At 47.6% G+C, this 287,358-nt stretch overlaps 2 protein-coding genes, 4 long non-coding RNA genes and 2 pseudogenes across 17 annotated transcripts; 4 read left to right on the top strand and 4 right to left on the bottom strand.

Moving 5' to 3' along the window:
- Positions 1 to 44,990: 44,990 nt before the first annotated feature.
- LOC129651610 (uncharacterized) lies at positions 44,991 to 47,544 on the bottom strand. Its single transcript, XR_008714242.1, has 3 exons — positions 47,411 to 47,544; positions 46,869 to 46,938; positions 44,991 to 45,129 (listed from the first exon to the last, which is right to left on the bottom strand). It is a non-coding gene; the product is annotated as an uncharacterized LOC129651610 (long non-coding RNA).
- A 17,307-nt stretch (positions 47,545 to 64,851) lies between these two features.
- On the top strand, positions 64,852 to 73,815 carry LOC129650962 (translation machinery-associated protein 16-like; annotated as a pseudogene).
- Positions 67,336 to 68,653, bottom strand: LOC129651608 (high mobility group protein B3-like; annotated as a pseudogene).
- Positions 73,816 to 74,765: 950 nt separating the features above from the next.
- LOC129651609 (uncharacterized) lies at positions 74,766 to 77,271 on the top strand. The gene is made up of 4 exons (XR_008714241.1): positions 74,766 to 75,197; positions 75,611 to 75,733; positions 76,114 to 76,179; positions 76,555 to 77,271. It is a non-coding gene; the product is annotated as an uncharacterized LOC129651609 (long non-coding RNA).
- An 18,415-nt stretch (positions 77,272 to 95,686) lies between these two features.
- On the bottom strand, positions 95,687 to 98,504 carry LOC129651607 (uncharacterized). The gene is made up of 3 exons (XR_008714240.1): positions 98,282 to 98,504; positions 96,608 to 96,840; positions 95,687 to 95,978 (listed from the first exon to the last, which is right to left on the bottom strand). It is a non-coding gene; the product is annotated as an uncharacterized LOC129651607 (long non-coding RNA).
- Positions 98,505 to 114,087: 15,583 nt separating this feature from the next.
- SHB (SH2 domain containing adaptor protein B) lies at positions 114,088 to 253,202 on the top strand. The gene is made up of 6 exons (XM_055578585.1): positions 114,088 to 114,856; positions 164,138 to 164,258; positions 201,977 to 202,192; positions 220,818 to 220,989; positions 227,958 to 228,077; positions 249,444 to 253,202. Exons 1-6 carry the CDS (start codon positions 114,146 to 114,148, stop codon positions 249,625 to 249,627), a joined length of 1,524 nt encoding a protein of 507 aa, XP_055434560.1. The 5' UTR covers positions 114,088 to 114,145; the 3' UTR covers positions 249,628 to 253,202.
- LOC129650276 (uncharacterized) lies at positions 200,945 to 210,247 on the bottom strand. The gene is made up of 4 exons (XR_008713693.1): positions 209,654 to 210,247; positions 208,638 to 208,807; positions 207,992 to 208,065; positions 200,945 to 201,179 (listed from the first exon to the last, which is right to left on the bottom strand). It is a non-coding gene; the product is annotated as an uncharacterized LOC129650276 (long non-coding RNA).
- A 10,491-nt stretch (positions 253,203 to 263,693) lies between the features above and the next one.
- SLC25A51 (solute carrier family 25 member 51) lies at positions 263,694 to 281,176 on the top strand. 12 transcript variants are annotated; one of them, XM_055578577.1, is made up of 5 exons: positions 263,694 to 264,034; positions 266,386 to 266,454; positions 267,140 to 267,243; positions 267,647 to 267,771; positions 277,874 to 281,176. In XM_055578577.1, the coding sequence occupies exon 5, from the start codon at positions 277,915 to 277,917 to the stop codon at positions 278,806 to 278,808; it is 894 nt and encodes a 297-aa protein (XP_055434552.1). In that variant the 5' UTR covers positions 263,694 to 264,034; positions 266,386 to 266,454; positions 267,140 to 267,243; positions 267,647 to 267,771; positions 277,874 to 277,914; the 3' UTR covers positions 278,809 to 281,176. The 12 variants fall into 12 exon arrangements, with proteins under 12 accessions (XP_055434552.1, XP_055434549.1, XP_055434547.1 ...); XM_055578574.1 differs by lacking the exon at positions 267,140 to 267,243 and having other exon boundaries at positions 263,694 to 263,871; positions 266,386 to 266,511; XM_055578572.1 differs by lacking the exon at positions 267,140 to 267,243 and having other exon boundaries at positions 266,386 to 266,511.
- Positions 281,177 to 287,358: the final 6,182 nt, after the last annotated feature.

Raw genomic sequence — 287,358 nt, 5'->3', positions numbered from 1 at the left:
GGTAATTTTTCACCATGGGTGGCACTGAGGCTTCCCCCATCCCTGGAGGAGGGAAGTGAAGGGTTGATTAAGTACTCGAAACATGCCCGCCTGTGGACCGTTTAATAAGTGCCTCGTCCATCTCTCAGGCATTAGAACAGACATTTGGTCTGCTAATCCAATTTGACCAGCCTCTCCAAGGCTGCTATCGCTGGCTGCTGGGCGCCATTTTGTTTGATGTGTTCGGAATCAGTGCAAGCTCCCTGCACTTGCTCTCGCTACTGCTTGATTAATTACAAATGTGACCTCTCCCCTTGCATTAATATTCCAATACAGACAGAGCAATCTGCAACAGTCCTCAAAGATGCTTTGAGGGTCTGCTGATGACCCAGCCATTCCCCTGATTCTCTCAGCCGATTTCCTAGATCTGGATAAAGGTATGTGTGGGGTCTGCAAATCTTCACACTCTGATCTGTGATCCATGTTATGCTGTCCACTTAGCAGCAAGAAATTTAGAAGGAGGAGCCACAGGAGAACATTTCAGCATTTTGCTGCTGGTGAAGGGAAAGTCACTCAGTCGTGTCTGACTCTTTGCGACCCCATGGACTGTAGAATGCCAGGCTCCTCTGTCCATGGAATTCTCCAGGCAAGAATAGTGGAGTGGGTAGCTACTCCCTTCTTTAGAGGACCTTTCCAAACAGGCATCAAACCCAGGTCTCCAGCATTGCAGGCAGATTCTTTCCCAGCTGAGCTACCAGGGAAGCCCCTTGCTGCTCGTATCCCTCCCTCAAACTCCCCATGCTTCCACCCAAAACTTCCCCTAAAATGCTGTCCTCACCTTGCAGTTTCCCAGCTCATAGTCCTCGAGGAGTCCCCAGACTCCTCTCCTACATGATTTGGTCCCAAAGTAAAAATACTCCAGCATAAAGTTCATCTTTTCCCACAAATGCCTCATCCTTCCCTACCTCCACATCTTTGCTCACATAGTTCTATCTCCTTCATTCTCAACCAACTGAACTCCTACTCATCTGTCAAAGCCCAGCTCCAATGCCCCTTCTTCAAAGAAATCTTTTAATTACCCCCACCTTAAAAATCAACTCATAGACTGTCACAGACAGATATGTACCCCATCTGTTGCTAGGACAATTATTTTATAAAGTTGCACAGGCCCACTCTTAACAGTTTAAGAACCCAGGACTAGTAAAAGAGGACTCTTGCAGCTCACAGTACCTGCTCCCCTCTTTCTACCCTCCTGCCTTACTCCATCCTGAACAGTTAGGATCTTGTGTCCATGTAAGGTTCTTGTTTAAGCCCTCATGCCAAAGATCCACCCCACACCCCCATAACCCCTTTTCTACTCCCACAGTCACCCTTTGACCATCCCTTGGGGCTAGAGGTACAACAGCCTTGCAGAAGAGGGCAGTACAAGTCCTGCATGCAGGCTTGGTCTCTTTGGGCAGGACATCCCAGGGTGGAGAGAGCCAGAATGAGGCCCAGAAAGGGCCTGGGTTCTGGGTGGTCCTCATCACCTGTGGGGAGGACCAGGGGAGCAGAGCTATAGTCTCTGCAGTAGGACTTCTCACACTAGTGTGCACATGGATCAGGAGACCCTGCATTTATTAAAAAATGAAACAAAATAAAAACACTCCCAGGGGATGCAGATGCTGCTGGCCACAAACCACCCTGGGAGTAGCAAGGGACTGGAGTGCTAGGCCCAGGTCCAAGGGTGGATGGACACTATATAAGCTGTATGCTGTCTTCTTTGCCACTTGATGTGTAATATACATGGGGGGCTATGGTTCTCCAGAATGAGGGAAAGAGCTCAGGAACAATAGGTTCCCATAAGGCCAAATCATTCTCACCTCCATAGCTCACAGGTTCTCCCTACAGCCCACAGAGGCAATGACCAGGCAGGTTGGTAGATTCAGGCCTCCTGACTCTAAGTCCAGGCTCTTTGTCTGATACTGGGAGAAGACCACCAAACCCTGGGAGCAGGTGAAAGTGTCAGTCGTGTCTGACTCTTTATGATCCCGTGGACTGTCGCCCTCCAGGCTACTCTGTCCATGGGATTCTCTAGGCAAGAATATTGGAGTGGTTGCCATTCCCTTTTCCAGGGGATCTCCCCAAGCCAAGGATTGAATCTGGATCTTCCACATTGTAGGAGATTCTTTACTCTCTGAGCCACAGGGAATCTCTGGGAAATCAAGTCATTTCCTAAGTACATATGACTGCTCGTGAAAGCAACCTCACCATCAAAACTACAGAACTAGAATAATCCCAGGTGGCATCTCAGGAGCTTTGGAGGTGGGGAGACACCTGGGTTTCTTCCCTTTACCTGCTCTCTCTCATGCTCTAATTTCATACCCTGACTAATTACTCCAGGTTTCCCTGGTGGCTCAGTGGTAAGGAATTAGCCTGCCAAACAGGAGACACAGGTTCGATCCCTGCGATGGGAAGATCCCCTGGAAGGAAATGGCAACCCACTCCAGTATTCTTGCTTGGGCAATCCCATGGACAAAGGAGCCTGGCAGGTTACAGTCCATGGTATCGTAAAAGAGTTGGACACGACTCAGCCACTAACACACACAACCAATTACTCCACTCTCTTCTCTCCTCAGCAGGATCACTACCACCACTGCTGGGCCCCATCCAGCTGCTTTGGTCCCAGGCAATAAGATGTGAGAGGTGGGGAAGGGCAGTGCCTCCTTCCTTCTAGTTGTTCCTAGAGTCTTAATAAGCTGCTTTAGTATATATATACATACATATGTGTATATATATACACATATATCTTCTTGCCTGGAGTCATTGAGCCTCAGGATTGAGAGTTCTCTGTTACAATTCTCTCACTTTAAGGATGGGGAAACTGAGGGCCAGGGAGGGGTGGGTGACTTGCCTTAAGTCGTACAACAAGTTAGGATGGAGCCTAGGCTAAGACACAGGTCTCCCCATTGCCAGTGCAGCTCTGTCCACCGCTCCACACTGCCTCTTGGCTAAATCCACCCCTTGCCAACCTTGGGTATATAAGGGACCTTCCCCACTTAACATCTGAATGAGTTTCAGCAAGCACTTCACCTAACTGAGCCAGTTTCCTTACTGCTCCAAGGGGAGGAGCAAGGCCCATCCCCAGAGTCGTGAGGAGGACTGGGCAGGCCAGCACAGGGCCTGGAAGTGTGAAGTAACATGATTAAGTAAAGAAACAGTCTTTGTATTAGCTCTTTGTGACTGCTGGGGCAAATTACCACAAACTGAGTGGCCTCCTGAGAAACCTGTATGCAGGTCAAGAAGCAACAGTTAGAACTGGACTTCGAACAACACACTGGTTCCAAATCATGAAAGGAGCTTGTCAAGGCTGTATATTGACACCTGGCTTGTTTAACTATATGCAGAGTACATCATGCGAAATGCTGGGCTGGATGAAGCACAAGCTAGAATCAAGATTGCCGGGAGAAATATCAGTAACCTCAGATAAGCAGATGACACCACCCTTATGGCAGAAAGCGAAGAAGAACTCAAGAGCCTCTTGATGAAAGTGAAAGAGGAAAGTGAAAAAGTTGGCTTAAAACTCAACATTCAGAAAACTAAGATCATGGCATCCAGTCCCATACTTCACAGCAAATTGATGGGGAAACAATGGAAACAGTGACAGACTTTATCTTGGGGGGCTCCAAAATCACTGCAGATGGTGACTGCAGCCATGAAATTAAAAGACACTTGCTCCTTGGAAGAAAAGCTATGATCAGCCCAGACACTATGTTAAAAAGCAGACACACTTCTTTGCCAACAAATGTCCGTCTAGTCAAAGGTATGGTTTTTCCAGTAGTCATGTATGAATGTGAGTTGGACTATAAAGAAAGCTGAGCACTGAAGAATTGATGCTTTTGAACTGTGGTGTTGGAGAAGACTCTTGAGAGTCCCTTGGACTGCAAGGAGTTCCACCCAGTCCATCCTAAAGGAGATCAGGCCTGAGTGTTCATTGGAAGGACTGATGTTGAAGCTGAAACTCCAATACTTTGGCCACCTGATGCGAAGGGCTGACTCATTTGAAAAGACCCTGATGCTGGGAAGGATTGAGGGCAGGAGAAGAGGGCGACAGAAGATGAGATGGTTGGGTGGCATCACCGATTTGATGAACATGAGTCTGAGCAAGCTCTGGGAGTTGGTGAAGGACAGGGAAGCCTGGTGTGCTGCATTCCATGGGGTCACAAAGAGTTGGACACAACTGAGCGACTGGACTGAACTGAACTGCTGCTGCTGCTGCTAAATCACTTCAGTCGTGTCTGACTCGACTCTGTGCTGAATTGGCTTAAAACAACACTAATTTCTTGTAGCTCTGGAGGTCAGAACTCTGAAATGAGTCTCACTGGACTAAAATCAAGGTGTGGGCAGGCTGCCTTCCTTTCTGGAGGCTCTAGAGGAGAATCTGTTTTCTGGCCTTTTTAGTTTCTAGGGGCCGTTTACATTCCTCAGATCATGGTCCCCTTCCTTCTTCAAAGCCAATGATGGTTGGTTGGGTCTTTTTCATATGTTGCTACTCTCGCATGCCTCTTCTGCTTCCATCTTTCACTTAGAAGGACTTTTGTGACTACATTCGACCCACTCGGATGTCTAGGTGCTCTCTCTATCTCAAAGGCAACTCATTAGCACCTTTAATTCCATCTGCAACCTTGATTCTCCTTTGCCACATAATATGGCATATTCACAGGTTCTGGAGATTAGAATGTTGGAGGTCATTATTCTGCCTATCACAGTCCTACATCATCTGGGAAGCTGGAGAACCTAAGGGAAACCAGGGCTTTGTTTCAAGAAACACACACACAAAAAACACATTTTTGTATGTAACCTCAGGGGATTCACAGACATGGACGCTGGTATGAACTCTCGCGCTAAAAGCATAATATGGGTTCCCCACCCTTTATGACAATTGTCGTATTTTAGAGTGCATCCACATGCACATGTGTGTACACATATACTCATGCACACATACTCATGCACTCATGTGTGCACATGCATGCGTGTGCCTATACTTGCACACATACTCTGTGTGCACACATGCATACTTACACTGATACCACACGTACTTAAACCTATACACATAACACAATTTTCCTACAGAAATAACAAGACCTTTGTTGGCTCCTCTGCACAAGATGTAGCCAGGAAGTCACAAGAAAAGTCTCCCTGTTTTCTCCAACCAGCTCATTTTACCTCCACCCTAGCCCCTCAAGGTCTGCGGCCACTCTGTGCTTCACTAATATTCATCAGTGACGCCTGGCAGGTCTCCCGGGTGCGAAGTGAAACCAGCCACTGACTGGCACGAGCTCTTTGGCTTATTTTTCTGCAGGGTGTTCAGCTTGCAAAGCTGCTTGCCTGAGGCTTTGGCTTGAGTTGCTGCTCTGTACATTCATTTTTTTGAGTGGCGGCAGTTTAGGGACCTCAGCTCTTCCGCCTGTGCATTCAGAGCAAAAGATGAAATCGATAGAGGGGAGTCACATGGAAGGCAAGAAGGTCTGACTGCACCCAGGCACCCACAGGTACTTGCACACTCACTCTTGGACATGCCCATCAACATGGGTTTACACACATTTACATACACACACACGCACATCTATTATTTCTGAAAAGGCTGCCTATCAAGACACCCAGGAAATTCACTGCCCTGCCCACATGTGCATCTCAAGGATTGCAGGTGCCAAAAAAAGAGGAAGTTACAAGGAAAGAAGTGGCCTGGCCACTGCCTCGGCAGGCAAATACATGTGGGTTACCCGCAGCCAACCTCCGACACATGCCCACTCTCTCCCCAACAGTTCCTGGTTCCTCTGAGCTCCACTTCTTCCACCAGAGTTCCTGCTTCATTCTAAATCCAAGCCTCCAGATTCAGCTGTCAGTCACCACTTACTTTGCTTGAGTTTTGCACTCAGTGGAGTAACGGATGCTCCAAGTCTCAGGGGTAAAGGGGAGCAAGGTGAGATCACTGTGATCTAGCCTCAGGTAAAATACCTAAAGTCTGGCATACTTCTGTGCCCACAAAAGGTGATTCTTGTTGGCATACCTCCAGTAACAAATTATGTAAAAAGATATCTCCTTCCTTCCCAGACTTGAGTCATGCTCCCCCAAATCTCCTTCTCTTTATTACATTAACATTGACAGGGGCAGGGTCCCAGAGGGGAGGAGAACTAACTGAGGCCCCCACCTCCACCCTACAGCTGGAGCTGGATCCCTGTGGTTGGCCTGAGTGGGGCCCTCACCTTCCTGCAGAGACACAGCTCGCTGATCTACAGGAATGCAGCAAAACCCTCTGGCAGCTCTTCAGAGGACAATAGCCCATAACCAGTAGGTGATAAGGTCCTTCCACACCTGGGCGAAGAGGTAGCAGGGAGGCAGGTGGCACCTGGCCCCTGCACTGCTCATGCCAGTTAGCTCTGTGACAGCTTACAGACAATGACGTGCTTCTGGGGGCGCTGCTTGGGGGAGAACTGAGGAGCCCGCTGGGGTCCCCACTCTCAGTTTCTTTGTCCAGAGCATTTCAGTCCTGGCTGGGAGTGAAGCTCCCTCAAGCAGGGAGCTTGAGCTGAGTGACATAGAGACAGAGGTACTCCAGGGAGGACCTGTGTATGCGGGCAGGGAAAAGATATTGGAGGAGGTCAAGGCCAGATAGAAAGAGCAGAGAGGAGAGGGCAGTGTAGCGGAGACTACTCACAGGCAACATTATAGTTTTTCCCCTTCTCCCTGGTTTTCCAGCTTACAATGTGCCCAGGCTTCACTGCAGCCATCAATGGACAAAGCATATAGTTATGGCCAATAAAATGTAAGCAGAAGTCATTTGGGTGGATTTCCAAGAAAGCTTTTTTAGTATTGTCTGTCCTCAGACCCCACTCTGGGCCCCATGACTTAGTGGGCCTTGCATATTATGCACACATGCACAGGCATGTATAAGCACACACTTTTCTTAATGAACACAAAGATGTTCTCTATCATTTGAGATCACATGCTTAACACTGACACAAGCAATCCATGCCCTAGACATCTGTTCCTATTACAAACACCACTCAGGGCCCAGGGAAATACACTTCCACACCCCCTGCCCTGTTTCCCTGAAGTGATACTGAGTCTGGAAATTTTGTGCCTGTGCCTGATGACCCTGGAGATGAATGCTGCTTCTGAAATCAGGAAGGATCAAACGGCAGAAGAGCTTAGGTAACAGGAAAAATTGTTAATTCCTTCCCAGTACATAGCATGAATATCATATCCTAACAGACCAAAGTACCCTATTTCCCTGTTGTGCCAAGCATCCATTTCCTCGCTCCTTTCCCAGTTTCAGTCCCCTTCCTGGGGGTCCTCACTATTAGCAGTTCACTATTACTATTACTGCCCCCTGTTCACAGCAGTTGTATATGGCAGCTTAAGAACATTTTTCCATACTCAACAATTCATATTACTCTCAAATTTTTATATGTGTAGGTCTAGAGAAGGCAATGGCACCCACTCCAGTACTCTTGCCTGGAAAATCCCATGGATGGAGGAGCCTGGTGGGCTGTAGTCCATGGGGTCGCTAAGAGTCGTACACGACTGAGCGACTTCACTTTCACTTTTCACTTTTCACTTTCATGCATTGAAGAAGGAAATGGCAACCCACTCCAGTGTTCTTGCCTGGAGAATCCCAGGGACGGGGAGCCTGGTGGGCTGCCGTCTATGGTGCCGCACAGAGTTGGACACAACTGAAGCAACTTAGCAGCAGCAGCAGCAGACACAAAACATGATACGAGGTGTTAACCTCAGCAGTCATGTGGATATTGAATGACAGAGTGCCAAGTTTTATTTTTATAGAAATATAAAGATGTTTAATAAGATTTGTTTAGCTAAATTTTTAAAAATAAAATAAATGCATTTAAATAATACTGCTCTTATACATGATTTATAATTTATATTTTACCTTTTAATTTTAAATAATTATGACTTCTTCATGGGAAATAGATGGGGAAACAGTGGCAGACTTTATTTTTGGGGGCTCCAAAATCACTGCAGATGGTGATTGCAGCCATGAAATTAAAAGATGCTTACTCCTTGGAAGGAAAGTTATGACCAACCCAGATAGCATATTCAAAAGCAGAGACATTACTTTGCCAACAAAGGTCCGTCTAGTCAAGGCTATGGTTTTTCCAGTGGTCATGTATGGATGTGAGAGTTGGACTGTGAAGAAAGCTGAGCGCCGAAGAATTGATGCTTTTGAACTGTGGTGTTGGAGAAGACTCTTGAGAGTCCTTGGACTGCAAGGAGATCCAACCAGTCCATTCTGAAGGAGATCAGCCCTGGGATTTCTTTGGAAGGAATGATGCTAAAGCTGAAACTCCAATACTTTGGCCACCTCATGTGAAGAGTTGACTCATTGGAAAAGACTCTGATGCTGGGAGGGATTGGGGCCAGGAGGAGAAGGGGACAACAGAGAAAGAGATGGCTGGATGGCATCACCAACTCTATGGACATGAGTTTGAGTGAACTCTGGGAGTTGATAATGGACAGGGAGGGCTGGCGTGCTGCGATTCATGGGGTCACAAAGAGTCGGACATGATGAGCAACTGAACTGAACTGAACTGATGACTTCTTTAGAAAAAACTTCTCTAGAATATGTATATAAAAAATGATCTTAATTCTTTGGCTTTTATGGTCACTTGTTTTTAATTGCCGTCTTCTTTTTCTTTTTTCTTTTGCCACACCTTGCAACTTGCAGGGTCTTAGTTCCTCTACCAGGGATTGAATCTGGGCCCTTGGCAGTGAAAGCACAGAATCCTAACTACTGGACTGCCAGGGAATTCCCTATGTTCACTTATTTTTGACACTTTTTGATAAAAATATGTTCAAATTCTGTATATTTTCACTACAATTACATTTTATGTTTTAATCCTTTAGATCAAGAGTTGGCAAACTTTTTCTTAAAGGACTAGAGAGTAAATATTTCAGGCTTATAGGCTATATGGTCTCTGTCACAACTCTTCAACTCTAACACTGTAACATGAAAACAGCCATGGACAACATGTAAAAAATGAGTCTGGCTGAATGCCAATAAAACTCTATTTATGAAAACAGGCAACAGACCTGCAGATCATATTTTGCCAACCTCTGCTTTAGATCATTAGATCATTACTGTTAGTAGAATACAAATTTGTGAAAACCTTGATAATAACATAATTATTTAATTTTGTTGAGATGAAAGCCAAAACAATATGGAATAAATATATAATAACTTATGAATTGTGTGTACCTTGATTTTATTATTCATTCAGACTTTGCCAGCTCATCAAAAGAATACACAGATATATTCAGTCATAATTAAATTCATCTTTGGTATTTTGTTGATTTTCAGTCATATAAAAATTATAACTTGACATATATTCTAGATTTTGTCATTTTGAAGGTATTTTTGTCAAAGCAATAAGATGAAGATATGCTATTTAATAGTCTGCTGACTTGAATTAACAACTTTTAAATAGACAAACATATAGTAGCTGGGTCTCCCTTCATACTCTTGTCCTGGTCCCTGCAGATATCTGGAGCAGCATGAGCCCTTTAGGAGGGGACAGGCTTGGCTGGCTTTCCCTTTCACCATTTGATATTCCTGCTTTTCTGGAACATAGACATGATGGTTGGAGTTTGGCTACTATATTGGCACCATGAGGAAGAGGCAAAGTGACTGGCAGAAACTTAGGCCTGATGGCACTAGACCCAGTTTAGAAATCACTCACTCGCAAACCCTCACCATGTGAAGAAATGAATGACTATGCTGTAGGTCACTGTTATTTGGGTTTTCTGTTACAAGCAGCCAAACAGAAATTCCTAGACATACATTTCAAATGGGAGGTGGCTCTTCCTCCGCAGTTCTTCTGACGCATCTGTCACGACTTCCGTCACAAGCTGGTATATGTCACAGAACATTCATTCATTCATTCGATAAACATTCATAAGGGCCTTTTCTGTGACAGGACCCAGAGTAGTTCTGGGGCTACAGTGAGGACCTGGAAATATGGGGAGAGATCTTCATAAGGAGTTCACAGCCTGGTAATGGAGACAAGCATGGAAACAATTACAATGGGTCCTTGACTTACTACAGTGCTAGTTAAGAAACAGGTCAGAAACCGTAAGTCTGGGCAGGATGGCAGTCCTGGCTGTGAAGGTGTCAGGAGCCAGGCTTCCTCTCTCTCGTTGCTCTGTCATCCTGGGGTTTCCTCATTCACCCGGTTCAAAATGACCCACCATGTGTCCATATTCCAGCCAGCTAGAAGGGCCAGGGGAGAACATGCCTCTTTCCTTCAAGGGCACAACCTCCAAGTTGCACACATGACTTACACCTCATAGAGAGAACTTTATTACAAAGCTTTATTAACTCTTTTAACTATCTGTGGAGAAGTCTGGGAAATGTAGTCTTTCTTCTGGGAAGCCATGTGCTCAGCAAAAATGGAGCTATCTACTATATGGGCTTCCCAGGTGGCTTTGTGGTGAAGAATCCACCTGCCAATTCAGGAGACACAGGTTTGAGTCACTGGGTCAGGAAGATCCACTGGAGAAGGAAACGGCAACCCACTCTAGCATTCTTGCCTGGGAAATTCCATGGACAGAGGAGCCTGGTGAGCTACAGCGCATGGGGTTGCAAAAGAGTTGGAAACAACTTAGTGACTAAACAACAATCTATCATACACAAGAAAGAAAAATCAGTCATTATGCCACACTTCCCAAAATCCTTCTGAATCACCAAAATAATGAACTCAGATATGTAGGCTCATGATTTCTGGAATCACATTTCCAACATGACACTAGTATTTACTGTTCTCGTTTGTTCCATATCACCATTACTAATCGGTTGCCTTTTGCAGATTTCATTAAAGTTTTGTTTGTCTCCATTTATTACATACATGGGCACACATACACATATAACAAACCCAAAATAAAACAAAGTGTGTATCACTTAGGTGGAGTCATTCCCTAAGTGATAAATTGAGGACATCAAAACCTCAGTGGGAATTAAGTGCCCAGCTGGGTTCACTCACTAGCTCAGGATCTTGGTTCAGCACATTGGTCTCACAAGCCAGGATTCCAATCACAGCTTTTAGGGTTTGCAGAAAAAGCCAAAACAATGTGTGTTATGCTTGTGAATCTTCTGAGCTGAGGTGAGGGTTTTGATAGGCATATAAGTGAAGCAGTCCATTTTAATGTTGCTATTTTCATTCAAAAAACACTTCAACATGGTACTTTTACCAGGTCATTTTGAGCTGTATCAAAATGTACAAACTGTTTTCTGTGTAAACCCACCTTTAATCCCATCCTATTTCTCAACCTCAATCCACTTCTTGCTCTACTCCTTCTTCACTCATTGTCATTCAACCACAAAATTTATGGCCACAGCAAATGGCCCATGATAAATGGGTCCTAGTAAAATATCTGTAGACCCGGCATTCTTCTCCCATGGGAAATTCAATAAAAATGAACTCAGATAAAAATACTCATTAAGAATTGAGGCAGAGACTGATAGTGCTTAATTTATAATTAATACATGAGAAAATTATGGTCCCTTTCACAAGGATATTTGAAAATATTTTTAGTGTCATAATTTTTTACCAACATCAAAATTGCTCCATCAATTCTCATATTTTAATAATGCCTGTGATACGGTTTTTCTTTGTACATAGAGATAGTAGTCTAGGTCTCTTTGGGGTTGGTCCCTGCATTGGCAAATTTCCAGAAAGCATTGGCTAGGTTGACATTTTTAGTCTTTACCTTTCATGTTCCTTTTATGACCTGACCTAACTTTAGTACAAGTAATAAGGTTTAGTGGGGTTTATTTTTGACAACTTTGGTGGCTTTAAATAAGTGTCTTTGACCCAATTTTTAACTGGCTGCAGATTTGAAGGAGTATTATCTACTAAAGCATCAAATGGGACCTCTGGGTCATTAGTTGCAAAAACAGAATTATTTGAGATACAAGGGAAAAATTCAAACCACTTCTGTTTAGTTCTCTTAATTCTTCTTCATATAATGTATTTTACAGTTCTGGGGGTCAATGATTGGAAAATTTATTTTAGTCAAGAAGACGGAATAGGTGGCATTTGAATGTGCGCTAAGTCGCTTCAGTCATGTCTGACTCTTTGCGACACTATGGGCGGTAGCCTGCCAGGCTCCTCTGCCCATGGGATTCTCCAGGCAAGAATACTGGACTGGGTTGCCATTCCCTTCTCCAGGGGATCTGCCTGACCCAGGGATTGGACTCATGTCTGCTGAGTCTCCTGCATTGGCAGGCAGGTTCTTTACCACCGGCACCACCTGGAAAGCCCCAGGTGGCATCTAGTGTGTCGCAAATCATTACCACACACACTCAGTTTCCTCATCTGTGAAAGCGAATAAAGGTGGTACCTAATTCACAGTGTTTGAGGATTAAATTAGGATATTAAACGTGCTTAGCATGGTGCCTGGCACATAATAAATGCTTGCTGGATGATAGCTATTATTCTATTGCTGTTATTCTTTAGGGCAAAATTAAAACATATCTGTATACTTCTTCATGCCTTGAGGAGGCAATGGATTCCAAACTGGAAACACAATTTTTCCATTTTAGCTGAAACTGTACACCTGCCACAAGGGAGTGGCCATCAGCCTGACTGTACCTTCTGGCGACTCCAGGTAACACGAGATCATTGCGCAAACAGTAAACCATGAGTCAAAGCAGTTCCACTTCTGCTCACGAAGAATTAATAGCTTCAGAAATTGCCATCCTAGGCTAAACAACTAAAAACCAGGCAAAAATGTCTCATACACATATCACACAGGATACAGGACTATGATTTTGGTCTCAGGAAAAACTATCTATGAGGCTACACCTGTCCTAGCTGTCTGCCCAGAGGGAATTTCCAAGCCACAGCACAGGGAGGGGGATCAAAACTGAGACCAGCAAGCCTATTGAGTTGAAGAACAGATCAGAGTTCAAGGAGGTGGAGGCAGTTAGAATCTGCAGTATAGAATGCTGAAGATGGCAGAGATGTTCCAAGGGAGGTCCGGAGACCCATAGCAGAGACAACTAGAAAGTACATCAGCGGCTGCTCATGACTGAAGTTGTGCAAAGGCAACTGACTGTAAAGAAACGCCAGGAAATTTTAGGGGCTGACAGAAAAGTTTTATACCTTGATCGTGGTCATGATCACACAACTGAAAATATTTGTCAAAAGCCCATTGAATTCTGCACTTAAAACTAGTGATATTTTATGTAAATTATATCACAATAGAACTGTCTATAAATCAAGCAGCAAAATCACTTGTGGCCTTGAGATGTCTAGAAGCCATGTCCGTGTTTGCCCTGATAACCTCTGGCCTCACATTCACTGGATTTTATATATATATTGCAGTAAATATATGTGTGTGTGTGTGTGTGTGTGTGTGTATAGATAGATCTCTTCAAGAAAATTAGAGATACCAAGGGAACATTTCATGCAAAGATAGGCTTGATAAAGGACAGAAATGGTAGGGACCTAACAGAAGCAGAAGATATTAAGAAGAGGTGGCAAGAATACACAGAAGAACTGTACAAAAAAGATCTTCACGACCCAGATAATCACGATGGTGTGATCACTGACCTAGAGCCAGACATCCTGGAATGTGAAGTCAAGTGGGCCTTAGAAAGCATCACTAAGAACAAAGCTAGTGGAGGTGATGGAATTCCAGTTGAACTATTTCAAATCCTGAAAGATGATGCTGTGAAAGTGCTGCACTCAATATGCCAGCAAATTTGGAAAACTCAGCAGGGGCCAGAGGACTGGAAAAGGTGTTTTCATTCCAATCCCAAAGAAAGGCAATGCCAAAGAATGCTCAAACTACTGCACAATTGCACTCATCTCACACGCTAGTAAAGTAATGCTCAAAATTCTCCAAGCCAGGCTTCATCAATGTGTGAACCGTGAACTTCCAGATGTTCAAGCTGGTTTTAGAAAAGGTAGAAGAACCAGAGATCAAATTGCCAACAACTGCTGGATCATGGAAAAAGCAAGAGAGTTCCAGAAAAACATCTATTTCTGCTTTATTGACTATGCCAAAGCCTTTGACTGTGGATCACAATAAACTGTGGAAAATTCTGAAAGAGATGGGCATACCAGACCACCTGACCTGCCTCTTGAGAAACCTATATGCAGGTCAGGAAGCAACTGTTAGAACTGGACATGGAACAACAGACTGGTTCCAAATAGGAAAAGGAGTATGTCAAGGCTGTATATTGTAACCCTGCTTATTTAACTTATATGCAGAGTACATCATGAGAAACGCTGGGCTGGAAGAAGCACAAGCTGGAATCAAGATTGCTGGGAGAAATATATCAATAACCTCAGATATGCAGATGACACCACCCTTATGGCAGAAAGTGAAGAGGAACTAAAGAACCTCTTGTTGGAAGTGAAAGAGGAGAGTGAAAAAGTTGGCTTAAAGCTCAACATTCAGAAAACTAAGATCATGGCATCTGGTCCCATCACTTCATGGGAAATAGGTGGGGAAACAGTGGAAACAGTGGCAGACTTTATTTTTTGGGGCTCCAAAATCACTGCAAATGGTGACTGCAGCCATGAAATTAAAAGACGCTTACTTCTTGGAAGGAAAGTTATGACCAACCTAGATAGCATATTCAGAAGCAGAGACATTACTTTGCCAACAAAGGTCCGTCTAGTTAAGGCTATGGTTTTTCCAGTAGTCATGTATGGATGTGAGAGTTGGACTGTGAAGAAGGCTGAGCTCCGAAGAATTGATGCTTTTGAACTGTGGTATTGGAGAAGACTCTTGAGAGTCCTTGGACTGCAAGGAGATCCAACCAGTCCATTCTGAAGGAGATCAGTCCTGGGATTTCTTTGGAAGGACTGATGCTAAAGCTGAAACTCCAGTACTTTGGCCACCTCATGCAAAGAGTTGACTCATTGGAAAAGACTCTGATGCTGGGAGGGATTGGGGGCAGGAGGAGAAGGGCACGACAGAGGATGAGATGGCTGGATGGCATCACCGACTTGATGGACGTGAGTTTGAGTGAACTCCAGGAGTTGGTGATGGACAGGGAGGCCTAGCGTGCTGCAATTAATGGGGTCCCAAAGAGTCAGACACAACTAAGAGACTGAACTGAACACAATATATAACAATATGTAGCTGTTTACAGTATTCAGCAATTTCCCTTTCCTGGTCTTGGAAGCACCTTGTAAAACTCCACTGAGAATTATAGATGGAGCCTGAAGAATTTTTCAAGTGCAATTCTTGTCACCTTAACTTTGGGACTTTCTTCCACACTCAGGAAATCATTCACCCGCAGCTGAACTTCCTCTGCTGCTACAGAATGAAGCAAGGTGGCTTTTTAGTCACATGAAACACCTCTGTCATCACCCCCAAAATCAAATGGCATCTTCGAGGTTATCAAAGCAGCAAACAGACATCACCTTGGTCCCCTGGCTTCTGTTTGGCACTTGTGCTAGAGGAATAAAAATGCCTTGTGTGAACAGGTTTCCAAACTACTGCCAAGACTTTTGACCTGTTGTGATCAGTTGAATCAATGCACTTCCCAATCTGAGTCATCTTTACATTCTTAAAATAAAACTGATTAACTATAAGATGCCATTGGGTTGACCACTATTTCATTTGGGATTTCTGCCTCTAGGATCTTAAGTTTGGAACCAGTTTATCAAACAGTTTGAAGTCAGCAGGGCATAAACATTTCTGTCCATTCACTAACTTTCAAACAAATTCTGCCTAATCTCTTCTTCCTGCCCCATATTGACATTTGGACAGATCATGTGGCTTTCTGGTTACTTCTAGTTTTAAAAAGTCCAGGCCAACCTATTACAAGTTTAAAACCTCTGTTACAGTATGGGTAGCCTATGTTCAAGTCCAAGCCTGTTAAGAATGTTTCCTTACCTAAGATTGCCAAGAAAAATTTAAGACTTGGAACCCCACAGAAGAGCTTCGGAAGTGTCAGGCACCTACAAATACTATTTGATTCTCTTCATTGCCAGGGTGAGTTACAGTAGGCTGAGGACATTCAAAACACCTGGAACCAGCCAATGTCCTTTGGCAAGATCAAGGTGGTAACCATGGTAGCCTTGAGCAGAAACCTGTATGTAGAGTACAAAGACAATCGGCACCAGACTGGCAGGATGTTTCTGGGAGAAGTTAAGGGTCTTTGATCCACCAACAGCCTCAGAAGGAAGCAAATGAAATGCTCTGAAATGAGCCACATTCACCATAAGTCTGAATGTGGGGGCCTCTGGAGATAGTCCCCTATTCCACGGATCCACACTTGGCCTGCTTATTACTCTCAAGAGGAATGTGGAAGAAATGAAGTGCTGATGCAGGCTTCGACATGGACAACCCTTGAAAACCTAATACTAAGTGAAAGAAACCAGTCACACAACACTGTGTGTACTATAAGATTCCTTTTATCTAAAAGTCCATGCTAGGGAAATCTACAGCAACAGAGTAGATTAGTGGTTTCTTAGGGCTGGGGCAGGGGATGGGAGGATAGAGGGGTGATAGCTAATGGGTACAAGATTTCTCTATTTTAAGATGATGAAAATATTCTAATATTGACTATGGCAATAGTTACACATATCTATGAATTTACTAAAAAACCATTGAATTGTACACATTTTTTAAAAGAATTAATTTATTTATTTTAATTGAAGGCTAATTACTTTACAATATTGTGGTGGTTTTTACCATACATTGACATGAATCAGCCATGGGTGTACTTGTGTCTCCCTGTCCCGAACTACCCCCACCCCCCTCCCCATCCCATTCTTCTGGGTTGTCCCAGTGCACCGGCTTTGAGTGCCCTGTTTCATGCATTGAACTTGGACTGGTTATGTATTTCACATATGGTAATGTAATGTCAGACTTTATTTTTTGGGGCTCCAAAATCACTGCAGATGGTGACTGCAGCCATGAAATTAAAAGACGCTTACTCCTTGGAAGAAAATTATGACCAACCTAGATAGCATGTTCAAAAGCAGAGACATTACTTTGCCAACAAAGGTCCGTCTAGTCAAGGCTATGGTTTTTCCAGTAGTCATGTATGGATGTGAGAGTTGGACTGTGAAGAAGGCTGAGCGCCGAAGAATTGATGCTTTTGAACTGTGGTGTTGGAGAAGACTCTTGAGAGTCCCTTGAACTGCAGGGAGATCCAACCAGTCCATTCTGAAGGACATCAGCCCTGGGATTTCTTTGGAAGGAGTGATGCTAAAGCTGAAACTCCAGTACTTTGGCCACCTCATGCGAAGAGTTGACTCATTGGAAAAGACTCTGATGCTGGGAGGGATTGTGGACAGGAGGAGAAGGGGACGACAGAGGATGAGATGGCTGGATGGCATCACTGACTCGATGGACGTGAGTCTGAGTGAACTCCAGGAGTTGGTGATGGACAGGGAGGCCTGGCGTGCTGCGATTCATGAGGTGGCAAAGAGTCAGACACGACTGAGCGACTGAACTGAACTGAACTGAATGTACATGTTTCAATGCTATTTCTCAAATCACTTTTAAGAGGTGAATTGAATGGTATGCAAATTATCTTTTAATAAAGTTATTGAGAGAGAGAGAAGGACCCTCCCATCTACAGCGTACAGGAAAAGCAGTTTGTTAAGGCACAGTAGGTCCCTGTCTAGGAGTGAGATGTCTAAATTCTCAGTGACCATTGGACCCATGCAATGGCACAGTTGGGAAGGTTCATATCAATGATGACATGGCATGGAGCACATCCAAGACCTCAGAAGTATGGGAGGAAGGGGATCATGACTACTGGGGTACTCAGGCTTAAGGGCATCTCCTGCACCCCAGTTCACAGGACTCCTCTTCCTGCCCTCCCCTCTCTGGGAATCACTCAGTTCTTTCTGGTGATAAGAAAGGGAGACTGAGAAGGACTATTTCTATGGAAGATAATGATTTTTGTCCGCAGGTACCTCCCTGTGGTAGCAAAAGGGCTGCTTCTTAGAAAAGAACTCTGAAGTCACATTTCCCTCAGGATTTGCAATATCTGAGCTTCTTCCCAGCCCTGGCTATGCTGCAGGCACACATATGCCAGCAGCTTCCCTGCACTGTGAGCGAGCAGCAGAAACTCCAGAGTTGGAATGTCTTTCCTTTCTTTGTCTCTTTGACATGCCGAGGGACATGAGCTCCCTGATGACCCTCACCCTTGCCCCACATCCCACTCCCTCTGGGAAGAGGCCTGGGTCCTGCTGTGCCTTAGCTCTGTGAACATCAACTAGAAGAGAAAAGAGTTTAGGCAAGGCAAGTGTAAGGCCCCTAATGGAGCTTAAGAAGTGTAGGATAGGTAAGTGGAGTTGTCAATAGCTGACAGTGATCAAGTAGGTTTTAATCTTCTCCTGGGTGGAGGGTGACTCAAATGGAAGCTTTTGTCAGAATTATTCCATTTATAGAGAGAAGTTGAGAAAAAAGCTCCTTTGGTGCATGTCCCCCCTTTTCTAGCACATTCAACCAAGCAAGAGCCATTGGGACCCCACTGTTGAGAGGCCAGGCTAATTTCCTAATTCCAATGAAGGCGGTGGGAGCTGCAACACTCCAATAGCAATAAACATACCCAGTACTCACATCTTGACTTCTTAATACTAGCCTTCACTGAAAGGAACGAGGACTCCTTGGAGAAATGTCCAGGGTTTAGAAAGGGAAAGTACAAATGAGCCTGGAACATCTTGTCATGCTTGAAAGTAAGGAAGTATTCAAAGAATGATGGAGGCACAGGAACCAGTTTACAGGCACTACCAACACCAAATCTACTGGCCAACCTCTAATCTACCTTCTGTCTCTATGAATTTGTTTATTCTAGGTAACGCATGTAAATGGAATAATACAGTATTTGTTCTATGTCTGGCTTCTTCCAGTTAGCATAATGAATTCAAGCCTCATCCATGTTGTAGCATATATCAGAACTTCACTCCTTTTTATAATAGAGATCATATTCTTTTATATTTACACACCACATGTTGTTTGTTCATTCATCTGTTGATGGACACTTGGGTTGTTCCCACCCAGTGTTCACTATTGTGAACACAAGTCTTAGTTCGTGCTTTCAGCTTTTAGGTACATACCAAGGATTTTGGATTCCATTTGCTTTTTAATTCCTGTTTCACTTTGTTTTGAAAGTTTCTCTTATAGATAGCACGAAAAGTTTTATCTTACAGAAATGTAATACCTTTACATTAATTGTTGTAACATTTATTTAGTATATTATATTATCACCTAAAGATGATTAAAATCTCTTTTTTCTGATAAGACCTTTTAAGATTTACTCTCCTTGTCAAAAGTCACAACCTTCTATTATAAAATAAGTAAGTCACTGCGTGCAATGTGCAGCACACTTACTATAATTAATAATACTGGATTGTTTGAAAGTTACTGAGAGAGTAGATCTTGAAATACCTAAATTATTGTAATACTTCCTTGCTCTTTGGTGTGGGACCATGTATTCTTTGTTTTTGTCTTCTAGAGAAAGAGGGGGAGTGTGTATGTGTGTGTGTGTGCATATGTGTAAACATATGTACATATTACATTACATCTCATTATTATACATTTTAATATATTTTCTGTTATGTATATATATGAAATATATATTCTGTCTATAATTCAACTTTTTAATTTTTTAAAAACTATTCTTTAATCCACATTTTTCCTAAATATCAGACAAGAGTAAATCTGTACTTCCCGAGTCCTCTTCGCCTCTTTTTGAGAATATTTTTAACTTTCATTGCTTTGTGCCACTTTCACAACTTGCATTTTTTTCTTTGTTAAACAGGCACTTGTTCGCTGTCCTTTTGTACAGGGAGTACAGGAGAGTAGCTTGTATAAGGGAGTGGCTTCAACACTCTCAGTTCTTAAATCTGCTTCATCTCTTGACAATTTTAAATACTTTTTCAAGTTCTCTGTTTGAGAGTATCTTTGTTGAGACTTCAAACATTAAATAACCATGGTGGGGTATCAAACAATTGTATTGCAATCTTTTTCTTTATTATTCTAAAAACTGTATAGAGGTACTTCATTGAAATTGACGGCAACAATAATCTGAAGCCTGTCTGATTTTTCTTTCTCTGTGCATATACTTGTAGGATTTTTAAAATCCTTCTCCTTCAAACATTTTGTGAGATGTCTAGGTATTGTTCCATCTCAGTGATGTTTGCCTGGCACACGCTGATCTCTTCTGAGCTGCACACTCAGGATTTGTGTGGTGTTCTCTTGTCTGTTGGATGACTGCTTCTCTCCAATCTCACCCACACAAGCATGGAATGTCTGCTTGGCACTGCTTTATTCTCTGGTCTCCATACCTATAAACTTTCCTCTAGTCATTTTAATTTCTTTATCTTTACCTCTGAATTTTTGATGCGAGTTTTCAACCTTGACCTCTACAGCACTGATTTAATATTTCACAGCACCAGCTCTGTTCTTTAATCTCACCAAGGGATTAATAGTGAGTTTTAATTCTGTGATTACATTTTTAGTTTCTATCACAGAGTTTCCTTTTCTCATTAATTCTTTTTTCATTTAATTTAAAAAAAATTCTCATTCTGCGGTTTTTAAAGAATGTCTGTCTCTCTATTCCTATGACTTTATTTCACAGGAGACATATCTTTTGACATAGGTAACAGAATGGTGAATAGGCTTTTCCTTATTGATCCAGAGTTGATGTTAAGATCCAAAATGAGGGTGAAACGCTGGGTGCCCGAGTTCAAGGGGTGCAGCTCTGTACACCCCACAACTTGCCCCTGTGAATCTCTCCTTGGGGGCTGCAGGACTATTCCTGGGGCTCCTGGGCAGCCAGGCCTGCATCTCTGAGAAAGCTCCTACAGAGGGACAACAAAGCCCCACCTCCTAGCTTCCTTCTGTCCCTTGAAGCTGGCAACACAGACCTGCCAGAGCCCAGGAGAGTTCTTTTACAGGAAAAAGCTCTAGGGCGTCACCTAGTCAACATCATCCCTGGAGGAAAACTCAGCCAGTTTCCCCACCTTCAAACTCCTTCAGTTTTCTCCCCAGCACTTCCTCCCTGCCTCAGCCTGGGAACAAAGACATTTGTACAAATCCACAGGAACATGCTAATTGGCAAACAACTCAAGCTCTCCACTGCCCTGAGGGGATTACAGGCCTTTGGGGCACTGCCAGGGGAAGAGAAAAAATGAACACCTTGGCAATAGCACCAGGCACCTATGCTTTAATGGATTCAAATATGTCCCCTCTAGGAGTTTGCAGGCCCTCAGGGATACAGGGAGTCTGAGCTGAAACAGTTTCTCCTAATTGCTGGAGCAGACACCCAAATAGAATCCTGGATACAAGGGTCCCATATGGAAATTGCCTCACTCTAGCTACAGGATCAGTCAAAGTGGGTTTCTCAGAGCACTATTTCCATGGCACGTCAATAGGTATTTTTGAAAATAGGGTTGCAGTGAAAATAAATTTGAGATATGCATAGTAAACAGAGAGTCAGTTTCCTTTCCACAGGATTTCTTGGCATCTTGCATACTAATGGCCTATTATTGTCAGCCATTCTACACACACTGAGCGTCTACTTTGCACCAAGCTTGTGGAAACAGGTGAGATTCCACGCCTGCAAGCAGCTCACAGCCGAGCATTCTAACAGCTCTAGTTCTCAAATCCTGGTCTGGACCAATAGCTGTAATGCCAACGGAAAACGTGTTAGAAATGCAGACTGTCTGGCCCCACCTCTAGACCTACTGAATCAGAATCTGCATTTTAACAGGTCCCCAGGTGATCCACGCACACTGAAGTATGAGAAGCCTAGAATAACACATTGCAAGGGGAGAAAAAGAAGGTACGGAGAAGGGCTACTCTGGGGAGCTGAAGACTTTTGCTGTGGAGCCCAAGTAAGACAGTAAGCAGCAGATCTGGGAAGAGACACACTACCTCCCTCCAACATGGACTCAGAGAGGCTCTGGTCAGGAGGACTGAGAATAATAAGTTCCATTTTGGCATCAGTATTGGTTGAGTTAAAGTTCAGCTTTGCAGAAAAGAAAAACCCTAAAATTAGTGTCTTATACAAGATAAACATTTATTCTTCTCTTGCTTTTGAGAAGTCCAGCAATAAGAAATACTGAGCTAGTATGGCATGCCACAGGATCAAGAACCCATGTTCCTTCCAACTTGTTACTCTACACTGTATTCCCAAAGTTGACTCATGATCCTATGTGACTGCTGGACCTCCAGCCATTACACTTACCTTCCAGCAAGCAAAAAGTAGTAAAGGAGAACAATCTCCCTACTTTTAAAGGCACTTCTTTAAAGTTTATATACCATCTTTATTTATATCCCATTGTAGGAACACATGTTAAACACTTAGGGAACAACCTGGAGAGAATTTAAGAGGTAGACTGAAGAACCAGCAGAATTTAAATTGTTACTGTTAATGCAACTTTCTTCGCACCTACAGTGAGTTAGGACCAGGGAATTAAGGAGATTGTTTCCAGGGGTTCATTCTCTACAGAAAATAAGACAGTTAGACACAGTTTTCTAACTTCAATGCTTTGGGCATTGGAAAGGGTCATCTACTCAATGATTTCTAAATAATGATAATAACATTAAGTTCATAGGGAGAATTTTCTGAATTAAAAGTTTTCATTTGATACATTTTTCTTAAAACTAGCACTTGCAACTGCCTGTCTACTTTTGAGCAAAGATTTTTTTCAACAAAAACAAGTGAACAAATGGCAAACAGAGTAATGAATATTAATGGGAAACAGAATAAAATTGCAAATTCAACAACTTTTCCATGAGCGTATGGTTTTTACTACAGTTTCTGCACACATAGAACAGAGCCATGTTTCCTACAGGTAAACTGTTTCTGGTTCTCATTTGCATGATAAATGTGTTGAGTTTTTCCAGGGAACTACAAAGGGTACAATGATGTCCAGACACTCTACCTTTAATGGAGTTGAGGTCCACGGCTCTAGGCCAAGGCCAAGGCAGGCCCTGAAACCTTAGTGACTGAATCAAATCATTCCATCGCCCTCTGTGGCCCAAACCAGAAAGCTGGGAGTGTGTCAGAATTGCCCTCTCCCTTACCCACATACCCCAGCAGTCATAAGGCCTATTCATGCCCCCCAAATTCTTCCCTCTGTTCCCCCTGCATCCCAAGAGACAGGAGAGTATATGGCAAAGGGTGTGCATTATGAAGCTCAACTTCCTGATGCAAATCTTGGCTAGATTTAGTAGCTGTGTGGCCAAGGGCAAGTCTTCTAACTGCTCTGGACCTCAGTTTTCACATCCAGGAAGAGTGGATAATAACAGCAGTTATCACTGAGGGCTGTGGAGGGCAAAGGAGTTCATGGATTCGAAACAACTGAAACGACGCCCAGCTCACAGGAGCCATGTAAGTCTCAGCAGTTCTCACCATCACCATGGCCATCACCTTAAAAAAGGTCTCAAGGAGGCCAATCACCATCTCCTCAAGGCCAAGATCCAAACCACTAAACAGCAAGTGTCCAAAGCCCTGAGCCCTTTACTCACTCATCTAGAAAACTCCAGGGGTTTCTTGTGAACCACAGAATTAAGTAGAAACTTTTAATCATCCCATTCAATTCCCTTTATGATGTGGAGTTTGATAGATGTTTAAGGAGGGAAGAAGAGAATAGAACCAAAAAATGCAGGAAAAGAAGATAAAGATGAGCTAGAGAATTCTAACATCAGCTCTTGGCTACTGTCTTGAATAAGTGGTCAAGCTGGGAAATAATCTGTTAACATGTGGTTTGTTCCACATCAATCATTTGATTAAATTGGCCATCTCAGGAGAATCTATTCCCCACGCATTTCAAAACCTAGACTGCAAATGGGTTCATGTCATAAGTGACTTACCACTCTGAGATAGGCATTTGGGGATTTGTCTGTACCAGCTTGAAGCTGACTCCTTCAAGCTCTGTGTGTGTGTGTGTGTGTGTGTGTGTGTGTGGTGGTGTGGTGTGTGTATATGTGCATGCACACAGGTATGTGAAAATAAAGAAACAGTAGATCTTGATGTGTCTGGATAGAGCCAAGCTAATTGAAAGGCTTTGTCCTCAATATACACATACACATTCAGTTCACATTTATTCATGCACACAAGTTCTCATGCACAAGCAGTGGCCTATGTCCACACAGAGGGCCACCATCACAGGCACACCAACTCACTCACCAACACATACATATTCACAAGCACTCACATGTACACCCAGGCTCTGAATACTACATCTGACCCGTCTCTTGAGTGACAGTTATGGATATGCCATGTCAGCAGCTGTCGGAAGTTCATTCCCAGGCATGACAATGCCACGTGTTGCTATCATGGCCAGTATGTGGCTATCTCCACATCTTTCCATTCAGATTGCTGGAATTATGCTGCACCTTCCTGCTCATCTGTGGCAACTCATTCCCAGAACAGCCTCAGGATAAGTGAATCACCAGAGTGCTTGTCATCTTGCCACTGAGTACCTTCCACCTCTACCCTCCTTTACAGGATGTGAGTTGCATCCTTTTTCAGTTGAGAGGTGTCTTAGAGATCATCCTTCTGACCTTCTCAACGTGTAGAAGAGAGACTGAGGCCCAGAGAAGGGTAGGATTTGCCCAAGTCACCCAGCAAAGGCAGAGCTGAACTTGAACCCTAACTCTAGGGCCAGGGCTCGTTCTATCTTATGGCCCCCAAAAGAATCCTTTCTCTCCCACTGGAGTCCTGATCCTACTGCTGGGCCCTTGCTGTCCAGCCTGTGAGATGCCTCCTCCCATTGCTCTCATGTCTGCATGCAGGTTCCTCAAATGAACCACTATTCCTACATCCCTGGAGCTCAGGGTGCTGGACCCAGGAGAAGGAGCGGGCAGAGAGGCAGGCAAGGAGGCAGACAGAGCTCCAGCACCTCCTTTCTCTAGAAAATAAAATATAATTCAGTCTATTTTTGCTCCCTGTGCCTGCTCTGCTCCCATCAGGTCTACCCTTTGTCCCTGCCTGGTGTCCAGATCCATGACAAGGGTACCAAGAGGAATCAGAGCTGGGGACTGGTAACCTAGGGAGGTGGTAACCTCCCCTCAATACCCACCACTGCAACCCAGCATGGGAGGAGGAGCAAGAACTCGGTGGAGGCTCCTTTCCAGTGGAGGGCATACCCCAGCAAGGCTGGCAGGAGCTATCCTATGAAGTGGGGAGGAAGGGCATTTTAGGAAGAGGGCAAAGGCCAGGAGGGGAGAGAGCCCTGCTGGATCATGAGTTGGGCAGAAGTGTAGGAGGAGAGGAGTCAGAAGAAAAGCCCAAAGACACCATGGAGGCAGGAGAAGGGCAACATGGGGGAAGGGCAGCCTTGGTCCCAGGAGCACTCTGGTGGTCCTCAGGGCTGAATTTGATCCTCAGTCAGCTTCATCACAAGCCTGCCAGGAATAGTGTAAAAAAGAAAAACAAAGTCAGTCCTCTCTTAGCACCAAAGGGGAAACTGAGACCCAGAGAGAGGCTGAGATTCACCCAAGGTCATGCTGCTGGCAGAAGCAGTATGAACCTTAGCCCCCTAACTCATGATCTGATTATCAAATCAAATCATTCCTCGCTGCTTTCAAGTTCTACCCATCCCAAACTGGGGTATCAAGATGTTCCTATGTAGAATGGTAAGAGCACAGGGTTGGGGAGGGTGGTAGCTGTTACTTGCAGGAAACAGCCCATTGATAGCAGAGATGGGAGCCCGGGAGAGATGTATGGCTGAACAGGTGCTGGTTCCCACGAGGCCTGCCCTTTCAGGCAGTGCACACCTCAGATGCCCAGGCCTGTGGTCCTAGAGTAACACAACACCAGGGGCAATTCCAGGAGGATGCCCCTCTGGCCTGTCTCCCTTTGCATAGTGAGAGGAGGGTGGGAAAGGCCCCACAGCCCCACTGCCCCACAGCCCCACAGCCCCTCCAATTCTGAGGCCAGTGAGGCCCTCAGCCTGCCGAAACCTCTGGAGACTGAGCCAGCAGCTTCAGGTCCCATCTGTCGCTATGTGTACTTGATCAGGACAGTTATCTCAGGAGAGAAGAAGCAATTATATTTAGCATTTGCTGCCCCATACATGATTCAGTTGAGAAAAGAATGTCACCTTCCCTGTAAAAATCAATTGTAATAAGGGACATACTTCTATACTCAACAAAATTCTCAGCCTCATGATACACATGCATTAATTAATCATGCTGCCATTTCATCTTTTCTGTCACCCTCAACCCCAATTCAATGGGAAAACACAGGGTCAAAGAATCCCATGGCGGGAGGGACAGGAGATATCCCTCAGGGAGGGGTACTTACTCTGTTAACAGACTGCCCTCTAACCTCCGGGGACAGTACCAGCCCCAGCACAAAATAGGGAAAGGAGCAGCTTATCCCAGAAGACAGGCAGAGAGGACCTTGCCAAAGTCCAAGCAAAGCCCTTAGCTGCCCATCTTACCACGGGCAGGCACTGGGCCCTCTGTGACTCAGTTTCCCCATCTATATAGTAATGAGGAAGTTGGCTCTTCCAGCTATTGTGCTCTTTAACTCTGGAGTCTGGACCTGGTTGGCAGTTGCATGCAGACCAAATCAAACCTATAGCTGTGTCTGCATGGCCTTGAATTAAGAATTGTTTTGACATTTTTAAAGAGCTATGAAAGAAAGAAAGAAAATCACAAGGAAGGCTACGTGACAGAAACTGTATATGGCGTTGTACGTGCACATGTACTCAGTCGTGTCCGACTCTCTGTGACCCCATGGACTGTAGCCTGCCAGACTCCTTTGTTCATGGGATTTCCCAGGCAAGAATACTGCAGTGGTTTGTCATTTCCTGCTCCAGGGGATCTTCCTGACCCTGGAATCCAACCCACATCTCCTGTGGCTCCTGCATTGGCAGGCAGATTCTTTATCACTGTGCCACCTGGGAAGCCCGTATATGGCCTGAAAGACCTTAAATAAACTATCTAGGGACTTCTCTGGTGGTCCAGTGGCTAAAACTCCACGCTTCCAATGCAGGGGGCCTGGGTTCATTCCCTGGTAAGGGAAATAGATCCCAGGTGCTGCCACTAAGGGTTTGCATGTCACAACTATTAATAAAAGATCCCACATGTCACAACTAAGACCAGGCAAAGCCAAATCAATAAAATTAATTTTAAAACTATCTAGCTCTTTACAGAAAGTTTGCTGATTTTGCTTTAATGTTGGATCTATGTTCCTTCCCTATTAGAGCTCATAGAACTCTCTGGAATTCTGTAGGAAAAGTAGGATTTCTCACAGCTGTCTAATTGATGTTTAATTCTCTCTTCTCCACTGTCTTGTGGCTCCAAGGCATCCTAGATCGTAGCATGTAGCAGATCTTCAGTCTAAATGAATGAAGTGTATGTTTCTTACATCCTTGTAACCTATATGCTCACCACTCAGGCTGAACAATTACTTCTGCATAATGGAGACCATAACTATAGGCTTATTTTATCCAATTAGCCATCACTGAGGGCTTTACTAGGATTCCATGCTAGGCTAGTGCTCAGGGCTGGCTCTGTCCACCAGGAGCTCATAGTCCAATAAGAAAGATCAGACAAGTAACTATAATATAAGCTAGACCATGCATAAAGGTAGAAAAAGGTAGAAGAAGTGAAATGCACACACACAAAAAAGAAGCAATTAAATCTGAACAGAATTAACATGCCACTAGATAAATGGGCAAAACTAGGAAAAGATAATTTACAAAAGGGAATATACTCTAATAAAACATATATGGGGAAATCTTCAGTCTCACTAGTAGCCAGAAAAATGCTAATAAAAATTACAGAGATGTCTTTTTATGATTATTAAAATAGTAAAAAATCCATTTCCAGTCATAATGCCCAATGTTCTCAATGGTACAAAGAAATGGCTCTCTCACACAATGGGAGTGGAATTGAATAACTCTTTGAAATCCCATTGGTAATAATATCATATATAAAAATGTATGAACTTTATGATCCGGTCATCTCACTTCTAAGAATTAGACCAAAGAAAATAATTCAAAATAAGGAAAAAATGTATATGCTAATACATGCAATGACTACTGTGGCAGTTATCTGGAGCAAATACAAAAATCTCACCATGGGATTCTCTTACCAGGATCCCTTTTCTACACCAGCCACCTGGTTGTTCAAGTATGACCGACCTTGGTAAAATGTGTCCCTAGTAGGGACAGCCTAGTAGGCTGCAGTCTGTGGGGTAGCTGAGAGTTGGACACGGCTGAACAACTTCACTTTCACTTTTCACTTTCGTGCATTGGAGACGGAAATGGCAACCCACTCCAGTATTCTTGCCTGGAGAATCCCAGGGACGGGGAATCCTGGTGGGCTGCTGTCTATGGGGGCGCAGAGAATCGGACACGACTAAAGTGACTTAGCAGCAGCAGCAGCAGCTATACAAGCGGAGTCTGCCCCTGAGAAAGAAGGACCAGTCTCAAAGAGCTGGCTGGACTATCACAGGTAAAGCTTGGGCCTGGTGTGTGGATGTTTTCTTCCATGTGGAGGAAAATCAGAGAGAGCAGATCAGCTGGGGAAGGAAGAAAGAATGAAGTTGACACAGACGTAGGACAACACCTCATGGTATTTGCAACCCTCTTCTGGGAGTCCCCAGTGTCCAGCCAGAAGCCCACCCTTGGTTACTGTGAGATCCCAGTATACTCTGCATGAAGCTCCCCTTTGTGCTGAAGCCCATTTAGACTGAGTTTCTGTCACTTAGAGCCAAAAGGTTATTATCACACATTGGAATGATGCACAGCTATTAGAAACTGTGATGAAGACTATAGAAACAAAGGAGAGAAAAGCTTTTTGACCTAATAAGGATAAAAAAGAAATCAGCTACAATGTTACAACAGTGCTACCTATTCAAAACACACAGACAGAAAAACAAGAAAGGAATACACGAAAGTGGTATAAACTGTGCCAGCTGTAGAATATTAAGTGATTATTTTCTCTATTATCATAATGCTGCCTTGCTTTTTTTAATGTTAAGAAAAATTCTGAGTGAGGAGATGACTCACAAACCAAACAACTGTGATGCGGAGTGAAATGGTGCTTGTTGCCCAGACAGAGGGCTGATACCAGGCCATGGAACCCAAGGGAAGGATATTTTTATTACCTCCACTGGAGAGATCAGAGAAAAAAACCATGAAGGACACAGCATTTGATATGGGCTTTCAGCACCAAGAAGAACGAGGAGCAAGATATCCAGGCAAAGAGGGAAACTGAGATGGAAAGAAATAGAAATAAAAGCTTGGAGGTGGAAGGGCATCATGTTTGGGGAAAGATTAGCCATTCCTTTTGGCAAGGGCAGAAAGACTGAGCAAAGATCAGGTTACACTGAAGAGGTTTTAAACGGACGACCTTTGGGCCACATTGGCCTTGTTTTTTATCCGGTAAACACAGTGATCACACATCTCTAAATTAGTTGCTATGCCTTTCATCTCCAACCCTACTCCTCCAAATCCTGCATTGTAATGCCGGACCTGGGACTCTTGTTTTTGCTGGGCTTGGGTATTTGGAACCTTCTTAGCTTCTGCCAATAGGGGGCACTAGAGGGAGACCACAAGGTAAAAGAGAAAGGGAAGCACACTGGGCAGATAGCATTTGCTGATTTCGCTTGAGCTAATAGGGTTAACTGTTCACATACTATATATATCCAGAAGTCCCACTCCAAGGTATGTCTTTTAGGAACTCTTCTATGTGCCCTGGGAGACATGTCCCAGAAAGGTCATAGCAGCATTATTTATGATAGCAAACTACTAGAATCAAACTAAATACCCAACAGTAAAAGAACAGATCAATAATATGCAGCATTCCATAAAACAGAATATTATACAGTGGGGAAAATGAGTTAACTATAGCTACATCAAAAGCAGAGACATTACTTTGCCAACAAAGGTCCGTCTAGTCAAGGCTATGGTTTTTCCTGTGGTCATGTATGGATGTGAGAGTTGGACTGTGAAGAAGGCTGAGCTCCGAAGAACTGATGCTTTTGAACTGTGGTGTTGGAGAAGACTCTTGAGAGTCTCTTGGACTGCAAGGACATCCAACCAGTCCATTCTGAAGGAGATTAGCCCTGGGATTTCTTTGGAAGGACTGATGCTAAAGCTGAAACTCCAGTACTTTGGTCACCTCACGCGAAGAGTTGACTCACTGGAAAAGACTCTGATGCTGGGAGGGATTGGAGGCAGGAGGAGAGGGGGACGACAGAGGATGAGATGGCTGGATGGCATCACTGACTCGATGGACGTGAGTCTGGGTGAACTCCGGGAGTTGATGATGGACAGGGAGGCCTGGCGTGCTGCGATTCATGGGGTTGCAAAGAGTCGGACACGACTGAGCGACTGAACTGAACTGAACTGACGTGCATCAATATAGATGGATTTTAGAAAAAACATTGAGTTTAGAAAAGAATTCATAGAAGGTAATATAGATTATAGAGGTTCCCTGGTGGCTTAGTGGTAAAGAATCTACTTGCCAATGCAGGAGAGGTAGGTTCAATCCCTGGGTCGAGAAGATCCCCTGGAGAAGGAAATGGCAACCCATTTCAGTATTCTTGCCTGGGAAATTCCATGGACAGAGGAGCCTGTCAGGCTACAGTCCATGGGGTTGCAAAAGAGTCAGACACAACTTAGCAACTAAACAACAATATAGATTATAATACTACTTTTATGAAGTTCAAATGCCGGCAAAAGTAAATAACATATGGCTTTGGAATGTATACATGTGTGCTAAAACTACTACAAAATAGGAAGGAAATGACAAGCACCAAAATCTGGGTCATGGTCTCACCTGGGGGTAGCAAGGAGGTAAGACAGGGAAGATGCATCCAGACACATGCAAGAATGCCAGGAAGATTCTGATTTCAAATGCGGTAGTGGGTCACAGGTGCTAATCTTACTATTATGCTTTGCCATGAACATATACATCACAAATACTGGTTTCTTTCTGTGTGTACAGACATATATATATACATATAATTACATAATAAATATCTTGAAAAATTGAATCACAAACTAGCTTATGACCAACAAATAGTGTCCCCAGGCAGCCTCTGTGGGCTCTGCTCACAAACATGTCTGTGGCTGAGGGCCAGGAGTGGATAGAAGATGGTGGGCTGGACCCTGGCCAGCACCACGTCCAGGCATCCTATCCATTTGCTGCATCCTCAGCCATGGCCACTCCTGAGGGAGACCTCTGGCCCAGAAGCCCGGGCCCCTGGGTTTCCCGCTCTGCCTCTAATTACTGGGTGACTTTGGTCAGCCTCCCCCTAGGCTCAGTTTCTCCATTTGTTCAAAGTGGTCAGAGCAGGTACTTGCTCAGAACCTTTGTTCTTAGTGCTGTTGACTGACCTGGCACCTTGATGCCAAGCTCCACTGGGAGCTCGGCCGTCCTGCCAAAATGATCTGGGAGACTTTGGGAAAGTTACTTGACTTCTTTCTGCTTGAAAGTGAAAGAAAGTGAAGTCGCTCAGTCGTGTCCGACTCTTTTCGACCCCATGGACTGTAGCCTACCAGGCTCCTCCCTCCATGGGATTCTCCAGGCAAGAATACTGGAGTGGGCTGCCAATTCCTTCTCCAGGGAATCTTCTCTGACCCAGGGATTGAACCCGGATCTCCAGCATTCCAAGCAGACACTTTAACCGCTGAGCCACCAGGGAAGCCCTCAAATGTTAAATGAGGATGGAACTAGTATCTGTCTCATAGGATTTTTGTGAGGATTGAAGGAAATGATACTTGTATATAGCACAGAACCTAGAAAGATAGAGTCCCTCATAGATGACAGCCAGGGTGAGGAAGACCATACAGCCAGGTAACCACAGCTATGCCTTAGAGGGTGACTTCCCAAGTGCCACACTGCAGAAAGTGACACCCGGCCAGGCTATTTCCAGCTTTAGCATTAGTCATCACTGGAACTGGTCACAACACTCTTGCTTCCCTTTGTTACCTCCTTGGCTTGGTATCCACTTCCCTCCAAAGCCAACTCCCAACCCCCTGCCCTGACTTCTCCCTCATGTCACCCTGTAACGTGGCTCATGCTCTGGATACTCCCTCTGGCTCCCACCCCACTCCTGTCCCCTATCTGGGACATCATTTTCCCAACTCTGTCTCTCCTGGGCCAAAATTCTCTTCCATTGAGGTTCAGCACGAATGGGCCCTCCTCCAGGAAGCCTTCTCTGATTTTAGCAGCTAGGGATATAGCCATGCCCTTGCCCCGTGCCTCTCCACCCCTCACCCCCACTCCAGCTGTTTGTCCTAGTCTCAGGATCACACACTCTGCACCATGGCTTTACAGCTGTTTGTATCGGCCCCAGCCAACGGGAGGCCCTGGAGAGCACAGCTGCGCCTGACAGCATCTGACTCTAGTTTGCTGCACCAGCATGAATCACCACTCTGCTTCAAAGGGAGCGTGCTAGCCCCATTCACCTCCCACATGGATAACAGGCCTGAGGTTTGCTCCATGGCTCATGGGGTCAGGGACTATGTCATGCTTTCTATACTGAAGTCCATTTGCCTACACATGTCCATGGTCAACAAGAAGTCCCTCCACCTCCCTTGGATGGTACAGGAAGCCCCCAGGTTTACTAGTCCTGGTTTTGGGGCTGCTGCCCCTCATGGTCATGGCTGCCTGTGTTTTTGCTCAGGCCTGTGTGGCCATCCAGTCAGGTCACTCTGCTGGCCATCCTACTCCCCTCTGCCCCAAGAAAACCCATCAGGTGGAGAGACAGTCTATGCTGAGACTCCCGGGGTTCCTAGCTTCCATGCAGACATCTCCACCCCAGGCCATACCCCTAGGAGCCATGTTGTGGTGAGATTCAGGCTTCTTCAGGCTATTAGAATCCCACCACGCCACCACCCTTCCTAGGGTAGAGAATGGAGGAAGGGAAACAGGCAGACAGTGTAACCTAACTCCCAGTGCACCAAACCTCATACCTTGTCCTCAGATGCCCCAGGGTGACCATCCCCATTCAAGAAGATCCTCAGCTAACCTCCACGAGGCCAGTTCTCTACTCTGACCAGAGAACACCAGGAAACCTACTTCCTTCCCCAGTGAATGGTTAAAGAAAGAAAAGGTCCAGACCTTTGGAAAAACAGACCATTTCCTCCCTGGGTAGAGATATGCAGAGTTATGGTAGAGCCTGGGGAGAAAATACTTTCATTCCTTCTGCAAAGCCCACAGGAATCAACAAAACAAGATACCAATTAATTTCTCAATAATTCCATCGTTGCATATCCAGTGGTAGCCAAAATCCAATCCAGTGCACTTTAAAGAAATAATTCTTATCACCTCCATCCCATATAATCCAAGCTAAAAGGAGAGAAAACTGCATATAGCAAGTAAGTAACAGAGTGGCAGAAAAAAAGTCTGTCTCATCCATGAGAAAATTGTTGAGATGCAGCCTGGTTCCCTCTGAGCTCTGTGGTTGGCTGAGGAATGAGCCCAGAGATATCCAGGCCTTAATCCTAGAGTCTGGGAATGTCACCTAATATGGTACAGGGGCTTCACAGATGTGATTAAGTTAAGGGTGTTGAGTTGAGAAGATTATCCAGGTGGGCCCTAAATGTGGTCATAAGGAAGCTCCTGAGAGGGAAGCAGAGGAAGATTTGATGTTTGACCAGGAAAAGGCAACGTGACCTTGGAGGCAGAGTTTGGAGTGATGCAGCCACAAGTCAAGGAATGCCCACAGCTACCAGCAGCTGGAAGAGGCAGGGACGTGGAGCATCCCAAGAGGATGGGAGTTAGTCTGATAAGATGCAAGTTAGATTCCTAACTCTAGGACTCTAAGAGCATAAATTTCTGTTTCTTAAGCTACTAAATTTGAGGTAATTTGTCAGGGCAGCCACAGGAAACTAAGACAAGCCCTGATTGCCAGAAACCTGGCCTCAGTGATAGCAATCTTCTTAGCCTCAGAGGTTTGGGTAATTAGTTTTGCCCTGACTTATCTATGGGGCTTCCTAAGTAGTGCTAGTGGTAAAGAACCCACCTGCCAATGCAAGAGATGCAAGTTCAATCCCTGGCTTGGGAAGATCCCCTGAAGGAGGACATGGCAACCCACTCCAGTATTCTTGCCTGGAGAATTCCATGGAAAGAGGAGCCTGGCAGGCTACAGGCTAGTCTACAGGGTTGTATAGAGTTGGATACAACAGAAACAACTTAGCATGCATGCATGACTTATCTGTAGGGGATAAAGAATTTGTGTCGAGGAAAAAGGGAAGTGAAATTGAATAGGTAAACTGAGGCCAGATCACAAAAGACCTTAAATGACAATCTAAGGACTATGGTCCTTTCCCTGAAGAGTCTGGGAAGCCATAGGTTTAGAATAGGAAAATGATATAAGTAGATTTTTTTAAATACACCTCAGTTCAGTAGAGAAGGAAATGGGAAGTACAAAACCATATGCCAGGATACAGGGAAGAGGTGGTTATACAGTAACACCCGAAATAGATGAGGATGAATGGATCCTGGAAGAGCAGTCAGGTGGAGAGATGCTCACAAAGGCCCTAAATCTGGCAGAGAACATGAAGAGAAGGGACGCAGAAAGAGAGCAGGTAATTTTCAAAAAGGACAGTCCAGGTTCCATCTTATTCAGATGACATATATAGGAAAAAGAAGCTATTTGATCACTCTTCCTTGGATATGTTTTTAAATGGCAAAAGCCAACCAAAACACTTCACTTAAAAAGAGAAGCTCTTTTAAATTCCTAGAAGACCAGCAAGATTCTGGCTGGTCCAATGATCAGTGAAAGCCAGCTTGCACACTCCCTTTTGAGCCAAATTTTGAAGAGCATCCAGCTGCATTTCACATGGGCCTTAAGGGATCAATCCAAGCGTGTAGACATGGGGTTTTTACAAGGGAAGTGACCTGCAAAAGAGGACGATCCTTCAGGCTGGGAGGTAGGAGCTCATGTATTCAGTCATGGCTCTGCCACTGGCTATATGCTACTGCTGCTGCTGCTGCTGAGTCACTCAGTCGTGTTCAACTCTGTGTGACCCTATGGACTGCAGCCCGCAAGGCTCCTCTGTCCATTGGATTCTCCAGGCAAGAGTACTGGAGTGGGTTGCCGTGCCCTCCTCCAGGGGGTCTTCCCGACCCAGGGATCAAACCGTGGTCTCCTGCACTGCAGGCAGATTCTTTACTACTGAGCCACCAGGGCAAGTCCTTGCCTACTTTTAACACCCAGTGTTAAAACTGGGTGGCAGAATTGTGAAGACACACCCAGGGAGCATACAGTCCTGGTAACTGTAGGGAGAAGGTTGAGTCCCTCTCCTGTCCTAAGAAGTGCTGGCCGCTTGTTGTCTTCCTTCAGCTGATATTTATTGACTACTCACTATCTGCCAAGCACTGTTCTAAGGCACTACTTATGGTACTAGTTTGGCAGATGAAGAAACTGAGACCCAGAGAGATGAAATGGCTCGTTCAAGGCTGCAGAGCTGAGAGAGGACAGAACCGGGATGTGAACACACACAGGCTGGCTCCAGGGCTTGTGGTTTCAGAAGCTTGTTTCAGGTGCCAGGCCATGTGCTCTCTCTCTGTGCTCACACCCTGGGTTGTCCTCCATTACCCCTCCTGCACATTGCTCACTTAGTTCTTCGTAGTTACACTGAGAGTGCCTTGAGGATAAGGAGTCAGGTTTATCTCTGTCCCCCCACGGGACAGCCTGACCATGGACTTGGTTCTTGTTGACAGTTAGTAAGGGGCTATCAAATGAAGGTTTAAATGGAGTCAGAGGGAGTCCAGCCGTGAAGTAGGTTCTCTGACTATTCACTGGGCACCACCTCTGTACCAGATCCTGTACACACACTGTGGATGCAGAGAGGAATCCAACAGGCCCCTGACCTCTGGAAGCCCAGCCTGGCCAAGTAGACAGATCTGGAAGCTGATAACAGAAACCCTGTGTGCTTTGTCTAGTGTCACCCAGACAAACCCCACTACACGGGGAAATAATAATGAAATCATATAAAACCTGCCTGTTCCCTCGACAGTTACCACCCCCACCCCCAGACTTGGAGCCTGACTGGTCATGGGGGAGGGCAGGCAGATATCAACACTGGGTGGCCAGCCCTCCTCTACTCTGCCACAGGAGGCCTTCCTTCCCTCATCAGCCAGACATGACTGAGCAGCCCCAGGGCCCTGGAGGCATGGACGAGATGGATCAGACACAGTCTCTATCCTTGGGGGTCTCACAGGCCAGTGGGCACCCGTGAGCTGCAGGCCCATCCCTTCCCCACTAACACCCAAGACTCAGACACTGGCGAAGCATCTCCAGGAGCCAGGTGCGGGAGACAGATTTGTGAGTCACAACTGCTAAACACACATTTAACCAAACCTGTTTCACAGGTACAGAAATTGTGTGCCAGAGAAGGGAGGGGCTTGCCCATGGTCACACAGAGTCAGTGGCAGAACCAGGACCGGAAACCAAGTGTTCTCTCCCTTTTCACATCCCACCCCTCTCCCGAGTTTACAAGGCAGAAATCTTGAAGATTTAATACCTTATCTCTCAGGGTTCCTGAGATTTGGGGAGCAACAGACAAAAGAGCTCCAGGCTCCCATTCCTGACACCCACCCCCCAACCCCCAGGCCCGCTGGACAGTAGCCACAGCCCTGGTGTAGCCGCTGCTTTTATACCCAGCCTAAACCAGGGCCTGCCTGGGGACCTGGCCACTGACCTTCACACCTGTTCCCACAGCCCCAGGGGCTTGTCACCTGCTCGGGCATTTCCATCTGGGAACGAATCTTAGAGAAGGGGAGGAAGAGGTCGGGACTCCCACTTGCTGTGTACCTACTAGGTTCTGGGCTAGTGCTAAGACCTTCTTGCCTGTTGTCTCCATTCATCCTCACGACTTTCGTCTGGGGTGAGTAGGATGACTCCATTTTTCAGATAAGGAGACTTAAAGTCAAAGAGGGGCTACAGGGGTCACCGCTGGCCAATCACCAAGCTCTGCAAGCCCAAAGAGGGCGGCTTGGTATTACCCTAAATATCTGCGGGACTCCGTCTATTTGTGAACACCGTTTCCTGTAGCTTCATTCCATTAGCCACAGCTGGGCTTCCTTCTACAAGTGCAAGACTCCAGGTTCACAAAACATGTTCTCATCGGGCATCTCTCTGAGCCCCAAAATCCTGATAAAGAGGAGGAGGGTAGTCAGCCTCACGTTTCATAGACAAGGAAGCTTGGGCTCAAGAAGCAGTAGGTGGTGGAGCTGGACCCAGATCTCCCTGGCCAGAGTTCTCTGAGAACCCTAGATTCAATTCCTGGTTAGTCTTTGCCAGGAATTATTTGGGGGTTCATTGTGATCCTGGGTTGAGATGGCAGGAAAGGAGAAAGCTGCCAATAGCTTTCTGCCACAGTGGGGAGGTAGTGTGAACATCAAGCAGGGCTCAGGGTGGGTCAGGGTAGACACACACGATCTGCGTCTCTCAGCTATTGACTCACTCTATTGTTCAGATCCAGTCATTCAGACCCATGGCTGTCCCAGATGGAACGAGCATCATCACCTAAACAGGCCCCATTCTCAGTCTTCTTTGTAGTGCAAGTGGATGTGATAATGGGTTGCAGAGGGCTGGGCACAAGCCAATAGTGGGAGGGTCTTGCCATTATTGTGTGTATTGAGGCATCAAAAGGAGCTCACAGAGGCAGTATGTGTGCTTGATAGGAGCATGGGCTCTGGAGGCAAATGGACTATAACCTCGGGGAAGGGGCTTAACACCCTTGAACCTCAGTTTTCCCATCTGTAAGATGGGGATGATGACAGGCACCACCTCCAAAAGGCTGTGAGGACTGAGTGAGTTAATGCACATAAAGCACTGAGCATGGTACCTGGTGAGCAGGGAGAACTCAGAGGACAAGAGCGGCTGGCAGAAGTAACAGCAGCATGAGTGGTGTCAACAGTGGTGTCCCTGGAATGGATAGAAGGCGCAGGTTTCAGACTGGGTCTGCAGGACCTTGGGGCTCTGAGGAGCTACCCCAGAGCTCAGGGATCACTAGACATGGTGCAACCAGGCAAGGCTATTCCTAGAAGGCAGGACAGAGCCTGGGGCAATGCAACTAATGCAGAAGCTACCTTATCAAGCATGTAAATAATTAATATAATAAAAAGTAGGTGCTTAATGGTGTCAAGCTTAGTATAGTACAGTCAGCTGTGCCCCCATGGCACCCTATCTGTCTCCTACTGGAGCTGAATTCCCTGGGGCCAGACATGCAGGGAGGGTGAGGATTGTCCGATAGTTCCCATCACTGGAAATGGACTCTGAGTGCAGTCAGAGGTGGCATCCAAGATTTATGCACCAGGATGTTTATCATTGTGTTATTTATAATATTGAAAAATTGGAAATGACCTAGAAAGAGGTTAATAAATTATACCACAACCTTTCAATGGAATATAATGCAGCTACCTAAATTAATCTCTTTGGAGACGGTTAAACAGTAAGTTAGAATCAAGGCAAAATGCAAATCTCTTAAAGCTGAGATTTTTTAAATACAATTTTTAAAAATACATGTATACCAAAAAAAAAGCTTGTTGGAAATATATCATAATGTTAAGAATGTTATTTCTGGGAATATTTGAAAGGGCTGGTTAATAGGTGATTTTTTTTCTTCTGCATATTTTTCTGTATTTTTCAAATTTTCTACAACAAACTTTAGAATCAGAAAGGGAAAAAATTAAGATTCCCTGACCAGGGCCAGGTCCCCTTCAGAGGGCCAAGTCTCATTCATCCTTTGATTCAGTGAATATTCCTGCAGCATCTTGTTTCAGGCCCTTATGTCTCCAGACGTTGGAAACATCTCAGCTTAAAGGCACACAGATGCCATTTTAAATCAATTTCATGAGTCAGTCACTGTATATTAATAAGCTATCTCTTAATTGCTCAACCAACCATTAGAGATTCTGAAAATGTTGTAATACATATTTTGCACTTAGGAAACCAATTTAAATGTTCGAGCTTTAAAGCCCCAAAAGATACTATTTGTGCCTTTTGCACATTGTAGACTGCTTTTTGCCTCCTAAAAAGGAATCATGCCAGCTACTTCCCCTATACAGACTGAAGGTTCTTTTTTCTTCCACCTGATCTTATAGCTGGTTCCTAGTGTGCTGTGTGATTTTAAACCAGTCACCTGAGCTCTCTGGACTTCAGCATCCTTTTCTGCAAGGGCTTTTCCAGCCTGAGATTCTTAGGTTCTCTCAATTTCTTGGCAGTAGGCAGCTTCCAGTGTCAAAATGAAGAGTTTCAGCATCCAGAAATTCCAGGAGTTCAGCATCCCCCGACCATATCCTTACAAGATACCCCACAAATTCTGGGCTGTTGATTTCCACATTCAGACTTCTAGGCATTTCAGAGAAGATGTGGTATCCTTCAGGGGCAATGCTAAGATAAAATCAGCATCCTAAATGGGCAAATCATTCTGATCTTAATCTTTATGGGCTCCCAGTGCCTCATTAAATGTTCAAGGCCCGAAGGCTCTGAATCACAGCTCCTCTTCTCTCACAGCCCTTCAGGAGGACTTCTGATTACCCCATAAATTATATGGTGTCAGAGGGTATCTGTAGGCCCTTCATCTTACAATCCAGCTGCCAACATTTTTATGGGATATGGATCCTGCCTGGCTCCCACTCTCTTCCATCCCCATGGTTACCAGGGAGGGCCTAGCGGAACATCTTCCTTGGAACACTAGCTCACTCTCCGCTGATGTTTTTCCCCTCCTGGGAATGCATTAAATCCTCCAGAATGGAGAGTTCTTTCTACCAGAAGCCTTTGTTTTCATCTCTCCTGCCAAAATGAAGTCTAGGTGGCCTGTGGATCCTGCTGCCTCAATGAAACTGAATGACTTTCCATACACTCTTACTCTTCAAATGGGCTAGCCCAGTAGCCAGAACCACTGTTAGGATCCCAGTCTCAGGCCAGACCCCCAAAAAGCAGCCATAGTGACTAGCCAGCCAAGCACCATAATGATGGAGCCATAAAAATATCGTGTCAGGAAAGCCATAAAAACATCAAGTGTAAAGAAGGTAAAAATCCTCTCAGCTGACACCCTAGGCTCAGAATCTCTATGTCTCAGCTATAAGGGGCTTGCCTTTGACACCCCTCTGGCCACTTAGGTCCATTGCCTACTGTGTTACTTGAATTTTCCCAGATGTTGACCATGAGACAAGAATTCAGGCATAAATACATATTTGGGAGATGAACCCAGGAAGCACCTTTTGAAGGCAGGGAAGGAAAGGCAGCCAATAAGTGGGCATGGTCCAGTGTCAACTCGCTGGGGCACTCTGGGGATCAGAGTTCTCTACCTACCCGCCTTGTCATTAGTTGGAAGCTGCTGGCAAGGAAATTTAGTTCTCTGGCACTTCTGATCTCCCATGGGCTCTGGCCAGCAGGATAAGCCCCTGGGAAAAGAGATGCAGACGCTGACACCGGAAACCAGATGTTTATCGCAATGGGAAAAGTGAAGGGATCATTTGCTACAGCTACTTAGGCACTCAGCAAGCAGCTCACCTCCCCTGGGAAGCTGTCTGGCTATCATGTCCTGTGCAGAGTTAGGCCAGCTTGATTCCTTTTGTAACCTTGCCTCCATGTGAGGGAGCAGGGAATGTGTGGATGCTGGGCCCCAGGGAAAAAAGTGAGTGCCTTAATAGCCAGTCACTATGGACATGAGTTTGAGCAAAATCTGGGAGATAGTGAAGGACAGGGAAGCCTGGCGTGCTGCAATTCATGGGGTCGCAAGGAGCTGGACACGACTGAAGGACAGAACAACAACAATGATGACAGTATCCATCTGCTGCTATCACCAGGTCTGAAGGTCTTTCTTCACCCTGATATCCCTCCATTCCCAAGGCTGAGGTGGTACATTTGCTGTCTCAAGAAGATTTGGGGTGACTTCCCTGGTGGTTCAGTGGTTAAGAATCCACCTGCCAATGCAGGGGGCATGGGTTCAATCCCTGCTCCTGGAAGATTCCACATGCTGCAGGTCCACTAAGCCTGCACATTATAGAGCCTGTGCTCTGCAACAAGAGAAGCCACCACAATGAGAAGCCCACACACCACAACTTGAGAATAGCCTCTGCTTGCCACAACTAGAAAAAGCCCTCACCCAGAAATGAAGACTCAGTGCAGTCAAAAAATAAATTAAATAAATTAATTTAATTAAATAAAAAAGATTTAGGGAACCCAGAGGTGCACGCTTGATGACGAATCTCTATTGGCTGCCTTCCCTCCCTGCCTTCCCTTCTCCCTACAGCTTGCATTCATGTCTACCTCTGGGGTACCCAAACAAAGATAGCAGTCAATGGGTAGAAATTGTGGGGGCACCTTTCTGGAGCAGTCTGCATAGCAGGTCTGAATAATATAAAAATGTCAGTCCTTAAAAACTAAAGTCTCTGCTTAATATCATCCAAACAAAAACACAATCCAATCAAATCTAAGAACAACAATTAGAACTTAGTTTTTAAAAGGAATGTTAAGTTAGTGTATCAGTTTCCTGTTGCAGCTATAGCCAATTGCCACAAATGTAAGGACTTAAAATAATACAAATTTATTTGCCTACAGTTCTGGAGGGTCAGAAGACCGCTGCTGCTGCTAAGTCGTTTCAGTCGTGTCCGACTCTGTGCGACCCCATAGACGGAAGCCCACCAGGCTCCCCCGTCCCTGGGATTCTCCAGGCAAGAACACTGGAGTGGGTTGCCATCTCCTTCTCCAATGCATGAAAATGAAAAGTGAAAGTGAAGTCACTCAGTCGTGTCCGACTCTTAGCAACCCCATGGACTACAGCCTACCAGGCTCCTCCATCCATGGGATTTTCCAGGCAAGAGTACTGGAGTGGGGTGCCAGGTGAAGCTTAAGGGATAAAATCAAGATGTTGGCAGAGCTTGTTTCTTCTGAAGGCTCCAAGAGATAATCTGCTCCTTAGCTCTTCCTGTTTCTAGAGGCTGCCTACATTTCTTGGCTTGTGTCCCCATCATCTTCTCTCTCCACTACTCCTGTCTCCCTCTTATAAGAAGCCTTGTGATTATACTGGTTCCATTTGGATAATCCAAGATAATCTTCCCATAGCAAGATCATTAAATTAATCACATCTGCAAAATCCCCTTTGCCTTGTAGGGTAACATTCACAGGTTGCAAAGATTAGGACACAGACATCTTTGAGAGGCTATTATTCAGTCTGCTATAGTTAGATTCAGGGGCTTTCCTGGTGGCTCAGTGCTAAAGAAGCTCCCTCAATGCAGGAACTGCAGATTCGATCCCTGGGTTAGGAAGATCCCCTGGAGAAGGAAAACAGCAACCCACTCCAGTATTCTTCCCTGGGAAATCCCATGGACAGAGGAGCCTGGCAGACTACCATCCATGAGGTCGAAAAAGAGTTGGACATCACTTAGTGACTAAACAACAACAACACAGTTAGATTAGACAAATAAATGAATTGGAATTGCTAAGAAACTTTTGATGAAATAAAGGGGAATGAAAGTTAACTTGCTCACTTGATAATTAAACTCTAAAACTCCAATTGTTAAAAGTATACTATGAGTAGAAAAAGCATCTGTAACACAGTAGCACAGAAATATATCCAAGTATATTTAAAGATTGGTTTAAGATAAATACAGTAAATCAAATAAGGGGATAAAGAAGGAAGTGATTATTTAATATATAGTTCAGTTGGTTAATTATATGAGGACAAATACTTTCCTTTCAACTTAAAAAAATTATAGGTATATTAAAAAGAGTTTAACATTTAGGTGTTTCATCAATAAAGTAGTAAAAAGATATATAAGTAAAAATATTTGGTAGTTTTTTAAAGGAATTTCTGAATATAAAAGCTTTAAAATTCATAAAATAATTAATAAACCTGACTACATTAAATTTTAAGTCTCTAAGTCAAATTTATTATTATATGAATGGCTAATAAGCTCATGAAAAAGTGTTCAATAACCTAAGTCATTAGGGAAGTGAAACTTATTATTACTATAAGACACCACTAAAAAAAAAAAAAAAAAAAGACACCACTAACCCACTAAAGACTTGTAACAGCAAATATTGGCAAGGATGTGGAGAAACTAGCATCTCAAGTATTGCTGGTAGGAATGTAAAGTGGTATAATCACTCTGGAAAAAAAGTTTGGCAGTTTCTAAAAAAGTTAAATATATACATTATATAATCCAGCAACTCCATTCTTAGATATTTACCCAGGAAAAATAAAAACATGTCTATAAAAAGACTGGTACAAGAATTTTCATTGGGGCATTATTCATAATAGCTAAATATTAGAAACAACCCAAATGTCAGTGGACAGGAGAATGAATAAATCATGCTGTACTCATACAAAGGAATACCACTAAGCAATAAAAAGGAACAAAGTGTTATCAACAGCAACAACATGGCTAAATTTCAAGTTGAGTGAAAAAAGCCAGACAGAAAAGTACACACTTCTTATTCCCTTCACATGAAATGCTAGCACAGCAAGACTGATATGTGGTGATAGTGGTTGCCCCTGGCAGAGCAGGCCGGGGCTGAGCACTGACTGGGAAGGGTTGCAGGAAACCTTCTGGAGTAATAGAAATATTCTATACTTTGATAGAAATGTGGGTTACATGGGTATATGCATTTGTCAAAACTCATGAAACATAACATACTCTGTGCATCTCCGTAGTAAAAAGTGAAAAAAATAAAACTGGAAGACAAGCAAAAAATTAGAAGTAATGTTAGTTAAAAATGACAATCTCATAACTTTAATATATAAAGATTATTAGGAAATAAATAAAATTAACATCCTAAAAGGAAAATAAAGTGAATATGAACAGTCTCTCTTTTGGATACCATTTTATTACTTCTTTTCATATCTGTGTGTGTGTATGTGTATAGTGCATGTGTGTGTGTGTGTGTAGTCTCTCCAAAAGAGAGATGAAACGGAGAAGGCAATGGCACCCCACTCCTGTACTCTTGCCTGGAAAATCCCATGGACGGAGGAGCCTGGTAGGCTGCAGTCCACGGGGTTGCTAGGAGTCAGACACGACTGAGCGACTTCACTTTCACTTTTCACTTTCATGCACTGGAGAAGGAAATGGCAACCCACTCCAGTGTTCTTGCCTGGAGAATCCCAGGGATGGCAGGGCCTGGTGGGCTGCTGTCTATGGGGTCGCACAGAGTCAGAGACGACTGAAGTGATTTAGCAGCAGCAGCAAATATGAAAGCTGATAAAAATATCTCTATATATAAAAAGTAGTGATAGAAGAAATAAGAATTAAAACAACTCTAGATATTAAATTAATTGACAAAGATTGTTCAATAATGGTGAAACTATCAATAAATAGCTGTGTGATCTGAAACTAACACAATATTGTAAATCAACTATAGTTCAATATAAAATAAATTAAAAATATATATATATGTATAAATAAGTAAATAACTATCTGGATGAAGCTGGGGGAGGGCACGCAATAACTGATAACAGTAACAATAATCTCCCTTATTCCAATCTTTTATCTACTCTGCAGCACTGGCCTTGGGGAAGGCCTCAACAAGCAGAAACGATGACCTGGTTGGAATTCTGAAACACAGGCATGGCTACCCAGTCCACCCAGAGTTACACTGGGAAGCTCAGAGGTGAAGAACACCAAGTCCAGCATGTTCTCTATGCTAACCATGAATTTTTATCCTAACCGACAAATTCCTTCTCACCTCTATCTCTGCACCCACTATACCTAGAGTCCTGGCCATGCAGTGCTCAGGCCACACTAGTCCAAGCCTTTCCAGCCACTGCCTCCCCCGTGTTCTCATGCAAGAGGCTAACTTGATAATCTGAGGAAATAAGGGTTTCCCTGATAACACATAATTTCACTTTCTTTGTACAAGGATGTGCTATCCAGCAAGTGAAGCAAGAAAAAGGACAGATTGTTTGGAGAAGTGAAATTCATTTAATTAACAAACATAAAGAAAACATTAAACTTCATTGGTAATATAAAATACAAATAAATTAAGACCCTATTTTTACCTAAAAAATTAATTTTTATTAACAAACCCAATCTGATAAGAGTATAATGAAATTGGGGGTACTATGTATTATATTGTCCCTTGAGAAAGCAATCTGACAATATGTATCGAAGCATAAAAGTGTCCACATTATTGACCCAGCAATTCATCTTCTGAGATGGTACACTAAAGAAAAAAGTCTAGAAAATAAAAGAGAAAAAAGCTTTATATACAAAGATGTTCACAGTCATTTGGAAACAACATAAATAACTCATAAGAATATAGTTAAGTAAATTAGGACACATACAATGAAATATTCTGTAGGCCTTAAAGGAGTGTGACTCATTAGAAATGGAAAAAGCAATTCATTGAAAAATGATCAGCTACCCTCGTCATTAAATAAATGCAATTAAAGCAATAGAGACATACCATTTTTCATTTTTCAGACTGGCAAAGATTAAAAATTTTGTTAATGTCCTCTTGAGAAAATGGAAGCATGCTCATTTACTGTTCATGGGAGTATAAATATTTGTGTGTGTGTGTGTGTACACTATCCAAACACACAGAAAAGTACAGACAGGAATATAATAAACATCTGTGTATCTTTGACTCAGGTTTTGAAATATTAACATCTATAGGGCTTCCCTGTGTGGCTCAGTGGTGGAGAGTCCACCTGCCAATGCAGGAGACAAGGGTTCAATCCCTAATCCAGAAAGATCCCACATGCTACGGAGCAGCTAAGCCCATGCGTCACAATATTGAGCCTGTGCCTTAGAACCAGGAAGCCACAACTACTGAGCGTATGTGACACAGCTCCTGAAGCCCACACGCCCTAGAGCCCGTGCTCAGCAACAAAAGAAGCCACCACGATGAGAAGCCAAACACTGTAACTAGAGAGTAGCCCACGCGGCAACAAAGACCCAGCGTAGCCAAAAATAAATAAATTAATTTTTTTTAATATATAGAATTCCTTTGAATTGCAATTTGTCATTATCATTCGTTTTAATTTTTTAAATGTATTCATTTATTTTTGGCTGTGCTGGGTTCTCATTGTTGCATGGGTTTTTCTCAAGTTGCAGCGAGCAGGGGCCACTCCCAAGCTGTGGTACCCAGGCTTCTCATTGTGGTGGCCTCTCTTACTGTGGAGCATGGGCTCCAGGGCACACAGGCTTCAGTAGGTGCAGTTCCTGGGCTCTAGAGCACAGGCTCAGTAGTTGTGGAGCAGGGGCCCTGTTCCTCCGAGGCATGTGGGATCCTCCTGGACTAGGGGTCGAATCCGTGTCTCCTGTATTGGCGGCGGACTCTACTGCTGAGCCACCAGGGAAGCCTTGTCACTCTTTTAAAAGTATATTCTCATGTGTACTCCAAAAATCCTATTTAATAATATACATTCTCTTTAAATGTATATGTTGTTATGCATGTGTGCTGCTTGCGTGCTATGTGCCTGCTAAATTGCTTCAGTCGTATCCGACTCTTTGTGACCCCATGGACTGCAGCCCACCAGGCTCCTCTGTCCATGGGATTCTCCAGGCAAGAATACTGGAGTGGGTTGCTATGTCCTCCTCCAGGGGATCTTCCCAGCCCAGGGATTGAACCTATGTCTCCTGTGACAGGCGGGGTCTTTACCACTAGTGCATACACTCCAGTAATTCATTTCCTAGGAATTTAATAGACAAATATAGTTCTTTCAGTGTACAGATACATGGCGATAGATTGAAGACAACAGTAAATTCATGTGGTGGAAAACTGATTGAACAGACCCTGCTCCACTCTACAATAGAACACCATCCTGCTTCTGGAACAAAATGAGTGATCTCAGTATATGCTGGTGAGGAAGTATCTTTAAGACACATCATTGGGTGAAAAAGCAAGGGGCAGAACAGAATGCACTGTAGGATCCCACGTGTCTATTTTTAAATATATGCACATATACACTTACATATGCATGAAAAGTTTTTGGAAGAATTCCTGAGAAAACTTTAAAAAGCAGTTACCTTGAGGAAGGCAGCCTGAAGGAAAATGAAGAAGACTTTTATTTTATGTCTTTATTCCTTTCTGAATTATTTAAATTCTGTTTTATCATACACAAATGTTATTTTTGTAATTAAAAAATTAATTTTAAAAGATAAGTATAAATACTGTAAGGCAAATGGGAAATTCATATGATATAATATTGTCACCAAAACAATTTTTAAAAGTAAGATAAATAGTGCACTCATGTAGCATGGCTGTGTGCAGGAGGTCTTTTGGAGACAAAGGTAATCCTGCTGCCTCTGTCCTTAGTTGCAGCCCTGCCCATCTCCTCCAGCATCTCCTCCCTGTCCCCAAACTTTAACCCCTCCCTTCAGTTCAGTTCAGTTCAGTCGCTCAGATCAGATCAGATCGGTCGCTCAGTCGTGTCCGACTCTTTGTGACCCTATGAATCGCAACACGCCAGGCCTCCCTGTCCATCACCAACTCCCGGAGTTCACTCAGACTCACGTCCATCGAGTCAGTGATGCCATCCAGCCATCTCATCCTCTGTCGCTCAGTCGTGTCCAACTCTTTGCCCTTAAGCACTAACAAAAGATCAAGTGTCTCCTCATTAAGACAAAAACAAAGCAAAATGCATCAGCCTCTCTGGTTCCCTCACTCTCTAGTTCCTTTCATAGCCTCAAGCTCTACCCCACCCCTCCCTAGCTTTTTTCCAAGCTCATCAGTGGCTTAATTGCTAAATCATGGACACTTTTCCACTGCTGATTTGCTGGAGCTATCTGCAGTGACCTTGTTTCCTCCTTGAAATGTCTCCTCTTGGAGTTTGCATTGATCTAGACCCTTACTGCCTGTCCTGGCTCCTGGAAGACTCTTAAGGGCCAGTCTTCCGCCTCTAACGTTACCCTGAACTTGGGCAAGTTGAGCCTTAGTTCTCCTCTCTTGTCTCTTCACAGTCTCCCAAGATGATCTCATCCACTCCTCTAACTTCAGAATTACCACCTGTGCAGTGAAGCTGCCCAGACAGAGCCCGTGGATGCCGTAGCATTCGTTGGCCCACATGCATCCCCAGCAACAGCGCCCCACGTCTGCTTTGGAGAATTCCTCTCTCCCCATTCCACGTGACCAGAGTGGAAATACCAATCATAATATCACTCCTCCCTCTGCCCCAGTGCTTAGTACCCTTATTCATACTTAGTCCTGGCCAAAGGACTTTGCTGCTGGAAGAAATTAGCCTCTTTCCACTGGTGATACTAAAACCTGTCTGATTGAGAGAAGCTCCCTGCAGAAAGAGGCTGAGACAGCAGAACTGAGAATGTGGACAGACAGACAAAGCTCTAACAACATGGTTGAACCCCTAAATGCAGCCACATCTAACAGGGCCAACCATCCTTTGTACTTTCCACTTACATGAGCAAAGGGGGAAAAAATGCCTTTTTGGCTTCATGTAGTTAAAGTTAGGATTATGTCTCTCACAACTAGAAATACCCTGTCTAATACGCTTCCAAATCTATACCCGAGACGTCATGTTCATAAACACAACAGTCTGCTGGAAATCCCCACTTGGGAATCACCATGCACCTCAGGCCAGAGCGAAACATGCCTCCCGCTCCCCCAGCAGACCTGCTCCTCCATCTGTGTCTCTTTTCTCAGCCTCTCCAGCCTCTAGACACCCAGGCAAAAACTGAGCCAACAGGAAGCTTAAAATGACAGCTCTTTCAACCCTGTTTGAGGTTTTCTGATTCAATTGTTAAAACATCAAATATTCAGTTGTACAAGCTCCAGGAAACTAGGTTAAAATGGCATCTTTAGAAAGATTGAGGGTCCGCTGAACAGGAGCTGTGCGTTGATGCCTCAAGCAACTGCTTTCCGAAAGGTTAGACTTGCTCCCACTTCACTGGCCTAGAAATCATTGCTAATGAGTCCACACAGATTGGATTTCACTTTTCTCAAACCTGATACTTTTAGCTAATGGCAGTCTCAACTCTGTCATTAGAAGTGACTTGCTAATCACTGCACACTTCCCACCCCATCCCACCTCTCTTCTAGAATCTTCTGTGCATCTCCATCACCAAAATGCTCCGGTCATGCAAGATTCATGCCATTTCCTGGACATAATGCACAGGTTCCTGCCCCTGGGACCTTTCTGACTCTTGTACCTCATCCTTCTATTTCCACCTCTTCTCTGCTTCCATTCTCCCAGGGTGTGGCTCAATCTCTGTCTCATCCAGGATGTCTTTGTGACAACTTCATGCCCAAATAGGGGAAAACATCTTCTTATCCCGAAACCCAAAGTATTTGTTTGTTTCTCTAATGCCTCTAAGAACATACTGCCTTTTTACTGTGTTTTCACACAGCTTATCTCTCCAGGGAGGCTGTCAAGTCTACTTGAAGCCTTGCCTGAGGCTGGATGGATATCGTCTTCCTCCAGCTCCCACTAAAATGGGGCACCTCTCTCTCACACCGCCTATCACAGTGACTGTCATTGCCTTTTACCAAACCCGGCTCTCCTCTTGAAGGGCAGGGTCAGGAAGATTCATCTATGTCTTCACGACAAGACTAGATGCAAGAATGATGCCTGAAGCTTTTGCCTGATGTCCTCTACTGCTGTCCCCCTAACCAGATGCCCAGGTGCCTGTGCGAGCTTAAATCAATTGAACTCAACCAGAAAGAAGCTGCTGCTGCTACTTTATCTAGGACAGGAGAGGCAACAGGATACAGTGGGACTCCTCCGGGGACACCAGGAATCAAGGCTAAATGCACGGGCTGGTCACCCCTTCAACCACTGACAGCCCCTGCTCTGGGATCCTGATGGCAGGTTTGCACAAGCCCATCACACTGAAAGCTGCCAAGGCTTTGCCCTTAGAAACACTTCAGGAGCTAGAAGAAATATCAGAGAAGACAGGGAGGAGCAGTCTGAGAAGAGGAGAAAAATCGAAAGAGCCAGGTGTTGAGGAACCAAGGAGAGAGTTTCAAGAAAAAGAGAGTGATCTGCAGGGCTAAATGCCACATTGTAGGAGAGGGCTGGAGAAGGGTTAGGGCTGAAGACACTGGCTCCCCTGACCTACAGGAAGGGCAGTTTGGCCAGCAGGGATGGGGAGGGCAAGAAGGTGTGGAGACACTGAAATCCTTCAAACCTGCTCCTAATAAAAGGAGAAACTCTCTAATGCCACTTCCTTCCACCTGCAAAATCCTCTCTACCTTCAGCTTGATATCACCTCTCCATAAAGCTGTTCCCTGCATATCCCCAGAGGGGAGGTATTGCCCTATCCTCTGAGCCTAATGCTTTGACTCTCCTCAAAAGGGATTCATCCTGCTGCGCATCACAGTTACGTGTGGTCTATCCTGTCCTCTAAGCTACGAGAGCAAGATGGACAGCAGGCGGGAAGGAGGAAGGGGCAGCGACTCCTGCAGACCCACACAGCATGCTGCGTCCAGGCCTGGATGCTCTCTCTGCCTCTGATCTGAAAGTTCCTAAGGGCTGAGCTGGAATGCACTAGTCCCGGGCCCTGAGGGTGAGGCTCAAAGTAGCCATCAGAGGCAAGATGTTTCTTTTCCTTTTAAAAATGTCTGCACAAAACCATAATGAGGTACTACCTCACACCCATTATGATGGCTACTATGTAAAAGAAACCAGAAATAACAAGGATTGACTGGGATGTGGAGAAACTGACCTATGCACTGAGATAAGAATGTAAAATGATACGGCCAGTGTGCAAACCAGTATGGTAGTTCCTCAAAAATTAAAAATAGAACTACTATATGATTTAGCAATTCCACTTTGGGGAATATACTCAAAAGAACTGAAAGAAAGATCTCAAATATTTGCACAGCCATGTTCATAGTAGCATATTCACAAAAGGTAGAAGCAGCCCAAGTATTCCATAGATGAAGAATGAATAAACAAAGTGTGGCCTATTCATACTATGGGATGTTGTTCTTGTTGTTTAGTCACTAAGTCGTGTTGGACTCCTTTGATACCCCATGGACTGTAGCCCACCATACTCCTCTGTCCATGGGATTTCCCAGGGAAGAAGACTGGAGTGATTTGCCATTTCCTTCTCCAGGGGATCTTCCCCACCCTGGAATCAAAGCCATGTCTCCTGCATTGGCAGGCAGATTCTTTACCCCTGAGCCACCAGGGAAACCCACAATGTGATGTTATTCAACCTTAAAAGGAAGGAAATCTTGTCACATGCTATAACACAGAGGGAACTTGAGGATATTATGCTAAATGAAGTAAGCCATTTATAAAAAGGCAATTACTGTATGATTCCACTTATTTGGAGTATCTAGAGTAGTCAGACTCATAGAGGCAGCAAGCAGAAGTGATTTCCAGGAGCTGCAGGGAGGGAAGGATGAGAAGTTTTAATTTAATGGGTACAGAGTTTCATTTTTGCAAGATGAAGAGTTCTAGAGATTGGCTGCACAACAATGTGAATATGCTTAACACTACTGAACTGTACATCTAAAAATGGTTAAGGTAGTCAATTTTATGTTACATGTATTTTACCAAAAAATTTTTAAAGTATTCAAAATGTGCATTTTACTCCATAATATATCCATCTGACTTTAATATAAAAATGATACATGATTTTTATCTTCTAATATCTCTGATGACAACTGATGCTCTAAGAAGATGCTCTGTTTATTCTGACCCAGGAGGGACTCCCAGACACCTGAATCCCTATGAGGGGAGGCCATGTGTCTGATCGTTCCCTGCCCTCCCCATCCCCAGAGCCTCATATGCTCTCCTGTCACCCAACCAAGCCGCCAAGATTTCCCCCCTCACTACAGTGACTGGCCAAAATTTCAGATTACTCCAGCCCCTAAAGGACGGAACCTAACTCTGCCTACCTCAACAAGCTGATGGCAGAGCCAAGGCCAGGGAAGGGAAGTTAAGTGAGATGTTCAAATCTGACCAAAAGCAATTGCTTTGGTTGATTAATTTAATTTCTCAGAGCAATTCCTTTTCCCTTTCCTTGGAGAAACAGAACAAAGGTGCTCAATTATGCTAATACAGTTTTTCCATAATGGTGCAGGAGTGCTGAGGCCATCCTAGGAGAAGCCCAAGGCTGTAACCCACCTCCTCTTCTGATTTCAACCTCAGTCCCTTCTTTCTACACATCACTGAAAGCGAGTTCCCAAAACAGGCCACTCAGCAACCCTATGCCAGACAAATCACTAACCCACATCAGGCAGTCACGCAAGTCTGACCCTGTCACTTTCCTGTCCTCTGTAGTCTCCACTTGCCTCCAGGTCAAATCTGAAACTCTGTAGCCTCATCTCATGCTACCTGCCCCATACACTAGAGGTTCCTGGTTCCTCCAAGTTTTTATGTATTCTGCTCTCTCTGATTCTAAAACTGCTCTCAACCCAGAGCACCACCTCTGTCTCTTTTAGCCCTGGAGCACTTTCTGCCTTCTGCTTCGTTACTGGGTTCAACTGCAGTGGCCCTGAATCTGAGGCTGCTCACAGCTCAGCCTCACCTGAGTATGGCTTATAGGAAACATCAACAAGCACTCAGAAGAAAACAACTGGTATAGGCTCCTGGAAGGAGGTTCCCTTAGCTCACCATGGTTTCTGTTCTCTGAAGACAGATCCCAGCACCATAATGGTTCAGGCCGTGGATGGATTCTCCCCTGACCCCAGGATGGTTTAAGTCCTCCTGGAGATTCCCCCAACTGGACCCAAAGAAAGAGGAGTTGTCTGTCCCTTATAGCAGAGCTCTGAGTCGTGGGACCCTGGAGAATGGTCAGTGCTGTGTCCCCTAACATGGAAGAAGCTGTTAGAGAACAGGGCTGACATACAGATAAGTGGAGATGAAAGATGGGAGGTGGGGCTTGGCTGCATTCAAGTTCCCGTGTCCCTGAAGTGAACCTGTAAGAGGTCAGAAAGGACTTCCATGATTTAGTGGTTTGGGAAAGTCCAGCTTCTTCCCAACAACCTCCTCTCCCCCTTGTCCTACACCTATGTGAACCGGGTTTCTGTGATAACCAAAAGCATCCTAACTGAGTGAACCAAGCACATTCTGAGTTTTGCCTCTCTCCTAAGGAATCCAGAAGTCAAGCTTGGAGAAATTCCTATAGGAAGAGGTGCCATTAAACTCCTCAACTGGCTGGGGCAACAAGAGGCCTAAACCATGTCTCTGCTCCTTCTTCACCTACTCTAATTTCCCTCTACCTTCCCTTCTGCAGAATTCCATGAAATCCCAAAAGACCTATCCTAACCGGGGGCTGCCTGTCCATCCTCCTTTGTTCCAAGAGCACAAGCCCAGAGGAGTAGCATACTCACTATTACTCACTCCTCCCCTGTGCAGTCTTTGTCCTGAAACCCCACACAGACAGCCTGGCCAACAGAGGAGCCACCAGGAGGGAGTTTGGGTAAGGGGCATGGGAATGGGGAAGGGTTTGTCTCAGATGATACACTCACTATACAAGCCAAGAGCTTTCAAAAGTCAATTTAAGGATCCCATCTCAGTGCTGCCTCTCTAGCCCCTCATCCTTAATGAGATGAGACAAGACAAGATAATCAGTAGGAGGCAACATAAAGCACCAGATAACTCTTGGCTGGTTCAGAAACCTCAGGCTCTAGTCCCAGCTTTGCCCTGACTGGCCATGTAGCCAAGCAGAAACCCCTTCCCCTCTCTTTCTCCAGCTGCAAAATGAGGGGGGCTGGAAGATTTCTCAGGACCTTTCTAACTCTGATGTTGGTGGATTTCCCTGTTACATGGAAAGGGAGAGGTAACAGGGAATTCCTAGGCAGGGAGGAGAGTATAGAGCACAGATATCAGGGGTATGGAGCCACGTGGCAGGCTGGGATCCCAGTCCCAGGCACAGCCTGCAACCAGTACTTGCCACCCCACCCAAGCCCTTCAGTCCAGACACAAGAGTGACATGGGGGCCCATACCCAGAGATAAGGCCCTCATAAACAAGTTCTCAGCTCCAGTCCCAGAATGGAAGCCCCTGCAGCCTAAAAAGGCATTTCTCTGCATTCTACTGTGTCTCCTATCCCACTTCATCTTGGCCCTTTTGATGGTAGGGAGAAGGGCAGGGAGGACCAGGGAACAAGTCCATAAAACAGGCACCTTTGAGGGAGGCTTTGAGATTAGGGGAGGGAGTACAAGTGCTTGGCTGGGAGACAGGAGACACTACTTCATGGCCCAGTTCTGCCCTGTTTGCTGGGGGCCCCCCTGCAGTCCCTTCCCCTCCCCAGGCCCAGGTCTCTGTATAATGAGAGGCAAGAACCCTCCATATTTGACATTCTGTCTTTCTGGGAGGAGCTCCAGTAATGATTCCAGGTCTCATTCTTAAAGGGATGGTGCAGCTTGATAACTTCATAATCACATTTACCAGTGCATTTGATGACCACCCTGAATAGGAGAGAGAAACAGTCCTTTTCATTCCATTTATAATCTTTAGCCATCCATGGGCAGCCAGGGTGCCTTAGAGATGAGACCTGTGCCACCTCCCCATGCCAACCCTGCCACCATTCCCATCCTCAGGAGACAGGCCACATCTTTTAGGTGGCTCAGAAAAGTGGGGCAAGAGGGGTTTGGGTAGAAAAGGGAAGCCAGCAGAGCAGGCAACTCAGCTGATCTAAGAGTCAGCTGTATGGTCTCAGGTTGGCCAAAACTGGAGGAATGCGTGGGGTCAAGAAAGGGGAGGCATAAGAAAGGGGAGCTGTGGTCTCCCAGCTTCTCTGCACCCAGAGCATCAGAACTTCCTGGCGGACCCCATGTAAATTCCCTGAGTAAACACTTTCCCATTTAGATGTAGGCCCCAAGGCAGCCCAAAGATGGAAAAAGTGATATGTGAATTTTATCAACCACACCTTCACTCTATGTAAATAGATGTTCTACTACAAGGTCTAGTTCTACTCCCACTAGACCTTGTCCTCTAAGATCTGGACCCTGTCCTGAGACCTCGCTGATGTTCAATCACTGTGATTGTAAGACATTTGTTACTACAGGTCACTTAAAAGTGAAGTGAAGTCGCTCAGTCGTGTCCAATTCTTTCCAGGCAAGACTACTGGAGTGGGTTGCTATTTCCTTCTCCAGGGGATCTTCTCAACCCAGGGATCAAACCCGGGTCTCCTGCATTGCAGGCAGATGCTTTACCCTCTAAGCCAGAGTAAATTCTTCACAGGTCTACAGGTCACTTACTCTAATATTAATACATCATGCAAAGTAAGTAACTAAATTCATCTTTCTTTAACTTCATGGTGCCTGAGGTTCTCCTTGGTATTTTTAGGATCCCCAGGAGGCACTCCCATTTCTCTGGGGAGTCCTCTGTCCACTCTAGTGCTACCTGTCTGCACCCAAATCAACCACCTCCTTATCCCCAGCATGTCATCACCTGCCTCCAGGCCTAGCCCTCTCCCCATAGCCCTTATCCCCACCTCCACCCAAAACCATTAACCATTAGAGCCATGTAAGTTCACTGAAGGTCTGAGGGTCATGAAAAGATATTACTTTATGGAATAAGAAGACAATTTAAAATTAAACATCAGGCATCACTCTTGCTAAAGTTTATCAGCCAGACATACCATGGGGAGCCCCTTATTGCTTCAGCTTCTGGTAAGACTCCAGCCTCCTTACATTTACTTATTTACTTGACTTCCATGCTCTGGGCACCCCTCCTATGTACTGGGGACATGTGGAAAACAGCACTAAGTGCCCACTATTTTGAAGCTTACTTTCTAGTAGGGACAGAAGACAAAAGCAAATATATGATGTCAAAGTTAATAAAAATTATTCAAAATATGAAAATAACTCCCTTTCAGCTACAGCATTGTCTAACAAGATGTCATCTGACTTTCCAGGGATGTGCTGTCCAATTGGGCAATAGGGTAGCCACTAAAATTTATGGTGGACATCTAAATTTAACTTTAACTTGTTAACTTTATATTAATTAATGAAATATATTTAATGTAATAAATTATATATTTACATGTAATTTATATTTATATCATATTAAATTATTTATATATTTTATTTATATTGCATTATTATATATTACATTGGTATATACAAAGACATAACGTTTATTTAATGTATCGATTAAATTTATTGAGATTTCATTTAACTTAATTAAATATTAAAATTCTATTTCTCAGTCACACCAGCCACATTTCAAGAGCTGACTAGTCCCATGAGAGGCTATCATATTGGGTGGCATAGTTATTTTGAACAGAATGTTTCCTTCATAATAGAAAGTCCTTTTGGACAGCACTGCTCTAGGAAAGTAACTTTTGTTTGACTTACTATTTACTATTGATTAGGACCCAGACTCTAAGAAGTAAAACGCTAACTTAAAGAAGATTGATAAGCAGCAAGTGATTTTTGTCCAGCAGAGATGCAAATGGGAAAATACCCTTTCCTCTGTCTGGAGGAAGGTTGCAGTTTCATTGTGCTATAGGACATTAACCAACTTAGTATCTTAACTTTGCAATCTTATTCCAGCTCTCTTTCTCCATTGATCACATATATCAGTTTCTCATACTTTCTTTGAACCAATTTTGTCATCCTGTTGATACCCTCACTGTGAGTTAAATAAATCACTGGCACATCCCACTGGATGCTTGTGTGACAGTCATGTCTTTGACTCTTTGGAAATTATACTTTGACATCAGATAATGATCAGGGCTTGAGGGACATATAAGCAGAGTGAGGAGTTAGAAAGTGACAGTATGCAATTTTAGCTAGGCAGGTCAGGGGAGTCCTTTCTGAGAAGGTGACATTTGAGCAAAGACAATGAAATCAAGGAGCAGGCTGTTTGGGGATCTGTGGCCCAGCAAAGCGGACACAGGTGCAAAGGCAGAGGCTGAGGCTGTCTTGTGCTTGGCGTTTGCGGGGAGACGGGAAGTTGGTGTGGGTGGAGCTGTGTGATCCTATGGGATAGGCAGGGACCTGATTTTGTAGGGCCTTGAGTCCAAAGTAAGGACACTGGAATCCATTTTACAGATGGTTGAGGATTTTAAGATAAGAGTATAACTTCCTCTCATATTCCAGAGGTAGTGTTAAAAAGCATCCTTTGTGATCTCTCCCACTAAGGCTCTTCTGGGTGCAGGTAGCGGGAGGGAGCAGGGCACGCTCCACAATGTGCTGAGTCCCGTTTATGTAGAAGCACTGTGAGTAGGCGTCTAGAGGTACACAGGGCATGACCTGAGAGTAACCTCCCCCAACAGCCCCACCTCCATCCACCCCTGTGTCTCACCTAAAGGCTCTTAAAAGAGCTTCTCTGAGCAAAGGAGCAATTTTACCTGGAAGAAGACTTTGACAGTCCTTCTAAGGTTCCAAAGTAGCTAGCTCTCAAACAAGAGATTTTTGTCTCATTCCAGATAGGCAAAGTCAAATTTTCACCAGATGTGGTAGTAGGTCTGGGGCTCAGAGAGCCGATGAGGTTGCCAGTATGAATCTAAGCATTTGAGATGATAAAGTGAAGATAAGAAGGGCTAATAGAAGGGGGTGAAATTGGAAAGGATACAAAAGCACCTATAAGTGTCTCTAAGGTGGAAGAGCAAGGGCAGAGGGGAGCTGTAGCTAGGGAGTGAGATGCAACAACTGAGATTTCAGGAATGGAGAGGGCCCTGTTGGTTGTGGGTCTTGGCACAATGATGCCTGCGTCAAATGCCAGCTCTGCTACTTGGGACCTGCGTGACCTTGGGCAAATCATACCCTCTCTGTGATATATTTTCCTCATGTATAAAATGGTAGGATAATAATATTGCCTTGGAAGAGTTTGTTTTTGGAGCACCAAATGAGATATCATGCGGAGGCCTTAGAACAGTGCCAAGGAGCTGTACATACATCATCCTGGGAGCTTTACATGCGTTATCACATTCTATCCTCCTACAGCCCTGAAAGACAAATGTGATCATCCCCATCTCACACTTCAATCCTTGGCTGGGGTTGAGTTGATTGAGGATTCATCTAGGCAAGAAATTCTTCCTTTGCTTCAACCAGAGAAGCCTCCTTTCTGTTGGAGGCTTCTCCATGTTGGATTTTCACTGAAGATATTGCTTGACAAAAGGTTGTCACAACTTATAAAATAACACGGATGGAAGGGCTGGAAAGATCTGGTCTTGATCACCCTTAAAAGGCTCTTAAGGGATTTCCTTGGGGTCCAGTGGTTAAGACTCTGTGCAGGAGATGTGGGTTTGATCCCTGGCCAGAGAACTAAGGTCCCACATGCCACATGATGCTGTCCTCTCAAAAATAATTTAAAAGAAATGTATAATTTTTTTAAAGGCTTTTAAAATTCTGACACATCTTTGCTCTCAAACCACACTGAAAGCTTCCAAGTAACCCTTAATCTCAGTAGGACCTACAGAGATCTTTTTCCCCAAGGTGATTGCTAAGCATGTTACTTTGACGTCATACAGATCCACAAATAAACAGAAATGTCAGGGATTTTGGGAGGCTCTGTTTATGGGCACAAAAGTGGAGGGGTTGGTGCAAAGGGAGCAGAGAAAAGGACTATGATCTTGTTCCTTTCCAGATCTCCCTTGCTCATTAGGATGCTGCAGCAACCTGCTTGGATACACTTCAATACGCTCCTGGGGAGTGACATGCAGAACGCAATGGTCCGCAAAGCTTATCTGCTCACCCGGGCGGGTCACAGGATGAAGGACAGGGAGAGGGAGAGCCCATTCTGCTCCACCCTTACCCCAGCCACCCCTGTCCAACTCTGTCAGCAGGATGTCCACTTTTATCGCCCCATGTGCCATCTCTCTTCCCCAGTGGAAGGCAGGATCCTCATGCCTGCTGATGGGCATAGCTGCTCTGGAATAACCCCTACTTTCTGGCACTTTCAGGCCATCACTCATACTGCTTCTTCCGTCTGGAAGGGAATGTCCTGAGTCCAGAACCTCTAAACCTCCATTTCCGAATGTGAAAATGACTTGTCTCCCCCATCATTATGTCTAGGAAGTGAGACTTTGGTTAATTTAAAATTTTTCTTATTTGTACTTTTCTATATGTCTTGGTTCTGTTGAATTAGCAGTCATTACAAATATAAAAGCAATAAAACTATTATTTTATGTAGATTTCTTCTTTAATTATGGCTACTTACACTTCAGGATCCAGGAATAACTTCCTAAGCCCTAACCAGCACAAACTTCTACCTCTTCCAAGGCCCCAAAGCTCTTCATTTCCCTCTCCACATCCCTGAGCATTGTACATCTGCAGTTACGGTGTTGTAGCCAGGTCACACCTTCTTCTCAACCAGACTACAAGTACACTGAGAACCAAACTGGGTGATTTGTCTCCACCGCCCAGCTTGCCACCTCCAATATCTCCATTGTTACCACCACCATTCCCCTTTTCAAAAATACACTATCACACCCAGCACTTGCCCACACTATCACACCCATGCCCACGAACATCCTCAGCATCACCTCTTCCCCATCACTACAGACACTGTCACCCACCCCATTACTACACTGTCACTGGCACCCCAATCAACAAAGCACCACCCCCACGACTGTAAGTCCTGCGATAGAACAGTTACTCTCCAAAGAGGTCCACAGCCTCATCCCTGGGACCTATAAATATATTACTCTACATAGCAAAAGAACTTTGTAGATGGGATTAAGGACAAGGACCTAGAAATGGGGAAATTATCCTGGGTTATCTGTGTGGGTTCAATCTAACCACTGAGTTTACAAAAACAGAGACTCTTTCCTGGCTGTGGTTAGAGATTGACAATAAAAGGAGGGTCGGAGAGCTGTGATATTGCTGGCCTTGAAGAGGGAAGAAGGGGGCCATGCGCCAAGGAATGCAGGTGTTCTCTAAGAGCTGGAAAAGGCCAGAAACAGATTTTCCCTCAGAGCCCCCAGAGAGGAACTCAGTTGGCCGACACCTTCATTTTAACCTATGGAGCCCTACATTGGATTTCCGACCTACAGAACTATATGGCAATAATCCTGTGCTGCGTTAAGCCACTAAATTTGTGGTAACTTGTGACAGCAGTAGAAAACACAACCTCCATCAACAATACTGCCACAGCCACAACCACTCACCCACCATCTGCTGCTGCTGCTCAGTCGCTTCAGTCGTGTCCGACTCTGTGCGACCCCATAGACGGCAGCCCACCAGGCTCCCCCGTCCCTGGGATTCTCCAGGCAAGAACACTGGAGTGGGTTGCCATGTCCTTCTCCAATGCATGAAAGTGAAAAGTGAAAGTGAAGTCGCTCAGTCGTGTCTGACTCTTAGCGACCCCATGGACAGCAGCCTACACCATCACTATCCCTCAAAACAGCACCTCATTATCATCATTAAAAACACCATCACAAGGCTTCTCTGGTAGCTTCTCTGGTAGTGGTAAAGAATGCACCTGCCAGTTCAGGAGACACAGGTTCAATCCTTGGTCCAGGAAGACCCCACGTGCTGAGAAGCAGTTAGGTCCACGTGACACAACTATTGAGCCTGTGCTCTAGAGCCTGGAAATCACAAAGGCTGAAGCCTGCATGCCCAAGAGCCCATGCCCAGCAACAAGAGAAGCCACCGCAATGAGAAGCCCGAGCTCGGCAACTAGAGAGTAGCCCCTGCTCACCACAACCAGAGGAAAGCCTGCACAGCAATGAAGACCCAGCACAGCCAAAATAAATAAAGTTTTTAAATTATTTTTAAAAAACACCATCACAATCACCATCTCCAAAACCATGACCATCATAAACAACAAATCACTGTTACCATTACCCCCATTAAAAATACCTTTACCCTAAAACAACACCTGTCACTACTACCCCCTCACCACCAGCATAACCCACTCAGCACCACCACTGTTAGCCCATCAACAACACTGCCATCACCACTGCCCATCGGTATACCCCACAAATAACACCCATCTCTCATCACCAGTACCCATCATTACCAACACTACCAACCTAGCACTACCACCCACTCCCACCACAACATCAGTACCTCCACAATTACTAGCATTCAACAATACCACCCACCGGTAAAAGCACCCCCTACCACTACCAACCACCACCAATGCCACCCACCTCCACCACCATCAACACTCCTGGGCATGTACATCAATAATGACTGGTTGGTTTGTTATATGAATAAATGAGTAAGTATATGAATAAGTAAGGGAATGAAGAAAAAGATAGCCCCAGCATGCCTTTGGAAGTCGGGTTCATCACTTGGTGATTTGTGGTGTGTAATGTAAATAAGGTTTTAATGACCTTCATCTTTTTAACATCCCTTTCACCTTCCCAACTATCCCATCTGCTCCCTTCTTCGGCCACTGTCAAGCACTCTCCAAAGCTTGAAGCAACCTCCTCCAAGATAGTGCCGAAACAGTTGCAAGGCTTTGAGACAGAGGAGCTGCAAGTTGGAGTTCTTTGTGAATGAAGGGTAAGTGTGCAGCCAGTTGCCTCTCAGCTCCTAGAGCAATGATGTGGGACTATACAACAAGTTCTGAATAACGACCTAACTTAAAGTGTGGAGTGGGAAGGGTAAAGAAGTGCTGCCCAACCCAAAATCTGGGGATGTTTCTGGCACCTTGGCTATTCTCATTGCCAATGAAACCCCAGTTGTGTTCTCCCAACTCCCCCACCCACTGCCACTCAACATTCAGTCTGACACCTGGGACATGGCTGGGAACCAGTAGATCTAAGTTCTAGCTTCTACTTTGACAACGGCTTTCTGTCTCTCTCTCTCTCCCATTTGAGCAATGAGTAAATTAATAAAGATGTGTCCGGTGCTCCTCCAGCTCTGATGGTCTGTAACTTAACATTTCTACCAAGAAGATTTTGTTGTTGTTGTTGTTGGGGGTATCAACATGTGGAGTCTGTCTCCTTAGATTGTATAATCCCTCTCTTTTCACATCCTTGATGGCAAACACAATTACAAAGTAATGGCTGAGCATCCAAGAAGAGCTAGAACCATTTATCTTTAAATCCAAAGGCTCAGTCATGAATTTTATAACTAGAAGGCCTCTGGGATCAGCTGGTCCAAAGCCTGGGTTGAAAACCTCAAGACACCCAGCCAGGCAGTGCCAAACTCAAACCAGAGCCAGAGTTCTTGACGTCCCTGCTCCACTGAGCTCTTTCTGCAGCCCCAGGAAACCTGGAAGAAGCTACTGGATAAACCCCAACACTTTTCTTGAATCCTCACCTCATATGCATATGCCACCCAAAGAGCTGAAGCTGCAGCTCCCAATAAAGAAGTCTTAGGATGTCTGGTGCCATGTCATCCTATGAGCCTCAGAGAACCCAAAGTGAAAACAGCTGTATTCACCTTGAAGCATTTCCCAGGGCTGGGTAGAGGGAGGAGACAGGCAGAATAGAGGGAGGACTCTGTTCGCATAGCCTTCCTCCATCTCTGCTTCCTCTGTCTCACACACACTGTCTCTTTCTGACTCTCTTTTGGCCTCTTTGCCTGTCGATCATTGATCATTTTCATCTCTCTCTCTTTCTGTCTCTGTCTCTTTCTTTGTCCACGTCTCATTCCCTCTATATTTCTGTCTGCCTCTTCTCTCCCACCCTTCCTCTCTCTCTCTCTCCCTCTCCCCCTCTCTCTCTCTTACTCATCCATGAGGGTTTCTGCTCTTGCAATTTAAAGCATCGGTGCCAATTTCAAGGTCATATTAATCCAGCTCTAGGAAAATCCCTGTTCATGAAATAAGACATTCAGGAGTTACAACAATTCTTACAAAACTTCACAGCCTGGTGGAGAGGAAGGAGCTCAGGCCTAGGAGTGAGAGCCCTGGGTTTCTTTCTCAGCTTTGCTCCAACCTGCTGTGTGACCTAGGGAAGCCTTCATGGGGCTTTAGCTTCTGCATCTATTTGGACATGGTGATCTCAAAGGCCAGCTCCAGCTCTGACAACCTAGTATTTGGAAGGATCCAAATGTTCAGATTCCCCAGCTCAACCAATGCAAATCCTGGCTGTGGACATCATCAACCACTTGCTTTTGTGCACACTGGCAGGGAATTCCACCAGAGTTCCCCATGCTAGTAGGTGTCTCTGCACTCAGAGATTAGGATCTTGCACTAATCCTTGCTTCTTCCTGTTCCTTTGTTTAAATGTGGATGAACAGGAGTTGGGTTCGGCAGCAGATAAACCAAGCTGCCCTTTGGGAAGATCTTTCCATGATAGATGAATTGGAGGTGGCCTCTCAAGTAGCCTGGTTGGGGAGTGAGTCTAAAGCCAGATAACCTGAGAAAAATTATTCACTTTTTCAACAAATGTTTACTGAGCCCCACCTACCTGCCAAGTGTGTGTGTGTTTAGTCGTTCAGTCGTGCCCTACTCTCTGTGACCTCATGGACTGTAGCCCTCAAGGCTTCACCGTCCATGGGATTCTCCAGGCAAGAATACTGGGGTGGGTTGCCATTCCCTTCTCCAGGGGATCCTCCCAAACCAGGGATCGAACCCGGGTCTCCTGCATTGCAGGTGAATTCTTTACTGTCTGAGTCACCAGTGAAGATCATATCTGCCAAGCACCTGTCCTAAAACAGACACTGTCTTTGCCTTTATTATAATATGAAGAAGAAAGAAAGTGATTCTTCTCTACTGGATGAGTAACATTCTGGGGGGATCCAAAAGCAATAGGGCTTTGCTTTGAATAAAGACATAAAGAAAGGCTTCACAAGAAAGTGATAGCTGATCTGAGACCTGGTGGGTAAGAAGGATTTCAATAGACAAAGAAGTATGCAATCCTTCTTTGGATTGGGAAAAGGTGCAATCCAGGCAGAGGAAACAGAGAGCAAAAGGCTGGAAGGACCATTCCTTCAGAAACAACTGAACAGAGAAACAGCTGGGTTCAGACTGTAGAGGGGCGTGGGAACCTACGAAAGGAGGCTCAGGAAATAAACTTTATTCTGGGGATGTGCGGAGCCACAGAAGGTTTTTCAGCAAGGTGGTGACAAGTTCCAATTTATGCTTTAGAAAGAGCCCACAGGCCATGAGTGTAGCGAAAGTGAAAGCGAAGTCATGCAGTTGTGTCCTACTCTTTGCAACCCCTGGGACCGTAGCCTACCAGGTTCCTCTGTCCATGGGATTTTCCAGGCAAGAATGCTGGAGTGGGTTGCCATTTCCTACTCCAGGGGATCTTCCCGACCCAGGGATCAAACCCAGGTCTCCTGCATTGTAGGCAGACACTTTACCGTCTGAGCCACCAGGGAAGTCCTGTATGTATCAGTGTAGCAGCTGGATGGAATAGGAGAAGCATAATGCAGAGGTTCTCTGGAAAGACCAAGTGACAACAGAAGTAGAAGCTGCGCCAACAATCAGAGTAAATTTGTGTATCAGCATACACACCCTAGGCTACAGGGTAGGGGAAGAAGCCAAGAGTGAGTCAGGGGCAGGAAATGAGGTCTGAATAAAACTTGGCAAAGGAGAATTTGCCTTAGAAGACAAGTCTATCAAAGTAGAGAAAGAATGAAGAACAATATCTCAGAAGCCCCATGAACGAGCCTGGCATGTGAAAAAAATCACATGTGATAAATCAGCATACATCAGAGTTGGCAGGAGCACTCAAAACAGTTCAATTCTGCATCCCCACTGCATGGATTGGGAAACCAAGATCCAAAGAACATGAAGGGCTTGCCTGGGTTCTCTAGTAAGTCCATGGCGGAGCTTCGTCTAGAATCAAGAACTCCTGCCTTCAAATCCCACAGTTAACCCCCTCCCATAGTTTCTCTGGCTAATGTGTGGCTCCACCTTGCCAGAAAAAAGGACAAGAGCCACAGGGACCACAGGAAGCTGCCTGGAATCTAGCTCCTGTGAGGCAGATAGGAAGCTGTGGTATCAGGGAGTGTCACTCTACTCAGAGTTCAATGAGGGTGGAGCTAGAGCAAAGTCAGTGAAGGCAGAAAGAAAAGATAGGGAGAGGGATATTTTGAAAGAAAAGTTAGCAGGATTAAGTGAATGATGCTCCAAGAATAAAGAAAACAAAAAACTGGGCATTCAAAAGCTCTGGTGATATTAGATCCATGTGGGAAGTCATCGTCTTAGTGAACAAGTCCAGATTACAGGTGACTCACAAAGTGAGGAGACTAGAGGGCTGGAGAGCATGGAAGACAGAGGGTTTATTTGGAGTGAAATTATGAGCTTGGTTTGGATAGACTGAGTCTAAGTGACGGTAGAACCCCAAAGCTAATTTTTTGAGCACTTACTCTATCATGAGCACATGAAGGTTTTAAGCCTCATGAAACTCCTTGAGGCAGTATAATTATTATCCTTATTAGATAGATGAGAAACTGAGAAATGGAGCTGTAAATAAATTTGTCCAAGATTCCCCAGCTTGTAAATGTCCAAGCCAGATATCAAACCCAGGTCTGGCTGACTCCAAAGCTTACTCTCATTATCACTGCATTCCAACTTCAACATGGAAGAGCTACAGAGAGGAGACAGTTGAGGAAGACTAGATACATTGGAGAGAGGAGAAAGAGAAAAGTAAGAGTATGGCAAACCCCAAGCAAGACGATGAGCCCAGTAAAGAGTCAAAGAGGAGCAGAAAGAGGTAGAGGGAGAATAAATAGAGTCTTTGTCACAGAAGCCAAAGCTGGAGGAAGTTTTCAGCCAAATGTCAAGACAAATCTTGAAGTTAATCCAAAGTGTCTCATGTGAAAATGTGCTGTGACCACAGAGGAATCTTGGGTAACAAGAAATCCCAATATTTGTAGGTGCTTGGGTTGCCTGCAAGACTCAGAAGGGAGAGTCAGAATGCAGATGAGAGCTCTAGTTAGGGCAGGGCTAAAACAATCAGATATACAAAGGCATATCAGGAAACATGCCCTGACACACTCCAGGGAATAGCAGAAACAAATTCTGAGGATGGGGGGAAAATCTGATTTCCAGAGTTGCTTTTTATTTTATTAGGTATGTCCAGTTTTCAATAACAACAAAAAAATAGAAGATACGCAAAGAAAAAGAGAGACTGTGTCATATAGTGAAGCATATGATACAATATGCTTTGATTGAAAATCAATAGAAACTCTACCTGAGGAAACCCAGTTATTTTAACTTAGCTTTTTTAATTATGTTCATGGAGAAGGAAATGGCAACCCACTCCAGTACTCTTGTCTGGAAAATTCCATGGATGGAGGAGCCTGGTAGGCTACAGTCTATGGGGTCGCAAAGAGTCGGACATGACTGAGCGACTTGACTTTCTTTCTTTCTATAGTTCCTTTTGGAGAAGGAAATGGCAACCCACTCCAGTGTTCTTGCCTGGAGAATCCCACGGACGGAGGGGCCTGGTGGGCTACAGTCTATGGGGTTGCAAAGAGTCGGACACGACTAAGCAACTAACACACACACACACAATTATGTTCAAAGAAGGCAAAGAAACAATATCTAAAGAATTAAATAAAAGAATGAGAATAATGTCTCAGCAAATAGAGAATAACAATAAAGAGATAGAAATTATAAAGACACACCAAATAGAAATTTGAGGTTGAAAAGTATTAACACTATAACCAAAATAAAAACATTTACTAAAGGAACTCAACAGCAGAATTGAGCAGACAGAAGTAAGAATCAGCAAACTTGCAGTTAGGTCAATTGAGGTGATTCAACTGAAGAAGAGAAATTTTTTTTAAGTGAATTAAAAAAGAGCGAGTCACCTTGTGAACTGCCGCTGCCACCGAAGGTGAGTGCAGGCATGTGAGTCGGAGATCTAGAGCTTCCTCACCATGAGGACTTGATCACAAGCACAGGCTCTAGGTCCAGGGGCTTAAACAGTTGCCACTTGTGGGCTTAGTTGCCCCGGGGCCTGTAGAATCTTCCTGGAGCAGGTATTTTTACGGTGTCCCTGCATTGGCAGGCGGATTCTCGATCACTGAACCACCAAATAAATCCAGAAGTTTTAACTTACATTTCTTTTAGCCTAAAGCACCAAAGGGAAAAAATGTAGGACAAGAAAAAAGTCATCCATACGTACAGTAAAAAAGCAACTCAAATTAAGAGGCCCACAAACAAGAAAAAAAAGGGAAAACTGAAGAATGAAAAGGTGTTGGATCTCAACCTTATTGGTGAAAAACTGCAGTGGTTTCAAAATCATCTTGAACCTCAAAAAAGTGGGATATTCAAAGAGATGCTTGTGAATTAATTGAAAGGTATTTGAATCAATTCAGTAGCGAGCTGCAGCAGATTGAGTTACAGAGCTGCATCAAGCACAGGCGGCGGGGGAGGGTGGGGGGCGGCGCTGCTCGCAGGAGGCAGTCATCAAGCAGACCCTGGAGCGAGAGCGGGCAGCAGTACCAAGGCTATAGCCTCGAGATTCCAGACACTTTATTTATTTATTTTTAAATGTAAGACTGTTTATTTAACTTCAAGAACATTTCAACATTCTAAACATACAAAAAAAAAATAACAACATTGCAGATCATGTTTAGTACAGAAGGTTCTTGAACTTCCACTGGTGCAGTGGCTCTTGGCTTTGCTGACAATGAACAGCTCTACAGTTTGTTTAAAAAAAAAACAAAAAACAAAAAACATTTTAAAACTACCGCACTTCAACTAAAAAGGATCCAAAACACTTGTCATGCTTGCTGACCACCGCCACCACCCCACTCCCCCGCCTTTTCCACAGCTAAGAATGGCAGCAGGATGCTATGTCACCGTATACAAAAACAAGACAATCTGAAGCTAAATGGATGCCCACTGCAGTGTCCACAGGTCCAGCCCCACAGTACAGGCCCTGAGCTACCGCCCCTCCAGAAGGCATTGCCCCCACAGCCTCCATACCAAGCAAGGAGCATCAAGAGTGTGTCTCGGTTGCTTTGTTCTTTTTACAGACTATAGATATGTACAGTTGGGAACTCGGGATTTCTAGCCAATGACCATAGAATTAACACACCACCTTAGAAATTTTTTTTTTAATGCCAGAAACATCTTTAAATGCCTTGTCACACCAACAGCAATGTGCACAGAGTGAGGAGAACATGAGAGCCTTTTCACCTTAAAAATATTTGGAAATATGCACAACTTTGAAACAGTTTCCAGGTGCTCTGGACACCCATGGCCACTTAATGTAAACCACTGACAATTGCTAGAGCACTTTGAGGGACTACACATGATCATGATCCAACTGGGTAATTAAACATAATGAGGGCAACAGACACCTCTTGGATGAGAGGTGTGTCAATCAAGGCACTCCCTACTCTAAGGTATTCACAAGGAGACAGATCAACAGGTTTGTTTGTTTGTTTTAATTCACCCTCTCCCTCCTCCTCCTCCTCCTCTTCGTCTTCCTCTTCCACCTTTTTCCGGGCAACTTTAGCAGGACCCTTGGCGCCATCAAACTTCCCTTTAGACTTAGAGTCTGCGACATCCTTCTCATACTTCAGCTTCCGCTGCCTTGTTGATGTATGGCTGCTTCTCACTGTCACTTTAAGTTATTCCACATCTCACCCAGCTTCTTTGCCACATCTCCAATAGAGAAGCCAGGGTTTGTAGACTTGATCTTGGGGTGGAATTCAGAGCAGAATAGGAAAAATCCAGACGGTGGTCTCTTGGGGGCATTAGGGTCCTTCTTCTTCCTGCCTCCCTTAGCTGATCCGTAATCCTTCATTTCCTGATCATAGCGCACTTTATCCGCCTTTGCCATTTCATCGAATTTCGACTTCTCTTTCCCTGACGTGGTCTTCCACCTCTCAGAGCATTTCTTGGAAAATTCAGCAAAATCGACAGGGACCTCTGGGTTTTTCTTCTTATGTTCCTCTCTGCATGTCTGCACAAAGAAGGCATAAGCAAACATCTTGCCTTTGGTTTCTTGGGATCACCTTTAGCCATCTTGACTGTATTGTTGGCTAGTCTGGGCAGCACAGGGCAGGACGCGCGGCTCAGCGCTCCACAGCCTCGCGCTAGCTGCCTCCATGAGAGCCGCCTCTCCAGACATTTTAAATGCAGATAATCTGAAAACTTTTAGGAAATAGGATTTTTATCTGAAGAAATTGCCAAACATTAAAATGAGAAAAAGTCTTCATGGTGAGAGCCTGAAAGCCTTCTCCCAAAATAAGGATTTTCTCATAATATTTCCCAGCATTGTAATGGAGTTTTTAGCCAGGGCAATTAGGCAAAAATCAGAAATAAAAGACATCCAGACTGGAAAGAAAGAAGTAAAACTATCAGATGGCTAGTCTTATATAAAGAAAATCTTAAGAAATTCACAGACACACACTTTTAGACTAATAAATTCAGCAAGATTGTGGGATACAAGATCTATATACAAAATACTGTTCTGTTTCTGTATACTAGCAATGAAGAATCCAAAAATGAAATTCAGAAAACAACTCCATGTGCAGTTGTACTGAAAGAATAAACCATTTAGGAATAAATTCAAGACAGAAATTTAAGATCCACACACTGAAATTCTAAAACATCATTAAAAGAAATTAAGAGCTAAATAAATACAAAGAATCTCATGTTCATGAACTTAAAATAGCAATATTCTTCAAATTAATCTATAGATTCAACTCAATCCCTACCAAAATCTAGCTGGATTGTTTGTTTTTAAGAAACTATCTAATCCTTAAATTCATAGAGAAATGTAAGAGATCCAGAATAGACAAAACAATTTTGCAAAGGAAGAAAAATGTTAGAGGACTTATACTTCCTAATTTTAAAATTTATTTCAAAGCTATACTAATCAAGACCACTTGGATCTAGTATAAGGGTAGACCTATTGATCAATAGAATAGAATTGAGAGTTCAGATATAAACCCATATATTTATAATCAGTTGATTTTCCTCAAGACAGTTCAATGTTGTTTTCTCAACAAATGGTCCTCGAACAAGATCTCCAAATGTAAGAGAATGAAGTTGGACCTCTCTCTCATACCACATACAAAAATTAACTCAAAATGGACTAAATATCTAAATGTAAAAGCTAAAACTATAAAACAATTATAATAAAATATGGGTGTATATCTTCATGACCTTGTATTAGATAGTGATTGCTTAGAATGGCACCTAAAACACAAGCCACAAAAGAAAAATAACAAATTAGAATTCATCAAACTTAAAAATGTTTGCTTCTCAAAGGATAGTATCAAGAAACTAAAGAGATAAGCCACAGAATGGGAGAAAATATTTGCAAATCCTGTATCTGATAAAGGTCTAGTATCCAGAATTTTTAAAGAACTTTTAAAACTCAGCAATAAAAAGATAAATATCCCAAACAAAAAGTGGATAAAGGACTTGAAGAAATAAACTTTTCTCTAAAGAAGATATATAAACTGCCAATAAACACATGAATATTATTAATTATTAGGGAAATGCAAATCAAAACTACAGTGAAATACTACTTCATACTCACTCTGTGTGTGTGTGTATGTGTGTGTGCATGTGTATTTGAGCACTCACGTGCATTCAGTTGTGTCCTACTGTTTGTGGCCTGGTGGAATGTAGCCTGCCAGGCTCCTCTGGTCCATGGAATTTTCCAGGCAAGAATACTGAGTGTGTTAGCTACTCAGTCGTGTCCGACTCTTTGCGATCCCATGGACTGTAGCCCACTAAACTCCTCTGTCCATTAAATGCTCAAGGCAAGAATACTGGAGTGGGTTGCCATTCCTTCCCCAGGGGATTTTCCCAGACCAGGGTTCAAACCTGGGTCTCCCATAATGCAGGCAAATTCTTTACCATCTGAGCCCCTAGAGTACTCCCAAAGTGAAGGTGTTAATGGCTCAGTCATGTTGACTCTCTGTGACCCCATGGATTGTAGCCTGCCAAGCCCCTCTGGTCAAGGCTATGGTTTTTCCAGTGGTCACGTATGGACTGTGAAGAGAGTTGGACTGTGAATAAAGCTGAGTGCCGAAGAATTGATGCTTTTGAACTATGGTGTTGGAGAAGACTCTTGAGAGTGCCTTGGACTGCAAGGAGATCCAACCAGTCCATTCTGAAGGAGATCAGCCCTGGGTGTTCTTTGGAAGGAATGATGCTGAGGCTGAAACTACAGTACTTTGGCCACCTCGTGCGAAGAGTTAACTCATTGGAGAAGACTGTGATGCTGGGAGGGACTGGGGGCAGGAGGAAAGGGGGACGACAGAGGATGAGATGGCTGGATGGCATCACCGACTCGATGGACATGAGTTTGAGTGAACTCCGGGAGATGGTAATGGACAGGGAGGCCTGGCGTGCTGCGATTCATGGGGTCGCAAAGAGTTGGACGCGACTGAGTGACTGAACTGAACTGAACTGAAGCCCCTCTGTCCGGGGATTTCCCAGGCAAGAATAGTGGAGTGTGTTGCCGTTCCCTTCTCCAGGGGATCTTCCCCACCTAGGGATTGAACTCAGGTCTTCTGCATTGCAGGCAGATTCTTTACCAACTGAGTCACCAGGGAAGCCCCCAAGAATACTGAAGTGGGTTGCTATTTCCTCCTCCAAGGGATCTTCTTGACACAGGAATCAAACCCACATCTCTTGTATCTCTTGCTTTGGCAGGCAGGTTCTTTACCAGCTGAGCCACTGGAGAAGCCCCTCATACCCACTGTCTTTTCTATTATGACCACTAGAATGGTCATAATAGAAAAGACAGACAATAACAACTGTTGTTGAGGGTGTAGAGAAATCATAAATTTATACATAGATAGTGGGAATGTAAAAGGATACAACTGCCTTAGAAAATAGTTTGGCAGTTTCTTAAATCATTATGCAAAGAGTTACCATATGACCATATACTCTACTCCTGGGTATACTACCAAGAGAAGTGAAAACATATGTTCAGATAAAAACTTTTACATGAATGTTCACTACAATGTTATTCATAATAGCCAAAAAGTAGAAACAACTCAAATGTCCATCAACTGATGAATGGATAAGCAAAATATGGTATATCTATACAATATGATATTGTTCAGCCTTAAAAAGGACTGAATTACTGACTCTTGTTAGAACGCAATGAACCTTGAACACTTATGCTACATGATAGAAACTAGACACCAAGTACAGCACATTATAGGATTCCATTTCTATGGCATGTCCAAAATAGGCAAATCCATAGAGATAGAGAGACTAGTGGTTGCCAGGGGCTAAAGCGAGAGATGAATGGAGAGTGATGGCCTAAAGGGTATAGGGGATGATGAAATGTTCTGGTGAGAGTTGTACAGTCTGTGAGCCTGCTAAAATCTACTGAATTATACACTTTAAAAGGGTGAATGTTATGGTATGTAAATTATACTTCAATGAGAAAGAGCAGGTAGAACTTTCCAAAACAAATATTGAGTGGTTGCTTAATCCCTCAGAGAACATCAAGAATTCATTTAGATAATCTAGAAAAAAACATTTTACTCAACTATTAAATTATTTTAAACTTATAACTCTGAAACTTAGCTTATGTTGTATTTTGAACTACCTTCTTACAAAGTGATATGTTATTTACAGCTGGATTTATAGAGAAATGTCTGGAAAGTTGTTATCTGAAATATCAACAGTGGTTGCCTTTGGGAGATGGAATCCTGTGTAGTTTTAAATTTATTCTAACGCTTTTATGTATTACTTACATTATATGTATGCATATGTATCAACTTTATAATCACTAAAATCTATAAAGCTCTTTTTGTTTTGGCAGAAGAAAAAAACACTGGCTATGCTGATAAAATGTTGATAGATAATTTTAAAGATTCTTTCTACTCACATGAAGCCAGTGGAATTTTGCTAGTTGATCCCAACGGGGGAAAATGCCCAATTAGCCAAGTGATCACAATTCAAGAATTATTTTTTGGATAATGAACAAGGACCTGTGCTAAGCCATGCTGTGTGAGAGAGAAGGACATTTAGGGCATGGTTACTGCATCCAAGGGTCTTTTGATGCGATAAAGGACCTCAGATATGTAAATAAATAACTGAAAGGAGGCAGAACAGAAGCCTAACAGAGAGGCACCTGAGACACTGCAGAGTCCCCGAGGAAGCTGTGATAAGCTGTAGTTCACTATCTCCAGATTCAAAGACAGGACAGCTTTAGAGGTTCGTATTGAAGGTGAAAGTTGGAGTTCAGTTCAGGGGGAGAAGGGGAGACAAAGCCAGAAGTGAGCATTTAAGAGCCTTACCCACTTTTCCCAACCCCCGCCCCCATCACCATCACCACAGCTCCTCCTTCCTGAATCCCTTATACTTCTGGGCCCTCACGCAGTTGTTCACCTGGAATGCCCTTCCCTCCCTCATTACCTCATTCCCTCCTGCTGTTCTGTAAGAATCTGGTATTCTCAGGCTCCTGTCACTCTTCCAAAAGAATTCTCCTTGACTGAGACAGGTTGAGTCCAAGGCCTCCCGCCTGTGCTCTGACAGCATTCTGAGTGTGTCTCTATCGCCGCACACTACACTCTGCATTGTAATGACCTGTTGAGTATTTGTTTCCTCCACCAGACTGTGAGCTCAGGTGACTGAGCTAGGAAGGGCTAGGAACCTGGCACAGAGCGCCGGTTGTTACTGAATGGAACACACACTGTGGCTAGTCCAGGAAATAGGAATGGTAGGCACCCCACTCCAGTACTCTTGCCTGGAAAATCCCTTGGATGGAGGAGCCTGGAAGGCTGCAGTCCATGGGGTCGCTGAGGGTCGGACACGACTGAGCGACTTCACTTTCACTTTTCACTTTCATGCATTGGAGAAGGAAATGGCAACCCACTCCAGTGTTCTTGCCTGGAGAACCCAGGGACGGGGGAGCCTGGTGGGCTGCCATCTATGGGGTCCCACAGAGGCGGACATGACTGAAGCGACTTAGCAGTAGCAGCAGCAGCCATGGAGTTCTGTGTGCCCAGTGCACCCCCCCACCCCTTTGTCTAGGAGCCAGCACTGCCCTCCTGGCCTCAGAGTCAGGCCAGCAATGCGGGCTGGGCCAGTTATCACTCCTCATGCCCCAGCTAGTGAGACTCACCCAGGAATATAAGGGGCCCAAGCCAGGCCACTCAGAGTTCCTCCCCCAGGGCAACTGGGAAAAGGTGTACTTTCCCGATTGAGGAGTTCAGCTGACAGTGGCCTTATTGCTTGCCAGGTGTAGGAAAACCTATCTGCAGGAGAGAATGACACGTAAGACAAGCAAAAATGAGAGGAAGCAGAAATGGTGTTATGGTAGTTAATGACAATCTTGGAGACCCTGGTTCCTGTCTTTGAGATTCCCAGAACTGCGCTCATTCAGGCAGATCTTTCTTCATAGACAGGGATCTTACAATAAATACTTCTGTGGGAATAAGCTGGTCAGGCAGGCTACGTTTCTGTCACTTACAAGAATATCCCTGTCCAATGCTGGGATCCTCAGTAAGACATACAGCTGGAAAGATCAGCAGAAGCCAGGTTGGGGAGGATTCTAAATGCCATATGAGGGGTGTTAGAGTTTATTTGTAGGTACAGTAATGGGTAATGAGTAGTCAGAGCCTCAGGAGATAATACCAACAACACATAAGTTTTTAATTAGAGGGAGAGGGGAAATGGAAGCCCAGTTGGAAATGCAAAGTGAAAACACCCCCATATATCAGCAAGGTCAAAGAGAAAGAAGGTTGAAGAAAACCCTAATTTTGTTATGTAGGAAGGAGCAGCAAGACTTGTGATAAATGGGAAAGTAAAGGAGAAAGGTGGGCATGTCGAATAAATAGTCATTTCTAAAACACTGCAAACAGCTCCATGTGCAAACATTAGTCACTAATACAAATGAGATCTCTGGGGTTTTATAAACAAGCAAGCCGTTGCCAAGACTCACATCTGGCAGATGATACATCCATCATGTGTAAATACTTCACGTAGCATCGATTACCCTGATCAATTTTAGGCATCTATCATTTTCCAGGCCTGCAACTCAGCACAGGGAAATTACAAAGAAATGGGATGTTCTGATCTTTCTACAGCTGGCTCATAGGAAAACAGTGAATAAATCCATGGCAAAACTCAGGTGGCTTCTGAGGTATAAAGAAAAAAATGTTTTTTTTTGTTTTTCCATAGAATACTTTCTTAAACTAGGTCAAGAAATCATCATCTTCAAAATTCAGTACAGAAACCATCCTCAACTTGGGAGGGAGAAAGATCAATGACACCCAAGAAACAGGGATAACAGATGCTTAAAACAGGGAGCCACAGTCACCGGACCTGATACAGCAGTATGACATCTACTTAAAGCAAGATAAAGCAAGACTGGAAAGGTGAAAGGTGGAAAGGAGGTTAGGTTTTATCGTGTAGGCAAAGGGAAGTCGTAAGAGGTTTTATAAGCAGGAAAAAGACATGGTCAAAACGGTTCAGAAAGAGCCTTTTGTAGGCAGAACAGAAGGCAATAAGGTCCCCTCAAGTGGGGAGAAAATCGACTCAGGATTGTCAGTCAAGAGAGATGATGGGGGTTGGAGCACTGTGTTAGGTGAGTGAGGAGCACTTCAGACAGAGGTGGTGGCTGAGGCCCTGGAGTGGGTGGGAGAGCGTGACTGACATGCCAAAGAGAGAGAAGGCAGCTGATGCTGAACCCTTATTAGGTACCAGCGCTACTCTGGGCACTTCCTACATACTATCTCATTTAGTCCCTCAAAGCAATGCTGCACTGGACCTCCTTGGTGGTCCAGTGGTTATTAAGACTCTGCACTTACAACACAAGGGGTGCAGGTGTGATTCCTGGTTAGGGAACTAGGATCCCACGTGCTGCAGCAGAAAAATTAAATACAATAATAATAAAAAACAATCCTGCAGGGTAACCATTATTATTTCCAAATTTACAAATAACACAAAGGAGACTCCGAGAGGTGAAATAGCTTGCCTGAGACCATACAAATTTTGCAGATACAAAAGCCTGCGTCTTTTTGCAAAATGAGACAGCCTCCTGGTGTACATTTTTTATCCCTCTCAACTTCCTCAGGTAGGCGCTGAGGCGGAGATTTAAAACTTGACTGATGCTTCCAGCTGGTGAGTGCCCAATACTGGACGGGAGCCCAAGCTCGACCCGCTCCCGTTTCCCCTCACTCCCTGCCCAGCTGACCTGGTAAATGAGCCTTTGTTCTCCCACGTTGTGTAGCTCCCTCGTGATCACTGTTAAACCAGAAAGTCTTATTGGGTTTGTTTCAAAACGGACCCTAGGAAGGGCCTGGGGGAGGATGTGGAATGGGGATGGCCCTTCCTCCCGCCAGGAGGAGCCTCAGCACCTTTGAAAATAATTCCCCCAAAGTCTCCTAAAACCCTAGGTCTCTACCCAGCAGCCCTGGCCTGCCGAGGTAATTTCCAAAGCCCCAGCCTTGAAGGCTCACAAATCCTCCGTTCATGTTCAGACATATAAATTGCATTCGCAGAGAGAACTACGCATCTGGTGGTGTGATTGTGAAGAAGAGAAGATGCTGGAGTTCAAGTGCACACACGTGAGCACACTCGGGGCCTGGCCCATCTCCAGCAGAGCCCAGCGGGAAGGCTGGGCCTCTCCAGCCCTCTCCAGGCTGAGATGAAAGGAGTCCATTTCCCTCCTAAGAGCGTCCTAGGAATAGGGGAGAGGGATCCTCCCGCACTAACAGACTCACACACAACTTCAGGTCATTGTCACTGGAATTAACAGGTTCACTCAAGAGGCTCAGCCCAGAGCGTTTGCTGGAGTGAATGGGGCAAATTTTTCCTGCAGACAGACCAAAGACTCTGGATTTTTTCCTTTGGCACTTCCAACTAGTAGTTTATCAGAATTCCGATGAACAAAATACTTTTCAATCTGTTCACATTTACCTTAAAACCTTGATCTGTTTTAGGCTCTGTGCTGGATTCTAAGGACCCAGAGATTGCACCTGAACTCAAGTTCTCAGTCCAGGGTGGAAACCAAACAGTGAATGAGGTCAAGGACTTGAAAAGGCCTCTTGGCGGGTCTGGAGGCAAACAGACCTGGGTTCACATCTCAATCTTCATACTTGCTAGTTGTAAGGTCGTAAGCACGTCATTTCAATAAAGGAGCCTCTGTTTCTTCATCTGGAAGCTAGAATCTATCCAGCAGAGTTGGTATATGGAAGAGAGAGAGAGGATTGGTATAGCACCCAGGATGGAAAAGATGTGCCATATATGCTACTGATTATTAAGAGAAGAGAGTAAATATTTTCAGTCGATAGAATTAGTGAAAGTTTCCTGGAGGAGGTAGTATCTACATAAGATCCTAAAAGATGGATAGATTTTGACCTGGTTTTGAGGGATTAAAGGGAAGAGTACAGGGGTTTTTAGGGCAGTGAAATTGTTCTGTATGATACAGTAATAGTGGAAACATGTCACCATGCATTTGTCAGAATGTACAGCACAAAGAGTGAACCCTAATGTAAACTATGGACTTAATAATAATGTATCAACATTGGTTCATTAGTTGTGGGAAAATATATTACACTAACACAAGATGTAAATAACAGGGGAAACTGGAGGGGGTTGTGTGTGTGTGAGAACTCTGCACTTTCTGATCAATCTTTCTGAAAACCTAAAAAACAAACAAGCGAAAAAAAAAAAAGCCAGGAAAGAGAACTTTATACAAAAAGCTGATATAAACAAAGGCCAGGTGGTCATGACATGTGGCTGGAGCATGAAGCACCTGGAGAAGAGTGATCCCAGAAAGGTGGGTTGAATATCATGTTAAACTGTTTATGCTTTATCCTGAGAGTATGGAGAGATGGTAAATATTTCAAAGTGCTAAAATGATCAGACTGCATTTAAGGATCATCAGTTAAGATTACCCCTGAACAGATAGGAATCTGTAACAAAGGACGGGACAAGAAATGGTAAAAATCTGAGTTAAGACAGCAGCAATGGGATGGAGAAAGGTGGCCAGACGCAAGAGCTGGCCTGAGGTTGTCTCTGTCAGAATCTGGTGATTGGCTGATCTATTGACGTGAGTGGGAGAAGGGGAGAAGTCTAGGAGAATGCCTGGTTTCTGATTGATGCTAAACTGGTGGGGAATGGGGGGTGGCAGGGAGGGGTTAGGGACATCCCTTTGGAGATCTGGAATGTAGGAAGGCTAGATCTGAAGGTACAATGACCGTGCCCAGCTTCAACATGTTTTTGCTGCTGCTGCTGCTGCTAAGTCGCTTCAGTCGTGTCCGACTCTGTGCGACCCCATAGATGGCAGCCCACCAGGCTCCCCTGTCCCTGGGATTCTCCAGGCAAGAACACTGGAGTGGGTTGCCATTTCCTTCTCCAATGCATGAAAGTGAAAAGTGAAAGTGAAGTCGCTCAGTCATTCCGACTCTTTGTGACCCCATGGACTGCAGTCTACCAGGCTCTTCCGCCCATGGGATTTTCCAGGCAAGAGTACTGGAGTGGGGTGCCATTGCCTTCTCCACAACATGTTTTTAAGAGAACATTATTTCAGATGTGGTACAGAACACTTTCTAGAACTCTCTTGTTCTGGCCCCTTAGGGCTGACTGGGGGATTACTGCCTACAGACTTGAACCCACACTTACCTATGTGGACATTCAACCTGTTACAGAGGTCTTTTCAATGCTGAGCTTAAGGCTACCTCCCTGCAACTTCCCCCACTGAACCCAACTTAGCCCTCAAGGGGGTCTCTCTAACTGGCTTTCTCTGCCCCAGGACAGCCCATTAGAGATCTGTAGACCATGTTCCTTGAATCTGTCCCTCTTTAGCTAGACAGCTTCTAATCCTTCACTTGTTCTAACACAATATAGTTCCCAGGATGCCCTTCCTACCTTAGACATACACCAGGACACAAAACCCCAGAAAAGTATGATGCAACCCAGAGTATGTAGAAATTTAACATCCCTCCTTCTAGACATTGTTTCATTAGCACATCCTGAGATCCTCTTGGCCCCCAAGGGTAGCCCCTCATATTTCCCACTCATCTCCATCAACTCCATCACCTAGCCCTTCTCTTATTTATCCCTACTGAGCCAGAATTCTGCAATTGGATTTTTATCTCCAAGAGTAAGACTCCATATTGACCTGGATAAACTCCACCCTGCCATGGGGCCATCTACAGGAAAAACCAGTTGGAAACTGGAACACAAAGAGCTCCAGCCAAGCCCTTTTGAGGACTTAGAGGCAAGTGAGGGGCAGCTGAAATAGTCTGGCCCTGCTCTGGCCTCAGCTCCTCCATCTTCCATACGGGCATGAATAATCTGCTTTCCTGCCAACCCAAGAGAAGTGACCATACCTCATCCCCAAGGAACAACAGAGGTCAACTTACAGAAGTCAACTTATACATCCTGCTGCTGCCAGACAATACCCCCAATCTATCTGAACAGGAAATTCTACAGAAGTTATGATGTGCAAAAGTGTCCTTGTGTGCAACCAAGAGTCCCCATTTAACAACCAAGAGTCCCCAAGAGTTGCCATAAAAACTTGGAAATACTTGGCCTTCCCAGAGTAGAGCATCCTTGTGGCTTCTGGGGACCCCCGATCATGGTAAATCATAAAGCTGGGGGCTTGAAGCCTGGAACAAGGTCCTACAGCCAGTTAGAGCCACAAGCCAGCCTCCTCCCACTGGCCAAGGGTGCTCATCCCCCATGGCAGCAGCTTGCTCTGCGGGAACGGCCATCTCGTCAAGAAACACAATTGCACTGTTCCCAGCCCTGAAGCCCTACCCAGAGGCAGATTGAAGGTCTAACTCGCTTAGTTGGCCCCTTATTTCACTCAACATTTGGCCCATCAGAAACAATAAATTTAAAAACAGAGGCAGGTCTTAGAAGACAACCTTTGGGGTCACTTACCTTTAAAATTCAGTTTATTTTGATTCATCAAATACTAATATAGGGTTTAAAATGAAGTGATTCAGGGTGACATTGGCAAAATGGCAGAGTAAGGATCTCCAAAAATCCTCTCCATACACACAGTGAGAATTGTCAAAATTGGCAAAAATTGTCAAAATCAACTTTTTCTGAACTCTGAAAATTAATCAAAGTCTTGCAGCAATCCAAGGAACACTTATTCAGGGAAACCATATGTTCGTATATTCTTCATTCAAAGACTCATACATGATGCTCATAGCAGCATTCTTCATAACTACCCAGATGTGGAAACAACCCAAATATCCATCAATTGAGAAAAGGAGAAATGTGGTGTATCTATACACTGCAGTATTATTTGGCCATAAAAAGGAATGAAGTACTGATGCGAGCTACAACATGGATGAACTTGGAATCATGTTAAATGGAGGAAGCCAGTCAGAAAAGCCACATACTGTATCATTCTGTTTCTGGGAAATATTCAGAATAGGTAAATTCATAGGGACAAAATGTAGATTAGTGTTTGCTAAGGGCTGACAGGAGTGGGAAATTGAGAGTTATGTGAATGGATATGAAGTTTCTTTTTAGGGTGATGAAAATGTGCTAGAAATAGACAATGGGGATGGCTTCACAAATATGTGATATGATAGAAACATCTGCACACTTTTAAAGCGTGAATTTTTCAAAGTTTTTATTGATGTATAGTTGATTTACAATGTTGTGCTAATTTCTGGTGTACAGCAAAGTAACTCAGTTATTATACATACATACATATATATGTATATATATATATATATATGTATTTCTTTAAAAAAAAAAGTTTTTTCTTTACTATTATGGTTTATCCCAGGAGAAAGGATACCATTCCCTGTGCTATACAGGAGGACCTTGCTTATCCATTCTAAATGTATATAATAGCTTGTATCTACTAACCCCTCTCTTTCCCACGTCCCTCTTGGCAACCACAAGTCTGTTCTCTGTATCTGTGAGTCTGTTCCTGTTTTGTAGATACGTTCATTTGTGCCATGGTTTAGATTCCACGTGTAAGTGATATCATACAGTATTTGTCTTTCTCTTTCTGACTTACTTCACTTAGTATGATAATCTCTAGTTGCATCCATGTTGCTGCAGATGGCATTATTTCATTCTTTTCTTACGGCTGAATATTATTCTACTGTATATATGAACCTCATCTTCTTCATTCATTCCTCTGTCAATAGACATCTGTTTCCATGTCTTGATTACTGTGACTAGTACTGCTGTGAACAAAGGGGTGAATGGAACATAAGGGTGCATTTATCTTTTTGAATTATAGTTTTGTCTGGGTATATGGCCCAGGGGCAGAATTGATAAATCATATGGTAATTCTATTTTTAGTCTTCCAAGGAACCTCCATACTATTTTCCACAGAGGCTGCACCAACTTATACTACAAAGGGTAAATTTTATAGTATATCAATTATAACTTAATTTTTAAAAAATACTTCAGTTCAGTCGCTCAGTCATGTCTGACTCTTTGCGACCCCATGAACCGCAGCACACCAGGCCTCCCTGTCCATCACCAACTCCCGGAGTTCACTCAGACTCACGTCCAGTCGAGTCAGTGATGCCATCCAGCCATCTCATCCTCTGTCGTCCCCTTTTCCTCCTGTCCCCCAATCCCTCCAAGCATCAGAGTCTTTTCCAATGAGTCAACTCTTTGCATGAGGTGGACAAAGTACTGGAGTTTCAGCTTTAGCATCATTCCTCCCAAAGAAATCCCAGGGCTGCAAAATACTTAGTAAACTAAAAATACAAACAATAAAACTCAAAAAGCAACAATAGCAATAAGCATAAACTATCTCTGGCAAAGACCGTTAAATAATAAAATTTGCAGGAAATTCCTTGGTGGTCCAGTGGTTAGGATGCTACATGCCCACTGCACTGGGCCTAGGTTTAATTACTACCTGGTAGGAGAAGGCAATGGCACCCTACTCCAGTACTCTTGCCTGGAAAATCCCATGGATGGAGGAGCCTGGTGGGCTGCAGTCCATGGAGTCGCTAAGAGTCAGACACAACTGAGCGACTTCACTTTCACTTTTCACTTTCCTGCATTGGAGAAGGAAATGGCAACCCATTCCAGTGTTCTTGCCTGGAGAATCCCAGGGACAGGGGAGCCTGGTGGGCTGCCATCTATGGGGTCGCACAGAGTCGGACACGACTGAAGCAACTTAGCAGCAGCAGCAGGAGAAGGCAATGGCAAGCCACTCCAGTACTCTTGCCTGGAAATATCCCATGGACAGAGGAGCCTGGTAGGCTGCAGTCCATGGGGTCGCGAAGAGTCGGACACCACTGAGCAATTTCACTTTCACTTTTCACTTTCATGCATTGGAGAAGGAAATGGCAACCCACTCCAGTGTTCTTGCCTGGAGAATCCCAGGGACAGGGGAGCCTGGTGGGCTGCTGTCTATGGGGTTGCAGAGTCGGACTGAAGCGACTTAGCAGCAGCGGCAGCAGCAGGGGAACAAAGATCCCATATGCAGAGCAACATAGTCCAAAAAACCCCCCTAGAATTTGGATAAGAAGTCTAACCTCTTTTTCCTTTGTTCTTTGTCTGGTTCCACTTGCTCACAGTACGACAGCAGAGACCTTGCACCTGATGCCTCAGAACAAAGTTCCGAGTGCAAAATGGTTCTGCCGACACCTCAGCGCGGAGGACCACGTGCAGAAGCTGCACACGACACTCAATTCAAAATGGAGGCAGCGAGCCATGTGCAGAGACGCTGCACCCAGCACTCAGACCTGGAGCGTGAGCAGTACAGCTGCTCTTGCCTCACGAGAACTCCACCCCCTAGCCACTGACTCATAATCTGATAAAGCCCCCTAGACATCTTTCAGCCTGCGGGGGAAGCATGTACTCTAGAATATAGGCTTGCAGCTGCCCTTTACTTGACTAGAATGAATAGCTGGTGAGAAGTTGCTATATAACACAGGGAGTTCAGCCTGGAGCTGTGTGAAGACCTAGAGGGGGTGCGGAGGGGAGGGCGGTGATATATGTATAGTTATGGCTGAATCGTATTGTTGTATGGCAGAAACTACCACAACATTGTAAAGCAATTTTCCTTCAATTAAAGGATAAATTTGAAAAACAAAAGAATAAAATTTTGCATCTGAACTGAACTTCCTCTCATTCTATGGGCTTGGATGACACCAGACAGGAGGACCCTTGTTGTTGCCCAATTGGAAAGGTCAGCAAAAAAAGTCATCTGTTCCTTCTCCTATTTAAAACTACACAGTGTCTTAAAAAGCAGAGACATTACTTTGCCAGCCAAAGTCTGTATAGTCAAAGCTATGGTTTTTCCAGTTCTCATGTCTAGATATGAAAGTTGGACCATAAAGAAGGCTGAGTGCTGAAGAATTGATACTTTCAAACTGTGGTGCTGGAGAAGACTCTTGAGAGTCCCTTGGAGAGCAAGGAGGTCAAACTAGTCAATCCGAAAAGAAATCAATCCTGAATATTCATTGGAAGGACTGATGCTGAAGCAGAAGCTCCAATACTGTGGCCACCTGATTCGAAAAGCTGACTCATTGGAAAAGACCCTGATGCTAGAAAAGATTGAGGGCAGGAGAAGGGGGCGACAGAGGATGAGATGGTCGGATAGCATCACCGATTCCTTGGACATGGGTTTGAGCAAACTCAGGGAGATAGTGAAGGACAAGGAAGCCTGGCATGCTGCAGTCCATGGGGTCGAAAAGAGTTGGACATGACTGAGCTGCTGAACAAATAATTGCCAGTTGCTTTCAGATTAAATCAGACCTTTCTTGACCCACCCTACCCAACCCCCAGCCCACACTACTCTCCCTGCCCCACACAGAAGCCACATTGGCCCCTGTTTTGTTCCAAGACTCATGCCCTCTGCCTAGAGCACGCTTGCCTGCAATCAGGTCTCATCAGGTCTCTGTTCAGGAACTCCACATAGCCACCACGTATGTCTTGCTTCTTCGTTTGTTACCTACTGCCCCCCATGAAGCAAGCTCCATGAGGACAGGGACTGTACCTGCTTTGTTCACTGTAGTACAGGGTGGGGGTCCCTGCATGCTTTTTGTAATGAATAAATGATGTCTTCTCAAAGCCTGCTGTCGTTTGAAGTTAAATATTTTTTTTTCTTTTATTCTTTGTGATGTATCTCTTTCCAGAATAGACATTTAGTCTAATTGGTCCCCTGATTAGGATTGTTTTTAACCTCATGAAAGACACCTGATAAGGGGGTATTCCATTCCCTATTGAAATGTTTCAGTTCAGGATGAACGAACTGCTCTCCTATTGGTCATGTTAGCAGCTTGAGAGGGACCGGGAGGGACTGTAGCCTTACAGGACCCTCACCTTCCTGGCAGAATGACTTATTCTCCCTGTTTATGGGCACAGATTGAAGTGAGCCAGCCTGGTACCCTTCCTGAATTGTGTGACCACCATATTAGGTGCCATGCTGGGAGGAGGGGCACCTCTTGGGTGTTGGGCAGGGGATCCTGCAGATAGTCTCCAGATAGTTTTTTTCTTAGCTGGCATTAGCCCCTTCTTTAACTCAGACTCCCATGAAATTTATCACGTAAATGTCTCTATTTCTTAGGCATGGAGAAGATACCCACTCAGGTTGTTTTCATGAATACTGACAGTACCTCCTTCCATGCCCAAGCCTATGCACTTGTTTTTGCATTCTTATCTATTTGTTTTCTCAGTTGTTGCTGTTGTTAAGTTGTTTAGTTGCTAAGCCGTATACAACTCTTTTCATACTGTTCATGGGGTTCTCAAGGCAAGAATACTGAAGTGGTTTGCCATTCCCTTCAGATATAACCTAAACAAATCCCTTACAATTATACAGTGGAAGTGACAAATAGATTCAAGGGATTAGATCTGATAGACAGAGTGCCTGAAGAACTATGGATGGAGGTTCATGACATTGTACAGAAGGCAGTGATCAAGACCATCCCTAAGAAAAAGACATGCAAAAAGGCAAAATGGTTGTCTGAGTAGGCCTTAAAAATAGCTGTGAAAAGAAGAGAAGTGAAAGGCAGAGGAGAAAAGGAAAGATATACCCATTTGAATACAGAGTTCCAAAGAAGAGCAAGGAGAGATAAGTAAGTATTCTTCAGTGATCAATGCAAAGAAATAGAGGAAAACAACAGAATCGGAAAGACTAGAGATCTCTTCAAGAAAATTAGAGATACCAAGGGAACATTTCATGCAAAGATGGGCACAATAAAGAAGAGAAATGGTATGGACCTAACAGAAGCAGAAGATACTAAGAAGAGGTGGCAAGAATACAGAGAAGAACTATACAAAAAAGATCTTCACAATCCAGATAATCACGATGGTGTGATCACTCACCTAGAGCCAGACATCCTGGAATTCAAAGTCAAGTGGGTCTTAGGAAGCATCACTACGAACAAAGCTAGTGGAGGTGATGGAATTCCAGTTGAGTTATTTTCAAATCCTAAAAGATGATGCTGTGAAAGTGCTGCATTCAATATGCCAGCAAATTTGGAAAACTCACCAGTGGCCACAGAACTGGAAAATGTTAGTTTTCATTCCAATCCCTAAGAAAGGCAATGCCAAAGAATGCTCAAACTACCGCACAATTTATGCTAGCAAACTAATGCTCAAAATTCTCCAAGCCAGGCTTCAACAGTGCATGAACCATGAATTTCCAGATGTTCAAGCTGGATTTAGAAAAGGCAGAGGAATCAGAGTTCAAATTGCCAACATCCACTGGATCATCAAAAAAGCAAAAGAGTTCCAGAAAAACATCTACTTCTGCTTTATTGACTACGCCAAAGCCTTTGACTGCGAATCACAACAAACTGTGGAAAATCCTTAAAGAGATGGGAAATGGGCCACCTGACCTGCCTCATGAGAAGTCTGTATGCAGCTCAGGAAACAACAGTTAGAACTGGACATGGAACAACAGACTGGTTCCAAATAGGGAAAGGAGTACATCAAGGCTGTACTCCTGCTTATTTAACTTATATGCAGAGTACATCATGAGAAATGCTGGACTGGATGAAGCACAAGCTGGAATCAAGATTGCTGGGAGAAATATCAATAACCTTAGATATGCAGATGACACCACCCTTATGGCAGAAAGTGAAGAGGAACTACAGAGCCTCTTGATGAAAGTGAAAGAGGAGAGTGAAAAAGTTGGCTTAAAACTCAACATTCAGAAAACTAAGATTATGGCATCCAGTCCCATCACTTCATGGCAAATAGATGGGGAAACAGTGGAAACAGTGAGAGATTTTATTTTGGGGGGCTCCAAAATCACTGAAGATGGTGACTGCAGTCATGAAATTAAAAGACACTTGTTCCTTGGAAGAAAAGTTATGACCAAGCTGGATGGCATATTAAAAAGCAGAGACATTACTTTGCCAACAAAGATCCATTTAGTCAAAGCTATGGTTTTTCCAGTAGTCAAGTATGGATGTGAGAGTTGGACTATAAAGAAAGCTGAGCACCAAAGAACTGATGCTTTTGAATTGTGGTGTTGGAGAAGACTCTTGAGAGTCCCTTGTATGCAAGGAGACCCAACCAGTCCATCCTAAAGGAGATCAGCCCTGGGTGTTCATTGGAAGGACTGATGTTGAAGCTGAAACTCCAGTGCTTTGGCCACCTGATGCAAAGAGCTGACTCATTGAAAAAGACCCTGATGCTGGGAAAGAGTGAAGGCAGGAGGAGAAGGGGGCAACAGAGGATGAGATGGTTGGCTAGCATCACCGACTCAATGGACATGAGTTTGAGTAAACTCCAGGAGTTGGTGTTGGACAGGGAGACCTGACATGCTGCAGTCCATGGGGTCACAAAGAGTCGGACACGACGGAGCAACTAAACTGAACTGAACTGATACGACCCTTTTGCAACGCCATGGACTGTAACCTGCCATCCTCTGTCCATGGGATTCTCCAGGCAAGAATACTGGAGTGGGTAGCCTTTTCCTTCTCCAGGGAATCTTCCCAACTCAGGTATCAAACCCATGTCTCCTGCATTCTCAGGCAGATTCTTTACCACTGAGCCACCAGGGAAGCCCCTTATTTCCTCAGACACATTCTTAAAGTAAAATGATTGAGTTCAAGAGTACTCATACTTTACAATTTGATTACCAAGTTGCTCTCCAAAAGAGTTGAACTAATTTATGCTCCTCTAGGAGTCTATAAATACAGTCCTAAATTTGAAGGCATTTGCCAAAAAAATTTTACTCCCACATCCCACCTCACCTTATTTCACTTTTTATGGAGATTGAAAGTAGACTCTCCCCTCACTGGGGAAATTTAGGGATGGGGGATCTGTTCTATAGGGGAGCAGTGTGGGCAAGATGCACTTCCTTCTGGGTGCATCCTGGGACAAATAGTGTCTCAGGCAGTCACCTGTCCTCTGGGTGAAATATCCTGATTCATGGGCCACAGACAGCAGAGGAGGAGTTAATAGCAAGGCAACCTTTGTGTGATTCCCTTACACTCCAGACACTTCTGAAGAGCTGCTTGGGGAGGAGACCTACCAGGACTTCCCTCAAACTGTTCCGTGTTTGTCCCCACCTCCCGCACGACTCCTCCTCCTCTGCTGGCTAAGGTCAGGATCATCTCAAACAGCAAGAGAACACAGCTCCTCTCCCTCCCGCGTCAAAATGGTAAGGATTTAAATCAGAAACTAGTGTTGGCAAATGTGCAGTGAGATAGGAAAGCTCTTATGTTACTGGTGGGAGTGTGAATCCAAAGCCAGAGAAATGGTCACAGCCTTTTCCCTCAGGAATTCTACTCCTCAGGATCTGCCCTAAGGGAATACCCAGGTGCTGCCATAGGTTTCATGTTTGAGGATGCTCACTGCAGCATTATTCATAGTAGCAACAAATTTAGAAACTACCAAAATATCCGATGAGAATGAATTGGTTACACAAATCCAAAAAATCGAATACTGAACAGCCATTCCATATCATGTTTTTGAAGAATATTTAACGACATAGGAAAAGACTCAACACATAAAATGAAAAAAGGGAGTGCTGCCAAGTTATAGCTACATGATGTTTTCAGCATTGTTAAAACGCAGGTAAGAAGCCTTGAAGGTTACTCACTAAAACGTTTACAATGGTTTCTCCAGATTAAATGTGGTTATAATTATCTTCTTTACTCGTCTATGCATTTCTCAAATTGTCTTTAAGAAGCACATATTATTTTTAAATTGGAAAAAAATATTAAGTCCTACCATTGTCCAAGGCTCAGTTGAAATTATACTTTTTCCTGGAAACTCTCCCAATGGGTGTGACAAGCATTTCAAAGATGTGGCCATTAACATGATAAGTACCTGTCAGCTCTATTCATTGAACCTTAGACCTTGCACCTCCTTTGTGACACTCATCTTAGACTCTCTTGCTTTATGGCTACTTAATAAAGTAGCCCTGTCCCGCTGCCCTGTACCCAGCCTGAACTCCAGATGGCAACACAAGGGGCAGAAACAAAGCTTCTGTTTTGTCCTGTCTTTCTAGGGCACAGGACAGTGAATGTTTATTAAATTGGTTGAATGTGATCAGTCAGATTGTCCAGAAAACAAGAAATTCTAATTGTATTCAAAAGACCTAGATCAGCAGAGCTCACATTCAAAAATTGGATCAAGACCTCTGCTTCTGACCATGGCCTATAAGAAAGGGCTTGGTCAGCTTCTGAGCATCCACACCAACAACAGTCCACCCCGTGCTCACTGCTCCTTGGTCACACTTGCTGTGCCCCTCTGTCTCTGGGCCATGCCATGCTCCTTTCAACTTAAGGACCTTCACACCTGTTCCCTTGGCATATTCTTTTGTCCCCTTCTAGCTGGCCATCTTCTTGTTTTCTGTCAAGTTCAGCTCCACAATGGGCTGGTTTGGTTTCCCCAATAGTTATTTTCCTTCTTATCCTTTCTTGCAATTTTCTCTCTATATTTGTGTGAACTTTGGCTTTATGTTTGTCTCTTTTGCTTCATCAGAATTGCCAGAAAGCTGGGTCTGTCTTGATTACTGACAGCTGATCCCAGCCTCTAGCACAGAGTCTGGCACAATCAGGGGCTGAGTGAATGAAAGGGGACAGATTACATGGGAAGGACCTGGCACTTACTAGGCATATTTTTCCATTTTCTTCCTTCCCCAGATCCTAGAGTTGATCCAACTCCCTGAATTCAAACTGACAATGTAGCATCAGAGTTTCAGAACCAGCCAAGACACAGAGAGGCTAAGAGCCTCATGGGGCACACAGGTGGTGTCCAGAGCCCGGCTCCTGACTCCTGGCATGGTGCTCCAAAGAGCTAATCCGTGGAGTTGGACGCAACCCCGGACTGGGCTCCGTTTTTCTACTTCCCAAATCCCTTCCAGGGAACGAGTCCTGATATGGTAGATGAGAGTGAATAAAGTCTTTCATGCCACTATTTTTCATCAGGGCAGGGAATCTGGAGCATTGGGCTGTTTGGATCTAGTTCAGTGTAACAACAATAATTCCTTGCATCTTCACACTGTATTGTCATCTCCAAAGCACTGTTGTTCTCTTAGTCTAGCTTCACAGAAAACCTGTGAGGTTGGACAAGCAGCTCATTAACCCATGTAACATATGAGAAACAAGAAGCCCAGAGAGGCATGTCAACTTGCCCAAAGCCACACCGCTGGTTAGTGGAAGAGCCAAGCCTGGAAGCCAGGCTTCCTGATTACTAATTTAGAACTCTTCCAGTATTTCCAACATCTAGCCATGACACTCAAATCTTTGTTTCTTATAGTACTTTTGAGTCTGTGGCATCTCAGCATAGTTAGTGATCTGATAAATAGCTGAGGGAGGAGCTGATGGGGTGATGGGTGTGGCCGTTGTTGCCAGGCCCTGGTGTCCATCACCCAGTCATGTGGTCTGGACCTTACCGCTTAAAGTTCCTTTCCTGGCCACTCTGTTTGAATCCTGACTTTAAGAGGAAAATAGACCCTGTATTCTTCCTTCAGGCACAGCCCCTGCAAAACAGGCAGGACAGACATGGGGGAGCCCAGGAGTGTTTGTAATGGAATCAGAACCAGGGATTATGTGTACAGGAGAGGAAAGCGTAGACACTTTCTGGTTGACAAGAACTTGGGCTGTGAAAGAGAGGAGAGAAAAAGAGGGGGTCGGGGCAGAATTCAGAACTCAAAGAAACTGACATAGAAATCGTTCAGAAGAACGATAAGGAATTCCCTGGTTGGTTCCCTGCTTTCAGTGATTAGGACTCCATGCTTCTACTGTAAGGGGCACAGGTTCAGTGCCTGGTCGGGGGGTCAAAAAAAAAAATCACCAAGAATGGTATGTTGGGAAATACCCAGCTTGGATGTTAAGTTCTAACTTCCAGTTAGATTTCATGGTGCAGTCTTAAATAGGTCACTAACACCTCTCTGGGCTTTCATTTTCTCATTTGTAATATTGCATGGGAAGCAGGAAGGGATTAAGACGTCAAGTTTCTGGTCTTCCCAATTTGTTCTGACCCCTGAACTGTTGCTGTGAAAATTCCCATGAAAACTTTACATAAATGATCACTTAGTAAAATATCCAAAGAAAAGTCTTTATTATTTGGGACACTTTAGAACAGTGCTTTAAGAGCATAGGCTCAGAAGCCAGACTCCTTGGGTTCAAATCCAAGTATGCCACTTATGAGTTGTGTGACCTTGAATAAGTTACTAAACTCCTCTGTGTTTCAGTTTCCTCATTCGTAAAGCAAGACTATGTATACCATTGCACAGGGCTGTTACCTGGATCAAAGGAGTTAATGCAAGTAAAGCACTTAAAATAGGGCCTGAGATATGGTAAACATTCAGTAAGTGTGACTCTTACCATTACCCAGCAAAATCTGATACTCTCCATTCCACTTAAATGAAATTTGCTGATAACTGAAGCTTTCCATTGGCCAAAATATTAAAAATTATCATTAGTTTGGATATAAATTAAGAACTACAATCATTTTGAATGTAAATCTTTCTAAAGCACACTATAAAATGTCTTGATTCCTTTTAAAAAAAAAAGATCTATTAATTATAGTTCACCTTCTTTCCTGATTCAGGCTGAACAAGAATGGGAGATCATTACAAAAACCTTCCTAGTCTAAGTTCTAAGATTTCACAGGTAGCACAGGTGATGAAGGCCCACCTCCACCCTGGGATGGCATGTGACATACCCCATCATAGCAGGTCCTGGGGGTGGATGGTATAACACACTCCCCAAGGAAGGGCTGGGTCCCCGAGAGCCCGGTGTCCGTGCCATTCCTTCCACCCACTGTGTTAACTCTCTGGGGTCTCTTTGGCTCAGCATCAGGGTCGATGGCAAAGTTACACTCCCAGGCTCCTATGCTCTACCAGCGTGTTGAAACTGAAGCCCACTTGGCAAGAAATTTGGCTCCAGTGGCGCCAAGGATGGCTATTTGCCCGCCGCCCCACTGTGTGCCAGGGTTGGCCTGCAGGCTGGAGCTTGCTTCCCTTCTACCCAGGGCTTGCATCAGACCAGGAAGGGGCCGTGGGCTGCCTGGTTTCCCACGTGGCCCAGAAGGAGGTTTCTGGCACGCCTGTATCAGGATGGCCCACTCAGCCCCTTTGAGGAGAGGCCTTCAGTGCTAACGGGAGCCAGTGATGGTGTGGTTCCTTGTCACTGGCAGAAAACCTCAACATCCCAAGCTGGAGAGCCTCTGATTTCCCCAAATCTGATTTTCCCCAAATGGGAAAACTTCTGCCTCTTGCAACCTTACCCAAGGCAAGGTTAGACTTGAACTCTTGAAACTTAATGGAGAAAAACTCTCTAAAATGGAAAATGGAGAGAATGTCTCTGCTCAAGCTTTAGGTTCTGACAGACAAGCCTGGTCCAAATGTGCAGTCAAGTTACCTAATCTCTCTTGCAAGAGTGGTGTCTTTTGGCTTTTTAACACTTAGAATGTGGTGTCTGGTGTATAGCTTAATTATATTAGTTGACTATTCCACTTCCTGGAGCCTTCCTCATCCTACATGCCCAACACACACACATATATGCACACGTGCCTTTCCCAACCAGCACCCGGAAGCCTAGACTAAAGAGGAATTAGAAGTTGAGCTTCCCAGGTGGCGCTAGTGGTAAAGAACCTGCCTGTCAATGCAGGAGACACAAGAGAGGCAGGTTCACTTCCTGGGTGGGGAAGATCCCCTGGAAGAGGGCATGGCAACCCACTCCAGTATTCTTGCCTGGAGAATCCCCATGGACAGAGGAGCCTGGTGGACTACATTTCATAGGGTCACAAAGAGTCAGACATGACTGAAGCAACTTAGCACACGTGCATGCAGAAAGAAGATAAAGGACCAGGCCACTCGCCACCATTGCCTGCCTTCCAAGTATGACACTTTCTGACCCCTAGCACATTGCCAAGAAGATCCAAAAGCTCACTTCCTCCTCCACCCCAGATAACAGCAATTATACAGAACAGTTCTTGAGTACTTCCTCTGTGCCTGGTACTGAACTCCTCTCACGTATCCTTCTACCAGCCTAGGAGCCAGGTCTGCCATCCTCCATGGTCCCAGTCAGGCCAAGCTGCCAAGATAGGAACTTCTAGGTCTCCTACAGTCCCTCAGCCCAGTTCCTTTAGACAACACCAGCCCAGAAGATCCTCAAGCATAATTTCCTGAGGTCAAAAATTCCTAAGAAAGTGCCTCACCTTCTAGGCTCTCCCACATTCCACCTTTTTCCTTCCTTCCTTTTTTTTCTCCTCTTTTTTGGCCACACCACGTGGCATGTGGGAACTTAATTCCCTGGGCAGGGACTGAAGTCTCATCCCCTGCATTGAACATGCAGAGTCTCAACCATTGGCCCTCCAGGGAAGTCCCACACTACATCTTTTTTATATCTTCATATTTTTTTCCTGAACGGATAGTGTTCTTTTTAAAATATTTTTTGTTGTTTGTTACCTTTTTACTGGTTGATTGACTTTGCTTTTCCAATGGAGTTTTACTGATTTTGACAAATTGGGACAACCATAATAACTTTCTGATCCTTTCATAAATAAAGAGACCCTCCACTCTGAAACTTGAAAGGGAAGGAAATTATCCATTTAACTAGACTAGTCGTTTTGCCCATCAGCTCCCTCTCCCCTTGCTTTCCCTCTCTCTACACATATTAACACAATTTCATAAGACATCTCCAAGCAGCATTTCCACTGTAATTAATTGCCTTTCACTCAAAGTGACACATTTAAGACGTGAAATAACACAAAGAAAGATATATTTAAGAAATTGAGAGCTCAGTTAACTTCGCTTTTGATTGCTGTGAAAATGAGGTGCTCATCTCTAGGAAAAGAGGGACTTTCAAAGATTAAAGAAGTTTGCCTCATTTAGGAAAAAAAAACTACAAGAAACAGATTGAAATATTATCAGGGGTTGCCTCCAAGTGATGGAGGGATGGATAAATACTTCCTTGATTATAAGGCTTTTCTGAGCTAATTTTAAAAAAATAATTATGACTTGTTTTTATAATAAAAAGACAGGAAAAAATGCACTCAGGGTGACGGCAGCTGAGACGAAGGTGCTTATCTTACGAGTCATTTCCCATCTCTCACTTCCTGTCTTTTCCTGGAGCAAACATTGGGGAAAGGAGGGAGGAGGCTAAGTCATCAAGAAAGCCTCATCCCCAGTGGGCAGATAGAAATTAAGAGCTTGCATAACTTTCCCAGAGTCACAAAGTCTTTGGTGAATTTATGATATGCTCTATCTGCAGGTTATCAGGTTGTCTGCCCGGAGCTCTGTGCTGTGTTTTCCCCGTCGCTCAGTGCCAGTGAATAATGTCCTAAGGCACTTCAGAAACACAGCCTCCTAATAAAGACTAGGTTCCAGGCAACCTCGTACCCATTAAGATGGCTACTATCAAAAAAACAAAACAGAAAACAACAAGTGTTGATAAAGATTAGAGAAACTGGAGCCCTGTTGATGGGATGGGTGCAACAGCTATGGAAAACCGTATAGAGTTTCCTGAAGAAATTAAAAATAGAACTATGATATGATCCAGCAATCCAAATTCTGGATATATATTTAAAACAGTTGAAAGCAGGGACTGGAATAAATATTTGTACACCTATTATTCATTATTATGCACAAAAGCCAAGATAGAGAAGCAACCTAAATGCCTTTCAACAGAATATATGGATAAACAAAATGTGGTTTATACATACAATGGGATATTCTTCAGCCTTGAAAACAAAAAAAGGGAATTCAGACACAGGCTACAACATGGATGAACCTTGAACATTCTGTAAGTGAAGTAAGCCAGTCACAAAAAGACAAATTCTGCACAATTCCACTTATAAGAGGTATCTAGGGCTTCCCGGATGGTCCAATGGTTAAGAATCCGCCTTGCAACGCAAGAGATAATGACTCAATCCCCGGCCCCGGAAGATCCCACATGCCTCGGAGAAACAAACCCTGTGCGCTGCAACTACTTAGCCCATGGGCTGGAACTACTGAAGCCTGTGTGTGCTAGAGCCCTGCTCCCCGCGAGAGGAGCCTGTGCTCGGCAATGCAAAGCAGCCCTCGCTCACCACAGCTAGAGAAAGCATTCCCAGCAGTGAAGAACCACCACAGCCAAAAAATAAATAAATAAATCTTTTTTTTTTTTAATGGCTATCTTAAAAAAAAAGGTATGTAGAGAAGTAAATTCATAGACATAGAAATAAAATGGTAGTTCACAGGGTCTGGCAGGGAGAGGGAGAAAGAAAGTTATTTAATGCGTATAGAGCTTCAATTTCACAAGATGAAAAAGTTCTAAAGATCAGTTTCATATCAGTGTGAATATATTTAACACTACTGAACTGTACACTTAAAAATGGTTAAGATGGTAAATTTTATGTTATGTGTTGTTGTTTTTTAACCACAATTAAAAACAAAAAGACTGGGAGGGGGGTCCAGGATGGGGAACACATGTATACCCATGGCGGATTCATGTCAATGTATGGCAAAACCAATACAATATTGTAAAGTAAAAAACAAATAAAGCTGAAATTAAATAAATAAATAAAAGAAAAAGAAAAATAGACTAGGGACTTCCCTGGAAATCCAGTGATTAAGACTCTGTGTCCCAAAGCTGGGAGCATGGGGGTGGATCTCCAGTTAGGGAACAAAGATCCCACGTGCCATGTGGCATGGCCAAGAAAATATATAAAAATAAATAAATAAAATACTAGAACCTTTATTTTTAAAAAGCCACTGTGAAAATAAATAAATAAATAGGTTGAAGGCATTAGCAAGTTACTATCTACCGTTTCCACAGACTTGACGAGGAAAGGTTATTGCATCACTATAATAACCTGGGCAGCGCGCTCATTCGAGTTCACCATCACCCTTCTTGGATCATATCGGTTCCTCCGTGTAACACACAGGCCACACTTAGGCAAGAGCCAGGCAGAGGTGCACCAGACACGGAGGGACTGGAGCCCAAGAATGAAGAGTCTGTTGATTTCCAGCTGAGAGCCTCGAAGGGGTGGGGTAGGGGGAGGAGAAAGGATTGGCCTCAGAACTTGTCTGGGCTGAGCCTCCTAAGACAGAAGAGGGTAGGTTCCACGCTGGAAAGTGGGCTGTGCAGCAGAAAAAGACTTACAGTCAGGCCCCTGCAGAGATATGGAAGGCATGGGAAAGAACTGATTTCCAAAGCAGAAACAGGAAGAAATCAGCCCCGCCCACTGCGGGTTGCACACTGCCTTCCGAGTGCAAGTCACTGATTCATCGAGGTTCATTCGCAGTTTCTTGATATCTCTCCGACCCCTCCAGCCTCTGCTCTTCATCACCCACTTTGATCCCACCTGTTCTGTCTTCCAGATTTTTAATACCTGTTTGCTGCCTCTGCTTGTGCATTCCTTCGCTTGCTCTTCCACACATTCTTCTGTTCATCTAATCATTCAGTATGTTGTAGAGGTTACAAGCACAGACTCTGGAGTCATACAATCTGGGTTCAAATCCCAGCTTTGCCCCTTTCTAGCTGTGTGATCATGGGCAAGTTACTTAATCTCTCTGTGCCCCCATTTCTCCATCTCTAAAGTGAAAATAAAAATAATGCCTACCTCAAAGGGCTACTCAAAGAGAAAAGGACTCACGTCCATGTAAAATGCTGAGACCCAAGCCCGGCATGTATGGTCAGCACTCACAGTATGTTAGGTATGGTCGTTCACTCATCAAATATTCAGACTACCTACTATATAAAGTTATACTGGGGCCATGACAAAAAAGAATCTAGACCAAGTACCCTTGAGTCGTTCCCCATCAAGTGGGAGAAACAGACTTATAAGCAACTGAAAATAAACCAAAATAGAAAATGAAATGCTCTGGGGCAAGGGGACAGAGAGGAAGGAGGAGCTGATTTAGCGGAAAAGTCTTCATAGAAGTGTGGTCTTTGAACTGAACACTGTAGACAGCACAAAATTCAAGACGTTGAGGCTGGAGAGAGACTCTTCCTAGCGGAGCTTGAACCTAGAAATAGGTAAGTACTTGGGAAATGAAGAGAAGTATTGTGTCCCTGAGGTAGGGTTGCCAGGGAAAACTAAGAACTCTCAGTTAAATTTGAATTTCAGATAAACATAAAAATTTTTAGCACAAGGATGTCACAAATATACTAAAAAACTATTTGTTACCTGAAATTCAAATATAACTGGGCACCATATATTATTTTGGCTGAATCTGGCATCCTGACCCTGGGGAGAAAATAAGCCCTTTGGAAGCCTGTGCCCTGGGCCCATGTACGCTGTGTCCCCACCTCACCCGTGTGTGGTCTGCCACCTTCCTGAGTCACTTGGCATTCTTGACTCCGGGCTCCAGAGAGACTCTGGTGAACTGTTGGTGAATCATTTGGTGCCACTTTGTTAATAACAATCACGCTCCCCATCTCCCAGACAGAGAGGATGGAAAAATCCCACATTTGTTCATTTTGTTAAAGGTCACAGAGTTTGCTGTTTTTATGTTAGTTTCCTTGTTTTTCTGAGATCATGTCTTCTTTTTTTTTTCATTTGAGATTCATTAACTTTATGATGGAAAAGAATTCATTCCCCTCATTGCTGTTAGAGACAGAGAGAAAAAAAGAGACAGGAAGAAATTTTAAATACCAGCATAACAGAGTATCTGAAGACTGTAGGCCTGGCTGTGAAATGTCCCAAGAGGACCGAGGGCTCCATGGTGGACCCAGAGTGTTACTGGCCTTTTGTGCCAACACTTTGGGAGTCTCTCTCTGTAGCTTCCACCTAAGCTGGGCCTTTAAATCTTCAGGTGCGCAGCAGTGGAGTGAAGAGAATCACCACCTGCAGAAGAGGAACCTGGCCATCCGCAACCAAGTTGGAGGCTGGGGAAACAAAAGATGGTTCTCAGGACTCTCCCCTCCCTCATCCATAAAACATGCCTCACAAAGTCATTTCACGCCCCAGCATCTGCCCACTGTTCCAGAAAGGTACACCTATTCATCTCTCTCAAAAATGTTTATGGAGAGAAATTATCAGCAAGAGAAAACAAATTCTCTGGCGAGATATTGCCATTTGTGAGATAACTACTTCTGTGGAAGCATCGACAATGGGGATGGTGTTTGGCTTGAATGTGGTCTGTCTGGGAGGGCTGGGAGGTGCCACTCTCCAAAAATCCCCGAGCAGGGAGACTTTGCCACCTTGGAGCCTGCCTATCTGACTAGGCTGAAAGAAACGGTAACAGTGAAATTTCTGAGATTAAAGGGAAGTGGGAGGAGGCGTCCTTTTCTCGTCAAGGCACTCAAAGCCTGCTCAGGCTCCCAGGCCAGAAGACACAAGACAAAACGCAATCACTGAAAGAAGCCACCCCCGCCCCCAACCCTGTCTCAGCTGCTGCAGGCAGGAGGGTTTTATTCATCAGGTGCCACAGACACAGGATTGAGGACATGCAAGCCTTTTAAGGCCCTAGAAAAATCCTTGCACATCACAAACATTCTCATCAACTCCAAGATACAAAATGAAAATTCCAAAATTGAAATTTAACTACATGTCCATGAAATACAGTTATTATGTCAACTCCCTAAATTGTTCAACTTGGTATCTGTAGAAATGTTATTATACAGTATTTGAAAACAATTAGTGGATTATTTTACTTCAAGGAATCCCTAAAACTGCCCTAATGATTTCTGAGAAATCACAGTCACTGAAAATTAAATGGGCAAAAGAATCTTGAAAACAGAATTATTAAAAATGCCCTCAAGACTATTCTAAAGCAAAATAATTGCATTCTTAGTGGAATATTGGGGGAATTTTGGTATGTACTATGACATGGGGTGGTGCCTCTGAAGGTTAGACTGCGGGGTTCCTACAAAGGTCCTGAAACAGCCTTGGTCCCATGAGGCCCATCAAAATGTTTAAAGAGAACAAGTGGCCACAGACATGGTAATAAAGGTTTTTGTAGGCAACTGAACTTCTTTGTTCTTGTAAATCCAGAGACCATCTAAGCTAGAAGGATCCATGGCCGTGGTGGAGACCAGTGCAAAACCAGGGCCAGTCTCTGAATCTCTAGACACCAATCTTCTTTGTATAGGAAGAGATACTGGAGGCTCAGAGAGGGGTGGATCATCCCATAGGTCACACAGCAATAGCATTCATCAGGTGCTAAGGAATTAGGGGCTTTGAGATGAGACTCTACTAAATCCCCTCGCCCCTGGACTTTTTCTTGTCCATGATAACATGCCTGGATGTCCTTTTTCCTCTGCCAAAACACTGAGGCAGTCCCTGTATCCTTAGCAGAATATCTAGATATCTTTAAAGATCACTCACTGCTTTGATTTTGGAGAATTCAGCTCATAGTCTTAGTTATTGATGTCTGCCAACCACTTGTTCATCCTCTGGCTTTCCCAACCTTGGTTTAGGCACCTTGCTTTCAGGTCTTCTAATAAGAAGCCCACTTTATTCTGTGCAAATCACCTAGACCAGTATCTCCTTCCCAGCAGGGCTGTTAGCTGACCAGGCGCCATTATCTACAGCCTGATACTGGACTGTGCCCTCTGCCGCCCCCTTGTGGCCACCACAAGAGGTGCGCTGCTTGGGACTCAAGGTCCACACCTGTGTGCCAAGTACTTTTGAGTCAGCTTGATTACTCTTTCTGGAAACACTTGTTTATTCCTGGATGGCTGGCACCTGGACAGGATTCATCTCCTCCACGCCTACTCTTCCAGTCTATTGCCCATGGGAACTTCAGCATCCTCATTGAGCAATCAGTCCAATCACTCCATCAACTCCCTGGTATTAGTTGAGCACAGGTCAATGGTGATAAGCCTGGAGATGGAGGATTGCAGAATGGATGTGAGATGTAGCCCATGACCTTGAGGAGTTCAGAATCAATAAAAAGAGTCAAAACACACAGAAAATTTTTAATAATTTAATGTTCAACTATTCTGTGCCAAGAACTTCAAGAATTCAGAAATGAGGTCGAATAGTTGAGGACTCCCTGGAGACAACAGATTTGAACTAATGTTTAGAAGACAGGAAGTATTTCAGAAACAAAAGTGTAAAGAAACAACACTCCTGGGAGTTCCCCAGTGGCCTAATGGTTTAGATTCTGGGCTTTCACTGACATGGCCCAGGTTCAATCCCTGGTTGGGGAACTGAGATCCTGCAAACTGCACAGTGCAGCCAAAAATAAAATAAAGGAAAATACTCTTATGTGCCTCCTTTAACCTCATTTTACCACTACACTACTTCTGGCACCAGATGTGTGGGTTTTCCAAACGTCAAGCAATTCTGTGACAACTGGGTATCCAGCAATGGAACTCAATTCTGACTCTACCAGGAGACACCATCAGATCCCACAAATTAAGTCCTTAGTCCCACAAAATTGAACCCCTCCCCCTTCAGATGGACAGGGAAGTCTGGCATGCTATGGTCCATGGAGTGGCAAAGAGTCAGACACGACTGAGTGACTGAACAACCCTTCAGATGGCCAATTGCAAGTCCAGTTACTTGTGCTTCTGACAGACCAGTTATAACTTGGAGGTTCCCACTACCCCTCCTCAGGTTTGATTAATTTGCTAGAAACAGCAAATAGAACTCAGGAGTTACTAGATTACTGGTTTGTTGTAAAAGAATATTATAACTCAGGAACAGCCAGATGGAAGAGACATAGTGCAAGGGGCACAGAGCTTCCATGCCTTCTCCAGGACACTATGCCTATGTGGCAAGGGCCACAGAGCTTCCATGCCTTCTCCAGGACACTATGCCTATGTGGGAAGGGCCGCAGAGCTTCCATGCCTTCTCCGGGACACTATGCCTATGTGGGAAGGGGCGCAGAGCTTCCATGCCTTCTCCGGGACACTATGCCTATGTGGGAAGGGGCGCAGAGCTTCCATGCCTTCTCCGGGACACTATGCCTATGTGGGAAGGGGCGCAGAGCTTCCATGCCTTCTCCGGGACACTATGCCTATGTGGGAAGGGGCGCAGAGCTTCCATGCCTTCTCCGGGACACTATGCCTATGTGGGAAGGGGCGCAGAGCTTCCATGCCTTCTCCGGGACACTATGCCTATGTGGGAAGGGGCGCAGAGCTTCCATGCCTTCTCCGGGACACTATGCCTATGTGGGAAGGGGCGCAGAGCTTCCATGCCTTCTCCGGGACACTATGCCTATGTGGGAGGGGGCACAGAGCTTCCATGCCTGCTCCAGGACACTAGCCTTTGCAAAATGTTCACTAACCCAGAAGCTTTCCAAACCCTATTCTTTCAAGTTTTTAAGGAGTTTTCACTACATAGGCATGACTGATTAAATATTGCTGTTGTTTAGCCAATAAATTGTGTCCCACTCTTTTGCAACCCCATGTACTATAGCCCGCCAGGCTCCTCTGCCCATGGGATTACCCAGGCAAGAATACTGAAGTGGGTTGCCATTTTCTTGTCATTGACAATTAATTCAACCTCCAGCCCTTCTCACCTTTCTGGAAGGGGATGCTGAAAATTTCAATGCTCTACTCACCTGGTTAGTCCCTCTCGCAACCAGTCCCCAGCCAGAGAAGCTTTTCAAAAGTCACCTCATTAACATAAACTAAGATGTGGTTGAAAGGAGCTTTTTCAGAATAACAAAAGATACTCATTTTACTTTTGTGCTCTTAACACTTAAAGATATTCCAAGGGTTTTAGGAGCTCTGTGGCAGGAACAGGACAAAGACCAAATATATATATATATTTCTTATTATAAATCATAGCATCACAAGAAGGAAAAAAAGAAGAGTATTCTGGAAGGAAGTAACAGCCAAGAAAAAAATTATGGCCAAAACAATATTTCCAAGATAAAAGACTAAAGAGAGATAAACTCTCTTATTATCTTATTTGGGTGCTGTTAGCACTTTCCTACCACTTTGCAGAGCATTCATTGCCCTCAGACTCTGTAATGTTCACTAATCTCTTTTCTGCTATTCATTAGGACCCTATTGGTTGCAAGTAACAGCAACACAAATTAGCTTAGACAAAAAGGAAATTTATGAACGGAAATACTTGAGACGAACATGGAACAGCAGTGGCAAAGGCTATGGCCAAGCCCGCGCTGACGCAGTGCCCAGTGTCATCAGCTTTCGCAGCCATTGCGCTCTCGTCTCTCCTCCTGTTCTTCTCCCTCTCCCTCCATCCGCACCTATGTTTTCCACTTTTCACTCCGTTTCCACTCTTTGAGGGCCTCATTCTCTTCTACCATGGCTTGCTGCTGCTGCTGCTGCTAAGTCACTTCAGTCGTGTCCGACTCTGTGAGACCCCATAGACGGCAGCCCATCAGGCTCCCCCGTCCCTGGGATTCTCCAGGCAAGAACACTGGAGTGGGTTGCCATTTCCTTCTCCAATGCATGCAAGTGAAAAGTGAAAGTGAAGTCGCTCAGTCGTGTCGGACTCTTAGCGACCCCATGGACTGCAGCCCACCAGGCTCCTCCGTCCATGGGATTTTCCAGGCAAGAGTACTGGAGTGGGGTGCCATTGCCTTCTCCGTAGCTTGGTTTCCTCTAAAAATCAGGGACAATGGCCTTCAAGGTAACCAGTTTCATGTACTTCTAGTTGTGACCCTAGAAGTCTTCCCCACTAGTTCCATCAGAAGAGTCCCCAGGGGAGACTTCCATTGGCCCAGTGATAGAGGCAATAACCCTTCTATAAAGTGAAGTGAAAGCCACTCAGTCCCATCCGACTCTTTGTGACCCCATGGATATATAGTCCATGGGATTCTCCAGGCAAGAATACTGGAGTGGGTAGCCATTCCCTTCTCCAGGGGATCTTCCCAACCCAGGGATCAAACCCAGGTCTCCCATACTGCAGGTGGATTCTTTACCAGCTGAGCCACCGGGGAAGCCTGACCCTTCTATGCTCTTCCCTTTATCAAGGGGCTAGAAGCCTGGGAGGGGTACGTCCCAGAATCCCTGCCTTCAGAGACAGCAGTTCTTCAAGAAGAAGCACTTATCAAGATGTGAAAGGCAAAATAAGGCAGAAGCCAGACTTTACCTCCTCTGACACTGTCAAACTTTGGGCTTAGGCAGACATGACATTTTGCAGTGGTCTCTAAGTATTTTCCTGAAAATCTCAGGCCTCAAGATGGGAGGCAGCTATGATCATTCCTACTGGTTTCCTGAGTTCCTTCAAATTCCTGTCTGTAAAAGCTAGTGGCCTTCCTTGACCTTTGTCCAGACTTTCCAATGATTTTTTAAGGACCTAATGTCCTTTATTAAGTCCTCTCCTTCTTAAAATACCTTGAGCAGTTCCTGTTTATGACCATATCCTAACTGATACAAGCATACACCCCAAGGGTGGAGCATAGGGTAGGATCTATAACTCTGATGACAGAGGAGAGGAAGAATTTGCTAGCAGTCAATCAAGAGCAGCCACATTTCCCTGTGAAAACTAGTGGGAGGCAAGTTCAGGTGGGTGGAATGAGGTGAGCTGATGGGAGGCACTGAATGCCAGGCATGCAGACTTCAGGCACTGAGGGAACAGGGAGTCAGGCGAATATGAGGGCAAGGGCCAACTATTAGGGCAAGCAGTGGTGGCATCTACGGGACAAGTTAGGGTGTGGGCACCGAAAGGAGACAGTGACAACAGAGATGCCCTAAAATGGGAGAGAGGTGAAAGCACAGAAAAGGTGCATCTGAAAGATGTGTTGAAAAAGGAAATAAGGTATTTTGGTATGTCACATTTAAGGACTTAATAATAGCTGCCATTTATAAAATTAGAGTTAATTATACATCAGATAATCTGCTAAATTTTTCATTTATGTTAGATAAAACCCTGCAAGGCAGGAACTATTTACATTTATAATTGAGAAAAACAAGGGCCAGGAATATTGACAGATATGTCAAGGTAAATCAGCTAGAGGCCAGAGCCAGGACTTGAACTCAGTTCTATTGTTCATCGAGGTCTGCACTCATTTCCACCACGCTATGCTGCTTTTCTTCCAACGTTGGTCCTTATAACAGCACAAAAGGCCAACTTTGACCCTCACCTGGTGAGAGGCAGTGCAGAATAATCAAAAGGGCAAAGCCTTTGTCCCGCTGACATGAAGCCTTAAGAAGATTATAATCATGAGGAAGCAATGTGACAAATCCAAATGGAGGGATTTCAGCGAAACAACTGGCCTGGTCTCTTAAAACATGTCAGTGTTATAAAAGACATAAAATAATGACTGGAAAGCCAAGCTCTAGACGAGAAGATACTAAAGAATTGCAACAGCTCAATACAATGAATGATCCTGAATTGGATGCTTAAATCAAAAAAAAAAAAAAATACTATAAAGCACATTTTATAAACAATTGTTAAAGTAAACCAGATATCAAATAGTAATGTGTTAATGTTAAACTTCCCAAGTGGGATCCTTTTATTGTAGTTTTGTGGAAGAATGCCATTGCTCTTTGGAGTTGAGCTGAAGTATTTGAGAGTAAATCAAATACTTCCAAGTCATTCTCAAATGGATTAGCATAACTGATAGACGGATGTACAGATGGATGGACAGATACAACTAAAAAATGTTGCTCACCATCTGGCTGTACAAGAATGAAGTCACTAGCCACTGCAGTCACTGACCTTTAACACACCCTGAAAGGAGCTCAGCATGGAGATCAGGAATGAGACACTCTCATCTTGGAAAACTGGCAGAACAGGCCTTCAGAGAGTGAGATATTTTCAGGAGGAAATTTTATGAACCTGATTTCCTACATCTTCTCATAGCTAGAAAAGCACTGTAATCCTTGATGGAGACATTTGCTCCTTGTGACCAGCAGCAACCTTCTGCAGAGATGTGTCCTCAATTGCATGCATCCTCTTCATCAAAATCTTAGACCTCCCCCCCCGGCCCACCCCACCACCACCAACCTCTTCAGAGCACTTCCTCAGAGCTATCTGAGAAGCTATCTCCGGGGATATAGTCCTCAGTAAGTCCCCAAATGAAACTGAACTTACAGCTCTCATATCAAGGGGTTTTGGTTTTTGTGTTTCTGTCAACAGTAGGTAGAGTGCAGATGCAACAAAATCTTAACAATTAAAGGGTCTGTGGAGTTGATTGTACTATTCTTGCAATTTTTCTGTAGTTTGAAATTTTTCCAAAAAAGAGTTGAAAAAATTTGAAAATGCACCCATTTCAGATAAAAAAAAAAAAAAAAAACCACCACCACAACAACCAAGGAATAGAAAAAAGCGGGGCTTTAAGTCAAACATACCTGAGTCCAGCACTTACTGGCCCTGGACCCCTGAGTCCTCAGGTCCTCAGCTGGGCACAGCATCCTCTTGTGTTCTGTGTTCACATTTGTTCTCCTCCCTACCTCCTGCCTAAGCCCCACTTCTTGGAATCCATTATACTGGCCACTGAGGGAGATTTGCTCAGTATAAATAAGAACTGTGTGTCCTGTAGAATGCACAGTTGAGGTGACATGGCACCCTGCAGGGACATTTATTGCATGAGAGACAGGCAGTCCAACCCTCTGAACATCGCATCTTGGGGACAAAAGTCAAAAATGCCTCTACCCATGACTTGCTGGTTTACACTGTGGATCAGAACTCAGAGACTAGCCATGAACTTCTCAAAGTGGGACAGTTGGCCCATCTGAGCAGAATCGGCTGTGGTTCATGTAAAAATGCAGATTCTTGGGCCCCTGAGGCTCTGAGTCAGCTTCTCACCAGTGTGTTGCCAGTGCACATTCTAATTCTAAGACAGTTTCTAGGTGACCCTGAGGCACATTTAAGAGTTTAAGCTCCTCTGACCCACATTGTGGCCATGAACGTGCCACTTTATAGCTAAATTGGTCCACTGGAGAAGTGGATTCCTGTGGTTAGAGCCTAATAATAACATTAAAAGTTTATGTCTGCCACAAAAGTGTCCACAAATGGGAACAAACAGAAATACGAATGGAGTTGTGCATAAAGATAAAAGCAGGACACTAAGGAAAGCAATGTTTCTCTCTGGGCTTTGCCAGCTCCAGACTCAAAGTATAAGAATGAAATGCTGTTCTGAGTCCTTCACTGTCTGAACTCTGGGATGAGAGGGATCAGAGGGGGCTCAAGGCCCGGGCAGAAGGAGCCCGTCCACTCACTGTGACTCTGGGAAGCCGCAAAAACCAACAGTTGCCACTTCTGGGCATGTGCAGTAAGCGGTGAACCTACAGTGTCATGTAAACCCCCAAATCTCCAGGAATTCCAGTGATGTAAAGGCTCACTTAGATTCTGCCCAGGATCTGATGGGACCTCTCCCACTGGCCTTGCAGGCCTCTCCTTGGGGACAGTCCTCTGTGGGATGCCACCTGGGAGAAAGAAGTTGACAACGGTCACCTGGTTTTCCTGTGGTCCAGTGACGACTTGGTAGTGGACATCTGGTTTGGAAGGTGCTGGGCCCTTCTCTCTTCCAGCCAGGAGATCAGATTATTTAACTGGGAAAGCTCTTCTCTGACCCTGAGAATCTTCTATTCCAAGCAGGCTCTGGGCAGGCATTTACTCACAGGGTCCGAGTTATTTTGGGAGATTCAACATCCTGCACTCAGCCCCAGGGAGGCGAAAAGAAGGACAGACAATTGGGTAGTCTCCACTCCCACCCCACCCTCAAACTGAGACAGAAGACAGACTGTCCTTTACAACTTTAACTCTTTCCTGGCTCTGGCTAAGAACAATGCACCCCCTAGGAAAGTCTCACATGGCAGCATGGCAACCGCTTTCATTCCAGAAAAAAATAAAATGTAGCAGGAGAAAATTATGCATGGAAAGAAAGTGACTTTTAAAATTTGTCTTTAAATATTATAATCAAAGTGAAAGGATGGAAATTGCATCAGAAGAACATGTGTGTGTGCAGTTTAACACTGAAGAAATAAATCCCTTTCCCAACTGTAGGACTTAAAGTAATATCATACCTTTTACAGTCCATGGGGTTGCAAAGAGTTGGACACGACTGAAGCGACTTAGCACGCACACATGCACGTACCTTTTCAGGAACTCCAAAGTGTGTTATGGAGATAAGGAGAATCAGATTAAAGACCTCAGGTTTAGAGTTTGGCACACAAAGTCGTTGGCATTAGAACCCAGGTAAGTGTCACCTGGGCAGTTTCAGAGTTTTCTGCCTGTATGCCTTGTTTTTCAAACGTTCCCTGCAGTGTGGTGGAGCGGGGCCTCGTATAGGAAGGGTGCTGAGCAGAGAGAAGGGAGAAAGGCAGGCAGCCAGCCGGGAGGAGAGTCTGCAATGATACTCCAGGGGTGACAAGTGCCCTTTTGCATGTGGGATGTCTGTGGCTCCTCATCAGTGTGGTTTATTAAGGCCCAAGGTGATAATTCATATTTAAGACCCCCGGCTTTGTTGAATCTCTATTGGATTCAATTCCACACACAGTTGCTCAGGGCCTAACGTTTGCCTGGCACTCAGCGAACCCTGGGAGTGGGCAGCAATACATTGCGCACAGCCCCTGTTCCTTGCCCTCCAGAATTCTCTCCAGGACATGAGAGTCACACGTCCTGGACACCTGGCACCCCCCAAACAGATCAACCAGGGACTGTGGGACCTACAGAGAGAGAGAAAGGCCTGCCGGGGCTTGTGGGCTTATACTTTAGTCTTCCCCGGCAGCAGAAAAATGCTGCCCTGGTCTGAATCATCACTTGCTTCTTAACACAAAGCAAAACCAGCCGTCCTTCCCCACCTCCTCTGGGTGAGCTCAGCTCTGGCCTGCCCTGGCCCTGGCTCCTTGCAGAAGCAGTGCCTGAGTCTAACCAGCCCTGGAGCTATCCTTGTGTCTCAAGGCCTCCCTGGGACCTGGACTGACCTCCGGCCTCTCTGACCCTGTCTGGTTCTTTTCTGTCACACTTTTTGCTTCCTCGTCGTCCACAGGCTCCAAGCCTCTTCTCCCTGACCCAGAATTTTACGCCCTCAGACTTCTTCGGCCCACTGATGGCATTTCCTGGCCCAACCTGACATGTTGCCAGGTGTGGTAGCCTCCAAGACTGCTGTCAGACCAAAGTTTGAGACTGAAACAGTCTCTGTATTTGGTAGGTTGCAAACGCCATAATTTAGGCTGCAATTGCCAGAGCTCAGGCAGTTTCCCCATTAAGATGCATCACTGCAAAGCAATTCAACTAATTCAGTTTCCTAGCACCCACTTGCTGATCAGGTGCCCTACTGTCATCAAAGGAACTTTTGAACTGGCTCTAAAACTTCAGTTACAGCAGAGGTCCTGGAGGGCTTGCTGCGCCACAACACCCAGTTTCTGATTCTGAAGTTCTGCAAATCAGAATTTGTATTTCTAATAGGTTCTCAGGTGAGGCTGATGCTGGTCCAAGGACCTCAGCCTTTTTTTTTTTTTTGGCTGCATTGGGTCTTTATTGCAGCACGTGGGCTTTCTCTGGTTGCAGTGCATAGGGTTAGTTGCCTTGTGTAATGTGGGATTTTAGTTCCCTAACCAGGGATCTAAAATGTCTCTGCTGCATTGGAAGGTGGATTCTTAACCACTGGACCACCAGAAAAGCTCCAGAGACCTCACTTTAAGAATCCTTGCTCCAGTTCAGTGGTTTTCAAACTCAGTTGTACATTGGACTCATCTGGGGAGTTAAAAAAAACAGATAGACTAATGCCTGAGTTCACCCTCAGAATTCTGATTTAACTGGTCTGAAATATAGACATAGTCAGTGGAGCTTCCCTGGTGGCTCAGTGGTAAAGAATTTGCCTGTAAAGCAGGAGAAACGTAGATTCAGGAATCGGGTAGATTCCCTGAAGGAAACGGCAGTATTCTTTGTTTGGAAAATCCCACGGACAGAGGAGCCTGGCAGGCTACAGTCTATGGGGTCGCAAAAGAGGCAGACACGACATAGGGACTAAACAACAGCAGACTGGACACCAGGCACTGTATAAGATTTGTAGGCGATTCTAATATTCAGTGTGAATTGACAAGTCTGCTCTGGTCCATTTCATCAGTAGAGGCTGCACTAGGCATGGGGGCCCCCTTTATCTTCTGTGGGCACACTTACCTCAGATCACCAGATAAAATATAGAACACTCAGTTAAATCTGGGGCTTCCCCTGTGGCTCAGATGGTAAAGAATCTGCCTGCAATGCCAGAGACCCAGGTTCAATCCCTGGGTCAGGAAGCTCCCCTGGAGAAGGGAATGGCAACCCACTTCAATATTCTTGCCTGGAGAATTCCATGGGACAGAGAAGCCTGGTGGGTTACAGTCAATGGGATCACAAAGAGTCTTCAGACACAACTGAGTGACTTTCATTTCACAGTTAAATTTTAATTCTAAATAACCAATAAATAATATTTTACTATAGGAATATTCCAAATATTGCACAGAGGTCCATTTTTGTGATTGTTATTTTGTTTTTTTCTAATTCTGGCAACTCTGCCCTTAGATGCTCCATGACATAGAATGAGAAACAATGATCTGCCCACTTCCATTGCATAAATAGTAACACCAAGGCCCCAGAGGTCATATAGGAAGTCAGAAGAGAGCCAGGATAAGAAATCAGGAGTCTTGACCTCCATCTAGAATTCTTTTCCTTCTATCACACTGAACTGTGCTAAAGACATTTACACCCTTCTCTTGTTAGGGGGTTATTATCAGTCGCCTAGAGGTGACTTCAAAGGGTTGAGTCTGATTTATGTCCTCTCTGCTACTGTCCCAGTCCTCACCTACACCCCCTTTTCTACTGCTGCAGATACCACGGAGGCTGTCCTGGGGTATAGTCATTCTCAGGGCATGTCACTAATGGCCATCTCAGGGAGGAAGCGGGCTGGAAGTGGTCCCAGCCAGATACAGCTATGAGCTAGAGACCATAATTGGGTAACCCAAGGACAAGTGGGATTTGGCACAGGCAAACGACAGGCAGAGAATGTTGGGAGAGGCCCACTTAATTCACAGAGACATTTGGAATTAGTTGTAAATTCTCTGGGACGAGATCAAGGCAGCAGCGTAAACAGCTCAATTAAACTGTCGGCTCAATGTTCAATGTGCAGTAATGGTCAAAACACAGCCTTTAATCTAGATACAGAGGATTATCTTTCAACCAGGAGTGAGATTCCTAAGATTAGTTGTACCTGAGGTGGAGAGAACAACAGAGCCGGCTCAGCGACACCACAGACAGGCTTGTGTGTCAGGATGACTGGGACTTGTGTGGAAGGGGCTACCTGGACTCCACAACCTTCCTGGAGGCCCCTGCAGATGCTGGGAAAACAGGGACAAATCTCGTTCTGCTTCCTCCAAGGAGAAGACATCATCTGGGAACAGAACACTCCAGCATATTTGCTTTAAAAATGCAGCAAGTCAGACATGCTCCCACCTCCAGACCAAAGCCCAAGCCAGGAGCACCAGGACTGAGGCAGAGAGATCATGTACTTTTAGCCCTCTGCCATTCTACCCGCCACAATCAGCCACTCACGTTCATTCATTCATTCCGCAAATATTTATCACAAGTCTACTATGTGTCAGACCCTGTTCTGGACACAGAAGTTATACAGAGAACAAAAAGCAAAGATGCCTTCCCCATTGTGGGGCAAAATAAAGAATAAACAAGAAAGGTACATCAAATATGCTGTATGTGAGAAGGGAATGAGTGATACTCAGAAAAATAAAGCAGAGATGAGGATAGAAAGTGTTGAGTGGGGACAACTCTGGATATGGTACCTAGGGGAGGTCTCACAGCAACTGTCATTTAAATAAAGACCAGAAGGAAGCGAATGTTGAACCAGGGGCCAGCTGGAGGAAGCATTCCGGGCAGAGATGTAGTGCAAAGGCCCAACCTGAGAGAGGTTCAAGAAATACCAAAGAGGCTGCCTGTTCGGGGCAAGAGAGAGGACAGTAGAAGATGAAGTCAGGAATTTAAGAGAACTAGGTCATCTGAGGTCTTATGGGCCACTATAAGGATTTTGACATTTATTCTTAGGGAAATGGGGATTTGATGAGAGATTTGAGGGGAGGACTTTCCCAATGGCTCAGTGGGTCAAGAATGCCTGCATGCAAGAGACATGGGTTTAATCCTTGGGTTGGGAAGATCCCCTGGAGAAGGAAAAGGCAACCCACTCCACTATTCTTGCCTGGGAAATCACACAGACAGAGGGGCCTGGTGGGCTACGGTCATGGAGTTGCAAAGAGTTGGACATGACTGAGCACATAAACTCATTACTCATTGAAGAGAAGAGAGATATAATCAGATTCATTTTTAAATAATTTTTAAATTTTAATATTTATTTAAATATTTAATATTTATTTTTATTTACGTATTTGACTGTGCCAAGTCTTAGTTGCAGCATGCAGGATCTTTTAGTTGCTGCATGAGGGATCCCTGACCAGGGATCAAACCCAGGCTCCCTGCATTGGGAGTATGGAGTCTTAGCCAATGGGCCACCAGGGAACTCCCCAGATTCATTTTTAATGGGATTACTGGCTGCTGTTCTGAGAGAGAAACAGGGAAATGGATGAGAGATACTTGCAATGATTCAGTCAAGAGATAAAGGAGTTGGACCAGGATGGAAGCAGTGGAGATGGTGAAACGTCGTAGGATTCTGCATATTCTTTGCTGATGGTTGGATGGAGCAGGAGTAAAAAAAAAAAAAAAAAGGTGTCAAGAATGACAGGGATTTGTTTCAGATGTTCACTGAAGATTCATGACTCTGGAATCCATGCTTCTAGCTCAGACTCCTGGGCTGGTACACAGCAACATTTGATGAAATGAACTGAAAAAGTAGAAGAATCTGTTGGATTGGTGGCACCATTTTTCCAGGCCTTTACCAATGGCAGAGCACACCTCCAGATATTGAGGGTGCAGAGAAAACTGAGAAATTGAAACAGGGCAGAAACAGAAACAGGAACATACCCAACCCCTCCAATAAGAAAACTGGGGACAAGGAGGTAGGCAGGGGGATTTAAAGGAAAAAAGGCCAAGAATGACAGGCATAGGGTTAAATTTGTGATACCAAAGAGACTGGGTGTCAATCCCAGTCATGCCTCCTGATTCAATCTCTTCTCTTCATTGGTCCCAGGTTTCTCCCTGTGAAATGGGGTCACTGGCTTTCTAAAAAGAGTCTATCTAGCTTAACCATCTGTAGTGCTCTGATCCTTTTCTTACAAGTTCCCCTCTCCTCTAGCCATTGACACAGTGCTTCTCCAACATCATCTTTCAGGAAATTTTCTGTTTCTTTTCACAGTGATTATTTATGACTCTGAGTTTTGTAAGATGTCGCTATTAGTCTCCAAAGAAAAACACCCATGTGGTTTTTTTGCCTGCTTGAAATAAATACTACTTTAGGCCAGTTACCCCATCTGTAAACTGGGAATAATACCAGATTGTAGGGATGCTGAGGAGGGTTAATTATATACAGAATGTGTAGGGGCTAAGCAGATACACAAGTGCTCTGGAAGTTTTTGGCATAATACTATAGCATTACAATAATTTTGGCTTGCAAATTATACCCCAGCAGAGACATCACATGGAAAAGTGGGTCTGACCCCCATGGCCCACTGAAAGTGAAATGGAAAAAATAAGTTGTGAAATATAACTTCTCTTCCTAAACTTTTGGAAAAGGCAGAGATAATTCTTCCATGTGCAACCCACATGCACGGAACAAGTTTCTAGATCCTGGAGAAGCCTGTCTTGCCCAGGGTGGCCTGGCCTGTTGCCAGCATCTGACCATTCCTCCTTCCTAAACCTGGAAGCAGAGATAGAAGGGAGGGAGTAGGAGAGGATTTGTGGTTGGTTGAAAGGTGGGATTCACAGTGAGGATATCCTCACCTTTCAGGTTTTCTATTCGAGCTTCCCTTACTTGCGGGATAATTAAGTGCTTATAAAGTAGAGGAATGATTTAAAGGGTAATTTGAGATAGTTAAATCTAGGGACATTTAAAATAAACATTTTAGTCCAGGTCAACTTCTGGGTCCTCCCACCATCCCCAGACACCATACACACACATCCCACATCCTAGATTATTTCCTATGAAATTCCAAATAAGTAGATCTCCAGCAATGAAGGGGCTGTGTAGTTGGTAATATATGGCTATGTGTCATATATTGGGTTTGTAAAGTTTAACTGGCTCATAGATGATTACAGTCCTGTCTCACCAGAGGGAAAGAGTGAATAGCCTGATCCTGAAGGGACAGTTTGCAGTCAATTCCATTGGATTACTGTGGGTGGCTGAGTGGACAGAGCTCAGGCTTCAGAGTAAGATCCCAGTTGGACTCCTGGTTTTGCCACTTCCCCACTGTGGCCTTAGGCAGGGGAAGAGGCCCTACCTACCCAAGAGCCTCAAACTGCGAGTTTGACCTCCACCTCCAGTCCTGGCCAGAGAAGCCACTGACCTTGCTCCCTGCCCTAAAAGGTCCTGCTTTTCCTGCAGGATACAGGAAACAGATTTCCCCAAAGCCCATCTGTAATATGCAGGTTGCAAGTGGAGATAATGATTTGGACTATCATCCTAATAAATCAGCATTCTTTGAGAATTTCTCAGTCTTACACCTTAAGTGTATGTCATAGTCTGGGGCTTGATCAGCCAAATTCAAAGGAGCACCGGCTCTAGAGGCAGTTAACTCTTTTGTCTCCACAGAACATATGCTCCTCTCAGGAAAAGCGTTCCTGAGCAAACTGTGCTCCTCCCTCGGCCTCAGTTTCCTCATTTTAATAATCAGAGGACGATCTTAAATTGCAAAGTAGAGACGAGTGGAAATGACACAATTTTGGCACCACCAGACCAGGAACTGACATCCAGACCCACCTGAGTGACCTTCTTCCGAGCCTCAATCTCTCCATCAGTAAAATGAGGGCCTTGGATTAAATGGAGTGTTGCTAGCTCCTACAATTTTAGGCATTAAACATTCCCACAGCTAGCTCTGCCAGGTTGACACTGATCAGGGTAAAAGCCAAGACTTCCTCAGAGGTGAAAATGTAAGCAAACATTCCGATCTCCCCTTAGCTTGGCTTTCCAATTGGTGAGGGGCCAGGGCCCTGCAGACGATCCAGGTCGCATTCATCGTCCGGATGGCTAAAGTGCTTATTTGCATAAATAATCCTCCGATGGTCTGGCACAGAGGGTTGAACCGAAGTCTTGGTCCGTTTAAGCAGAGAATAGACACCCTGTTCCTAAGGGTCTCGGCACCGCATTTCCTCTAAGAGGGTCACGCCGTAGACTAAAAATGCCCCTTGTCCCCTAAAGTGGGGATCCCTGGAGAACACAACGCTCGGGTGCCGGGGTGCGGAAGGTTTGGCTTCTACGCGCTGCAGGTTTAGGCTGGCAATCTCTCGCCCAAGGCGGTGGCGGGCTGCAAGCGAGGCGGGGCCGGCTGCGCCGCGGGACCCCGGCGCCCTCAGGCGCGACCCGGGGGCTGGCGCCGAGGCGGCCGCAGGAGGTGGCGCGTGCTGAAGGGGAGAGCTGCTGCTGTCCAGAGCCGGGGCGCTAGAAGGCGGGGCCAGGGCCGAGGTCTGGCTGCAGGGCGCGTGGGGGTGGGCGGGGCGGGGTCTGAGAGGGCGGGCTGGGGGCGGGGCGCGCGCGGGCCCGGAGAGGGCGGGGCCGCGGGGCGGGGCGGGCTCTGGCGGCCCGAGTGTCACACACGCGGCGGTTCGGGAGGCGGCGACAGCGGCAGCGGCAGGCGCCGCCGGGACGGGCACGGGCGCGCGGGCTCGGGCGGGCGCCGGCTGCCTCCCTCCCTCCATCGCTCGCTTGCTCTCCGGCCCGATTGCTCGCCGGCAGAGGGCCGAGCTCGCTCCAGCGCTCTGGGGAAGGAAGAAGTCGGGGCGGGGGGTGCCGAGGACCCCGACAAGTTCCAGCAGCAGCCGCGGATTCCGGCCGAGGCGGAGGCTGCGGTTCCGACGGGACAGGAGCGCGCTCCGTGGCAGAGCGCACGGCCAGAGCGTCTGAGGAGCGGGGGGTCGCCCGGGCCTTTCGCTATCCGTGGGGCCGCGGCGGGGATCCCATGAGACGCGCCCGCAAGGGGCAGGAGATCCAAAGCCCGGGCGGCGCGCGGCGGAGGCGGAGGGCGGTGCTGCAGCTGCCGGAGCCGGGGAGCGGCCGGCAGGAGGCAGCGGAGAGAACTTGAACTTGGCGTCGGGAGCGGGCGCCCCGGACGCCCCTCGCTGGGGCCGGGGCCGGGGCGCCAAAGGACCTGGGCGGCATCGCTGCCCCCCGAATGGCCGCGGCGGCGGACCCGGCTCCCGCGCCGCGGCCCTAGGCGGCCTCTCGCCATGGCCAAGTGGCTGAACAAGTACTTCAGCTTGGGCAACAGCAAGACCAAGAGTCCCCCGCAACCGCCGCGGCCCGACTACCGCGAGCAGCGACGCCGAGGCGAGCGGCCCTCGCAGCCCCCCCAGGCCGTGCCGCAGGCCCCCGCGGCTGCCTCCGCGTCCTGCGGTACCGCCGCCGCCTCCTGCTTCTCGGCCTCGTCGGGATCGCTGCCCGACGACAGCGGCAGCACGAGCGACCTGATCCGCGCCTACCGCGCACAGAAGGAGCGCGACTTTGAGGACCCCTACAACGGGCCCGGCTCGTCGCTGCGCAAATTGCGCGCCATGTGCCGCCTGGACTACTGCGGCGGCGGGGAACCGGGTGGGAGCCAGCGCGCCTTTTCCGCCTCGTCCGCGTCGGGCGCCGCGGGCTGCTGTTGCGCCTCCTCCGGCGCGGGCGCCGCCGCGTCCTCGTCCTCGTCCTCTGGCTCCCCGCACCTCTACCGCAGCAGCAGCGAGCGGCGGCCCGCCACCCCGGCCGAAGTGCGCTACATCTCCCCGAAGCATCGCCTCATTAAGGTGGAGAGCGCCGCGGGCTGTGCCGGGGACCCCCCAGGGGGCGCCTGCTCCGGCGGCCGTACCTGGAGCCCAACGGCCTGCGGAGGCAAGAAACTGCTCAACAAGTGCGGCGCCTCGGCCGCGGAGGAGAGCGGTGCCGGCAAGAAGGACAAGGTAAGGCGCCCTTGGCCTCAGTAGAGGTTCCAGAGCCACTGTGCGCACGGGGAAGCTGAGGCACCACTCTAGTTTCGAGTTCCTACATCCACCTGGGGCTACGACCCGAGGTCAGGCCTCCCACGATGCTACCAAATTCTGCCTCCTTGCACGCGCTTTGTCCCCGATCATTGGCCTCCTGACACAGCCTCTTAACGTTGCTGCTTCCCGAAGGTCCTCAATCTGAACCCACAGCCAGGTGCCCTCTTTGAAAGTATCCTGACCAGAGAGCTCTCTGCCCAGCCTGGTCCAAGAGACAGCCAACCAGCCCCTCGAGGAGGAAAGTCAGAGAGTCAGAGTCCTTACGTATTTAAAGTGTAAGTGGCTCAGTCATGTCTGACTCTGCGACCCCATGGACTGTAGCCCGCCAGGCTCCTCCGTCCATGGGATTTTCCAGGCAAGAATACTGGAGTGGGTTGCCATTTCCTTCTCCACGTATTTAGAAGTGTTTATTCTTGTCTACCCCCGTTCCACCCGCCCCTGACTTTATGGATGGGAACTGAGGTCTAGAGCTGGGAAGGGACCCGCCGGATATTACACATTTTCGATGGCAGATCCAGACCGGCTGTCTCTGAACGGATATATGTAAATCCCTCTAAATGCCCTGCCCTGCCCCACCCCCCGCGCCAGGTTTCCAAATGGGGCAGCCTTTTGTACTTGAGCTGTACCGCGAAACACGCCCCCCCACCCCCCAACCCCCACGCGTGCTTTTCCGGTTGAAGTGCGCTGGTCTACAAGAGCGCTCCACTTCGACCTGTCAGTTCCTCCAGCCCGGCCCGGGAGGGGTCCGCCTACCGGGCCAGCTGGAAGGAGACCACCCCTCCCATCCTCATCCTCCTTCCTGACCTTACCCTTTATAGCCCCAAGGATGAGGGGGACGATTTTGTACGCTCTCCTCCCTAACAGATCAGACTATCTTGATCCCCCGGACCTTTAGAGCAGTCTAGTTAATTACAGCCAGACTGGGCCCTCTCCTCCCCCTTCACAGTCCTGTGACACCCTCCTTTCCCCCATAAAATAATACTTGTTCTGTCTACTTCTGGTGGAAGGCAGTGCTTTCATTACATCTGAGGCCCAGTGCCCTGTGATGGCTATCAGACTGCTGTCCCTCTCCTTCCCCGGCACCGCCCTGCTTTCTCCTAAAGGTAAACTTTTCACCCAGATGTGGGCTGGGGGAAACTGATAGAGTCTGCGTTTCTTTTAGGACTGAATTTCCAGACAGGAGGGAGACAGGCCCCTACTTCCCAGCTGGTGCTTGGGAAGGGAACTTTTTGTTTTCCAGGCAGGAGAAGTAAGCTGGTGCCCCTCCTGAATTTTTCTGCCTGACTTCCTCTCCCCAGGGTCCCAGGTCCACCTAGCATACCTCCCGCTGGGTCTGTTGAAGGCAGCATAGGTAACTTATGGATTCCACTTCCCTCTGGGGCCAGTCTGGGGACACATCTGCATGGACTCAGGGCTTCCTAAGCACTTGGGGTGCCACACCTAAATGACAAGAGCTAGGAGCTGGGTGGCCACCTTGGTGCTGCCTTGGGGGCAGAGGAGGTTTCTCTGGGAGCCCCCAGGATTATGGGTTTGTGGTCCATCTGTAAGGGAAACAACAGAGAGGCTCCCTGCTGCCTTCTGTGTGGCCCAGGCTTGGCTAGGTGCTGATCTGGGAGAACCTGGAGTCTCTGGAAATGGAAGGATAGCCTAGCCTAGCTCTCCAGAGAGATCCCACCATTCCCATGTTATTCCATGACCACCTCCCAGGTGGGCAAATCTCCTTTCTCTCCTGCTGCTTGTGGTTCTGCCTACTCACTAGAATCTTTCTTTATGGTTTTCAAAACTTTAGTAAATGTTTTTTCCTAACTATAAATAAGACTATTTCAAATACTGAGGAACACTAAGTTTAATAGCTGGAGTGTTAAGTGTGTTGAAAACTTGGCTTTGTTCCACCAGATGTTTCGTACAGTTCTTCTTTGCTCCCCTCTGCTGGGCCCTGGAGCAGGGTTCAGGCTGCGGTGTACAGGCTGCTGTGATGGCAGGGCTTAATGGGAGGTGGCCAGGGAGGACCACTGTTACGGTTGGCTGCAGAAGAGAACCTGCTCTAGGGGATTGTGGGTAAAGGCCTTGTGGCAGGAATTGAAAGGTTAGAGTTGGGCAGGACCCCAGAGGGGCAGGAGGTCCTGGGTCGGGGAGAACCTTGTAACCTAAGCACAGCAAGGAGATTTAGCTGTTGAATCATATGAGCAGATATGGTTTCTTTTAAAAAGATCTCTCTGGAGTGCACTTCACCTACTAGATTGTGACTTTGAGCCCTTTGATCTTTTAAGAGGTTGCTGCCATCTTCAGAGTCAGAGGGATTGCAACTGCCAGATATTCTTTCTAGCGAGTAAGAGGAAGAAACAGGGAGGGTCATACTATGCAGTGGTTCTCAAACCAGCACCTGGAGGACTGGTTAAAACACATGGGGCCTGAGAAGGTGTATCTTTAACAAATTCTCAGGTGATCTTTTGCAGCTGATCCTGGGACCACACCAACGCAACAGTGGCTTCATAACCCTCCCTCTGGGTCTTCTGGTTGGAGCTGCTTTGGGATGCAGAGACTCCGGGTGCCCTCTTCATCTCTGATCTCTGTGGGGCTGCCACCTAGTCCGGGGCCAATACCCACCCTGCGTTCCTGGTCAAGCAGCCAGGCGGTAGCCTGGTTTTCACATTATTTGCAGCCAGACAGCTTTTGGAAGCCGGGGACACTGCAGGTCCAGCCCTGAACACACTAGAGTCTGCCTTCTGCCCCTCACCCATGGATCCAGGAAAATGTAGTTCCAGCCCACTTAATCTCTGGCCCAGCTTCCTCTTATCAGTTGTTAGGGAATAGAACAAGTACCCATAGGGCTGTTGAATGCCCCAGCTGTGTGGGGACCTGTGTTTTAATGTCGGCCTATGTTGGGAGTTACTGTGGCGTGGGACTAGGAGCTGTGTCCACAAATCCTCCTTTCAGGGCCTCCATTGCCACCCCCCACCCACCTTTATCTTGGGGGCCCTTCTGCCCCCCTCAGTACCTGTGCCCCCTTCTGACACATACTTAGGCATCCTCCTGTTCTCCTAGGTGGATCCCGGGGCACATACACACCTGGCTACATATACTCTGCTACCAGCCAGTCTCCAGTTTAGAGTAGTTTCCCTTTTAGAATCACGTGGAAGAGAGTCTGTTTTCAATTTAACCAGCTTTTACCCAGCACATATTTTGCGCTCAGAGATCTCTCAGTACAAGGACAAGCTAGGAGGAAGGAATAAAGGCTGCAAAAAGACTTGGGAGTAATTTTTGGCCTAAGCCTCTGAAGGCTGCTGACACCCGTCACCTTTTCATCATTTGTTTCCCAGTGTTTTTGTCTTCGGGAATTTAGTGAGATCTTCACCTAGGAGGCAGCTTTGAGTTGGATCTAGGGATGGAAGTGGAATTTCAGTGCAAGGAAAGGCTGACTGCAGCCTATGGGAGCCCTTAGGTGTATGTGCTGTGTACATGCATCTGTGTGTGCATGCATGTATGTCTGTGTGTTGGCGTATGTGTGCATGTACATATATAAAACCTTAATGTGGAGAATGTTTTTGGAAATGAAAGCTTTCTTGCAGTGGGCCTCACTTGGGAAATGAGAGATGACAGTGTGAGATAGGTGGAGGCCTGAGTTTGGACCCCACAGGGAAAGCCTGGAAGACTGTTGAATCAGGAAAAGGATAGACTCAGAGCCATGGTTGAGGAGCATCCCAGGCTATAAGCTGCTGCAATCTGGGGTTGATGGGTTTGGAGTTGGGAGGCAATTACAATGTAGTCCCAGTGAGAGACAGTGAGGACCTGAGCTCCTGGAAAGAAAATACAAAACTTTAGTAGGTGGAAATATTATTCTCTTAGGTTGTCTTTATAAAAAACAAATAATGATGACAAAGAGGCAAGTAACTTGGTAGGTCTCCTTATGTGCAGTCAGACAAGTGTTATCCACTTATGTTTTCTGCTGAAGTCTTGTTTCTTTTATCGTAATTAAGTAAATGTTTCCACTGCACTGAGAAAGTCGAGATGCACCGTGACATCAGTTTCCCAAGTTTAAATACATGCTGATGTGTACTAACACTTTGTATTTTGTCAGCATCCACAGAGTTGAGTTAAATAACGTGCTTCCAAATAAATAAATAATATCCTGTTCAACTTTTTTTTTTTTTTTAATACTCAGCAAACAGTTTCTGAGCAGCATGCGAGGCAGGGGGGACCTCACAGAGAATAAGTAGCGAGTTGAGGGAAGCTTCTCAGTCTGCAGTTTGAACATGAGCTTTTTGAGGTCTGGTCGGGGAGACAGTCGGGTAATGAGGCAGTGTCACAGCGTGAGGCATGCCAGAGCAGCAGTGTGTGCAGAGGGCTGAGAGGAATTCACAACGCTGTCTATGAATTCAAGGAGGGCTTTCATGAGGTGGTGGCATTTGAGCTTCTCCAGGTAGAAGCTTGTGCCAAGAGAATGGATGGAGGCTCTGAAAGACGGCTGTGGTGGGGGAATTGTAGAGACAGGTTGGAGCCACAAAACAAGAGAATGTCTCATGTATCTTTTGGAGGAGTTGGGAATTGGGGTCTTTGTGTCCTTTTCACATCAAAACATTGATGTGTAGCTTGATTGAAGCCAGGGTGAAGCATGAGCTGAGAGTCATTTTCCATTTGGTTAATAGCCACATTCTCCAGTTCTTAGAAAGTAATTGATTGAAAAAGTAAGGACCAAGCTTGGTAGCTGTGGTTTGGCTTGGAACACTTTGAAGTCCTGTCCCTTGAAAGTTGTGTGAGAGAAATGCTGCATATCAGATCCAGTTTTTCCCATCGATTCCTCAGAAAAGAAATATATTCTCCAGGCTTCAGGCTGACCACTTAATTGATCATTTAATCTTCACAGTCACCCTAGAAGGGGTTTAGGTACTATATTTGTTAGCTATCGCTGCATCACAAGTTACTCCAAAGTTGGTGGTTGTAAACCAGAGGTTAGCAAAAGAATCAGTTAGTGAGTAATTTTAGCTTGTAGGCCAGACAGCCCCCATCACAACTATTCAACTCTGCCATTGTAGCTTGAAAGCATACAGACAGTATATAAATTAAAGAGTATAGCTATGTTCCAATAAAACTTTATTAACAAAAATAGGCAGCTGGCCTGTGGTCTGTAATTTCCAACCCCTGATTTAAATGGTAAGTCTTTATTATTATCCATGAACCCACAAGTCAACTGAGTAGTTTTTCTGGCCTCAGTTGGCTCACTCAGGCATCTATGGTCAGTGTGGAGTGGTATGCAGCCCTGCCAGCCCTAGCTGGGCTGTCTTATGTGTTTGGTTTAGGATGGCCTTGGCTGCTTCAGTTCGGCTCTGTTCCATGTGATCTCTCATATTCCAGCAAGTTAGCCTTGTTCATATGATAGTGGCAGGGTTCCAAGAAATTACAGAAGCCCATACAGTTTCTTGAAGTTAGAAACTGGCCTACTGTTCCTTCTGCTGCTTTCTGTTGACCAAAGCAAGTTATAAGGCCAGCCAGTATTCAGGGAGAGAAGGGAAGCTGTGAAGTCCTGTGGCAGAGGGTAGGGATACAGGCGGGCCATTAATCAGGGAGTTTAGTGCTATTGCTCTACCATGGGTACTATTGCCCCATTTCACAGATAAAGAAACTGAGACTTAGAGGTATTGTTTGCTTAGTGTCACAAACTACTAAGTGACAGGGCCAGGATTACACCTGTTCAGTCTGAATTACAAGCCTGTATGCTTTTTATCAATTTGTTCAACTCCTTTCAGTGATTTAGATAGAGATAGTAAAGCTCTGATATTTACTGAAATGTGCATTGTATGTCTCCTCTTCCCCTTAATGTTCCTCTTCTTATACCACCCCCTCCCAATTCCCATCTCTTTCAGTCTGGGCTTTGGTGGTCCCCAAAGGGGCCCCTGAGCCAGCTTTTCTCTCCCCTTCCCTCATCTCACTCTGAGTTCCCTAAATGAGATGTTAATGCAGCACCCGAGTTATTTCATAGAGAAATTCCATGCACAGAGTTGGCACTTCCCAAGGGACAGCTGCACAAAACGTGTGTCTTGTAACTGTCATGTCTTCTCATTAAGGATTGGCGAGCCTGCATGTGTGCTCTTTTAAGGGAAAAAAAAACACAAAACCCCAGTACCTTGGCCCTTGTCAACAAAGAACCTAAGTGTCCTTGAAGGAGATCAGACGACTGTCTTCTAATCTGACTACCTCAGAACATAACTGATTTCCCCAGACTTAACCCCCAAGCCTTGATCTCGTCCTCTCCCCAATCCCAAAGCATTTCTGACCCATAAAGTAGGGGTTAAAAGGCAAACTTGAAAAGGTGTGCGTTCCTCTGGTCACTTAAGCAAAGCTGAACATGCCTGTGGCCAGGCGCTCCCTTGGGCAGTTTCACTTGGGGTTGACTTTCTCCTCTTGGGATGGGAGAGCCAAGTGGTAGTGGCCTGTGGCTAAGGGAGAGGTCAGGCGGCGCCCTAGAAAATAAATTGGGATTTGTGGCTTTGAAGCAGAAAGCTGGGTTGCTGGCTGGCTGATGGTGGCATCTCCGCCCACTTTCTGAGCGGAGGGGCTGTTCCTGCAGGATGGAGACAGGCTGCCAGTGGTGTCTGCCACCCTGCCTGCCTTATACCTTGCTTGGCTTGTGTTGACTGGGAAATTGCCATATGCAGGCCACTGTCAGAAGCTCTGTGCAAAACAGGGACAAGCCAGGGGAGGGGTAGTGCCTGCCCGCAAGGAGCTTATCTTCTGGTGAGGACACTGGGACCACACAGCTTTGTGTGGCAGTTTATCTGTAAACAGAGTGGTGTGGGTGAGCTGGGAGCCATCCTGGCACAGAAGCTGTCCTGAGCAGAGCCTTGACTCCATGGAACTAAAGGAGAAGCAGGGTCAGGAGGAGGTTCATTTCAACTGAGGGAAGCAGGGAAGGCTTCTTGGAGGAGGAGGCACTTGAATCATGAAAGAGTAGTCACTCAGGTTGAAGGAGCGTTCCACAAGAGCAGAATTAGTCATACTGCTCACCAAAGTCCTTTGAGTAGATGCTACTGTCATTCCCCTTTTACATATAAGAGAGCTGAGGCAGAGAGGTTAAGTAACTTATCTAAGGTCACCTTGCCAGTAAATGGCAGAGGTCAGCCTTGAAACCAGATTTAGGGTCTTTGTTTTGAACCACTGTGCCATAGCACCTCAGGCTGCACAATCTCATGCCTTAATTTTCTCTGCCTTATTTGTGGCTAGACTTAAACTCTTATAAAAATCTCCTCTGTTAGCATTGTAGGACCTACAGATTCCTGCATTTGCATAAGTATTCCAAAGCTTAAAAGAATCTTTCACACCCATAATTAACTTAATTGTCAGAGTCACTCTTTGAGGAAGGTGCTGTAACCCCCATTTTACAGATGGAAATATTGAGGGTCCCAGAAGGAATGGAGCTTGCCCTGCCTCACAGCAGGTACTAGCCAACACAGCGGCCAGGCCGTTGACCTTGTGTTCTGAGTCTAATGCCCTTTGTGCCTGGGTGATGTGGAGATGTTTTGGCCAAAGCTCCAGTCCAGAGGAAGGGTGACAGCCTGATGGATTTCCGGTTCTTTCTGTGTTTTGATTCTGAAACAAGTTATTGAGACCATTAAGGAACATTGACAGAGGACCTTGCTTCCACAATGGAATTTTCCTTCTCTTCCTGTCTGGTATTTTCCAGTAATATTTCTATTAATGTTTCACTTTCGGAGGCACTGGCTTCCTGAGAGTTTGCGCTTTCTCAACTGATGAGCTAGGAAGAATTGAATTTTCCTCTAAATCATTCAGTTCCTTTCCATTTTCTCCAAGGGGAACTCTCTGGATTTCCCATTATGCTGTAGAGGAAGGATCTTGGAGGTGGGTTCAAGGGATGGAGCGAGAATTAGTCAGAGCCCTGGAGAATGACTCAGGTCCTGAGTTTTCCAAGCGAAACTTTAGAGTAATGGTCAGAAAGGGGTTTCCCGAGGCCAGTGACTGGAAAAATGATTTGATAGGTGGGTGGGTTGGTGGGGAGATGGGTACTTCTGATGCACTGCTGGGCCTTCACTTACAGGCTGGACTCCAAGTCCTCAGCTGGGCCATGAGAGGCCATGCCAAGTCCTTTCTCTTCATTCATTCAACAGACATTGTTGAGAGTAGGTTGCTGCTGCTGCTGCTAAGTCACTTCAGTCGTGTCCGACTCTGTGCGACCCCATAGACGGCAGCCCACCAGGCTCCCCTGTCCCTGGGATTCTCCAGGCAAGAACACTGGAGTGGGTTGCCATTTCCTTCTCCAATGCAGGAAAGTGAAAAGTGAAAGTGAAGTCGCTCAGTCGTGTCCAACTCTTTGCGACCCCATGGACTGCAGCCTACCAGGCTCCTCCGTCCATGGGATTTTCCAGGCAAGAGTACTGGAGCGGGGTGCCATCGCCTTCTCCATGAGAGTCGGTTACCTGCTGGGTATTGTTCTGTTTAGATGCTGGGGCTACAGTATGGACAAAACATAAACATTCATGCTCCCCTGAGTTTGCCCTCTCAGGAGAGGATTCAAGCAAATATAGTATGTCGGGTAGAGTGTAGAGAAGAATAAATCTGGGGTGGGCCTGAGTTTGGGGTGGAGAACTGCTTCAGATGGATGCTCAGAGGGCTTTGCTAAAGGGTGTGATGGTGTGATTCACATGGCTCACAGAGAGAAGTACATTCCAGGCAGAGTGAACAGTCAGGGCACAAGTCCAAGGCAGGAGCATGCCTGGCTGCTTCAGGGAGATCGCATGACTGAGTGGAGCAGGTGGGGAGGAAGTGGGGAGATGAGAGGTCTGAGATGAGTTGGGATGGGGAGGCTGAGAGCTTTGGGTCTTGGAGGCGCTGAAAGGATTTCTCGCTTTAACTGACTGAGATGGAAAGTCAGTGGAGGTTCTAAACAGAGCAATGACATGATCTGGCTTTTGGGGTTCAAAAGGATCACTCTGGCGGCCTAGTGGAGAATAGATGGGAGGAGACCAGCTGGGGGGCCAACTAAGGTGACCTTCAGCCACAGGAACTGGGGCGCTGGTGATAGGTGATGAGAGGAGACCGGATTCAGGACAGGTCCTAAAGGGTTTCCTGACAGAGGAAGTATGAGATCTGATGGGGGAGGAGAGTCGCCGATGACTCCAGGTTTTAACTTGAGCATTTAGAAGGATGAATTGCCATTAGCCAAGACGAATAGGACCCCGGCGGTGCAGTCACAGTCCAGCCAGACTAGATCCAGCAAGTGAGTCCGGGATCAAGAGCCATAAATGCTCTGAAGCATAGTAGCCTCTGTCAGGGGCTGGGAAGAACCACCAGGAAGAGGAAGTCATCTGGGAGCTGGGTCCAGAGGAGGGTGCACATGGGGCATCCCAGACAGAAGGGGTCCTGTCTGCAGTGACTGAGATAGGGAAGGGAGCCCTGCTGGATTCAAGCAGCTGTGGCCAGAGCCTCCAGATTGATTGCCTAGTGGAATTGCTTGTGATAAAAGGAGGAGGCAGGGGCTTGGGTGTGAAGGGCCACCTCTCCTGGTTGAAAATTGCCCCAAATCTCTGAACAAGGAGGCCACCTGCCGTGTTGTCTGCCTGAGCTCGGCACTGCTGCTGCTAAGTAGTTTCAGTCGTGTCCGACTCTGTGCGACCCCACAGACGGCAGCCCACTAGGCTCCCCCGTCCCTGGGATTCTCCAGGCAAGAACACTGGAGTGGGTTGCCATTTCCTTCTCCAATGAGCTCGGCACTAGGGCAGGATGACAGGATGAGTATGAGGCTGGAGCGTGCCTGTTTTGCTCAGCAGAACATTTCAATGCAGGGTATTTGCGATTGCTGGGAAAGTTCTTTCTTGTCTGGGGCTCACCAGAACGTGGGCTATCGGGGAGAGGCAAACAGAAGTAGAAGGAATGGAACTTTCCTGGCTTCTCCAGGCCATGGATAAATTCTAAAAATAAAAATGTCCCAAAAGTGCTTCAAAGTGAAGCTTCTCTGCTTTCTGGGACTTGCACTCTCAGAAAGCCAGACAGCCTTGTAATCCCCCCGGTGCATTCCAAAGCCATGCATGTGGTTTGGGGCCTGCGTGGCATTCTCAGAATGATGCGGCCCCTACCTGCCCTCCTGTGGGGGGCAGATGCCAGTTGCCTGTGTTCTGGGCAGTTCCTCAGAACAGTAAACTTGGATTTTTAAAATAAATTTCAGTGGCTCAGCAGTAAAGAATCCACCTGCATTGCAGGAGAACGTGGGTTCGATCACCGGGTTGGGACGATCCCCTGGAGAAGGAAATGGCAGCCCACTCCAGTAGTCTTGCCTGGGAAATCCCATGGATAGAGGAGTCTGGGGTCGCAAGAGTCGGACATGACCTAGTGACTAAACCCCCACCAATGTTAACTGTTTTAACTCTGTGTTAACTTTTTTCTTCCCCCTTCAACAAAACTAAGACAAGGTTTGGTATAGAAAATGCAGATAAGCAAGACTAAAATAGAAACCAACTTCAGTTCTACAATTCAAAGAAACAGCTTTAACATTTCACTGTTTTTCCATTTACCCTTTTTCAGTGCTTGTATGTGTGTATGTATTTTCCTTCACAAAAATCAATATTGTGTGTATCTATTTATATACTTTTCACTTAATGACATGGAAAGATGTCTACATTGTTTTAAACATTCAACAGCAATAATTTAATGTCTGTATAGTATTCTATTTGCCTATTTAGGGTCTTCCGAGTTTTCACTAATTTAACAGTGCTGTAATGAACATCTTTGTAATTTAATTCTTTGCATAAATAAGTCTGTGATTATTTCCCTGGGATTGAGTCCCAGAGGAGAATTGAGTAGGAGGGTAAACATTTTGATACAGGCTTTCAAATTGTATTCTAGAAAGGCCTTACAAGTTTTGCCTGCTTCACTGTAATGCAGTTTAGTTTAATTTGCAGCTTCTTGGGTTACTAGTGCACACGTGTGTTTACCACTGGTGTCTCTTTTCCAAAACTGTGTTTCTATCTGTCCATCGTTTCTGCCATAGGGTTTATCATTTTATTGATTTATACGAGCTCTTTGTGGATTAAGGATGGCAGTCCCTTGCCTGCCATTTAGATTGCAGGATATTTTTTACAAGTTTGTAATTTGCCGTTCAGCCCTGTATCCAGTGATTGCTTTGGTTGTTTACGCTGAATTGTTTGTTTTCTATTCCTGGATCATTATTGATGTTTAACACAGGGTAACCAGTGTGCTGCTTAGAGAAGTTTTCTGTACTCCAGTGTATTTTCTTCTAGTACTTTGATGGTTTCTTTCTTTTTTTCACATTGACATTTTAATCTGGAGTTTGATTTCAGAGTACAAGGTAGGTAATTTAATTTTTCTGAATGACCAGTCTGTGTCTGGACATCCTCTCCTCCGTGCTTGCTCTATCAGCTCTCTGTATTTCTTCGGGTGCCTTTTTTGATTTCAATATTTTGACTCCGTCTCAACGCTGACTGCGTTATGTTCTCATCAACTATTATGATAATGATGATTTCACCTGTCTTTATAAAATGACACCTTTCATCTGTAGATACCCATGCACTTATTACACATTCAACTCCTGACACCTTAGGAAAGTAACCGGGTAATAGCACTTCACTTTGGATGCCGGATCCGATGCCAGAGCTTTCACTTTGGATGCCACATCTGATGCCAGAGCTTTTCTGGGATGAGGCCAGGAAACCTTCGCCTCACCTCTGATAGAGTCAGTTTCCCCCTCAAGGACCAGGGGGCTGGCTGCCTAGGTGTATTTTGGGGCAGCCACTTACTGTCTGCCCTGCCTGTGCAGCCTTATTTGAGTGTGTCCGCTTCAGCTTTTACACAGTGGTGATGTTTGTGGGGAAAGTGTACACCATTCAGTCATTCGTGCAGCAGGCATTTTTTAGCACAGACCTTGAGTAGCAGAGCTCACACTAGAAGGATGGGGAGAACTTAAAGATGTGGCGTGGGGGGACTATATTATTTTAGTCATTTAAATTTTTTTTCACACCCACCCAACTCCAGTGCAAGTAACATGAATTTACAGAGTTCTTTCCCCACCCCCAGCCTTTTCTGTCCCCGCAACCCAGAAGTCCTTATGTCTTCAGTTAGTGAGAGAACCTTTCCCAATCTCTGTGGCACGTTCTTCTTTTCCTGGCTCAGGCCAGTGTCAGGATAATCCATTCTGCATTGTCTGCCTTGGGGTTTGTGACATTAATGTATCGGTGTTGACAGAACAGATTAAACCCAGGAGCGTTCATGGTGAATAAATCAGGGGGAAAAAAAATGCAGATTTTTGAACACGGAATAACATCTCTATGGTTCTAAGGCGCTGAGAGTATCTGCCTGATTCACTATGCTGGGTGTCACCACGTCAACAGGCCCTACCTAGACCAGCCCTGAGCCTATTAGAATCACCGGGAGAGCATTTCTCCAAAGTTTTAGTTGCTTGGGCTCCACCCCAGACTAATGACCCCACAGTTTCTGGGGACAGAACCCGGACATCAGTAGTTTTGAAAGGTCCCCCAATGATTCTGCTGTGGAGCTAAAGTTGCAAGTTGCTATCCTAGACTTGGTTTGGGGTTCCCAGGGAGCTTGGAGATCACCCAGTCCAACCCTCCTACACCCGTGCCTGAAAATGTGCAGTGATGAGAGGATTTGTCACATAACCAGACACTCCTGTGCACAGCTGGGCCTTCAAGTTTTTTCTGCTATCCCCTCCAATTTAGTACAGGTTTGTTGAGTACCTGGTGTTTATGGGCACTCTGCTTGCTGACTTGTTTCTCTCTGTGGATTCTGCTATTGTTTTACTTCGGCTCTTTGAGGTCAAGCAGAACCAGTCTAACCTTATGTCTTCCACATGACGACCCTCAGATGTGTGATCGTATCTTCAAAGGCAGACGGAAGCTGCAGGCTGTACTATTTCCCCACAGAGCCGGATTCCCAGCCAGGACACCAACTGCTGAGGGCCAGTACCCTTTAGCATCACAAGTGTGGAGGGCGTTGGTGGACCCCAGTCCGGGAGCTTCCTGGGCAGGAAGTGGCAGGCCGCAGAGCAGGTTCTGAGTGGGTGGGCTGAGGTCGACACTGAGGAATTAATCATGCCGTAGTGTGACTGAATGTGGAGCATGGTTGGATTCGATTCCCAGGTGGATTAGGAGCAGGGCAGTGGGGCGGGGGTGTTGGTGGGGGGTGGTTCTTAAGGCAAAGAGAACAGTAAAGCAGCAGGCAGGAGTATGTTCCCGGGGAGCAGGGGCCAGGGGGATCTTGCCATCAGGACCTCAGTGCTGAGCAAACAGCAAGTGGAGCAGCAGCTGCCCAGGTGAGAGTGGGGTGGTGCTGGGGGCCCAGTATTCTTGGTCCGGATTCTTCGCCTTTTGTGGAGGTAACCAGTGACACTACCCACCACAAGTGCCCAGAGCTGTTGATTCAAACACGGCAGGACCCTAGTGATGTCCGCTGTGGCGATGCGAAATGAGCACTGGCTTTGGTCAGAAGTCTGGGCTAATCGTGGCTCCTGGTCTCAGAAGCTTAGTACTTTGGGACAAGTGATTAGTTTCTTCAGGCCTGGAATGCCCCATCTGTCCTGACGTGGGTGTAATAATAATAGGTGGTGTTTCCTGACTGTTCACCCTGTGCCTCGCACCTGTGGAACAGTTTCTGTGCGTGATCCTCAGGGCTGGTCTTTGAGGTGGTCCTATTAGAATCGCCTTTTTACAGATGAGGTAACATTCTGGAGATAAGGTTCAGGGGCAATACATAAGGTCATAATAAAATTATTTGTTTAAATGGCTAAGCACAATGCTTGGCGTGTGGAAAGAACTTTATGAATTCTTTGGGCCACAAGCTGTTCTGGACCTGAGCCCAGCCTCAAACTCTGGGCTTCCTACACCCACAGTCAAGCTAGTGGGACTTCCCTTTCTGGCCTGGTGAGGTTGTCCTCAAAAAGTGACCCTGTCCTTGATAGTCAGTTTGTGGTTGACCCATGATTCCCTGTAGTGGGACAGTAGAAGTAATAACTACCTGGATCTACCTGGATTACCACTCCTTTCTAAGTGCTTACGAATATTAACTTACTGAACTTCGTGACACACCCCAGAATGCAAGTTCTATTAAGAGTCCCATTTTATAGATGGAGAAACTGGGGCAAACAGATGTGTTTTTTTGTTTTTATAAGTACCTTGTCATAGGTGGCATAGCTAGTAATGGGCAGAGCTGCAGATGGAGGTGTCCAGCCCAGGAAGTTAGTCTGGCTTCTGTCTGCCCATAACCTCTGTGCTACACAGTTATAGAGAACAGTGACAGAGGTCAGTTCTTGTATTATTTGGTGGTCCCAAAACCATGACACCAGAGCCACTTGAAAGCTGTAACTCTCTACTGATGATAAAGCATCTGGTTTGGGCCAGGTACTCTCCATGTGTCTTCTCAGGATAATGCTGCCAAAGGAGCATCAGAAAGACTTCATGGAGGAGGGGGCGCATGAGGCGGGCCTTCTTGGATACAGAGGATCTGGATATTTAGAGACTGGTGGATGTGAGGACTTCCTGGGAGGGGTCTTGTGAGTGGTCCATAGTGAATAAAGAAGAGGCTGTGAGAAGACAGAAAAGATACAAGAGAGAGATGAAGCCAGGTGTCAGAAAGCCTGAAGGGCCGGGCAGCAGAGTTGGGCCTGTCCTCTGTGGGTAGTGAAAGATGGTGGAGCATAAGATCTGATCTCTGCTTCAGGGAGACCTATCTATCTGCTTCTTGAAAAGTGTTAGTCGCTCAGTCGTGTCTGACTCTTTGCAACCCCATGGACTGTAGCCCACCAGGCTCCACTGTCCATGGAATCCTCCAGGCAAGAATACTGGAGTGGGTAGCCATTCCCTTCTCCAGGGGATCTTCCCAACCCAGACCCAGGGATCAAACCCGGGTCTCCTGCATTGCAGGCAGATTCTTTACCATCTGAGCCAGGGAGGTGACATTCGTATCTTAAGAAGATGAATTAGAGAGGACAGATTAGAGAGGGTGAGTGTGGGGTCTAAGGGTGGGAAGCCCTGTTAAGAGGACATCAAATGCCTTAGGCAGAGGCAGCAAGGGCCTGGCCCCAGTCTGTATCCTTCAGCCATGAACTTCTGTGACTGATGCTTCAAGGGGCTCTCAGATGACAATGGTCAATGGAAGGAAATCAGCTGAGTCTAGGGAGTAGAGTCTTTGAATCACTGTCATCAGTAGCTGGGATGTGCCCTCTGTGGAGTTTGTAAATTACCCAGGCCAGCAGAGTGTTTGTGCACATTCTGTCAGAGTCAGATGGATCGTGCGTCCCGGGGCCTGGGTCAGGAACAGAGGTGCATCTCCACGCATGCCTTTCCAGAGAGTTGGGTGGGTAGAGGTCTTATATGAACCAGGCAGCACCTCAGCTACTTGTTAAGGGAAGTTGTGCATGGTGAAGGAGGTAGGGGAGTGCTCAGTGTTTGTTCTGGGGCACTGCAGAGCTAGTCACCTGACCTTGAAACCAAAATTCAGCTCTCCTATCTGATGGCAGCACCTGGGGGGAGGGGTTGAGGGGGAGCTGGAGGCATCCCAGGATGTCCGGGCAAACACTATAGCAGGTCAAAGGAGCCACAGTAAAGCTGCTGCTGGTTCAGTTAGAGCCTTTAGAAGAAAGGAATGCAAAAGGGACATGGGAGCGCCAGCGCTCTGGCTGCTGCTGGGATGCTGACCTTCAGAGGACGTCCCCCATGGGAGGAGATCTGAGAAGCAGTAAGTGCTCAGGAACCTTTGAGTTCCTGGGGGGAAGAAACATTAGCCTCGTTGAAGATGAAGATGTTGCTGGTCTCAGTTGAAGGGCCCCCTGAGGATCCCTGGCCAATTCCTCTCTCATTCACTGCTGAATCTGAGGGCCCCTCTGGCCCAGAGCATGCTTCCCAATTCCCGAAGAGATGCTTTGTAAATAAAATCTAGGAATAATGTGCCATCAGGCCAGCTCAGGGGGCTCTTGCCACATGCTTGGGGCACACGCTTGGGGAATTCAGCTGTCACTCGGCTCCTGCTCACTGAGCTTCTGCAGGGCTCAGGATCCGTCTGAAAGCCATCTGTGGCGTGACTGTGAAGTGACGAGATGGTGGGAATCGGTGTCATCACTTCCAAATCACCCGCAGGACAGCTGACAACACAGTCAAGGCCCGGATCAGACGTGCAGGCCTTGGGCCTGGAGTTGTCAAAGTGCAGAGCCCCACCCCAGGCGTGTGTCTGGGGTCGAGTTTTGTCTGCACCCTTGATTCTGGTTCTTTATCACACACAGACTGAGGCAGAAGTGAGCCTGGTTTTTAAAAACTGAGGAACTCTTTTCCATCCAGGCAAACCCTTTGTATTGAGAGTCCTTTAAATGATCAGACATGAAACCTCCAGAGAAAGCAGAAATTGCTCATCGTGACAGCTTACGGAGGAGCCCTGGATAAGGAGTTTGGAAGTAAGAAATCAGTGGATGGGAGTGAGGGAACATTCTTGATGGTTTTGTTGTTGTTTTTTTTTTCCGTTGTAAAGTACTGGGCTTCCCTGGTGGCTGAGTGGTAAAGAATCCACCTGCCAATGCAGGAGACAAGGATTTGATCCCTTGATTGAGAACATCCCCTGAAGAAGGAAGTGACAACCCACTCCAGTATTCTTGCCTGGGAAATCCTATAGACAGAGGAGCCTGGTGGACTCCATGGCACCCATGGCAGTCCATGTTGTCACAAAAGAGTAGGACATGACTTAGTGACTAAACAACAACATCACAACTATTTAATTCCTCTCCTAGAAATGCCTTTTTTTTTTTAAATACATGTCAGATCCTTTGGGGAATGGTTATTCCAGAAAATATTGTAACGCCTGTGGCTTTTGATGGTTTCTTCTGGTTTTACCTATTTTTCTACAACATAGCAGGTACTTTGGAGCACTGCATTTTTTTTCAAGTTCAGCAGATGTAGTTCTGTCTGTGCTCAAACATTTCTTATCCTGCAAGTAAATATCAGTTGTATGCCTTCATTCAATCAGAGGATCATTTTGTCTGGGACATTGCTGATAGGTAGGAAAGAGATTTTACATCTGCAAAGGGTACTGAAATGAAATAAATTCATGCCATCCTGTGCTCCCCAGACTTTTCTTTTAAAAAATTTGAGAAGGGAAATCAGGGCGTCCCTCCTAGGAAGAAGCCAGGCTTCTTTAGAAGATCTGTGTTTATGAATTTCAAAGATTTGTTTGAATGTTAAATCTAAGGTCATCTTGCATTCATGGCTGAAAATCAGGAAGAAGTGAGTTGGATTGCCATTATCAAGTTTATCCCTGCAGCCACTAGTAGCCATTTTCTACTCATTAGTTCTTTAGTGGTAAAAACGAACCTTCCCCATTGCTGAACAAAAGACCGCTTGAACCCTGTGGTCGAAGAACTATGGATGTTTCCCTTCTTTGGTCTGTGGTTGGGTGGTCAAGACTGACAAGCTTAGACAGGTGGACCCTGGGATTTGTAGCAAGCTGTTTGTATTGTAGATCACTGTGCACTCATTTTTAAACTACGCCTGTCATGCCTGCTGTCACGCTGGCCTGGGGGCCTGAGAGAAGTGGTGTGGAGCAGTGAAGGAGCAGTGGCTGCTCAGGCTTAGTCTGGGTTCAAGTTGAGGGCCTATGACCTTGGGCAAGTCATTTCATCTCCCTGAGCCCATTTTCCCATCTTTAAATGAGGGTGTTCATCCCTATCATGAGGTCAGTCAGTAAGCCCAATGTAAAAGGACTGTGGTGTTGGAGAAGACTCTTGAGAGTCCCTTGGACTGCAAGGAGATCCAACCAGTCCATCCAAAAGGAGATCAGTCCTGGGTGTTCATTGGAAGGACTGATGCTAAAGCTGAAACTCCAATACTTTGGCCACCTCATGCGAAGAGTTGACTATTGGAAAAGACCCTGATGCTGGGAGGGATTGGGGGCAGGAGGAGAAGGGGATGACAGAGGATGAGATGGCTGGATGGCATCACTGACTCGATGGACATGAGTCTGAGCGAACTCCGGGAGTTGGTGATGGACAGGGAGGCCTGGTGTGCTGCAATTCATGGGGTCGCAAAGAGTCGGACACAACTGAGCGACTGAACTGAATTGAACTGAAAAGGACCTTATGGAGCTTCCTGGATGGCACTAGTGGTAAAGAACTGCCCTGCCAATACAGGAGATGTAAGAGATGCAGGCGCGATCCCTGGGTGGGGAAATCCCCTGGAGGAGGAAATGGCAACTCACTCCAGTATTCTTGCCTGGAGTATCCCATGGACAGAAGAGTCTGGTGGGCTCACAGAAGAATCAGACATGATTGAAGCAACTTAGCCTGCGCGCACGCATACACAAGGACCTTATAAATCATAGTTGCCTCAAAAATGTTATAGACTTGGTTCCCGGTCAGAAAGAGTGATGGGAAACTGAGGGAATAACACAGGGAAGGTGAGAAGCTGCTACTCTGTGGCCTCACTAGGAGTTTACCCTAAGGAGAGAGTCACAGTGATTTAGCTACCAGTATCCTACAGCATTTGGAAAAATGAAAGAGTGGAAATCACCTAAATATCCAGCTGTGGGAAAGGCACACGCATATGGTGGAAAGGAATGCGGCTGTCCAAAGCTGGGTTGAGTAACTCAACTGCAAAGGGTCAAAGGCCTTTCTGTGGGGGAAAGGCTCACCACAGAAGACTTTTTCAAAGTAGGATATTAAATTCATTTTGATATTTGGCAAAACTAATACAATTATGTAAAGTTTAAAAATAAAATAAAATTTAAAAAAAAGATACAAAGTTTCAGTTATGAAATAAATATTAGGAATATAATATACAACATGGTAAGTGTAATTAATACTGTTGTACATTATATATGAAAGTTGTTAAGAGTAAATCCTAAAAGTTCTCAGCAGAAGCAAAAAAATTTTCTATTTTGTTAATTTTGTATCTATATGAGATAATAAATGTTCATTGAACCCCCCCAAAAAAATAAAAAAAATAAAAAACCAAATACTTGTATTCTCCTTCTACTCCATTCCCACTTACAAAGGTAGAAAAAGGGCCAGAAGTAAATAGACCCAAGTGTGAACAGTAGTTGTCATATAAAGTTGGATATTTTTCAGTTTTTAAAAACAAACACTAATCACAAAGGTACATTTTTTCCCCAGATAAACTAACGACATGGCAAGGGCAAGGGGAAGGGGAAGGTGAGCCAGTGCCGGCTCTCTGCCTCCCAGCAGAGCTCTGCCCGGCCTTGTGAATGAGCTGTTGAACTTCAAAGCCAGGGCAGAGAGAGCGTCTCATTGTGTTGGAATGTGGGCGATGAGGCTCACAGGAAGTGATGACAAGCCCTTTGTTATATAAGCTCACCAGTCTTGCTCGATGGTGCCAGCGCTGGCCCTTGGTGCCGGATCAGGACATCGTCTGTCTGTGTCTGTGGTCACAGCCCTCGTCTGGGTAGAGCCCTGTTATCAGAACTGCGCAGCCAGGCACCGGAAGCCGCGATGCATACCCTCTCTTGCTTCACTCCCGCTGGCATGTTTGGCTGTTACACGTGAGGAGAGAGGCCAGCGTGGAGGGATTTACTGGCATTATTTCACCAGGGGAGGTGTGGGGATTTTCCCTTGCCCCTTCAGAAGACATCGATCCTGGCCTCCTCCAAAAGCCAGAGTTACCTGCTCTTCATCTGCTTTGGTTTCTTGGTTCCTGTTTGTCTGTGCTGTGTTTACAACTGTGGTCCTACTGATGGGAGTTAGTCCCCGAAAGAGGGGACGGTTCCTTCGAGCTGGGAACATGGCTCCTCCAGAGGCAGACAGCAGTTTCCCCCTGTAAACTGCCTTGCTGCAGGCGGGCCAAATGAGGCCATGCACAGGCAGGTGCCCACTGAAGCTGTGCAGTCTTGGAGTTTGCTGTATGGGAGGGTGTGTGCCCACCCACTGTGGGTAAAGATGGTGGAATGTTGCTGCCACTGCACTTGCCCTTGCATCAGAGATTCTGAGCTACTTTGTATTGAGAACCCATTGTATGTTGTACTCTGCTGAGTGTTTTAGGTGCATCACTAAACTGTAATCCTTCCAGGAACTCTTCAAGGAGATTATTGTCCATTTTTTGTATAAGAAAACAGACTCAGGTCAGGGAACATGGCCAAGGCCTGTCAAATTTCCATGTTTTTATTGACATTCCTGTCTCATTGGAGACCAGGGGTTCAGCATGTACACATTTTTGATTTAAACTTTTAACTCAGAACTTGAAGCACTCTTAACTATTCTCGATGAATTAAACCTTGAGGCTCCATGGCTGGGTGGCTTGGACAAGTCCTATCTCCTCTCTGGGCAACAGTGTCTCCATTTGTAATGGCCAAGCGTTCTCTGTTACCAGGCTTGGTCTTTTCAGGAGAAGTAAAAGACTTCTCAGGACAGCCATCCCAGACTGCAGATGCCTGTGGAATGTGGTTGGTCTTGTAAGAGGTCTTTTACTATCTGGCTGAGGCCCGAACATCAGATGACTGTTGTCCCCAATTAACGAGACACAAGAAATAAAGTTATGCAACTTTATAATGAAACCACATTTCTCACTACCATTTCATTTCACCCAGTGTTTAAGGCACGCGTCCTGCCCTTGGCAAGCTCTCGTGTTTCATTCTTTGGCGTGATCACCCACCTTTTCACCTGAATTGGTTTGAAAAGCCTTGGGCAGTTTCCAGAAATCAAATACACTCTAAAGGATGGAAGATTTACCACCCTAAGATGTTCAAAGAAGTAATTGGCCTTCACCAGGGGCCCTACTCAGAGAGGAGCCCAGAGGGGCTTTGGGGACAAGGTTGTTCCTCCAAGGGTAGGGGTGGGGGGCTCTTGTTCTTGCTTGCATGTGTCCATTCCCACGCAGAGCAAACTTTCTGTGAAGGGCCAGGTGGTAAGTATTTGAGGCTTGAGGGACAACATGCAGCTTCTCAGTTTTTTCCTTGTTAGAAAGTGCCCGTAGATAATATACAAATGAATGGGCATGGCTGTGTTTCGATAAAACTGGATTCATAAAAACAAAACTTTGTAGGGACTTCCCTGGTGGTCCAGTGGCCACCCCCTCCACCCCCTCCCCATGCAGGGGGCCTGGGTTCCATCCCTGGTCAGGGAACTAGATCCCATCCCATATGTCTCAACTAAAAGATCTCCCATGCCACAACTAAAAAAAAAAGATTCCACTTGCTGCAGTGAAGATAAAAAATTCCATGTGCTACAACTAAGACCCAGCAAAGTCAAACAAATAAATAAAGAGAAAACTTTGCCGACTTCTGGCATAAAATGTTAGGCACGTCTCTTCATAATCACAGCCCATGTTGACTTGTTCCTTCTGTGTTTTGTGCATGTTTTGACCTCCTGATTGTATGGAAGTTCCCCACCCACCGCTCCTCCCCATATTCGTGGATTTCTTGCAAGCTGTCTCTGACCTAGAGATGCTATGAGAGCTTTCATCAATATTTAGTTGCACAGAAGTAGCCCACATTCTCATGTCAAAAAGTATGTCTTTAAAAGTGTATTACTTTCCCCTCCAACTGTGTAGTCCTGTGTGAGATCTCTTGTTGTATTGTCTGGCTCTTTATAAAGATGTAAGAAATTGATGGAGTGTCCAGTTGCTTACTCTTACAGGTTTTTCAAATGCTGTCAGAAGAAAAATTCCATCCCTGACATTCCACAGTGCTTGAGTCTTGACTTTTCTGGCCACTCCTTTATTTTAAGTCACTTCAGTTGTATCTGACTCTTTGCAACGCTATGGCCTGTAGCCCGCCAAGCTCTTCTGTCCATGGGATTTTCCAGGCCAAGAATACTGGAGTGGATTGCCATTTCCTTCTCCAGGGATCTTCCCAACCCAGGGATCAAATCTCTTTATGTCTTCTGCATTGGCAGGAGGGTTCTTTACCACTAGCGCTGCCTGGGAAGCCCCAGATGAGTCCTTCATCTTCTGTCTTTCAAAAGTGACTCCAGACATGTCATGGCTTAAACAGTCTCCATAGCTTCCATGTCTTTACTCATAGCTTGATGTTCAAGCTGACCCTTACCTCTGTGAAAGCTTCCCTCTTGTTCCATGATTCCTGGCTAGCTGGTTGGAAGCTACTTGCCTTCCACCAGGACTTTACCTCCATGCCCCTCACCTGTTGTGTACCTTTAACCTTTACCTTCTTCATCCTTCTCAGTGGGAGCACCTTACACAGGGCCCGACCTGGAGGAACCCAGAAATGCACGTCAGATGAGTGGCCTCAGTGAGGTTGATTGAGGATCCAGTGTGCTCCAAACCCCTCAGAGTCTCCAAACCTCCTGTGACTCCAGCACAGGGAAACCCCCAAAGCCCAGTGCCCCCCAGAGCAGCCAGCACACTCTAAATTATGGCACCTGGTGGGCCTCCAACAGTCAGAGTAACTTTTGTGCCCACCTTTCTGGTGTGGTGCTGACACTGGAGGGCAGGTAGGTGGGCATGTGGGAAGAGCAGCTTCCTCCCTCCTCAGGGACAGGTGGGGGTGATGATCATAACAGGTGGCCAACCTCGAGCACCTTCCATAGGCAGAGCTCTCAGCCGGGGACCTGCATGTGATCTGCACAGGCTCAGGGCGGTAGGATTTAGGGATCCTTCAGCTCTTTCAGCATCGTGCCCAGCACCTAGGTGCTCAACAAATATTTTTTGAATGAATAAGTGAATTAGACTAGAAGGAGGTTTTTCTGGAAGGATTTGTTGTGGCCAGATGGAAGGGCCACAAATGCCTTACTAAGGAGTTAATTGAGCCCTTGCTCTGTAGGCAGTGGGGATTCAAAGACAGGTTTGTGCAGGGAGGGGCATCTATGCAACATGTGTCACGCTTACCCCATTATTTGCCCTTTCCGGTGTGGCCAAGATGCCAGATAATGAGGTGTTGGGCTGCACAAAGCGCTTCCTTGTGCCCGAGAGAGGCAGGACCGGCCTTGAAGCCAGTTGGCCACAGCCTCCTCCCTGTAATTCATGGGTAGTGGCAGGTTGAAGTGGGCTGCCAGGCGGAGCCAGGACTTGCCTGCCTCTCCATGTCGCCGCCTTGGCTTGCTGGCTCCAGCACAGGGGCTGCGGCCCTGACGCAAGGTCTGCCCCTCTGAGCTTTCCCTGCTGCTAGCGTGTTCTGGGAGGATTAAAGGCAGCCGACCGGCTCTTCCCAGGACTTGCTGACTCAGTTGATGGTTCCTGTGGCAGGGGAGCAGGGAGTACCATTGCCTCTTGATTTCTTTGTCCAGCTCTGCATTCCCAAGCTGGGTCACCTTGGGCTTCTCCCTTCTGAAGGCAGCTGGCCCCACAGCTAAGTGCTCTCACCCCCTCATCCCCCAGAGACCACTTTTCCAGGAAAGATGCAACTCATTGTTTTTAGCTTGGGAAATGCTGTTAAGACATCAGTCCTGCAGACATAAAGAACAGACTTGTGAACACAGTGAGGGAAGGAGAGGGTGGGACAACTTGACCGAAGAGTGTGGAAACATATACATTACCATATGTAAAACAGATAGCAAGTGGGAATTTGCTGGGTGACACACACAGGGAGCTCAGCCCAGTGCTCTGTGACAACCTAGAGGGGCAGGGCAGGGAGGCAGATGAGGGGGGTGGTGTTCGGGAGGGAGGGAACATATGTATACCTGTGGCTGATTCATGTTGATGTGTGGCAGAGGCCAACACAATATTGTAAAGCAATTGTCCTCCAATTGAAAAAATAAAAAAGACATCAGTCCCTGAAATCTAAATGTGCAGAACCGTTACCTTGTTCATAGCAGGCTGTTTCAGTGGTTCAGGTCCCTACATGTGTACTGGGTGAGCCCCCTGGTGTGGGCATGGTGAAGTATGCAGAACAGGGCATTGTGGAGTAGGTAGAGAGGCTGGGGGGCAGGGCCACAGGCACAGAGTGTTCCACCACACAGCAAAACTATCAGCGTCACAGGGGCATTGATACTGGGGGGCGTGCGAGGGAGGCTCCAGTCTGGCCCTGAAAAGTGGCTGCAGGAAGATTAAGAAGAACTATAGGCAGAAGGTACAGCTTGACCAAAGTCGTGGAAGTCAGCAAGTACAGCTAGGGTCTGGTGGGAAAGTCATGGGGCTGGAGCACACAGTTGGAACAGGTAGGGCTCTGGGTTATCTGGCCGATGGGGGCCTCTGAGTGGCTCTGAGGGCCTGGCCAGAATTAGCCAGGCGGTTCTGTATTGTAGTAACGGGTTTGAGGGACCCCTGGCTGCGTCTCTGTCACTCAGGGACATAGGGAAAACCCAGGGCCTGGCCCATGGTGAGAATTAGCAGGAATTGGACATCTAGGCTGGGCCTGTTCACCCCAGGAAAGCCCATGCTTGGCCAGGCTGGAAATGAGCCCCTGCTGTTCTGGCTGTGACATCTGCTTGCTTGGGTTGGCCTTGAGAAAGCCTGTCACAGTGACTTCTGAGGCAAGCCAGCAGATGGGCAAGACGGAAGGGCCACTCCTGTGGAGCAGGGGAGTGCTGACCCTCACACGGGCACTTGGTTTGCCCTGGGCCCTCACACTGGTATTGTCTCAGCTGCTCCAGGAGACAGAGGGCATGGGGGTAGGGGTGGGGATTTCCAGTGCCCATTTTAGGGATGGGGAAGTGAACTGCTTGAAGCACCACCCCTCAAGGTCAGGGAGGCCCCCCCACCCTACCCCGAACAGGGCTGGGCCTCCCCACTCCCAGCCCAATGTATTACTCACCACTCAGCACAGTCCTCAGTAATTTAAGGGCATTGGCACGGTTAGGAGATGAGGTTTGCAGTTAGACAGCTGAAGATGGTGGGTGATTTTTGGCTTCACTTAATACATGTTAAGTTCCTACTGTGTGCCAGGTGCTGTGTTAAGCTTTTTTTTTTTGCTTCATTCTTGCGACAAACCTTGTCAGTGGGTACTTTTTTTTTTTTTTGGCTGCACTGGTTCTTCAAGTTGCTGCAAGCGGGCTTTCTCTAGTTGCTACAAGCTGGGGCTACTCTTCGTTACACAAGCTTCTCATTGCGGTGTCTTCTCTTGTTGCAGAGCACAGGCTAAGTTGTTTGGTGTCATGTGGGATCTAGTTCCCTGACTAGGGATAGAACCTGTGTCCACTGTGTTGGCAGGTGGATTCTTAACCGTGGGCCACCAGGGAAGTTCCCAGTAGGTACTTTTTTTATCCCCAGTGAGTAGAAACTGAGGCACAGGAATTTGAGTAACATGCGTAACAACCCAGCACAGGACAGACGTGGCATTTGAGCCCTGATGGTGCTACCCCCGGGCCTGCTCTAACCCCATGCCCTAGTGTCTCTGTGAGGCCAGACGTGGGCATGAGCCCCTCATTGGCCTCAGCAGACTCCTTGCTTGTTTTATAATTAGAACAGACTGAGCTTCTGCTAATGACTTCCTCATGAGATGCGTGTTCAGACACTCTGGAGAATATTCAAGAACGAGAAAGGAAATAGGTATAGGATGAGGTTGTTTCCACTAAGGCCCAAAGCACTATTTTTAACGAGCATGTTCGCAAGCCGACTTCAGCCGGCTACGTTTTGGCAGTTCGCTGGCTCCTGCCGTAACTCTGTCTCCTCTGCTGTCCTGGGCGCATCCCGTACCAGCCCCACCTACCACCCCGTTATGGGGGACAGCTGACATTGTGTCACTCCAGAAAAGCACGATTCCTACCTGGTCATTGGCTTCTCAGAACCTCCAGTGGCTTCCCATTGCCTTCTGGTGTAATGTGGAGCTGCTTTAACCTGGCATTAAAGGCCTCCTACAAGGTGGTCCCCCAGTCCTTTTCCTGATATGCCAGGAACATCCTTACCTAAACTCACTGAATTTTTACCCCTCTGAGCTTTGCCCCTGGCTATTCCAAGGCTAGCATGCCCAACCTCCCTCCCACCACTCCATCCCGTCTGGCAAATACAGGTTCAGCTCAGATCTTGCCTCTTGGCAGAACATGGACACAGTCTCTTTATTCTGCTCCCCCACCCCCCGGCCCCCACCATGGGTCATACTTCTGGGCCTTGCTTGTGATGACCTGACTTGCCTCACAGGTAAGTGTGTGGTGCTGTGACTGCCCCTCCCCTGTACAGAGCTCCTGGCTGGGTGATGGATTCACCTGTATGCATGGTGAGGGGAAAGAGTGCAAATAGAGCCTTTGTGGACAAAGGCAAATGAAGGTTCCTGATTAGCGAAAAGGGCTTTCTGGGTATCAGGCATGAAGGGCTTATTTCTGATTGTATAGAAAACAGTGAACCTGGTGATGACTGTACTTAGGCCTTTCATCCCTGGCTGGAGGTTCTAAGAGAGGTTTTGAGTGAGGATAAATGTCATAGGCTCTCATCTGTTCCAGTCTCCCAAGTGCCAGGTCCTTCGGAAGTTAACTGCCCGCTAAGCACCTGTGGAGCAGGAATCTTCTACATCAAACTGTCTCCTTTCCCTGGGACAGCTGCATTCCCCTCCCGGCTTGCACACTCCATCACCCCTCACCTTGCTGGTTACCCCTCTGCTTCAGAATGTTAACACGTTCTGTTTACAGTAAAGCCCCAAAGCGGAGCCCTCAGTCCACTCCCCCCCTGCCCCAAACTCCGTTTCTACGTGTCTTTGTTATACGCCTACCGTACAACCTCTTCAGCAGTGTAGCCTGGTCACTTTACTCTTCCTTCCCTCACTTCCACGCCCCCTCCAGATGCCTTACCACTGATCCACCTACCTCAAGTGCAGTCATTCCCGCCTGAGCCCACAGGAGGTGCGCCTCCTACAGGAGGCCACCTGAGCCCCACCAGTACCGCCTGCCTGCCCGCTCCCTCTGGTGACCATATCTCACCTCCTTAAGCAGAGTGGCTGGAGCCTGTGGGCCGGTACCCTCTCTGCGTCCCCATCTCCACCCTCCTCCCACTCCGTAGGTGCTAATGCACGTCTGAGGCCACCCTTCTGCAGTCGGCTTCGGTGAGAACAGCCTTACCAACCATTGTGTGGCTTCACACGTGGTCTCATTCCCACCTGAGACAGCCCTCAGGTGACCATGGTTTCTGTTTTCCCTGAGAAGTAGCTGAGCCTCACCCAGGTCAGTCACATTGCCAGCTGGCGGCCCAGATGGGAACCACAATCTCTCCTGGCTCTCTCTGCCTTTCGGAACCTGGAAGTTCAGTCACTCTTTGCATTTCTCTGTGGGAGCTGAGCCTCCAAGGAGAGAACTCGGAGGAGAGGAGAGGGTGGAATTTCTGAGGACAGATAATAAGTCTTGTCCTCTGAGAACAATCACTCTGTGAGGCTCAGGCTGCTATCAACACTCCTGTCTGTGGTGCAGCATTAGAACGTGACCTCAGAACCCCAATCAGCCTTTCTGGCTTAGAGTAAGAATGTGGCCCAGGGATTGTGGAGAACAGGGCAAGGCCAGACCCTCTGTCAGGAGCCACTGGTGGAATTCCTCCTCCTCTTCCCTCGCTCCCGCTCCAGTCAGCCCTGAGCTACCCTGGGGTTGGGCAGGGAAGGGGTGGGGCTCCTGGGCTATTGGAACCAAGTTGATGGGCATAGCCCCTGCCAGGGCGAGTGGTTGATGGCAGGCCCCAAGCCAGAGACGTCTTGGACTCGCAAGGTGCCTGAGCTTGCCTGAGATGTTTCTTGTATCAAAGTCATTTCTGGACAACTGCGGGTTGTACGGTCAAATTAAAGAGGTTGTTCAGAAAGCCAGACTGGGCATCTACAGGAAGTAGCATTACAAGGGAACTTTGTGGCTTTGTGACCTCAGCTCTGTAGATGGGGGAGGGACAGGGGATTGTAAAATCAGGAGGTTTGAGCCAAGAATCATGGAATCCATTCATTCACACACCTCTGGGCCGCAAAAATAGGATGGAGTCTTTGGCCCAGGGGCCATGACCCCCTTTCTTTGGATCTTGAAGCCTTGATATCTGCAGTAGCACAAATAGGCTGATGACAGAGTGATTCCAGGGCTATAATAAAGTCTTGCACTTGGCTTTCTCTTGGGCTTATCATTTAAAGTGCACCTCTTTTTTTTTTTTTTTTTTTTTTGGTAAAAGAGCCTAGCTTGTTCATTTTATTATTTAGATGCAGTGACAAGCCAGGAATAGTTTTGAAATTTTTAAAGACTCCGTTGCCTGGTTTGGGGACTGTATTGGAGGTCTAAATGGCCTGACATTTGATAGAGCACTTTATCTTAAGATAGCTTTTCATCATTCTAACAACAAATTATCCACATTTTTCAAAAGAATAAAGCCAACTATAAAGAACCCTTTCCTGTGCTGTATCGTCCAGGGCTGTCACACCCTCCTGTCAGCCCGGCCTGCCTGATAAGCTTCAGGAGTTCAGAAACTTGTTCTTCACGGCTGACAGTCTGTCTCAGAAACTTCCATCCCCTCACTTCCTCTGGCCCCTCTCATCCTGCTCCCAGGGCCTGTCTTTGTTCTCTCTTGGTCAGACACTCCCTTCCTGGAGCTTCATCTGCCTTTTTCCACTCCACCTTTCATTCACCTGTCCCTGGTGGATGGCCCCTTGCCCACTGTCCTGCTTTGTTACACTCAGCTTCTCCTTGCCCTTGGGCAGATTGGCTGTTTTCTTTTGCTGTGTGACCTTGAGCAAGTTTCTTAATCTCTCTGAACCAGTTTCCCCGCTTGTAAATTTTTTTTACTTATTGAGCACCTTAGTATGTGCTGGGTGCTGTGTTAAACACAGGTACCAGAAAGATAAGTAGGCATAAACCTTGACCTAGAACCCCAGTTTAGGAGGTCTTAGTAATCATGGCAAGATGACTTCATGGGAAGAGAAGTGACATTCCGCCATGTGCTGTAAAGTGCAGCGCACATAGAAATAGTGTTGGTTACTGGGACTCCTGGGTCCGTTGCTTTATAATAGAACAACGCCACTCTTGAGTCTGGAGATCCGTTCAAGCCTGGTGCCTATGCACCCACCCTGTTCTGTGGCATCCAAGACCTAGTGTGCGTAGAATGCTTGGTCCTGGGCGCACATATATGGGGCGTACAGAGGTGGAGAAGGAGGGACCTGAATGGCTAAATCCAGACTGTGAAGTAAGGGAAGGGGGAAATTCTGGGAGCCATTTGGAACTCTCCAATTGTGATTTGACCTGATTTTTTAAAACTCTTATACAGCTCATCAGGAGTTAGTGAAACTGCCTTTAGTCAGTGGGAAGTGAGCCAGACTTAAAAAAAAAGAACTTCTTGTTAGAGTGTCACAGGATGTGAAATGTCACTTCTTAGCCCTCACAGCTATTTGCGAGCCTGTGTCTGTCCCCCAGACTGGTCTGCGAACTCCTGGAGGACTGAAGTAGTGTCTCACTCTGCTTGTCCCAGAGCCCAGCACGGGACCTGCCCCAGAGTCAGCCCTGGGGCCTGAGTGGGGGTACAGACAGAACTAGGGGGCTCAGAGGAGGGAGAGCACACGTTTAACCATGGGGGGGAGTTTCTCAGAGGAAGGTATGTGCAGGTTGAACCATGATGATGATAATACAGTAGTACCCTTACTGCTGCGAGCCTGAGGTGGGCTCCATTATCCTCCTCACTTCCTAGATGAAGAAACTGAGGCCCAGAGAGGTTGAACAAGCTTCCCAAAGTGACACAGCTAGGATGCGAGCTCAGCTATAACTCCAGAGCTCATGTTCTCCAGGACTGGGCCTTGGAGCCTAGGTAGAATTTGAACGTGCAGTAACTGGAGAATGGAGCATCCTTGGAGGGCACTGGGTGGGCAGAGAGCCACGACTGGGAAGCTGGCTGGTGACTCCTGCAGTTGAGTGTGGACCATGGTGGACAGTGAGGGGCTGACAAGCAGGCCTCTGCACCACGCAGGTGGAACAGAAGATTCTGAGTCATGTGGGGTCTCCTCACAGGCTTTCTTTCACACAGGCTGGCAGACAGGAGCCCTCAAACTGACTTATTCTCCAGTTCTGCAGGCCCTCAGCAACTTAGTGAGCCCATCCTCGGAGAAACTGGCAGGACCCTTCTCTACAGAGAGAAAGGGTGGTACATGGAACTGGTTTTGCCCCAGCCCCCCATGTGTGGCCCCATGCCAGCCCCTTACTCTCTCTGGTTATGATTCATCACCTCTGCAGGAAAAGAGTTGCCTTAGTGGAGTCTCTTTTAAGTCCTTGGAGCATAACATTGAGAGCCAGAATCTGGGACAGACGAGATGGGTTTGAATTCTGACTCTAATCTGCTGCCATGGTGACTGTGGACACATTACTCAGCTACTCGGTTGCTCAGTTTTTCCATCTGCAAAATGGGGACAACTGTGAATCTGCTCCACAGGAGTTGTTGGGAACATGAGAAGAGCTGCACATAGTCCCTGGTCTCTGCTCTCAGTATTTATTGTCTTATGATCATGCTTGTCCCATCCTTAGCCCCTGACTGACCCCATGACTCAGTGGAAGGGGAAGGTCTGGGGCTCAGAACCTCTCTGGCCACCCACAGAGCTGCTGCAAGGCCAGGGATGCCTGGGTTTGCCCCATCTACCAAGCACGTTTGCACTGTCGATGCTGAGATCATCGCTGCCAGTGGCCGCCCAGCATAAGCCAAGCTCTTGCAACATTCCCCAGGGCTCTGGGGGTTCCTTGTGCCCCAGTCCTGCGTGGGTAGAGCTCCAGGCAGGCAGCACGTTTTGGCAGGTCCTCAGTGGTGTCATTGGTAAAGAGTTTCCTGTGGCTGCGCTTGTTAGGCTTGAGGAAACACAGTTTTTATAGTCCCCTTTTGTTCTTCCCAGATGCTAATAAACTGTTTAAAATTTGGTTAAAATGCTGCTTCTCAAAAACAGACTAACGAGTTGTTTGGGGATTTCTCTCCCCCTGTTAGTCCGAGGTCGTCGAGGTTGGTCTGGGGAGAGGGCCCGGTTTCATGCATTGGAGTGTGTCTTATGAACGTGTTCGGTATTGATTTCTGTCTGCAGGGTCTTGTCTTCCTGGAATTGTGGGTCGTGTGCTAGAAAGCACCTGCCTCCTAAGTGCTAGGCTGGGGGTGTGAGCCCATGCTGTCTGCTGTGTGCTGGGGAAAGCTCATGGGCTGGGATTCCTTGCCTCTTGACTCACTTATGAGCCTGAGCCAGTCACTTCACCTGGGCTGGGTTTGTGAAATCCTATGGATTATTGTGAGATTATAGTGGGATTTCACATACTTCTCTTCTGCTAGAGATCAGTGATTCTCAGTCTTGACTGCATGGTACCATCATCTGGGGGAGCTTTTAGAGAACACTGACCCCAGACCCCACCTTACACCATTTCAATGTTATTTGGGGCAGAACCTAGGCATTGGTGCTTTGTGAAAACTCCCCAAGGGATTCTAACGCACAGCCTGTTGAGAACCGTAGGACTAGCCCAGAGGTGGGCACACTGCAGCCCTTGGGCCAAATCCAACTGCTGCCTATTTTTTGAAATAAAGTTTTATTGGCACCCAGCTGTGCACATTTATTTAGTTGTACATGTGGCTGCTTTTGCATTACAGTGGCAATTGAGTAGAGTTGTTGCCACAGAAACTGTATGCCCTGCTAATCAAAATATTATCTACTGTTCGGCTCTTTAGAGAAGAAATTTGCTGACATCTCTCGCTAGACTCTTCCCCTCTTTGAGGGCAGACACTGTCCTTCTATCCCCTTCTAGATCACCACGGGCGTTGCTGAATTCCAAAACAGAAGTGGCCTGGGTCAGTCCCAGCCCATCAGTTGGGAGAAGAGGCCCTGATTAGCTTAGGCTGAGGCCCTCCCCCACTGAGTGACCTGGTCCCAATCTGGAGATATGTCTCATCTCTTTCCTGGATGGTGACGCTGTCTCTCAGCGGGCAGGCTTGTGTATCTTCCCACCCTCACATACTTTTAGGAAATGAGCCAGTTGTACTGCAGAGCAGCACCCTTTGGGCTCTCAAGCTGGGGGGCTTCTTGAGGAAGTGAGAGAAGGGGTTATACTTCTAAAAGGTTGGACCAACTGCTGCCTCCGCCACCCCCAGTCCCCTGCTTTGGGGTGCCATAAAAATCGCAGAAGGAGCAGAGATTCCAGTGGCAGAGGGTCTTAGTCTAGGTCCTTCTGCTGGCTCACCCAGGTTCTGCCCAGAGATCCCTATGGCAGGCAGCTCACTGCCTCCTAAAATAATCCTGTGCTATTTTGAACAGCTGTGTTTGATCAGTCTTCTAACCTTGAGTTGAAATCTTTTCTATAACCTCCACCAGTTGGTCCTCATTCTGTCGTCTCTGGCCCCACAGAACATGTCTACATCTGGTTCCAGGAATTAACTATCCATCCTGCACTGCGCACACATGCCCCTAAATCTTATCTAGAACATACACACTTCTCAGTCTCTTTAATTATGCTCATGAGACATGGAATCCGGGCTCTTTATCATCCTGGTGGCAGCTCTTAATTAAAGTGCAGGGCCCAGAGCTGGACGTGATTTTCCAGCATCCCTCAGATTTGCGCAGAATGGAAGGAGACAGTTCCTCCCTGGTGGTGGAAGTCATAAGGTCACACCACTGTCAATGCCACCAGTGGGCAGCTTGGCTTTTGAGAAGCCATTAGACCATGCGAGCACAGCATCACTTTAATAAAGGTCCCAGGCAGCTGAGACCCCTGGGTTCTTGCATATCTATGGCAAGTTATGGCATTATTTCTCCTTCTGCCCACATCTGGCCTGGTGGAGTGTCTGTGGGCTTCCCAAAGGGCTCTGTCCCTTCCTGGCTTACCCTGGAGGTTAGAGACATGCACCCAGCCCCCTCACCTGGCAGATGTGTAGTGTGGTTGTGAGAGAGCTTCGTGGGCCCTGGGTTTATGACATCCCTGGGCCAGGAACGAGGTTAATATTCTTAATGGCAAAAGGGTGAGCCCCATTATTACCCCAGCTCATTAATCAATGGCAGAACCCGTTTTACCTGTTAGGTGTCCTGGTGTGGGAAGTTCATGAATGGGAATCCAATTTCCTTTTTAAAGCCAAGCAACCTCTCCCCTTTTTAAATCCGGGAGGCAGTTCTGGGGAGGGTGTCGATATTTTAGAGCAAATTTTTTCTTGGGTGGAAGGGGCTGTGGGCAGCCTTTGAGGGCCCTCCCTGCCTTACTCACCAAGCTGACATAGCTGGCCAGGGGTGCTGGGAAAGCGGCAGCAGCTCACTCAAGCTGGTCCCTAAACCAGCGCCGCCAGGTCAGGACAGCTCCAATTAGGGGATCCAGAATGATGGAGAGCTCAGGGCCATCCGTTTAGACCTGTTGCTCACAGATCAGAGGATGGGCATGACGAAACTGTGGAGAGGGCAAGTGGGGCCAGACCACTCAGGTGGACCACTCAGGTCCACCACTCAAGTGGAGCCCTTTCAGATTGGCTGGTTGGCTGGGGTGATGGTTTAAATGTCCTCTGGGAGTACATCCTTCTGGGGTTCGTATCCTTCTCCCCAAACTGTTCATCGCTCAGTCATGTCCAACTCTTTGTGACCCCATGGACTGCAGCATCCTAGGCTTCCCTGTCCATCACCAGCTCCTAGAGCTTGCTCAAGCTCATGTCCATCGAGCCGGTGATGCCATCCAGCCATCTCATCCTCTGTCGTCCCCTTCTCCTTCCACCTTCAGTCTTTCCCAGCATCAGGATCTTTTCTAATGAGTCTGTTCTTTGCATCAGGTGGCCAAAGTATTGGAGTTTCAGCTTCAGCATCAGTCCTTCCAATAAACATGTAGGAGTGATTTCCTTTAGGATTGAGTGGTTTGATCTCCTTGCAGTCCAAGGGACTCTAAAAGAGTTTCCTCCAATACCACAGTTCAAAAGCATCAATTCTTTGGCACTCAGCTTTCTTTATAGGCCAACTCTTACATTCATACATGACTACTGGAAAAACCATAGCTTTGACTAGACAGACCTTTGTTGGCAAAGTTAATACAGCCCGTTATTAATTCTTGTTAATGAAGCAGGGGCCTGTGTTCAGGTTCACCTTCTGGCTCTCATCCTCCTCCTGTGCTGACTGATGCTTCTGTGTGCAGAAGTGGGACCTCATCTTTCTACTGCTTCACAGCTGCTGTGAACACCTTCAGAACAACGCTGGCGCTCATTGCCTCTAGTGTAAGGCATGTCCTGCACTATTTTTGGTGTTAGGTTGTGGGGAGTAGGAGGAGATGGGATCCTGGGCAGGATGGAGGAGGCAGTAAGCAATGGAGGGAAGTAATTGCTAGAAGCCCGCCACAGAGCATGGCTCCAGGTGGAAGCGGTGCTTCCCCAGGTGTGGCCCTGGCAGGTTGCAGGTGTGTTCCAGTCACAGGGAGGCTGAGGAAGAGGAAGGGAGACTTCCAGCACCCAGCTGATGAGGGAGTGTCAGGGTGGCCCTTGCCCAACTTGGTGTGTATCTGAGCCAAATTGGCAGAGCTTCCTCTTCTTCCTTTCAAACCTCCCTTCAGAGATTTAGTTCTGCTGTCGGGAAGGAACCCAGAATTTTTGAAACTCAGGCGGCAGGCTGTGGGTGTCACAGAAGAGCCAAAGACTGGAAGGGAGGCTGGCCAGAGTTGAAACCTGCAACACTTCGTGTGCTCCGAGGCCTTGGAGAAACTAGGAAATCTCTCTGGGCTTTGATTTATCTCATCTGAAAACAATATAATTAGGAGGATGAAGTAAGACAGTGTTAAAATCTCAGTCTTGCCCGACAGTGGGTATTCCCTCCATCCTCAGCATCATGTCCGAGCCTCTTGACAGTTCTCATCCTCGAGCACCCTCAGGCTCTTGGAGGGTCTGGTTTAGGTTCTCAGGTCCTGGCACCAGCGGACCGCATTTCCAGGTGGTCGTCCCAGGGAGTTGAGCAGGGTCTCACTTCCTGGCAGAGAAGTGTGTGAAGCGAGAAAGCTGATGACGGGATATCATGTTGGGGATATCTCCTGATGGTGCCTTGTCAGAGAGGCACTCGGCCTCCGCGATCGCTTGATTAACACAGTGGATCAAAGTTTACTCTTTTGAAATTGATAAGTCTGGGACTCTGTTCAAGAAACCTTTGCCTCTCTTTAAGGATAGAACATTTCCAGTGGCAAGGGATTTATGACCTTGTTTGGAAGGAGATTTTACAATGTGCACCAGTAATTAAGGCCGCTTCTGGCTTGATTCATGAGGTTACTGTCCTGCACCGTGTTGGCATTTCATAGAGACCAGGTCTCAGTGGTCTGGAATGTGCCCTTGGAGTAAGTGGCGGGAAAAGCAAACCCCCTTAAGTAGTGGATGTATCCCAGACCATTGAAATCCAAAGGAGGGCTTGATTTTTTAAAACAGTGTTGAAAAAACTGAAATGCGCCTTATAAACCTGGAGGAAGAAGGCTGGACAGATGGACTGGTGACCAGGGCTTTTCCTGCCATCTCACCTGCTAGTGTTTGTTCTGGTGGTGCCATATCTCCAGGGAGAGATACTGTACATCACTGAGGACCAGGGGGGCTGGGTCACCTGTCACAGGAGCCTGGCTCAGGCAGATGGCTGAGCTGACGTGCAAGGTCAAGGTTCACAGCCACGGCTGTCGGTCAGTGCCCTGACTGGACTTTGCTCGTTGGATTTTTTTTTTTTTTTGGTTTAGGGCAGACCAGAGCCCTTCTCTCTTTGACCATTGGCTGTGGTGGAGGGCACATCTGACCCTTACAGCTTATCTGGAAAAAAAACAAAAAACTGAGGTCCTTGGCCTCTTGGAGCATGTGGGGGGCTGGGGACGTTGTGCCTTTATGGACATGCCTGTACATTCATGTCTGAGTGCTGGTGCGTGTGCTAGGCGTGTGTGTATATATTTACTTATTTTATTTACTAAACACTTAAATGATGTCTACCTGTGTTATGTGCATGATTCCAAGCATTCGACAAATATTTAAGACACAATTCTTGTAACAATCTCCTAAGGTACATCTTTGTATTATTCCCACTTTATAAATGAGGAAACTCGGGACAGAGTGTAAGTTGTGTAGCTTGCCTAAGGTCATGCAGCCTGTTGATGGCCCAGCCAGAAAGTGTACAGGTGCTTGAGTGAAAATATGCTTGTATCTAGTACCCTAAGCATAAGGGGCCCCTTATAGGCATGAACTCAGGCTTCCCCCTGGAGAGGAATGGCCCAACAAATCCTCCATCGATTCATTAGCTCATTGACCCATCTAGCATTTACTTGCCCCCCTTTATGCCAGGCTGGGACTGAGCATTGGGATGTAGATGGGCAGAGCCAATAGGACCACCCTGTGTTGAAAGCTTTGGGCACTGTGGCTTCACCTTGGGGTTCTCAGGGCAAAGGCTGCAGGTCTGAAATCACTCTGCTGCTGCTGCTAAGTCACTTCAGTCGTGTCCGACTCTGTGCGACCCCATAGATGGCAGCCTACCAGGCTTCTCCGTCCCTGAGATTCTCCAGGGAAGAACACTGGAATGGGTTGCCATTTCCTTCTCCAACACATGAAAGTGAAAAGTGAAAGTGAAAAGTGCAAGTGAAGTCGCTCAGTCGTGTCCGACTCTTTGCGACCCCATGCACTACAGCCTACCAGGCTCCTCCATCCATGGGTTTTCCAGGCAGGAATACTGGAGTGGGGTGCCAGTGCCTTCTCCCTGAAATCATTCACATATTTACAAATCTGGTGCCTCTGGGTAGGGGATTCAGCAGCAAAGAGAATGGGGAAAATGTGTCCATGAGCCTGGAAAACTCAGTGGTCCTAAGTCCACTAGTCCACCCCCCGGGCTCTAGAGGGCCTGATCAGAGAGAAGTCTTGTAGAGCCATGGGTGATGGGATGGAGGGAGCAAGTATGCAGTGCCCACATGTGCTTATTTTACTGTATTTCCTTCCAGTCCCCCCCCTTTTGGGGGGGCTGATCCACACAGAATGTAGGATCTTAGTTCCAGACCAGGAATCAAACCTGTACTCCTTACATTGGAAGCTCGGAGTCTTAACCACCGGACCACTAGCCAGGGAAGTCCTGCAGTCCTTTTTTTTTTATGTACTTAAGTATATGTCTTTCTTTCTCTCACTCTCTCTCTCTCTCTCTTTTTTTTTTTTTTTTGGTGTTATATTTTAGAAAAATTGAATCTTCCTAGTTTCTATGTTGAAATTGGATTTTTGTCAATTGCTGAAGTGCCAAGGATAAGGCTTTTTTTTAACCAGTAAAGATTCTGGGGACTTCCACGGTGATTCAGTGGCTAAGACTCCACACTCCCAATGCAGGGTGCCTTGGTTCCTTGGTCAGGAAACTGGATCCTGCATGCCGCAACAAAGATCGAAGATCCCGCATGCTGCCACTAAGACCTCCTGGCATAGCCAAAATAAATCAATCAATCAAAAATAAATTTTGAAAAGATTCTGTTACCCTCTTTTGTTGGCTGTATAGTAGGGGTCCTCAGGTGGCTCACCCCATCCTGGAACAAGTCAGAACTCCAGCTGCCGGTTCAGAATTTTCTCCTTCTGCACTTTTGGCTGTGGTCTGAGCCATAGATGTCTGCACCAAGGAGGTGCATTTTTAGACTTTGCTGAGAACAGTGTTACTGCAGGCCACTCACTTCTCTGCCTATGGGGTCAGGCGCCGGCACGGGCTGCCAGCGTCCTCGACTACAGGGTGGATGAAGTGTGGGTCCCGCAGTGGTCTGGTGCTCCATCAGCCAGTCAAGGGGGGCTGTGGCCCGTCTGCACACAGGCTCACCCTGCTGGGGTCTGTGGCCCCCAAGGCCTTTCCAGGTGCTCACGTGTTCTACCAGCCCACCCACTGCACTGGAGCTTCAGCCCTCCCTCAAGCTGCCAGGTGACTTTGCAGGCCTCTGAAGGGACTAGTGGCCCATCAGGGTCCCCATTTGGTTTTGTCCAGGTGCTGGTTACTTGTTCTCTGGAACGGTGGCCCTCGCCCAGGAGAAAATGACCCAGGGCTTTTGTGTGGGAACACTGCCTGTGCTAGGGAGGCTGGCTTCCAGGGACGGCCTGCTTCCATGAGTCTGTACAGTTTCCACCACCTTTTCAAAGCCATTATTATCTGCTCAGAATGCTTGGAGGGGATGGGACCTGGAGATCCTTCTTCCCATTGCATCGATGAGGAACCTGAAATTCTGAGAACAGCGGTGTGGGCAGGCTAGGGGCCAAGTGGGACAGGAGTCTGGGGCCATCTGATGGGCCCTCCTGTAGGGGCAGCTGGGTGTAAACTCACCAGGTGTGAGGCTCTTCTTGGCCCCCGGCAGCAGATGCTGTCAGCCTCCTCCTCCTTCCTGCCCACCAGTCCAGCCTCCTCCAGCTAGCTTGTACCTGCATCTCTCCCCGAGGCTTTGTGCAGGACCTGCAATTGGGTGATCATCCTTCCCACACTCGTGAGGCAGCCCAGAAGTCAGAGCTCAAGAACAGCTTCCAAAGGGCCCTCCCAGAGTTAGCTGGTGTCTGGTTCCCCTGTCCTTCTCACCTTGGTAAAGTGATTCTGAACAGTAGGTTTATGTAGACAGTGTTCAAAAGTTTCCAATTTGGGTGGAGTTTGGGTGGTCCACCTTGGTAGCTGACTTGATTACCCAGCTTTCCTGCTGCTGTCCCCTCCCTGACCCATTTCCCCATCCCTCCTAAGTGTCAGCTCCCAAATATACCACTTGCACCTGAGTCCTGGCTTCCGGTTCTGCATCTGGGAGAACCCAGACTAAAATACCTGGCCTGTGGCATCTCAGGTGGGAACAACATCCTTTCCTGGTTCTCTAGTGCTTTCGCCCATGCCAGTATGGTGTTATCCCTTGGTCCATTGACTCAGTTTCTTCCCACCCCTGGAGGAAGATGTTTTCACAGTGAAGGGGCGAGAGCTCAGGCTCAGAGAAGAGAAAGAGACGTGCCCATACTGCCACACCTGGGGAGAAGCCAGAAAGCGCTGAAGCTCGGGTCCCTGAATTCAGTACCGCCCTATACATCCCCGCCCACCCTTGCTCCTGCCCAGCACACCTTGTGAGGGCCCTGCTGTGCCCAGGGGCTGATTGCCTTATGGAAGAACCTGCCCGAGTCTGCCTCCCAGCAAAGAGCACATCATGAGCACAGGGTAACTGATTAAACAAGCCACTGACACCATTACAGACAGGTATGACATTGCAATGTTCTGTCCCTTGTAACTTTCCCGTACCTTAGGAGGGGCCAAGTACATGTAAGAAAAAGTGCTTTGGGCTTCAGGGACAGCTGCTTAACTTAGAGGACTGCATGAGAGAAAGAGTTAATTGAGGCTTGGTTGCTGAAGGATTTGAGAACATGGCATTGTTTTCAAAAGTGAATCACCGTTTATTGAGCACCCACTATTAAGCTGAATATAATTGGAAACTTGCAAATATGGTGATGGTAATTATGGCCGATGCTGCATGTCCTCCATAAAAAGGCAGTGACTCGGGGGTGGCGGAGGGGCTGCTGTTTAGTGCTCACATCTTAGAGGCGCTGGGGCCTGGCCTGCCTTGCGGCTCCCAGGTTGCAAAAGTGCATGAATCATCCTAATGGGCTGCATTCAGAGAGAATGACCCTTCACTTAGTACGGTTCTGCAGCACTGTTGCTGATTATTGAAATGCGCTGTGCCAGCCTGGGCCCCGTCTCCCCTTGATCCAGCTGCGAGCACAGAGCAAAGGCTGGTGGGAGAAGCCCCCTTGTTCTCCACTCCTGCTCTCTCCTGGGCCCTGCGTGGAGCATGGAGGCCTGGTTTCCAGGGGTTTTCAGAAGTGCCCAAGACCTCGGGAAAGGCCTTGGCTTCTTTACTTTACATACTTTTCCTTTGCACACTGCGTTTGCTTTACATACTTTTCTTCTGAGTCCACTGGAGAAGTTGTTCTTATTGGACACAGCCTCCTGTTACCGTGAGAAAGCCCCACGGGCATGCCTGATCCTTGGGAAGGGAACAGCGGATGGGACCAAAAAATGACTCTAATTCAGCCATCTAAAACCCATTTTGGAAGCAGGCGGCTATAAATATGTATGTAGGTCACCAAACGACTTAGGTTTTTGTGTGGCTGGTATTTGCCAGGAGTCTGGTTCTGTTACCCTGCTAATGAGCATTCTGTTACTGGGCATCCAGGTGACTTGCAAGACCCTTCCCCTCCCTCCCCAGGCCTCAGTTTCCTCCTCAGTAAGAGGAGGGACTCCATCAGGCTGGATGATGGATTGAGATGATGATCATCAGAACTGACATTTCTCAGGACTCGCCATGTGCCAGCCCCGTTCTAAGTATATCACGCAGATGGGATCATTTTATCCCCACCCCGCTGTCATTTTATAGACCAGGGGCCTAAGGCCCCGAGAGGTGCCTGACTTTCAGAACCGTCCCCTGTCCCTGCTCCTGATGATGGAAAGTCTAGAGAGCCCTGCCAGGGAAGAAGAAAATCCCCATCTTAGCCTTCCTGTCCTGGGTCTGGTCTCAGAGAGCTTTCTAGGCAGTAGCCCCAAACCCAGGAGGGGCACTTGTCCCCTCTTGAGCAGGAAGCTTGGGAGAGAGGACTGTCTGGGAAGATGGGTGCGGGTGGTTGGGGTTTGCAGGAGGGCTGGGCTGTGCTGAGCCAGAGCTCAGGGGAGGACAAAGGGATGCCCAGTGGGTATCCCCAGGTGGATTGAGCCTGGCCTGGGGCTGCCTCCCACAAGGAACTGTCTGTGGGGATGGATGAAGGTTCTTGTGAGAGGAGCTAGTGTGTTTTTTCTGGGGCATGATTGTGGTGAATGTGCCCCGAAATTTTTAAGAAAGACTTTAAGAGAAAAATTAGATAGGCATCCAGGTATCACGGGAACCGTGTGGACCTGGGAGTGAAGAAACATTTGGTTATTTATTTCTGGCACTGACCTTCACTCCCTGCTCCCCAAGACCTCCTGCTCCCCAGTGCATTTGTGCTTTTCAGGCTATGGAAAGTGGAAAATGTTGGGGTTCCATGTGAGATTTCCTCTGCACAATTTATACACATAAAAGTTTGAAACCCACTGGACTAGACTGTCTCTCGAGGCCCTCTGAACTCTGACCCCACATGTAGTGACTCTGCAGACCCCCAAGGTGCTTCTGTCCTCAGGAGGGAGGCACTGGATTCTCTGTCTGTAGGTTCTGGCTAAAAGCAATGAAAAAGTACTAAGACAGAGCTATCTCTGAGTTCAAAATAGAACCTCCCACTGCTTGAGAGATGCTGAGAAGCCGGTCCCTACCACATAACAGCAAGGTTCTGGGGTAAATAAACAGAGGGCCAGGCCAGACTCCACTCCAACAACCTCCCACCCAGGACCCACAGCCTTCTCCATGGGGTGAAACTGAAGGAGGATGAGGCGTGCATGTGAGAGGAGGGGGGAGGCAAGCAAGCAGGGCTGGAGAGGCGCTGACGAAGGCTGTAATTTGGAATGCATTTTTCCTGACAAGTTGGAGCCTGCAGGTGTCTAGGCAAGCAGCTGTGGCCTTGGGAGGGGCAGGACTGGAAAGACCAGTGGAGACCACTGCCTCCTGACTTGTGGGCCAGCTAACTGGCTGGTCTGTAAAGAAGCGTTTACCACAAAGCACCCAAGGTCTGCACAAAGAAACGGATGGCGGCTGCTTGGATAGGGACAACTGTCCTGAATGACTGAACCGTAGGGCTGTGAGCTCCTGCCCCTGCAGCCTTATGGGCAGAAGCCTTGACCTCTGTCAGTGAAAGAGGGCCTAGCACTTCGAGATGACTCTGAGTGGCTGAGTCAGACGTTAGAGGAGAGAAAGGGAATCTGTCCTAGGTCGGTGCGGAAAAGCACTCTCCCCACCATCTGATTTCCAGGAGTTTCGGCTGAACGCCTGAATGTAGCTAATTAATCTTCCCCAAATTAATTTTCTTGCCATGTCAGAAATGATTTATTGGTGTGCCTGTAGGTAGAGGTGGTCTATGATGGTCAAAGCCAGGGACAGGGAGTGGCAAGCAGGGACTGCTTGCCTGTATCTCCGCATGGGGGCGGGGTGTCCCCACAGCCCTGTGTGTATTGCAGCCTGTTTTGTGGACCCCTCAGAGCCCTGGATGTGGGCATAGACCCAGAGCACGCTGCCATCTCAGCACATGGAGGGTGGCCTGGAGGTTCTCTACCTCTTAACCAAGTCCCTGGACTAGGTGCATCCTCCCCAAAGCATAAAAGGCGAAAAAAAGGATCGTTCACAAACATTTTTCTTTTTGTGGTTGAGAAATGTGACAGCTGTTGGCATGCCTAATTGCAGCCAATTTTCTCTCTGTAATCATCACTGGGGCCTTTTCTGGGGTTTCTTCTTGGGTCTTTGTTTTGTCTTCCCGACTAGATTTTCAGCTTCCCGTGGACAGAGACCCCAGCTTGATCCCGGGCTCCCAGGAGGTGCCACCATAGCCTATTCTTTATAAACTACTGACCCGTCCCCAAGTCATGACATTATTTGCTCTTCGCGAAACTCACATAAAGTTGAGAAAGCAAATAGTTTTGCCCTGTTTCACGGAAGAATCGCTGAAGTTTGAAGAGATAAAAAGAAGCTTGGTCAAAGTTACCCCGCAAGGGTGAAAGAGAGTCGGCTCGGGCCAGAATGCTCTGTCTGGGACGTTTCTGCTTGGTGGGGGTCCCTTCTGTGGAGCCACTCATTTTTCTGTGTTTTTGCACAGTTCTGTCCTGCTGCTGGGGCTTTGGAAATACCACCCATCTTGGTCACGGTTGGGGTTCTGCAGACAGCCACCCAGGCAGGTATGCCTTGAAGCCAGTGTTCTGCTGTGGAGCAGCTGAAGCTGCACTAACAGAGCACAGAGAGGTGGTATCCAGTTTTCTGACCTCTACCCAAACCAGACAGCCGCCTTAGAGCTTCTGCTTGGGCACCTGAATGGCAGGAGCTCCAGTTCCCAGGCAGCTGTTCCTTTCACTGGCTGTTAAATGTCCTTCCTGACTCATCGAGCTTACTCCTGTATAGTTTGGGTCTCTGTGGAGCATCTGTCTACCTCCTCTTCTCCAGGCAGCCCCTCATCATTGGAAGCCCTCTCCAGACCCCCAAATCCCTGTTCTGTTAATGCCATCTCTTGGTCAGCATGGCAACTGAGTTTCCCTCTTGAGGATGTCAGGCCTGCCAGGGCCTGTGTCACGGTGGGCCCCAGAGGAAGACCAGGACTCCAGCCTGCCAGTCCCCTGATGGGGGCAGAAACAGGGAGCCACTGGCTGCTGCTGCCGTGCATGCTGTTCACTCACCTTCAAGGAGCCCTCCTGACCCCCAGAGTGGAGGGGAGGGCCGGGTTGCCCGTGTGGTTCCTGGGTTTCAAGCTGGAAAGCCAAGACACAGAACCCCAGGCTGTCCATGGCCCCTCTGCCCCTGCACAGTCCAAAGGCAGGCCAGTCATACACTGGCCTGTATTTTCAGCCAGGGATGTTGAATTATGCTAGAGTCAGCACCCATCACCTCCCTAAGGCAGAGAGAGCTCCTTTTGTCTTAGCTATTCTCTCTCTTATTTATTTTTGGCTTTACTAATAAATAAAATAAAATTGATTGATTGATTGATTTTGGGGGTCTTCTGTGCGACATGGGCTTTTCTTTAATTGCCACGAGTTGGGGCTACTCTTTGTTGCTGTGAGCGGGCTTCTCACGGCTGTGGCTTATCTTACGGCAGAGCACGTTCTCCGGGGCACTCGGGCTGCAGTACTTGCAGCTCATGGGCTCAGTAGTGCAGTCCCCAGGCTTCTAGAGCACAGACTCAGTAGTTGTGGCACAGACTTAGCTGCATGTGGATCTTCCCAGATCAGGGATCGAACCCATGTCTTCTGCATTGGCAGGCGGATTTTTTTACCACTGAGCCATCAGGGAAGCCCCTTAGTTGTTCTTTAAAGTGGTTCGAATGCAGTGGGGAGGCTTAGTCATTTAATCTGGGGCTCCTGACCTTTTTGAGAAGTGCCTGACACTTTGCAGGCATATATGAATGTGATGGAGGGAGCAACAACTTTATCAGTTATCAGATTCCCAAAGAGATCCATGACCCCGAAACCATGAAGAAAGCTAGCACAGTTTTAAGAATAAATTGATAAGGAATGGTCCAACTGGGACCATGTAGAACATTCCCAGGTGTGTTCACATGCAGTTTGCTTTAGAGTAGAGCAGACAAAAGCCATGTGCCTGGAAAGGACACAGAGCCTCATGGGTTGCCGCCCCCTCACTTTCCAGGAAGAGGAAAGCAGCGGAGGGTGGTGGAAACTGGTCTTGCCTCATCCCGTAAGTGGCTGAGCTGGGGCAGCCCAATGCTACCAGTTCTCACAGGCAGCAGAGCATAGGAGGTGCCTGTATGGCTTGGAGGAGGTGCCTGTGGGGCAGTGGGGACAGCACAGGCCACCCACTCCTGGAAGGTGGAGCTGCCCGTCTCGTATCCCTTCTTTTCAGTAGGCTTGAGTGCTTTTAGTAGGGATACCGGTGCATTTCAGCTCTTCTCTACAGTCCCACCAGCCCTCCCTGGAGCCAGGTAACCTTCCTGGAGAGTTTGAACAGCAGTCTTGTTCTGATAGAATCTATGCGTTGAACAGAGAGCGTTGCCCATCTTCACAGCCGGCCCAGCCTCGGCCCTGGCTCCCCTCATGGGGCAGGGCAGTGTCTGGCCTCCCCCCAGCTCAGGCATGTTGCTCAATCTGACCAGCCCTCAGGACTGCACAGAGGATGCCATCACTCCCGCATCTTGGATCCTGGAGATGGATCAAGGCGTGTTGGATCATCTCTTACTCCACTTGACCCCCAGGGAAGAAAGCAAGAGAGAGCTGCATTTTACACTGACTTCTTGCTTCACTTTATTGAACAAGGCTGAGAAACATCTGGGAAAAGTGGAATTCCAAAGTCATATCGAGAGGCTTAGCTTTAGATTGGTGGGCGAGGGGGCTGGCTCTAACTTAAGATTTCCCAAACTTTACTCATAAGAATCACCTGGGTTACTTATTAAATATACAACTTATTAGAGCTAAGAATCTGGGTTTTATAAAACAAGGATTCCAGGCCACGCCTATCTTCAGGCTAGTTTAAGAAGTAGTTTATCTTCTCTACCAAAAATAACCTGTGAAGAGGAGTGCTGTGGAAAATTTAGTTTTTCATGTAATTGAGTAATAAGTTTTTCTTGTTTGAAAAATGTATTAATATTACAGACAAGTCTCCTTTGATTTTCTCTCATCACCCCATCCCAGTCCCTTCCTCCTCCCAGAGGAGTTGTCAGTTTGAAGAGTCTGTCTCCCCAGACATTTTTGTTACATTAAATAGAGATACAGGTTTCTGTTTAATTTTCATGAATAGGTATCATCTTGTATTTATCATTCTACAGCCTGCTTTCCTTCCATTCAAAGCTACGTCATGGAGCAGTGTTGGTGCGATAGCTTTAGAGTGACTGCTTTTTTTTTTTTTTTAATCTAAAGCATAATATTCCTTAGTAGAAACTGGCACGGTTTATTTAGCAATTCCCCTATTGATAGACATAGAAGGTTCTTGAAGTTTCTCTTTATTACTTGCTTTAGTGAACATCCTTGCCCAAGTCTCCCTGTGCACATTTAGGAATAAATACAGAGAAGTGAAACTGTTGGGTCAAACTATGTGCTTTTTTGGAGTTTAGTGGATTCTGCCCAAAGTTAGGCTTCACAGTGGCTCTACCATTTACCTTTCCACCCAGAGCCTGTGGAGAGAGGACCCGGCTCTCCGTACAAGTGCCACTGTCTGTTAAAGCACGTGGGCCTGTGCCCAAGTGGAGACACCCACTTTCCTCTAGTGCTTCCCTTTGGGGGTGAATTGAAAGACTACCTCCCATCAGGAAACTAAATCCTCGAGAAAACCCAGGCTGCAGACTGCTGTCAGGGATGGACCAGTTCCACCCAGCAGTGTGTGCAAAGCAGAAAGGAGGCCTGTGGAGCTAACTCCAGAGCCTTGTCAGAGGGCACTGAGTGTGCTGGGATTCTAGAATCCTCTGGACTGCTGTGGAAAGGAAAGGAAAGTGAAGTTGCTCAGTCGTGTCCAACTCTTCACAACCCCATAGACTGTAGCCTGCCAGACTCCGTTCATGGGATTTTCCAGACAAGAATACTGGAGTGGGTTGCCATTTCCTTCTCCAGGGATTCTTCCCCACCCAGGGATCGAACCTGGGTCTCCCACACTCCAGGCAGATTCTTTACTGTCTGAGCCACCAGGGACTGCTGTAGGCCATGTACAAAAATGGGAGGTGGGGACAGGGCTCTTGAGGACAGCACCCACTCTCCCCCTACTTGCCCCTGCCCCGCTCCAGTTTCACCGCTTTATAAACCTATGAAAATCCTTCAGGGCCACTGGCTAACCTGGGACTCTCCAATTTTGTTTGAAAGCAAGAAAAGGCTTGCCTGGGTTTTAGCCATACCTGGCTTCTTTTCTCAGAGAGGGGCGGGCAATACGCCCATCCCAGGAGGCCAAAACCGTGAAAGAAGATGTGTTAGGCAGCCACATCTAGTTAGGCAGCTGCACTCAACAGCCATCCTTCTGCTGCTCTCCTCCCTGGGGAGTGGTGGGCCCAGTGGCCTGGCTTCCCCTCTCAGCTCTGCACCTGCCCAGTGTAAGGCAAGCTGGCCATCTGAAGGGTCCAGTGCCCTGTTGGGTGTTTGCCAATTCAAGATCAAAATCAAGGAAAGCTTCTCGTATACCTGTGTGGCCTGACCTACAGAAGGGTCCTGGTTGGCTCCCTTATGCTTGAACTGTTTAATTAGATATAAGGTACTTGTCCACTAACGGGGGCATTTTAAATCAAAGCGGCATCCCTGGGCAGCTTGGATAGTGGCCACCCTTGAGGCCGGTGGCGCATTGCATGGCTAAGCTCCCCACTCAACTCTCCTAACTCTTGGTTAAATTTTTACTCCGAAAACCAGGACAAGATTTTGTGAAAGGTCAGACAGCTCAGTTAGTGTTTGCCGAGTTTCACGTTGCTTAAACCTCAAATTCCCTCCCCTCTACCAACCTTACTTTGAAGTTTGAAAGGAAATTGATTAAATATTATACATTTTTAGGAACCTTCCGATTTGCTTCTTAAACTAACAGAATTCTAAACTGTTTTTTTGTAAACGGAAGGATTTTCAAACTGTCAGCAGGTATAACTAGAACCATATGTCAGCAGAGACCAGGAGCTTTCCCTGGTTTCAGGATTTGTAAATTCTTATTGAAACGGAAGCAAGCAGGGCAGGCAGCCTGAGGGCCCCCATGACAGCCTGAGCTCAGATCTCATTTTAATTAGAAAATACAGATAGCGCCTGCTGAACCGAAGGCCTCCCAGAGCTCCTGTCCCAGGGTGAACAAAGATTTGGTTTGTATCCTGCTTGCCTCCGTGTTTGCAAATTACTGAGCACTTCCGGGAGGAGCTGGAATGTTGATTTCTAGATTACGCAGCCCAGCACCCTCCCCAGTTAATCCCCCCAAAGTGATTTTGTTCTTTTAGGGAAATATTTGCTCCCTTCCTTGTTGCAGAATAGTCGGAGGGTGTTCACGAAGAAAAGAGACTGCAAGGAAGGCGAGAACAAGAGAAATGAGATTACATGTTATCCACAGCAGGTTCATCATTTTCTCCATTGGACTTCTGGCCCCTTGAATTCTGAGACACAAAACCCTATGCACCCCAGATCTGCATCTGAGCTGTTCTGTAGGACAGTGGTTCACGTGTCTAATTTTCTCCCTAATGTGTTCTGCAAATGGTAGAGTAGAAATATCATATGGAAGACGTGAAAGGCCCTACTGCTCCTCTCCCCCATCTCTCCCTGTCCGTGTCATTTGAGCTCAGGGAGTCCCCAGAAAGGCCACAATTACAACGTCAGCATCTGGAAGCGCCTCCACTGGGACTAGAGCCTGACCCACAGCCGCTTTGGAGCGGTGGCACTGGGCCCTGCACATACTCAGATGGTGCTCCAGCCCTGGGTCTTTCACGGATAAGCCTGCCCTTGTTCAGGGAGAAATGACTGCTGTGTGCGATGCCTTCCGCCGGCTGTCCTGGCCACACGCTGGTGACAGGGCAGCTGCCCGCGGTCCTAACGTGGGCATCACATTCCGGGCAGCTGGAGGTCACTCTGCTCACCCGGCCAGGGCTGCTGCCACAAACTGCCTCTTACCCGGCAGACAAAGGGGGATTTTTCCCTTCCCCTGGGTTTACAGGCCCCTCAGATGCCTTACATTCCAGGAGCTGGGTGAAAGTGGAGGCTCCTGTGGTTTCTAATTAAACCTACAATTTAAATAACAATTCATGAAGCCCCAAGGGTTGAGAGACAGGCTAACCTGCCCCCCTCCTCCCAAAAGAGGCAGCTGGGTGGCCCTGGCTGGGAGGCTGAGGACTTGCCCTTTGCCAGATGTGGGACCAAAGGAGCCCAAGTCACAGTGAGTTTTGGTGGAGCGAGGGTGCGTTGAAAAGGGACCTGTGCTTTCCCCTCTGGTGAGGGTGCCCTGAGGGGCACCTCCAATGAGAAGAAAAGTTGCTGTGTTTGCTTTTAGCCTGCAAATGGGAATTTTTACCTTTCTCCTGGGAAAAGAGAAAGCTTTGAAGTATTCAAAACTCAGATTTTTTATGGTCTCGGGGACTCCCCTGGCTGCCCCCCCCCCCCACCTAGCCCCAGGTGACTGCTCTGTTTGTTGTGGAACTTTTGTTGTTATCTGGAATACAGACAAATAAGGAGTCCTGGAAGGAGGCAGAGGAACCAGCCAAGGGTCCCGGTTCAGCCCCCGCCCGCTCTAGACCTCCGTTTCCCCATCTGTCACAGGAGAGTCTTCTGATGTGTGGCTTCCAAGGCCCTCGCTGCCGTTAGCAGTCTGTCTGGCCATTCCCGAGCTGCTCTTGTGTTTTCACTGGGCCCGGCTGGGGCCTCAGTCATCTTTGCAGAGCGTTGATCTCACCGAATTGTTGTCTGATTACCCAAGGCATGGTTGTGTTCCAGATTTGGGAAAGTGGAACGCTGGACATAATTATCTCGAGACAAACTCTTCTATGCCTCAGCCAGCACCAGGAGCATGTCAGCATTTCTGGGCTTTCTGCGAGCTCCTTTCCAACTTTCCTCCCTCTCCATTCATTCCATTGCGCTAAGCAAGTCACATCCCCTGAAGACGCCCTCCAGGTTCTTGCCTCTGTGCTTCTGTTCTCACTTCACTGTGCCTGGAGCAGCCATCCTGCCTGTGCAGGCCCAGGACCCTCCCTTAGGATGGAGCACAGCAACGTGGGTTCCCTGTTACCCCTGCAAGAATCAGAGCTCCCTGCTGGTGGGCACCAGTTCAGACTCCAGCCTCCACCTCCCCTTCCTTGCCCACCTGGCACAGACTCGGTTTATATTTGTTGGAGCAAAGCCTGGCTGTGAACAGAAGTGAAGTAGAAAGCCCCAGGTGGACTCACACCCTTGCCATCTTCCCTACAGGTGATCATCGCTGATGACTACTCGGACCCCTTTGATGCCAAGAATGATCTCAAAAGCAAAGCAGGAAAGGGAGAGAGCGCAGGCTACATGGAGCCCTATGAGGCCCAGAGGATCATGACTGGTAAGCACAGACACTTGCAACTCCGCGGGGAGGTGGATGGGTCACGTGGTCACCGGCCAGCCTCTGCAGGGGAAGGTGTGTACTTTGGAGGTGGTGGTTGGGGGGTGGCACTGTGTTGAATCTTTACCACAGGTTATCTGTTCAGGTTTCACTGACCTCAGGAAGAACCCGGCAGGGCACAGTGACTGTCCAGAGATAGTAGGGTACTAAGTACAGTTCATCAAGAGAGAGACCAAGAAGTAAGTGGGGAGGTGGGGGGAGTTTATCTTAGGAATTTCTAATTCAAAAAAGATACAGCTTTTGAGGTGGAAAGCTTGGAGCTTCCTAGCAATCAGGGCAATAAGAGAAACAGGCAGGGTTACCTTGCTTTTATTACTTAGTAGAAGGGGGCAGACTAGGTCTTTAGGGACAAAGTTATCCCTGCCCCAATCCAAGAAAATCTTTGTTTTAGGACAGGAAGCAGCTTAAAGCACCATGGTCTTTGTGGCAGGCTTATAGGAAACACAGAGACTTTCCTCCTATAACTGTTTTCCTATTGGCCCTTGATGATGAAACCTGTCAGAGCAGCAGTGTGGGGCCCAGAAGAATGTGGCCGGGTATGTGGTATCCTGGGGGGTCTGTTTTCACCAGAATAATACTTGGAACATCTTAAAAAAAAAAAATGGTTATTTGGCTGCACCGGGTCTTAATTGTGGCATGCGGGATCTTCAGTCTTTGTTGCGGCATGCGAGATCCTTAGTTGCAGCATGTGGGATCTAGTTCCCAGACCAAGGATCGAACTGGGCCGCCTGCCTTGAGGAGCACAGAATCACAGCCACTGGACCACCAGGGAAGCTCCAGAGCATCTTTAAAGAATTAAGAGATATCAGATAGCAGCCATCTTGACAGACCCTAGGCATGGGCGGGTGGTAGGGAGATCACAAGCAGGGGAGAACCCCTCCATGAGGGTCCCCCTGGCTCAGGAGGATAGTCCAGGCATGGAAGAATGCTCGTGGGTTGGCCTGCTCTGACCCTGAGCAGGACAGTGATGTGAGCAGGGGCACCATGTACTGCAGACCACAGGCAGGTGGCCCTGAATTCTGAGCCTGTTGAGTCGGTGCCCCGTATGTCTCAGGGTTTGGGATTCAGGTGCCTCCTTCTGTGACCCTCTTATTGTTTATTTGGTGTTCATGTTTTTGAGCACGTTCTCCTGATTCCTTCTGAATTTAAAGGAGGAAGGGAGGGACTTCCCTGGCAGTCCAATGGTTAAGACTCTGTGCTTCCGCTGATTGGGGAACTAAGATCCTGCATGTGGTGTGGCCAGAAAGTAAAATAAAAAATAAAAGAACATATTGAAGAGAAGAAGAAGGAGGGGGAGGAGGAGGAGAAAGGGAAAGGAAGCACCAGTTACTGAGCTCTTAGCACATGCTGGGCTTGTGTTGAATGTTTCTCTCGGGCTGCAGAGACCCTCTAGGATAATTGCTGAAGAATCTGAGTATCAGTCCAGGCCCTGCTTCCAGGACTCTGCCTCATGTTCTTCCTGCTCACGGAAAGCAATTCTCTGGCTACCTGTGTAGGCTCCAGAACACCAGGCTGCTTTGTGAAGGGCTGAGGCAGGAAGCAACTGGTCAGACTCCCGAGGGCCGCCTCTTATGCCCTCTCCCACCTTCCTGATCTCTCTTGGCAGAGCAGCCTCTGTGGGCGCTCTGACATACGTGCTCATTAAGCCTCACCATGTCCTTGCAAAGGAGGTGTTGTCTCATTTCACAGGTGATGGAGACTCTGGACAAGTCACTTCCCTGGGGTCCCACCAGCAAAAAAGGGAGAAGGCATTACAGATCCAGACCTGCATCTTCAGAACCTGGGGGCGGGGAGCTGACAGGGGTGGGCGGGAGCATCTGCTGCGAGCCAGACTTTGGGGAGAGTCTGCAATTGCTCAGCGTCTCTGGAGTGGAGCCGGGCTCCTCCTGGGTGCTGCCGTGGACCGCAGTGGTGAGGAGCTGATTTGCCAGGTGGAATTGTCCTGAGGGACTTTGGCTTTTAAATGAGGCACACCCACAGGGGCAAGGCCCAATGCAGGGCAGTTTGAGTTTACCAGAAACCTGTTCAGATCTCAGGCATTCTCTCTCCAAAGAAGCATCCTTCTATTTTCTGCTCCGTGCTTTGTACCTTGGAGACTATGCTCCAATTTACCCATGTTTTTATGTTTTTAAGGAAATAGGTGATTAAACTGGACATTTTCTGGGTGTAATGACCTTGCAGCAGCTCCTTTGACTTGGAATTCTTTGTGTGTAACATCACCATCACCGCAGTGACTGATGGCGGGGCTGGGGGCTGGGTTAGCCAGCACCGTGTAAGTGTTCCAGGAAGTAGCTCACTGAGCTGCTGTGAAGCTCGCATGGGAGGGGAGGTGACAGAGGTGGGTGCCAGGGATGGCAGCCAAGCAAGGGGTGGCACAGAACAAGTTTACATTTGACCTTTTAGGGTGACCTTTCTTTTTTTGATGCTGTAATATTTATGTGTCAGTGCACGTAGCTTCTAGTAACGGGGCAGGTCTCTTTGGTATGTAAGAATAACGCTCCTGGGATGAGCACGGCCTCTGTGCCTGAGATGGCGTGCCTCTCTATACTGGTCTGAAAGGAGAGCAGGCTGATGTCAAGCAGATCTGGGATGGTCACTTGCCACCAAGTGGGCCTCAGTTTCTCACTGAGAAGCAGGTGCCTTAGAGTGGACAGTCACTAGTACTTGTAGCTGCTTTTGGCTGTGAACTAGCTGTTTTGACCCTGGGGTAGCATGTTCTGTGATTCTGTTTTTCCCGGTTTAAGGAAGGATAGATCAGTAATAACAGCAGCAGCAGTGGCGGCCATTGCCAAGTTCTCTCATACTTGTTTACAGCACTTGGTGTGAATTCTCGTCAGATCTTCACCATTACTCTTTGAAGTGTAGGTGCTCATTGCCCTGATACACTAAGGCACAGAGATATTAAGTAATTGCTCCAAGGCAACATAGCCAGGTAGTCAGTTGGGGGTGCTGTCTGCCAACACCCTGTTTAACAGCTACGTAGGGTCTGTCCAGCTTGATTTTCAGCCTCCTCATCATGGCCCATGTGGAATAGGGGGCCTATGATTAACTGGCAAGGTTTTGTTCTCCGCAGTCTTGGCACCGTGCAGCAAGCGGTAGAGAGCTTGTGGGAGGTATGATTTGGTGAACAGATAACTCAAGCCACCCCATTGTCTGTAGCTAGGATGGAGTGCATGGAGAAGCATGCCTGTTTTTCCAGGGGCTCCTCTTACCCACTTCCCTCTTGTCTGCTTCAGCTTACCCTCTCCCATCGGCTCCCCTAGTGTCATCCACGGGATTTAGGTTGTGGCTCCAAAATGGAGGCTCAGGTCTCCATGGAGCCTCAGAACCCATGTATGCCTGGACCTCACTTTTTGTCCTGATCACCTCTCTCACCCTAATAGCAGCTCTGGAGATAACACCTAGGTGTTAAGGAGTTAACACCTAGGGCTCTATGGAACCCAGTTGGAAAGCTAGTAACCCAGTCCCAGCTTTCCTTTTTATAGGTGGGGAAACTGAAGCTCAAAAAGGTCATGATCCTTTTGAGATTTTTTAAAACATTCTGGTTAAATATGAAGCTACTTTGTGAAGTACTGAGTTGCCCATCCCTAGAGGCATCCAAGCAGAGGCAAGACAACCAGCACTGGGAGAGGACAGGAAAGTAGTGAAGTCTCAGATGTGTGGTTGGTTCAGGCTACCTCTTAGGTCTGTGCCAACCCTGAGCTCCAGGGTGTCCTGATTCACTGTGCCCTGCCCTGTCATCAGACACCTAGGACCAGTCCCACAAAGGGAGCACCTGAGACCAGCTCTGAATAGGAGAGGATCTGGTTAGGGCTGGCAGCTTCCTTTCTCAGTGCCAGCCTGACTCACAGTAACTGTTCAGTCCTGGTTCCCCTTTTCTTATTCCTTGGCCCATCCCTTGAGGTCAGGTTCTGGTCTTGACCTTTTCCATGTGTGCGCTGAAGAGGAAGGATCATACCACTTCTTGATGTCCATCCTGCCCCTGTGTCTACCTTTAGTGTCCCCAGGCCAAACCTCCCACTGAGCTGGTAGAATCATGCCACCCCTCTCCAAAACCCTGCTTTGCAGCCCATTCTCTCCTTCTTCCCTGAGGCTTGATGCTGGGACTTGAGAGCTCCAGATGCACAGAGACACCTACTGATGCAGAGGGAAGGGTATTGGGCTGAGTCAGGCCCACTGGGGTGACTGTGTGGGCCAGGGTGCTTAGCGTGTTGGGGACCGCATTGTAAAACAAGGCATGTAACACTGATGTGAGTCTTGGGTGGAGGAACAAACTTCGTACATGTGCTTGAGATTGTTGATATTGGGGGCAGAGGGCCTGTTTGGTCCTTCACGTGGTTTTCTGTGCTGCTGAATTCTCTGACCAGTCCCCATCGGGGCCCTGCCCATTTGGAGTGCATGCATGCATACTCAGTTGCTCAGTCATGTCCGATTCTGCAATGCTATGGACTGTAGCCCGCCAAGCTTCTCTGTTATGGGATTTCCCAGGCAAGAATGCTGGAGTAGGTTGCATTTCTAACTCCAACCCATTTGGAGGTGGGTGGCCAAACAAGCAGGACGCTGGAGCAGTTGGTTCCCAGGTCCTCTGCAGTACCCTTGGTACCCGGAGCCTTTGCCAAGCCCTGTTGTGTTGGTATCTGGACCATGTAGCCTAGGCAAATACTGCCTCTGCCTCTGGGAATATCTGTGAAGCATGGAGACAGACATGGACCCCAGGGCTGGTTGGTGCGTGGAGGTGAGCAGTAAACCTCCAAGAGTTCAGAGCAGAGACAGCAGCTTCCCGTTGGGCCATCCCAGGTGGGTGGGAGGTGAGAATGGTGGGGGTGAGAGCTGGGCCTGGCAGCCAGGCAGAGGAAAGAGCTTGAACAAAGGCATGGAGGTGTGGGAACTCTCTGCCCGAGAGGAGTGGCAGGAGATGAGGCTTCTGATAGGATCCTGATAGGAAAAGCACGGGGCAAGAGCATGTAAAGATGGATGAGATCATCAGGCCCTTGTTACCCTAAAGGCACAGAATATTTCTCACCCGGGATCCTTCCTCCCCAGGCCTTCAACCCCAGGAATTCTCAGAGGTGCCCACGGTGATGGTGGTGACAAGGAAGGTGTTTTTTTAGAGGGCTTTCCTCTGCGTCAGGCGCTGCTCCACACCCTTCCCCTGATGTGCTCATTTAGTCCTCCCAAGGAACCTATGAGATTTAAGTACTACTATCATCCCCATTTCACAGATGAGAGCACTGAGTCTCAGAAAGGTTAAGTAAGCAGCAGAACCAGGAAAAGCAGCACCCTCTGGAGCCCCTGCCTTTAGCTAAAATGCACTCACATCTGTCCTGGACTCCCAGAGGGTCTGCAAAAATAACTGGGAATTTTACAGTTACTTAGGCCTCATTTTGAGGTGTGACTCCCCCCACCCACCCCCCATCCTATATAAAATTGTTCAAAGTGTCATCTCACAGGATGAATCATATAAGCATTAGTTGAAAGCATTTCATATAATTTTTAATATGTAAGCAATTATACATTTAAAAGTCCTTAGCATGTTTTTATTATAAAATCAACTTTATAGCATAATAATAGGAAATTAAAAGAAAACCATTTCACACAGAGCCCTGGTGCTCACGACTTGCCTTATGCCCTTTTAAACTCCATGTGCTCATGGGCACTCTCCAGGTAAAGCCAGTTACTGATTTGATTGCTTTTATTTTTGGCCATGGCATTTGGGACCAGGGATCGAACCCGTGCCCCCTGCAATGGAAGTGTGGGAGTCTGGCCCCTGGACTGCCAGGGAGGTCACTGATTTTAAAGGTGGAGGTGCAGGTAGGGGCATCCTTTCATATCTTCTTATCCTCTGGCGTGGCCTCTTCCAGTGGCAATGTGCTTTCTGAGAGAATGATGGTTGTGTACCACTTTCAAGTCTCTGTATTCCAGTGGCGGCCTGTTTCTGGAGGAAGGAGGCAGGAATGTGGACTCTAGCCCTGGCTCTGCTCTGGTGTACTGTGTGACCTGAGGCAGGTTGCTTCCCCTCTCTGGGCCTCAGTTGCCTCATCTGAAAAACCAGATGCTGCCTTCTTCCCTAGGCTCGATGAGGGTCTTTATAAGCCCTTAGGTTTCCTGCCTTTGTGGTCACAGTGGGCTTCTCTGGCTGTCCTGGGCAGGCCTGACAACCCCACCCGCACCTTGCCGCCACTGCCCTCCTCGTAGCGGCAGCCCAGGTCTTGCCAGGTTGTGAGGAAGAGCTGGCGTGGCACTGTCCCAGGAGCTTCAAGTCTGCACCCTCTGGACGGCCACCTCCAGATGCCATTCCTGGAGCTGTTAGTCTTGAATCCCAGAATGAAATCTCCAAACACTAGCAAATGCTTCTCAGAGAAGGCGCCCTCTGAGTCTCGCCTGGCCATCAGAGAGAGGGGCCGCCTCCTGCCTGAGATTCCTGCCCTCCTTACATGTTCACTGTCGTCCCTGCCCTCCCACTTGAGGCAATCCTTTTTTTTTTTTTTTAATTGAAGTATAGTTGATTTACAGCGCGTTAAGTTCTGCTGCACAGCAAAGTGATTCAGTTATACACACCTATACATTCTTTTTTAAATATTCTTTTCCATTCTGGTTTATCACAAGGTAGTGAATACGGTTCCCTACGCTATACAGTGGGACCTTGTTGTTTATCTGTTCTCTGTATAATAGCCTGAGGCAACACTATTTTCCTGTCCTTTTAGTAGTGGGCAAGTAAAGGGCCTTTCTGTCTGGGCCCCTGAGCCCAGGCCCTTCCTAGCTCTGCAGCACCCATGGACCCTGCTCCCAGGATATCTGTGCACCCGTCTCTCCTTCTCACCTGGCCTCCTCCACAGCCCAGCTATCCGAACAGTCTCCACACCCTTCGTTTCCCTCACCCTGTACAAGCCCCATGCTCCTTTCCGCCTGCCTGCTCTCCTAGTTGCCTCAGGCTCCAATCTGTCCTGGGGAGGGGGAGCGTCACAGGTCTCCACCGGCTGGGGGATGGCAGATGGCACTCCCCTTAAAGAGCAGTCTTTCTGCCGAGCATCCTCTTTCCACATGAGGCCCAGAGAGGGGCACAAGCTGGCCAGTCACACAGCCACAAGCTGTGTGAGAGCAGGTCTCCTGACTTCTAACAGGGCTCCTGCCCTGGTTTTGAAATGTTTGGAAACCTGCCCAGGCACTCTCCTGCCTGACAGATAGAAGGCTTGGTCATGGACTGTGCAGAGTTCCCTGGCTGGTCTATCATTTACCAGAATGACTTACCTACCAGACAGGAAAGAGATAATCAAGTGTAAATAGATTTTGGATTAGTCACCCAATGACTTTCATGTTCTTGAGAAACAGCACAGCTCACACACACCCAGTGGTGCTTACCTGCTGAGCTCCAGGACTGGGTGGGGAGAGGAGCTGCTGAGGAGGACAGCAGGAAGTTCAGGTTCCCATGGTGACCAGCAGGCCCACACTGGCAGTCACTTCCTCTTCTCTTACCCCGAGTGCCCCTTGCCCTTTTGACCCTTGACATTGAGCGTGTTCAGCTTTTCAGGAAAGTTCTGACAGGACTGGGACAGGCCATGGACAGCTGACAGTCACTGATGGCATTCCTGCTGTGTGCCAGACCCCGGCCCCTGCCCTCCAGGGACCCCTGGTGGCATGGGGAGCTTGACAAGGACTCAAACACTGGTGTCTGTAGTATGAAACAGGCCAAGCAGAATGACACTGAAAAGAGAACGGAGGAAGGGGTGGGAAGGGCTCTGAAGACCAGGGTGGGCTGCACGGCGAGGGGGCACTAAGCAGAGCCACATTTGACATCTTAGCTCGAAACTGTCTTCCCATTGAGGCCTTCCCTGGCCACTTACCTTAAATTTCAACCCATCTGCAACACTTCTTGCCTCTCCTTCTCTGCTTGACTTTGTTCCTTAACTCTGCTATTTAACACACTTCATCCATTTATAGTCTGTCTGCCACTAAGATGTGGGTTTCACAAGGGCAGAAATGTCTGCTATGTTCCTGCTGTAACCTCAGTAGCTAAAGTTGTATGTGGCACAAAGATGGGACTCAGTAAATAGTCATTGAATGTGTAAGGCTGTTAATTAATTCCAGGGACGAGGGGCTGGGTGACAGACATGCTGGGGCCCCCTCAGGAGCCCAGAGACATCACATCCTCCTTGAAAGGTGACAGATCTGGAAGTCCCAGTTTAACCAGTTGCTGAGTTGGTGGAGGGGGGCAGAGAAGGAGCTGACTTGACCTTGGGGGGGAGTCGGGCAGGAGACGCTTGGTGCCTTGTTCTACCCTGGAGATCAGTTCTGTCTCTGTGCTGCGGGGCGCCCTGAGGTCTCCGGTGGTGCCTCCTCCCTCAGCTCCCTCCCTGGCTGAGAGCTCTTTGAAGGCGAGGACTGGGTGTTACCCATCCTCACATCTCCTCTTGCCCTAGTACCTATTTACCAGGTGAATGAATGAGCCCAGGAAACAAGTCTAGGTGAAGAATCAATGAATGAGAAGAAAGCAAACAGTAAACAGCTACTTGGTATAAACAATTTTTTCTATTTTGCCAAGAAACCGCTGTCTGAAGTCACAAGGGCTGAGTCAGGGAGCCATGTGCGATGCATGTGTTCATTGGATGGATGTTTGCAGGCATCCACTGTGCGTTGGCACCATTCTGTGCTCTAGGGGTTGAGCAGTGAACAAGCCGAGTCCCTGTTCTTGTGAAGCTTTCGCTCTGGGTGCAGGATCAAAGGGGAGTGTTACGTAACCGTGATTCCCATAAACTCATTTCTGGGAACTCTGGTCCTGGGAGGTCTGTTTCGCAGACACTCCGCGGCCTCTGGGCACTGCAGCTCAACGGCTTTCTCAGAGTCAAGGGCAGAATGGAGACTTGTCTCCAGAGCCCTGGCCACCTTCAGGAGGCAGAATGGTCTCAGTGCTGTCTTTGGGGTTAGAGGGGCACAGCTCTGGCTCAGGGGCTGGCTGCTGTGTTCCTCTCTCTTCTTGGCCTCAGGGCAGGAGCACGAACTCTAGGGGTTGTCATGAATTTTCCCAGAGTAGCAAGCCCCATCCTGTGTGCTGGCACCAGCCTCATAGGTGTGAGGTTCCAGACCCCAGGAACGCAGCACCTAATTCCTCTCTGTCTCCTGGCAGCTGTGAGAGAAACGGGCATCCTCCCAAAGGTGGAAATGAAGGAATGGGAATGTGAAATTAAGGAGCTCACCTCCCCACCCCTGCCTCTTGCCCTTTCGAATTCCAGAGAGACATTAAAAGATCTGAAGGCACAGAGACTGATGGGAATGCTGTCCAGAAGTAGATGCCAGGCAGCTGGCAGCAAAGCTCCTGCATCCCCTCTCCACCCAGCAGCGCACCTCGGGTGTGGGCAGAGCACAGAGGCTGTGGGGAAACACCACCCATCCTGGGCAGGTTAGGAAGCCGTTTAGGAAGTCACGCCGCCTGGGTGCGGAGGATGGATTAGAGCAAAGAGAAGCAAGAGGCAGGGCAACTGGTTCTTTGGTCCTGTGGCTGCAACAGTCATCCAGGCCAGGGGGCTGAGGCCGGAGCCAGGGCCGGGGCTGTGGGGTGCTGTGGGTGGGAGCAGGTGGATGGGATAGAAGAGCTTGCCCGTCGGGTGCAGTGGGTGAGAGGGAGGGAGGAGCTGGGATCCTGGGGAGTGGGAGGATGAGCGTGTCAGTTACCCACTGGGGCCTGTCATATCCAAGAAGGGGAGGAAGTTTCTCGGGGGAGGATTCAGTGGGTTCAGATGTGGCACCTTTGCGTTCCATGTGTTTGGAGCTGCTTGACAGGGCCTACCCAAGGAGACCACCCACCGGAGTTTCTGCCCCTCCAAAAGCCTGAAGAGGGAGATTAGTGATTTGCCCTCACACCCTATTATTTGACTAATTAATTCGTACCCTCCTCTAACTAGGGCTCAGCTTGGCTTTCTGCAAGTTTGTAACAGTGACAGAGTGCTGTATTTAAAGGGCTCTTTTATAGATTATGCCGAGAATCTGCTTAAGGCACCCGGGAGGAAGCAGTGCCATTAGTTCCATCTTGCAGATGGGAAAGCTGAGTCATGGAGGCTCCCTGGAATTGCACCCAATTCCAGGCCCCCTCTCCCTGCAGGGTCAGTGCCTGGCCGCTCGAGGGAAGGATGCTGAGTAACAATGGATTTGCATTTTTTTTTTGATGCAACCTTTCGGTCTGTGGGACAACTTGGCAGGTGCCCGAGATCTATTCCTCCTCCACCTCCTTACCCTTCTTCTTCCTCCTGGGGAATCCTGCCTTTCAACTCTCACCTAGCTTGGTCTGTGTGTTTTCATGGTACTCTGCCTCCTTTTTGGTCCTTTTCTGAAACTGGCAGTGTGAGCACAAATAAATAAAATGTCTCATTTCCCTCCTTTCCAGAATGCATGCTTCTAATTGTACCTGGCGACCTGAAAAGTGATGTACTGGAGAAGGGGTCACCTCCTGGGGCCCGAGCCCCTCCGTGGGCTCCACAATCACTCTTTGTGCAATCTCGCTGATACAGAGCTTACCACATTGCTTTGTAATTTATCTGCTGGGCTGGGGGCCCCTGGAGGGCAGGGACCACAGGGACCACAGGGCTTGGAAGTATTGTTGTCAGACTATTGGCACCCAGTGCTTGAGATACTGGCCTGGAACTTTCTGTTGAAGAATGTCCCCAGGTCAGAATGTGCTGGTTTGGGTGCAATGTTGTGAAACAGTTGGTAAACTCTCCCTCCAAGGTTATAGGCTTCCAGGTCCAGAGCTGGGTCTCACGCCCTGGCCAGCTCACCCCTTGGTCCTGGTCACTGGGTCCCCCTCCTGTCCCTCTGTCTGATCCTGGGCTCAGCCCGCTGCCTGTGCCTCTGTAGATTCACTCCAGGCCTTGGGTCTGTATGCGGGGACCAGCACAGACACTTGTGTCCCCAGGCCCCAACCGCAGTGCCCTCCAGATGGGGAGGCCTTTCAGTCTGCCCTGCCCTTGTCACCCTCCCTTGGCTCAGGGTGTCACCAGCTGCCCCTCCCCCTCCCCGTCTAGCTGGGCGCCCGAGTGTCTGAACCCTGGTCTCCCTTACATGACCAGCCTTCCTCACACCTTTCTTCAGCACCAGCATCCTGCTTGCCAAAGCAGGGACATCTTTGGCCTCACCCACCCGACCCTGCCAGCCAGCGGACCTGGCACAGTGCCAGGTGGGGGAGAGTCTTCTCCTGTCCGTCTTTTCTGGGCTCCAACTCTAACTCGGTGCTTTGCTCATGCTCTGCCTCACCTTCTGACCCCAGCCCAGCCTGCCAGCTCAGGGTAGCCCTCCCCCGAAGCCCTCCCATCCCACCCACCAGCTTCATTCTAATTCAGAACTGACCGGTCAGCCTTCCATCAGGAACCTTGTCCTGCAGAGCACCCTCCTCACCTTCTCTAAGGCCCAGGGAGGCAGTACCTGGGGCTGTTTCCATTTTACTGGCTAGGAAGCCCAGAAGCAAAACCTTGAGTAACAACCAGGGGCCCCGAGGGAGATTTCTGGCATCCTGGGAGCTGTGTTCCAGAGGCCAGGCAGGGGTAGGGGCCAGGGGGAGGACTCTGGGCTGAGGTTGGTGGAGAGGGATGGACAGTTTTCAGGTCAGACTGGATGGATCTGTGGGGGTCAGTTCCCACCCCCCTCAGTGACAAGAAGCAGAAACCTGAAAGTGGGGGCTGCAGTGCTCCAGACACAACTGCGCAAGCCAGCAGAACTGAAAAACAGCCAGTGGACCACCCCAACCCCCCACCCCCCAGCCTGCCCCCGCTTCCCTGGCCTCTTCTAGGGCTTTATTCCCACTCCCTAGCTCAGAGCTGCTTCCGCGGACAGTCTGCTAGGAAAAGGGTTAGTGCTGGCCCAGCTGCTCTTGGGGGAAGGGGGAGGGTTGGTTGGAGGGTAGGGTGGGTGGTGTCAGCACCGATAAGGTAGAGGAGGGGCACCCCCGCCCCTCAGGGTAAAGCTGAGGAGAGGGTTTTGCCCAGCACCTGTGGACCTCCTGTAGTGCTGGGAGTTCGGAGGCACCTGGGCCTGCCCCCTGGAAGGCCATTCCAGGGGGAGGTGGCCCGTGCCATGGAACTGCATCAGTGGTTGAGGATGTCAGATGTGGGCATAGAAGTGCATCCCTGGCGACTGCAGAGGAGGGCATGGACTGGTCTGCTTGGGCTCGGGGGTGGCATGGGTTAGGACAGACTCCCCTACCTGGTGGCTGGGCTGGGAAGCGTGGTGGGAGTAGAGGCAGCGGGGGCGTGGCTGAGCCCAGGCGCCAAGGAGGCCTGGAAGGAGGAGCTGCAGGACTGGCCCACAGGCAGCAGGGAGGCTTCTGAATTGTGAAAGACACCCACCCAAGGCAGTCGCCTTGGCTCTTGGCTCCCCAACCTCTACCCCGCCTTCAACCCACCTCCACCCCAGCTCAGCAACCCACCTCTACCAAAGCTTTGCCTAGGCTTTCGTGCAAAGGAATCTTGTTGAATTGAGCCTCAAAGGAAACTAGGCAATGTTCTTATGATTTTCATAATTTGCACCCAGAAATTAGGAGGAAGGGTTTGTTTGTTATTAATACACGCAGCCTGTGTGCCCCCTAGACTTGAAACTAATTTTCATCTGGACAAAGATTTGCTGTAAATCCCGAAGCTCCCAGTGCAAAGGGAAAGTTCCCAGTTGCCCTCTGGGCCCCAGCCTCTTACCCTGCCTCAGTCCTGAACATTCCCAGGAGAAGGGCAGACTCTCTTTCTGAGGCTGAGACCAAGGAGTCACCTCGGTCTCCAATAACACCACACAGAGTTCAGGTCAAAGTCAGCTAGAAACGGATGGCAGATTTCAGATGAAGCGCTACTTCCAATGGACTCCAGGCTGTGGGCACCAGGTCCTGGGGAGGCTGTGAAGCCCAAGGGTTCCATGCAACCAAACCAACCAAACCTGAGTCTCTGTGTCTCCTGCATTGGTGGGCGGGTTCTTTACCACTAGCGCCACCTGGGAAGCCCAGATAATCTGCGTGCAATGCAGGAGACCCAGGTTCGATCCCTGGAGCAGGGCATGGCAATCCACAACAGTATTCTTGCCTGGAGAACCCCATGGACAGAGGAGGAGACTGAGTGCTCAAGTCAGTGTTCGGAGGACTGTTGGTGGGCACCAGGGGAGAGCTCTGTGCCAGTGAGTATGTGCCCTCCAAGGGAACCAACCTGGGTTCCCTCTGGAGCCAGCCGGCCCTCCATCCTGCTCTTAGGTCTGGGGACCATGTCCTCAGACACCTGTTCTCATCCTGCAGTGAGGCTGGACTGCAGAGGACCCTGCTGTCCTGGACAAAGTTTCCAGGTCACACCGGAAGCACTGGCCTCACAGGAGCCACCCAAGGCTCCGGGACAGGGCTGCCTGGGCCCTCCCATCCACAGCCTGTGTGTTTTTGCTCACACAGCACGAGGAGAGGCTCAGTTGCGTCTGGAAAGAGCCCCGGGTTTGACACTAGACGCGGAGCTATAATTATCATCTTTAATTACACAACAGTGCCTCTGCCAGGGAGACATACTGGACGATTATCTCCTCTCCTGACAAGGGTGGTTCCATTTCCCTTTATAAGTACTGACATAAACAGCACACACGCACTTGGGATTCCAGAATTATGAAAGGCCCATTCAGAGTTGTCTACAAGGACCCCTGTTTTCTTTTCCTGGAGAAAGTGGCCAGCCAGGTGGAAGCCTACTGCTGAAAAAAAAAAAAGCCAGCTTACCTCACATTGACTTGATCTCTAGCGTTAGAAGAAAAGAACACACCTTTTTCCTAATGCTTAAAAAAAGAATAGCAAAAAACCACCTAACAATAGCCCTTGTGTTGTTGACCTGAACATACCCATGCTCCTTTGATTCTCATGTCACCCTGGGGAGGTAGACAGGACGGGACATGTGGTGTTTATCCCTGTTATGTAGGCAGGGCTATGAAGACTCAGAGAGGTTAAGGCACTTTCCTAAAAACACACAGGAAACCAGGACCGGAGCCCGGTACCTGACCATAAGCCTGGCTTCCACACACACAGTCCAGTTTCTGTGATTCATTTCAGGAGCTTCTTCACCCCTGGTCCTCTGGGGCACTCAGGGGGCAAGAGAAGCCATTCTGGCCCAGAGTACCTTGCACATTAGAGGGGTGTGATGAGGGCAGCCTGCAGTGACTCTGGAGGACAAGCCATGCTAGAGTCCCCAGATGACAGGTTAGCCCTATGTTGCAGACAGCATCCCACTTGCCTCAGAGCAGGTCCACCAGGGCAGGAGCGTGCAGGAGACATGAAGGCTCCATAGAACACCCACCCACGCTCTCTGCCCCCAGGTCTGCTCTCCGGAGGCCAAGAGGGCCCTCATCTCTGCTGATCTCTGAAACATGAAGAGTGTCAGTCCAACACCCTGCCCGCCACCCTGGGTCAAGAGGAGGGGCAGGCCGCCTTGAAGATGTGAGTTCAGGGCCTTCCAACGTCAGTTTGTGTCATAGTCAACATGGGGAAGCCAGGGGAGGTAGATGTTGCACATGCAGATTGCCAGGCCTTGCACCAATATATGCTCTCGCTGGGGCCCAGGAATCTGCCTTTTAATAGCTGGCTCCATGACTCTGGGACAGATGGTCCCATGGTTTGAGAGGCTTCACTTTAACTTGAGGTCTCTTTCACTTCCTGGCACTCTGGTCTGGTCTGCCAGCAGCACTGCGCTCCTTGACTTCTTGCCTCCTTCTCTTTCTGCCTCTGCTGCAGGGGCATGGACATCCATTCTGGTATCTTATTGACATCCCCACCAGCCCCCTTGCAAGTCCTGAGCACTGGGAGCTGCAGAGAGGAGCAGAAACCCCTCCTCTGGGAGTTGTTAGTGGCAGGGGAACAGCCTTGCAGACTCATCCTGTTAGTTTCAGAGCTGTGACCTTATGGCTAGAAACCTGTGAGTGACTGGATTAGACAGGGCCAGGGTAGAGGGCGTTTTGTGGTTTGATGGGGGATCGTGAGCTGAAGGACTCTGGAGCTCATCCCAGCTCCACAGCCTCCTGGTTTAAGCATGGGCAAGGCACTGCCCCTGTGGGCCTCAGTTTTCCCATCTCTAAAGTCAAAGCTCTGACCTGGTCATGAGGAGATTAAAGTGCTAATCTTCATTGGTGGTGGCCGTAGCAGCAATAAGACACAGTGGAATCCCACAGAGGCCCTGGCCCTGGCACTCGACCCCCCGCGCAGATGCCCTCCTGGGCACTGCAGGCAGGGCTGCAGCCTTTGTTCTCTGTCACCAGTCACCACCAGACCTCCACACAGCCTGTTTCACCCTGCCAACCAGAGCTCAAGCCACACCAGAGATCTGGGGGCTGTCTTTCCAGAGAAGCCTGCTTCCAAATGGAGCAGATTTCACCATGCCTACTTTTTAAAAAAATCTTTTAAAATATACATTTTAAAAGGTTGTCACTTTGCACATACATCATCCCGTAAAGAGGAGGGGCATTTGAGTTCCTGGGTCCCACGTGTCCCCAGGGCACACATCAGGGGAGCTCTCAGGGAGAGGAGGGACCTGTCAAGGATCAAGTGAGGGGCCACAGGCCAGCCTGCCCGTGCACCCTTCCCAGATCCCTCCTTCTTGCTGTCTCCAGATGGTTTCCCTGGACATGGCCCGATGATGTTACTCCCCTGTTCAAATACCTTGACTGAGCCCCACAGACCCAGGCTTTCCAGGCCTTCCTCAAGCCATGCCTCCCTCTGCACCCAGCCCCTCCCAGGGACCCCAGACTCCAGGCAACACCTCTGCTGTCCTGCATCAGTTCTCACCTTAACCTCCTTCTTCCAGGAGCCACCCCCGGCTCCCTGCCCTGCGCCCCCCGCCCCCCAACCCCGGAACCCAAGCAGTGCCTCTACTCCCTCTTTCCTATTCTTGCTCTGGGTCCCAACTGAGTCCTTCTTTCCTCCAGCAGCCTGGACCAGGCCTGAGTCATCCCTCAGAGTCTAGCATGGGGCCCTGCACTCGGGAAGAGCTTGTCGAAATGGGATGAAAACAGGCCTTTCCTCTGCACGCATCTGAGGCTTGCCTTTGAAGTTGGTGTGATGCTGCAAACGTAATCATCAGTTGGGTTCTTAGAGCTCCTGTTTGTCCCTGAAAAATGAGCACTTGCCCACAAATAATGATTTTGGGGCTGTTGGAGCACACACTCTCCTGAATATGAAAACAGGCGATGCAGAAAACAGTTGGCCTCACTCTGGGGGAGATATCATGGGTCCCCGGAGTGTCTGTGGCTCAGGGAAGTTTACAGTTTATGGAGCTGTTTGTGGTCTGGAGGTCCAGGCTGGTGGGGTAACAGTCTGGTCTGACCTTGGCCCTACTGCCTCCTCTTCCCTCCGAGCAGCCGGCTGCTGGTCACTAGTGCCTTGAAACTGTAGTGGTGAGATCTCAGAGCAACAGGAACACTAAATCCCCTTTACATGTTTCCCTTTACAAGAAGGCAGGTGAGCGGGGCATCACTTTACAAGGGAAAAAAGCTGTGCCCCAGTGAAATGTGGCAAGATGGCTTCCCTGTCTCCTGAACCTGTTGGTTTTGTTATGCTGCGTGGATACCAGGCGGAAACCATCTTGAGGGCTTGTGGGCCTTAGAGGAGCCAAAGGAGGGTGGCATCAAACATTGCCCTCTGGGCCTCTAGGGTCAGCCACAAAAAGATGGCTGTGGCGGCGGGTGGGGGGGCTTGCAGGACTTCAGGAGCATTTCGTCCTTGCAGCAGTCATTTTGCAGCACTGACGTAAATGAGACCCTGGGAGGCACCAACGTTCTTGGACTTCACTTCGTTGGGTGGCAGTCCTCACCAGATGGCACAATCTCTCGGGTTCCAAGGGAAAGAGGCAGGAAAGGCTTCCCAAGAGGTGAAGCTTGACCCAAGTCTTGACAGATGAGCCAGCTGGGAGCAGAGGACCCACCAGTGGTTTCATGGGTGCTTAGCTGGGCCCTGAGGAAGCTCAGAGGTGGGTGCTATGTGGGGGAGGGGGAGAGACAGCCTGTGCCACCCCGGGAGTGAAGAGAGCAGTCCCGAGTGGCTGGTGTGGCTGCAGCTTCAAGGCTCGTGGAGAGCATGTGGGAAGATGGGCAGTTGGTGGGTGCTTGATGGCCAGGTCCCAGGAGGTTTTCTGAACCCCTGAAAGGAGTTTGGGCTTTACCTCAGTGACTGTTGGGAGTTAACTAACCCACCCTTTATCCACTCCCAGCCATCAGCTTATCTTTCCCCTGTATCAGTTGAGCATCGAGCATCTACTGGCACCAGGTGGTCAGTGGGCCCCTTGGGGCACACAGATTGAACCCATTGAGCCTCTGCTCTAAAACTGAGGTCAAGTTGGAAAACTAAGTCTAGGATAAGAAGCTGGGGACACAGAGTCCTGTGGCAGTTAAAACCGGCACTGGAAGAAATGTCTTGAGGCCTTGCATTGATTGACGCGTGAATAGGCTGGGTCATCAGTGCCGGAGTGGGCAGCAGAGGGGCAGAATGCCTCCCCAAGGTATCCAAGGGCAGCACTTGAAGAAGATGAGCTCAACCTGGTCTGGAAGGCCTCGGGGAGCTGAAAGGAGAGGTGATTATTGGTGGGGGGCATGGGGTAGGGAGCAGGCCTGACACAAAGTGCATGTGCTAACTTTGTGATTCTGGATGTGCCCAGCGTTCAGAGGATGGGGAACCAGCTGGTGTTTGTAGAAATAAATGTTTCAGACTCTCACCTAAGTGTTAGCTGACGTGCCAAATATTTTTTAAAGTACTGCTGCACTATTAAAGTCCTTAAAGCAGGCTTCTGCCATCTTGGCCCCTATGCACGTAATCACACAGCCAGGCCACAGGGCCTGGGTTAGGGACCCTCCATGCAGTTAGTTAGCCTTCAAGGCTGTTCTTCCAACATGCTCCTTCTCCCTCCTGAGCAGACTTCCCCTGAGAGCCCCAGCTGAGCTCAAAGGCTGTCAGTGCAGACAAGAACCTGGGAAGCTCTTCTAGGGCATGAGGGCAGAGGTGGGCTTCAGATCCCCCTGAAAACTGAGCCAGCCAATCAAGCCTGTGGACAGGTGGCCCACCCTGTGTCTGCTCCCACCTGTGGACCATGGCTGGCTGCAGGCACACAGAATGGCTGCGGTCATTCCAGCTCAGGCATTTTTCAAAGCAGCAATGTCAGGTTGCCCACCACGTAGAACAATCTCCACAAAGTACCCGGCACATCTCGTTTCAAACAGTGGGAGCTTTCTAGTGAACCCTGTAAGAGGAATTAGTTGCAAATTAAACCCCCAGGAAACAGAATGATTTGACCTATTGTATAGACTTGTTGGACGCGAGCCAGTTGGATGTTGAAAGACGTCTGCCTGGGATGATGATTTGGCTCTTAGAATAATTGGTCTTGAGCCGTTCCTTCTGGCAGATGTAAGGGAGTGCCGTGGAGGGTCCTATGGCAGCGACCTTCCTTATAGAGCGGATGAGAAAAATTCAAGCACCCTTCTCTCTGTTTCCCCTTCCCTGCCCCCCACAATGTCACTCCCACTATTAATGTCCCCAACCTTGTCAGTGAGGAAAGCAGGCCAGGAGGACGGAGTCTTCCTCTGAGTGAGGATGAATGAGATTTTCATGAACTTGGGTGACAGAACATGGACTTAGGTAACTGAAGGCATCTCAGCAGGATCCCCAAGGCCTGCTGAGGCTGATCCTCAGGCTCGGAACACACCGTGACCACTGCCTTCAGGGGAGCGTTTTTACAAACCGGCTGAAGGATGCAGTGGTCAGCCCACTGAATTGGCAGGAAGACTGAACAGCAGAGCCTTTTCAGAATCAGCGGTGGGCAGATGGTTGAAGTACCAGGCCCAGAAGCCAACAGGTTTAAACGCTAGAGGAGAGCTTGCCCTGAAGACAGGCTGAGAAGTGCCTCGGGAGGATGGACATCCCTGGTGAGACACGGCCTCTTTGTCTCTCCGGGATGGATGAGCGTGGAGCCCTAGCAGTCATGCGGCCGGTGCTTCTGTCGGGGGATGTGAGAGAAATCTGAAGTGCAAGCGTGTAATGTGACAGCTGCCACTCCCACCCCTCCCAGCTCCTTCCCCTCTCGCTGCCCCCCACCCCCATTTCCGAGCCAGTGAGGAAGCGTGTCTGGCAGCACCAACTCAGCTGTCATACCACATCAGTTTTTGTAGGTTCCTAGCCAGTGGAAAAGCGCCAAACGTGAGCAGATGATGTACTTAATGAAACAGGAAGAAAGCGTCGGTTCCAGTTACTGGGGCCTTTCTCTGTAACATTGAGGCACTCCTTTCCCCGGAGTGTTTCTGAATTGTTCAGTGATAGGTGCCAGGCCAAAAAATGTGTCATGTTTCTAAACCCTGGAATCAGATCATGTCATTTCAGAATCTTGCCACACATGGTAGGGGTCTTCCTTTGGGGGATAAAAATGGAAAATATTGAATAGTGAGGTAGAAGTTGATTCTGTTTGTTCAGCACCAGTGAGAGGCTTGGCACATGGCTGAAATTACAAAAGAAAAATGAAATGGGACGTATTCTTGTGGATGTAAACTGATGGAATGGCGAGTCATTTATACCAGATGTCAGGCAGAAACAAGGCTGTGTATGTGTGCACACGTCTGTATATGCTGCTCTAATCTGTAACGTCTGCATAGAGTTTTATGGTTTATAAGGCTGTCTTTATATCCTTTGTCTGGTTTTACTTTGTAACAGCCCTGTGGAGTTGATATTAATATTTTCCCTACTCCACAACAGAGGATGCCGAGGCTCTACTGGGGCAAGTCGAGCCCCAAAGGCTGTGAGCTGATAAATGGCAGAGCCAGGTCTTGAACCTAAGACTGCTCAGTCTAGTTCCAAAATGGATACAACTGGTCGGTCTCATAGAGTTTAGTACCTGCATTATTGGGCTTCTTCAGTGGCTCAGACAGTAAAGAATCTGCCTGAAATGTAGGAGATGAAGGTTCGAGCCCTGGGTCAGGAAGATGCCCTGGAGAAGGGAATGGCAACCCACTCCAGTATTCTTTCTGGGAAAATCCCATGGACAGAGAAGGTTGGCGAGCTACAGTCTGTGGGATCACAAAGGGTCGGACATGACTGAGCGTGCATGCACCACGCACCTGCATTATTGGGGGAAGTGGGAGGCTAATCATTTGCATTTATTCCAGGAGTGTCAAGGTTTGAAGCACACTAGAAGACAGGGAAGGCGGAAGACAATACTGTTTTCATGCGCAGGACTCTTCCCTCGTAACTCATTGGGTTGAGTGACGTCTTCTGGCTCTTGAGGAGCTGGAGGCCCAGAGAGGTTGGAAGACTCACCAGGGCACACAGCTTGGAAGTGGCCTGAACATAAGAGTCACATCCAGATCCCATAGATGCTTTCTACTCTCTGTGCTACTGGGTTGCTATTATACAACCATGCTGCTGCTGCTGCGAAGTCGCTTCAGTCGTGTCCGACTCTGTGCGACCCCATAGACGGCAGCCCACCAGGCTGCCCCGTCCCTGGGATTCTCCAGGCAAGAACACTGGAGTGGGTTGCCATTTCCTTCTCCAATGCAAGAAAGTGGAAAGTGAAAGTGAAGTCACTCAGTCGTGTCCGACTCTTCGCGACCCCATGGACTGCAGCCTACCAGGCTCCTCCGTCCATGGGATTTTCCAGGCGACAGTACTAGAGTCGGGTGCCATCGCCTTAAGGAAGGAACAGCATGGAAAGGGGTGATTTAGTAAATAAATAAACAAGCGAGGTCAGTCAGCACCTAGTGTTGAGTCACTTTACAGATGCGGGAGCTGCAAGGAGCCCAGGTCTAACTGGCCATGAGCTCTGCCAGGCTTTTGACCTTCAGCCCAAGTTCTGCCTCTTGCCCACTGGCTTATCTGAGTTTTCTGCGAGTCTTTGAGCCAACAGATAGGAATGCTCTTGAGCTGATCTCTGTCCTCTATTGCCAGCTTCATAGTTGGAAGAGAACTTTAAATTCCAGACTGTGGCAACCCCTCCCTGCCGAGTGGGACTGCAATCTCGGGCTCATTTCAGAAATTCTGTATTTCTCAACGGTGAGTCTGTGTTAGTCTGCCAGTTATTTTTAGGTGGAACTTCATATTTTCTCTTTCATACCACTTTGGCTTCCCTGCCTAACAGGGGTTATATTTTCTGTCTAGCAATAACGTTGGAGCTATCTTATTTTTAACTTGGTTCATTTTTCTTCCTGTAATTTGTTTTTTCTTTGAATTTATTACACACTCAAATAGGCTTTCTTTCTGGCTCTACCCCACAACTCCAGTTCTCATTCACTGGGTCCTAAGACTTAATCCAAAGGCAAGTGCTAAGCCTTATTTTGTTCCAGGAAAAAGGAAGAAGAATAGTCTTCAGCAAGCCTAGAATATCTCTTGTCACATGGGCTGCTGCTTGTCATTTTATTGAGAGTCTCTTCACCTATCACTCACCCCATGTGCCCTTGATAGGAAATACTTTTGACCTCTGCACTCCACCCCCACCCCACCTCTGCAGAGAAAACCTACTGACCAGAGTGGCGTGGGGGACTGCTAGACTGCTAGAGGGCCTAGCATGTGAGCACATGACTGTGCGTGTGTGTGTACGTGTGTGTGTATGCATGGGTGTTTGTACATGTAAGTACACACACACACGTAGTGCTCCCCAGACCCTGTTTCCATCTCCAGCACCTGTAGCGTTTGATTCTGGCTCATGGGCACCTGCACATAACACTTGCAGTGGGACCCGCGGTTGATGTATGTTGTCATCATTTGGTTCATGCCCCCCTGCATGCAGTGGCAAGGCAGCAGTGAGAATGCAATCTAACACTTGAGGAAATGACACCCCTGGGCTGACTAGCCCAGCCTCCTGGCACAGGATAAGGTGAGGTGGGGCAGACCTGAGGCTCTGCCCACCTCTTAGCCGCCTCAGAAGGCTTTGATGGCTCCCCGTTGCCTCTCCACTGAAGTGTGATCCTCTTAGCCTGGTGGTACTTAAGCGGGTGGCACACATAACTACAGAACCCCAGAGAAGGCTGTACTTTAGGTTGTGAGCTTCTTTAGGACGAGGACCAGGCTTGACTGGTCATTTCTCTATAAACCAGTGACACAGGGGCTCTGTAGGGAGAGCGAGCAAGTGAAAGAATGAACCAGTGGAGCAGGTTGTTGTGTCCAGACCTTCACCCTCGCCCACTTGCCGTGTGGATTTCTGCTATCAGGATCTCACTCCACTTCCCGAAGCACCTTCTTGTGTTGCAGGAGCTGGAATCCTGTGTCACTCCTCTGGATAAGCACTTGTCAGGCTGCTTGTAATCCCTTCTGATGCCTTTGGCAAGGAGCCATCTTTCAGAAGGCACCCTCTTTTTGCAGCTGGGCGTCGAGGTCTAGACCTGCTTCCCTGAGTATCTGTTCCCCCAAAAAGGGCAGCCTGCTTGCTGTCACACATCCCAGGTTGATTTTGGTCCAACACTTGCCGAGCAGTGTTGGTTGAAGGGAATTATCACCTTGACTCATCACTTGGAAGAAAAGATAACAAACCCCTAAGAGGGTGGGGGCCCTTTGCAGTGAAACCACGGGTCCCAAATAGTGATCAGGCCTGCCCTTGTAGCTGTGTTTTAGGAAAGCTTTCATTGTTTGTGGTTGCCGAGACTGTAACTACAGTTCTTTAATGTGTCTTTAAACATGGAGTGCCTCCCCAGATGACCGGGGCATAGCTGGGAGCTGTGTTATAATTAAAATGTACATCCTCGTGTTAGAAACCAAAACATGATGTCCTCCAAACTCTTATTTCCTAAACTTCAAGTGTGTAAACATGACACGAACTGGTAATTGTTTAAAAACAGTTACAGCAGCAGAAGCTGTTGATTGGAAGCCTGTTCCACAGGAATGTTAAGTAGGAGGTGAAGGAATTCTGCAGACGTGGTGCTTCCCGGAAACAGCAGGGAACGAGAAGGACAGCGTGCGTGGACTCTGATGAAGGCACATGTGACAAGTCCTAGTCCCGCCCCTGACCTCACTTCCCTGTTCTTCCTGTTGGAGTCTCAGTTTCCCCATCTATCCTGCAATTACTATCAAGCTGCTGGCACCAGGCCCGGTTCAAAGTAGACCCTCAGCAAGTGCTGTCACGAACAATAATAATAAAGTGCCATGTTTGCACATGAAATTTCCTTTAAAAAGATTTTTTAACTATTCCATTACAAAACCATGTGCTTTGGTAGGAAAACATATAGACATATAGAAAACAAAAAATGAACTGTCTCTTCAGAGACAAGAATTATCATTAATAATTTGTTTTGTATTCCTTTAGCCCTTTTCCCACTGGCTTACAAAAATACACATCTCTACATAGTACCAGCAATTCTTTTCCTACACAAATGCTATCCTGCTAGACATCATTTTGCATCACAGATCTTGTCCAAGGTCATTAGTCTGAACCTTTTAGACTGGTTAGAACCTTTTGACTGGTTCTATAATGTGACTGTAACACAGCATATTCAGTTGTTCCCCTAGATATATACTTTTAACTCGTGTAGTTTTTTGTTCTTACATTCTGCAGCAAACAGCCATGTGCATTTATTTCTGCTTGTGGGTATTTCTGTAGAATTGATTTTCAGAAGTGGAACTTGAGGCCTAAGGATATTTAATTTTTGTCAGATTTACCAGTTTTACCTCTGGAAAGGTCATTTCCAGTTTATACTCCCTCCAACAGTCTATGAGTCTAGTTCCCTTCCTAAGGTAAACAGATGTTTTAAAAATATTTTTCACTGTGCTAAATTCTGAATTTGCAAAAGATTGCACGTTGTTCTTTCCACCGGTATTTACTGAGGGTCTGTAGAACCTCCTTCTGTGTTAAAGGACCCGCAGAGGATGTGTCAGGATGGGTTGGACTTGAACTCAGCCCTCAGAAGCTGCAATGGGCGTGAGGGCTGAGTGTGCAGATGGCTGGAACTGTGGTAGGGTCTCAGGGTCCCTGGGCTGGGGGACCCTCACCAGTAACACTGAGCGCGTGTGGGCGTGATGAGCACCTTCCTGGCTCCTTGAGGGGAAGTGCTAGTGACAGTAAGGGTTCTCTGACACGCAGTGAAGGTTCAATACGTGGGGTCCCAACCCAAACAGAAACTGGGAACTGGGGCTTGGGGACTCCCAGCGGGGAGCTGGTTGGGAAAGGCCACCAGCAGTGAGAAGGCTGTCTCCGCTCAGCATCACACAGCGCCTCTGTTCTCGCGTTCCGGGTGTTGATGGCAACTTTCACACAGTATGCAGTCTCCTCAGGACACCTTTTTAGGGCCCCAAGAGGGGCTGTTCTTGCGTTTCCCGGTATGAAGCATTCATTATCCAGATGTTTCCTCCCAAAAATTCTTGAGATGGTCGTATGGATGGCGTAATCTGTGATAGCTCTCGACAGGAAAGAGCCGCTTGAAGGCAGTTCTCAACGGTGGTAGCTTTCGGGTTCCTAATTCTGGTGTGTAGCACCTCACACACACTTTCCCCTTCCCCACTCCTCTTTCAAACAAAACAAAAACACTTCATTGGGGGGTTTTTTGTGCCATGAAGTACAAGATGAAATTGTAAAGTCGGAAAGACGAGTAGAGTAGGAATCATGTAGATTTCTCACTCTGACTTTGGCAAATCACTTTGATTCTGGGTTTCCTGTTTGCCCTGTTAAATGCGGATGCTGGCTCTGACCATTAAAATCTGTCTATAGTCAGAAGGTCATAAGAACCAAATAGCACAAAGGGCTTTGTAGATCAGAAAGTTCTATATGGAATGAGGGAACCTTGCTGTTGGTCTTTTTTGTTAAGTTTGGGTTGGCTCGTGGCAGATGGTCATTCCTGGGCCAAGTGGGGAGCTCTGCCGAGATCACCAGTCTTGTGAGGGCTTTGCTACTGTGAGGTCTCCTGAGGGTGGAATTTCGTGGCACTGCATGTTCCTCTTAGGAAGCTGATGCTTGGCTGCCGCCCTAGTTCTTCAGGGTCATAAAAAGTGCAGGTCCCCTCTGCTTTGTGATAAGGACCTGGCTCTCTGTTTTGATACAGAGACTTTGCAGAATCTGTTTGAGAAAGGGAGCAGACAAGCAGCCCGTACTAGGATGACATGGTAGACATGTGAGAAAGGACTCTTCGTAGAGGTGTAAGTTAGGGCTCTCCAGAGAATCAGGACAATAAGAGAGGTTTATTACAAGGAACTGGTTCATGTGATTATAGAAGCTGGCAAGTCCCAAGGTGAGTGAGCAAGCTGAAGACCCCATAGCACCAATGGTTTAGTTCCAGTCCAAGTCTGAAGGCCTGAGAAGCAGGAGAGCTGATGGTGTAGTTCCTGGGTCTCAAAAGCCAACAGGCTTGAGACCCAGGCAGAACCAGTATTTCAGTATGAGTCTAAATGCAGAAAAAAAGTTGATGTCTCAGTATAAATGCTGTCAGGCAGGAAGAATTCTCTTTATCATCAGAGGGTTGGTTTGTTTGTTTTTTTTCTTTCCCTATTTGGATCATTAACTGATTGGACAAGGCCCACTATGTTAGGGAGAGCAATCTGCTTTACTTAGAGATTTAAATGTTAATCTCATTCTAAAAGACCTTTCCCAAAGTACCCAGAATAATGTTTGACCAGGTATCTGGGTACCCTGTGGCCCACTCAAGTTGACACATAAAATTAATCACAGGCAGGAAAACACAACTTTGTGTTGGTAGAGCTTCTCACTGCAGAGGATTCTAACTGCATACAGGGCTTGAATTTGGGAGGGGTTTGCTGGAAGGTGGTTGGGATGCCGAGGTCAGGGAACCTGCCCACTGTAGGATGGCTGCTCTTGTGTATGTCCCCTCTTCCTTCACGTGCTGGAGCCACAGCAGTGGAGCAAGAAGCCTGTGTGAACATCCAGTCTTCATAGAATCAGACTGAGGACTCTGGAGCCAAAAAGTTCTCTGAGACCATCTCCTTTACCGGCTTCTGCCTTGCCTGCAGGAAATCTTAGACCCCAGTGGATGAGGCAGCAGACCAGGGTCACACAGCCAGTGAGCAGAGGCCCGGGCTGGTCCTAGGCCGGCAGCCTCATCATCACCATCCAGAAGGCTGAGGTTGTCTACAAGTCCCCAGGGACATTAGTTCCTCTCTTGAAGCAGTTCCAAAAGCAAGGAAGGCTGGGGCAGAGAGCGTGCCAGATCTCAGCAAGTTGCTTCCGGCCAGACAGCTGTGCTGGGCATGGGGCACAACGCCAGCAACACCCCCCAGCATGAGCCATGACCAGCCCCAGGACTGCTGCCTCCACCAGATGGGTACGTGTGGGGTTTGACCAATTTGGCTGCAAACCTGACACGTGGCAAGAGGGGCTGTTAGATACAGATGGAGTGAAGGGTCATGCTTGGTAGGGGGCCCTGGCTCTGCCCTGGGAGGCTGGCACCCTGCAACTATTGCCAGTTTATAACCGCTTGCTTAGATCAAGCCAGCCTGGGACCAGCCATATGCATTGGCCACCCCTCTAAAGATCTAGAATGTGTTTATTAATACCTCCTCAATGGCCAGCTCTCTTCCTCCTGATATCACCCTTTGCTTTCCTAACAATTCCTATAGGGACCTGTATGTTGACCTGTCAGATAAAATCCAGGATGACTTGAGTTACCCTGACTAAAAGGCAAACTGGTAACCAGAAGGAAGAAGTAACTTGCCTGGCATCACTCAGCATGGTGAAGCCAGGAGCAAGTTAGCTGGGGCTAGGACTCGCTTCTTCCAGTGCTTGCTTTCTTCCCCTGCAGACCCAAACATATTTGTATTATTTTGTACCTGGTGGAGGGGAGGGAGTACCAACTAGTGTTGGAGAGGTGGCATAGATAGCTGCATAGTTAAAAGCATGAGCTTTGGAGCCAGGCTGCCTCCACCACTGGCTTGCTGTGTGAGCAAGTTTAAAGCGGTAATACCGCCATCACCCCGTACAGAAGTGTGAGAATTAAATGAGAACCTGGAGGCACCGCCCTTAGCACAGACCCTGGTACATCACACACACTAAGCACTCTTAAAGTGTACTACTGAGGGTTGAGTCTCCCAGACCTTGGCTGAACCACACAGCCTATCTGAGTTGCAGATTTCACATCAGGGAGGTAGGGAGGGGGCTTGGGCGTGGTCGTGGCTCCTCCAAGGCTCACTCTGGGAGGTTCCCTGAGAAAGGGTAAATGATGGTGCTTGGTGAGGGCTGTAGCCCAGCTGGTCTGGCATGAAAGCCTGTCCCCCATGGCTTTATCTCATTAGACTGTGGCCTGAGGCCTCTCTAGAAGCTGAAACCATGCCATGCCCAGCAGACTGGAAGATCACACCAGAGGGGCTGGCAAGCCCTCTCTGTAAGTACAGTCCATCAGTACTCAAAAGACACATGGCTGGATCACGTCTGGCTAATGTCTGAGGCCCCTGGCAGTCCCCGGGGGGCCCCAGCCTCTATCCACAGCACAGGGGTCAGCAGACGCCCGCCCCTCAAGGTTGACCTGAAGGTGCTTATTCCACCCCAACCTCTGCCTGTTAGCCCAGTGGAAATGCTTGCTTTTCCCCTTTTGGGAACCGTTCACTGGAGAGTATTTTTCTTTCTGGAGCCCTGGGCATCCTCCACTTTTTGAACATGTAGAGCCCTAATTGTTTGGAGGGTCAGACCTTCAGGTCAGCAGCAGCTGATGACCACGCCCTGGTGTTTCCTGCCAGCTTCTATAAAGGCTTTTTTTTTTCCCCCTGAAAGCGCAAACCTGATGAAGACTGCTGGCCACATTTTCCAGTTTCCTACCCTCCTCCTGGCATTCGGGGCCCTCCATAGCCCAGCCCCAGTTTCCTTTTCTAGCCACGCCCCACATCCTTTCCTCGGGAGCCCTGGGCTCAGACAGCTCACAGTCTCTGATTCTGCCTCACAATGTCTCCATCTCTGCTCCATCCATGGCTTGGCCTGTGTTCACCCTGCCCCCGTTGCCCTTTCTCCTGAGGCCCTGTCTTCGCCTGTCCGAATCTTCCTCCTTTCCTTGAGCACATTTTTCCCTGAGGGGCTTCCCCAGTGGTTCAGTGGTAAAGAATCCACCTGCAGTGTAGGAGCCATAGGAGATGTGGGTTCGATCCCTGGGTTGGGAAGATCACTGAGGAGGAGGGCATGGCAACCCACTCCAGTATTCTTGCCTAGGGAATCCCACGGACAGAGGAGCCTGGTGGGCTATAGTCCATAGGGTCACAAAGAGTCAGACACGACTGAGTACTCACACACACATTCTACCCTGGGTTCCCCGTTCGATGTCTGTGATCCCAGGGAGGTCCCTTGGCTTCTGTGGCCCTTGAGGGGCCTCTTTGCACTAAGACTTGAGCTCCTCTTAAGTGCCACCTCCTCCCTAAGGATTCTTGAAATCCCTGGGACTGCCTTTCCTTTCTACCTCCATGGACTGCTAGCATCTGCACCACTCTAGAACTGGGCTGGCCCCTGTGGAGGCTCTGAGGCTGCCAGTCGCCCATGTCTCTTGTCTCATGGGGATAAGGAAAGCCATGCAGCCAGCACCCAGGACGGTGCCTGGCATGAGCAGGCGTTCTGTAACTTGTCATGGTTTTTCACTCGGTGCTTATGGTTGCTGGTGTCCCAGTTCTCCTGCTGAGCCATGGGTTCTTTGGGGTTGAGGGGCCTTGTCTCATACCATGTGAGTGCTCAGCACCAGCCTGGGGTCCACCTTGGCACCCAGTGAGGACTCGATGATGGGTCTGAGGAAGAAAAGCAGACAGGTTCCCTGCTTGCCTTTGAATGTGGATCTTCCTCCGACAAGGAGGCAAGAGAGCTGTCTCCTGAGGAGGCTGCTGCTCTATATGGGCCCTCCTTCAGGTACTGACTGAGCCCCAGAGCAGCCGGGACCCCGGAGTGGCCAGTTCACCTCAGTGAGTCTCCACAGGGGATGGCGATACAGCTCAAAGAGGTCTCTGCACGCAAAGGCAGTCACCGGAAGAGAGCAGAGTGACGGGCAGGGCTGAGGGGCCAACCGTAATTGCGGGCAGCTCCCGAGAGCCCTGCAGAGAGGCCTGCATGGCCTTTTAAATTGTGAGCAAAGCACAGTCGGTGTCGCCAGGTGTGCAAGCCTGTCTCCCTCCAGGGACCCCAGAACAGGGCCCTTCAGGGGAGACCCCCATCCCTGTACAGATGACCGGGGGAAGGGAGCACACCCAGCTCCCTGACTCAGACCAGGGCTTTCCCCTCAAGCTTGGGCTGAGCGTCCAAGAGCGGGCAGTGCAGGTTCCGCCAGGCAGTGACAGGCCCACACTGCTCCTGCTGCTTTGACCATTGTTCTTTTTCCACACCTCTGCTCCACAGAGCTCACCCTTTTTCTGGGGTATTTCTGTGCATGCCTGGAAAAGAGATGGTAAGGGAACACCAATTAGTCAGTCTCCTGGCTTTTCGACAGCTCCGGAAACCAGACTCGATGGAGGAGGGGGCGGGGCCTCTGCCTGCGTTGTGTTGGGTTTGCGTCCAGCATCCGTCTCTCAGCTGCCCTGCCCTTGCTGCCTGGTGGCGTCCACCCCGAGGACCCCTGCTGCCCCATGCTGTCACTTCGGTCTCCAGGGGACCCCTGAATTCAGGCCCAGCCCTGAAGACCCCTGGTTAGGAGGAGGGTCTTTCTCTAGCAGATGTTGTAACAGTTTAGATGAGGAGAGCGTCCCCTGCCTTCCCTTTGATGTGGTGCCCGGAACTTGGCTGGGTTTGGGCTGTGTGTCTAATTGGGAACAGCCGCCCGCCCCTTCTGTGGAACGCCTCACTCAGGCTGTGGTGCTGGGTGTGACTTTTAACACCTCAGATCCGACCGAGGTAGTTGCCCCTTCCTCCAGAAGATTACAACCAAGACAGTCTGATAAAAGAGGTGTGAGGAAGCAGGAAAGGCAGGAAGAAGAGCCTGGTCTAGGAATTAGAAGACCAAGAGCTTCATGCTTTCCCCAGGCCTCAGGTTCTCCATCTGTAAACTGCAGTCATTAGAGAAGGAGAAATAGCGTATGACATCCCTTATATGGGGAATCTAAAAAGAAATGGTACAAAAAGAACTTATTTACGAAACAGAAACTGACTCACAGACTTGGAGAATGAACTTGCAGTTGCCGGTAAGGGAAGGATCGGAGGAAGGGATAGTTAGGGAGTTTAGAATGGATGTTTACACACTGCTATATTTAAAATGGATAACCAACAAGGACCTACTGTATAGCACAGGGACTTCTGCTCAATGTTACGTGGCAGCCTGGATGGGTGAGGAGTTTGGGTGTGAAAGAAGCATGTGCATGATGGCCAAGTCCTGTTACTGTCCACCTGAAACTATCGCAACATTGTTAGTTGGCTATACCCCAATATAAAATAAAAAGACGTTTTAAAATGTAGTCATTAGACTCCTGGGCACAGAGCCTTTCCCTGTGTGTTTTGTGTTCTGTGCAAGAGTGGATCTGAGAGCAAAGCTCCCATGTGGAAACAAGAGATTGCCAAAGCAGCAGCTAAAATTGGAAGCTGTCGATCCAGAAAGGAAAGGTTCATAGGTGGGTGATGAAACCCTTCCATTTCCAGTGCAGGGTTGCCTGTTAGAGTTTGTAAGCAGGACTTCTGTGGCTCTGGGGGATGAAGGGTGATCTCAGAGAAGGAGGGGTCTTGGCATGGTATTCCAGAGATGCCCCGGTAGTGGTAACTGAAATGAAATCAACATTCCCAGAGCACCTTCTGTGGACCAGGCACTGTCCTAAACACTGAAGGTGCATGGATTCGTTTAATCCTTATAACATCCAGATACTATTGCCCCCACCCCAGAGATGAGGAAACTGGGGCAGCTTGCTCTGGGTCCCCCACTGGGGTCAGAACTTGAGCCCCAGCAGTCTGGGGGGATCCGTGGTTTCAGCCAGCACACTGGGCTGTTGAACCTGTCCATTATCTGGAGCCTGGACTTTGTCTCCCGGGTGGCTGGTGTGGGGCAGCCCCAGGCAGTGGCAGTTGCACTGTCCTGATTATACAGCCCTAGACCATGGAGGCCTGAGGGCTGGGCATGCCACCATTGGCTGAATAGAAGTTTCTTGGGCTGAGAGATGATGGTGGGGCCTGGGAATGGAGGCCTCCTTGGCCACATATTTCTGTTGAGCTCTGCTACCCTATGATTTGGGATCTGGTGTGGATTCTCAGACAAACCAGCTGGCAAAATTAGAGATGAGGGGCCTGCAGGCCAGCATCTGTCATTTCCAGCTCAGCTTCTGCACGTCTGTGCCAGCCTCTCCCCACCCATCTCCACCCTGCCCAGAGGTTCTAGGGCACCTCTCCTCAGACAGTCCTGGGGGTGCCGTCCTACAGCATTCAAGGCCACCCAGAACCACTTCCACCTGCCTCCGCTTCCTCTCCGCCTGAGCCCCTGGACGGCCCGCCTTCCCCATGTTCACCTCGTGGTTCCAGCTGCTGTGCCCCTGCTTCTGTCCTTCATCAAACACCCATTTTCCCTGCCACACCACCATGCATGCCCTCATGTCTAAATTCATTAAGGCCTTCCCAGATTTCCCCCAACTAAGTTGTAGGGTCACATCTGCCCCCTGTTGAGGACACTAAGCCACCTCTGTCTGTGTAGGGGACTCTGACCCTCTGTCCCCGAGGACCAAGTCCTGAAGACCAGGACTGTTCTGCTTCGTCTCGATCTGCTCACGTGCTGGGCATTCAGTAGATGCCTGACTGGGTGTGAGGGCAGGGGAATACCCATGCTCCTGAAGAAGGCTGGGTACACCAGCGATGTGCGCTGATTTTTTTAGACTGTTTCCGAAAGGTGAAGTCAAGCCCTGCCCTTTTGTATCTGTTCCTGGAAGGAAGGTCAAGAGATAAAGAAAATTTTTTTTTTTCCTTCTAGTCTTTTTCGTTAGATGTATATCCACCTGCTTTCAAAATACAGATTTGAGGCTGTGCGTAATACAAAGAAATGTATATAATGAGGCTGCTATAATAGATATCAAGATACACATTCTAGAAGGAAGGGCAGGTGAACCCGAATCCACCCATATCTAAGCTAATCGAGCCATTGCAGTTAAGCATCAGAATTAACTCTGAGCTTCCCGACAGACAAAGGAAATAAAATAAAAACACGCAAACAAAAAGCTGTGAGGGGGAGGCACAGAAGTGGTGAGCACCAGAGCAAAGTGTAACTTGTTGCCCATGGACTTGGGGAACTCAAAACTCTCAGAGCCAGTTAGGAGGCCCCTGGTTTGCACCGAGCTCTGTCCTGGGCTCCTCACTCAGATGAACCCCCGGCCCTCCTTGCCTCTCAGGGCTACAGTCCTTAGCCAGCACACCAGCCTCACCCTCTGGACTCTATGCCCTTGGTGAATGTGCTCAGGGTGCCTTCCCCAACAGTCTCTGATTCTAAAGAAAGTGCTCTTTGTGTATGTGTGTGTGCTTCCTCCATATGTAGTTGCACTTGAAAACCTTTCTGCTCCAGAGGTCAGCAGAAATCCCTGCCCTGTCAATTTAATGTTTCTGCTCCCTGCCTAAGAGGCATAAAATCACAGCCTGCCACCCAATATTAAAGGTCATTTTCATGAGTTTATAGATGGTGATGTCCAGATAACTCGTGACTTAAAACATATGGTTACAGCTCCCTACTAGATCAGTCTCTGGACCGTCACAGATCAGTCAGAGTAATAAGGAGGATGGACCTGGTCATTTGGCAGGGGACAGTGACGGGCTGGCATGGTACCACAGCACTTGACTTCCTGGGACTCTTGGAAAGAGGAGAGGAGATGTTTCCTAAATAGGAGCAGAGATGCTCCCTACATGGGTGTTTTCTCAGGCAAAAGCAGCTGCTTCTGAAACACACAGCTCCTATAAACCCAACCTGCTTAAAATCACATTTACTTTCATGTGAGATTCTCTTAATTACATTTTCTGTTTACTAGCATCCTTATTCATTATTTAAAACTTTCAAAAATTATTATGCACTAATTCCTCCCTCTGAACACAGTATCAGATTTCCCACACTTTACTCATGTGTACCAGTTCTTACAACATAGCTGTCATCAGAGTTTAGATATTAAGGGCAAAATGTGTGATGGCAGTATCCAGCAATTCCTGAACAAGGAGTAGAATTCCTTTGGGGCTTTGTTCACATTGCCCAGGACTTGTTTAGAAAGCCCACGAGATAGGGTCTGCTCAACACATAAACAGTCTTGTATTTCACTTTTTTACTTAGCATAATTTCATGCACGATTTTCCATGTAGCTACATAATCTTCAGATTTATCATTTTAATGGCTGCTTAATATTCCATCCAGTTAGCGTGCCATAATTTACTTAACTGCTCCCTATTGTTGGAGCCTTAATGAAAATTTGAATTCACCATGTAATACAGGGGGAAGCTCGTTTTAATGATTACCATTCTAACATCCTCTGCCCTGACTGCATGCCATTACTAACCCAGCTTTGGTAAGGCGCAGATGCTTTCAGAACAATAAATCCTGTCTGAGAGGTGTATGCATGAGTCCCTCTGATTTAATAGCTAATCTGTTCCCTGCACATGTTTTCCTTTTAGGCCGGTGTTTATGTAGAATATCCATCTCTTCTGAATATTGTGTAACACTAGACTATATTCATTTTTCATGTTGTTCCAGGTACCTTAACCCTGCAGTCAGAGACTTTCATAAATTAATTGGAATTTGGGGTAAAGAGGAGTTTCTGGCTGTCAGTTGTTGTTCATTTATCCCACCCATGTTCATGAAATATCTGTTTGCAGCTGCACTGTAGGACAGAAAATGAGCAAGGATGTTCATGATTACTGGCAGCCCACAGAGCATCCAAGAGTTGCTCTGAGGCCCAAGATTAAATGGCGAATTTTCATGCGAAGTGCTTTGGATACTGTAGAGCACATATTACTGGTTGTCAATCCTCCTTGTGAAAGAAGACGAAGTGGAAGGTGGTTTTCCTAGGTCAGTCCCTGTCAGCTGCATTCCCAATGTCCCAAGCCCTTGGAATTCTCCAAAGACAGGAAGCGAAACTGCAGTCTTTAGAACCAGGACGGCAGTGATGCGGATAATGACAACCCGACAAAACACTGCTCAAATAGCTTGATAGATTTAGTAATTTACAGAGTTGTCTCCAGTACTTTCCAGTTGGCTTTTGCCTGAAAGTGGCCAAGTCCTGCCTCTTATAACTCTTCTCTTCTCCTCTTGTGTACTAAGTTGCTCAGTCATGTCCGGCTCTTTGTGACCCCGTGGACCATAGCCCTCCAGGCTCCTCTGTCTGTGGGATTCTCCCAGCAAGAATACTGGAGTGGGTTACCATTCCCTTCTCCAGGGGATCTTCCCAACCCAGGGACAAACCCGGGTCTCATATGTTTCCTGCATTGGCAGGCGAGTTCTTTACCTTTAGCGCCACCTGGGAAACCTCTTCCTCTCTTACTCCCCCATAAAAGTGAAAGCATCATCCTCAAAACTAATAAATCATCCCACTTTACTCAAGGGACCCAATAAAGCCATGTGTTGCCAAAGTGTGGGACGTCTCAGAGGAGACAGGATTTTAGGTGGCCACATAGTGAGGTTTTCACTTTTCATTTTCTTTCTTTCTAAAAAGAGAAAGTTGTTCTTATTTGCCAAAGACGGTATCTTGGTTTGCTGCTTGCACGCCCCATCAGCTCTCCAGTGCTTGCTGTTCACCTTTTCAGCAGAGAGAAAGCAAGCCTTGGGCTTTGGGAGATGTACCTACCTAGCTCGCTTTGTTCTTGTTTGTTCTTTTTATGTTTATCATCTGTTTTTTGGTAAAAGGTAATGGTTTATGGGGTGGTTATTAAAAGCTTCCTTTTTAAGTGGATTTATTTACTCTAAAAAATGAGGCAACATCAACAAAAATGGTAAATAATAACCCAGGTGGTACTAGAAAATGGCAAAATCATGAAGTTGGGATGTAACTCAGTGAAATTTGGGAGATACTGCCTGGTGTTGATGTTGTTCAGTTGCTCAGTCATGTCCAACTCTTTGCAGCCCCATGGACTGCAGCACACCAGGCTTCCCTGTCCTTCACCATCTCCCAGAGCTTGCTCAAACTTAGGTCCATTGAGTCAGTGATGCCATCCAACCATCTCATCCTCTATCACCCCCTTCTCCTCCTGCCTTCAATCTTTCCCAGCATCCGGGTCTTTTCCAATGAGTCAGCTCTTCACATCAGGTGGCCAAAGTATTGGAGCTTCAGCCTCAACATCAGTCCTTCCAATGAATATTCAGGATTGATTTCCTTTAGGATTGAGCGGTTTGATCTCCTTGCTGTCCAAGGGACTCTCAAGAATTTTCTCCAACACCACAGTTCAAAAGCATCAATTTTCCAGTGCTCAGCTTTCTTTATGAGTATGAAAAGGCCAGAAGATGTGACACTGAAAGATATCGCCATAGCGCTGTTTAATTTAAAACACTAAAGGTCACTGCCCAGCATCAGTTAGTTTCTGTTGTATCGGGTGCTATGCCTAGGGTGGAGTTTTTGTCGGCCCCGTGAGCTGGTATTGGATCATGAAGCCTAGTCTAAAGAATGCTGTTCCTAGGAAGGGCTGACGTCATCTGTGTGTTTTGTCAACTGCTCTTCAAGACGTGTGGCTCCCATGGGTTCCTGTTGTGTCCCTGTGGTGCTGGAGTTCTGATTTGGAGAACGCCTCATAACTCCATTTGAATGGCTCACTCTCAAAACCCTCACCACTTCTGTGTCAAGCGCCATCTCCCCTCTTCCCACCTCCTTGGACCTGGTGCTCCAGCAGAAGTAGGCAGTAAATAAACATCTGCATGTATGCTAAGTCACTTTAGTCATGTCTGACTCTTTGCGATCCCACGGACTGTAGCCCATCAGGCTCCTCTGTCATGGGATTCTTCAGGCAAAAATACTGCAGTGAGTTGCCATGCCCTGCTCCTGGGGATCTCCCTGACCCAGGGATTGAACTGCCATCTCTCGTAGTCTCCTGCATTGGCAGGCCGGTTCTTTACCACTAGTGCCCCCTGGGAAGCCCCAAACAGACATATAATGGACTATTATTCAGCCTTAAAAAGAAATGGGCTTCTGACACATGCTACAGTGTGTCATTGTGGTAAGTGAAATAAGACTGTCAAAGAAGACCAAGTGTCCCCAGCCAAGTACCTTCTATGACTCCACTGTATGAGGTACCCAGGTAGTCAGAGTCACAGAGACAGAAAGGGGAATGGTGGTTGCCAGTGGCTGGAGGAGGGGAAATGGAGGGGTTAGTGGGGGACAGTTTCCGTTTAGGATGATGAGAAAGTTCTGGAGATGGATGGTGGTGATAGCTGCGTGACAGTGTGAATGTACTTCATGTCACTGACTTGCACACTAAAGAATGGTTAAATGGCAAATGCTATATATATGTATCTTACAAATAAAACAAGAAAGTGGGCAGTGAGCACCTTTTCTCCAGCTGTGCTGCCTTGGCTTGCCCTGGTCCTAGCACAGGGAATCCTGTCCCTCGTCCTATCCCCCCACTTGTCAGAGCTGTCAGTTCAATGTCATCTCTCCTGCCTCATCCCTCGTGGGCCCTGCAGGAGACCCCTTCCTGAAAAGAGTATTATGCTAATTTAGGTTTGCCTAAATTAGCAAACCTCTCTGCTTGCCGAGAGCAGCCTCAGCAACCCCTCCTGTCCCCCTGCACACAGGGGGTGTTTATGATCAAAGCCAGAAAAATGCCCCCTTTTTTGATGAGGAAGAGCCTGAGTATAGCATCCTGGCATTTGTCATTCAGCCGCCACTGTCCTCTCAGGAGTCAGCAGTCACTGAAAGGATCGTGCCCTGTGTGAGGCCTCATCTCGATTGGCGGCTGCTGCTCAGCCCACGCTGGAGCCGGGCCCTGGCATCCTCTCCAGAAGATTAAGAGCTTTCCTTCCTTATTCAGAAGTGAAACTGGACCTCTGCTCTCCACTGTCTTGGCTATATTCAGCGTGTTAGGAGACAGGCAGGCCCTGAGGGAAGTAGAAATGCAGGGAAAGGGTCACTCATGGGGCTTTGTAGGGGAGAAATCAGTGACCCTGGGTTCTCTGGAGGTGGTTCTTGGCTTCTTAGGCCTGTAAAATGAATATGTGAGCTGTGTGGAAACTTGAGGGTCATTTGACCCAGTCTCCTCATCTTATCCCTGGTAGTTCAGCTGGTAAAGAATCTGCCTATGCAATGCAGGAGACCCTGGTTCAATTCCTAAGTCGGGAAGACCCCCTGGAGAAGGAAAATGCTACCCACTTCAGGATTCTAGCCTGGAAAATCCTATGAACTATATAGTCCATGGGGTTTCAAAAAGTCAGACACAACAGAGCGACTTTCACTTTCATTTTCCTCATCTTATAGGTGGAGAATGATAAGTCCAGAGACCAGGGAGCTGCCCTAGTGGGAAGACCACCCCCCCATCTGTAAGCGGGGGTTGCTGAGAGCTCTGCGTGTCCTGGGCTGGTGTTGGAACACACCCAAAACATCACGCTCGTGTGTGGACTCTGCCCTTGAAGATAGCGGATGGTGACAGGGAGTGTTCTGGTTCTGTTGTTTGGTCCAGAACCTGATATCTTTGTAAGGAAGCCTTGAGCCATGAAGCAGAGACACTGCCCTCGAGGGGAGGGCAGCAGTTAAATGCAATGAGGGGTCTGTTCTGTGCAGTCTCCATCTCCCTGGCTGGCGGCTCTGAATTCCCATGTGTATCATCCGGTAGATCCCAGGTGAGGAGGCATGTGCTGTGCACGCTTTACATCTCTGCTTCCTTCCTTTTTGACTGCAGAATTTCAGAGGCAGGAAAGCGTCCGGTCGCAGCACAAAGGCATCCAGTTATACGACACCCCTTATGAACCCGAGGGCCAAAGCGTGGACTCGGACTCAGAGAGCACGATCAGCCCCCGGCTGCGGGAGAGCAAGCTGCCCCAGGATGACGACAGGCCCGCCGACGAGTACGATCAGCCATGGGAGTGGAACCGGGTCACTATCCCAGCTCTGGCAGGTAAGGAGCCAGTGGCCCCACTCAGAGGCGGCTGCTTACCTGCATGGCACTCACCTGTGTAAAGGGAGTAAGTGCATGGGTTCCTGCCTGCTCAGGTAAGCCACAGGGTTTCTAGTGCAGCTGGGCCCTTTAAAGATGAGGAAGATCCTGGAGGCCAGGATCTAGACAGCCCAGATGATCTCATTGTCAGACTCTGTCTTGGTCCTGTTGGTAATGCTCTAGTTCACTGAAGCCAAGATTTTGGAAGGAAATTTTAAAAACTAGAAGAAAATCAGTCTGCAGAGTGGCTCCTATTGGGCCTCGTGGATCCCAGTGACTCCATCCTGTCGTGCAGCTACGACGGCCTGCATACATCCAGGGCCACTGCATTTCCTGTGCCAGCTTCATTCAGCACAAGCCCGTTCACAGAGCACAGGCTGTGGGCACGTCCTGACCCCAGGGGCTGACCTCGCCCCTGGCCCGGAGCCCCTTGAATGACTCAGGTGCCTCTCTGCTCCCACAGCCTTCTGAAAAGCAGTATGTCATATGTATCACCTGTCTTCAGCTATGTTCACACCCTTTGATCCTAATCTCAGTCCTTAGGATCCAAACTTATGATCGAAAGCGCAGAAAAAGGCATGATGATCATGAGAGATGGGGAACGACGTGGATGTTCAGCATTGGGCATTGATTAAATGGAATATTGAGCAGCCACTACAAAGTGACGTTGACAAAGAGTATATTATGTATAGCAACCTCGGAAAATGCTTATGTTTAATGTTAAGAGGGGAAAGTCAGATGGAAAAAATTTCTATGCTTCTAAGAGTTTTGGCATATGAACAAAGAAACATGGAGTGACTAACTCTTATCACATTGAAGGTCATAAAGGAAGAGTTTTTATTTTTAACATTCATTTTGTTTAGAATCTCCCATTTTCAAGCACAAGTGGACCCTTCCTCCCTTTCTGGGGCTCAGAAGTGAGGCTTCTGCCCTCCACTTGTCTTGATTCCCTCAGCTGAGGTTCTGACTGCTTTAGCATGTATGGCTCAGTTCCCTGGGTGTAGCGCTCTGCAGTCTCTGCCTTCTGCTAAGTGCCCTTCCCAGCTGGGTCCTATCTGGCAAAGTCCTGCACTTCCTTTGCCATCACTGTGAGCCCTCCTGGCACATCCACACATCCCACGGGCTTCCTTCTCTAGGCCTGCAGAGCTTCCTGCTGGTGACCCTGGTGGGGCAGTTCTTTCACCATATACAGTCAATGCTGTAGGTGCTGGGCCCGTCTGGCAGGTGGTGTGTGCCCGCCAAAAGCCGGGGCTGAGAGTAATTGGGTAACTGAAAGGTCTTTGGCCACCTCACATCTGTCCAGTGCGTTTCACAGCCTTTCCTACTCTGGGCACAGTGAAAGCCAAGGACTGTCCCCTGGCATGGTTGATCCTGGGTGTGGGAGAAGCTAGAATGGGACTGATGCTGCTCCAGAGGTGGCTCTTTGCAAACACCAGTTTGATTAAAGGGCTCAACGTTTCATGTGACAACTGTCCTAGACAGCACGGGGCCACATGGCAAGAGACGACACTGCAGGCAGCTGTGGCATCTCACCCTCTCCTGGACTGACCACCGTGCAGGTCATGTTACCTCTGATGTTTTGGTCTAGTCTGGTGCTTTACTGCCCAAAATGTGGTCCCTGGACCAGCAACATCACATCACCTGGGAACTGGTGAGAAATGCAGAGTCTCAGGCCCCAGACCACACCTGCAGAAAGTGAAAGTGTTAGTCGCTCAGTCATGTCTGACTCTTTGCAACCTCATGGACTGGAGCTGCCAGGCTCCTCTGTACATGGGATTCTCCAAGAAAGAATACTGCAGTGGGTAGCCATTCACTTCTCCAAGAGGCCTTCCCAACCCAGGGATCAAACCTGGGTCTCCTGTTTTGGAGGCACATTCTTTACCATCTGAGTCATCAGGGAAGCCCCCAGACCTGCAGAGTCAATAAGTTTTAAAAGACCCCCAGGGGATTCTCAGGCTTGTTAAAATGAAAAGCACTTACCCCACACGACATCATCTCTTCAGAAGGCTCTCAGGCCAGAACTTGCCCAATTCTGCCCAAAGCTGGTTTTAGAACTACTATACATTTCACAAAGGATCACAAGGTCTCAGAACTGGTCCCCACATAAGTTTCTGGGCCACGGGTCTCCATTCTGGATTTGGTTTTCTGTTGCTGAGTTCCTATCACATGTGTCATTGTAGGTCAACTTCTTAGGCTGCTGTTAGGAGACAGATGCAGAATCCTGTCCCCACCTGTGTCTCATCAAGTCACTGACCTCATCAACTGTGTGTCCTGCTCTGGAGTGGATACTCATTGTGGGTGTATGCTAAGGCACTCAGTCGTATCTGACTCTTTGAGACCCCATGGACTGTAGCCCACCAGACTCCTCTGTCCATGGGATTCTCCAGGCAAGAATACTGGAGTGGGTTGCCATGCCCTGCTCCAGGGGATCTTCCCGACCCAGGATTCGACCTAGGGATCGAATCTCCTGCATTGCAGGTGGAGTCTTTACTGCTTAGCCCCCAGGGAAGCCCTGGATACTGATTGTGCTTTCCCCAAGAAGCTTTTGGCTCAGTTCTGATTTCTGAGGCATGGAAGGAAGTTGTTTCCCTTGGCTGAAGGGATGCTGTGAGCACCAGTCTTGAGTCTTTGACCAGATCCCCTCCCCACATCTGGACAGAAGTTGTCAGGTGAGGAGCACCCTCCTGTTTCCTAGCCCACAGTGCAGGTGGAGTGAAGTGGATGCACCACCTCTCGGGTAACCAGAACGAGTGGAAACAGCTCGACTGGGTTGCTGAAGTGCTGCCAGACTCCCATTTCTAAACCGGGAAGGGTGGCTGCTCAGGGACAAAGGTGGCTCCCACCTCCTGCCTGAATGAGTAGAGTGTGCAGCACATGCTTTAGCACGTCATTGGTGGTGTCAGGGAGCAAGGCGATGCTGAGCTGGGCCTCGTCCTCCTTTTCACAACCCCTGTTTGAAGTGCCCCGCCCAGTTCTCTGGGCCCTTGGGTGCTGTGATGGGCCCCAGGAGCCTGGGGACAGGATCTGCAGCTGGGCTAAAAATCCACTGGGCAAAACTGTCATCATCTCTTTCCCTTATATTCTGATTCTGCCTGTTTAGCTCAGATGAAGGAACCCGGGCAGTGTTTTCAGATTTCCAAAGGTGTACAGTATGGGCACCCCCAAAGGGCAGAGGTGGGCCTACCAAGGAGGAGCCGTAGGGATATCGGTCCTGGTGAGTGGTAAGAATTTCAGGTACACCTGAAAGTGTATCATGAGCTTCCTGTCACTGAGATTGGCCAGCAGAAGCTTGAGTGAGGCCGCATTGGTATCAGGAGGGCTTTGCCCTGTGGTGGGAGGTTGGCCTGCATCCCCCCACTTCCAAGGCTCCTTCCATGCTTCATTTCATCAGGACCCCAGCATGCTGGCCGGAGGCTGGGGGAAGGGGAGCCCTTTGAACTACCTCTGTGATTCAGTCTATGAAGCAAAAGTGCTTTCCGCCCTTCACAGTGCTGTCCTGCACTGCAGTCATGAAAGGAGGCTCTTGTAAGGGGTGCTTCGGCATTTCCCATAGAAGGTGGCCTTCTCAGCCAGTGCAGCCTTTCAGGGAGTCTCGATTATCACTTCCTGGTTGTCGTGAAAACAGCTATTGCAGGGTGTGAGGTGGTCCTCACTTCCTGGGAATGATAGTCTTCCCTTCTCTCAGAGTTCTGTAGCAGGTGAAGGAGGTTTCCTGCCTGCCCTCCCTATGGGAAGCTGCTGATAGCCTCAGCCATGATTCCCACCCCCATGCACCCAGCACCGGAGTCTCAGCACACATGCCTGGCCTGAGGTTGGGGGTTGATCCCAACCCCCAAAACGGATGCCTTATCAGTTTTACAATCAGGCTGTCAGCCCCCTGCCCACCCAGCAGACTCACCTGCCTTCAGAGCTGGCTGGACTCGGTTCCCCCCACTGCTTTGACTCACCCCCCAGAGACTTTATAGGCAGCAGGTCCAGCCCCTCACTGATGCAGCTCCCTGCCCAGTGTGGGGCAGGAGAAGTACCCTGAGTGATTCCATGCTGTCTTGGGTGGCACAGCTTGGTGCAGATGGTCTGACCAGCCCCTGGGCTTTGTAAGATGGACAGACCCTACCCAGGAGGTGGCCACACGGGGAGGGGGCTGAGGACTGGGTGGGTAACCTAGAGAAGCAGACTTGGGCTCGGGGTGCGGGAGGGGCATGGATGTGGAGTCTCCACATCTCTGGGGGCCGCTGGAAGGACAGGGATAGAACCTCTCCTGGGGCCTCCGTGCTCTCTCTGGGGAAACGTGTCTGCGGCAGAGGGTCCTGGTGAGGCTTACAGAGCACTGTACTGGTAGTGCTGGTATTTACAGAACACTTTTGCGTGCATTATCTCATTTCATCCTCCCAACCACCTCCTGGGATCTTAGTTTTGTCCTTTTACAGATACAGAAATTGAAGTCCAAAGAGAAGAAACAGTTGCCCAGGATCCTATAGCTAGTCAGCTGCAGAGCCAGAATTTGAACCTATAAAGTCCCACTTAGAATCCAAGCCCTTACCCTGTTGATGTCTCAATTCTCTGACACCACGCAAGATACTGCATGTAATGTGCTGGAGCCCTCACCCTCCCAGAGCCCCTGGGTTGTTGTTCAGTCGCTCAGTTGTGTCCCACTCTTTCCAACCCCATGGACTGCAGCACACCAGGCTTCCCTGTCCTTCACCATCTCCTGGAGTTTGCTCAAACTCACGTCCATCAAGTTGGTGATGCCATCCAACCATCTCATCCTCTGTCGTCCCCTTCTCCTCCTACCTTCAATCTTTCCCAGCATCAGGGTTTTTTCAAATGAGTTAGTTCTTCGCATCAGGTGGCCAAAGTTTTGGAGTTTCAGCTTCAGCGTCAGTCCTTCCAATGAATATTCCTTTAGGATTGAGTGGTTTGATCTCCTTGCAGTTCAAGGGACGCTCAAGTGTCTTCTCCAACACCACAGTTCAAAAGCATCAATTCTTCAGCGCTCAGCTTTCTTTAATGGTCCAACTCTCACATTCATTTATGACTACTGGAAAAACCATAGCTTTGACTATATGACCTTGTTGGCAATGTCACTAATTTCTCCTTGTGTCTACAGCGAGTAGGATATGTGCCTGGGGTGTAGGTTTCCACTCGAAATGGTTCCAGCTGAGGAGCCTGTGACAGCCCAAGTTCTAGAAGGTTCATGACTGCACGGGGATGACCAGAGCCATCCCATGGGTTGGTCATGCTCTGCCCCTGCTCTGCACAGGGAGGGGTCCCCACACCACGGCATCCCACTCCTCGTCCATCCAAGGAAACTGAGGCCCAGGGAGGGAACAGGAACTGCTGGAGACCTCATGGCAGAGCCAATTGGGCCATACACAGAGGATGGATCAACATTTCTTTTTAATTCAGTGGGTTCAGTTAAAAGCTACTTTTTTAATGATTGCAGTTGCCTCCAAGAAGAAGCAAGTGATCAGAGTGCTTACTAAAGGTGCTGGGCAGCAAGAGAGTGGGTGAAGGGCACCCTTAAGATATTTCAGAGGGGGACTACCATGGTGGTCCAGTGGGTAAAACTTCCTGCTCCCAATTCAGGGGGCCCAAGTTTGATCCCTGGTCAGGGAACTAGATCCCATATGCCACAACTAAAGATTTTGCATGCTGCAATGAAAATAAAAGATCCACGTGCTGCAGCTAAGACCTGGCACAGTCAAATAAAAAAAAAAAGAGATCTTTCAGAGAAACAGAGGCATTTTGTTTTTAACTCACTGTCTGGAGATCTGTCCCCATTGAAGTTACTTTTAAAGCAATGTCCTGGTTTCAGCCAGCAACGGGCCTGCCTTCTAGGGAAAGAGAAGACAGACATGACTCAATGCTGAATATACTTATTTTGAGTACTTATCTGTCTTCCTTACTAAGCTCCTTGGCCAGTTTCTCTGCCCTTGAAAGCTCAACACAGTGTCTTGGTGTCAGGAGCCACTGGGACAGTAGTAAGAGTCAGACAATCCCAAGTTCACGTGCCAGCTCCACCACTCACCAGCTGTGGGATCTCAGATAGGCTCTCAGCCTCCTGAGCTTCAGTTTTCCTGTCTGTAAAACAGGGATTGTCACAAACTGTATCACACTGGATCTCTGTGGTGATCAAGGGAGAAGATTGGCTGAAAAGACTTCATAAACTCTAAAGGGTCATGCCTGAGAGAATGGTTACTGGTGCTCAGGGAAGGTTTGCTGTATTCAATAAAATTTAATTTTATATATTAAAACAGTACTGCATAAAAAGCTACTTTGGGGGCACAGAGGGCCCATTTATGAAATTCATTCCCAGTTACTGCGGCAATGAGAGGTATATCCATAGTGTGGAAAACAACACTTCTGTAGGAGATACTCCCTTCTCGATTCCAGCAACAGTTCTCACCGTGAACCACCCAGTTCTTCCATCCTTTATTCAGTCCCTCCTGAGGACTAGACCGCTGGTCCCCAGGTGTGAGAGGGTCCCCACTGCCAGTCTCCCCCAAACCCCTCTCGATTCTAGCTGTGACATGTTCGTTCGTTGGTTGGTTTGCTCAGAGCATGTGGCAGAGTCACCTGCAAGAAGCATCAAACAGATTACAGGGTCCCACCCCCAGAGCTCCTGATCCAGTAGGTTCCAGGGATGAGGCTGGAGAATCTGCCTCTCAAACAGGATCCCAGGTGTTGCTGAGGCTGCTGATCTGGGGACCCACTTTGAGAACCTACAGCACACTCGGTACTTACTATACGTTAGGTGCTGGGGTCAGGGAGGAGGTAGGAAAGGGGTATCACAGCTTGGCTCGGTGGTGTCAGTGACACCTCCCCCAGGAAGCCTCCCTTGACATGACTCCCTTCCCTACCCCCGTCCCAGTTTGGGCTGGGGCCCCTCTGTGCTCCCTCCACATCCCCTATGGATGTGCACTGGTTTATTCTGGAACAGCCAGGTACTTCCTTGTCACTATCAGCTGAAGGGGTGCTATTGCTGTGTTGGGTCACCCCTTTGGCAGGCACCCTCTTGAGTTTTGACATTTTCCCAGCCTCATCAAGTGAGGCTCAAAGGGCAGAGGAAGGGGAAAGTAAGGTCCCAGGTATGTCTATTTCCTAAACATCTGTGAGTCATCCCTAAGCCAGCTCAGTTGGCTAATTTAAGATAATCTCATGAAGGTAAGGCAGTGATGGAGGAGGGGCAGGAAGTTAATAGACAGTGAGCCCCGGTTACGAGGCTGGCGTGGGTTTACCCTATGAAGTCCTGCAAGGGATGGTGTGGTTTCACTGTCATTACACAGATGGCACCATTTGGGCTCAGAGATGGTGAGCAGCCTGTCCACAGTCACACAGCTAACGAAGTCGAGTCAGGCGCTCTCCCCACTGCTGCATTGACATTGTGAGTATGTCACGAGCAGGTCTGAACCTTCCCTTTACCTGTGCTGGGGTGAGGTGGCTTTTCTTAAGGCAGAAGCCGCTGCACCCACTCCGTACTGGGCTGGTGACTTGTCACCATGAAACACAAGTGCTCTGAAGGTGGCGGTGCAGACAGTGAGTGCGTCAGCGCCTGCTCCAGGCTCGCAATTCCCACCAAGCCTGTGACTCACGCTCGTGTGCTTAGAATAAACAGGCTCAGCCTCGGCAGAAGAGTCCACGGGGAATCTGCCACCCTCACCTGGTGTACCCTACGCATGCCACCTCCTTACCATTGGCCCCAGTGGGGCTCCAGCAATGCTTCCTGCCCCCTGCTCGGCTTCCCAGAATGCCTTGGGCCTGGGAGGAAATTAACAATTGTGTTGGTACTCCGAGCTTTTTGCTATGTAATGAGTAACAGTTGTAATTAATGTTTAACACGTGTGAACAGCAGGTCTGCAGAGAGGAGGGGGAGGGTTTAAACAGAGAACTGGGATCACTCACTTCCTTTGGCTGATATGTTACCGAGGGACAGGTTTTTCCAGTTGGTTTTTCTGTTTGACATATGAATGAATTCATTTAGTAACCTTAAAAAAAAAAGAAAAGAAAAACACTGGTGTTTCATAGCTTTGGCTTGCCTGCTAATTATGTTGATAGAAATGTTTCTTCTTCAAGTGCCTTTGTCTCCTGTGTGGAAAAAACCCCAAAGGTTTAGTAGAATGTCTTTGCTCTCTCTTCTGCTTGGCAAGACAGAGGTCTTCATGTGGAAAGAGGTTTTAAGTTCTGTGAGGTCAGAGACTCGGCGGGCCTTGTTGACACCTAGGTCCCCACCTTAGATCAGTGCCTGGCAGGTAACGAACACACAAGTATTTATTAAATTATTGAGTAAATTAGGTCTCAGGAAAACCAACCCCAAGTTCTCTTGAGGAGTATCACACAACCTGCCCAAACAGAGACGGTATGTTTTCACATCACTTTTTCAAGCTGTACAACTGTCTTCTCTTCAAATGAGGAAGAGGGGCCTGAACAAAATAGGGGCATTTGTGAGTGGCTGGTGACGGCTGTGGTTGCTGCCCTTGGTCTGAACTAGAAGCTGAGAGTGTGTCCCTGGATGTTTGAGGATTGGCCCGTGAATCTGCCTGCCAGGTTGTAGGTGGGGAGACTGGTGTGCCAGTAGGTGGCAAGCAGGGCCCTGAGAGCCAGGCACATGTCCCCTCCTGTCGTTCCTCTCCTGTAATTCCATCTATGGATGGGCAGCAGTAGAAACATAATGAGCAGCTGGGTTGAGGTTGGGGGTTCCTGGGAGGGAAGACTCGTTTCTACAAGTGCCCAGCCTGCTTCCTGCACATCCTCTGAGGCTTGTGGATGGGGGAAGTCCCTCTCCCAGGCCCCAGGACTGATTCTAAGTGTCTCTGGGTGTCTGCAGGTGAAAGTGTTAGGAGACACACTGCATTAGATCTGAGTGGGCATTCTCCATCTGACAGGGAGCCCAGCCCAGAGCTAGCAGAGCTGCGGGGTCTATATTTAAACCCCTGGGCTGTCACTTGCTAGCAGGGTGACCTGGGTCAAACGGCCTGTTTCCTCATCTGTAAAACCAGGTGGTAATTGGAATCGGTGCCAGAAGTCGGGGGCACAGTGAGTGTTCAGTGGACACTGGCTTTTGGTATCTTTATCATCACTACTGTTTTTGAGAACCTGTTGCACTGTAGATAGGATTTGTGCTGAACTTGGTAGAGGCCCCTAGGATTCAGAAGATATGGGTTCAAGTCCAAGTTCAAGTCTAGCTGTTGAAATGGGACATGGGACAGTCCCTTTCACAGCTGGTCATTTCTCATTTCTAAAATGAGTTATGATGGTGGAGATGTCTTGCTTTGGCAGCTGTAAAGGCCTCTGCATTTAGGTCATTTTGTCATTTTCATTAGGATTTATCCCTACTTTTCCTGCAGCCAAGCAGCAGCCCTCGGGGTGGGGTCTTTGCACTGGGCAGCCACATCCATGTTTCCCTTTTGGGGTGCAGACTAGGAGGATAAAGGCATGCTCACTCGTGCCAGGCCCTCCTTCCCCAGTCCAGGCTTGGGTGTACATGCATGGACAGCATTCCTGGAACCCAGATGGCATTCCTGGAGCCCAGGCGGCTTCCAGGCGCCTACCTCACAGGCTTCCCCATGCCCTGCTTCTCGGGAAGTCACCACTACCCCCTCTTATAATGAGGAACTTCTGTTCTCAGGCACTGCCCTTGAGATATAGCAGCATGGTGTCCTGGGGCCTGCAAGTACCTGTGAGGGGAACACAGAGGCCTGTTATTGGTGATCCTAAAAGAGCCAGCCAAACATGTGCTGAGCTGCCCATTGTCTTACAACCTATCTGCAGGTACAGCCTTCACTCCCTGGGGAGAGGAGAGAGTGAGGCCTGCTCTTGAACTGCAGGGGAGAAGAGGGCTTCATCTCTCTGGGCCTTAGTTTCTCTACCTGTAAGATGGAAATTCTAATGCTTGTCTATGAGGAACAAGCGAGATGATGCAGAACATATGTTTAGAAAGTTGAAGCAGCAGAGGACCATTATTGGGAACAGAGTTTTAGTCAAGTAGGAGCACTTGTGCATTGTCATGAAAGCTTCCATAGACTCTGGTCATGGGGGCCCCTCCTCCCCAAATCAATGCAGGGTCTCCCTCCTTGCCCCCTCTTGGGGGCTCACTACTGCCTGGGCTGCAGCCCCTTATATGCCTCTCCACCCTTGCCCTCGCCACTCCACACCTGTGCCCTCTACCAAAAACCGGCCAGAGCCAAGGCCAGCAGTGTGCAGGAATCAGCACCCTAGACTGTGTGGAAAGGGTGCTGTGGGCAGGCACCTTTGTTCTGGTCTCTCTGTCCTTGTGTTTTCAAAGTAATAGGATATCCATGAACAAACACCAGACCTGGAACACCGTGCAGGCCTCTCCTGTCAGCCCCATATTTGTTCCCTCCTCATCCTCATGGGGCCTTAAAAGGCCTCTTCAGCACCTGAAAGCTCTGTGCACAGAGTTTTGTTTTCAGTTCTCTGATCCTTGTTGCCCCTGCATAAGGGACTCTGTTCTGTGCTGGACAACTGGGGAGGCCAAAGGCCAGCCAAAAAGATGCAGCCACTGATCCACAGGCCCCACCTGGGGACCCAAGGCCCTAGGTCCCCTTCACTTCCTTCCAATTCCCTGTGAATCATCCTTAGGGGCCAACATCCATACTCATGGTCAGCCCGGAGGACTCAGGGATTTTTGGCAGGCTGTCAAGTCTTCTCTCCCTGCCTGGCCTAGAGAAAGGCACTCCTAGAGCACTCCTAGATGAGGGGAGGCTGCCCAGGCTTTCATCCCAAAGCAGAGTGTCAGGGGCTGGGGGCTGGCGCCCCCTGCCTGGCATGATGGCCTGCTCCTCTCTGCTGGGCAGTCTACTTGCCCGGTCCAGGCCCCGTTCATAAAAACATAAAATCCCACCAACCTCCTCATTTTGTTCTGAGGATCAGAGGATGTCACATCGGGTCCTCACATATGCCTGCCTGTGAACAGGAAGCACTCAGTAAAGGTCAAGTCATTTTTCAAAACTATTTTAAAATGATTTGAGGAGGGAGTCCAGCTCCTAAGTTTCCTTTCTTGATTGATGAATGAGGTTTTTCTGGGGACCTGCTGACCATAAATCTGGGTGGAGATTCATTCACTCAATAGAGTCTAAGCATTGACATCAGGCACTATCCTAGGCACTGGGAATTCAGCTTTAAAAAAACAGAACATGTCTTGTCTTCTTGGAGCCTCCACCTTAAGAATTTCAGCGCAGGCTGGAGAAAGTGGTTTCTGATACAAGGCACTTAATCCTCCTGAGTAAATGAAAAGGAGCTGCTCTGAGCAGGGATGTGGCCATGGGGAGAAGGTACCACCATGTACAGGGACCCTGCCTGGGCTTTGGTATGTCCTCTCTTACTAATCACCTCCATAATCCTTTATGGTATAGGCCTTGTCAGCCCTGTTTTATAGACGTGGCAGCTAAGGCTCAGAGAGGTTTGAAAACTTACCCAAAGTCACACAGTAGTGGCAGAGGCAAGATTCAAAGCTGGATCTTCCTAACTGCAGAGTCCATACCCTCTCCATGACGCTGAGCTGCTGCAGTTCTTCTGTTCTCTGGCCTTGTTGCAGCCCATGGACTGCATGTCAGGCACAGAGAACTTCAGGAGAGGCTAAGGCCTGAGGCCTCATCTCCGTCTGGTTCTGAGAAGACACCTATGTATGTATCATATGAACTGGGGTGGGGTCAGACAATGCCTTAGACAGGGGAGGCAGGGTTCAGGAAAGGAGAAAGGCATTCCTTTCTCCTGGGGCCTGCGTATGTGTACGTTGCTTCAGTCCTGTCTGACTCTTTATGACCCCATGGACTGTAGCCCACCAGGCTCCTCTGTCCATGGGACTCTCCAGGCAAGAATGCTGGAGTGGGTTGCCAGGCCCTCCTCCAGGGGTTCTTCCCCACCCAGGGATCGAACCCATGTTGCTTTTGTCTCCTTCATTGGCAGGCAGGTTCTTTTACCACTAGTGCCACCGGGGAAGCGTTCCACTTTGGGTGGTCTTGACAAAAGTTGCCCCCAGGAGGCAGCATTAAAGCTGAACTTTGAAAAATGACTAGGATTTTTGCACTCAGAGATAGTGAAGAAAGGAATTCTCCAGGGCAGACACAGCAGAGCAGAGGCCTGGAAGCAGGGAGATGAGGGATGGGGGACCAGCTATTCTTTGTGACTGGAGCCGAGGGGTGGGTGTGGAACCCAGAAGGGTTGTCACCAAGTCACCAAGGGCCTCAAGCACCAGAGTGAGTTCTCTGTCCTTTGCTGTCCTGGGGACCTAGGAGCTAGCAAGGGTTTCTGGACCCAGAGAGCTGTGCTTTAGAGGCTTATGGGAATTTGGGAACCTGATCTCTTTGGCTAGCCCTGAATGATAAACAGGAAGGAGCCAGATCTAGAAGGAACATATTTATTTCATCTAAGCAAACATTTACTAAGCACCACCTCTATGCCAAGCACTGTAGTCGGTTTAGGGGCTGACAAGATGTTGGAGAGGAAAATAAGTTATAGGTACTGTCCCCCAGAGAACCCCATGGGCTGCCGGGGGAGGAGTGGCTGGGGGCTTGCTGAACTACAAGAGAAGGTGGCGTGCTGTGAGCTGTACTGGAGGAGGGGAGTTCTCAGAAGGCGGGATGGGGAGGTTTTGTGGAAGGCAGGCTTTTGTGCCAGACCTTGGAAGCTTCTAGACATCATACAGTTGGTGGTCATTTCAAAGACTAAATGAGGGAGATGTAATGCCTGCCTGGCCGGCCCTGTCACTTTGCTCTGAGACCCAGATGGTAACCCCCTCCCTTCACCCACAGGATGGCAGGGTTGTCGTAAGGGTTAGAGCTAGCATGGGTGCTTGTTAACACTGACCCAACTTCAGGACTAATTGATATAAAATCTATAATACAAGTAGGAAGGGGACCACCAACAGCAAAGGCTAACCTGGATGGAGGAAAGGCCTCCTAGGAGATCTGAGCTGGGTCTTAAAGATCTCATCAGATCAGAGCTTTGGAAGGACATTTAGGGCATCATGAAGGGCCACCTCACCTGCCTTGAAGACAGAGGCTGGTGGAGCCATTAACTGGACCACCTCTCCCACTGCCACCAGGGCTCTGGTCCCTTCATCGCACCAAAGATGAAGGGCTCCAGAGGCCTGGCCCTGCCCGCCTGAGTCTCCCCTCCCTCCAGCAGAACCCTGACTTCTGTTTCTAATTGCTATAGGTGGAATTAATTAGATATTGTCATTCTAACAACTCACAGGGGTGGTATATTTTTTCTCTAAATGCAGATATTCTTTTGAGGGCTGTGGCTTCCTTTATCTTTTACAGAAAATCACTAAATTAAAAGAATTGCCTTTTAAAATTGCAGATTAAAGAGAAACTTAATTAGAAGGAATGAAAGCAGTTGTGTTTGGATCTTTTGTTCTTAACATTTTTTTTTTTTTCCCTTGCGCTGCTGAATCACTGCACTTGGAGTTTGTATATTTTTATTTTAGGTGGAATGATTTGCCTAATTAAGCCTGTCATTCATCACCACCTGTTCCCTCTAAAATATATGCCTATATTATTAAGCTTGCAAGCGAATGTATAACTTAATTCAGTGGGGAATTGCAGTGTTGACTGGGACGTTATTAGGTTTTATCCAATTTATCTGGTATGAAAACTGATATTTTTCCCCAGTAAAATGAAACAGCAGCTCATTAAGTTTATTCATTCAGTCATTCTTTGAGCACCTATTATGTTGTGGTCATGTACTAAGGCTAGGGGAATGGGGGGAAATATGGTGTAGCCCCTGCTCTTGAGGGATCATGGGGAGCCAAACAAAGAAACTGGCCATTAGGGTACCATAGGCTGAGATCAGAAAACTAAGATCACGGCATTCAGTCCCATCACTTTATGGCAAATAGATGGGGAAACAATGGCAGTGAGAGACTTTATTTTCTTGGGCTCCCAAATCACTGCAGACATGAAATTAAAAGACACTTTTTCCTTGGAAGAAAAGCTATGACCAACCTAGACAGCATATTAAAAAGCAGAGACATTAATTTGCCAACAAAGGTCCATCTAGTCAAAGCTATGGTTTTTCCAGTAGTCATAAATGGATGTGAGAGTTGGACTATAAAGAAAGCTGAGCACCAAAGAATTGATGCTTTTGAACCGTGGTGTTGGAGAAGACTCGTGAGAGTCTCTTGTACTGCAAGGAGATCCAACCAGTTGATCCTAAAGGAAATCAGTCCTGAACATTCGTTGGAAGCACTGATGCTGAAGCTGAACCTCCAATACTTTGGCCACCTGATGCAAAGAACTGACTCATTGGAAAAGACCCTGATGCCGGGAAAGATTGAAGGCCAGAGAAGGGGTCGATAGAGGATGAGATGGTTGGATGGCATCACCGACTCAATGGACATGAGTTTGAATAAGCTCCAGGAGTTGGTGATACATAGGAAAGCCTGGCATGCTGCAGTCCATGGGGTCACAAAAAGTCAGACACAACTGAGCGACTGAACTGAACTGAGGCTGAGATCAAGGTGAGTCTGGGAAGGGGGTGAAGCCAGGGAGGGCTTCCTGGAAGAGGTGACTCCTAAAGAACAAGTGGAATCAGTCAGGTGGATGAGGAGAAAGGCAAGAGTTCTAATGATTCACACAAAGAACACAGCCTGGAGGGCGGCATGGTGAGACCTGATAGGTTAGATAGGTTGCCAGGTTGTTGGTCTTGAGAACCTGCGTTCCTTCCATGATCGTGTTGCGTGCTCCATGCCTCTCTTCTCACCTGGGCCAGGAGGTGTGTAGTAGGATTTTATACTGGCAGAAATTCCCAGATTCTGATTTAGCCAGTGGAGCACCCAGATTGTCCGGGGTGAAAGTGCCTTACAGTTCATCTGGTCTCTCACTCTTATCTGCCTCTGGCAGAACTAAGCCTAGAACCTTGTCTCCCACATACCCCTTCCCACACCCCCACTCTGCTACCCCTGGGGCACCGTTCACCACTTGGGGCCAGAGGCCTGCTGCACTGTCCTGTCTCCATTCTCTCCATTCCCCAAAACCAGAAAGTTAGCAGACGGGAGGCTTCATGGGAAAGTGCACACTAGTCCCGTTCTCCCTGACCCCACCTCCCACTGTGCCCCGATCTCCATCGCAGTGCGGTATTGCACGGGAGTCTTCCCCGACTTGCCCCGCCAGTAGTCAAGTCCTGTTGGAGTCATCTCCAACGTCCCTGTCATCACTGAGGGATTCAGCCTCCATCACCTTCCCTATCTCTCTGCCTCCAGGGTCACCCCTAAACCCTCTCTCCATCAGCAGTCAGAGAGGTCTTTAAAGTCCATTCTGAAGGATGGCATTCCTTGATTCAACCCAGTCATAGGATCAAGTCCCAGCTCTTTAGAAAGGTGACCAGGCCCTCACCAGTCTACCTGACCCTAGTGCTTGCCCCTGCCCAACGTCACCCATCCAGGGCTTTGCAAGTTAGGTGGCTCAGGTCAGAACTTGCTTTACCTCTCTCTCACACCCCCTCCCAGGACATGTACCCCATTTGATCAGTTGCCCTGAGGGCTGGTGTGGCTCCCTGCGAGCTCTGACTGGGGATCTGGGCTACTGGGAAGTTGGGGAAAGGCCCGTGGTGACATGTGTGTGGGGGCCCCCGCTCTGAACATCACCCCTTTATCACCACTGTGAAAGCTCAGCTCATCAGCTGGATGGAGGAGGATGTTTGTTTCTCAGATATCCAACCGCAGGACCTGTCCCCTGAAAGGGCCTTGAGGTCATTGCCACCTGGCTGTCTGTCCCCGTGGTTGGACACAGGACAGAACTGTAGCCAGAGAAGAGTGCAGGGAGCCTCCAGGCGGGTCCTCACTCTGCCCCAGTCCTGGCATCATAAGCTGTGGGCGTCTGGAGGTTGGGGCTTGGCCTCTGTCGTGTTTTCTCACAGAGCTTAGGGTTTTCTGTGAGCCTTCCTCACCTGGACTTGCCAGCCCCATCCTCCAACGCTCAGGCTGAAAGCCAGTAGTGACCTTGACCCTCTGTCTCTCTCTCCCTCCATTCTGAAGACATGTACAAGTCCGATTCTCAGTCACTTCCATCTACCTCTCCAATGCCAGCCCATCCTACAGGAGTTTACTCACTGCTTGGCTTTGCTCCTCGTCCATCTCACTCTCTCTCTTTTTAATTAACAAACTTTTGTTTTTTTAAGAGTAGTCTTAGGTTCACAGCAAAATTGAGATGAAATTATGGAGAGTTCCCATAGACCCACATCCTCTGTCCCTTTTCAGCCCAGCAGTCCTGTTAAAGAGTACCAGGTCGAAAGCTTTCCCCATCAGAAGTCAGAATGGCTCTTCATTTTTCTCAGAATAAAACCAAAGTCCTTCCCAGGGTCCACAAAACCCCCAACCACGTGGTCCTGCTCCCTCCCACTCCCCTGGGCCTCAAATCCCACCCAGTTCAATCCACTCCAGTTGCCCTGGACTGTGTTGTTTCTCAGTCACCCTCAGCCCATTCCTAAAGTCAAGGGCCTTGAATCTGTTCTTCCTTCTCCCCAGAATGTCCTTTCCCCAGACGTCCACGCTGCTCTGCCCCCTTCCTCCAGGCATTTGTTCAGATGCTGTGTTTTGAGAGGCCTGCCTTGTCCTGCTTTCCTTTTCTCCTGAGCGCTTAGCCCCAGCCGGTGTGCTGTGGATCTGACTTACTTTACTTGTCTCTCAGACCCTAAACTCCAGAAGTGGGGATTTCTGTTTTGCTCAGTGCTGTTTTCCCCAACTGTGAACTAAGCCTGGCCCACGTGAACATGAGTCTAGAAGGGACAGCCTGCCAGACCCCGCTGCAGTCACGAGAGTGACCAAACACGTGGGTCCAACCTGTCTCGAGCCTTCCGTTGGCAGGAACCCCCCTCCCCGCTGTTTTCTGTAGTGATTAATAGAGAAGCCTGTCTCAGAGGGATGGAAATGCTTCGCCGCCCTGATGGATGATCTGGCTCCGTGGCTGAGACGCACAACGAGTTCATTCACCATCCTCGGTGGTCCATAGACTGCACATCACCACTGTCAGGGCAGGAGTTTCCCACCACCTTCCGTGAACATGAGGTTGATTGCTGTGTAGCTGGGGTCGGAGGATGGCTCGCCACGTCCGTGCTTGCTGGGTGGGGCTGGGGAGATTTCCAGCATTGTGTGTCTGTGGGCCTGTAGCTGGACGTGGCCTTGGGTACACGGTTCCGCAGGCCCTGGCCCAGTTTACTCAGCACTCAGTATATGTTGGGCCAATCAAATGTAGTCCCTCATCTGATTCCCACAGCAGTCAGTATGATAAGAAATAGGGCTTTGGAGAAGTGGAGTGGCTTAGCCAAGGCACACAGCAGGTCATGGCCAACTTCAGAGGGGGACTCAGGGCAGTTCAGAGGCTTCTGTGAAGTACTTAGTACGTGTCCACATTGAGTAGGCATGATAATAGTAATGAAAGCAACCCTCTATGATAGCATTTACCAAGCACAGACTAGCTACACACCAGGCGCTCTGCCGAGATGGCTGTTCACCCCCTGGCAGACTCCTCACAACAGCCCCACGAGTTGGGTACGGTCGTCATCCCTAGTTTTCAGATGAGGCAACTGGAAGCCCATAGACATGACTTGCAAGGTGGACTCCTGGTCTCTACCAACACTTCTGGCAACTCCAATTTTGTTTGTTTTTAAATACTTATTTATTTAGTTGCGGTATGCAGGGTCTTTCATTGTGGCACAAGGGCTCCAGAGCACATGGGCTCAGTAGTTGCAGAATGCAGGCTTAGTTGCCCCAAGGAATGTGGGAAGCTTAGTTCCCTGACTAGGGATCAAACCTGCATCCCCTGCATTGGAAGGTTAATTCTTAACCACTGGACCACCAGGGATGTCCTGGTAACTCCAGTTTTAGCTCAGTATTTTCCACTCTTTGTGGGGTGTCTCCAGGGTCCTGCCCTCCAAAGGTACCTCCCCAGCCCATGGGGTGAAGGATGCTCCTGCAGGTCCAGGGCTGGAAAGAAGGCACATTGGAGGGCCCATCCCACTGTGCTGGGCACTACTCCAGCCTCACCTGGGGGCTAGTCCAGGACGGGGCTGGCTGTGTGGAGGGCCCACACGGTGGGGTGAGTATAGAGGAGCAGACGGCTGTGATGCAACACACCCCTCGACTGGAACTCTCTGGTTGTCCCAGGAGGAAGGGGGCAGATGTGGCCGGTGCAGCCCTGTGTGGGGGGGAAGGTAGGAGAATGGCGGAGGAGAGGAGCCACTTGGAGGCAGGTTTTTGGCACAAAATAAAGAAAAACTTTGCCCCTGACAACTGTCTAGGGAGAAGAGCCCCCTCTGGGAGTACCATGGCCCCTTTGATGGAGGTTGCGGGAGGGTTCCTTTGGGGATAAGGCTGAGCTCAGTGGCCTCTGGAGATTCAACCAGCCCCTCGATTGCACCATCTGATTGTGACGGCTCCTCACATCCTGGTTTGGGAAGCCCACAACTTTTGAGCCATGTCTGTTCATTGCCTAGAGCTCTTCTGCCTGCAAATTGTAAATCATCAACCAACGGTGCTGATTTCCTGGCCCCACTATGTGCCGCCAGTGACTTGTTGGGCTGAGCTCTGGGTAACCGAGTAACCGTGCTCTTTCTCTGTCCCCCACAGCCCAGTTTAATGGCAGCGAGAAGCGGCAGTCATCCCCCTCGCCTTCCCGGGACCGGCGGCGCCAGCTTCGAGCTCCCGGAGGGGGCTTCAAGCCCATCAAACATGGGAGCCCTGAGTTCTGTGGGATCCTGGGAGAGAGAGTGGATCCTGCTGTGCCACTGGAGAAGCAAATGTAAGTCCTCAGGGAGCAAAGCTCAGTCTCAGTGACCAGTTCACGGAGTCACTGTCGATGCTCATAGAAGGCCGAGGCCACTGTCAAGTCTGTCCGGCCAGGATTAAAGCACACCTCTCCTGATTCCTGGCCCTATGCTTCCTCCCTCTCCTCTGTATCACCTGCCTACCTTCGGATGGCTAGTAGGAAGGACAGTGGGATCATCCACATGGTGTTCTGCTTACTTTTGTATCCTCCTTTCTAGTTTCATCATGCAACAAGTGAGCTTTTAAAAAGCTAAATGTATATTAAACCCTCCTGCCTGATTGCATATTAGCTTTATTTTATAGCAGGAGTGATGTTTTTGCCCCACATCCCTGGAAGCTTAGGTGGTAAAGAATCTGCCTGCCATACAGGACCTGGGTTCGATCCTGGATTGGGAAGATCCCCTGAAGAAAAGAATAGCTCCCCACTCCAGTACTCTGGCCTGGAGAATTCCATGGACAGAGGAGCCTGGTAGGCTACAGTCCATGGGGTTGTAAAGAATCGGACACGACTAACTAACACATACACATGCTAAATCCTGCTGCCTATTAGCTTTATTTTATAGCAGGAGTGATCTTTTTGCCCCACTTCTGCTTGATCTTAGTTGGGAAAGACCTTGGCACTCTTGATTTGGGTTTCCCCCAGAGAGTTCCCAGCTTTAATCAGCATTCGAGTCCCATCCCTGCTGCCCCTTGCCCCCTGCTTCTCCGCAACACTCTGGTCAGTGTTGTCTCCATCCTCTTGACCGAGATGGTCATCTCCTTTCTCTGATGGGGTCTTGGGTCCCTGCTCTGCTCTGAAACCTTCCATGGTTCCCCATCGCCTCCAGGATAAAATCCCACCTCCCAGAATTGCCACTCGCTCTGTGAGTTGTTCCACATACCTGCCCTAGAGTAAGTTTCTCCTGGAACTTAACAAAGCACATCCTGGATCCCATGCTCATACCATCAGGTGTATCGCCCTCTTCACAAGTGAATGTGGGGTAAGTGGGGTTATCATCTTACTGCAAAATGAGAAAATCAGGACCTCAAGAGATGTGGAGCCTTGGCTAGGATCTCCTGGCTCAGAGTGCTGAGGCAGGATTCAAATTCTGTGACTCGACCCCATACCTTCCTCTCACTTCCCTCTTGTATGCAATTTACCCTCACCCTTCGCATGTGGCCGGCACAGAGTAGGCACTCAGTAAGGCCAGGAGATTAGCTGACACCCAGCGGGTTCCTTGTGAGACCTCGTCGAGTGCATCATGCACTATATTAGTCTCCACCCAGGGGATTCTGGTCTCGCCCGGCCGGCAGTGCATCCCTCACAGGAAATGCTCCCTCGCTGAGCAGGATGCAGAGTTTTCCGAATGATGTCATGCGCTCGTGTGCCCTTTTTTAAGCGTGTGCTGCAGCCTCCTTTGTGACAGCCCTGCGCCTGCTGCACAGAGCACATGGGGGGAGGGGGGAGGCGGGTAGGCTCCCAGCAGGTGTCGTGTTAATCTCTTACGTCTCACAGCCACACAGATTGGGTGGCAGGTTTTGCTTATTTCTGATCAGACTGTGCGCTTTTTAATCAACAAACAAAATATAATCCAGAGAAGCCTGGGAGCTATTCAGCATGCATCCTGACCCAGGTCTGCCTGTGGTCAGCGGCCCAACCTCCCCTCTGCCCACACCCGGACGGAACTTCATGAGCCCCGTGAGGGCAGGTCTGCCTTTCCTTTCCTGTTCCCACCCAAAAGGCCCTCAGCCAAATCCAGAGTCATGGCTGGCTTTTCCTCCCCATCATCTCATCTCCCTGGGATTATTCCAGCTTGCTAGAGGCCTGCCTCATCACCCAAGAGGTAGGGTGGTGGGCTTAGGTAAGATCCCACTTCCAGCAAAGCCCGAGGACCCAGGACCCAGGCCGAGAGGTTCACTGTATCCCACCCAGGCCAATGCTGCCTCGGAATTTAGTAGGCACTTCCAATTCCCGACTTCTCCCCACCCTAGTGCAGGGGAGAGGGAAGGTGGGCGCACTGAGCAGGTGCCCCAGTCTTAGAGGGTTGTCAGGGATGGGCAGTCACACTTCTGCCCAGGCACCCAAACTACTCGCTGGCCCTCCTGGGACAGTGGAAAGGCTGCTCAGGTACTAAGGGCCGACTGCTCCCCAGCCTCCTAGAGGCAGCACACCGCCCGCTCCATTCTGCATTATTATTACCATCAGCACATGAACGTGTCCTAGTCATGAACTTCTTGGTGTTGTTCAGTCGCTCAGTCAGGTCCAACTCTTTGTGACCCCATGGACTGCAGCACTCCAGAGTTCCCTGTTCTTCACCATTTGCTGGAGCTTGCTCAAACTCTTGTCCACTGAATCGATGATGCCATCCAACCATCTCATCCTCTGTCACCCCCTTCTCCTGCCCTCAGTCTTTCCCAGCATCAGGGTTTTTTCCAGTGAGTCAGCTCTTTGCATCAGGTGGCCAAAGTTTTGGAGCTTCAGGTTCAGCATCAGTCCTTCCGGTGAATATTCAGGCTTGATTTCCTTTAGGATTGACTGGTTTGATCTCCTTGCTCTCCAAGGGACTTTCAAGAGTCTTCTCCAGCACCACAGTTCTAAAACATCAATTCTTAGGCCCTCAGCCTTCTTTATGAACTTCTTAAAACAAATAAATAAATAAATCTTGACTAGACATCCCCATCTGACCCCAGCCCCTGTTGGGAATGTAACCTCCATGAGGGCAGGAACTTGTCTGGGTCACCATTGCGTGCCCAGTGCCTAGATTGGTGCCTGGCACATAATAGGTGCTCAGTGAATAGGCAGCTGTCCCCTCGGGGAACAGAGTCCCCACAGAGCTGTCAGTGCATTCGCTCTCCCTTCCATTACCTCCCATTCTCTCATCCACCCCAATCTGCTTCCCTTTTCTGCCCGGGTAACCAGCTGACCTCTTCTGACCCCTGTGGCACCCAGCACATTAGACAGCTCCTTCCTTCTAAGACGCTCTCTGCTCCCGGTTTTCCTCTGCCTCCCCCGCCAGCTCCTCACCTCAAGCTGACCTGAAGGTTATACTGTCCAGGGCTCGGTTTCCAGCTACGTGCTCTCCCTGGGTAGTCTCCTCAGGATGCTGGTGGTGAGTCACCAGTTCGCATCCCCAACCCACACCTCTCCCAGAACTCCTAACTCCTACAGCCAGCTGCTTTCTTGGCATCTCCACTTGGCTGACGAATGGGCATCTTAAATTTAACATGTTCAAAACCGGACTCCTCATCTCCTGGACACCCGCTCCTCCCCAGTTTGCCCACCTTCCCCACTCCACCCCAACAGCATCACATCTACCACGTTGCCCAAGCCACAGTCCTGAAGTCATCGTGATTCCTTTATTGGTGTCACACCAGCATCTAGTGCGTTACTAACTTCCAGTTTTCCATCCAAACACATCCCGAATCCATCCATTCCTGTCATCTCAGGTCCTCCCATCCGGACCACTGCAGAAGCCTCCTCGCCTGTCTCCTGCTTCATTTCCCCTCTGGCCATTCTTCAGGGTAGCCAGTCTACCCTTTTGTAAAATCGTCCAGAGCAAGTATATCTTAACAACTCTATTTAAAACTCTCATTGCCTTCCCTATGCTTACAATGAAATCAGACTTCTTCCTGTGGCCCACACGGCCTCGGGGAACTGGGCCCCGCCTCCTGTTCACCCGCATCCTGTCCCACTTCCCACAGTCACAGCACTGAACCGTTCTTGCTGCCTTTGTGCTCCGTGAACACCTCAAGCTCATTCCTGCTTCTGGACCTTTGCACTTGGTGCTGCCTCTGCAGTTTTCTTTGGCTCTTCACATGATTGGCTCCTTCTCAGTGCAGATTCTCAGGTCGAATGTCATCTCCTCGGGGTTGCCCCCTGTCCATTCATTCCGTAGTAGGCACCTCCCCCAGCCCAGTCACTGCCTTATCACAAACCCAGTATTCCTATATAGCGGTTGTCACTATCTGAAATTGCTTCCTGAATCTGTTGGTTGACTCTATCTGCCTGCATCAGCCCTTTGAGAACAAGGATATAGTAAGTGGTGAGTAAATAATTGGATGATCTCATGGGTGCTGGAGATTAATTAATTAATTAAGATTAATTAATTAATCTTAATTCCCCTGGTTCAGGCCTGAGTGGCCAGCTCTACAAAGTCCAATGCATCCCCAAGATGGCCTCCTGCCTCGATTCTCTTTTCAGTTCAGGCAGGTCCTCCTTGGGCCCAGGGGTTGCCAGCCAGGCCCATCCTGTCTCCTGGTAGCCATCCTCATCCTGACAGTCTGCCCTCTCCCCATCCCCCAGTTGAGTGTCCTTTGCCTCTTCTCTCCCCAACTCCTCCTGTTTCTCCTTTGATCCTCTACCCCGAGTCCCCTACCTTTCTCTACATGTGGAATGGCTGGAGCAGCTGGGGAAGGAACCAGCAGCTTATCCTGTTTACCCACAAGGGATCACCCTTAACGAGGATCCAGAACCCCCGAGGCCCATCTGCCACCGCCTTTCTTAGAGCCACTTGTCCTGTGCTCTGGGAGTCGGACTCAGGCAGCGCCTCCCTGGAGACTACTTCTTGGCCTTCCCTGAGGACGGCTCTGCTTCAAATAGCTGAAACTTGCTTGGCTAATAGAACAGCATTTTGTCAGCTCACTGGGGCTGTGTTACACAGGTGAAATTTCCTGGAAAACAACCTTGGCCAAACTGTTAACTCTCATCTCTAAAGTCAGCTCCATCCTTATCTAACCACGTCTCCCAGTTACAGTCACGTATCTTTTCTTAAACATACACTGGCCTGTCACATCTCTGGGAGTGTTGTAATTATGGCAACCCATGCAATTCCTAGCGTCACATCCTCTTAATTTCTGTGTAAGTATAGACAGGAAGGTGGGCCTGCAGTGTACACGTCCCTCGTCTTTTCCCTCAGCGAGTCCCCCTCCAGATGTCCAGCCCCAGGTCTGACCTGTGAGCGGTCACCTCTTGGGCCATCAGTGACTCTGTCACAAGCTCATTGGACGGGGATACTCACGTCTCTCTCACTCTGCAGTCCTTGCTTTCCTAGAGCTGGTTGAGTTGGGTTTTTTTTTTTTTTTTTAGGTTATAATTATGTCATCTTCACTGCTGCTAACTGTTTAGAACATTGCCTTATAAATGGCAGAACGTGCAGAGAAAGGCAGTGTGATGCTTTTCTCCACGCAGGATGTCTGTACCAGAACTCTCACGGGTACTGTTCACAGGGCACTCCTGGGCCAGGTCCCGGAGGCAGGCTCCTCCATACACCTGCTGCTGCTGCTAAGTCGCTTCAGTTGTGTCCGACTCTGTGCGACCCCATAGACGGCAGCCCACCAGGCTCCCCTGTCCCTGGGATTCTCCAGGCAAGAACACTGGAGTAGGTTGCCATTTCTCCAATGCATGAAAGTGAAAAGTGAAAGTGAAGTCGCTCAGTCGTGTCCGATTCCTAGTGACCCCATGGACTGCAGCCCACCAGGCCCCTCTGTCCATGGGATTTTCCAGGCAAGAGTACTGGAGTGGGGTGCCATTGCCATACACCTGGGGGAGGTATAAAATTAAATGCAGTCTACACAGCAGCAGCCTGAAATACTGGTAGTTGGGGAAGTGACCTTTGGCTGTCTGCAAGTTCACTTCTCTTTTGGCTGATGCTGGTAGCTGCCAGTTGCTGAAACTCACCCCATTGCAGCCTCTCCATCAGCCCTTCAATGCATCATTCTGTTTAATCCTCACAACCCCAAAACAGGAATAGAGTGACCCTAAGTTAGGAAACTGAGATGCACTCAGATTTAGCCTCTTGCCCCAGACTCCCAACTGGCCAGTGGCAGAGCCAGGTCTGTGCCTCCACGGCCAAAGCGTGATCTATCCTTGACCACTGGCACCTCTGGTTCCCTTCCTAACCACATCTCTGGCCATCTTCCCACTGACCCGATCCCTCAGAGACCATAATGTAAGTAAGTAGAGACCTGTTCTGAGTACACCTACTGACCAGCGTCCTAGGATCTTCACTCTGCCGCTGAAACTTAAAGTTCAACCCTTCCAATCTTGAAAACCCACGTCCCCCTTTTGCCTTGCACTTGGGCCTTAGCCAGGCATCTGCCATGGCACCCCTCCCATGTGATTCTGCCACTCACCACGTGTTGCCCGGAAGCAGAACTGCTGGGATTCCCACGTGCCCGGTCGATGCCAGATGCACTTGGCGGGAGCACTGGTTTGGCCACCCCACCCCACCGCCTGCTTTCCTGAGTGACGAGCACCGCCCTCTGTCCCGCAGATGTCGCAGAGCCAGCATGTGTCCCACCTGTCAGCGCCCTCTGATGGTTTCTGTGTCTCTCAGAGAAACCAGAGTCCTCGCATCACCTTGTACACAAGGCCCCCAACCCAGCACTGCCACGGGGCCTCTGAGGCCTCAGCGCCCACACCGCCCCCTTGCCTCACTCTAGCCGTCACTGGCCTTCTTGTTGTTTCCAAAACATGCCAGGCATCCTACTTTGGCTGCCTTTCTTCTGCCAAATAGGCTGTTTTCCAGCTTCTTCCTTTGTGGCATCTTCCCTCAGCTCCTTCAGGTCCATACTGAAATGTCACCCCCTGCAGAAGGCTTCCCTTGCTGCTGCTTAAGACAGCAGTCCCTCCCGCCAGCTCCAAGCCAGGTGACCCTGCTCCATGTCCTTCGTGGCACCCACACTAGACTGTGTGCTTCACGGTGTGGAGGCCAGGTTTGCGCACCATACTCTCCCCAAGACCTGCATGCAGCAGGCACTGTGGATGTCTAATGAATGACTGAACACACACTCACGCACGGCACTCGTGACATGTGCACGTACAGGGACGCTGCCTAGTGACGAGGCCCAGGATGCCACAGCTGCCCTCCAGTGGGGCTGAGCCTTCTCGGGGCAGATGGGTTTCAGGATGTCAATGGTGGGGGTCTATCCCTGCTGAACTCTGACCCTATCTCTTCTCCGCAGATGGTATCACGGAGCCATCAGCAGGGGCGACGCTGAGAACCTGCTGCGCCTCTGTAAGGAGTGTAGCTACCTTGTCCGGAACAGCCAGACCAGCAGGCACGACTACTCCCTCTCCCTGAAGTGAGTAACCTCGGCCACCCCTGGCCCTCGGCAGCCTCCCGTGATGTGTAACCCGACCCGGCTGTCTGAGGCAGAAAGACCCGCCAGTGTCCCCCCGGGGAAACTTACCAGCATCAGTTATTTCAAGCCTTGCTTTTCCAATTTGATCTAATTCTCCTGGGACACAGAGAAGTTTTTATATTCTCCATTTCTGCCTCCCTTGAAGAGGAGGGGCATTTTCCTAGGATTTATATTAAATATCCAAGAATAGCTTCCACATCTGCCGTGAGCCAGGGACTGTAGAAGCACTTAGCGTGCCTTGTCCCTCCTTCAAACCTCACAGCAGCCCTTTGAGGAGAAACATCTCATCCCCGTTGTGCAGATGAGGAAGCTGAGGCTCAGAGAGGGGCCAGGGCTGACCCAAGGCGGGCTGGGTCAGCACTCAAGGCCGGGTGTTTGACGCCCCACTGCTCCTGCTGCCCCTGTGAGAACCACCCTTTCCTTATGTTCTTGGCTACTGTTGGGAAAGTCTCTCTTTTATGTGTCGCACGAAGGTTGTAAGGAACCCCACAGAGAGCCAGGAAGAATCTTGCTGACATGATCACCTGCAGTTGCTTTGTAAACTATTGGGTCTTTGTGATCCACAAGATGTTGCTTTCAGGATAGGTGACCCTGAAATAAGAAAAGGGTTTTTTGATTGAGGGTTTCATCCTTCAGTGCTATTGCTGGATAGAACCCAACAGATTGACTGAAACCCATTTTACAGATAGGAAAAGTGAGACTGGGAGAGAGGAGGGATTTAAAGAGTTAATGACAGAACTGAGATATAAACCCAGGTCCTTCAGCCAGCACAGACCACTGAGAGCAATGGTCAGCGAGCACAGACCACCAGAAAGCAAGCAGCTGCCTGCTTTCTTTCTACTCAGCTTGCTGTTATTTGAGGCCAGGTGATGCAGACAGAACTGCCAGGACGCATCAGGAGAGCCCTGTGCAGGCCAGCTGTGAGGTCAGTAGGGTCGGTGCACACAAGCAGAGAGAGACTGGCCTGGGCTCTCTGCTCACGACTGACCCCACCTGCAAGGGACCGTGACAAACTGCAGAGCGGAGCCTGGGCAGGAAACAGAGGCACTGGAAGTCTGCCTGGAGAAGGGAGGATGTGTGGGGACGTGGAGGAACCACCGATCTCTCAAGGACATCAGGGCAGAAGTGGTAGGTGGGGCGTTATGGGCAGATGGATTCCAGGTCAGTGAGAGGTGAGGTTCTCTAACCCTTCAAGCCTATCAGGAATCAGAACTGCCTCAGAAGGTGGTGAGTGTCTCATCACTGGGGATGTGCAACCAGGAGCTGGACAACTGCCTTGTCAGGGAGGATGTCAAGAGGATTTCTGAGCCTCTGGGAGGGCACTCAGGGCAAGCGGCACATGGATACTTCATTGTCCACCATCAGGCCTGACAGCTTAGAATCAGGCTGGTTTTATTACAGCCAAGGAGAAGTCAGTACGCTAAACTGTAGCTGGGCTGGTGGCGGCCAAAGTCATAGGGCTGTCCCTGCCTAAGGGAGAGGGCAACAGCAGGGAGAGGTGTACACAGCTGCTGTGCTGCCAGGGTAAGGGGTCTTGAACTCCCCACTGCTCCATGTTGCCCCTTCCCGCCCCCACTGTTCGAGGTAACCTAGCAACCCGGGTGCCCATGAATGATGCTTCCAGATCTTTACCTTCCTGCCTCAAGGTGGACTGTGCCCTTCTGGGCTGCAGGAGGTGAGAGAGGTGAGTGACATCAGAGATGGGACTCCATGTCACTATCCATCCTTCCTTGCTGACCTGGACAGACTGCGCACTCCCTGGTCTTCCACACACTCATCACACTGGCTGTCTCTGAGCTCCTCAGTGTATTTCACTCTTCCTGGAATTCCGTCATCTGGGACCAGGCCAGAGGCATCTTCCCTAGAGGACTGATTGAAGGCACAGAGGAGGGGGTGGGGCGCCCCACTCCAGCCCAGTCATTCCTGCGCGTGGCAGGGACCCATTGCGCCTCTGTTTATTCACTGGGAGCACACGAGGAATCTTGAACCAGGGGTGGGAACTACTCACACCAGCAGGGCCCGCAGGGTCTGCTCCCCAGCACCCTGAGCCCGTGCCATCCGTCATGCGGACAGACGCAAATGCTGGCTCACAGGTGGGTCTTCAGAAGAGTGTGTGTGTCGTGTTTCTAAGGGCGTAGTTCCCTTTTCATCCCAGGTTTGCTCCCTTCCCCGGACCATCCTGATCTGTCACAGACTTACAGTCCAGGGGCCGGGCTTTCCCACTCCCCGACCTCGTAGCCTCGGCAGCCATGTCACCTTTCTGAGCCTGTGTCCTCAGCTGTGCATGAGAGGCAATGCTGTTCTCCATATAGACAGAGAGGCCCATCAGTGTCCCTGGCTCTCCGGATTTCCCCTGGCTTTCTGTAGCTGGATCCCCTGCACCTCCTGGGCAAGGGGAGAAGGTGGGGGGCACAGCTCAGGGGGGCCTGTGCTGGGACCTCGACCAGAGCACTCTGCCATCAAGCCCGGGTTTGTCTTCCTACACCCGTCCTGCCTGTTCTCATTATCAGGAAGTGCAGTCTGGATGACTGGTCTCTGCCCACGGATGCCGAGGTAGAGGGTTTAGTTTTGCATGCTTGTCTAGAGCCATTAGATCCCAAACGCCAGAGGGGTGGTCTTACCTGGTCAGCTTTCCCTCAAAGGAGGCCAGAAGTGGGGAGGAGGGTTGGGCCAGGGCAACCTACTAAGGGGAGTTGGGCTTGTTTTCCAGAGCAGCCCCAGTAACCAGCCAGGCTGCCAACCAGGGAGAGACACCTGAATGTCCCAGCTGCTTGGGGAAGGTGCCAGCTTTGCCAGCCACCATGGAGGTTTGGGGTCTGTCTGATGCCGAAGGCTGCCTGGCAGGGGCGGGGTGGGGAGTGGCATTATCAGGATTGCAGTGCATATTGACATTGGAATTCCGGCTATGTTATCATGTGAGCCTTGGGCCCTGCTGCGAGGGTGTTCTGGGAAAGAGAGAGAGTGGGGGAGTGTGGCCCCAGGGGACAGGGCTCTCCACCCCTCCACGCCAGAGGACAGAGCTCATCCATCTGTCCCTTGACAGATACTTATCAGAGTCCTGGGTACCAGGTACAAGGCTGTGCAGAGGCGGGAGCAGAGGTGAGGACAGTCTGGCCCAGGCAGCAGAGCTCCCAGTCTGGGCCTTGTTGCTTGCAGAGGGCTTGGGGGCCAGAGCTGGCATAAGGGTGGGAGGGTCTGGAGAGGCCGCAGGGCAGAGGTACATTGAACATTAAGGAGAGGGTAGGTATTCCCTAGGAAGGGACAGTTGGTGGGCATCTCAGGTAGAGGGGACACGCCAGGCAAAGCCCTGGCGATGCAGAAGAGCCTAGGCAGGGCTCAAGCCCCACAGAGGAGCTGATACTCAATTCTTAGTGATGGGGCCACCCTCAGGCATCCATCCGTGTGCTTAAACCTCACTTCCACCCTGAGTACTCGCAGTACTTCACAGTTTTAGAAAACCTGCATATTGATGTTGGGACAGCCCCATGGGGTGGTCAGGGCAGACATCACCACTCTCGTCATCAGTGTCGAGCCTCTAGTGACCTTAGATGCCCAGCTGGTCCAGTCCCTTGGCTTTGTGGCCAGGGAGGCCAAGACCCAGAGGGGACTCAGGACTGACCCAGCTACCCAGCTGCAAGTGACCACACAGACAATAGAGATGGTGTCTGCATCCCACTGTGGGGACCAGTCAGATCCCTGGACCAGGCCAAGCAGCCACCCACCTGCTCCTTCACCAAAAGCTTTTCCCTGCACCCATGGTAATCCAAGACTGTGCCTGCCTTCCTCAGTGTCTCACATCCCTCCGTGGCAGCGGCCCCCACCATGAAGCAGTCTCACAGAGGTCCTGCCTCGTCACTTTTCAACACTGTCCTCAACCCCTTCTGCAGACCTCTCCGTCTTCCCATCTTCAGCCTGACCCAGCAGGGCACTGGGCCACTGGCCGCCAGCACACACCACTGACCCCTGGTACACTCACTCTAGCCTCGGGAAAGCAAAAGGTTGAGCTCTTAGAAGTTGGCAAGAAAACATCACCCTCTTACACAGTTTCCTGTCTGGAAAGGCAAGCAGTGGGAGAAAGGGATTTAAAAAAAAAAAACTCATTAAAAGGGTTCTTTAGGCACTTTGGACTATGAATGACTCTTTGCAAGTTCTAGTTTCATGAGTTTTTACAAAGGAATCTGAACAAGATGAGGGAAACAGGACTTCAAAGACTGGAGGGTTTACAGCTGAGACGTAGGGAGAGCACCAGGGCCTCCTCGTATGCTTGGGAACAGGGACAGACAGAGTAACCCTCCTGGCCTCAGCAGAGATGCCCCTGCTGCTTTGACCTGGGCCCAGCCCAGCTGTCTTTAGGCCCTGAGCTGCCATCCCCAGTAGGGTACACAGCCCCAGGGAGGCCTCGAAAAGTGCCTTCAGCTTTCAAATCCCCACAGGCAAACTGCGCAACAACCTTGCAAATGTGGCCCAGATTCTGACCTCAAGAGACATTTCTGACCTTTCCATCAGATTGCAACTCAGCCCCCATCTCTCAAGAGTCTTCCTAGGCCCATAAGCTCTGTCCCTTCAGTTTCTTGTCAGTTACTGGGCTCCAGTCGCCAGGAGTTCATAGCCCAAGTGGGGAAGAAGTGGCATTTATACTGGTAACTCAAATACTCACAGAACATGTTTAAGGCTACCTAAGGCAGAAAGTGGGCTTCCCCTGATGGCTCAGACGATAGGAGACCTGGGCTCAATCCCTGGGTCTAGAAGACCCCCTGCAGAAGGGAATGGCTACCCACTCCAGTGTTCTTGCCTGGAAAATTCCATGGGCAGAGGAGCCTGGTGGGCTACAGTCCATAAGGTTGCAAAGAGTCAGACATGACTGAGTGACTAACACTTTCACTTTTTCACTTTTCAAGGCAGAAAGTGCTCAGGTCCGTGAAAGAGGGAAGGAACCAGAAGAGGGGGTGTTGGAAGGCTGGGCAGGTCTTAGACTGTGGAGAGGGCAGAGAGGACAGCCAGGCAGAGAAGATGGCACAGAGATAGGAAAATGCAGAGCTTGTGTAAGAATAACAAGTAACATTGGCAGGAGCCAAGGAGAAAGGTGGCACTGGTCATCCAGCTGAGGAACTGGGGCTCTATCCTGTACATCAGGGAGCATTCCTGTACTCCTGTACCCCAAACTCTCTCTCTTCCCCAGAACACCCTCGCAGCAGGGCCCAAGGCTCACATGATAACATAGCCAGAATTCCAATGTCAATATGCACTGCAATCCTGATAATGCCACTCCCCACCCCGCCCCTGCCAGGCAGCCTTCGGCATCAGACAGACCCCAAACCTCCATGGTGGCTGGCAAAGCTGGCACCTTCCCCAAGCAGCTGGGACATTCAGGTGTCTCTCCCTGGTTGGCAGCCTGGCTGGTTACTGGGGCTGCTCTGGAAAACAAGCCCAACTCCCCTTAGTAGGTTGCCCTGGCCCAACCCTCCTCCCCACTTCTGGCCTCCTTTGAGGGAAAGCTGACCAGGTAAGACCACCCCTCTGGCGTTTGGGATCTAATGGCTCTAGACAAGCATGCAAAACTAAACCCTCTACCTCGGCATCCGTGGGCAGAGACCAGTCATCCAGACTGCACTTCCTGATAATGAGAACAGGCAGGACGGGTGTAGGAAGACAAACCCGGGCTTGATGGCAGAGTGCTCTGGTCGAGGTCCCAGCACAGGCCCCCCTGAGCTGTGCCCCCCACCTTCTCCCCTTGCCCGGGAGGTGCAGGGGATCCGGCCACAGGAATCCGGTGGAGTACAGCACTCCTGTACAGCATATCCTGTACTCCAGGGAGCAGGGTTGCAGTCATGTCCCCAGAGCTGTGCTCTAGAATCATTCATGAACTGGGTGGAGCATCACTCTGCCTCCCTGTGCCCTCGCATGTCCACAGACATGCCACCAAAGCTAGCACAGTCCAAGAAGTGGGCGGGAGTCCCGTGGGAGATCGCTTTTAAAGATGTAGAGGGAGGGACTTCCCTAGCAGTCCAGTGGTTAAGATTCTGCACTTCCAATGCAAGGGGCTCGGGTTCAATCCCTGGTCAGAAACTAAGATCCTACATGCTGCATGGTGGGGCCAAAATTTGTTTTTTTATTTTTTTTAATTTGTTTTTTTAAAAAAGTAAAGATATAAGAGTGAAAAGCATGGGCTCTGCAACCAGTGAGATACATGGATTCGAATCCTTGCTCCACTCTTAACTGCTGTGTGGTTCTAGCCACATGAATTTACCTCCCTGATCATCACTTGGAAAGCTATGTAGGCCACTCTCATGAACTTCTTATAAAAATTAACGCAGCCTAGCAGGTCTGACCGACAGCAAGTACTCGGTATATGCAGTCTCCACGCCTCCCAGCTTTCCCAGAGCCTTTAGAAATTGCCGCGGAGCCAGCATGGTGGACAAGGCTGCACCAGGTCACACACCCTGGGGGTGTGTCTGGGCTGTAGCTGCCTCTGGATGACTTGTGCCGGTGTCTTTGTCCCCACCCCCAGTGCCCATAGAAAGAGGGTCCAGCGTTTGATTCATAAATTTGCTTCCAGGTCAAGGTCCCCATGGTCAGGACAAGCTTCTCTTCCTGCTCCATCCTAAGGACAGTGGGAAGGCCCCACCTCCTTCTTCAGGTGGGGAGGAGGGTGCAGAACGATTTATCAAGAAAATTCCTCCTGGTCTGATTGCCAAACGAGGCCCTTCAGGTTCCCACCTGGAGCTGGGAGGTTGTGCTGACCGCTGGGCAGCCAGTCTTCACCCAACAGATGCTCCCCGGGAGGGTGGTGCGTGTGGCGGGGCCAGAGGAGACGATGGGCTGTGTTCCAGGGGTGCTGGGGGCACATTTCTATTAGGGTTGTTTTTCTTTCTTCTCTCCCCTCATTGATTTATATGGTAAAGGAGAGAGTTTTCAAACAGTAGGCATGTCTGGGTCTAGGCAGGCGAGCAAGTGATTAATCTTAGTTTGTTGCTGCTGACAGCCAGGAGCAAGAAATAATAACAGTTTGTGGGGTGGGGAGAGGTGGGGGAACGCGGAAAGACTGCTCGCCCTTCTATCATCAGAGGGAGCACGGACTCCACTTCCTTCTGCCATCTGAGCACCCCTTGTTGAGTGGGCGTCTGAGGCTTTGTCCTCTTAGCTCCACAGTGGCTGCTCCCATGGGTGAGCCCCCAGACCACAGTGGAGGCTTCCAAGCCATTGTGGGCTTCCCTACCCAGCATGACCTCCTGCCCCAGAATATGGGACTCTGTCACCGCTTGCCCTCCTCCCCAGCCTGCCCCTGAGGGCTTCAAGGAAGGCAGGTATGTACCGCCCGGGGCACTGCCCAGCTCCGATGACCAGGGCCCTAGTTTCCTGGCTGTTTGCCCCCATGCCCCCCTTACTTTGTACCTCTCTGAGCTGCCAGGTGGGTGTGAGGGCTGGAGGAGGGGGGATAGCAAAGAAAGAGAGGCGGGGGTCAGGCAAACTGGCACAAGGTAGCTGGCTGATTCCAGGCAGACAGTGATGGCAGGAGAGGGTGGGGTAAGGAAGGGTTTTGACCTGGGCCTTGGGGAATGAGGAGGGCTGAGACAGTTGGGGATTGGCAGAGTAAGGAGCTGCCCATGCTGAGGAAACAGCAGACCAGGAGGAGAGAAGCTGCCTACTTTCCAACCCATTTCAGTAGATCCAATCACTAACATCCTCCCCATCTCCCCAGAATAGAGGCAGCTCAGTGTAGCAGAAGACATGAGCTCTGGATCAGTCTGGCATGGGCTTTTGAACCTCAGCTCTGCCACTTACTAGCAGGATGGTCTTGGACAAAGGGACTTAACATCTCTGAACCTCGGTTTCCTCATCTATTAAAATGGGCTTTACAGAGGTATTCATGAAGAGATGATACATGTGAAGTGCTGTAAGTTCGTAGTAGCTCACTGTCTGTTACAGACTTTGTACAGCCATGGGTTATTGAGAAAAGAGCTTGGTGTGGTTCAGTACCTTGAGAATTACCTGACTGTCCATGCCCACATCCACTCCCCTTTATGGTGATAGGATCTTAGAGTTCATACAGGGTGCCACTTGAGAAAATCCTGCACTGCTATGACTGAGACAAATCACTGAGAGCTGAGAGCTCATGTTAAATCCAGGCTGCCCTCTTGATGACTGTGTGACCTTGAGTAAGTCACTTCACCTCTCTGATCTGCCAGTTCCTCATCAGCTCCTGAAGATGATGACCACCTCAACAGGCATGCAGAACTAAGGCCGGAGAGAGGAAGAAGCTTGTCTGCCTCTTAGCTTCTCAGCCAGGCCCTGAGTTTTGGCGGCATTTGTGTCAGCCTGAGACAAAGACCAAGCAGGGGAGGGGAGCGTCTGCGTCTTTGCTCTTGCTACACGGAGGGTTTCACATCCTTTCAGGGCTGATGGAGGGAAAATGAACTTTCTGCTCAATTAGTGGACAGCATGTTTTCGCCTTCTCTAAAAGGTTTAAAGGAAATGGTGCAATTAGGAGCTACTGCTGTAGGCAAAACAAGAGGCTCCTCAAACGTTCTGTGTAGGAGACGAAATGAAAATAGTGAACTTTAGAGATAGAGGTTTTCAGAAGCCCCAACTGACGGTCGCTGAATCTGGAAGGCAGGTCAGGATGGAGGGCTGGCTGCTGAGGAGGCTGCAACAGTTCAGCAAAGGACTCAGGCAGTGGGAGTAAACAGAGGTCGTGTCTTGGTAGAATCAAAGAGGATGAGAAAGAGCAAGGAGCCTGGGGCCTCGTTCCGATTTCTGAACGGCCGGGTGAGTGGTGGCTCCACCAGCTGCAACACAGACCTGGAGCTCTCAGTTTTGAAAAACCCAGGAAACTCATCATAACTCAAGACGAGTTTTCATCCCTGCCCCAATTGCTGCCCCAAACCCAGAGGCAAGAGGTGCCTGCACTCACACTGCCAGCCCGTTGTCCAGAGCACCTGCCAGCCTGGCAGCGCCCAAGGTGCCCACTGATGGGTTGGGGTTTCCCTTCCTGACCTGCCACGTCTCCCCTCCCAGCCAGGCACACAGCATTGCCCTTTACTCCCCCGAGAGCTCCCTAATGCAGCGTCTGAGCCACCCCGATTACATTTCCAGCTGGTTTTTAATTATCTTGTATCAGCCACATAAATCTGCCTGTGTGGCTCGCCTGCCGGGTGGCAGTGGGGGAGCGGGGTTGGGGCGGGGGGCGGTTCCAAATGCCCATTCATTGCCAGGAAGCCTCTCATGCCCTGGGACGGCTTCCTTTCTGAAGCACTGGTCTCAAAATGTGAAAAACATTTCTTTCCAGTCACATTTCTAACATCTTGTTAATAGGATTTATTTAACAATATTTTTGCAAAAGCCATCTGGGAATGGCTTGTTTGGGAACTTGGGAGGACACGTGGGTACTACAGGCCCAGGCCATGGTGACAGATTACAGACCTCGTACCTGCCATCAGAGAAGGGACAGAAACATGGAGAAGGACTCAGTCAGGGGCCAGGGGACCAGGGCCTGAATCCCACTGCTTCCACCGGCTGTGGGGGTCACCCAGCGAATTATTTCATGTCTCTGAGCCTCACCCCCGAGGCTCAGGGACACAGCGGAAGGGAGATCTCTTTGTAAATTCCCGAGTGGCTGTATAAATGCAGGTGGGGTTATTTATAGAAACTTGTGCCTTCCCCAGGGAAGTACTGGGGGTCTTATTTTGCTAATAGCTAAGTAAATAGCTGGATGTTCCCCAGAGGAAATATAACCAGCCCTCTCCTTGAGGCATCTGGTGGGGCTTGAAGCACCCAGCTTCATTCAGTAAAATCTCAAGGTTTCCTGTTCCCCACACCCTCAGGCCCTTGCAACCAGAAGAGTCTTGAATCATCCAGGTCAAAACCCTGGCTTTCAGATGAGAGAAACAGGCGCAGGAAGGGAAAAGGACCTTCCCAAGGTCCCGCAGCAAGTTGCTGGTGGAGCCCAGATGTCTCGACTCCCATCCAGGGTTATTACCCTTCTGAAGCCCCATAGCACTATATTTTCTTCTCTCATTTTCTCCATAAATGTTCTTGGTATTTGCGGCAGATTTATAAAATCGGATGTCAGATTTTATAGCTCTCATCTTTGCTCCCACAGTTCAAATTCTAAAGCTATAAAAATGATGTTTTGCTGTGTCTGAGTGTGTGTCACACTCACACATGCACACATTTTGTGCCTCAAACCCGTCCTTTGCTGAGCACACCCCACCCCCCAACAGTGAGCAGCCGCGACCTCCTTCCAGCCTAGGGTGCTTTCTGCCACCATTAATGCCTTTTTTAAAAAAAGGATCGCTTCACCCAGGAGGAATATAAGAAACAATTGGTTTTGGCAAAGCTGGCTTATTACAGATGCTTTAATTAGAACTTTTTTTTTTTTTTTTTTGCTATTTTCCTTTTGAAAATCCACATGCTGCTCACAGCTCCAGGCAGTTTGGGGATCAGCCTGTCACATTCTCAGCACAGCCTTTCAGGGCAGGGATGACAGGTCAGCAGCCTAGGTGTCACTGCTGCATTCCCGCTGGGCACCAGGCCTCCAGCTGGATAGGGAGACAGAGGGACAAGAATAGGTGAGGGCTGTGGTGGAGGGAAGTGTGGCAGGGAATAAATAAGGGAAGAAGAAAGTGAGTCTGACTGGTGGCATCTTGGAAGGCTTCCTGGAGGAGGTGGCGTGTGAGCAGGGCCTAGAAGGATGATAACGTATTGGGAAGTAACAGCAAGAGAGAAGGACAATTAGGTTTGGCATTACAGGAGAGGTCTCTGCAGTGTCCCCTCTCCCTGTGGTGCCAACTTGAGTTTGCAGTTGTCCCCACCATGTCAGCCCCCCTTGGCCAAGGCGACTAAACATTTGGCCCAGGTGGACAAAGATGCGCCTTATAAACTCTGGAGTCCTGGTCAGCTCTCTTTCTCTCTCCCCGCAGCTTTCTGCATTTCTGGCCCTTTCTCTCTTGCACAATTCTTTCCCACCCCTCAACTTGCTCAGAGTAGCTGTGTGCTCATCATTTCCACCTGACACTAAGGTGTATAGCCCGGCCTGGCTGAACACAGCCTCCCGGGGGAAAACGCATTTACACAGTGCCAGGTAGGCACTTTGCAATCCCTGGTACCTGGTGTTAGAAACTGATTTGAAGAGGCTTCCACAGCGTATCCTCTAAGGTAGGTCGACTTATGCCAATAACAATGATTAAAAACTTGGGGCAATTTATGAGTTCTGACACAAGTGATGATCAAACCACTGAGGCAGCAAATGCATGAGGTACTATGTGCCGAGCACACCCGCATCTCAAAAACAGTCAAATGTGAGCATAATCCCATTTTGAGTTCAGATTTTCAAACCAGAAAAATGCTTCTTCCTGTCCTGAATTGTTCCAATCTTACCGCCCAGAAATCTTCTGTGACAAAATGAGAGTTGACCGTTTCACTTCTGTGGTAGTTATGCTTTTAAAAAGCCATCAGTTCCAATAGTCAGTCACTTTTGGGAACTCAATTACTTGCAGCCATGCTGAAAAAAAACCGTAATTAATGTGATCAAACCCTAGCCAAATAATAAAATGAAAGCTTTGTTGTGTATCAAGGCAGAAATCAATTTCATTAGGGAGCAAAGAGCCAGCGATTTAATTTTGAGAGAACGCTCTACCCTGTGGACAGAGGTTGTCAAGAAGCTGCCAGAATGGATGCCCAACATGAGAGGACTCACCCTCCAGAGCCCAAATTACGAAGGGCTGACAGTGACCTTTCAAAATTACATTTGCAAACCTTCCAAGTGTGGCTACAGCCAGTGGGCATTTGCTTCTTTGTGTTCTTGGGCTGGTACCCTTTTTGGTTTGGGTCAAGAGGTGCATGTTGTCTGACCCACTAACACTCTAAAGCCAATGAGATCCTGTCTTTTGGGATCAGGAGGAGGAGGAAGACAGAGTGGACTCTGGAGGTCAGTAGACCGCAGAAGGAAGTTCAGCGAAGGCTTGGGGTGTGCATGTGGTGGTTGAATCATGTCCAGACAGCGGGACTAACGGCCAAGTGGGATAGACCCACGGGCGACACTGTCCAGTTGCAGCCCCAGCATGTGAGAGATTGTGAGCAACAGGGGGGACCAGAATGGGAAAGGATAGGAGCTTCTGCCCTCTGAGGACAGCTGGAGAGAGGAGCAGCCTCAGGTCTGTACCTGCTCTTCACCCCGCTCTTCAGGCGAGCCTTCCCAGGGCAGGTGGAGCAGCTGTGGCCTGCAGGGCTGTGCTAAGTCACAATTCAGCTCAGAACGTAGAAGGACTTTCTCATGGGGAGAGCCATCAAAGGTTGAAAAAGGTTGTCCCTGTAAGGAGTGAGCTAGCCCAGCGCTGTGGGTGAGCAAAAAGAAAATGCTGGATGTGAGATGTGAATGTGGACTTTGCATCACCAGATAAGGACTAGAATGGTGGTTCTCAAACTTGAATGTGCATCAGAATCTCTTGAAGAGCGTGTTAAAGGCTGATTCTAGTTCCAGAGAAGCCCAGGAAGCCACAGGCTTAGCAAAATCCCTGGGGACCTTGATGTAGGCATTCCGGGGCACATTTGAAGAAACTCTGTGTTTGAGAAACCTGCACTTCTCTTCAGCCCTGGAACTCTTGGGGCATCTGCAGTGAAGGTCAATCGTTTTGTTTAATATCTGAAGTCATTCTTTCCTGATTGCATGGTGTGAGCATCTTCTATGTGCTAAGTTTCAAAGGTTTAGAAGTTTGTGGGACCTCAGTGATCACCTCAGCCTCTCCCTTTGTTGTGTAGATGGGAAAACCAAGGCCCAAGAGGGCGAGAACCAGGGGTGGGACCAGGTCTCGACTTCCTGCTCAGGGCTCTTTTCCCTTGCTTTCAGTGAGGTTAGGGAATGTCATAAAGATCTCCCCATTTCACAGATGAAGAGACTGTGGCCCAGATCCCCAAGGCTTATTGGGAGCTTTTCCACTGAAAACCACCGATCACTGTCTCTCACATGATTTGCAAAAGGCTTTTGGCCAGGGCCACTTTGGCTTAGAGTCAAGTGTGTGCCTTTGAAATTCCAGGGAGAAAGAATGGATCCTCAGCTTAGAGGCAGGGCTGCTGAGCAAATAGATCTGTTTTAGTCTGCAGTTTTTAAAGACCCTTCTGGATTTTCCTTCTTTACTTGTTTTTGTTTTTTTTAAGTAAAACTGTCAGTTGGATCAGATGCTTTGTGGGCAAGTCCCCTTCTTTGCTGTGCTAATGAATCAGTTGCTCAGTTAGCGAGGAAAGCCCCACCAGGAAAGGAGTTGGGTCCGTAGGATAATGAGGGTAAGCACCGCGCTTTAAGGACGAAGGTGAGAACTGGGGTGTAGGTGGATTGCTGTCTCTCCCCCTCCCTGCATGCCCGCCTCCACCCTGCACCTTGTACAGCATCACTGGCTTCTCAGAGCACACAGAGGCTACGGGCAGTGCCCTATGGCTGATGGCACAAGGTGGGGGTTATTTTGGGTTCACTGGAGAATGGGAGCAAACCTCCACCCCTTTCTGGGTCTCATGTCATCTCTAAAATAAATCAGGGAAAGACATGGCCTCAAAAGCCTCTGCTTGGTGTCTGGTGTCCATCAGAAACGTTGACTGCAAAGCAATACCAACAGTACTGCCTTAGACCAGGATTTTTTAAGGAGAGAAGGCTCTTTCCTCATCATTCCCATTCTGTTTTCACGTGGACCCCGGTGTGTAACAATGAGCTTTTGAGAGTGTTGAGAAATACCACTCGATGTTTGGGAAAATTTATCTCAGGGATGTAAACACCATGCCCATTGTCATCTGATGACAGAGCTGGGGCCAGAACCCAGACCTCCCACTTCAGCCAGGCAGGCTGCCCTGCTGGAGGAGGTGGGCCTGTCGCCAACACGGCCACGAACGGCAGACCAGGCAGAGCGGGGACACACTTAGTGCTCAGCCCGGGCAGCACCTTCTACGAGGGCTCCTGCAGTGTGTGGGTGCAAACGAAGCCATGCCCCACCCAGCTGGGACCTCAGGACAGTCCTTACGCGTGGGCAGTGAAAGCTCCAGTGAGGAAACTGAGGATCAGAGAGGCACAGCTCAGAAGTGGCAGTCTGGGAGATTCTCAGACCTGGGAGACTCAGTCCAGGTCTGGGTCCCTCTGGACCTGCAGGCAGTGATCCCTTTGCCGTCGTCTGACCTTCCTCACCCCGGAGTGCTCCCCTCATCTCCCTCTCCTCATCACCTGGCTCGGCCTCAGGTTTCCAGCTCCCCTTTTGCCTATGAAAACCACTGTGCCCTCCAAGTCTTCTCCGCAGCAGCTAGTGCTTGCCTCAACAACTGCCTTTGTCCAGCACCTGCCCGACCCCTGTTCTGGACCCGCCTTCAGGTGCTTCATGTTCCCCCTGCACCTGCTGGTTGGAGTGACAGGGGGTTGGGGGGGCTTGGTCCTTGCAAACAGCCTGGAGCCTCTGCATCCCTTTGGCAAATTCTGTGCCACGTCTTCAGCCCTTGAATGAGGAGCCGGACAACTAACCTTTATCAGGTGTTCTTGCTTCCTTCACAGACACATTCTTGCTTCTGCCTCACATCTATTCTTGTTAGTCCCACTTCACACATGAAGGATTTGAGGCACTGGTGACCCGTGAGTGGCCGCTGTTGAAGTTTGGGCTGGGTTACTCTATGCTGTGGCTCTGTCCTCTGCAGCATGCTTGACCTCCACCTAGAGATGCCAGCGGCTCCCCTGTCTCCAGACATTGTCAAGTGTCCCCAGGAAGGAGGTAAACTTGCCCCACTGATAATCAGTGCCCCAAGGAGAGTATGGGTAGGGAGGGGCTTGTCCTGTAGAAGGAGACACCCCAGGCCTGAATGCTTTCTGTCCATCCCATTGGCACAGATGCTAAAAAGCCTGCTTTTGCCGCTGTGTCGTCCCCAGGCCGGGGATCTGGCTATCCCTGTGTGAGTATGCCAGTCCTGCTGGCAGTGCTGGCGCAGCTCCCACGCCCCTGTGGCGTCTCGCACTGGCTTGAGAACTTCAGCGCTGGAGGAGCCCCCTCTACCTTTTCCAGACAAGCATGCTGAGGCCCAGGGAGAGGGGACCTGCCCAGCCAATGACATAAGTGGGATCAGAGTTTGGACCCAGGCATCTGACTTCAGTCCAGCCATCACCATCAACCCCATGTGCTTCAAACACAAAAGGGTCTTCGTATTCCTAGGAAAGTCCTCTTTCCTCTTCCTAAAGCTCTGAAACATTTCACATGTCACCCTTCGCTCTGCATGCACATCTCCCCTTGTAGTTTTCGTGTGCTCTTGCTGAAGCCTATGTAGGGACACCGACCAGTGGAATTACAAAAGTCATCAAGCATCATTACCCTCCCAGTCACACACCTCCAGCGATGGGAGGCTCACTTCCTCAGCTGTCTGGATCATTGCAATCCTCCTGTCTGACACTTTGTTAGTCTACTCCTGAGAAAATTGCCCCCGATGGGTTCGTTCTGACCCACCTGCTGCATTTTGTGGCACAAAACAACCCTTGCTGCAAAAGGCATCGGCCAGCTCTCCTTCCCCCTGCTGCTGCTGCTAAGTCGCTTCAGTCGTGTCCAACTCTGTGCAACACCATAGACGGCAGCCCACCAGGCTCCCCCGTCCCTGGGATTCTCCAGGCAAGAATACTGGAGTGGGTTGCCATTTCCTTCTCCGATGCATGAAAGTGAAAAGTGAAAGTGAAGTCGCTCAGTCGTGTCCGACTCTTAGCGACCCCATGGACTGCAGCCCACCAGACTTCTCCGTCCATGGGATTTTCCAGGCGAGAATACTGGAGTGGGGTGCCATTGCCTTCTCCGCTGCTTCCCCCTGGAGGTGGCTTTTCATCGTGATTTACTGAAGATCTCACCCTGAGCCGCCAACATAGAGCTTGAGAAATGCCTGGGCTTCTTGGGGAGGCTAGTCGCTACCAATGCATTTATTGAAAGTCTGATTATTTGGTTGTAAATCAAGTCATTTGGCTCAGCGGTGTTCACATTTAGATGTTTGTGCTCTATAACTTGGTGCATGTGTCTTTGGCTTGTCCCCATGAAGGTGATTTCAGAAGGCGTGTGACCTTGTAAACCCCTTCCCCCAGCTCCCTCGACCCCTAGAACGTCTCAGCTAGAAGGGGCCTTCATGCCCCCCACCCATGCATGGCACAGCTGGAGAACCCCACCACATGGCTGTAAGGACTCAGAAAGCCCTGGTGTCCTCTCCCTGCGATTCAGGCAGATTGCTTCTCCCTCTGGCCCTTGGGGTTCTTGCAGATAATGTCAGCCCTCCCAGCTTCTTTGTGAAGCCACAGGTTGGTCCAGTCACCAACCAAGGGCAGCAGTGGCAATCACGTTGCACACATTTGCTCTGCCAGGCTCCCAGGCCCCAAGAGGGAAGTTCAAAGCTTGTGCAGGGTCAGCCTGCACGGGCAAAGTCCTCAGGAGATGTCACTCCAGTGCCTTTCCCCTGAAGGCCCCCATCACTGGAGGTCTGGGTGGTTTCTCCCACAGCAGTTCCTTGGAGCATGCTTCTCTGCAGACACTCACGAGTGTTTCTGGAGAGGCTTGCTCAGAGGTGTGATGAGGAGGAAAAACGTCTTCTCTGTAGACATCTCCCTGGAGGTCAGAGAGCAGATGTGCTGAATCAGAGCCATCTGCTTGTGGAGGCAGCATTGCCACAGGAAGTACCTGTCGTGTGAGCCCCAAGGTGCCCATGGAGGCACACAGCCTCCTTCAGCCTTGGTTTCCCCATCTGTCAACAACGGTAGTTACACCAAGCAAAGTGTCAGCCTTGCTGCAGGCTTAAATGAGATAGCCGGTAGCAGCAGCTCGGTGCACGGTGGGGTTGAGCCTTTATTCTGCAGGGTCCCAAGGACAGCCCTGGATGGTCTTGAGCTGAGGGACAATGTGCTGGAGCATCTCTGTGAAGAGAGCAGCTCCCCAACTACCTTTCAAAAGAGGTAGACCTGAGATCACACCTCTGAGCATGGATTCCTGTAACCAGGTCCTACACACTAATCCCAAAGGACAATTTCCTCGACTTCTCCCACATAAATATTATATCAAGTATTTTTTAAGTCATTTCATCATGAAAAGAAGCGATTTAACATAACTATTACCCAAGATTCTTCATGAAATATGCATCAAGCAATTAGGTCTAAAAGCGTGAGGTGAGGCCTCGCACCCTGCTCGGGCCAGCAGCTGCGGGCTGAGTGATGTTTTATTAAAGCCCATGATTATGAGACGAGGTGGGGCCTGTTATTAGGCCTGACGCGCCAGGCACGTTTGATAATCCCGGTTACAAGGAGGTGCTTTTTGTGATGGTAATGAGCGATCTGAACACCCTGACAGCCCCAGCATCCCCAGCCTCCACCAGCCTTACAAGACTCATTAGACAGGTCACCCGCTGGAGACACCCCTAATTGTGACTTAGCTCTCGCAGAATGTCCTATCAAAGGAGACAGGACTGACGCAGGAGCTTGGCAGGAGGTGGCAGCCTGTCTGAGCTCCCCGGGGACCCATGCTTTCTCAGAAGCCATGACAGGGAGGTGGCCAGGCCTGGAACCCGGCCCTGGATGCATGGTCCCTAGGCTACTTCTTGCTCCTAAAGCCCCACACATCCCTGTGCATGCTGGGTATCCGATGTACCCTCCATTCTCCAAAAATTTTAATCTTGTGCTGGATTTCCTCCTCTGAGTTGGCAGTTATTAAAATCATCCCTGGCAGCTGTTTTTAAATCTTCAGCTGTCGTTAGGTGGCATCTCACTCGTAGGGACCTTGTGACCGATCAGGATATATCACTGCAGCACACCTGGGTGTGTGTTGACAAGGCTCTGCCCATCATTTGTGTTAAGTTGGGATTTGACAGATTGTCTCAGAAAGAAAGCCCCGCTCACCTCTCGGGGCCCACCAACTCTATGATGGTCCCTCCGTGGCTGGGGACTCCACCGGTCAGGACACACCATCCCTGGTCCCCAGGATGGCTATTTACTGCCAGCCCCTGTGCTGCTCTCATCCACTGTTACCGGCAGGGTGGGTGCCATGGGAACTGAGGCTGGCAGTCAAGAAGTCACCTGCTCAGAGTCTGATGTCTCTCACCCGCCCCCCGGCTGGCCTCATGGGGAGTGTTGGGGGCTAGGTTGGGCCCTCTCTTGGAGCTCACGGCGCTGAGGTCAGGAGCATGGGTTCTGGGAAGGGCCCCCAGGGAGGGAAGCAACAGCAGCTGATGGCTACGTGACCCCCAGTCAGCTACCTCCTGTCTGGAGCTTCAGTGCTGAGCACATGGCCTGGCTCACAGGAAGTGCCCAGGAAATATCAGCCCGGAGAGCCATCCAGGCCAGCGCCCTGTGAGGGTGGGACTGGCGGCCAAGAGCAGCAGTGTAGGGGGCATGAGGCTGACTTGATCCCTTCCTACAGGAAGCCCTCACCTCATGGGCAGCAGATTATGCTCATAGACGTGGAATCTAGGACCTTAAGTCTAGAAGCGCCCTCAGAGGCCATGCAGTTAGCCTTCCCATGGGTCCAGTGTGGGTAGAGACAGAGCCCAGTAGGGCCCAAGGAGAGCCTGAGATCCAGAGAACCAGAGGGTGCAGTGCATGAGCCCAAGGGGAAGGGCCGTTCCTGCAAGAACTCCAGCCTGAGGGCCAGCTCGTGGGCCTTTCTCCCTCTGCGGGGGATAGTCAGGCCCTGGATTCCAGGGTCACAGGCCTGAGTTCTCTGCCTTGAGCTCTGAACTTTGTGACCGCCCACCCCCTCAGCATAGCCCAGCTCAGGGTTATAAACCAGTATGTACTGAAATACCAGCATCAGAGGAAAAACCAGTGGCCTGGAGAGTCAGGAAGGACTGCAGGGAGGTCCCAGTGCCTGCCCATGTCTGTTGAGATGGAGACATCAGTGTGGAGTTCCTAGTATGTGGTGACCTTGAGAGCCTTCGATCTGGGAACAGAGGAGCTTCAGCTTCCTTCTCTGGCTCTGTCCTGTTGCCAGCATCCCTGCCCACTTCCCTCACTGAATGTTTTCACAACAACTGGTGTGAAAATATCCTGTTAACCCATATGAGTTATTTTCTTTAACCTCCTTAGATACTAAATCAGTTCCCCTAGCGACCTCATACCCACAATGCCATGAAAGCTTTGGCGTTCAGGCCAGCTCACAGCTAGTTGTTGAGATCTAACACATCCTGTGCTTTGCAGCACCAGCTGTAAAGCCCAAAATATCACCCAGGCAGAGGGCATGACATGTCTGAGGCCACACCCACCCACCCAGGTCACTCACCTCTGCTCCAGCCCTGTTGCCCCCATACCCACCCACCCCTTCTCCAGGTAAAACTGAGCACGTGGCCTCCAAGACTACAAGGCTTCTTAACTGTCCCCAGTTTTATTAGCCATACAATTTCGGCCCTGAATTCAAGCAGTTACAGACTCTTCTAGGCCAGCACAGATTTGCCGTCTCTCCACGGAGGTGGGTAGCAGGTAGCTGAGTCTTGGGCTCAGAGGGAGTTGCTCGTATTTTAAAGCGTGCACCGGCTTAAGCAAGTGCGCCTCCTGCTTCTCAGATGAGGCAATTCTCCAGTGAAATGACCCTTCACTGAGGAGCAAAGCTTGCCACGGGCTCTGTAATTAGAACATTGTCAGCCTTAAAAAATCTTGATTTAGATTTCAGTTCTTTACAGGAATTATTCTCTCTTGAAACATAATTGCTCTCCGAACGATTTCCTTTAAGCTGAGGGTGACATCTCTAAATACATTATTATGAGCAGATGTATTACTCAGTGCCTGCACTTCATTAAGCATTTGCTCTGCCCATTTGAAAATGGTCCTGGAGTCCAAATTGATGCATTAATAGAGCAGGCACCAGTAAGGGAGGAGAACCCAGTCCTGGATGGAAGAGATGTGGGAGCAGCTGAAACGAGAACCAAAGCTCAGAAGGGCTGGAGGCTGCACACCTGTGTCCACACAGCGCTCTCGGCCTCGCCTGGGATGGGCTTGGTCTCCTGGAAGCCGGCCCCTAGGGCTGCTCACAAAGGATGGGCTCTGGAGAAGGCGCAGGAGGTCAGAGCCCCAGCTTTCTCACTAAGTGACACAGTAAATTTGGACTGTGTTTTGGAAACCAGGCACCCACAGGTGTGGTGGCTAGGCCAGGCTTGGAGCTGAGTGAGCAGAGAAAGGGCAGTCTGAGCAAAGGTGGGTTGACTGGGGGTTAGTGACCCGATGTGGTCAGAGTCCTCAGTGGGAGGTGGGAGAAGTCCACTTGGGCCAGGCGGAAGCGGCGCCCCACCCAGCATGCATGTCACAGGCTCAGGGCTCTGCTTTGATCTCCGAGGAACCCACCCACTGCCCGTTTCAGCAGATGCCAAGCACGGTGGGCACAGAGCCTGCACCCTGCTCTGGAGCTCCCAAGGGAATCGAGAAGATGGATAAGTAATTACAGTTCAGGAAGGCAAGTGCTGATGGAGGCATTATATCCTCGGTGCAGTTGGAGGAAGGAAAGCGCTCTGCCAGTGGGAACTTGGAAGACTTCCTGGCGGAGGAGACATTCAGGCTGGGCCTTGGAGGAGGCAGGCAGGGTTTACTGAGCAGAGAGAGGAAGAACCAAGAGGAGACTGCCAGTGTTGGGGCAAAGCTGGGGAGCACACGTTCTCCCCACATTCCATTGGCTACAACTAGTCACATGACAGCAGTGGGTGCAAGGGAGGCTGGGAAATGTAGTCTCAGGCTGGGCAGCCCCTTCCTGCTGACAGTTCCCTATTACTGAAGGGAGAGCATGTTTTTTGGAAACAATTCACCTGTCATCCTGCCACACTGTAAACTGGGGGTGCTAACGCTGCCCTGCCCACTTGTCAGGGCATTGGGGATTTAAGCACTGTGCCTGCCAGGCAAGGCTTAAATTCTCTGCACAGTAATAGGGAGAGGAGCCAAGTTTGGGGGTTTGCTTGTTTTCCTGAGGAAGTCCCTCAAATCTTCTGAGTTTTGACGACTCTCCTGCAGCCGTGTCTGCTGCTAGGATTGAGGGGCTCTCGGGTGAGGCCACATTTCAGCTGGGCCTGGGCCCCATTCCTGGCTGGGAGGGGGGCAGCTCAGGGCTGTTTCTTGTCTGTCCCAGGCAGCAAGGAGTCTTCCACACCTCAACAGGAGGTTGGCCAGAGGGAGAGCTCTCTCGGGTAATCAGTGTGAATTCATGACAAACTGGTTCGGAGCAGAAGCGAGAGGCTCTCGGGGAACTGCTCTCCTGAGGGACCCTCGGCCCTCCCACCCCCTCCCTCCTCCCGAGCAGCGTGGCGACCTCGGCCTTCCTCATTCTGCGGATCCTAACAACCTCTGCGCTTTGTTCACAGGAGCAACCAGGGCTTCATGCACATGAAACTGGCCAAAACCAAAGAGAAATACGTCCTGGGTCAGAACAGCCCCCCGTTCGACAGTGTCCCAGAGGTCATCCACTACTACACCACCAGGAAGCTGCCCATCAAAGGCGCCGAGCACTTGTCCCTCCTCTACCCCGTGGCTGTGCGGACCCTGTGAGCCCCGCCCCGCCGAGCCGGGGCGCAGACGTGGAGCCGGTGGCCCCCGGCCGCTGTTGCCAGCCGTGTCCAGTTTGTGTCGTGTGTATGGTACTAGCACACCACTGCATGTCTTAGAATGCTGTCGCCACTCGCGGGGGGCTGGAGAAGGCCTGGATACAGACTGAAGGACAGCCAGTGCGCCACCCCAGCCCCCACCCCCCAACCCCCTCCTCGAGTTTCTGTGAATTAAAATATTTGCAAATCCAAAGAGATGCCTTCCAGGATGAACAAAGGAGAGCAGCTCCGAGGGGCGGGGGCGGCAGCTCCCGGGTCGCGGCTCTTTGTTCTCCAGCCGTCAGGAATTCACACCTGTGTACCGGGCCGCAATTTTTCCCACCGGGGCCCCCCTGGTGCTGGGAGCCGAGTGCTGGTGTTTTAAGAGCCCAGAAGGCCCCGGAGTCCCACCTTCCTTCGGGTGTGTGCGTGTCAGTGTGTGTGTGTGTGTGTGTGTGTGTGTGAGAGAGCATATTGGTGGAAGAACACGACCACACACAGATGTAAGCCCACTAATCCACTTCTAGTCACTCAGTGTAATCATTAGGAGATCTCCAAGGGATCATTGTGCAGTCAAAAAAGGATTCAATTATTTATGAATAGGGTGTGTAAATAAAATAGTCATTTAATATATATTCTTATCCCTTTTTTTTTTTTAATATATTGCAGTGAGGGGGGCAAGTCCTTACCTGCGAGTTTCGTTCCCAGAGCAAGGTGCAACTCCTCTGGGCACATGGGAAGGAGGCAGAGCCCCCAGCTCAGGGCAGAGGGGTTTTCTTTGCCCCCTTGAGAGTCACCCTACAAGAAGGGGCATTCAGGCTCCAGCAGTGGTAGCCTCAAATGTTGACCCAGGATCCACGCTCCCTCTTCTGCATACAGCCACCCTGTGATGGCAAGTCTGTGTTAACCCCGCAGGTGCACAGCACCCAGGGGTCTATAAAGTGCTCTCACCATTAACTGGGGTCAGTGCTGCCCCATGAGCACTCACATGTGGGGAAAGGGAAGCTCAGAGAAGGAGAGTGATTTGTCCAAGTTCACACAGTCCACAAGCAGAGGAAACTCTTGAGCCAGTTCTTTGTCTCTTGCTGTCACCTTGCTCCTGGAGGAAGGCAAATCCTGACCTCTCGGGGGACATGGAGCCCTCTTGGTCATCTGCACTACCTCCACACAGATAGGAACACCTGCACCCACACCCACACTCCACCGCCATCTTGCCCCTGCCCTTCACAGGAGCTGGATCCTTCTCGACAGCAGACACTCAGTTACTCTTAACTTTCCTTTTCCTCCAACCCACCCACCCCCATACCACAGTTAAATGCAATGGAAGAAACAAAAGAAGCTCATGGAATAGCATGAAAGGCATGGCTTTCACCTACTGAAGGAGGTATGAGGGGTCCAGATACATCACGAGTTTCAGCACTTTCACCAAACCCATGTCATCCTGCCTGCCAGTGGGCTAAGAGGAATGGAAGTCTGGTCACCATCGTCCCCAGTAGGAGGGGGCTGAATTCAGCTTGAACATCACCAGCCCTGCCAGGCCTTTGAGATGCTCCCGACTCACTGTTCAGATAGGAGATGGAGGCCTCATGAGAGGAGAGGACTTGCCCTGGCTGCCCGTTAAGCCAGTGCAAAGCAGGACTAGAAGCCAGCCGTGTCCCTTTAGGTGTCTGGTGGATTTTAGCAGGCTATGGCTAAAGCTGTTCCCTTCGCATCTGCTTCCTGCCCAGTTCAGCCAATCAGGTCAGTCTCCTGAGTCCTTGTCTCAGTCCAGGCAGCCCCAGCCCCTCCCATCCATGAATCTCACAGGTCCATCCACCTCATGGTTGCCTCATTGCCTGTGACCTGGGCCTAGTCTCCAACACCTCAATGCTGACCTTTCCTTTGCTGTTTCCAAAACATCCTTTGAGGCTACAGTACCTAAAGTGATTCACGCTTTCCTCTTTTTTTTTTTTTTCCTAGTGAGTGAGAAAATGAGTGAAGTGTTGGCACTTGTCCAAACAGAGGTGCCAAAGGAGAGTGGATCCCTAGGACCCAGTTAGAGATTGGAGACAGGGGAGGTAGCCCGCAGAGTAGGCCGTTGGGATGAACCTCACAGTAGCCCTTCCTCCACCAGCAAATCCAGATTTCCTACAGGGCCCTTCCTCAGAACCACAGGTCAGGTAGTACAGGAGCCCACAACCATTCTCACTGAACAGACTTCTCCTCAGAAAAGGCTCTGCCCCATGGTCTGAGGGAAAACAAGGCTGCTTCACCCTCTGTTCTTGCCTTTACTCTTTTAAGGGATTCCTGGGCCCTGCCTCCATCTTCCTGAAGTTTCCCTGGGAGGCCCAACCTCCAGCTCCCCTTGGGGACTGAGGTCGGCAGAGGAGCCAGTTTACAGGATGGGAGCCACTAAAAGGAATTTTTTTCCTTAATTTTATGAACCTCTCCCTCTTCTTCCTCTAATTGTGACCATTTCCTCTGGCGGCGTGTATTCATGTTTTCTTGGACATCTAACAATTGAAACAGCTTTTCCCTTTCAGAAACACTCACATTCAGGTTATTGGCGTTGGTTTGGGTTTTGTTTTGGCTTTTTTATTTTTTTCATCTGCTGCCAATTAATGAGGGGGAAAATGAGCTGGATTTCTTAGAGGGAAAAAAAAGCTCCCTGCCACACAATATCCCGCCTCAGCATTTTGTCTCAGAGCACAGCCTCCAACCCCTAACAGGCTGCGTTGCTCAGAGCCACAGGACTGTTGGGGTTTTTTTCCCCTTTTCTTTCCCTCCATTGCTGGCTTCATTATTGACCATAATGCCCCAACCACTTCAGCAGTAATGTCCTTGAGCACCAAGGAGTCAAGGCCTTTTGGGCAGCCCCTCCAGAACAAGATGGCGGCCCAGAAAGAAAGGAGGCTTTGTGGGGAGAGAGGGCCCACCTGCCTGTCAGGAGACAGGCTCACAGAGCAGCGCTTCCAAAGAAAGAGGTGAAAAGGCCCCTCTTCCGAAGGCTGGACCAATCCCAGCTGAGCTGTGCCTCCCCTCCCAGAGCGGCTCTGGTGGGCAGGCAGAGGGCCATCTTGATGTAACTTCCAGCAGGGGCCTGGGAATCAACAGGTGGAGCCCTTGGTGGATGCTCTGCTTCTGCAGTCACAGGCCCAGGAGATTGCCTTTTTAAGATTCAGAACACCGAGCTCTGATCAGCTCTCCAATACACGCTCAGGGCAGCAGCTGATGTCACTTGATCAAGGGCCCAGCAGGGACAGCCAGCCAGGCTTACCATGTGCTCTCACAGACCCCAAGGACAGTGCCTGCAGAAACGGGCAGACAGGGCAGGCTGGCGATTAGAGTTGGCCCACTGATGCCCGTGAAGGGTCCTGGCGGGATCAGATGGTCATCCAGCAAGCTGCCACGTCTTTTACCTTCCACCAGCGATTACTGACAGAGACAAATGGGGCAAGTTGTCCAGTGGAACGAGCACAACCCAGAGCCCAGATGCAGGAGAACCTTCCAGAACCCCACAAAGACCCTCTCAGGCACCCCCTGGGCATGGACAGCCCCCAGTCTCTCCCCTTCTCCTCGGGGCTGTTGTGTCACTGCCAGGAGCCTTGTGACCACCACCTCCTGCTGAAAGTGTCCTGTAAAGATCTAATTCTGTGTGATGAACTGTATGATAATGTATATTTAATGTGAAGCTTTTAATATACACGTGTTTTGTTTAAACTGGACCTCACTGAGCCTGCATGTTTTCTTTCTTTCAAATACAAACGTGTGCCAGGGGTCTAGTTTGATTGCCTTCTTCTTGCCGAAGTTGAAGTTCTGCCATCATTCCCCAAAGATGGATCGTTATGGAAAAAAAGGAAACTTCCTGCTTCGTAATTAGGAGGAAGCTAGAGCCCTAAAGAGCTCGTTAACTGAAAACAAATTAATTTGTTCAGCAAACATGTGTTGAGTCCTTGAGCCTAGTGGCTACAGAGGAGAACAGAGTCCAAACCCTGCCCTCAGGAAGTTTCCAGTGTGGAGGTAAACAGGCAACTCCACGTGATGCAATAGAGGCGGGCCGGGGGTGGGGGCAGATGAGGGGGGATTGAGTCTGTTTGCAGCAGTCAGGAAAAGTTGTGCCTTGGAGGATGAGTCAGGAGCCTGAAAGCCTGGTACTCCCAGCAGAGGTAACAGGTGGGGGGTCACGGTGTAGCACAGCCTGCAGAGTAGGAGATGGCAAGGTCTCTGGGCCTCTGAGGGCTTCATCCCGTGGAAGCAAGGAGAGGGGCGTTCATCGCTTGTGGCAGGAAACCATTCTTGGTTTTCCTGAAGACTGGGAGGTGCTGGCCTGTTGAGGCCTTACCTGGTGACTCGGGCAGTAAAGAATCTGCCTGCAATGCAGGAGACCTGGGTTTGATCCATGGGTCAGGAAGATCACCTGGAGAAGGGAGTAGCAACCCTCTCCAGTATTCTTAGAGAATTTCATGGATAGAGGAGCCTGGCAGGCTACAATCCATGGGGTCACAGAATCGGACACAACTGAGCGACTAACACTTGCACTTTCTGCGTTCCGGGGAGAGGCAGGTAGGATACGACTGGCATACAGTCTGCCATTGTTTGTTCCCCTGTCATGATCATGATGATGTCCTTATGCAGCCTGAGACACGGAGGCCCAGGAGGGTCTGCAGCCCGAGCTCCTTCCTCCCTCACAGGTCAGCACCTGAGGAGGCACAGGGACCTCCCCACCCCACACCCCTGACCCCAGCTCGCCTGGAAGCCTGCTCTGGAGTGGAGCCCCACCCCCACCTGGCCCCGGGGAACTCCCTGTCTCTCCCTCCCTCCTGAGGGTGTGGTCCTCTGTCCCCTAGCAGGCTGCTTCCTCCACCACTGCTCCCCCAGGTCTCAGGCCTTGATTCCACATTGCAATCCTCAGGTCCAACTCCTGAGCCTATTAGAGCACACCCCTCCCTACCACACAAACACACACACACACACACACACACACACACACGGCTTGCTGTAGGAGGCCCATGTTCAAGGGAGGACAAAGCCCTGGCATGTTCCCTGGCCCAACACTGGCAAACACCAGTGCTCTGAAACCAGGGATATTTCCTGAAGAGAGGAGAAAATGTCTCTGGTGGTCACTTCTAAATGCCTATTTCATGTTTGGGGAACTTTTTTAAATTTCTGTTTTGGTTCAGTTTAACAAACACTGAGAATAAAACAGGGCCTGGGAAGAGCTGGTGAGCAGGAGCAAGGTGAGCCCAGGTAACGTGTTCCTTAACTAGTCGACAGGAAATGGTGGGCGACCTGGCGCCTGCCCCCCTGCATTTCTGCACAGGGACCAGCATCGAGGGCCAGAGACTGAGGTTCAGAGAGGGACAGGAGGCCGCTCAGAGCCACACAGCGAGTCCATCGCCCCATGCCATGGGTGTTTGAGGGTGGCCAGCTCAGAGCGTTACCTTGGCTGGTGCAGCAGCTCTGGGAAGACTGGGGTAGGGGTGGGGGTTTTTCTAGGACAGTTTGTGAGCCAGTTCCTTGTCTCTCGCTCCCTCCTGAGTGGGAGCGTCCCAGCCTGCCGTTACTAGTATCATCTCTGGCTTTGGGGGACAATTTTGAAGGGACCATGCTGACTGGGAGGCAGGATGTCACCAGTGTGGTTTTGGCGCCCTCATGTGGTTCTCTTCAACACTGCAGCCAGTCTCAGCGGGAAGGGAAGGCAGCTCCAAGTCAATTGTCCTGTTACACAGACAGAAACTGAAGCCCAGGCTCTTGTGCTTTCCAGCTGTGCGACCTGAGCAAGGTGTAAAAAGCTTCCATTTTCTCCACGGTAAAGTGGCATGAGAAGTGACCTCACGGGGTTACTGCAAAGATTACACGAAGTGTTGGATAAACACCGTTCACATGTCTTAGCTTTCGTCAACCTACAGACAGCATCAGCTAGGATGAGAACAAGGTGTGCTTTCAGCAAAGGCAGCGTTCATTACAGCCACAGAATTCAAAGGAAAGAGGGTCTGGGGTTCTAGGAAGGCTTCCTGTAGGAGGTGACAGAGGAGTCCACTTTACAAGTGAAAAGTGCCCCAGCACCACTGAACATCATGAAGGATCAATGCTCAAGATCATTTTCCTGTCCGGATTGAAGTCCAGAATTGCTCTCTTCATTCCCTACCTCTGCATCTTCTGCTGTCCCATCTTTATGTATTTAAATTAATGCTAACATACTATATTATTTAAATAATAAGCAGCTGTTGTGTTTACCATTTAACTAATTATATGACATTTATTGTCTTTACTGTTTAAGCATCAAATCCATGCAGTGTGTTCACTGTTTATTAAACACATATCATGTTCATTATTTATCTGTCTCCACCCACTAGAATGTGGACTCCACACAAGCAGAGGTCTAGGAGAGCTCCTGACACATAGTAGGTGCTTAATAAGTATTTGTTAAATGACGTAACAATGATAAAAGTTCCCACATACGGGGGGCTTACTGTGTGTGCCCTACACGTTGTGCACACATGGTCTGTAGGTGTGTAGGTCTAGGACTCAGACCTGGGTCTGCTGATCTTGCAACGTGCCACATCTACTTCACTGGGTCCCACCTTTGCCTCATCATATAGTTCACTCAGGCCTCTTGTAAATTACAAATTCCTAAGCCCTTCTTTTCTAAGTACTTGGATGCAATCTCAAAAACGACAGAATGATCTCTGTTCGTTTCCAAGGCAAACCATTCAATATCACAGTAATCCAAGTCTATGCCCCAACCAGTAATGCTGAAGAAGCTGAAGTTGAACGGTTCTATGAAGACCTACAAGACCTTTTAGAACTAACACCCAAAAAAGATGTCCTTTTCATTAGAGGGGCTGCTGCTGCTGCTGCTAAGTCGCTTCAGTCATGTCCGACTCCGTGCGACCCCACAGACGGCAGCCCACCATGCTCCCCCGTCCCTGGGATTCTCCAGGCAAGAACACTGGAGTGGGTTGCCATTTCCTTCTCCAATGCATGAAAGTGAAAAGTGAAAGTGAAGTCGCTCAGTCGTGTCCGACCCTCAGCGACCCCATGGACTGCAGCCTTCCAGGCTCCTCCATCCATGGGATTTTCCAGGCAAGAGTACTGGAGTGGGGTGCCATTGCCTTCTCCGAAGAAACACCTGGAGTAACAGGCAAATTTGGCCTTGGAATACGGAATGAAGCAGGGCAAAGGCTAATAGAGTTTTGCCAAGAGAACGCACTGGTCATAGCAAACACCCTCTTCCAACAACACAAGAGAAGACTCTACACATGGACATCACCAGATGGTCAACACCAAAATCAGATTGATTATATTCTTTGCAGCCAAAGAAGGAGAAGCTCTATATAGTCAGCAAAAACAAGACCGGGAGCTGACTGTGGCTCAGATCAAGAACTCCTTATTGCCAAATTCAGACTTAAATTGAAGAAAGTAGGGAAAACCACTAGACCATTCAGGTATTACCTAAATCAAATCCTTTATGATTATACAGTGGAAGTGAGAAATAGATTTAAGGGACTAGATCTGATAGATAGAGTGCCTGATGAGCTATGGACTGAGGTTCATGACATTGTACAGGAGACAGGGATCAAGACCATCCCTATGGAAAAGAAATGCAAAAAAGCAAAATGGCTGTCTGGGGAGGCCTTACAAATAGCTGTGAAAAGAAGAGAAGCGAAAAGCAAAGGAGAAAAGGAAAGATATAAGCATCTGAATGCAGAGTTCCAAAGAATAGCAAGGAGAGATAAAGCCTTCCTCAGCGATCAATGCAAAGAAATAGCGGAAAACAACAGAATGGGAAAGACTAGAGATCTCTTCAAGAAAATTAGAGATACCAAATGAACATTTCATGCAAAGATGGCCTCGATAAAGGACAGAAATGGTATGGACCTAACAGAAGCAGAAGATATTAAGAAGAGGTGGCAAGAATACACAGAAGAACTGTACAAAAAAGATCTTCAGGACCAAGATAATAACGATGGTGTGATCACTCACCTAGAGCCAGACATCCTGGAATGTGAAGTCAAGTGGGCCTTAGAAAGCATCACTGAGGACAAAGTTAGTGGAGGTGATGGAATTCCAGTTGAGCTATTTCAAATCCTGAAAGATGATGCTGTGAAAGTGCTGCACTCAATATGCCAGCAAATCTGGAAAACTCTGCAGTGGCCACAGGACTGGAAAAGGTCAGTTTTCATTCCAATCCCAAAGAGAGGCAATGCCAAAGAATGCTCAAACTACCGCACAATTGCACTCATCTCACACGCTAGAAAAGTAATGCTCAAAATTCTCCAAGCCAGGCTTCAGCAATACGCGAACCGTGAACTTCCAGATGTTCAAGCTGGTTTTAGAAAAGGCATAGGACCCAGAGATCAAATTGCCAACATCTGCTGGATCATCGAAAAAGCAAGAGAGTTCCAGAAAAACATCTACTTCTGCTTTATTGACTATGCCAAAGCCTTTGACTGTGTGGATCACAATAAACTGTGGAAAATTCTTCAAGAGATGGGAATACCAGAACACCTGACCTGCCTCTTGAGAAACCTATATGCAGGTCAGGAAGCAACAGTTAGAACTGGACATGGAACAACAGACTGGTTCCAAATAGGAAAAGGTGTACGTCAAGGCTGTATACTGTCACCCTGCTTATTTAATTTCTATTCAGAGTACATCATGAGAAACGCTGGGCTGGAAGAAGCACAAGCTGGAATCAAGATTACCGGGAGAAATATCAATAACCTCAGATATGCAGATGACACCACCTTTATGGCAGAAAGTGAAGAGGAACTCAAAAGCCTCTTGATGAAAGTGAAAGTGGAGAGTGAAAAAGTTGACTTAAAGCTCAACATTCAGAAAATGAAGATCATGGCATCCGGTCCCATCACTTCATGGGAAATAGATGGGGAAACAGTGGAAACAGTGTCAGACTTTATTTTTTGGGGCTCCAAGATCAGTGCAGATGGTGAATGCAGCCATGAAATTAAAAGACGCTTACTCCTTGGAAGGAAAGTTATGACCAGAGACATTACTTTGCCAACGAAGGTCTGTCTAGTCAAGGCTATGGTTTTTCCTGTGGTCATGTATGGATGTGAGAGTTGGACTGTGAAGAAAGCTGAGCGCCGAAGAATTGATGCTTTTGAACTGTGGTGCTGGTGAAGACTCTTGAGAGACCCCTGGACTGCAAGGAGATCCAACCAGTCCATTCTAAAGGAAATCAGCCCTGGGATTTCTTTGGAAGGAATGATGCTAAAGCTGAAACTCCAGTACTTTGGCCACCTCATGCGAAGAGTTGACTCATCGGAAAAGACTGATGCTGGGAGGGATTGGGGGCAGAAGGAAAAGGGGACGACAGAAGATGAGATGGCTGGATGGCATCACCGACTCGACGGACGTGAGTTTGAGTGAACTCTGGGAGTTAGTGATGGACAGGGAGGCCTGGCGTGCTGCGATTCATGGGGTTGTAAAGAGTCGGACATGACTGAGCAACTGAACTGAACTGAACTGAAGCCCTTCTTTTGAGCGAGTTTGAGCCAGTAGGTCTTGACGGGCACCAGGAGCCTGTGTTGGTAACAAGCTACTCAGGTGCCTTATGATTAGAGCATCCTGGGTGAAGGGCCAGTCTGCTCGCTGCTCTGCAGCTCACCATCCATAGATTCTTCCCCAAGTACCAGGCACCAGCTACTCAACAGTGCTTCTGTTCTCAAAGATAGTGGGAGGTGGTGCTGCCCAGCCTCACCTCTTGATACCTACTAAACTTAAGCAGGTCACAGGACTTCCCTGCGCACGCAAATTACATGAAAACCAGAGGGGATAGCTATCGCGTCACTGCTTGGAAAACTCAAAGACTGTTGTGCAAATGTTTGATGTTGTTTTATTGACTCGGCCCTTGCCAGATAGAAATGTGTTTGTATTTCACAAGTATGTGTCACTTAGATACAAAGTAAGGTGTCCCAGGATTCCACCCCAAGGTCAACAATGTTCTGAGCCCTGAGGGCTACCAGGGGCCATAGGCTCTGCTCAGAGATGTGACTGGGAGAAAAGCAAAGCTGGGGGACAGGGATGAGGTCAAGGAAAATGAGAAGCCTGCTGTCTCCTTCCTTACACACTCCTTCCAGTCCTGTGCTTTTTCTGGAGCCCACCTTGTTTTAAGTCCTAGTTATGGTTTATGGGTCACCTCTTCCAGGTAGCCTTCCCTGATTGCAGCTAGGGCATTTTCATTCTTCTATGGGCATTCACAGTGCTTGGTATATGTCTGTTTCAAGCCCTGCTCATTTCTTGTTAAAACTGAACCCCAATTTCCTCTCTGGGCCACATTCCTAAGCCCTGCCATTGGGGAATTCAAACTTTAGGTTAGTAAAATTTTCAAACTTTAGGTTACTATTATGGATCAGGATATCGGTTCAGAGCTGTTGTTTCCCTAACGTGTCTAAAAAGAACCACCTGAGGCTTGTGTTTGAGCTAAAGAGGCCAACAAGCCTCTCCCCTGGAAATTCTGATTTCATAGTGCATCTGCTAGGATCTAACTTTTTGATCTGTAAAATGCATACAAGTCACAAAGGACAGCCCTGTGAGGGAGCTCTGTGTCAGGTAGTGAGGTCAGAAACAGCAGCAAGAAGCCTCTGCCTAAGCTGAGCAGTGAGGGGTGAATACAACTCTGTCATGAAGCAGGCAGAGCCTTTGAGGCGCAAAGGACAAAATGTACATGGTTCTAGGACAAGTCAAAGAATGCAGGGAAGTGAAGGCTCAGGGAAGGGACCCAGAAGTGGCTGGCCTGTGGCTGGAGCCTGGGGATGTGTAGGGGAGTGGCCAGAAAGGGAAAGAAACGTCACTGACCCCTTGCTAGGGACAGAACCGGTGACCTTATCTGGGCAGAGCCTCTCAAGGTAGCCAAGGCTCCACTGACGACAGCTTGTGTAAAGCTGTTTTTGTGGACATAAGGGCCCATAAGTGCACTAGACAAGTTTCTAGAAAGCATTTTAATGGGAGGTTGAAGGGGGAGTAGAGGGTGCTTAAGCAAAGATTCATCGGCAACACTCCCATGGATGGCCCTTTTCCCAAGAACCCAGACCCTCTCCACCAGCATTTCATTTGGGGAAACACCCTTTATGCCAAGCACTGAGTTGGAGGGTCAGAAACGTCAGACAGCTCTGCCCTAGTAGAAAAGGGAGACACCTTCACAAGTGATTGTAACATAAACAGATATTAGAAGTGCCCCAAACTGTGTGCGATGGGCAGGGCAAGGGCAACCATGTCTGCCCAGGTTAATAAGACATGCTTTTCCAGGGAGAAGGCAGAGGGCCTTAAATGGTTAACATGTTTGACTACTGAGAGTCAATGATGAAAGAGGGAGGAAGGAAGGTTTAAGAAACAAGGGTTTGCAACACACTGAGAGACTGCGCAACGCTGAAGCACAGAATGAAGCTAGAGATGGGGTGGACAGATAGTAAAGGGGCAGGACACCAAGAACCCATGAGCCAAGTTAAGGAGTTTGGATTTGTTGCGGAAACAAGATGGGGCCCTTAGAAGTTTTTAAGCTGAGGAGTGAGATAATAAAAACTGGGTTAGACACAGGGGGCCTAGCCTGACACCCTGTGATGACCTAGAGGGGTGGAAGAGGATGGGGGAAGAGGCTCAAGAGGGAGGCTATAAATATATGTGTTTATATACATATTTATAGCTGATTTGCATTGGTATATGCTATCCTCCAATTTAAAAAAATTTTAAGTGAAAAAAATATGAAAAAGAGATGACTTCTCCATCAGATGGGCAGTATTCTTGGGCTTCCCTTGTGGCTCAGCTGGTAAAGAATCCACCTGCTATGCGGGAGACCTGAGTTTGATCCCTGGTTTGGGAAGATCCCCTGGAGAAGGGAAAGGCTACCCACTCCAGTATTCTGGCCTGGAAATTTCCATGGACTGTATAGTCCATGGGGTTGCAAAGAGTTGGACATGACTGAGTGATTTTTATTTTCTCCATCAGACAAAAGAACATAAAATGCCATCCAAATAAATAAAAGAAAACCATTAAATGCTTAATATTTGCAACTTGGAAAAAAAAAAAAGACTCGGTTAGAGGATGTTATCTGACAGATGCTGTGGAAGCTGGAGGTATAGAGAACACTTTAAGAGACTGAAGAAAGAATACAACAATGGGTGGATGAGAATAGAGAAATGAAAGGATAACTTTATGATGAATCCTGAATCAGATAATAGAGGTTTTTGACCTTCAACATTCATATGTCCAAGAATAGCCAATTAAGGACCTGGGAGGTTTCTGACAAGGAACTAAGAGCTGGTGGGGGAGAGGCCACTGCTGTGACCCGCTGCATAAAAGAAACAGCTGGCTTAGCTCCAGACCTGGGTGTTCCTGTCCACACTGCCCTCTTTTGAGGGGATTCCCCCCTCTTTTGAGTCTGTTGTGACCCAGCTGTGTGTTTAGTTTCCATTTCTGCCTCCTCTTCAGGCTCTACCACAGGAGAATAACCTCTCCATTCTAATCAGAAATGAATTATTTATGCTATGAACACGCTGGGTGCCTGCCTAATTTATTTATTTTTCAAATAATACATCTGAATAGGAATTCACAAAAGACAGGGCAAACATAATTCTGGCATAAATGCCAGAATTATGTTTGCCCCAACTGTTGCCTGATTTTAATGATTCCAAGGTACAGAATGGCCTTGTCATTATCCGTGGAGCCTGAAATCTATCTCTGCACACTGGTTAGATGCCAGGTGCCTGCATCTGACGGTCAAGGTTTGCAATATCAGACCCCACCACCTGACCTTTACAATTTTACCTCCTACTCACTAGTCCAAATTCCACTCATTCATCCCCCAAGGCCTAGATGACTTCCTCCTCTGTGACGCCATCCCTGGTTCCCTCTTAAGGGGAAAGGCCCCTCATGCTTCTGAATTTTCAGAGTTTTTGCTTTTACAGCCTTCACTGCACTCTAAGCTCCCCCAAGAGAACACAGTGGCACACAGTAGGTACCTCAGCAGAGCACTGGCTGAAATTAGGTAGCACGGCCTCCCACATCACAAGAAGCAGTTAATCAGACCAGCTCAAGCAGTCAGTATCTACAAAGTGCTCTCAGGGGAAGTACAAGAGCCACCCACCCTGTTTCACTCCAGGGAGTTGCTTATTGGACAAACCCCAAGTAAAGAGCATGTTGTTGTTGTTTAGTTGTAAGTTGTGTCTGACTCTTTTTTGCGACCCTATGGACTGTAGCCAGCCAGGCTCCTTTGTCCATGGAATTGTCCAGGCAAGAATACTGCGGTGTGTTTTCATTTCCTACTCCAGGGGATCTTCCTCACCCAGGGATGGAACCAGTGTCTCTTGCACCTCCTACATTGGCAGGCAGATTCTTTAGCAACGAGCCACCTGGGAAGCCATCACATATTTGATGATCCTCAAGAGGACCTCGCTCCCAGGCTGACCTTTCCAATTCCTTCGGTCCCTCACATCTGTGTGCCTTCCAGTTGATAAAAGAGTCCGATCATTATTCCTAGTGATTCTTACAAAGGCCAAGGGATGCATGCAAGGCAGGTGTTACTTTTCAGAGATCTGGGGCTCAAGGATCGCTATGACTTGACCTAGGCCTCCTAACCCCGACTGCAGTAGAGTCCAAGACGTGCAAGTTGTCTGAAATTGAAGGAAACAGGGTTTTTAAATAATCTGTATATTTTAGAGCACACATATTTGTATATTCTACAGGTGTTCTGTGAACTGCAGTATCAGTACCTGACAAAAGGCAACTCCAAGCGTTTGATGAAATCTAACCAATGATACAAAGGGTAGCGAGGTGGGGACTTGGAAGGCCTAGGCCCACGTGCGACCTTGCCATCCACAACTGTCGATTCCCAGTGGTCCTCCCACAGGCTGTGCACTAGCAAAAGCGTTGGCTATTTGTGGCACGGCAAGGCCACCATACACCAAGGGTACGCTATTCCAGCAAGCGGAATCCCAAAGCCTGACGACAGGTGTGATGGGTGACCCTACACCTGCCCTGCGGCGGCGAACCGCTGCCAGGAGTTAGCCGGCATCACCTGACCCTCCGCGGGATTACCGAGAGGTGGTGCGGCCGCGTCTCCCTCACGTGACCGGGCTCGGCGGCGTCGACCGCGTCACGCCCCGCCCAGAGCTCTGGGTCGGTCAAGGTCTGCGCCTGCGCCGGCTCGCAGGCTCACCAACCTGCCTGCGGGCCGCAACCGGGCGTGGAAGCCGGGCGCCCGCGGCGATGGGTGAGTCGGGAGGCAGGCGAAAGGAAAACACGGCGTTCCCCCGGCCTCCGCGTGGAGTGAGTGGAAGCACGAAGGAGGCTCTGAGGAGGCCGTCTGCCCGGCCCTCTGGCTCGGTTGCTCGGCGCCCACCCCCGTCCGCGCGCGCGCGCACTGCCTCCCCTTGGTGCGTCCCGCTGTTCCCGCGCGCGCCATCCAGGGTGGGGTCCGCAGTCGCCGGGGCCAGCTCTACGCTCCCTGCTCTGCCGCCCTCCACCGGGCTTTTCCGGGCCGAGGGCGCCGTCTGGCTGCTGGCAAGAGCCTTTTCGGCAGAGGAGGCTGTGCGTTCATTTGGGCGCGCCCCGGGCGCGGAGGTGCCTCCCGGCGAGCCCTGAGAGCGGGGCGGGGAGGGGCCGGGCTTTGCCTGAGTCCCGGGAGAGCGGCGCTGGGACCGCTGAAGGGCCCTTGCTATCTCGGGGCCTGGGATTCCAGGACCTCTGGTTCCGTTGAATGTCAGGGACTGGAGAGGCCTGGACGATCCCGTCCACTCCCCTCCCCTCCCCCTTAACCACAGACCGGGGAAATGGACGCCAGGGAAGCGGTAAGTTCAGCTACCCGGCCAAACAATGCTTGTTCTGCGACACCATGTTGCTTCGCGTTGCGAGAAACTCCGTTGTACTAGGCTGGTTTTTTTCCGTGATGGTGGGGAAGTGGAGGTGGGCATTGTTGTTAATTGAAAATCTCTGTACCAATTACTAAGCTTATCTAGTAGCTTATCTAGGTGGAGCGTGTCGATGCCTCAGCTGCGTTTACGCTTTTCTTTTTTGCCCCTTTCAGCTGTACACATCTGGTCTTAATCCCCACCTGCAGGCAGTGAAACAGAAGCCCTTAAGTAACTCTGTAGTGCCCTTGTTTTGAAAGAATTCCATAAAATCAAAAGGTGTCAGGACTGGTTGGGCCCGTTAGTGGTTCCAGAGCACAGGTTAGGCACTTTGGATCTGGAGTCACCTCGAGTGCATCCCAGGGAAAGATCACAAGCTGTTACCTTTAAGAGGGAGTGGATTTATCTGGTCTCTCCTTTGGTAGATTAAAGTTAGCCCAGAGAAATGGAATTTTTAAATTATAGACATTGCTTTGTATTTATAGTATCAAGATAGTGTCCTAACTAGAACTAGAATCCAGATTAATCTTGTTCTGAATGCTGACTCAGACGTGCTGACTTGTGGGAGTCAACATCCTTTGAGAATAACAGTTGCTTTCTCCCCAGTTTTTGCACACAGACCTTTGTGCTGGCTCACATCTCGGTCCTACCCCGTGGGCTGTAAATTACAGTGAGCACTTAGACTTTACACTGTTTTCTTCTGCCGCAGAAGTTTAATTGACACTTGGAGTTTAATGAAAGTCAGCTTAATTAACTTTGTTTCCTAATGTTGACATAGGTTGAGTGTTTTAGGTAGCAAACAAATGTAAAATTATGGCAAATAAGTTTTGCAATAAATTGCAAAGAATTATTATCCATGTTAAAGAATTTAAATATATAGATCAGTTTAGCAAAGAAATTTAGTCATGTTCACACTCTAGATAAACATGCAAAATTTTAAATTTTGCTACAGAAGACTATCCTGCACACTAGCCTGCCTTCTGTTGCTAAATTGAGAACCTGTTCACACTATCCTGGTGTGTAGGATGAAATGAGGGAGAAAGCTGTAAATCTGTGAAGTATGGAAAGATTTCATTATGTTTCTTTTTCCTAAGTCCAGGCTTATTTTTTAAAACTCTGAAACGGTAAATGTACACATGTTCTTCAGATTTCTTAAAATAATTCAGTACAGTAGTAAAGAAATAACTGGCTTCTATTAGCCACAGATTTCTGTTTGTTTAATAACGGACCCAAAGAGTCATGACAAAACTAATTGAAGTACTTTAATTTGCAAAATTTTGAAAAGTAATGCAAGTACCATTCCAGTCATTAAGGGTGAACATGAACAAAATTTTGTTGTTCAGGTGTACAAGTATCTTGGTTTGTGTTATCAAGGATGTATATTGTTAAATAGCTTGTAGGTTGTGACTTTATAATTTAGATTGTTATGTGTTTTGTATGCAAAAATGAAATTTTTTTACATTTACAAATTGTCACTGTGTTAATGGCAAATAACATACATGAATCTGGATGTTTTTGTTGATTTTAACATTGGTTATTCCTGAAACTGAAGAAGAGCGAGAGAAGCATTACATGGATATAAAGTATTTCTATGCTAAGTTGTTTTTAAAATGTTGGTTAATCTTAGATTGACAAGTGTAGTACTAGTAAGAGTTTGAACTCATGTCTGGCAGCTGAAACGATAAGAAGAAAGGATATAGAAGACTGATCGATGAATAATTATCAAACTCTAGGCCCTGGCAAACTTCTCAAGCGTCTATAGGACAAATTTTCTTTAACTAAAAATGCTGTTGACGCCTTGAATTCGTTAAGAGCACAAAATGTAACCGAAGATCTGTTTTAAACAAATTAAAAAACTGTTGTGTTTTTTTTTCCAGTTCTCCCAAAGTCAGATTTATGCACCTGCAAAAGTTGTGTGTGAAGGACAGCTGTCATACATGCAGATCGTATCCTGGATTAAGGGAGACAGCTGTTGAAAGGGGAGTTAGCACAGTCAGAAACAGGTTAATAAGTTTAAAAATTGAGTCTTCAAATACTACACGGCACAATGTCAATACTATATAGATTAGTTTTGGTATGAAGGAGGAAGTCTATACAGCTTTTATCAAAAGCGCTTTTCCAGAAAAAGAGTCGAAATAGTGCAGTCAGCAGGTCAAGGAGGCCCCAGCTAGATACCAGATTGCAGCTTCTCATATCTGTGCTGGAAAATCCTGTTTTTCCTGGATGGACTAAAAGTTCAGAACAGACATTTTAACATTTCTGGCTTCATTTTAAGATCTCAGTTTCTTTCCTCCTCACTCTGTATTTCAGCATGATCCGGCAGAAAGATGGCCACTTTGAAAAGTCTGTGTTTTATTTTCTTTCTGTGGCGAGACTGTTATGGAGCCTGGCTACTTCAGGCTTGTGTACATCCATGACCAGTGTCCCACTGTGATCAAAAAACTTAGCAGTGGACTTGGTGAACTTGGCTGCTTGCTGCTGCTTTGTTCTCCCACTGATGAAGGTCAGCCTCAAGGTGTTTTTGTCATTCAACCTTTTCAGACTGGAGGGTAGTTGTCAGATATCAAGGTTCATCCCTGTAGGATCTTTCCTACACAAGAAAGATTCTCTTCTCCTGAGCATAAATTAAAGATATGCTGTGATGCACGAACCCTAAATAGGCCTGGACTCTGGAAAGGGTGCATGTCATCCCAAATCAAAGCCACTGTGGTGAAGAACAGGAGATGATACAGATGGTAAGGTAACCACCAATTAGACCAAAACTCTCCATGGAATGGCTTAAAAAGTAATAGTAAAGGTTTTGCTTAAAGCAAAATACATTGCCTTGAACACTCAAATTATGAAACAAAGAATACATAAAAGTAAGAAAATTCCCTTTAAGAAATTAGAAGAAAATAAGCCCAGAGCAGGAGAAATAAGATGATAAAGAAGAAAAACAAAATTTTTGAAAACTGAAACATAGTAAAATTGGTAAATTTAAGAACTGGTTCTTTGCTGTGATGAGAGAAATGTAAATTAGGTAAACTGGCTACCCTGCTCAAGAAAAAGGGAATGTAGACACACAAGAGTAAAAGTGTTCTTTTAAATAACAAGTGCTTTATAAAACTAAATAAATCAGACTTTTTCTGTTCTGTCTAGGGAAATCCAGTTATCACAGTTGACTCTGGAAAGTGAACCTAACAGGCCAGTAACAATGGAAGAAATCGAGAAGGTCTTTGTAAAGCTGCCCTCCCCCAAAACACCGGGCCCAGATGGCGTTTCAGGTGACTTCTCTTAACTTTCAAGAAAAAGATAATTATGATAAGATTTAAATTGTTCACCAGCTTAAAGAAGGAAAAATGACAGAATTCTTTTACAAAGGGAATGGAACGTTTACATCTGAACTTTACACGAAGGTAGTACTGAAATCGGAAACTCAGTATGTTACGAATAATGATGTGAAATTTTAAAATATTAGAAAACTGTAGTGGTACATTAAAGGAATATTCCACTATGGCCAAGTAGGATTGCAAGGGTGACAGATTGTCAAGCAACGCACTAACGTATACACCAAACAGATACATCAGAAAAGAGCAGCAGTACTTTATCCTTGTCGAGCCATCTGTTGTGCTGTAGATTGCTTTCCTGGGTGCTTCCTGTGTATTTCTTCAATTAATTGGCTGGCCTATGAGGTAGATAGCATTCTTATTTTATAAACAAGGAAACTAAGCCATAGGGACATGCAGTAACTTGCTGAAAGTCACACAGTATATACATAGTTCAACCAGGATTTGAACCCAGGCAGTTATCTGTACCTGTTAAATGTTACACTGGCTCTGTCTCCAGGGTCCATAGGATCCTCTCAGTAGCTTCCTGGAAGCAACTGACCAGAGTTCAAGATAGATTCCTAGCGTAGTGGTGGTGGAAAAGGGTGGAGGTGATCATAAAACAGGAATAAATGTGTATTCCCTTCTCATGTTTGAAAAAACGAAGAGGCCCTTATTAGTTGATTATTAGTGGCCAAAGCAAAAACAACACCCAGTTGTGGATGTAATGGGTAATAGAAGTAAAGTCTGAGGCTGTAAAGAGAAATATTGCATAGGAACCTGGAATGTAAGGTCCATGAATCAAGGCACATTGGAAGTGGCAAGAGTGAACAGGAGATGGCAAGAGTGAACATCAACATTTTAGGAATCAGTGAACTAAAATGGACTGGAATGGGTGATCTTAACTCAGATGACCATTATATCTAGTACTGTGGAAAAAAATCCCTCAGAAGAAATGGAGTAGCATCATAGTCAACAAAAGAGTCCAAAATGCAGTACTTGGATGCAGTCTCAAAAACGACAGAATGATCTCTGTTCCTTTCCAAGGTAAACCATTCAGTATCACAGTAATCCAAGTCTGTGCCCCAACCAGTAACGCTGAAGAGGCTGAAGCTGAAAGGTTCTATGAAGACCTACAAAACCTTCTAGAACTAACACCCAAAAAAGATGTCCGTTTCTTTATAGGGGGCTGGAATCCAAAAGTAGGAAGTCAAGAGCTACCTGGAGTAACAGGCAAATTTGCCCTTGGAATACAAAATGAAGCAGGTCAAAGGCAAACAGAGTTTTGCCAAGAGAACACACTGGTCATAGTAAATACCCTCTTCCAACAACACAAGAGAAGACTCTAAACATTGACATCACCAGATAGTCAATACCGAAATCGGATTGATTATATTCTTTGCAGCCAAAGATGGAGAAGCTCTATACAGTCAGCAAAAACAAGACTAGGGGCTGACTGTGGCTCAGATCATGAACTCCTTATTGCCAAATTCAGACTTAAATCGAAGAAAGTAAGGAAAACCACTAGACCATTCAGGTGTGACCTGAATCAGATCCCTTACGATTATACAGTGGAAGTGACAAATACATTCAAGGGATTGATTAGACCTGATAGAGTGCCTGAAGAACTATGAACAGAGGGTCATGACATTGTACAGGAGGCAGTGATCAAGACTGTCCCCAAGAAAAAGAAATGCAAAAGGCAAGATGGTTGTCTGAGGAGGCCTTACAAATAGCTGAGAAAAGGAGAGAAGCGAAAGGCAAAGGAGAAAAGGAAAGATATACCCATTTAAATGTAGAGTTCCAAAGAATAGCAAGGGAGATAAGAAAGCCTTCCTCAGCGATCAATGCAAAGAAATAAAAACAATAGAATGGGAAAGACTAGAGATCTCTTCAAGAAAATTAGAGATACCAAGGGAACATTTCATGCAAAGATGAATACAATAAAGGACAGAAATGGTATGGACCTAACAGAAGCAGAAAATATTAAGAAGGGGTGGCCAGAATACACAGAAGAACTATACAAAAAATATCTTCATGATCCAGATAACCACTGTGATAGAGCCAAACATCCTGGAATGTGAAGTCAAGTGGGCCTTAGGAAGCATCACTACAAACAAAGCTAGTGGAGCGGATGGAATTCTAGTTGAGTTATTTCAAATCCTAAAAGATGATGCTGTGAAAGTGCTGCACTCAATATGCCAGCAAATCTGGAAAACTCAGCAGTGGCCACAGGACTGGAAAAGGTCAATTTTCAGTCCAATCCCAAAGAAAGGCAATGCCAAAGAATGTTCTGACTACTGCACAAGTGCTCTCATCTCACACACTAGCAAAGTCATGCTCAAAATTCTCCAAGCCAGGCTTCAACGGTACGTGAACCATGAACTTCCAGATGTTCAAGCTGGATTTAGAAAAGGCAGAGGAACCAGAGATCAAATCACCAACATCCAGTGGATCATCAAAACAGAAGAGAGTTCCAGAAAAACATCTCCTTTTGCTTTATTGACTACATCAAAGCCTTTGACTGTGTGGATCACTACAAACTGTGGAAAATTCTTCCAGAAATGTGAATACCAGACCACCTGACCTGCTTCTTGAGAAATCTGTATACAGGTCAAGAAGCAACAGAACTGGATGTGGAACAACAGACCTGGTCCAAGTCGGGAAAGGAGTACGTGATGGCTGTATATTGTCACCCTTCTTATTTAACTTATATGCATAGTACACCATGCGAAATGCCGGGCCAGATGAAGCATAGGCTGGAATCAAGATTGCTGTGAGAAATACCAGTAACCTCAGATAGGCAGATGACACCATCCTTACGGCAGAAAGCAAAGAAGAACTAAAGAGCCTCTTGATAAAAGTGAAGAGGAGAGTAGAAAAGTTGGCTTAAAACTCAGCATTCAGAAAACTAAGATCATAGCATCCAGTCCCATCATTTCATGACAAATAGATGGGGAAACAATGGAAACAGTGACAAATTTTATTTTGGGGGGCTCCAAAATCACTGTAGATGGTGACTGCAGCCATGAAATTAAAAGATGCTTGCTCCTTGAAAGAAAAGCTCCTTAAAAAGCAGAGACATTACTTTACCAACAGACGTCTGTCTAGCTGAAGCTATGGTTTTTCCAGTAGTCATGTATGGATGTGAGAGTTGGACTATAAAGGAAGCTGAGCACCAAAGAATTGATGCTTTCGAACTGTGGTGTTGGAGAAGATTCTTGAGAGTCCTTTGGACTGCAGGGAGATCCAACCAGTCCATCCTAAAGGAAATCAGTCCTGAATATTCATTGGAAGGACTGATGCTGAAGCTGAAACTCCAATACATTGGCCACCTGATGCGAAGAATCAGCTGATCAGAAAAGACCCTGATGCTGGGAAAGACTGAAGGCTGGAGGAGAAGGGGACGGCAGAGGATGAGATGGTTGGATGGCATCACTGACATGAGTTTGAGTAGGCTCCGGGAGTTGGTGCTGGACAGGGAGGCCTGGCATGCTGTAGTCCATGGGGTTGCAAGGAGTAACATGACTGAGCGACTGAACAGAGTGCTAGAAAAATGGAATCCATTTTTAATGGGAAACAAATTTCCTAGTAAATGGCAGGGGGCAGGGACTTAAATTATCATTGTAGATGTACTAATTCTTAGAATGAATGCAGAGTGAAGTGTTGGGGGTTACAGTGTAATTTGTCAGATGAAATTGCGTAATAGCTCTGGGAAGACATTCTCCAGTTCATGTTTGCAGCCCAGTCCTGAAGATGGGCAAGGAGAGATGGTAAACAGATTACTTGAGTGGGAACAAATTTTACATGGTCTTTTTTTGTATCATGATGACTTGTTTCCCCACATAAACTTGAAACTGCTAGGACTTGGTTATAAACAGTCAGATGATAAGAACCTCATGTTCCTGAAACCACAAGCCAGCGTCATGCTTCACATACTGGAGTCCCCACAAATGTCAGAGTGTAAGGATGTTTACTATTACCATAATTCAGTTTTGTTCAGCAAGTACATGCCAATCCGATAAGAAAGATGCATACTATAAAGGAGAAGGCAAAGTTGTTTGATATTTTATGTAGTGGAAACGAGCAGATCCACCAAAAAAAACTGAGAAATAGAGGCTGTTGGCCACCTTTAACCTTAATACACAGAAACTGGTAACTGTTTCATACGCAGACAAAGAGCAGAAAATTAATTGGAAGAAAATAACTCTTTCATAATAGGTACTAAAAAGGTAAGATACCTGGTCATGAGAAATTTCAAGATCTGTGAACAAAATTTTAAATGCTGCTAAGGTTTCTAAAAAGTAAATAGGAAGAAAGCACATCCTTGTACAGTTTTTTGTTTTTAAAGGTTCAATTTAAGAGAAAGTGACAGTTATTTAAATTTATAAAGTCACTTCTATGAAATTCCAAGATTTGGGGGAGGAATATGACAAAAATAGACTCAAGTTTACCTGGAAACTTAAATGAAAGTGGTAAATGAAAACCACAGAAGTTGTAGAAGGAAGTGTGGATTACTTATAATCCATGTTTATACTTCAAGAATAGTGAAGGCCTTCTGTGGAGCACACGAAACCTAGAAGCCAGAATCAATAGATGTCAGGTCAATATTAGGAACTTCAGTATCACAAAAATGATACAAAGTGGAGAAAGTATTTGCCACAACTTGGTTAATGTAACTAGGATTGATTTTCTTCAGATACGAAGAAATCTTACAAATTAACAAAAAAAATGCCTTCAGAAAAATTGATAATGTGAAATTTTATAGTAAAAGAAATTCAGATGGTCAATAAAGCGTGACCTTCAGATGAAAAATGCTCAATTTTGATTAAAAAATTTCAGTGACAAGTTTTTTTTCACCCATCAGATGGGCAGAAATTACTGTTTAATATGTGGTATTGGAAATGGTAGGGAAACTAGGAACTTGCATACACTTAATGGAAATGTAAATCACAGTAAGGTTTCTGGGGGCAATTTGGCATAGCTTTCAAATTAAAATATACTGCTGCTGCTGCTGCTAAGTCGCTTCAGTCATAGCCAACTCTCTGCGACCCCATAGACAGCAGCCCACCAGGCTCCCTGTCCCTGGGATTCTCCAGGCAAGAACACTGGAGTGGGCTGCCATTTCCTTCTCCAGTGCAGGAACGTGAAAAGTGCTGCAGTCCATTCTAAAGACTTTACCCTACAGATAAACTTGTGAGAGTTCACCAGATGTAGTTACAAAGTTGCCCCTTGCAGCATTATTTAAAAGGAAAAAAATCATAAACAGTGACCATAAATAGGAGATAGAATAAATTACATATATCCATTTGATAAACTGCTATATGACCATTCAAAACACTGGGGTATCTGCTGCTGTTAGCAGATTTTTAAATGATGGAGAGGTTGGTGGGGATGAGATGCAGTGTGTGATTAGAGTCAGGCTGACTAGTAAAGAGGGTTTGTCAGTGGTCAGGCAGGAGATGAAGAGGACCTGGGCTAGGGCAGTGAGCCTGGAGGAGAGGACATATGTGTATTTCATTAATTACACTTTTATTTTTCTCTTAAGAAATATCTTTTTTAAATGTGTTTTTTTAGTTTATTTTATTGAAGCATGGTTGATTTACAGTGTTATTTTCTACAGCAGAGTAATTCCATTATCTAGCTCTATATATGTATATATACACTCTCTTTCATATTTATTACCATTGTGGCTTATCACAGGATATTGAACATAATTTCCTATGTATATGGTAGGACCTTGTTTATCCATTCTCTCTATAATAGCTTGCATCTGCTAATCCTAAACTGCTGCTCCATCCCTCTCCCAGCCCCCTCAGCAACCACAGTTTTTACCGTCCCTTTATTCCCCATCGTGATAGTACTAAGCAACATTTAGAGATAAGTCCCAGTCCTCCAGCCTCTGCCAGCGGTGACGTTTGTTCAGGTGAACACAGTGTTTGGTGTCCAGGGGTAGTGTGACTGCTCTGGTGATGGGGGCGAACAGTGAAAAGTTAGGACCCTGGCGCTGTCTCCTTTTACAGGTGTGACCAGCTGACAGCAGGGAGAAGAGCGGACTCCTTTTATTACCTTCTTAAGGCAGGCTTTCCTTGGAGAAGGAAATGGCAGCCTACGCCAGTATTCTTGCCTGGAGAATTCCATGGACAGAGGAGCCTGGCAGGCTACAGTCCATTGGGCCTGCAGTGGTTTCCAGGCATAATTTTTCTCAACTGAGGGCATGTTTATCTTTTCTAATAGAAATGTGATAGCAAGCCAGCTCCAACTGCAAACAGCCATTGGGCTAGAGCATATAGATGTCATATTTTCTTCTTAATGTAGTCTGTCTTCTGGGAGACGGGCACACAGATCTTGGTATAACATGCCTAAGGAAAATAGTCTATTTCTTTTGGCTTCACATGAGAAAGGGAAAAAACAAACCATAATAGCATCAGAGGGTCTTGGTATCATCATGAGGGTCTCTGGTAACGCAGGGCCTAGCCAGCTTTTGTGTTACTGACTGCCACTCATCCATCTCCCTCCACAGTAAGCTCCAGCCAGACATACTCCTAAGGAATGTGATCCTGCTGCTCCTTTGATAACGGGGCCTCCATTTTAGCCTGTGCTGCCTTTGGCCAAAATGTGCTTCACCCTTACGTACAACCAGAGTCCTATTCACCTTCCAGAGCCCTGCCCAGAAGTCATAGCCCACCCTGTCTTTCCCTCCAGACAGCTAATTAATGGCCCCTTCCTCTGTGGGGCCATATACCTTGTACATGTCCCTGTGGTTGCATTTATCACACTGTGATCCAGTCATTTGCATGTTGTATCTCCCCTGAGGCCAAGGTCATTTTTATTCCTAACCTCTGAACATTACAGGAGTTGAATAAATTGATTGAATTAAAATAAAATCTCTTAATAGACTGAGGAGACCAGTGTAAAAGCAGGCAAAGAAGGAATTCCTAACAGAAGTAAATGAAAATAACATCTTGATGATGTTATCATGCAAGTCTGAATGAAGCAAACAGAAGAACACAGTTCAGAACTTGCTGTGTCTGTGTCCCCAGCATACTACTGGGACCTGCCTGCTGTACTCTGCAGCTGACTTCTGCCCAGAGCATGGGTGGGCAGCCATGGCTGGTTGCACGTGTGGAAGCAGCCTCAAGGAGGCACAGCAATTTGCCTTTGGTCACTTGGGAACTTATCACGTCCCCCTGTCACTGTTGGCCTTTTGTCCTCCTGGTTAGACCTTTAGATTTATCACTGTCTCCAGCTAATTCAACTTGAAAAATATAGAAAGGGAAAATATAGCATTATTATTAAATCAGAAAATATAAAACTAATTTTGGCTTTTCTATTTCTTATCTAAATAATAAAAACGTGATTGTGCCATGTCAATAAAAGTATTCTCCCTTATTTTTTATTTTTTCTGTGATACTTTATTGATCAAAAGAAGGACTCGCTGCTGTCCAACACTTAACACCATTAAAAATTCAAATTAATCTACTGAGCCTTAAATGTAAATACTCCTTCATTTTTAGTACCTGTGTGACATCCTGTCGGTTGGCCACGTCTTCATCTGTGCAGTGCGTGCCTTTCTGTTCCACATTTTGACTCTGTATTTCTGTTAAGAGCACTGTCGTATTCGTCCTGTAGTTGAGTCTTTGTGTACCTCTTCTATTAATAACTGTTTGCCTAGGCTGTATTTCTAGAAGGAAAATTAGAGTCGTGTAGGTGTGTTCTGTATTTTCTGTCCCATGTCTGTGGCTTCTGCACGTGTGAACTGAACATACGCTTTCTGATTGTACCCCTCACTCTGCACTCTGCTCCACCTTCACATGATGACATTTCTCTTTAACACCTTTTGTCCTGAATGGTTAGCAGTTTACAGCAGCATGTGTGTGGTATGGGGACGAAAGAACAATAAATTTGTTTGGGAAGGGGGGTGGTTTTATTTTGGTCATATGTCAAAGACCTAGATGGTTTATGTAGCCTATTTTATTCTTGTAATTACTTATAATTGAAACCCTTATATGTATTCTTTTCTAGGTATGTGGTTAAAAAAAGAAAAAATGTATCCTAAGATTTACCATCTTAACCAATTTTAAGTATAAATTCAGTAACATTAAGTGTATTTACATTGCTATAAAACAGACCTCCAGAAGTTTTCATCTTGCAGAACTGTACACATTAGTGAACAGTATAACTCTGTTCCCACCTCCCCCAGCCTCTGGTAACCACCATTCATTCCATTTTTCGTCTTTATGAATTTGACTATTTTAGGTACTTGTGTAAGTGGAATTACGTGGTTATTTGTCCTTTTATAACTTGTTTATTTCCCCTTATCCTCACAGTTGATTCATGTTGTAGCATGCAACAGGATTTCCTTCCTTTTTAAGGCTACATAATATTCTTTTGTGCGTATATACCACGTTTTGTTTATGCATCCAGACACTGGGGTTGCTTTCAACCTCTTGGCTCTGTGAAAAGTTCTGTGAACTTGAATGTGCAGAAATCTCTTGGAAACCCTGTGATGAATTCTTTTGGATGTGTACCCAGAAGTGGGATTGGTGATGGTATCATATGGTAGTTCTGTTTTTAATTTTTTGAAGAACTGCCATACTGTTTTCCATAGTGGTTGCACCATTTTGCATCCCCACTAAACAGTTGTTCTTTTCTTTCTTTTTTACTAGCAGCTGTCCTAATGAGTATGAGGTCTTCATTTGCATTTCTCTGACAATAAGTGATATTGAGCATCTTTTTGTATGTCTGTTGGTCATTTTGTATATCTTTGGAGAAATGTCTGTTCAAGTCCTTTGCTTGTTTTTAATTAGGTTGTAGATGACTGGCAAGGAGTAATCTGGCTCTTTTTAGAAAGCGTATGTATTCCAGGGGTAGGACGTTGCCTTCATTCTATTCAGTGGGCTAAGCCTATGTATTTAGGCTTCAGATCTTTTTCAGCATGGTCTGGTACGGCCAATCTGTCCCAGGACAGCCTACCAAAGTCACTGCCATCTGTGGTGTGACAACAGGAACATGAACTCTGGAGGCAGACTTCATTTCAAGATGCCAGCTCCACCAGTTACTAACTGTATCTTGGATGAAGGGGATATTGGTTTTTCATTTGTAAAACTGGGAATGTAATGTTTATGGAGTTGTTTTTGAGAATTAAATATGTGAAGAGTGTATAGTATATACCTGCAGGCTGTCTTTGATCCTGTTCTCCCAGCCTCCACTTCACAAAGTATATACTTGCTGTCCCTTACCTGTGTTCCCACAGTAGATATTTATCATAGAAGGTATTACACTGAAGTGATTGTCTACCTTGGCAGTCCTCTGTTAGATTGCAAGTTCCTTGTCTTTGAATCTGTAGCACTTAGCAGAGGACCTAGTTTACAGTAGATACTAAGTGTTAGCAAACAGAATGATCGAATGTGTGTCTTGTTATTTTATTACTTACAAGAGCCCTTTGAATCTGTTTCAGAAGGATAATCGCATGTACCATTATGTAGTTTAGGCATTACATATGATCTAGTCCAGTGGTTCTCAGATTTTTTGGTCCCTTTACAAACTTAAAAAAATTTTGTGGACCCCCCCCCCCCAAAGAGCCTTTATTTGTATGGATTAATATTCATGGTCTTAGAAATAAAAACAAAATTTTTAAATATTTATTAATTCACTTTAGAATAACAGCAATAAACCCGTTACATGTTAACATAAGCAACATGTTTTCATGAAAAATAATTATTTTCCCTCCCCAAAAATTAATGAGAAATACGTTTTACAGTTTTGTAAGTCTCTTTAATGTCCGGCTTAAAAGGTCAGTGGCATCTCATATCTACCTCTGCATTTGATCTGTTGTGGTAAATTGATTTGGTTAAAGTATATGCAGAAAATCCAGCCTTATGCAGATATGTAGCTGGAAAAAGGAGGACCCCGTGGACTGCTGAAAGGGCCTCAGGCCGCACCCCGCCCCCCGCCCAAATGTAATAGAGTCAAAAAATTGGAGGAAGGATTAGGGGAATTTTTCATATGTTTAGTACTGTATATAAAGGTTTACCTATTATCATTTTGTTGTTTGTAGGTTAGAAAAGTCCTTTGTGACGGAGAAAGATCTTAAGCAACATGATGGATTCAGAAGCTCATGAAAAGAGGCCCCCAATCCTAACATCTTCAAAGCAAGATATAGCACCTCATATTGCAACTGTTAGTGAAATGAAGCATTACCTGTGTGGCTGCTGTGCAGCATTCAACAACATAGCAATCACATTTCCCATTCAGAAGGTTCTCTTTCGGCAACAGCTGTATGGAATCAAAACCCGGGATGCGATACTTCAGTTGAGGAGGGACGGATTTCGAAACTTGTATCGCGGAATCCTCCCCCCATTAATGCAGAAGACAACCACACTGGCACTTATGTTTGGTCTGTATGAGGATTTATCTTGCCTTCTCCGTAAGCATGTCAGTACCCCAGAGTTTGCAACCCGCAGCATGGCCGCAGTCCTTGCAGGGACAACAGAAGCAATTTTCACTCCACTGGAAAGAGTCCAAACATTGCTTCAGGACCACAGGCATCATGACAAATTTACAAACACTTACCAGGCTTTCAAGGCACTGAAATGCCATGGAATTCGAGAGTATTATCGAGGCTTGGTGCCCGTTCTCTTCCGTAACGGATTCAGCAATGTCCTTTTTTTTGGCCTTCGAGGTCCCATAAAGGAGCACCTGCCTACAGCAACGACTCACAGTGCTCATTTGGTCAATGATTTTATCTGTGGAGGCCTGTTGGGTGCCATGTTGGGAATCTTGTTTTTTCCAGTTAATGTTGTAAAAACTCGCATGCAGTCTCAAATCGGTGGGGAATTTCAGTCTTTCCCCAAGGTTTTCCAAAAAATCTGGCTAGAACGGGACAGGAAACTGACAAACCTTTTCCGAGGTGCCCATCTGAATTACCATCGGTCCCTCATCTCTTGGGGCATAATTAATGCGACTTATGAGTTCTTGTTAAAGATTATATGAAAGAAATTGGTTCAGTGCCATTTGTCGACTGAATAGACCTAAGATGGATGCAATTCGGCCTTGTTTCTAATGGGCCAAATACAAATTGGTGTCCATATCCAGGGCCCAGTGAACTCTGGGCAAAGCTATTTTCCTTAAGCCCCAACAAATTCAGAATAAATGGTTTCAGTAGGAAAATTTAAAGGTTTTATTTTGAGCGGGGTGGGATTTTTTAAATCATTATCTGAGACCTTTAGGCTAGTTGCCTTATTACTAGCTTTCTCTCATAACTTTTGACAAGGAAACAAACAGCCAAGGTATGATTCTCTTTTCCAGAAGTCTTCTGTACTGAAACATAAGTGGCCATGACCAGCCTGAGAAAAGGCTCTTAGGGTCCCATGAATTCTCAAACTTACTTCTGTTACTCCATTTCTTGCTTCTCTGCTCTTAGGAGGAGTTGCAAAGGGTAGTTTTTGTGAACTTAAGCATGTACATGGTAGAACAATGGAGCAGAACAGAGAAGAAAAATAGTTTATTATGTGTAGGCTTTTCATGATAAATTGCTTGTATTCATTTTGAAACTAAGCACTTCTTGTGATGGTCATTATGTGAGTTATTTGTCTAGACATGGTAGACTCAAGCATCTAAGGTTTGCTTTCTAGGGTTGAAAGTTTTCTCTGTAGTTCTGAACGTGACTTTAAACCTTTCCAAAATATTTTTATATTTCACTTATTTCATTGCCAAAAGATCTGGAGACTTAAATTTTGTTAATTTTGTTTCATCCCATTAAGTTTCATATTGCAGGTATCCCCCACTTTTCCAGAGTTTCCTTTATGCCACTTTGCTTTTACATAAGACCTACATTAGTACCTATTTTCACTAACTAAAAGTTGATTTTTGCTTTTACAAAAAGTAATTGCTTCTTCACTTTATGCCATTTTGACTTACGAAAGGTTCCATGGGAATGCAGGGGAAACCTATAATTGTATTTCAGATCTAGCTCTGTTAAGCTCAACTTCTTTGAATTGTTTTTGACAACTTAGTGAAGAACTTTGAAGTTTTTTTTTCATTTTTTCCTTTGAGTATTAGTTTGTCATTTTCAAGTATCCTATTCTCTTGAAACTCTCTTTAAAAAACAACAAAAGTGCTTCCATTGTATTTTGGAAGTCTATTAATCGGACCTCAGATTTTTTTTTTTTTTTTCTGGTTTCTAAGTGTTCCAGAGGAGGAGGAGAAAAAACTCAGGATAACTTTCACCCACAGTATTAAGCTGTCTTGTTTATTTTACTCTTGGAAATAGAAACTTCTTTTAGGATCTTTACATTTTGGGAACTCAGTTTTACCATTTTATCATTTAAATAGTAAGACAGTTTAAGAGGATAAGGCTTAAATAAAGATATTTGAAATATTTTAAATTCAAGAAGTTGGTGATAGCTGGGTAGCATAGTTATCCCTTACCTAACAGACAAAAATTTGCTTGTCAGAGGAATCAGATTTTAAAATATTTTCTTCCAGATAAAAAAGCAAAGTGATTCTTTCAGTTGGTATTGAATAACTAGTAAAACATACCAGATATCCCAGAAAAATGGTTAATCAGTTTTTTAAAAATCCACATCTGTAAGTATTATGTAGTTAAGATTGCTTTCTAGCATTTGACATGGGCAGAGCACCTAGCTATTATCACCAGTTTTTCATCTTTCTGGATAATTGCATGTGAATATGTGCACATACTGACCAAAATAAATCCAGGGCCTCAAACGATAGTTTATTCAGTTTCTGGACAGATAGTCCAACAAAGATGTTTACCTCTCAGTGCAGGATGGCTGGTCAGGTGACAGGACCATCATCCTTCCGCTGTGAAGGATGGGGGGCGGTGTCAAGTGTTTGCCAGGTGGTAATGAAGCTTGCCAGCTTTACAGAGGCTCTTTGGGAATGTGCTGGAAATGGCAGTTTATTCGAGAAACGAGGTGCAGGTGCAAGGATTTGAAAAAATAAGAATTTAACGCCAAATAAATGAGAGTAGCATCTTTTGGCCTATGGAACAGAGTCAGGATTTAAAACAGATTGAATTTCAGGGATGGGTGGCAAAGGCACTGTGGTGCCTGAACCTCTCGTTCTCTTGTGTGTCCCACGCTCGGGGGCATATCTGGGTGCTCAGCATGTGGTGGGCGAGTCAGCCTGGGGTCACGCCCTGGCCCTGACTCTCCTGGCGTTCAGTTCTACAGGGCTTCCTTTTGCCTATACACTCCATGTAGGTGATAGAAATCTAAATTCTAAAGCACTTTTGTGAAATAGAAGTGAAGTGAGAATTGGAAGGCTGCTTTGGTTTCTGCTATCTCAAATATGTGGCATTTAAAAACAATAAATATTTTTTAATGAATTTAACTCACTTTATTGATTTGTCACTTTTTACAGCTTTTGAAGACCAAACTGCAAATACATTACCAGGGATGGTTTTGTGTTGTCCTGTAGTTTCTTAAATTTGACAGAAAACTCAACAGAACTTGTGGTAGCCAACAGCTTTGTCTGAAATTTAAAAGAAGTCAAAATGTGTTATTAGTAAGTAAAAGATTCTAACTATTGTTTTTACCTTCAGTGTGAACTAGTATGGTAATAATTTTGAAAAGGCAAATAATGATCGAATGACTTTATCTGAAAAGCTTTAAAAGTGGCCTTTCTGTTACATATGTGGTGCAGACGGCTCAGAGCACAGGGCAGTTCGGGTCTTGCCTCCTATACTTCATTCTGATGCCACCAAAAATATGTTATAGAGTCTATACTAAACACCCTTAGAGTGGTATGAGCCCTCAGGACTGCACTACAGAGTAAACACAACCTCTATATGGTGGCAAGTGTGTCTTCGTTTCTTTTATGGTCGGAGATAGTTGGTGCTTTTAAGTAATAGTTAATATTACATATAATCACCTGCTATATATTGTGAACTGTGCAATGAAACAGAACTGTGTGTATATAATCAGCTTTGGAGACCTGAAATTCCCTAGCTTGATAACATGGTGAGACTCAGTTATCAGGCAATACAGACCTTAAGATGACGACGACGGTGGTCCTGGAGGCCTTCACGGTAAGCCAGTCATACTGACCAAGACTATTCAGTGTAGGTGAAGTACTGTCGTGTGAGGGGTATGCAGTCAAAATGAAGGTGCAGTGGCGATCACATTGAAAGACAGGGTAAGCACTCGGACTTGATTCTTTGAAAATAATCTGTTTTCTCATGTGCTTATAAATGAGTATCAAAGACTTGAATAGGCATTCTCCTTAAATTTGAGGATTTTTAGTTTTTAATGCTGCCTTTTTGCCTAATACTGAATATATGCTTGCCTGAATGGCTCCCAAATTGTGGGGGAGTCTCTATATGTTTCCTTTTTTAAAGTTTCATTATTAAAAGTGGTTAAGCACACAAAGCTGGTTTTGTTTGATATTTTCAGTTTTGTGACTATATCAGTTTAAATGAAATCTGTTAAATGTTTCAGAGTTAATGTGCTTCTTTTGGTATTTCTGTTTGGAATAAAGTTTTTTTGTTTTTTTTTTTTAAGTCCTTTCTATTTGGTCTTCTCTTGTGGTTGGGTTATGGTTACTAGCACTTTGCTTTCTGTAGTAGGTTAGTCTCTTAGTCTTTTTCTTGGTAGAACATTTAGCATGCTACCGTGACTCCGCCTCATACCTTTGTAGGTAAAACAGTTCTTCACTGATCCATTTTGTTTGGTCAAAAAAAGTTACAAATAAGTTTGTTTTTGAAATAGGTTGACTGCAAAGCATTTTTTTTTTTTTTTAAGGAATTTTCCAAATTAACTTTTCCCTTACTGAGTATAAACTGTCTTGGTAAATTCAGCTTATTAATACTTTGTATTATAATAATGTATCTTCAGGTCATGCTTATTCCCAAGCTAAATGGTCTGGATATGGGTGCTTTCTGAGCTTTTTATATCTGCTTTTCATTTTGCTTGTTTCTATTAGGAGACTGTGAAATCATATGAGCTACACTGTTGGTTTACACATTAAATTGTAAGGCGCTCCCTGACCCTTACAAAGGGATAGTTGAGCTTCCCTGATGAGGGACCACCAGATGAGGAAGCAGTTGCCATACATTAATAATTACTCTAAAACATTCCAGTTTTAGAATTTTTAAAGACATTTATCATAAAAGTGAATATCCTGAACTCTAGAATTGATGAAAGGGGTGTTCAGCACGTCTTCTGATAAAATGTCATTGTAAACTGCCTGCAGAGTGAGGGGAGTAGAGAGCATTTCTCACAGTGTGATGCGGAGTGGGGGGCCTGGGGAGGTCTGCAGCTGCAGCACCTCCCAGTCTCCAAAGGCTGATCCCAGCTTCCTTCCTTCCGAATCTAGTTTCCAGTAGGGAGCTTTTTCTGCGGATGACTGTATCTGATTGTGAAGTAGAAATGGATAAAATAGGATTTATCAGGGTTCTCCTCTCCCTTCAGTCCATTCTTCATTATTTCTGTATTTTTTTTAGATCAAGTGATCCAGGCCCTGTCTCCCTTGTTGTCATCTGCAGCTAAAACTGCCCTGCCCAGCCAATGGGGACTTCTGTATTCTCTGGTCTCCCAGCCTTGCCCATGCGGAGTCCCGCTGTACTGGTTCACTCAGTAAGTCCTGCTTAATTGCCTCCAGATCTCAGCTCAGATGTCACTTTCTCAGGGTTGTCAGCTTACACTTAAGGACCAATTCGGATTCCCCTCTTACATACTCTTGTGGTACCATATTCCTGTGCTGTTTTCATAGCACTTACCTATTTTATTTATATTGTCATTATTTGATGCCTTAGCCTGGTGGTTCAGACGGTAAAGCATCTGCCTGCACTGCTGGAGAACCCGGGTTCGATCCCTGGGTCGGGAAGATCCCCTGGAAAAGGAAATGGCAACCTACTCCTACAGTACACTTGCCTGGAAAATCCTGTGGACAGAGGAGCCTGGTAGGCTACCGTTCATGGGGTCGCAAAGAGTTGGACATAACTGAGCGACTTTACTTACTTAGCTTTTCAAATGTCAGCTCCACAAGGCAGAGACTGATCTAATCAGTTTCCACAGTTGCAAGCGCCTGGCACAGTGCTTTACACCTGGTAGATATCTGATAAATACTTCTTTTAAGAATCAAGAGAGTGAAGGGACATACGAATATTCAGCATCACAGCAATCTGGAATATTCTGTCTGACTTTCATTCCTTGATGGGTCATAGAAGTTTTTGGAAACATTTTAACACTACTCGGGCTGCTATAATGAAATAACATAGACTGAATGGCTTAAGGGGTTTCCCTGGTGGCTCAGTGGTAAAGAATCCTCTTGCCAGTGCAGATGTGCCTTTGATCCTGGGTTGGGAAGATCCCCTGGAGAATGAAATCGCAATCTATTCCAGTATTTTTGCCTGGAGAATCCCATGGACAGAGGAGCCTGGCGGGCTACAAGTTCATGTGGTCTCAAAAGAGGTGGACACGACTGGACAACTAAACAACAACAAATAGCTTAAACAACAGACATTTCTCAGTTCCAGACACTGAAAAGTTCAAAATCAAGGTGCTGGCAGATTTGGTTCCCCATGAGAGGCCTCTTAGTGTACAGACTTCTGTGTCATCACATGGCAGAGAGAGAACCTCTTGACCTCATGTAAATGTAATCCTCCCCGCAGGCTGCCCTCCAAATACCATCACATCGGGGGGTCAAGAGTGCCACATACAAGGTGGGGCACACAAACCTTCAGGCTATAACATACATGTGCTAAACGAGACTTTTTTCCTCTCCTCCTTTACCTTTAATGCTTGGTTATCTTTTTTTTTTTTTAATATATGAATATAGTCAATTTACAGCATTGTGTTTCAGGTGTATAGGAAAATGATTCAGTTATACATTCTGCTATCCTTTATCCAGCCAATGAGACAAGTCTGCTTGAGTCAGGATTCCAATGTGCAGGCACTTCATTTTTCTGTTCTTGCAGCTGTTCGTGAATTGTGGAACTCAGCTGAGTCAAGCTGACTGAGAAGGGCAAGAAGAAAGTATTCCTTAAAATTAGTTTGTCATTGATAGCTGCTTTGTTACTATAGAAGTGCCATGACTTGTTTTAAGCAGACCACCTCAGTAGGTGCTCTTCCTTTTACCATCAACGTTCAGTTTAAGTTCTTTTCAGTCATTAGTCAGCAGTGACTTGCTCCTGACAGAGTACACCAAAAAAGGGGAATGCGGTTAGTTAGACTGAGATGCTAGCTAACTTTGTTTCAAATGATAGGAAAAAGAAACTAATTTCTTTAAAGGGTCATCGTATCTGTAGCAATAGGTGGCTCCTGGTGTGTAGCTTTCTCCTTTCTCTTTGGATAAAAGAAGTTTCCAAACTTTGCTTATCCCTGTCATACTTTGCTGGAAGAAGAGTGATTAATCAAATTTCAGTACCATCACATTTTCTTGGGCTCCCCTCATATTTCCCCACTAGAACATAGGGCAAAGTTGGTATATAAGGGATCCAAGTACCTTTCATTTGTAATTTGTGTGTAAAATTTGAAGGTAATGAGTGAAAATGAGTTAGGGAAGTGAGGGCCTCAATTTGGAGATATATTGGGTGTGATAAGCCTTGAGAAAGCTAAGGCAAAGTCCAGGAAGATTTAAAGCTTTGCTGTTGCTGTTTTGAGCCCTTCAAAACTTCTGCCACTTGTGGTCCAGGACCAGAAAAGCATGGAGTTTTTACATTTGGAAGCAATGCTGAATACAGCATCTGAGTTTATATCAGTTCAAACTAGAGAAAACAGTAACCCCAATTTCAGTTTGTAACTTTTATAGTTTCTTTGGCAGAACGCCTTACATCTCAGTACTGTAAAACTGCCCTTTTAAGGACAAATCATTTTGAGTTACAAGATTCTAGAATTGCAGATAATACAGAGTATTGGCTGCCTGAGACAAGTTCCTAGGTACAACGTTAAATTTCCCTTGATTCCCTTCTGGTTCCCAGACTGTATTAGGTCTCCTTCTGTGGCACGTGATGACTGTCTCAACTCCAGGACTCTGACCAGGATGTATCCCCTCAAGACAGTGTGAACTCCTTGAGGGCAGAGATTGTCTGTCTGATCTCTGTATCTACAGAGTAGAGGTTCTCATAATACCTGCTCAGTGAATGCATCAGAATCTGATCCCAGATGTTGTCTTTATCACTATTCTCCCTGTTTCAGAGACACTTTGAATTTCTTAGGAATTTGTTTTCTAAAAATTATCATGGGGAATACATAATGTCTGAGTCCATTTATGTGAAGTTCTAGAACAGGGAAATCTGGTAGGGAAAAAAAGTGGTTGTCTCTGGGAAGGGACATGAGGGAACTTTCTGGGGTGATGGTAAATAAGAATATTTTGAATAGGGGTGTGGGTTATATAGGTGTATGCATTTGCCTAAACTTATTTAGCACAAGTACCATTAATATTTGTGCACTTCATTGTATGGAAATTTTACAACAAAAGAAGAATACTGAACTTTAGTTAATAATATGTATTGCTGAGGAGTTTTAGAAGGATGGGTGTAAATAACTGCAATTCATTCATGAAAATACATCAAAAATGAAGATGGATTGATAGGTGGATAGACTATTGGATAATTGATATATAGTAAAGTGTTGACAGTTGAGTCTTGCTAAACATATATTCTCTGTAAAATTCTTCCAACCTTCCTGTATGTTTTGAATATCTCATAATAAAATGTTAAGAAAAACCATTAGGGTGTTGTCACAGTATTTGATGTCAGCACATATTGAGAAACTCGATTCAGTTCTTTTAGTATACTACTAATTCTTAGATTGCCATGAAGTCAGGACACATAGAAACACCTGCTGGAGGGGAACACAAACCTATGGCATATTACTAACTTAACCGTCCCACTACTCCTACTAATGATGTGGTGGCCACCAGCTCCCTCTCTTCAAGCCCAGAAGACATGCCAGATTGGGAGAGGACTAGTAATAAGCTGACGCTAATAAGCTGATGTTTTCCTTAAGACTACCCCAAAAGTGAGTGGTTTACTCACACCCGAAGTGACCAAGGTAGGTGGGCATCATGATTTTCCTGCCAGTACTCTGCAACTTTTAATAAAGGCCAGGAAGTTGTTCTTTTATACAAATGTTTATTGTATACACACACACAATCTCTAAGGTAATAGCTCCCTAAGAATAATGTGTTCAGAACAGACCAGACACTTTGTATTTAAGAAAGTATTCTTTTTAGAACAAAATTTGGATTCATCTTACCCAAAAACGAATCTTTTATAGGGATGGGCTTTTGCAAGTTAATGTAAACAGAGCAGGCTCATGTATCCATAATTTAAATAGCTTTCAAAAGAGACAGCCATCCATCCCCCACCTGCCAAAAAGGGTTTAAAAGCTGTTCTGAGTGGTCTGTACTCTGGTTAGAGCTGCTATCCCTGTTCTCAACTGTTATCCTGTCCGCAGCTGCTGTAAGCTGTTTGGAGCTCCCTGTGTTTCTGTAGTGCCTCCTCTCATGTAGTTAGAAGATAAGCCACACAGCACCAGGTCTGTTCCTGAGAAGATAAGATGATCTTAGCATAAT

The sequence above is a fragment of the Bubalus kerabau genome, chromosome 4 (assembly GCF_029407905.1).
Source record: "Bubalus kerabau isolate K-KA32 ecotype Philippines breed swamp buffalo chromosome 4, PCC_UOA_SB_1v2, whole genome shotgun sequence".
Lineage (NCBI taxonomy): Eukaryota > Metazoa > Chordata > Mammalia > Artiodactyla > Bovidae > Bubalus > Bubalus kerabau.
This window is presented reverse-complemented; position numbering and strand designations above follow the sequence as displayed.

Excerpts from the sequence above, each read along its gene's own strand:
- SHB (XM_055578585.1), top strand. The coding sequence starts at position 114,146 with ATGGCCAAGTGGCTGAACAAGTACTTCAGCTTGGGCAACAGCAAGACC. Across the intron at positions 164,259-201,976 it reads GGCCCAGAGGATCATGACTG|AATTTCAGAGGCAGGAAAGC; the intron begins GTAAGCACAGAC and ends TTTTGACTGCAG. Across the intron at positions 202,193-220,817 it reads CACTATCCCAGCTCTGGCAG|CCCAGTTTAATGGCAGCGAG; the intron begins GTAAGGAGCCAG and ends TGTCCCCCACAG.
- SLC25A51 (XM_055578582.1), top strand. The coding sequence starts at position 277,915 with ATGATGGATTCAGAAGCTCATGAAAAGAGGCCCCCAATCCTAACATCT.